Here is a 288,358-nt window from a genome sequence, read left to right as displayed (position 1 = left end):
ACACATCCCTTGACACCTGTTATGCCCAGACCACGTAAAGCAACAGCTTATTTCTGCCAATTTATTTTTTTTACTGTCAGGAATATCACATTCATATCTTTTTGTGTTCCACGTTATTTGGTGCATAATCGCTCTGCAGACGCCTGTTTTCTTTTACCCTCAGCGAAGCATACTTTTTCTCCCAAAAGCATTATGTTTTTATTTGATCAACAGTAGAGAGGTGCCAGGAAATGAGAGGAGAAAGAGGAGGGACGACCTGCAGCCATTCAATTCAACGTTAAGCAGTCGCTCCTGGAGTTTGCAGAATATTTTGAGCTTGTTGCAGCCTAAAATTGTCTGGTTTTGTAGGAGCTTTTCAAAGAGATTGCATGCATGTTGTGATGTTTTTAGGCTTCTTTTTTTGCAGTGAAATTGCAGGAGAAAGTGAAAATTGCGAATAAAATAGAGGTTTGATGATGTATGGCTCGAGGTTTTAGGCGGGGGGCCGGTATGATCTGCAAAACTAGCAGAAAACGTATACAGATACAGTGCACATTATTCACAGGGATTGGTTGAATTTGCATCAGTCTAAAAGAAACGTTATAGAATTAAATCAACCACACTACGTTTACAAACCTACATATTTCTGTTCTTTATCTTTATCTCAGGAGCTGCGTACAGGAGCTGTTTTTACACAGTTTTCCTGAAAATGAGAGTTGACAATCACGACAGAAAACGTGGTGAAGTCTCGTCCGACAACAGGCTGCTGTCTGCTGTCTCAGAAGTTCAAGAGCAAAATCCCACAATGTGGCTGTTGCTACGACCCTTGTTTACAAACCAACAATTTAAAATTCAGTGCAGAAAGACATAAAAACATTAACTTACCCAACACCATCGTCTTCAGTCTCCTCTCCTTACAACGTGCTTTTATTGAGTAAAACCAAAGAATAAAAGTGAACAAACATCAGTTAATAGAAGCTCGAAGATAACAGTGAGGTTTTAAGAAGAAGATTTTGAGTTGCCAGATGGATGATGTGAAGTTTATTTTGTATTTATGTGATTCACCAGGCATTCATCGCACCATCTGACGCGCCTCGAAGCAGATTTCATACAATGTAGTGCAGATTTTATTGGTCCCATCTCACACAGCGTGACCTGCACTGAACCTGTGAGATCGTTGTTATCACGCCGCGTGTAGGTGCCACTCGCCACTCGTTGGTGTCTCTGAGCCGACTTGTATCACCCACAGTCTTTACAAGAGACACAGGCAGTATGGTTGTGAGATGAGTGTGGATGAAAAGTCTTTTTGTTACCTCTTTTTTTGTTTGTTTGTTTTATTTTGGTATGGCTGAGTAAAGTGGAAATAACATAAGTGGAGCTCTAAAGAGAAAGGTGCCTGGACTATAACGGAAAGAGATGGAGTCGTCCTGTAATGTCCAAAAAGAGCTGAAACCTTTAGTCGATTAATTGATTAGTCTATGGACAAACTAATAAGCAGCTATTTTGATAATAAATTAATCATTTAAGTAATTTCTTAGCACAAAAATGTCAAAATGTCTCTGTATCCAGCCCCTTAAATGTTGAATATTTGCTCTTTTTTCCTCATCTTCTATGACATTAACCTGATCTATCTATCTATCTATCTTTGGGTTTTTGATCGTATGTCGGACAAAATAAGAGCTGACACTATTTGCTGACACTCTACAGACTATAACAGATTAGTAGAGAAACTAAAATGTAGATTAATTCGTTAAATTGCTCGTTAGTGTGCTGTAAAATGTGACGCACAGTTCACATGTTCTCTGCTGGCGTTGTGTGATTATGTAGCGTTCTGCCAGCTCTGTTGGGGTTTCTTAGCACCATGTTTGTCTTTTTTTTTTTATAACTTATTACCATTTTTCTCTTTCACTTCCCCTCATCGGACTTGTTTTATTTTTCCACGGAGGTCTAATAAAATAAAGTGATCTGAAAGAGGCGCACTGTAACCTTTTTATTACACCCAGACGTTGTAAAGGCAGGGAAAAAGACGCTGTGTCAGTGCGTCGCAAAAGATTCAACGTGTTGAGGCAAAAATCTTCTTTACACACACACACACACACACACGCGCACACACACACACACACACAGAAAGCCCTGAGCCTGGTGAATGGCATATGGGTGTTTTTTTTTAAACTGGAGGTTGTGCCTTGCCAAGCCCCTGCTGCCGCTCTCTGTGAGTGGGTTGACCGGCAGGGACGGCGGGATCGGATTGGGGCAAAGGGAGCATGTGTGGCAGGAGAGAGAGAGAGAGAGACGGATGGATGGATGGATGGAGTTTGGAGGATGTTCACAGCTCATGACCAGCCCTTGTGTCACATGGCTGTTGCCATGACGACGCAGCAGCTGAGTTAGTAATACGGTGGTGGTGGCGGCGGCGGCGGCGGTGGTGGAGGGGCGGGCGAGCACAGACTGCAACCAGCCGTGATCTGACACAGCAGAGTTTCTCTCTTTGTTGTTGTAGTTGTATTTTTCTTCTTAAGCAATATAAGAAGATTAATGTTTAATATTTTATAACATTGGATAATAATGCTTTAATTCTTATTGTTAAAGGAGTGTGAAGGGTACTTTTATAGGAAGGCATTGCATTGAGAGTCAAATGAAATATGTGTTAAAGCTGCAACATTTGTCCAATAATCAATTAGTTTATTGACAGAAAAGTATTTGGCAATTATTTTAATAATCCATTAATTATAAGCAGAAAGGCCAAAAAAAATGTGATAGTTCCTGGTTGTTTGGGCAGAAGAAGACCTTTGATGGTGTCTCTTTGGGCTTTAGGAATATCGAGACAGACATTTTTCACTGTTTTCTAACAAAACAAGATTAACCTATAACAAAACTAATCAGAAGATGCTCAGAGACAGAAGATATTGATTGACTGCGACTGTTTTGATAATCGATTTTAAGGAATTTCTTCAGAAGAAAATGCCAAAATTTCACTTGTTCCAGCTCACGCATAAATATTTGTTGTCTTTCTTTGTCTTTTCTTTGATATTATACTAAATATAGTTAGAATTGAATATGTTAATGTGGAGAAATTGCCTTAAAATCTTCTCAAATATGTTTTATATCTTTTATAAATTATATATATTTGTGTTTTTAACTATAATTTGGAAAGAAAAAAGAACAATAAATGGATTTAAACAATAAATTGGGATAATTTGACTAACTGTTACAAGTATTGATCTCCAGCAATCCAAGCTGCTGTGAAGGATAAATGTGGTCTTCATCATCTCGACGTCACGAGTGACTGATCTGCAACAATAGCGTTTCCTGATGAAGAACACACTGTATGTGGTTACCAGATAATCTGAACACATTGCCCTTTCAGTCAGAGACAGTGCGTGTCTTTGTATCCCAGTATGCAAACACTGCTGTCTGTCTCGCTCTCTCTCTGTCTGTCTCTCTGTCTGTCTGTCCTCCTGAATGTTTTTGCTGGTTGTAACTGGGGAACTGCTGATTTGATAACATCTGCGGTCGGATTCCTCTGTCAAAGCACTTGTCATTGAGACTTGAATAGCTCGGTACGTTTTCATTGTGAAACGGGGATTATAGGCTAACAATCGGCACACACTCACAGCGACACACACACCGCCGGGGCAGATTTTGATCTAGGCCACAGTGTCAGACTAATGACACCCTGAAATACAAAACGACCCGCTAAAAGTTGGTCATTGTACCCACTTAAAGAAGATTAATTGAGACTTTGACACTGTTGAAAAGAGTGAAAGTCAGTATGTTTCCCAACATTAAAATCAGAGGAGGGACTCAATGTAGTCAAGTTTCTATATTTGATTCATTTTCACCATTTTAAACATGTTTTATCCATGAAACAATACAAAGTATTTCTCCCTTTTTTGATTTTAACACAATTGACCCATTGCTCTAATGTTCCTCGTAATAGTATTAAATATATGCAAACACGTAGTTTGAATTAAAGCTGCATTAAGCCACCAAACTTGTCAGTCGACTAAACAATAACCAGATAAAACAGTGGCTTCTACAGAGTCAAATATTTAGTTTTTATTAGATTTCAGTCTAACAGGAGCATATATGTGCCGGTCTGCTGGACTAAACTAACTATAAAATATTGATAAAGCACCAAAATGATGCAGATATTTATCCTTTTTACACTCTCTGGAGAATCGATCTGTTTCCTGAAAGACAGTCGGATACCTTTTGAATTGATTTCCACTTAAATGCTGTTTGCACTGAGGTTACTAAAGTTTAAATGTGACAAATATGAAATAAAATGTAGTGATTTAAGGATTTTAACTCTCTGTAACCAAGGTTAAGCAGCACATTATTAACTAACTAAATTTTTTCAGAGGTACAGGTTACATTACTGACAGACACTTGTCACTGCGAGGAAGACAGACCTGGACGTGTTTAAGATCACGTAAGCAGCTCTGTTTTGCTCTTTATTGGATTTGGGGAAGTTCACATTCCAGCACCCCCGAGCCAAACCTGTTATCCAGGTTGCATTCACCAAACACGCCATCAGTCAGTCCTCGTCCGTCATCCTTAAAGCCTTTTCTCCTAAAAGTGAAACATACTGCTTGAAAATACAAACAATAAAGTATAAATCCGACCTCTGTGTTGTTGTTATTGATCCCCGGGCGTTATGTAAGATAAACAACCAAACAGGGTTATGTTAAAATGATTTAAAACAATACTACAAGGACTAACTAGCTCTACTCTGCAACACAAGAACAATGCTGTTTCTGTCTCCTACTGGAGAGGAAGCTGTTATCTATCTATCTATCTATCTATCTGTCTATCTGTCTATCTGTCTGTCTGTCTAAGCACTGCTGCTGATAGTAGGACTGCTGAGGCTCTAGCTCCCCTTACAATCTGGCATAATGAAAACCATTAATTTATAAAAACTCCTCTATTTGTAACTGGGTTTTAATGGTATGTATGGCAAGGAAGCAGGTTTTACTGGTTGTATTAATCATTTTTTAACTCCTATAAAGTTATAAAATTAGTGTAAAATGTTGTTAATCACTATATTATAAATGATCCTGGCCTTTCATGACTGCCATGTGTTTAGCATTTAGCATGAATCAGGAACTCCTTCAATAGATAGACTTTCTCTCAGCGCCCCCAACTCTCACTGACTTCCAGAGTCCCTGAGCCTTTCTTATAGAAGGGGTTTTCAACTCGTGGCGCCAACGTTAGCTTCATTAGTTAGCTACCTACAGCTGATAAAATCTTTACAGTGACAGCAGCGACCAATCAGACATGAGAATCCTCCTCTCGTCTACTTCTGTGTGCAATCCACAACCCAATTACTGTTTATTTCAATGGTAAACCTGCAACTGTTATCATATCACACCGTCAGTCACCAAGTCTTAGTGAATTTAGGAGCCAACCTCCCAAACTCTCCTGTCTTCAACCCTTCTGGTTTTGCATAATATCTCGCCCTGAACGTGTCCTGATAGACGTCACGGAAGAGCTGCTGTAAGCAAATCACATCAGAGGAAATGAAATGTTGAAATGTTGAAACCTCAACATCAAAGACAAATAGTAGGTACGTAGCACATCTGAACTCTGACGCGTTAAATCGAAGCTAAAACTGCCTGTTTGAGCTGCTGTGAATCCCCGAGTAGCACCACCTCACTGATTAACTGTGTCTATCTTTTAAATAACATCTGCCGAAGTCTCCACTCCACTTAATTAACACACTGAGACATGACGAGAGGTTCCCAGAGAGGAACAATCACAGAGCGTCCCGGAGGAGACCCGGGACGATCCGCTCCCAGCAAAGCAATTAAATCTACTTTGCCTGTTTGATAGGCATCTGAGGATCAAAATCTACATTAAATGAGTCATGTGTCAAGATAAAGAGGTGGTTTTATTGTTGGGCCTCTAATGTTGAAGAGAAATCATTCAGTGCTTCTGTGTTTGTCTTTCTTAGTGCTGCTTACTGCCCTGTTGGAGAGCCTTTTGATTTATTTTTGTCCGGTTGTTCGGAGCAACAAAGGGTGTTGAGACGATGTCAATTTAGCAAAATTAGAAGTGGTAGTGTTTTGCATTCTGGATGCCCATTTTTGCATTTCGATACCTGTTTCAGATACGGGTATCAGCACGGTAACCAAAACACTTATAGACATCGGTAATCTGCATAACTTTTGTTTTTTAAGGCACGCGAGCAGCTTGGCTCTAGGAATCCATCTCAACTGTTATCGGTTCGTATGTTTTCTTGCAAGACAAGTCAAAATATTTGCTGTGAAAAAAAGACCCAATCACACTTTGCTGTAATGATGAAATTAGACACTAGTGAGAAGTAAGAAACATTCTGTATATTGACATATAAATGTATATTTTTATTAAAGGTTAGTGCTTCCCAGGTATTGTTTGAATCAGTGTGGGATTACTTGAGTATTTGAAGGTGTACCACAGTTTTCAGCATGCAGAGCTCATGATCAGGACGCTGTTTGCAGACTCTTTTCTGTCAGTAGGCTCAGAAAACAACAGAATAATGAAATTAAAGCAATATTTGTTGCTGCATAGGCTACATATTCTTGTCTTTAATATATTTTTCTTACAATTTTCCTTCTTTTGAGAAAGAGAAAATTACTTTCAAGCAGTCCCACACTTTATTTTGGAGGAAACTAACAAATTGGGACATTTCCAGAAGTCTGTATACATCTCCAGGCAAAAAATCTGCTCTCTTTTTTTTTTGTGTGTGTGTGCGTATTTCCATGAGGATTCAGACCAGTTACAACCAGACAGTTACAGCTTGTTTTTGCTTTTAATCCAAGACCCTGCGAGCTTTTTCATCCATCCATAGCAATATTTGGAATCCGTCCAGAGCCCGCTGATCTCTGTATGTCAGCACAGGTGCTTCCAGGTCACCGTTGGCATCGTTGCTGCTGCTTCTACGTCAGCGTTCGCCCTTCTGCTCTGGCCTGCACACGCTCACACATGCCTCAAATATATAACATCCTGCTGCTTTTCTTTACAGACAAATCATTCGAGGGTGCGACTTTGAGCTGCCTCTGTGCCGGGGGGGAGGAAAGTGGTGTCAAAATGAAATGAGTGACGGTCGACAAACAAATCTGGAAGCGAGCTCTCTCCACGGAATCGACCTGAACCCACATAATCTTGTCAATCAATCGACCTGTTGTTTTGTAATTAGTCTAATCTCCGCTTTGTGATGCACGTTGTTCGGGAGCTGCACCGACATCGGAGAGAGTGGCTTTAACTTGTGTCAACCTCCACGCTTTCGCCTCCGACACACATGGGGGTTGATGGTTGTCCGTGTCTGTGTGGGCTCTGCTGCATTGTTCAGCCCTGTTATTGTAAAAGTAGAAGCATATTAGCATATCTGCCCTTTCTTTCTGCTGCTTTAAAAAAAAAAAAAAAAAAAAAAAAGCCTGATTTTTATCTTAACCGCCCACACACGAGGCAGCAGGTTTCAAGAAGGACGCTCCATCTCCTCCTGCACCCAGGTTATATTCTGGTTTTCTTATCCAACTTTTTACAGCTTTTCTTTTCTATGAGGGATAGAGCTGCACGATATGGTAGAAACATCATATATATGGTTATTATACGATTGTGGAAAAGATTTTTAGATAAGGGCATCTCTGCAGAACTACTGTACTTCATTATAATGGTGTTTTGTTGCAGTTTGGATATTACATTTATGCCATATTTCGATTAATTGTGCAGCCCTGATTAGAGGTGTAACTGATGATTTGATACAATTAACAATACTGGGTTCATGATATGATTTTATAACATTTATTTGGAGTTTGGAGACAAATTATGACTGAAAAAGATTATTTTATGTCTATGTAAAGATACACAAAATATATCTTCTCATATTTGTTACATAAAATTAAAGAATCCTTTTTTATTTCTGAGGTAGTCTAAGTATAAACTAAGGTATACCTCTTTCGACACCACAGCAGAAAGAAAAGTCACACAAAATGTTTCTTTTATTATTATTAACCTGCACACATTGCTGGTATAGAAACAGTCTCTGAACACATTCACATGTATGTAATAATAAAGGCCCCAAGAGGCAAACATTGTCAAAGCCCTGTCAAAATCACTCCAACTCTTTATAATAATAATAATAATAATAATAATAATAATGATATTTTACACAATAAATCACATATTTGGTGACCGTAACATCCTCCAAAACTCATGAAACACCACATACACATCAGCGGTGGCGTATGTATGTGTTTTGCACATGGGAGTGGCAAAATAGCTCAGTAGCGTCCCCTAAACAACTGCCCCAGGGGCACATTTCACTGATAGGTATGAAAATGGCACTTGTATTATGTCAGAATGTAACCCAAACCCAACAAGGAAGTCAGTATTTTTTAATTTAATGGTAATTTTTGGCGATTTACACACATATTTTAACAAACTTCTCCTGGGGAATTAATCTGATCGACCTCAAACGCCATCATGAAGAAAGGTTGTGCTATTTTGTCTCTCCATATCACAAATATCTCCTCGCTAACGTCCAGCCGCTGTCACTAGAGAGGTGTGATTGCCTTCTCTGTCACCACTAATAGAACTTAAACAAGATATTAGTCCTCATGTTGTATATTTTCCTGTCTCACGTTACCCAAACAAACCACAACACGTCTTCTCTAATTCAGCTCCAGACGAAACATCAACCCAACACATTCCCATTTCCAGACAGCGATGCAGCAGCAGAGTAAAAATATAACTTAGGTCGTCTAAATCGTTGCATTACGATTGTTGGTGCTTCTTTATTTTGTAAAGCTTCCTTAAGGCTTTATTTTGTAAATCATAAATCATTTTTAATGACTCTGCCTTCATCACCCGCTGACTGCAAAGGTTCATTAACTCCAAGTAATGAAGCGATCGTGACATTAAGGATTATTTGTGTTTTGGAACATTGCAGAGAGTCTACATTACGAAGCAAATTTTAATATTTGCAGATTTATTTGATTTGATTCCTCCTGCCAAGTGTTAATTGAATATTTTTTACTATCTGCCTTTGTGTGCCACATGAGGAGAGGAAGACTGTGTCCATGTGCTTGTATGTGTTCATTTCTACAGTGTTTTTCCTCGTCCTGTCACTGGTAGAGCAGCAACACAGCAGACCAGTGAATAATGGATGTGCTGGGATCTGGCAAGCTGTTTCTCACCTTCCTCTTCCTCATCACGTTCCCTCAGTGCTTCCACTTCTTTTCACTGGAAAGGACAGCGTTTGATATTTCATGTGGCGCTTTATTCACACGTTGTGTCTCTTTAACGAGTGTCAGCAGATTGTTCGGAGGATGTGAGGAATGAAGAGCACTTTATTGATCCTTAACTTAATGAACTTTGGCCTGAACACACCTGAATGTTTTTAGAATCGGTGCGACTCTAGCGATGGCAAACGCCCCAGAGGATGAACCCTAATGACTTTGTGGTTTTAGTGAAATATCTCCACAACTGTTGGACGGATTCTCACAAAATGTGACCTTCACGTTCCCCTGAGGATGAACTGTAATAACTTTGGTGATCCACTGACTTCTAATCTGGCGTCTAGTCATTGATTTCTGACCGAATATCTGCAAACTAATGACATTGGCATCAGCCTTGTGTTTAGTGCATAGACTGTACAATTAAAAATGGATGTAGAAGTTTCTGAAGAGCTGTGTCGTCGGCTCTGGACGTGGCAGTCCTGTTTGACAAAAATAGGCCATTACGTGGAGCTGAGACGGGCTGTGCCGCACCCGCCTGTCACTCAAAGCGTCCATAGCCTTAATTATGCTCAACTTTAAGCCTTAATATAATTTAAACAGGTGAGTTTTATACAAATTCACCCTCCGTACCGTCGTCATAAACAGGAAATGTAGCTATAGGGACCAAAACCATTTTTTGTACCAGGCTGTAAACTTGTTTATTTCTGCTGTAAAGTTTTAATATGAGGCCTTATGGAGATTGACTCACTCCTGGAGCCAGCCTCTAGTGGCCGTTAGAGGAACTGCAGTGTTTGTTACTTTGCTGTTGGCTTCATTTACCAGTCCACGGAGGTTGCAGTTTGGTCTAGTGTTCATTTGTACTCGTTAAACTACCGTGATGAACAAGTTAAACATTACACCTGCTGTCTTTGAGCAATTATCTTAAAGCACCAGTGCGCCTCACAGAGCCGTTAGCATGACTTGTGTTTTTTTGTCCTTTGGCATCAATCTTTGTCAACTTGAACGCAATAATTTTCTTTGTTGTTTTGTCTATTTTGGTGAAACCAAAGCTTGTTTTTCCTCCTCACAGGCTGGTATTCAGTTACACGCTGCATATTTAAGGCAACCTCAGAGTTTGAGGCCTTTTTTTAACCAAATACCGATGGCTCAATCTCCTCCAACGTTTCTTCCTTTCTCTCCACAGAGAGCAGCCCATCTTCAGCACACGGGCCCACGTCTTCCAGATCGACCCAAACACCAAGAAGAACTGGGTTCCCACCAGTAAACACGCTGTCACCGTCTCCTACTTCTACGACAGTACCAGGAATGTATATCGAATCATCAGTCTGGATGGATCCAAGGTGTGTGTGTGTGTGGCAGTCCTTCGTAACCTTTCCTGTGCCACGACTACAGCTTCAGTCTTAATATTCAGTATGTAACATTTGTTTAACGGTCTGTTAGAGCCTCATTTCAATCAATAGGAACTTAGGATTGTAATATACCACTTGCAAACAACTCGTATGTGCAGATAAATTCATAAAGAACAATATCTTTGTTTATATATTGTAAATATGTAGGATTTTGTGAGTACGTCCCACCCCGACTCTCAGCTTGCCAGGCTTTGTTTGCCTCGGCCTGGCCTCTCTGTGCTGGAGCAGTGAAGGGGCGGTCGGGTCTGTCATATCTGTGTGGCAGTGATTATTTTAGTCTTGAGAGGGGTGCAGGGGTGGAGTTAGCATAGTTATGTAAGAGCCTCTCTGGGTGGCTACCGCTGTTGTTGAACCAGCAAGTTTTCAGCTGGAAATAGCAGCGATTGGGCGGGCTGGTGCTGGAGGACGTGATTATACAGACAACAACAATAAGTCAGAGGGAAAGAAAACAGACGCAGGCCACACAGTGACAAATCTCTCTGGTGGTTCAGAAATGAGACAAACTTGTAGGTTTGGCCCCATTACACTACAGTTAATACATAAACAGCTCTGTGAATTCGTTACAGGTGCAGTTGGTAAAGCGTACCTCTGGGTTTGGGTCCTGGAGTTCACTGCTGTACAGTATTTACAAGCTGACTTCCAAATCATGAGTCACAGTTTCAGCTGCATTTTCAAGTATTTTTTTTTACTGCCAATTAAAGGCTAAAACAGGCCCTTATTATTTTCTATGTATAACCCCGCAGGCAACTAGACACGCAGCGACCTTGTGATGCTTCCTGACTGTGTTAGAGGCGGCACTTAATGTGTGTTATATGACGCACTGCGGCGCCGGTGTGTTTTGGTCGTACGACGCACCAAGTCGCCGCTCCCTTTATAACAGTAACGTTTAAGTTTGTGAGGAAATTAAATACTGTGTACACTTGTACATCACTGAAGCAAGTTCAGAAGTGAAATCATTACATGTAAACAAAGATATTTTCAATGGGTGTTGATTTACTCTTCAAAGACCAAAACATTCTCAACTCAAGGTCCACTTACTCGCGTCTCTAGAGCTTTCGACTGCTGTTTCCTCAAGAGTGAAAAGTCTTAGAGGTGATCAGAATCATGGAAAAGCTTCAACATCAACAGTTTCATGGCAAATACAACAAAAGTAAATCTGATGAGAACTGTGTCATGTGGTCGAAGACTTTTTAAAAAAAGGAAGTAAGTGGACCTTGAGTTAAGATCTCTGTTTGAAGGAGAAGAATAAACTGATTATTTGAGGCATCTTAACAGTAAATCTTCCATTTTTCCTCGCAACCACCTGCGCTCGCCTCTCTCCCAGCTCTGCCTGCGAGTCCTCCCACACCGATCAATAACATGACAGTCAGTTGGACTCACTTCAGTAACTCCTCATTGACTGCTTCCTGTTTACCAAACAATGTGAACACAAATCCACGTCCATCCAAAACACACACACACACACACACACAGTCGGTTCCCAGTAGATATCAGACTTCCAGCTGCTCACTTGCAGCTGTAACCTGTTTCCTGAATCAGTGAAGCTTTAACAGACAATGTATTTATTCTCCACAGGCCATCATCAACAGCACCATCACCCCCAACATGACGTTCACCAAGACGTCGCAGAAGTTTGGCCAGTGGGCCGACAGCCGGGCGAACACCGTGTACGGCCTCGGCTTCTCGTCGGAGAGCAACCTGGCCAAGGTGAGAGCGCGGGACTGAAGACCCACAAAGAGAGACTGAGTTTATCTCCTCTCTTTAAACCAAACTGTCTTTTTTTTTCAATCTTTTTAGTTTGCAGATAAGTTTGCGGAGTTCAAAGAGGCAGCGAGGTTAGCAAAGGAGAAGTCTCAGGAGAAGATGGAGCTCACCAGCACTCCCTCTCAGGTAACACTATCCCCGCTAATGCATCCTTGCATACGCTGCACACCTGGATCTGTCTTTGAAGACGTGAGCTTAGCTATTTGGACGGATAGCTTATATATGAACATTTTCTGGATTTAGGAATAAAGCAAGTTGGCTAGAAATATGTAAATACATTACTTATAAAACTTTGTTATTCCACAGCTCACATTGATAGACAACTGTCTATAAATTCCTGCTGTTTTTTTCTGCTACAGGAATCAAAAGTGCACATTAGTCTTTAGACCTGAACTATTCATAGCTAGCTTATATTCTTCTGCTAAATGACTGCTGTTTGTATATATGTCTATATAGTGTACATAACAACCCTAATTCTAAATCTAATTGTTTTCTTGATATCTTTTATCTTTCTTTATTTTCTTATTCAATGTGTATTTCTTTTTTGTTCTTATCTGCTATCTTCTATCTGGAGCTGCTGTAACAAGTGAATTTCCACAGTGTGGGATCAATAAAGTCTATCATATCATCAGCATAGAAAAGTAACTTTAGCATAGATTCCTGCTGTTTTTCCTGCTGCACGAGTTAAAAGCATAGCAGGCCTTTTCATTCTGGATGTTTGCCATCAAACTATACCAGACACTGGATGATCTCCATCTCCTCATAAACTCTCAGTCATTCTGGTTTAATATGTTTTACAGTGTATTCTCCATTCAGAATCAAGATTAAAATGTTAATAAGGTTGGTAACAAACCCCCAGGAATGACATTAATGTAATCCCTGTACGACGGCTCCTGTAGCTCGAGTACTTCGTTATAATAAGTTGTTTAATGTTTCACTCAGCTCACGTTCAGCCACTAAGCTAACACCTTGTGGCTTGTTCTCCTCTCCTTAATGATTCCTCCTCAGGGCGCCGCTGTAAAAAGGAATGTGTTATCAGTCAACAAACCTGTTAAAAAGAAGGTAAAAAGAAGTGGAAAGAATCATTTTCATGACTCCGGTGGCCCCGTTTTTTCCCAGTCTTACCCTCCAGTTAATGATGCAGACCTCCCCTAAAAACCTTCCCCTGCAGCCAACAGTGAGAGCACAATGATGTATAAAGCCCAGACTCATCACCTATTGTCATTGTTTTTGTTACTCCGGTCTTTCTTTTTTCGGGAGCAACCCACGTCATCAGTCTTTAACAACCTCGTCTATCATCCTAATGTCAGACTAACGACCAGAGGAACCTGTGAAGTTCCCACATAAACCTTCCACAGACGACCCTCCAGCTCTCCTCTCGTGCTCTCAAAAAGTAACAGTCAGCTATGAGATATTTTATAACGTACGAGGGACACAGTGTCTTCAGAAGAGTCCCAGTTCTAAGAAATCACTTAAATCGGCAGCTCAGACCCAAAAAGCAGAGAAACAGAGAAAACGTCCTGTGATTTGAATCTAGTTTTGTGTCTAGTGGTTAGTTTTCAGAGCGTCTTCGGCTACATCTCAGCAGAAAAGTTAATTTTTGAGAGCACGGAGTCATTAAAACTTTATTACTTTGTTCTGTTTCATAATCCAAATTTAAAGGAAAAGTTCAGCCGTTTGGGGGGAAAGTGCTTATTCGCCGTCTCGCTGGTCAGATCGATATCACTCTCATATCTGTACATTTAAACATGTGGCTACAGCTAGCAGCCCATTAGCTCAGCATAAAGCCCATAGACTGACAGGTTTAGAATTGGATGTAGGTTTTTCCACATATAAGGAATTTTCCTTGTTGGTGAATAACAATAAATATAGTATGAGAAAGCCTACGTGTCACTCAACGCAGCCACGCCCTTAATTATGCATAACTTTAAGCCTTTATATAATTTATACGGGTGAGTTATATAAAAAAAAAATATCTGTGCAGTTGTACAAATTCGCAAAATTTAGCCATAGAGACAAAAAACGTTCTCGTACGAGGTTGTAAACACGTTTATTTCTGCTGTAAAATCAGCCTCTAGTGGCTGTTAGAGGAACTACAGTTTGTGTTATTTCCGTGGAGGGTTTCAGCTTGAGAAAGACTTGAAAACGAGGGGAAAATAAAAGATGTTCAAAGAAACCGAATTCTCGCTGACTAGCTGTTTCCTCCTGTTTACATTCTTTATGCTAAGCTAAGCTAACTCTCTTCTGGTTGTAGCTTCACAGTTCGCGTACGGACACGAGAGTGGTGTCGATCTTCTCGTTTAACTCTCGGCATATAAACGAATAAACTTTATTTTTTCCCCCAAAAATGTTGAACTGTTTCATTATAATAAAATTAATTTAATTTTTAATTAAAAAATATTTCTTTGTGTTTCACTGTCCAATCAGGAGTCAGCGCCAGGTGATCTACAGTCACCTTTGACCTCGGAGAGCATCAACGGTACCGACGACGAGAGGGTCACACCAGACACGCCTCAGCACACCGAAGCCAGAGCAGAGCCTTCCCAGAATGCACTGCCCTTCTCACACAGGTAAAGCAGAGCACTTAGAGGCTCAAATATCGTCTCGTTTTCTTTCTGTTAAATAGCTTTTTAATAGTTTAACGCATCCTGATCATTAAATCATCACGTTCGGTGTTAACGAGTCCGTTAGCGACTCTCCGGAGAGCTGATTTAAAATGAAATTGGCACAGCGCAGCACAGATCGCTGCAGCTCGTGTCGATTCATTCATTCATTCATTATTGATCTGGTCCCTCAGGCCTCTGGACAGCAGTGAAGCATTACAGTAACACACTACGCATGCTTCCTATTAATTATAAACCGCTCAATGAGTGGAGGTGGGTCGTGTCAGCCGTGCTTTAGGGGACGTTAATGCAGCAGAAACACTAAAATACATAAAACTGTATAAATTAATTATAAAATTATCTTTTATTGTACAAATAACCACAACACTGTCCTCCTGTTGGGTTTTATTTCATGTTTTACATCAAATGTTGAGGAACATTTGTGTTCTAGTGTCCAAACATTCACAGTCAGTGTTAAAGGAGGTAATTTACCTGCTCCTTAGCTCCACCTACAACATTAAAGTACCATTAACGTGTTTCTACAGTAGCCCAGAACGGACAAATCAAACACCGGCTCGTAGTATCCTACTCAGTGGATTCTTTACAGCTCCGGTTTTAAACTAAGACTTCTGCCCTTTCACACGGTGAATTTCAGCTTCTTCTTCCTCCTGGACGAAGGTTTATATTCCCAATATTTAGAATAAAGAGTATAAAAAGAGCTTCGTTCCAGCAGCGATCAGTCAGATCAATAACCCGGCACAGAGATATTCTTGGTTTTATCTGCATTTTTATCTTAGTAATTTCATTATTGATCTTTTATCACGTTTATATCATGTTTATCTGAGTTGTTTATATATACTATATACAAATAAAGTCACCTTAAACCTTGATATTCAGGTGATTACACACTAATGAAAACACTGGACCTTTTTTTAATAGATCAATAACAATAATCCATTAATAATAACACTAACATGGAGCTTTTAAAGGACCAGTGTGAAGGATTTAATGACATTTAACTGTGAAGTTGCAGATAATTGAACACCACTCGCGTCTGTATTTGACGACCTGGGAGTGAGAACAGGGCTGTGAAGTTCTTCCAATAGATCCTCCTGAATGTTCCACACTGGAGTATTTTATTACATTACTACTCTGAATACCTTCCTCCAGCTCTGATCTGAAGTCAGTGAGTTCGTTTTGGTGCGCGAGCGGTATTCGTTACAGTAAACAGCCTCAGCACGCGGGAGGATTCTGGGTAGACGACGACAGATCTGACACCTGAGAGGCGACAGCACCTCATTCTCGGAAAGCCTCACGCAACACGAAGTCTGTGTTCAGCTCGAAGTTACAGGAACTGGAGTTGTTTTTCAGCCTCGACGTGACGACAGTTCACTGAAAACTGGTTTCTGCTGGTTCTCTGTGAACTGATGTTTACGGGCATTCATTCAGCTTTTTGTCCGCAGACACAATAGACGAAGGATCGAGTTATAAACCAAAAAAATACACAAGATTAAACTGACAGAAGCTTCAACTTCTGCTGACGAGATAAGAAGCTTTCTGGTCAGCAGCTGCAGATATAAACACAATAGAAAAGAAAATACACATCATAGAATAAGTTACATGTATATAAAGCTTATGTGTATATATATTAATATAAATATAACTGCACAGGTCAAAAGGTATATACAGCAGTGTTATTTAAAGCTAATAAAGGTTATAAATGTTGTTTCTCAGCCAACAAAAGGTGAAATGTTCAAAAGCTGAACCTGATAAGATTCAGTCGGATTCAATAATTGGATTTAAATCATTAATATAATTTAATCTTTACATTTTCAAGCAATTTCATGACACTTTAAAGTCCAAATGATTAATTAATTAATTAATTAATTAATTAATTGTGCAATGAAGAAAATATTTGGCAGATCAATCAATAATGAAGGTAACTTGGTTGCAGCCTGATGTAACTCTGTAACTACACTCACTCAAGCACGGTGCGACTGTACTGCCACTTTCTACTGATACTCTTAACTCAGCTTAAAGTTGCTATTTGTTACATAATAAAACAATATATGATAAATGATACGATGCAGTATTTCACTTTTAATCTAACTGTAATATATAAAGTATCTACAATCGACTCCTCGGGCTACATTTTAACTTTAGTACATTTTGAATTCTGGACTCTTACTCGTAAATTAGGTATCTTTACATAATAATGTTTCTACTTTTACAGGTTTCCCACAAATCCTGGAAAACCTTGAGACATGGAAACACCTTATAAAATTGATTTAAAATGAATAATTGATGTTTTCAGCCCCTCGCTCAGATCTCCTACCTCTCAGACACGCACAGCAACTTTAATTGTTTTAATAATTAATCTTCTAGGAAGTGAAAGTGTTTGTTCACTTTCTAGAAGATGACTTTTGTGACTTTTCTGTAAAATATAATGAATTCAACCTGATTTGAACTGTTACTTACTGTAGACGGTTAGAGGAAAACTGTAATGTAACTCATTAAAAAAGGGAGGAATAAAACTTAATGTGTGACCTGTCCTGTAAAAACTGCCACAATCAACACACAATAAAGTTCAGGATCTGAATATTTCGTCCTCTGCTGTCTCTTCCTCTCGTCTCAGTTCATCCAACATCAACAAGCACTGGGAGGCGGAGCTGGCGGCGCTCAAGGGGAACAACGCCAAGCTGACGGCGGCTCTGCTCGAGTCCACGGCCAACGTCAAACAGTGGAAGCAGCAGCTGGCGGCCTATCAGGAAGAAGCCGAGAGGCTACACAAACGGGTGTGAACTCGTATAAACGTCCTGATCCACGTTGTGAGGCGGTTTGTGTGCGTGTGCGAAGGCTTACCGGGGTTTTTTTTTTTTGTGGCGTTTGCGTTCCAGGTGACGGAGTTGGAGTGCGTGAGCGGCCAGACGACGGTGATCAAATCCCAAAAGACAGAGCTCAACCAAACGATAGAGGAGCTGGAGTCGGCGTTGAAGGCGAAGGAGGAGGTACGAGGAGTTTGAGAAGTTTCACACACAAACGTCTTATTTTAATTTTTATTATTGACTGTTTATGTTTTTACCTGCAGGAGTTGGAGAGACTGAAAGCAGAGGTGGAGAGCGCCAATGAGTTCCAGTCTCAGAAAGACACTCTGACACTGAAACTACAGGTGAGTAACGGTAAAAGTACTCTATTACACGGTAATGTTCAGTGTTTAAGATGTTAAAGTATTAAAAATAAAAATACTCAACGCAGAAAAATGTTCCCCGTTATACAAATAAATTAAAGTTCACATTTTGTGAAGCTGAAACTGTGAAAGTATAATTTAATGGTTGAATGATGGAATTCAGTTTATCTTTTTAATGTCAGTAAATTTGATTAAAAATGTATTTAACATGATGAAGTGCTGAGGATGAACTCAGAGAGACTTAAAGCTGCAGTTATTTAACTTTTATAAAGAATAACTTTCTGTCATATTTGCTGAAACCTTCATTATATTCTGACAGAAGAACACGAGACAGATAATGTGAGAATAAATCAGCTTCCTCTGGCTCCTCCTAGAGCTCCTGACGGGATTTACAACAACCCATCAAACCTGGAGGCTTCAGGAGACTCAACAACAAACTTTCTTACATGTTTATAAAAGTTACTTACTGCAGCTTTAAGTCTAGTGTGAAGACTCAAGATTGATTGATTGATTGATTGATTGATTGATTAATAGATGATCTGTCTGAATGAATTCTGCTGCACTGATTGAGAAACAATTTTACTTCATTTTAAGGATTCACAATAATTATCAGGGCAGATAACTTATCGATCGATAATGGGAATTGTGTTTTATTATCTATTATAATAATAATATAATTCAATTATAGCCGATACATGATGGCTTTATGTCCGATTAAAGCTTAAGTTCGTTTTTTTTAAAGAACTTTACTTGAAAAAATTAGTTAAATTTTGATCAATAATTGTTGTTTGTTGTTAACAATCGTGATGAGTTAGATTTGGTTAAATCAGAGCTGTTGAATATTAAATCTTTTCCTCACGAGAACCCCTTTCTAACCCTCCAGTGTGTAAAAACTTCAGGTTATGAACTTCTATTTAAAATACAAAAATGTGAAGTTATTGTTTATCTTACTGGCTGAAAGAAAACATCCTTATTGTGCATCTGTATCAACCAGAGTTCGAGAGCCACTGCACAAACATAGAAAAACAAACTTAGCAACTAGAACCAGATTGTCGCTGTGTGACTTTATGATACTCAAAAAATAAATTTTCAGAAAGAAAGTAAAAAAAACTAAAAGAATTCATATTAAACTTTTTCCATCTTTTCAGAAATATTTAGAAAGAAAATTAAAAATATGATAAATAACCATTTCTTTCTCTTTAACCTCTAACTAGATGTTTCTCCTTCCAGCTGCAGAACGGGGAACCTCGTCTCGCGCCGACACACCGAGTCTCTCGTTCTAAGCGTTTTTATTTGTGGTTTTTCTGTTTCAGGACTCGGAGTCGAGGAACGAGACGTTGGAGGCTCAGCTGAGCGACCTGGAGCGGCGTCTGGAGAGCAGCCAGCACGAGAGGGAAGACTTCCGCAAGAGCCTGCGCTCGCTGCTGGAGCTGCTGGACAGCAAGATCTTCGAGCTGACGGAGCTGAGGGACACGCTCGCCAAACTCCTCGAGGGCAGCTAGAGAGACGAAGATCACCACCATCATCATCATCATCATCATCATCACCACCACGGACGCTCAGAAGAAAGAAAGAAAGAAAAAAATCACCTGCATGTTGGTACTCGCACCGTCACAGACACGTTAAACTTGAATTCTTTCTCTTTCTAAAGAGTTTACACACGACTTTATGCATTCACACGCACACACACACACACACACACACACACGCTGCGGTACGGTAACACGTTTACAAACCAGCCGGGTGAAGACGAGGCTTCGCTTGGACCATGCCTTCCCCTCCGCTCCACTCTGGAATCTCCTCTCACGTTAAAAAAAACTCTTGAATGTCGTTTTCCGTTTGACGGGACGTTGACTATTTTTTATTTTTTGCTCCTTCAATCATTTTAAATTCGTTCGTTTCGAAGCTTCGGGTTCATTTTAATCTCTTCCTCGCGTCATCGTCAGCCAAAAAACAGACGTTTCCTGCACTCTGAGAGAGAAAATGTTCCTCCTGTGACGGAGAATCCAACGAGGTGAGGACTTTATATTCTTCTACAATATGTGAGCAATACAAAAAATGAAAAGGGAGCGTCAGAGGGTAAATGAACACTTTCCACTCTCACTTTCAGGTAACTTTACTCTCCGATATGTTTCCACCACGAGCGAGAGGCGGCGGTCTTTCTTTCTATAACACTTTTTAAAAACATAGTGCACTTGTAAAAATGGAGTTTGTGTGTATGAGTGATTTATTTCCTCCTCTTTTTTCTGTTTCTGTTGCGAGTTGAAGTGCAATGATTGAATCCTGTTTGTTTATTTATTACTTAAAAACTGTTACAGAGAAATTGTACAAAAAAAAAGAAGCTAAAAGATTCTTTTTTTATTTACTTTTGTTTTTCACTTTTTGTTTTAAATCGTTCGTGAGTGTCGAGGTTTTTTGTTTGTGGAAAAACTGGCAATATTTTTGAACTATTTATCCGAGGGAACGGAAACATAACGGCGGTCGCAGGTTGGAATCTTTTTCTCTTTTATTGTTTTTGCCAAATAACGTTTTGTTCGTGTACAGATTCTGACTCATGCTGATGTTGCCTTTGGTACAGAGATGCATCAACAGTAGCGGACTGAGCGGTACTTTTTATTTTGTGGGATTTTACTGTTGCCAAAAACAAATATTCAGCGACGTTACGAGGAACACCTGAAGAACACTATTTAAATAAATAAAAAAGGGCTTTGTTGTTTAGTTCGGGTACTTTTTTTTGGGGGGGAGAGACTTGAATGACTTTATCACGTTTGAAAATGATGAATTATTGCAGCTTGAAAAAGGGAAAAAACAAACGTTTGAATAAAGAGTTTTAAATGTTGATTATATCACAATGCTTAAAAAAAAAACACACACAAATTGTAATTTTGAGTTTATAGTAAAACAAAATCAAATGAAAAATCATGAAGTTGTGTCTCTTTTTTCCCCCAGTCTGGTGTTCAGATACAGCAGGTAAACATTAAAAACAAGGTTTATTCTGTAGTTTTAAGCATATATAAGGATATTTTTAAGTGTTAATTAATGTACATTTAAGTTAAACATCTCCTTTTTAATATATATTTATATTTTTACAACTTTTTCCTATATGATCATTAATTATCAGCTATAATCGTTGATAACTACATTAATAAACACTTAAAATGTCCTTATATCAACCTTTTATCACAAGTTTATGTCCTGATTTATAAACAAACACAGTTCAAAAACAGCATTTTGGTGCTTAATTTTATTTTGAAAGGAGAAAAAAAAATAGAGATATACCGTAATCGGAGATATAGAAAGCAGAAGAGGAATGTCAATGATAGGAAAACAATAAAAGCAACAAAAACTTCTTATAAAGTACATTTACATTTGTACGCTTTTTTTAAAAATCATTTTAAAATATGAAGTTTCAATAAATACTTCAATACATTTAGGCATGCGGATATATTTTAGTTTGTCGTGATTTACATTTTCATTACAGTAAAATCCATAAAAATGACTTTTTCATCTCAATTTATTGCACTTACGTTGTGATGGGTTCGTCCTTGAAAAATAAAACAAAACATAACCAGTCACATGCATAAGGTCAGAAAGGTTAAAAGGTCAAGCTCACCTTGTTGGAAAGGTTTAAAAAATAAAAGCACGATGGTATCGATGGTGAAAAAGGGGACTTAGAAGCTGATTTACGTCGCTCTCGTGTGGCTGCTGCAGCCGGTTCGCTTAACTTAAAGACTGGAAACGAGGAGCTCACCTGGTTCTGTCCAACAGGTAATAAAACCCACCTGCTGCCTCATTTAAAGATCAATAATTAACACTATTGTTTAAAATCAGTGCAACAACCAGACTCGCTGTGGCAACGTTCACACTGCGAGCATTAACACTTAATTATTGATTTATTTGTTTAAATGTGACCCATATCCACGATATTACAGTAATCTTGTAACCTCCTCCTGTAACTAGTAGTGTAACTAGTTACTATCACATATCCAATCACAGCCTTGGATTCATTTTTTTGTAAACGTGGAGAAAAAAACTAGTTCGTTGGATGGAAATATTCCCATTATTTTGATTTTAATCGTCGGGAAAAAAGTCTGAATTTTGGGGAGAAAGGACAAAAATTACCCAGAAAAGTAAGTAACTAATTACTGTTGGCAGATAGTAATAAGTAATATTACTTTTGAAAAGAGTTTCTGGTGTCGTCTGTTAATTTAAGTCCGATATTCACTGGTTGTTTTAGTAAATGAACGTTAGTCGAACTGTGGATTTCTTCACTTTGGACAAAGCCAGGCTAACAGTTCCCCTCCGCTTCCAGTCTTTATGCTAAGCTAAGCTAACCATCTGCTGGCTGTGGCTCCGTATTAAACCGTACAGACGTTAAAGTGGCATCGATGTTCTCCTCGAACTCTCGACAAAGAAAGCGAATAAATCTCCAAAAAAAAAAGTCAAACAATTTCTTTAAAAGTTGACTTACAAAACAGGAAGTGAGAGTTTAGTTGGTTTTCTTTTTTCAGTTTAAGAGGTTTGACACAGTTAACACATAATAAAGAGAGACTGGTATAAAAAGGCGCACACACACAAACACACATACCAAGCTCAAACAACAACAACAACTTCAGGAAGTAAATAAGTTGGAAAACAAACAAAAACCAACAAGGCAGTGGAAAAAATAAAATGACTTAAAAACAACAAAATAAAAGTCACAAATGTCGTCAGTTACCAGCAGAGGGCGATAAAACATCAGACTTCATCTGAACTGAGTTTAAAGCATTTAAATATTTCCTCTGTCCTTAAACGCCTCATTAAACATTTTATCTTCATCAATTCATCTGCAGGTTTTTCTTTAAGTGATCAATTCATCGTTTAGTCTTTAAAATAGTTCAAATCTGTTTCTTAAAACGCCCCAAAAACGGAGAGATGATCAGTTTGGAACGACAGGAAACAGAGATTATCACACTGGATAAAAAAAAAGACTTAAACTATTGATCGATTATTAAAATAAATGCAGATTCATTTCCTGCTGAATTCTTCCAGCTCTAATTATAATATTTTAAAGAGTGAAGCTCCTTAAAGTAAATATTTGTTCCTTTCTGAGTCTTTTAGAGTAAATTAACGGTAATATATCAGGACAGAAGTCATAATTTAATCAATCTTCTCCGCACATTAATCAATATATTATATTAATCTATCCATCTACGTCTAATTTTCCATCTAAGAAGAGTGACGACACAATCAGCCGATCACAGAAAACAACCAAAACTAGATTCAAGTAATTTATATTTAAATTGGTGCTGAAATATAAAATCATCGTATATATATATATATTTATTATATATATATAATTTAATTTGTCAAAATACTGACCCGGTCCAAACGAAAGCGGATGCACAGATAAAGTCCGACCTACAGATGGTTTATTTTTTATTTTATTGGTTGATTTTATAAATAAAATTTGGTTTAGACACAAAAAAAAACCATCTTGAATTGTTAAATAATCTTTTAAAAACACTTTCTATAAACAATCTGTAGGCCGAGGATCCAAAAGTAAACAAACGTTTGTTTATGAACGATCAGAAAGCCGTTTGTGTTTAATATTTCCAGTGTTTGTTTCTTTGGAAATAAGAAAGTTCTGTTTTAATAATAACTGTAAAAATAAGTAAATACAGAATATGTGAGTTTATAGGAGCTTCTTAAAGACAGTTCCCATAATGCTGTGGGTGGTGTAAACAGGGAGTTTAATGTTATGGAGCAGATTGGCACCATTAAAAGTATTCTGAATGAACTAATCAGCACTTCCTGTTTGCAGTGTATCCATAAACGTATTGATCTGGGGTTATAAGGAGACACTTGTTCTATGAAGTGTATTTATAGACGTTGAATCTCGGTGGATATTGGAGATTATTACGTCACACTGAGAGTAAGAATGTGTGTATCGTTGAGTTGTGACTTTGTTTTGGGGTGCGAAGGGTTTTTAAAGTGCTGCCGACCGCGTTGTTACGAAGGTCGAATCAGAGCTACAATAACTAACCTACCGTTAACAACAACAACAACAACAACAACAACAGAAAACCTCTGAACTATGATGGAGAGTGAAGTTTAGTTTGATGTCGTTGTATCATATTTTACTCTATTTGTATAAAACAGGCTGGTTGATTTGTTAAATACACAAATAAACACCATTAACACATTTAAAGTAACAGTAACTGAAGTCAGAACTGACCCTCCTTAAGCCCCGCCCTCCTTTTTTTTTTTGCTCTGTGCTCCAATCACAGTCGAGCAACCCTCGGTCAACCTCCTCCGTTCCTGTACTTAGATATGCTACGTGCTGAACTAGCGAGGAAGTTGACCGAGGATCGCTCACCTGTTGGCGCAAAAATAAAAAGGGGGGGGGCTTATGAAGAGGTCAACAGTCCTACTCTGCACACACGTTCTACAATATACAGTACAAATGGTTGTCACATACTCGAATGTAAAAGTGTACAGCACACGTATTCAGTGGAGAGTCTTACTGTGTCGTAAGTGAGAGAGAGAAACAAACCCATCACAGCAAAGCTACAGTACGACTCTGACATAGAGAGGTTAGAGGTTGTATTCCTCGCCAACAATGCCACAGCAACAACATTCAAAAAAAAAAAAAAAAAAGGAAGTTTTAATGGTCCGTCTTTACAAACGTACAGAAGTATGAAAAACAAAAATACTTCTGATCAGTTTTTTCTTGATGTATAAAAACAATCGAGGGTTTTTTTGTTCGGATTGCACCGAGGTGTCTCCGGGTGATTTAATCCTGGCTCGTCCTCGTAACTCGAGCCACCGCTTTCTCTTCGTTTTGGCTCCACGTATCCAGAAAAGATAAAAGTTAAAAAAAAAAAAAAAAAAGTTATTCCAATAAAAGCCAGGAGCTAGTTTTCCCAGTCAGTGCACGGAAGGCCTTCGTCCTCGGACTCGGACTCCGGCGACGCCTCTTTGATCCTCCTCAGGGCCTCGTGGATGCTGCGGGTCAGAGCGTCGGCCGCGTGGGGGAAGCTCTTGGCCTGACGCTGCTTCTCCGGTTGGGTCCGTACCTTCTTCAGCCGGATGCCTTGCCGGATCTGAGCCAGGATGTTGTCGCTCTCGTCGTCCGGGTCGGGGGCCAGAACCCGCAGCTCGGCCTTCCTCAGGTGGAAACTGCCCCGCTTGAGAGTGGCCAGGACCTCGTCCATGGGGGTGCTCGCTGCAGACGGAGATAAATATTAGCGTCAAGTGAGTTTCTGGGTCCAACAAATTAAATATTTGAGACTTTTTAAATAATTTAATACCAATTATAACGATAAAAGTATGAAAGTATGATGGAAAACAAACATTTTTAATACTTTCCAGCAAAGTTTCACCAATAATTCAAAACTAATGATGTAATTAATCAAACGGATGCAACATGGATCCAGATAATCAGTTTAAAATGGATGAATTAACCAATTAATTCATTAATTTTCATCACGTCTGTGTTAAAACTAACACTTTTCTCCACAGCTACTGTAGCTGTAGCCGTTAATGAACTGAAACAACAATCCTATTATTAGTTTATAGAAGTACAACAGCCCACAATCAGATATAACTAACATTACAACCTTTATTTAAGACCTTCACAAGTTAAATTTAAGACTTCTTAATACCTTCTAACTACTATAACTGTGATTAGTGTTTAATACAACGGTTGCATTGATGATTAAAACACAGAAAGTAGTTCAGGAGTCAATGTAGGAATCGACAAAGCAGAATCAATAATGGTATTGGAATCAATAAAATCTCATCACATCTCTAAAAACAAGAAATGGACATTTTAATATGTTAATATACAGCCGCTGCTCTTCTGTTGTATTTCTGACAAAGTAGCTGAGCTCAACGCGTGTTTGCCGCTTTGAATTCTGGGATTTGTAGTATTAAACCCAGTGATAAAAGGATTATAACTTTACTCCTCACCTTTCCTCCCCGAGTCCAGCGAGGCCGTCTTCCTCAGCTTCGTCCTCGCCGTCAGCAGCTGGCTGCTATCAAATACTCGAGGGGAGAACCGAGCCGAGGGCAGCGAGGAAGGTTTAGACTCGCAGGTAACGTGCCGCAGTGGGCTGCCCGTCTCCGTCCCCTCGCCCTGCTGCTGGTCCTCCGAGGGAGGAAGTGGAGGAGGAGGCGGGGGAGGTGGAGGGGGACCGAGTGAAAGAATAGACGGGGAGGCCGAGAGGGGAGGCAGCGAGAGGAAGGGAGGTGAAGAGTCGAGACTTTGGAGTGGAACCGTTGGCAAAGAGACGCTGTCGCAGCCGCAGGCGTCGGGCGGAGCAGAGAGTTCTGGGAGATCGGAGCAGTCGGTCTGAACGCTGACCGCCTGAGTGCTGGGCTGCTGTCCCGCTCTCCGCCGGCTGTGAGGCTGATTCAGACGCAGCCGGCTGGACTTCAGAGTCACCTGGCCCGGGTAGCGCTGCGAGGGGAGACCACAAAAAGAAGGAGGAGGTCAGACACACGGATCGGGTCAAAGGTCAAACGGGAGCTGACGGCGGGTGTCGGGAGTTCTCACCTGTTTGAGGCTGCGAAGTCGGTCCAGAGTCCTCTGCCTCTCCTGACTCACTCTGGCGTTTCTCTTGCCTTCATCTTCCTCAGCTTCTCCCTTCACAAGGAGAGAAAGTAGATAAATGTAGTAACGACTTCCAAGGTTCAACGGGGTTATTGAGTAATTAAAGTAGTGATTGATTCCAAAGTTTATTGATTTATTGGTTTATTCTAACCTGTGTTTGTCTGTTTAACATGGTTCATTTAAACTTTTAAACCTAAGATTTAATCATCCATCTTTGCTCATTATATCTCAGCCTCTCTTTCCCTCCGTTGTGCATAAACTTCAGGTTATTAACTTGTTTCTAAAATACAAACATGGAATTATTGGTTATTGTATCGGCTGAATAAAAGATCCATATCGAGCTCCCCCAGTTGCCACAGACTGATAAATATCTGAGTCTTACCTGCAGCAGTGTTTGCAGGGAACTGCCGTCACCATGGCTACCTTGTCGCTGTTGTATCTTCTGGTTGTGGTTGACGATACAGATTTCCTATTCAGGACAAAAAGCACATGAATGATACTAAACCAACGTGTGCAGCTGCTATAAAAACACTTTCCAGACGATGTCTTCAACCTCAACGTCGTCTAACTGCCTCGTTAATCGTCAGACTTTTACCTTCTTGTTTTTGAGGTAGACTTTCTTGGCAGTGATGCGGCCCCGGCGAGCCTCGAGCTGCCGCGTCCTCTGCTGTAAGACAGCGAGTTCTTCATTTCTGAGGGGGGACGGCGGGGTTGCGAGATCTTGTTCGCCCTTCATGGCGTCGGGGCTCTCGAAGGCGTCGTAGTACACCACCTCATCCTGACGCTCTGGTACAACAATCACAACAGATTCATCAAAATACAGTAAAGCACCTAAAAAAAAGGTTCCTGTGCAACCAACAGCTCATTTACCTGAAAACCAACTTATAGCTAAAAAAATGAAGGTGAAAAGCTATTGGAAATCAATAAATCCCTCATCTTCGTACGAGAATGTTTGTTGTACCAGATAAATAATGTAATAAACTAAAGTAAATAAAGATCAGACTGCATTTGAACATCTTCAGTAATTTTAGAACAACGTAGACATTTTTAAAAACATCTTTTTAATTTTATTTACAGTTTTGTGGAGCTCAACCACAGAAAATCTGATAACCATACTGATCAATATTAAACACATTTAAATAATAAAGATGTAAAAGTACAAAGTGGTACACCTTAAATTGGTGAAAATCTATGTAATGTCACCTCAAACATATCTTTGGTATTTCTGGACTGCGATTACTTATCAGCCAATATATTCCCCCGTATCAATATATCACCAATATATGATTCAGGCTCCATCATCTGTCACATATAAACACAAACAACCAGCTCACCCGTCATCTGCCTCCGTAGACTCTGCAGCTGAGCAGTGAGCAGCAGCTCTTCACAGCGCAGCACCTCTGCCTGGATATCATACAGCTGCAGCTGCAACTCGTAGTACAGCGCCTCCAGCTGGTCCAGACGCAGCATTGCATCCTCTCCACTTTGCAGACTCCGCATCTAGAACCACAGGCACAAAAAGGTTGTGTTACTCATTTACCACAGACCAGAGGGCAAACACAGCAGGCTGGGTGATTCTTCCAGAGTGCCTTACAGTCCTTCCTGAATGATTTTTATTTAAGTGCAACCAGTTAATAATCTGCTGCACAGACCAGGAACTTTGTAGTTTTCTTGTATTTACATGTAAAACAAGTATTTGACCCCAACAGTAATTCCCAATGAGTCATTTCCACTGGAGTGGAGCAGGATGTTATTCTCTCCATTACAGGATGTCTGAACCATGAGGTCATTTTTCAAACATGGCCATTATCTTGCTTTGTTCCCCGTTCTCCCTCAACTTATCTATACCCAAGTGTTTGTGTTTCTCACTCTTGTCATTGTGGCTTCTGACAAACACACCTTTGTCTGTATCAGTGTGTGTGTCTGTGTGTGTGTGTGTCTGTGTGTGTCTCAGTGTATTTTACCTCTTCCTTCAAGCCATGTTTCTTCTGTTCCAGGCAGATTTCTTTGGCCCTCATCAGCTGCAGTGTTTCTTTGGAAACGGCGTACTGCAGCCGCTCCATGCGTTCGACGGCTGCAGCCCACGCCGACTTGCCAAACTTCTTCTGGTCGGCACGCATCCGCTCATACAAAGCTGCAACACACACGTGTGATTGTCAGAAATGGACCAGAGCTGCAGCGACTAATCGATGAATCTACTAGTTTGAGTATTTACTTGTTTAGAAAACATGCTAAACTTCCCCAGTATCAGCTTCTCCGATGTGAGGATGTTCTGCTTTGTTTTATAGCGTTTGTATTTGGCTCTTGGACAGTTGGTCAGACAAAACAATAAAAACCCCTCTAGGGGTCGCCAAAGCTTCATGGGGACAAGTACTGCTTCATTTTAAGGTGTGTAAGAAAGTAAATGTAAAGTAAATAGTCTAAGAGAACAAAAAAAAAGACTGAATTTGTCAATAAAGATGATAGAAAATGCCTAATATAGACAGAGTTTTATATAAAAAGTTCCCTAAACAGGAAATAACCTACTCAAAATTCATCCCTCGTTTTACAGAAACTTCCTGCAGTTAGAGTTCACTGTTTGGGTTCATTGTACAGTTCTGAATATAATATGAAATATCCATTAAATATGTCACATAAGCGTCAGTTTACTAAATGATAGAAAAGACGTCCCTGAAGGAAAAAGGTTGGGAACTATGAGTGCTTAGATTCCTCTAAGTGGAGCCTAATTCCAGCCTGAACGGAAATTAGTTGACGTGTTTCCGAGCCGCTCATAGCCGAGATGAAGGGGGGGGGACTTTGGTATGTGAGAGGTTGGAGATGAGGATCCGAGAGGGGAAATGTTGGCTTTAAATAATCTCTATGTGGAGTGATAACTTCACTTTGTTATGGAGTAAACATACAACACAAAAGGTTCAAAGGTCACCGCAAAGACAAAGTCCCTACGCTGCTTCAGAGCGAGAGGAAGGGCCTCCTTTCGTGTGTTTACCTTTCTGTGCTCGAGTCGTGGTTTCAAAGAATTTGACAGTCAGGTCCTGTATGGTGAGCACAGCGGCGTGAGCCTTCTTCTGCCACTCCTCATCCTCTTTCCTCAGGCTCTCCACACGGCGAGGACCGAGGCGCTCCGTCTCTAGAGAGACCTGATTTGGGGGGGGGTCAGAGCAGATTGTTAAAACTTTAGTCTGTATAAAGAGGTTGTCTGACACCAAATTACCACATTTATATATTTATAGTGCAACCTGACAAAGGTTTCTATTAACAGTCATTTGTTATATATAGCCTATAATAAACAGTAATTGTAATGTTGCCATGGCAAATAATCAGACTCTTTGATTGATTGATGTCAGAAACTGTTTTCTAAAGCTCAAGTTGACGTCCTCAAATGTCTCGTTTTGTCTGCAACCCAAAGATGTTCAGTTTACGGTCACAGAGAGACTAAAGAAACCAGAAAATATTCACGTCAGAGAAGCTGAAAAAACAATTTGGACATTTTTATTTTTAAAAAATGACTGAAAACAATTAATCAACTCTCACAATAATTGTCGATAAATGTAATAGTTGACAATTAATTGATTAATCTACTAATTGTTGCAGCTTCTGCAGTAATAGATCATCTTTTTTTAAACTTCTCAGCTGATTTATGGATGTTTATTCACTAAGGACATCAAAATGATATCCTTGGGAAGTCACACTAGACCTAAAACTATGTATGTCATGTCTGTCCAGAGTTATGACTTTGCAAAGGAAAACTATCATGACGCAAATTGCAGAAGTCTGGCGGTAAGGGTGTTAAAGTAGCTTAACCGCCTTCATGTGTCCTCAGAGTGTGAAGTCCTCCAGCACAGACCACAGACTGTAATACCAGCAGGTTACAGCAGGTGGTGGTACGCGTGAGCAGAGACCAGAGACATGCCTGTGTGTGTGTTTATGTTTGGAGTGACACTAACCCAGTGTCCTACTGGGCTAGTGGAACAATAAATAAATAAAATAAACAAATCTCTGCAAACAAACAAGACAAATCTTTTTGTATGATCACATGACAAACATCACATGTCAACCTGAGTTCAGTCTCCACAGACCACCAGCTCGTGTCAGGCCATGTGAAAAAGAGTGAGAAACAGGGAAAAGGCAGTGCCACGTGTAGTCCGGTCCTGGGTGTTGACTGTGAACTGAATCCCCCCCTACCCCCCTCAACCCTCAACCCTCTAACCCTCTAAGAGAAGACCACATGGAACAAAATGTACACAGACAGATTAAGTCCCTGTGAGGGCCTCGTGCACTTTACAGTCATATATTAATATCTCAATGTTAAACAGATGTGTGTAGGTGCTCAAAAATAAACAGCAAATCGCCAACAAACCTCAAAAGGCCTTGATTTAGGTTAACGAGCATACTCAGTGTGTGTGTGTTAGTGAGAGAGAGAGAGAGAGTCTGCACGTGAGGCACAAGAACAGGGAGTGGTTTTGGGGTGAAACCGGGAGCGAGTGGGGGAGGTGGGAGATTACGTCAGAGACCAGAAAGGAAAAGAAAATCACTTTTAGGAACGAGAGGAGTCAAAAGAGAAAGAAAATATGAACTAACTCGGGTTACGTTCGAGCTCTGATCTCACTGTTTAGGTATCCTTTAACACAAAGCACTGAAAGAGCTGCAAGTAACGTGAACTAATCTGAAGACGAGAGCAAGCTCCAACATTTAACACCCAACAGGACGACAACTGGCAGAGACAATCTGCCCCTGAGCAGATCAGTCGGAGGAGGTGACATGTCATACTGACATTTAGAGGCGTCTGTTGTTTAACTTTGACGTTGTTGTCAAAATAAAAGCAAAACATCTCAGTTTCAAGTTTGGCCCCTGATTGTCAGTCTGTTAGACTGGTTTTATGCAAAGCAGAAAAGCATTCGCACTACTAGAACAAATCTTTCTGTTTAGTTCTTGTTGTGTTTTAATAAGGCTGCTGAGAACTGGAAAAACAAACATGGTTAGATGTTAGAATCACTAACACCAACTCAAAAACAAACCTGAAAAACACAACATCAACAGGCACGACAACCTAAATAAGCAACAAAGCATCAAAGATTTCACGTAAATAAACTGTAAATAATAACAATAATAATACAATAAGCTACAACTTTGGTTTTGTTTGTTGGGAGTAATGAGGCCAAACTAAAACAAAAAGTTGAACATAAACTTGTAAAGCTGCTCTACAAACAGGCCTGGTGACATTAATGAAATATGTACAGTACAGTCGGCTGGTATAAGGCCAAACTAAAACAAAAGGAATACTTGGGACAAGTAATGGATTACCAGGGATCTGTGGTAAACATCTGGATCTGTCTTTCCTCTACCTTTTATTTATAAAACTTGATATAGGCTTACAGCCCCCCATTAAATGTCTGTTTATGTGCTGTAAATGTACATTATACATTAAAATACACTGAATTCAGCATCGTCTCTCCACTGACTTCTTGATCAGCAGTCTGAACTATTAATCTGGTTCATTTAGAAGTAAAACAATTAATCAGTCAACAAAAACCGTAAACGTATCTCAACGCTATCTTACTGCTGTTGTTGTTGTTTACATTTCCCCAGACACAAATAAACACAATGCACTGTGCAACAGAATTATTACTTTCCGGGCGGATACGTGTACATTTATGTGCATAAATAACAAAAGAAGGAACAAAACAACTAGGAATTCATGTAAAAATAAAACATTTGTAGATAAATAAACTGTAAACAATAACAATAATAATGCAATAAGCTATAACTTTGGCTTTGTTTGTTGGGACTAATTGTCTTCACTTCCATATGGAGGCCAAACTAAAACAACAACAACAACAAAAAAGAGTTGAACATAAACTTGTAAAGCTGCTCTACAAACAGGCCAGGTGACATTAATGAAATATGTACAGTACAGTCGGCTGGGTGGGACTGAAAGATACAGACAGTAGGTAGAGATGATTCTCTCTCTCCACCACATCATCCCATCAGCTCGTTATCTATAAAGCACTTTCCCTCTAATCTACTGGTGTCAGTCAACTGCTGCCCCGCCTCATAAATAACACACAATGTAAGCACCCTTCAGTCATCGTACTCATACGGCGCGAGGCAGAGGACAGATGAGATCAGTCGGAGCATCTTCGGTCTGTAAATGCCAGTAAACAAAGCACCAGTCTTACACCGGTGTAGTATCGGCTACCAACTCGTGTTTTACTCCTCTTTTTGTGTTCGATTAAAAAAATAAAAATAACAAGCAGGAAGGAAGCGGGGGGAATGTGTGAGCGAGTTCCTTTAACACCTCTGGTCAACAGACGCTGGTGACAAAACACAGACGTGTCAGACTCACTGAAAATAGAAGTGACGCCAGTTCTCGTGGTAAAGTGCCGGGATTACAGCATGGATACCGTCATGGTGGCCCTTATCTCTTCTGGTTTAAATAGCAGGTAAAATGGCCTTTTTGTGAGTGACACAGAGTTAAATACTAGGCTGTCTTTATCAGGTGGAGGATGGGTGGATGGATGTAACAAAGCTACTCATTTTAAAAAAGGTTTGGGATGAAACAGTGAAAGTAGTCCCCAACAAAATACACCATTTACTCCTATTTGAGCGACCTTTGATAAAAACTAAAGTGGGACGCAGTGAGAGCTGAGATCTTCAGTAGGAGAGCCACAGACGGGGTAATGAAGGTGCAAAGTATTGACATGTTGTTGGTTTTGGTCTTTATTGACAAAAACAACAACATAGTGAAAGACCTTTAAGATAACAGACCTCTCTCACAGTTGTACCGGGATACTTGGGACAAGATCACCAGGGAATCATGGGAAACATCTGGATCTGTCTTTCCTCTACCTTTTATTTATAAAACTCGATGAAAGCTTACAGCCCCCCATTAAATGTCTGTTTATGTGCTATAAATGTACATTATACATTAAAATACACTGAATTCAGCATCGTCTCTCCACTGACTTCTTGATCAGCAGTCTGAACTATTAATCTGGTTCATAAAGAAGTAAAACAATTAATCAATCAGTCTGTCAACAAAACCGTTAACGTATCTCAACACTATCTTACTGTTGTTGTTGTTTACACTTCCCCAGATACAAATAAATACAATATACTACAGAATTATTACTTTACGGGTGTATATGTGTACAAGTATGTGCATGAATAACTGTATTGTTTCATTATTTTATCCTTAATTTAAATATTTGTATATATGTGAACATTTTTCGCCATTTTCAGACATTTTATAGACCGAATAAATCATCGATTACTCAAAAACATAATGAACTGAATAGATAATGAAAATAATTAACCCCTTATTCAATCTATATAGTCAATACCTATAAATATGTTGTATTTAATTAGTGTCCACATCCTAATAATCAACATTCAGGTAGATTCAGGTCATGGAGGAAATAAATTTGAATATTATTTTATGTGATATTTCAACATTTATGTAAAAATTTGACAGCTGGATGTAAACGCAACAGATGTTTGAGTGATCACCTTGACAACCGTCGGGCAATCGATGTGAAACAGTAACTGGAGATCAGCGTGGTACTAAAGTAACACAGACCCGTTACAGAGAACCTACATTTTTAATTCATGGCTGCCCTCTGACCTTGCAGGTAATAGGACACCCACACTGAACCAACCCCGTCTGAATGAATCAGCAACAATGGGTGTCAAAGTATTTTGGTGAGCGGTGCATTGTGGTTCGTTCACCGCTCCATCTGCTCCTTCATTCATCGATTCAGTAACGGGAGGGGAGTAGAAAGTGTTCAGAAGATAACATTTGTCGATTATTTAAAAAGGAGAGCTGCAACAATTTGTCGTTTAATCGATTAGTTGATCAACAAAGAATAAATAAATGGGCGAATATTCAAGTTTCTAAGCAAAAAGGTTAAACTTATTATCAAGTTTAAGCTCATTTGTGAGGATTTGCTTCTTTTCCTTTTTTTGTGTGACAGTAAACTCGGAGAAATCACAATTTCAGAATTAGGGATAGACATTTTATAGACCAAACAAATAATCAATTAAATAACTTGTATAAAGCGATAGAAAAATAGCTTTGTTCCAACAGCTATCAGTCAGATTTATTATTTTTTCATTGATCTTTTTCTTTTTTGAAGAACTTTTATCATTTATCATATTTGAATCATGTTTGAGTGTTTTTATACTTTTGTCAAGAGGAATGTCTTTCACTGCCAACAAAATCTACCTATGGGTACAAAGAAAGTACATTTTGAACCATAATTGTTAATTATTATAGCACTAATTCACTGTAAACCATCTGTGCAGCCCTGAAATACACCAACCTTGAAATATCACAGCTGACAAAAACACTTTTTTTTAAACTCCTCCTAAACTCCACAAACCATCGACATCATTCCTTCCACCGTTTGACGCCTCTGGTGGAGAAGATTGAATCTTAATTCCAGTTCATTCAAACACTCTTTTAGCCTGAAGCACTGTAGTGTAGCTTTACAACAACCTCACGTGTCCTGTTTATTCACACTTGCAGATGAAGTCAGGATCTTCTGTCGTTTCTAGCGAGCAGCCGTGATACTCGGCTGCTTTAGTCTTTATCACTTCACCTTTGCAACAGTAGGATGCAAACAGTATGTAAATGACAGTATCCTGTGCTTTAATTCCCGACTCCCTCCACTAAAAAAGGAGAACATCCCCTGACTCATCAGTTTGGGAGAAACCAACCGCCTCTGCCGGCATCAAGGAATTAATTTGCATACAGCTTTGTTTTCAGCCGTTGGATCGCCCCGAGGGGGAGCAGGTGGTAGAGCTGGAAACTTTGGCAACGTACAGAGTTCAGATTCTCAGGAAGAGCAGGTCAGGTCTAAATATCCTGACTTTTAGCCTCTAGTGTGATCAAACTACAATTAACATTATAGAAAGTAAAAGTGTCTTTAATGAGATCCTCTCTGCCTCCAGTTAAAAATGTTCAGTTTCAAGCCGAACCCTGAGGAAGTTCTCATGTATAAATTTAGCTGACAGAACTAAAGTTGCTCTAATCTGCAACTATTTTGATATTTTATTAATAAAACATCTTTTTAAAAGTCTTTCAGTCTGTTGGTTGCACAAAAACAAGCAATTTGAATACACCAATTTTACATTTTTCGCTTTTTTCCTGCCACTAAAGTACAAAAGAAAATAATCTTCATTAGCTGCAGTTTGGTGTTTTCTTTTTTTGTCTATATCGTCAGTAAATCACATAAAGAGTGTTAGTCCGTCTCTTAACACTTTTTTGACCAGTTCCACCTCGGCCTTAAAAGCCCTAAACTCATCAATTGCTACTGATTAAGTCCTTAAAAAACAGAACACATATCTACAGTTTCATTCTAAAGAAAAATAAGTATTAACACACACACACACACACACACACACACACACACACACACATACACAACAACATATATATATTTGGTGCTCTAGTGAGTTATTTTGGGCAACAGGATGGTGTATGGGGGAGTGAGTCAAAATAAACTACAGTGTGTGTGTGTTCATGGTAATGAAGGAACGTGTCATGCAGTGCGGCTCATTGATGTGTTTTTAATGGTTGTTGAACAACAATGGAGCTCTACGGCCCAGAGGAAGAAGCTACTGTATATACGCAATTCAATATCTATTAATACGATCAATTCCTTACTGATGTTTTGTCTTTTCTTGAGATTGACAATAACAAAAACATGAATTATCACAGACTGATCGTTTAAGAAAAATGCTTCGTAAATTTTCAGTGACATTTCTTAAATTAGATCAGCAGCCGCCCAAAAAACCCAAATACCATCATAATAAACAGTCATAAAAACACACCCACACAGTCACTTATGCTGGTTAGTGACACGATGCTGGATACGCATGCTGTGAGGAATGTAGTTTAGAGAAGGCAAAGTACTCACAACACAACAGAGGGTGAACGACTGAGAGAGTCTATGAGAGGGGAGCAAAGACAGATACACAGTGTGTGTCCAGTTAAACATCCCTCAGCACCAGAACGTAACAGAACATCAAAGCCGACACAAGTTGCACACTCTCCTGCCGAACTCCAACATCGTTGCGGACTCCCTGACCACTCTGGCTAACAACATACAGTCTCTGGCCAAGTTCTCCCTTTTGGATAAGCTTGTTATTTTTGCCTCTCCTCTCTCCTCGCCTCCTTTGTGGATTGGACTCCACCTCAAGAGTCAGACAGGGATCTGGACCAACCTGTTCACGGTGGCTGTATAGTGCTTTACATTTACTGTGTGTCATTTAATTTCCGTATCAACTCTTCTGAGTGTGTGTTGTACTTAGTCCCCCTCATAAATTCCTGTTTAAATTTAATGTACAATACTTTAATAACCTTTTATAGAACTGCAGTTCATGCAGCACTGCATCTGTCAGTGAGGATGCAAATTGATGATTCACCAACCTCACAAGGGAAGATAAACTGCACAATTTGCATCAATAAATTAACTCCTCCTTCACAAAGTCATAACTTGGTCAAATCTGAACATGATACACATAATCAACTAATTTTAAAGTTTTCTTTTAGTATCCAAAGTAATCCAGTGATAGTTGTCTGTGCATCCATGAATACACTGCAAACAGGAACTGATAATAGTTAATTCAGCCAACATTTAAATGGTCCCAATTTGCCAAAATGTAAACAAATAGGCCAACTGTAAGCCACCGAATCCATGGCAACGTTACGCTTCCTGTTTACAGCGCGAGTTGTCTTGATTTTCCCACAGTGTCATACACTTTGCTTCCCTGCTCAGCATGTAACAGACACTCAGTAGTTTACTCTAGAGCAGAGGGTTTTCAAAAGGAGTGGAAGCAAATCGTAAATTTGTACAATATTGTGAGATTTATTTTTAGAAACACCTTACATTAAATACCCGAATCCAGCAAAGACAGCGGCTGACATTCCTTCATCAGGTCTGGGTAACATGGTAGTATTGATAAATGTGGCCAACGTTAGTCTGATATTGTTGCTTGTTTAATGATGTGAAGGACTCTGACCTACTGACCCAACCAGGCGTGTGTTAAGACTGAACCCAGCTCTTCAAAGGCCGTGGGACAGTAGAGATTAGTCCGCGGATTTACTTCCCTTTTCAAGCCTCTAATGAAGAAAAACAACAAAGATGGAGCCGAGAAAGAGTGTGGAAAACAGAAGAGTGTGCTGAAGCTGCAGAATTACTGAGTGGTTTAGTGGCTGCTGTAATAATACTTATGCTGGTTGTTAAGCCGCTCTGGGCCGGGGGGGGGCCTCTCTGGCTGATCCTCTGCCCCCAGATGCAAAGCTACAGGGTAGCACAGATCGGCTACTACTACACCATCATCATCATCATCACATGTACCCTCAGCATCTAAGCTAATGTCATTACAGTGGGCTTAGGTGGCTAGACTCAATGGAGGACATTACCGTGCAGTGGTTCAGGGCTCGGTTCCCGGCACTAACCTTGGCTTTTAAAACCGCCAAACCACAAAAAAACAGCATGGTAACTGGTGGAGTACGCTGTAGTAGAGGCAGTCAAACACAAGTCAAAGTGTGTACCAGGAACAGACCAGTTACAGTACGGTCTAAACCTACTTAAATCAAGCCCTTAAACAGATGGTATTTGTATCTATGTGTGTGTGTGTGTGTGTGTCTGTGTGTGTATTACCTTAATCTGCTGTCTGCGCAACATTGCCAGTTCCCTCATGTCCCTGAAAGGCTGAAGCAGGTAGTGGTAGAGCTGAGTCGTTGCCTCCAGCAGTTCTCCGTACGCCTCGTCCTCCTCGGGGTACACCTGCAGCAGCTCCACCATGCTGTCCATGGCTTTGTGTTTGTCCAACACCTGCGACAAAAAACACGTAGAGGAAAACGATGTAGCTCAGAAATTGGAAAAGAGGAAGACCAAAACCCAACGTATTCTTTCATTCAAGGACTGTCCACACTCATTTGTATATGATTTGTGTCCATAAATCCTGAATATAGATGTGAATAACGACATATCAGTGACGCAGCTTTCCAACGTGGAAGCATGATGAGGGACTAAGATCCCTGCAGCTTTACATGTACAGAAGCACCCCCCCCCCCAAAGTGCCAATTTATGTCAGCATCTGTTTTTGTAGCAGCCACAGTTGCATAAAGAGAAGTGGATACAGAGTTGGAGGCTTTGGCCTCATTCCTTCCTATTAAAAGTTGCTCAGTGGCAGCAGCAGCGTGGATTCTGCTCAGCCGCTCTGATGCACTTCCATCACTCTGGTTTTAATGCCGCTGCTGCGTGTCGCATTGAGAGAAACTCAAAAAAAAGGCACTTTTTAACATTCGATCTGAGCAGCCAGAGTGTCCGATTTCAAACCACCTCCAAATGTGGCTTGGATCCTTTTTACAGAAATCACATTTCATGTGGTTGTTCTGCTGTCCAGACGGTCTAAAATCAATCCGAACACAATCTGGATATGCCAAAAAATTGATTTGGGTCAGCAGTCTGAACAAGGCCTTATTTTACGGCTGGGCACTGTAGACGTTTTTATATTTTAAGCACACATACCAAAAGTTAACTTGCTTCAGATGCTCAAATGTGAATATTTGCTGGTTGTTCTGATGCTTGTAGGATAGTAACTGAATATTTTGTGGGTTTCGGACTGTTGGTTAGACAAAACAAGACATTTCAAAACATCAATTCAACTGACTGTTTTACAATCAATAAACCAAACAACTAATTGAGAAAGTAACAGATTTGGTGCTCTAGTCTAGTGAGTACTAGTAGTGAGTAAGTTTACAGCACCAGAGTCACAGTAATGAAGGAAGATGTCACCCTAGAACATGTTCATTGATATGTATTTTATAGTTTCTGGACAACAATGGAGGCCAATGGCACACGGCTACACCACCAATACTAATAAATACATTGTTGGTTGTGGTGTTTTCATGGTATTTGCTGACAATAAGAGAAATAAAATAAAGAACATCAACTGACAGAATGAAACACTTGACATCAGAAAATACTGTTGTACTGAAGTGTTTGACGCTAACTTTGCTAAATTAAATAGGTGTATTTTAGTGTGTAGTGAGTCACAATGAGTCCTAAACAAAAGTTCTTTCAAAGCTCAAGGAAAAGAAGAAAATCCAAGTGTAATCTATAAAAGCAAGAGTAAAGAGTGTGAGAGAGTAAGCACAGGCACATGGGTGTGTGTGTGAGTGTGTGTGTGGTCAGGAATGATACTATAAAATATATTGTTTGAGTGTGTAGTACAATGAGAATAAATTGGCCCCGACTGTTGTTGATTCATACCATATGTCCCTGCCATCCACAGACTGTTCATTGTTCGTGAGATAAACACTATCAGAACAGCTATTGTACACACAAATACAATTCATCTCCCAGCTCTTAGAAACCAGTAGCTCCAATTCACCCAGCACAATACTTCTCCTTCACTCCTGCCTCAGATAATATTGAAATGTGCCACCACCCAATGCTCGTCCCCAGAGTGGTGAATAAAGTGCTCTTCTTTCTGCGAGGAGCTATATAGATATGAATAGAGACTCTTATATTAACTCCAGGCTGCTTTTCCCAAAGTCCTCCACGTTTTGGGGGAGACCGGGATAGACACTGAACGATTCAGCTCGAACACTGCTCCTACTGTTTACCTTTGGTCTGTGTCTCCCTGGTAACCACTGGCCAACCATACACCGACTCCCTGCCCCTTGCTTAGCCCAGGAAAACCCCTCTTGGGCTAAATGAGCCGGCTTCTGCCACCAGGCCACGAGCTGAGCAACAAAGTGTTCAAGTTTAATTACCTTACTTACATTAGATTAAACTTACTTAGAGTTAATGAGTAAATCACTGAAACTGGATCCACATTTACTACTTCCCTTGAAGACAGTCGTTTCTTTATAACATCTCTGTGACTGTATTTACATATTCAAATCTATGCGTTGATGGTGAAATGCAGCAAACCAGAGGGGCCGTGACTGCTCGGTATGTGAGCTGATGAGCCTGCACTTCAAAAAGGCAGCGGGATTACTTGTTTTAATTAGACCCAGAAACAATTAGTTGATTAATTGATTAGACGACTGATTGCTTAAAATTAATCTGCAGCTATTTTGTATTATTTAAGTCATTTTTTAAACCAAAGTCCAGAGTTCCAGCTTCCCAACTGGGAGGATTTGCTGCTTTTCTTTGTTGTACACTGATTATCTGGGTTGTGAATTGTGATTATGTAATACCAGGGGTCATTAAGGGCGTTCCAGGTCGTCACCAGAAAAATGGGGAACATTTTAATTTCACTTTTATTTAAATTGACTTAAAGGTAACCCAATGAGAAAATATAAGTATGATTATTCCACAATATCCACTGTTAATCTGGCAATCTATTTTTTTTAAATCAGGATTTACTTTAGTTAAAGGCAGCAAATGTGGTCTCATAACTGATCTTGAATTTAAATATCTTACATTTTTATTGCTTATAAATCTCCAACATCGCTTTTTTAAACACAAATACTGATTTATCACTTTTCCAACTTGTATAAAAAGATATAGAAGTAGAAGTACTACAGAAAGCACTCGATGAGTAGATAACTATAAGAGGTTCAGAGTGATATGAGCTATACTATAGCTGCTTCAGCCCTATCATCAGGACTAACTGTCGGTACTAAATCTGCTCCGTCTTGCTGGAGGACTTTTCTCTCTGCCTTTTAATTGAAATATCTCACAGAAGGAACACGCCTCGCCTGTGATCCGAGCAGACACTGTTGTTTAATAGCTCTCTGAATGAACCGAGCACCACTTAGGAGCCATAAAATCCTAAATGAATCTTAAGAAAAAGGGAATTTAATGTAGAGGATTTTAGCCAGCAGAAGCAGCATCAACAGGTAACGTGCACACAGGTAAAACAGAAAGACACAGCTGGTTGGCAACATGTGCACATTAGTTGTAGTGACAATAAATATGTGTTAGTGGCTAAAAAACCCGCCTGCATACCCCCAGTTTGAATCATGCAATGTAAACAAACTAAAGCTAAAATGTCGTCCCACAAAGGCAACAGTATGGCAGACTAATCCCACAGCAGCACCGGTGGCTAACGTGCACACTCACCATGACAAACACACACACACACACACACACACACACACCCCAAACCTACAGCAGCCAACAGGAACACATAATAAAAGGGGGGAAATCTTCCAGTAAAGACACAGAGAAAGACTCGCTGTCATCTGTGACTCATTCTTCCTGAAAAACTTTACTTACACACACACACACACACACACACACACACACACACACACACACACACACACACACACACACACAGCTGACTAAGGTTAAGACATTAAATTTAACTAATAGCTTGACAGGTTTACTGTAGGCAAGCTGTAAGCCTAATTCTGCTTAACAACAGGCCACAGACGAGGAAAAACTACAAGTATCTGGTCAACTATTGGCCCAGTTCTGGTCACAAACAGGGTTGAGACATTCAGCTGTCATCTTGTGATAAAAAAAGGCCACAACAGTGATTCTGCAGCTGCTCCAACAATATAGAACCGGGGGGGCCGAAAACACCGTCCCAGATTGAACGTCGGGGGCTGTGAGACTCAAACCTGTTGCTGGTGCTCTCATTGTTAATGGGCACAGTGCCAGCGAGCATCTACAAGTAATGCTCTCCTTATACTTTCTCCTAATCACATAATATTTTAATCCCACTCTGTAGTCTCTTCTTCATAGTAGCGCTGCATGAGGTATACACACAGTACATTATCTATTAATGGGCTGGTTATTTTCTGGGTTAATCGTTTTTGTCTATAAAATATTAGAAATATAGTGACACACACAGAATGTATAGTATTTAGACAGCTAAATCTCATATGACAAATAAAAGCATCACATCCTTACATTTGAGAAGCTGGAACCAGGAAATTTTGCTTAAGAAAACACTAAAAAGATTAACAAATTATCAAACAAAAACTTTCATTTTACTTTAACTGAAGTAAAAAACTTATCCGGTTTTTCTTCCTACTCCTAAACATGTCATTAAATCTGGACTACAGTCTTTTCAAGAGCTGGAAGCGCGTGCAATCCAGTAAAACTTGTCGTGTAATAAATAAAACCTCCGTTGTTGCCGACTCAGAGAGATGATTTTGAGGTTGTAGTCTTTGGTGTGTTTTGCTCTGGATTGGATTATATTATGATGTGTTTCTAATTCTGTGTTCCTCCATGTATGTAGATGGGTTGAACACAATATTAAAAACATTTCAGAAACAACTGCGTTGCCACAAGATACGAAGATACTTTTGTTTGTCGGTTGTCGTTGTCTACAGCTGCATTATCGATTCAAATCCGATGATTGGTTTCTTGGTCTTTTAGTAGTGAACGCTGTCCACAACCAGCAGCCCAAAGCCAAAATATATTCAACTTATAATGATGTAAAAAATAAATAAAGAAGCAAATCCTCACATTTAAGCATTTAACACTTTTTTTTCTGTGTATGTACTAGTTGTTAAATCAACTTTCAGCCCTACTGCCACTTTAAAAAAAGAGCCCTGTACCGTCTTTACATGCAAACAGACACGTTAGTTGACCTCCCTTATTCTTGTTTTCCATTAATCGAGTGGCAGAAAATCAATTGGCAACTATTCTGATCACTGAATAATCTTTATTGGTCAAATTCACTGCTTCCAGCTTCTTAAATATGAGGATGAGAGGACAAAAGATTTCTGGAGGACATCACCTTGGGTTGTGGGAGATTATAGAAGCCATTTTTAACTATCATATATATATATATATATATATAAAATTGATAAACAATTAATTGAGAAAACAGTCTGCAGATTAACCGATGAAGAAAAGAATCATTCACTGCATTTATACACCATATCAAACCACATCTCTGAATCATTTAAACAAAAACCAGGTGCAACACATGGTTAACAATCACCTTCAAAAAGAAACAAGTGAGACATTTAGTCATCTCTTCCTGGTTGGGCCGAGCCCTTCGCCAGCTGTTTGTGCTTTGTGTGTGAATCAGTTGAACAAAAACAACAGAGGATGTTAAAAGACTTTAGCTTCAGGCTTCGTCTCCTCTCAAACACACACACAGTAATTGTGATCATGACCATGTTTTACTTAGACTTCCGGCAGTATCCGCAGCGCTCTAGTTGGATTTCTCATGCTGGGTTATATTTGGCACATTTTCTTACGGAGGTGAATTTTAAAATACACTCTAGCGTTAAATACATGCCTTCAGCTGTCTGGACCTAACACTGAAACAATCTCAACAGCTGTGGTGACACATCGTTTCACTAACTCCACCTCTAATTGTTCTCCTATGTTTCTGTGTTAACTCCCTTCAAACCGCTCAGCCAACTGGAGTGTGATGTCTGGCCAGAGCAGATCATATTACAGGCCTGTGAACGTGCAGCAACAGATGGTAGATCACATGGGGGGTGGATGGGGGGGGGACAAAGGAAGAGGAGGAGAATAAGCAGACCATGAGGCTCAATTATACTCTGAAAACTACATGGTTTTTTTGGGTATGTCACCACTCTGCGGTTGTCCTTTTCCATGTAAGAGAGAGCTGACTTTAAAAAAAGAGACTTTTATAAACTACTCAAGTACAAAAACACTCACGACGACGACGATAAGTTAACTCACCTCCTGCATACATCTTTTAGCCCTCTCCAGAGCATCTTCATAGCCCTTCTGCCTCAGCTCGCTCAGGCTCTCGTAGTACTCCTCCATGTCGTCCCTCTCGGAGAAAAGCACCTGCGAGAGGATCTTCCATCCGCAGGTGTCCAGGGCGTGACCCAGGTACACCTTCAGCTGGTAGCACAGGGCGTCCGTCTCCATCTGCGACAGCCCGGGGGCACCGAAAAGCCACAGCGTCCACACCCCGGACTGATCCTCGGGGAAGGAGGGTAAACACGGCTCCAGGTCCGAGTTGATGGCGCACAGCTGGAGGTGGGCTGCCCTCAGGTCCTGGAAGGATAACAGCCCGGCCCAGCTGAAGTCCTCATGGCCGCCGCTGTCACCCTCAGCCAGGTGTGCATCATCCGGAGAGAGCGGGACGTCCACGGGGTCCAGGATCTCGATATCTATGAGGGGGTGTGAGAAGATACTGAAAACTGTCCTATCGCGATATTTTACTTAATAATATTGTTTTGTGGTTAAACCCCCCCCCCACACACACACACACACAACTGCTCTGGTTGCTTACATATAGTTGTGTGTTGTTTATACCATGTTTTTTAAATTAAAAATCACAATATATTACAGCTTATAGTATTGCAATATATCACAATATACTGAATTGTAACCATTATATCAGGATACTTATAATATAATCACCAGATTCTTGCCAATACACATCCCTAATATATATATAAATAAATAAATAAATAAAACCTTCACTGTCACTATCCCTGGACCCTAATGTGTGTGTCCTTGAACTACACACTTTTAAAGCCTTAATTACTTATTGGGGGGGTTTCCTTTGGGGGCAGAATGTGGTCTAACTTTACCGGCTTCATCTTTCCTCGTCGTGACAGGACTTTTTGTGCGTGTTTCTGCCACGGAGGCACCGGGGACAGGAAGCACATCGGCGGGGTGGCCGTCCGGAAACGTGGCCCGCTTCTGCACGGTTCTGTTGTGGCAGGTTATGGCGAACTTTCCCTCGACGTCGTTCCAGGCCACGATGAAGTCGAATTTGTGCCTCTCTTTCTCCTCAAACACTCTGGGTCGGACGGACACCCACCCGGACTCCAAGTTATCCTCCATCGTGAATGACATCTCATCCAGCCAAGTAAAAAAAAAAAAAACAACCCAAAAAAAAAAAAAAAAAAAAAAAACAAGATTAACGTTTAAAAAAAAAAAAAAAACCTAACGGCTAACGGCTACAGCTAGCTAGAGGTAGCTAACGGTCGATGCGAGCTTACGATTAAAAATAAAATAAAAATAAAAAAGTGAGCTTCTTTAAGCGCAGCTGAAGCCGAGTTAAGGAGGTGAAACAAAGGCTGTCCCCCCAGCTTTGTTTACCCGCTGCCAGCTGCGTGCGAGCTTCGGAAAACGCAGCTGCCGTCGTCGACCCTCCGAACGGTCCGAGTTCGGGGTCCAGACATGAAGAAGTTTCCGGCGGCCGGACGCGTTCGGACACTGCGCTGCGAGCGGCGGGAAGAACTCGGCTTTATATCGAGGCAGATAACGTCGGTTGTCATGACACCTGTCCCCCCCCCTCCACCACCACCACCTCCTCCTCCTGCCTGCCTTCTAAGATGCTCGCGCTCACTCGCGTTCGCTCTTTTGTCCGTCTCGCAGACAATGCAGCTCGCTCGCTCGTTCGCCTCGCGCGGCTGCTCGGCTCCCTCGGCGTCACGTGTGAGCTTCTGTTTACAAGCAGTTGGAGGTTGCGTGCGCGTTGTTAAAAATCCGGGGAGGGATTTAACTGGTGCACCCTTCCCCCCACCGAGCTGCGTTCAGGTGCCGTGAGGAGAATCGTAAATATGGAACTTCTTAAAAAATATAGAAAAATAAATGTTTAAAATGCGAAATGAAGATGTTTTTTTTTTTAAAAAAAGCTTTGTGGTGTTTTTATTTTTAATTCAATTCAAAGGGGCTTTGTTAGCACGTGTTTACATTGCCAAAGCAGGATAAGATAAGATTGAAATTCAAATTTGGTCCAGCAGTGCAGGGGAAATGTAGTGCAAGAGCAGAGAAAGAATAAAATATAATAAAATAAAAGTATAAAACATTAAATATATGTGTGTACACTTCGTGTGTTAAAGTGGAATATGGTCCAGATCAGATGAATAACTGTACATGTGCTTAACAGGTTAATAGTGATTCACATTTTACACACTTGCTAATCCCTTGATCTTCATATACTGAATGTTTATGTCTTGCTGTCTCCTTCCCCACTTGATAAAACCCCCACACCTACCTTTCCTCCCCTTGTCTCCATTGGTAATCACATTTGGTCTGATCACTACTTTTTGTCTTATTTCCCGTTGAAAGTTAAAAAAAAAAATTACATTGCGAGCAAATTTACACAAACTGTTTAATCATCCTCATTCATCAGAAGAACTACAACCACTTTGTGACAATGACCAATCACTACTTTGTACCACTACTAAAGAGTGTATACTGGATTTATGGAATGAGTATTTACCAAAAGGGATGTTGAACTTTGGATCAAATAAGAAACCTTTCTCATGCAGTTGAAGAATGATGACCTTAGAAAAACCAGGCTAGGTTTATTTACTGGCCTCTCAGGGAGGAACTTGAATTTGTTTTGCTTGGTTGTATAATCCTGACTGGTATGTCTCTCCTGTCTCAAATCCATAAACAAATGAGTTATCACTAAAACAGCCACTAAAATAATATACTGCACAACAACTCAACCATCCACACAAAAAAAAAAACACCCCACACCTACCTTTCCTCCCCTTGTCTCCATTAGTAATCCCATTTAATCTGTTTACTACCTTTTGTCTTATTTCCCTTTGACTCTGACGTTAATCACGTAACGTCCATTCCACATACGGTCTCTCTTGCTTTTTATAGATTGTATGAAGATTGTTTAAAGAAATTGAAAGTGACGCAGATCAACAACAAAGAGACATATTATTCATATGGTATCAGGATTAAAGGAGCGTGAGAAGTAAGAATTTCATTACCAATGAACTGTTGTACATATGGCAGATCAATAAAAACAGAACTACTACAGAGTAGACCAAAGGCCTCACAAAGAGACGTGAAATTCAAAATAAACAGAAAAAAGACACAACAAAAAACAACTACAGATGCATATTTGTTTATAGTATAAATTTATAATCCACATATATTTTTTTTAAGATTACATCTTATTTTTTTATGTAAAAAGTCTGTAAACTGACCATAAAAATGTCTTCATCCTGTAAGTCGTCTCAGATATTTTAAAGTTAGACAATGAGATCACAACAACCGCCTTCATAACAAAAAGCGTAGGCACACAATGTCTCCCATGCGGCCTGAAGGCACCACAACAGTCCCTTTAATAAAACAGTTTATTTACTAACAGAGTTTATTAAACCAAACAACAAACAACAAACAACAAACAACAAACAACAAACACAGAGTAAATCCGCGTCATTAAACTTCTACCGCTCTATAATTTGATGTCGTCACTCTCAATGTTCGTCAATGTCGCTCTTTCTCTCGCGGACGTGCACGAGGAGCATAAACATCTGCACGTGGGCAAATCCATGACGCAAGCGCGCAGAGAACGTGCGGACGGCTGGGGGCCGTACGGCGACCTGACTGGGACAAAAGACAATCATTTAAAAACAAACGTAGAAATGCTTCAAACTGCGCAATAATAATAATAATAATAATAATAACAATAATAATAATTATTATTATTATTATTATTATATATTTTTATATTTTATTATATTATTATTATTATTACTATTATTATTATTATTATTATATGTATATTATTATTATTATATTATTATTATTATTATATAATTATTATTATATTTATATTTTTATTATATTATTAGTTTTATTATATTTATATTTTTTATTATATTTATATTTTCATTATTATATTATTATTATTATTATATTTATATTTTTATTATATTATTAGTTTTTATTATATTTATATTTTTTTATTATTTTATTACTATTATTATTATTATTATTATTGGCTGTTAAGATGAGTAGTTTTTATAATATTAAAATATTATCTTTAAAAAAATATATATTAATTTAGGTGAAATTCACATCCACAAAAAAATGTTTGTAACATAAAAACTTTATGTAAACTTTATGTAAAATAAATAAAACCATTCAGCACTCTACAGACACCAACGCTTTAAGAACATTTAGTAGATGTAGATTGTCAAAGAGAAAATGGTTTATTTATTTAAGAAGTTGCAAAACTATGTTTTTAAAGTTTTCAAACGACCTGAGACAAAAGTCTTTGCTTCCTGGTTCAACAGCGTTTAAATAAATGTGCTAATAAATGGAACATTAATTTGTTGAGGAGGAAAAAAATCCCAATTAAAATGTAGAATTAAGTAATGTAGTTCACATTAAAGACGCTTTAAAGCCCATATTCATTGTTCAGGTTGGATTAAATTCAGTGTTTCTTAAATAGATGCTAACCCAAAACAGGTAACAGATCCATTTTTGGTCCTAACTGTATATTTAAAATTATTTGGTTTATTTCTTCTTGTAGATGGAGAAAACACACTCATCAGTCAATATGTTAGCTCAAAAACATAAAACAAAATGTGAGTAAGTTGTTTAATTTCTATAAACCGGAGGATGATACTGTGGCTGCTGGGCTTCCTGTCGGGCTATATTTCAGTTCCTGGATCCAAAGATTCAAATAAAAACATTCAGTTAGTTTTAGTTATTTGCAAAAAAAAGACAAAAAGAATAATTAAAAGCATGTTTCCTGCCTTTCTATTCAGACTTCTGGTGGACAGAAAGCGCGTTGAAAGGTGAGTTGGAAAGATTTTATATATGGTTCACTGGGTGAAGGTCGTGCATTATATCTATTAAAAGAAGTCTGCCAGTGGGGTAGCACCACATCCAAATATTTCCACATCACCGTGTAGATACAATACATCCCCTGAATAAACACAGGAAACCTCTATTCCCTTTGGGCATCCAGTATAAAACACACACACATGAATCATAGCTTTAATAACTGCTGTGTGACATAAAGGATACAGGAGCATTGTAATGTCTACATAAAAAACATATCATGGAATTTAACTCTTACTTGATTAAAACTAACAAATACATTATCTACTAAGATTGTGTGTTTTGTCCACTAGAGGGCAGCAGCAGCACTTGTAAAGTCTAAAGAGTAACACGCTTGCTATTGTTCAGTGGTGATAGACGTATATTTAAAGCGTTTACTGAAGTAAAAGTACTTATTCTACACTGTGAAAATACTCCACTACAAGTAAAAGTCCTGCATTTAAAACCTCACTTATGTAAAAATATGTATTATCAGCTAAATGTGCTTAAAGTATGAGCAATAAAATGGTTCCTGTCAGTGTTTTACTAATATACATATATGTTTTTGGATTAATGTGCTTTAGATGTTGGTTAATTTAACCATTTTATACACTCTTGGGTAGTTTAATCTACAGTAATGCATCATTATCTAAAAGATAATCATATTTATAGTGTCACATAATGTATCTAAATAGTCAGAAAAACAGCTGGTTTTCAGCTTTATGACGATGCATTTTCCAGCTAAACCAAGAGGGCGTTTAAAAGAGTTTATTTAGCTGAAGTAGAATAATTTTCTCTACCCATAAAGGAACTCAAAATTAAATAAACTCAACACATTTGGAGATACATGAGTTTTATTGGACAGGAAGGGTGTAACAAAAAAACAAGGAAAGCTGTCAGACAAATGTAGAGGAGTAAATGTATAAAGTTGCATAAAATGCTCAAGTAAAAGTACCTTGAACTGGCTCAACATACTCTACAGACCAGATTGAGTTTAAACTTCATTATGTTTTCCACTTTGCTTCCTATAACTATCTGTCTCTAAAGAAAAAAAAAAAAACAAAAAACCCTCACACACGTGCATATTTTAGTCAATTATAAAGAAGTTTATTTCTACACATCATTCAATTCTTTTGTAAGACAACAATCAGGCACTTTTGGAGTGTTAAGGCAGAAACTTGTGCTGCATTCACAGCTGCTGTTTTTGTAGTCACAGTAATTTCACATGGCTCGCAGTTGTGATGATCTTAGCTAATTTGAAGTGTCAGCATGAGACAGCAGTCGTAGTAAAAATGGTCCTACAAAAAAAAAAAAGACAGAAGACTTCAGCATTTTGAGCTTTTTGGTATGTAAACTTTAGGGACTGAGTACGCCGTCCCCCCTGGCTGCCTCGGAGGGAAGCTCAGTGGGTTTTGTTGGCTTTGTCGAAGAGAGCCTTCAGCTGCTCCTGGGAGGTCGCCTCCTTCTGCTGCATCAGGTCAGCGTGGCCTTTGGTGACACCCCAGCCGTCGGGCATCGCCATCGAGGGGCAGAAGGGACGGCCGGACGCCGGCTTCAGCTTCTCCCAGTAGTCACGACGGGCCCTACAGGAGGAGGAAAACGTTAGAGATCTCCTTTTTTGGCCCATTTCTCCCCCCCTCCCTCCAGTTTGGTTAAAAACCTACCTGGCTCTGACCCAAGGCTTTGTGTGCATCTCCAGGCCGCTGCCCCAGTTGCCATGCTTCTCTGAGCCAGCAGGCAGGAAACCCCTCTCGGGCGCCAGCTCCTCAGCCAGGGCGCGGACGTGATAGGGCTCAAACCCACAGCAGCCTCCGATGTAACGAATGCCGGCGTTGTACGCTTCCCGGGCGTACTTCTGCATGTCCCATCTGGTCAGGATCCTGGGCTCCAGACCTGTCGGAGAACACGGGCGTAAGAAATGAGTGTTTTATTGTCTCAATTGTAAAACAGTCGGAGTGAGGAATTGGACGATACGTACTGAAGGGGAACTCGGGTAGGTCGATGAAGCCCTGGCAGTTGCAGTCGGGAGTGTGGTAAGCAAGCGGCTGGCTCATGTAGTGAGCCTTCAGCCCGGCCTTCTCCACTCCCTCCTTCATCAGCTTCACAGTCTTCACGCAGGTCTCCGGGTCAAAGTGGCAGTTAATGCCGACAATCTGAGCGCCTACGAAACAGGAAACATCAGAGCTCAAATATGTGACAAAGTCTTTAAAATGCAGATACAACAGATTTTAAATTAGTGCAGTTTGTGTCACATTCAGGTCATTAATGCTGTGCTTTCCTTCCACTGGAGGGCGCCAAACTCAAACGTTTAACTACTACACATACAGACTTTAAAAAAAAACAAAAAAAAAAACATCTCCAGTGGGGATCTCAGTTCGGACTTTGAGACTACAAATTAGAGAGCCAAGATTCACATAAAATTCTCTTTGATGTATTAGATTGTGTGATTTGATGTATCAGTGATGTAGATGCACATCTCAGCTACAAACTCATTACAGAAAGTCTGAGTTACCAACCGAGTGCATGGAGTTTGAAGGTTTTGGGTTTATCAAGCAGTGAATTACATGAAAAGATGCTAGTGAAGTGCATCATGGAAAATGAAGGATGCTTTATAAACATTTGGGAATAAAAGTGAGGATTTCTTGTGAGTTTCACAACTTTATAGGGATGGTATATTAAATTGCCAGAGCATCCCTTTCATTGCAACCATTTCCCTACATTATTATAAGTGTATTAAAACTAAAAGGATCAAATAATCTCACTTTCTATAGTGACGTACGCTCAGTTGCTACTTTATTATTAGGTGTCCTGCAATAGTCTAAACACAAACTACATCCCCCGATTATTCACATCCAACATCTAATGAACAATAAAATTGATTAAGACCTTAATGATGGAGAATTCATTGCAGGACTTCTGTTTTAGCTTGGTGTTCCTAATAAACTGGCAAAGTCATTTTAATAGATGTGTTCGCGTAGTCCTGCCTCATGTTGGAAAGTCTGCCCAGACCTCGAGATCCTGGGAATCCTGAGGGGGATGCTTGATCTGTGACATCTGCCAATGACTCTGGATCTAACCTCTGTCTCCCCGAGCATCACTTTAAGTGCCTTCTACGTCTTTCTCCACACCTCCTATGATGTGATAGTTAGGAGAGTGGCTGTGCACCCACTGTGGGACAAGATGTTAAAAGAGTAGATTTGAGACATACCAGCTTTGACGAGTCTGACGGCACAGTCTCCAGGGCTGACTCCGTTCAGATCTCCCTCAGGTCCAATACACAGAGTTGCAGCCACAGGCTTCCCGGTGGTCTTCAGAACCTGGACTGCCCACTCGGCCTCTTCCACATGCTCAAAGTACTGCAAGCCCATCAAGAATATTAAATGATTAATCTTTTAAGCTGCAATGGGTCTATATTGTTCACATTAATTGAGAACTGCAGTCCCATTTCCTTATATTGCAGATTTAAAACTGCTATGGTTCTCTTTATAAGAGATCAAAATGATTATATGTAGAAGTCTGCAATTTTACTACTTTGGTTCACTCTTACAACTCAGCATCATTTCCCACCACAGCAGGAGGATCTTTAAAGATAAAAACAGCTCTAAAAACCAACTGTGCATCTGCTCAGCACCAAACATTAGCCTCAGAGTCACTGGAGAGCAACTGTTGCCACCATATCAACTTAAAGAAGGTGATTATATGTCAGTGTTGTGTTCACAGCTCGTTTCTTCTGCCCTCAAGTGGCCAAAAGAAAAAGTTACTGCAGCTTTAAAAGAGATTCCAACACAATGAGAGTTCAGCCTCCAAACACGCACTTATAGCATAGTGTATTTTAAATGCCATGAATGTTGTACAGAAACGCAACACGTTCCAACATGTTGGTCCTAGTTTTCATAAAGCCAGGGGATTATTGGACCAGGTTTGACTTCCAAACTATTTGTTACATCACAAATCATGCCTGTAGGCCCCGCCCCCTTCAAAATCACTTTCCAGATTTCCAGCAGATGAATGTGAAAATGTCCTTCTAGGTCAGTGGTTCCCAATCTTTTTCCTAAAGGAACCTCTTTTCTATCGTTCAGTAAACTGACAATCAGGATCACAATCAGAAGTTTGTTTAAAATGAGTCATTGGAGTGAATTTTGAGCAGATTGTGTTTTGGGAACTTTTTTAATACAATTCTGTCTAGATTATGTATTTTTATCATTTTTAAACAATCATAAAAACTTAATAGGCTTCTTTTTTCAACAAATTCTGTGTTTTCTTCTCCCGGAGGCTTGGCCATCGTTTCAATAGACAGTTAACTCACAGAAGTGAACCAAGTTCTGAGCTATAGGCCTACTGTGTATATTTTCAAGAACAACTTTCTAGTCAAACTAAGTATATACACACAGTGACGATCAAACATCTAACATTAGGAAGGAAGAACAGGTTTTTAAGTGGAGAGATTGACTTTAAACACTGGGAACTAATATTTAAACACTTGATCTCTGAACTTGTTCTCAGTTACCTGAAGAGTTTGAACCAGTAAAAGATTATTATTCTTTAGATGTGTCATTCTTTGGCTTTAAAAACAGACAAACCACAGAGTTTAAAACTTATTCTACTCATACTAATGTGAAAACAGCTGTATGATGTCCCTGGAGGGAGCTTTTTCTAAAGTCTGAGAATTATAAAATGTGTTTAATTCATGAATACATGTTATTGGTTGCATTACAGGACACACGTAGGGTCCAGTGTAGTCGGTGCTCTTTGTACACTCAGGATCTCTTCGCCTCTGCTGCTTCGCTTCACCCCCCCCCCATCTTTATTTCCTCCCTTTTATCGATCAGATAGTTAACAACAGCAGCTTTAATATAAGGCAGTAAAAGGATGATGACTGTTACACATACCTCTGCAATCAAGAAGTCCACGTCCTTCTTGACAAAGACATCGATCTGCTTCTTGAAGATGGCCTTCACATCATTCTCGCTCTTGCAGCTCAGGTAAGAGGGGGTCTGAGAGACTCCACCTGCCACCAGAGCATCCCCCTCATTGGCCACCTCCTTGGCCAGGTCACAAGCTGCCTCATTTATCTGCTGTCCCTAAAAGAAAAGAAAAAAAACCAACCAGAAAGATACTCAGAGAGGGCATGTAAGTTCAAGTGTTTCCATGCTTTTGGTTTGATGCCAACTCTGCTGCCAAGCTGCCATCCACCTCTCCATGAGGCTTCAGAGCAGCTGCAGGCAGGCGCACACACACACATACATATTAAACCTTCTCTACTCACAGTGAAGCGCTGAGTGTGGCCTCTGTTCTCCAGTTTATCATCGCTTGCGTAGAAAGTGAACGTCTGCATGACATTGGAGCCAGCCCTCAGGAACTCCCTGTGCAGCTGCCGCACTGCAACCACACAGATCCGGCGTTATTTTCATCACACACACACAAAACTGGACGTACAGGTTTTTGGGAAACATTACATAACGCGAATAAGGGAGAAAAGCTGTACCCGCTTCAGGGTGCTCGGCTGCAGCCTCAGGTGTCCAAGGTCCTGCTTTGACGTACCCTCTCTTCTCAAGGGCGAAGACAAAGCCTCCGTCCCCGACAACGATCTCCCCTGCATCCAGTCGCTCCAGAATACCCTGCGTGGCAAAAGAAAGCGGATCACAGCACAGAAACGTTACTTTGATGCATGCAAAAAAAAACCCCACTTCCTCTGTGCAGAACAGTGCGCACACGCCACTTTTAAAACCCTGCAAACAAAGTGGAGCTTAAATTCAGGAAGCTCGTCTCCTACCTTCTTAGCTCCAGCTGGTGCCATGATGATGATGATGATGTGATGGTGATGATGATTATTGCAGCAGTGACCGGCCCACTCCTCTCAGCTACAGCGTCCCTCTGAGTTTGGAAAGGGCTTTGTGGAGGCATCCATGCTGCTTTTATAATGCAAGGAGGGTGCGGTGCGCCTGATGTCACCCAGGAACCGCCTGCCTCTTTTTCTTTTTTGGCAACTTTGCACAAGACAACCTATTGTTCGCGATAGTGCCGCAGAAAGGCGAGACTCTTCTCCTGTTAATGTGTTTATTTTTGTGGGGGGTTTAAATATGATGATTTAGTGTTGGTGAGAGCAGGATGTTTGTCAGTGGGGAAAGTTTAGAGAGTTCGACTCATGCAGAGCAATTATGATCAGGTTTAACTGCATTTCTGCATAAATTAATGCTAATCAGTGCATTTTAAGTGTTTTCTGATAATATTTAAGCCCTTAAGGTTTGGGAATGATGGGGTGCAAACTGCAGGGGGGAGCAGCAGCAGCCATAGTGCTGCCAGTGTGACTGTGAATTGTGTTTTAAATCAGCTTTTCTGGAAACATCCCAAACCCAGAAACCAGAAACATGTGATGAATGAGAGACGTTTTATGAGCCCTGATCCACATGCAGGATTATGATTGAGTCTGGAGCCTGATTTCACACCTTCAATCCAACAGTTAAACTTTAGAAATTAAATATTTTTGCATATTCTGGATTTTTCAATAAGGGAGAAGGAGGAGATTTTAGTTTAAAGACCCCTTTCTGCTCATAAAGTCAGTGTTTCTTCGTGTTCCTACAGTTGGACATTTGAGCTTCACTGTGCAGAATGATGTATGTGCAGAGGTCCAGATATGCAACTTATATAAGTGTGATGTAGAAACTTGAAGCCAGCAGTGCACAGACACTGAGAAAGGACTTTACAGTGAAGGAGGAGACATCTTGTGTGCAAGCAGGAAAACTTTAGAAATGAACCAAAATCTGCATATTTATTGAGTTTTTAATGTGGTAGAAGGAGTAGATGTCTTTTTAGGGATTTAAATGTGGAAATTATACTTTTTTCTTGTTAAGAAAACATATTAGAAGCACATTATTGTTCTTTGTTTTAGCTCTTTTAAGATTTTTTAATGAAGCTTTTTGTATGTAAAAAACCCCATAAAGAACACATTATTCCAAGAAGAGTTTGTTTCTTATATGTCTGAAATCATTTCTGCTGCTGAAGGACCTTCAGTTGTATTTACACTTAAATGTTGCTTAAATACAAACTATATGTTTGCATGGACTGGACTGCAGCAATAATGTGGTTCTTCCACCAGAGCAGCGGTTTGGACCCCTTAAAATAAAGTTACAGTATGTCCACTTGAGAGTTTTTTCATTCCCAGATTATCATTTGGACTTTTTTTTGACTGCACCAGGAAACTCCAAATACTTTGCCACCTCCCACCATAGATAATATCATGGCAATATCTGTCCTGTGTCCCTCTCTTTACCATAACTCTCTCCGGTCTTTGAGGAACCTCTCCAAACGTCGTCATTCCTCACCTCCACCACCAGTTGTCCTCGTAGAGTTGCCAGTCACCTGAATCTGCACCTCAATAATAATTTGGATGTTATATATTGTTAGATTGTCGGTTTTGTGTCTGTTTACAATCACTTGTTTTTATTTTCTACTGCTGTCTGTCTCAACAAGAACTCAGTGTCTCACCCTGAAAATGTCCAACAGTGTAACGGCTTACTAGAGGAACTGGTTTGAAACCAGATGCACGACTCAGATACAGTAGATGATTTGAGTGCAGAAATGTGAATATACTGCAGGGCTGTTGGAGGGAGAGTGGGAACAGGTGTGCAAGAAGGCAGTGGAGGCTCAGGTGATGGGGAGGGGCAGGAACACAGGAGAGTTAGCAGTCAGTGTGTGTGGCAGATATAAACCAAAGAGGCCAGAACTGAGAAAATATATGACTTTACTTAAGAAGAAGTAACAATACCACGCTATAAAAATACCCTGTAACAAGTAAAAGTCCTGCACTGATGCAGAATTATCATTGGACCATCAGAAGTGTGATTTAATTGACTCATTTCCACTTCATGGGCTCAGATCGTTGGTTGCTTCGTGTCGTGCAAGGGACAATTCAGTGTTTTCACTCCGCTGTTTAGTATCATCTCAGCTCTCTTAGAACCTCGATGAAGGTGAAACCAAAAGATATACCGATATATACCAAATACCAGGTACTATACACAACTTGTGCCAATGGAAAAACAAAAAAGGTTCCAAGCCATTGTCGAGTTGAGTCGAGCTGAGCTGTACCGTGTAGTGAACATTTTAAATAAAAAGACTTGGACTTGAGCTTTTGACCTACTTGATACCTTTCCATCCTTTATGCCACTAATCCCTTAATTACCCGAATCAACAACTGACACACACACTAACAGTCCACACTTAACTTCTCAGATCTGCTTTTGCTTGTTTGAACCAATCCGACAGCTTCCGAATCAAGTTGCAGGAGAGAGACGTGAAGAACTAACGTTACTTTACTGAGCGCCAGTTTCCAGACTGAGGTGGCACAAGTGGGGCATCAAGTATGTGCCTCAGCTTTCCAGTCATTCCCAATTTATGCAATTCCAACACTGTTTATGGACCCCAGTATGCAGAAATATTCAAATACACAAGGCAAAGTAACTTTATATTTGTACCACATGCAAAAAACTGCATGGGATTAACATAAAGTGGGCATGTTTGAAAATGGGTACCTATTCATTCAGAGATCTTGAGGTCAGAGGGCAAGGGATCCTTTTTTCCATTGTCAAAGTTTAACCTAACTTTACTTCGCCTCCTTCCAGACCTGCTAGCTACCACATGGTTGGTACCAATGGGTGTGTTAGGTCATCTAGTTGTATATGGTACGCTGCAGAGCGGCAGAGGGAAGGATAATGGGGCTGGAAATCAGATTTTAGGGGAGGCCAGAGCCACCTCAGGCCCCTCTTCTGGACGCCAGATCGAAAAAATTACATAAAAGACAATTTTTAAAATAGTTTAAGACTCAAAACTCAAAGTTTGCGGTGCAAAGACTTACTTGTGACTTGGTCCCACCTTCTGTTGGATTATCACTCAGCTCATTGGTCAGTATCCACCATCAAACAAAGCTCTTACCACAACAATATATCCAATAAATCCAAACCTACACAGCCAAGTAGAGAAACTCCCTCACAGGGCACCCGTAGAGCTCTCAGATAGGAGCTCCTCTCTCAGTCCAGATTACCATGGCGATATCGTAATCCAGCCAAGATCAGCACAACAGAGTCCAGGCAACCAGTGGTATGTTACACCGAGGAGGGCCGGAGGGAGGTTGTCTGGAGAGAAACTGTTGAATGTAAACTGCACAGATTGATTGGTAACAGGGAGATTTTGCAGGAGGATAATCAATAACTTTATAGCTGATCATTAAAGGACCAGTGTGTAAGATTTAGAGGCATCTAACGGTGTAGTTGCAGTTTACAACATTACATAAACAGCTCATTTTAAGGTAATAAAAAATGAAATGTGCCTTAATTAATTCAGATTATCAGACAAAAATGTCAAATCTCATCAAATTCATCAAGTCAAAGCACTGAAACCTGCAAATGAAGAAAACGTCTTCACCGATTTGCTCAGCATTTATTAAAAAAAGTGAGAAAACATAAAAAAATACAGAAAAAACAAGCACATTAATTAGCTTATTAGCATAAAACACAAAATACAGCTGAAGCTGATGTGAATTTTAATATTTTTTTTACAAACAAACGTATTAAACAAACTTAAATTCAGACCTGATGGTGGATCAAAGCAATTAGAAATAATCCTCTGGAGAATATTGACACATTTTATGACAATTTCAATTAAAACAAAAAAGATTTTGAGCCATTTAGTCAATGTAGAGATATTTTACTCCATATTCTTTACATTTATCTGTTGGTATTATTAGTAGGAAAGTGAGGAGATCATGAAAGTTGTTTGGATTCATCCTCATTGGATCATGGCAAGATTCAGTGTATGTAGTGGAGAGTAACCATTAATCTGTCGACCATTTTCTTAATTAATCGATTTGTTTTTTTGGTCCATAAAAAGTCAGAAAATGGTGAAAAATATACATTATTTCCCATTAAAGCTCAGAGTTTCACAGAGGAGTAAAGAATCCAGAAAATACTCACATTTAAGAAGCTGAAATCAGTGAATTTGGATGTTTTTGTCTTCAAAAATGACTCAAAATAGTTGGCGATTAATGTAATAATTGACAGCTAATTGACTAATCACTGCAGCTCTACTGGACAGAGAAGAAATACAACAAATGTGGGAATAAAAGAGGCTTTTTTTGAGCTGGAATCTGCTTAAAACAAACAATCCAGTGTGCTGCGGTCCCTCCAGAGATACTCCACATGTGTGACTTTATATAGTTCAGTCTAATGCACCATGTTTGCTCATATACTAACTTCTCACCCAGTATTATCCAATAAACTGTTCACATACATAGACTGAGCAATAGAATCTGCCCTTTTAATCAAATAATCACCTTCATGCACACAAATCAGTTTATATAAATAAGTTTGTTTCTGCTTTTCAGAGTTTATATAAACCAGCTGTGAAGATAAACGTCCAGTTCAAACCTGTTGCAGCTGTTCCAGGTGGGTTAGAGGCTGATAAAAAAGGCTCAAGGACCACACAGAGATAAATGTTTCTGGTCAGACTGGATCCAACAGGTCACTTCTTTGTTTACATTTTACATAAGTTAACAAGATTCAGACACAAATAAATAGTACAAGGTGCAGCGTTGCGTCAGTCTTACTATTCATTTACTGTTGTTGTTGTTGTTGTTGTTGTTTTGATCTTGTATGTGTGTTTACAATATCAGTCCGCTCACAGTTCAGACTGATATATCTCTACAACTGTTGGACGTATTGACATAAAGTCTGCTACACATACTGAAGCTGCACAGAGGATGAATCCTACTGACTTTGGTGATCCTCTGACATTTCCTCTAGCGCCACCATGAGGTTGATTTATGTGGTTTTGAGTGAAATGTCTCAACAACTGCTAGATGGATTTTTTTTGGACATTTTGAAGAGACATTCATGCTCCCTTAACTTCTCAAATTAGATGAATCCAACTTTATTTCATGACAAAATACCAAATACCAAATAAATGTAATTCCCATCAACCTGAGCTGTATTTTGTGTTTAGTGCAAATGTTAGCATGCTAAAACACTAAACAAAGATGGTAAACATGTTAAACACATTATACCTGCTCAGGAAAATACTGTGCTTAAGTACCATTTTGAGGTACTGGTACTTTATTTGAGTATTTCTGTGTTATGCTACATTAAACTTTATATTCCACTACAATTCAGGAGGAAATGATGTAAGTTTGACTGTAGTTATGTTACAGAATAAGATTTTACATTACAAAAATATACAATTAAAGATTAAACCGGTGGTTTTAAAGCTTTTTTGACATGGGACCTCTTTTATAAAAGACTATACGGGTCTTGTCAAGTTTCAGATGTACATGAGTTGATATTAGTTCCATCAAAGAGACTAAACTTCTCAGATGATTTAATTTAAGATGTGAAATGATCTCATATTTTACAAAAAAAGCAGATAAAACAAGAGAAAAATCTGCAAAAAGAAATATAAATTTGCGTAGTAAAGTAACTTCCCTACCCCACTAATCATCTTAAGACCCCTCAGATTTATACTGTTACCCTTTGGAGGGGCCCTGACCCCTATGTTGGGGACTAAAACACACATATATAAAGTAAATACAACCTGCTCTACCTCGACCAACTACAAAAGTATGCATTAATGCATCAGTATTGATAAAATAATACAATATATTACATGATATATGACACAAGGGGTTTATTATCCTGCAGAATCAGTACTTTTTATACTTCAAGTGAAGTTTTTTTGATAATATATATGTACTTTTAGCCCTTTACATGGCTGTAGACCCTTTTAATTTGGGTTTTTATACTCAGAATAGATAATTATTAAAATATATATACTGAAACCATTCACCCACGTGTTCCAGGGGTTGTGTGACCTATATTTTGGCGTTATGGCACACAAAGCGTTAACTGAGTGTTGATCTGGGTAAAGTTTCGGTCCTCGACCTGTGGGCGTGCCAGCGCGCAACAGTCAGTGCAAAAGTGGGATATTTGTAACTACACACGGCAGTGCAGGGGTCCAGTGAGAGGGGGGCTGGTTGTGCTTTGAGCTGGTTGTGTGGTTAGGTTGTCGTTTTTAAATATCACCTCAGTCATGTCGCGGATATTGAACCTGATCAACACCCGGCTGCGGAGAGATTTGGCCGCGTGTCGAGGGACTGCTGGGCTCCCTTTGAGGACCATCTGCTGTACTTCAAGAAAACAAGCTCAAGAGAGGTGAGATAGTTCAGTCTGGCTCAGAAGCAACAGTAGTGTCAGCTTTAAACACACTTTCTGTCGTGCAAGCTGTTAGAGTGCGTTCAGTGCGTGTAATGCGCGTAAAGCTGCACAGCTGGTTGATTCTTGCAAGAAGAGTTTGTGCAGAATTACTTAAAGTCAGTGAAGTTTTATGGTGGTTCTGCATCATGTCACACATGGTCAAACATGGTGGCTTCAGTTTGTGTTCCCAGGTTGCATGTGTGAGAGTGTAAACACTCTCCTGAGGCTGCACTGTGAGGCTGTGACTTCCTCCTCTGACTCTTCCTCTCCTCCCTGCAGTGATGCATCCTCAGTTTTGGGAAAGAGGTGGAAGGACACAGCAGAAACCGTCATCATCGGTGGTGGATGCGTGGGGGTCAGCGTGGCCTATCACCTGGCCAAAGGTGGCATGAAGGATGTGGTGCTGCTGGAGAAGTCTGAGCTGACGGCTGGATCCACCTGGCACGCTGTACGTCTAACAAAGTCTACCTATTCTTTAATGGCAGAAGGACCCTGATGGTCTGAAGGTTCATGAATACAGTGAATGTGAAGGTGGACAAAGGTTGTAAAGACACAAGATCACATCTTTGCACCAACATATAGTCACATTCCTGCTTCTAACGACGTATTTTAACACCTTTACGCTTCAAAAGGGGAGAACCAGAGGGGCCGTTTGGGTGAAAGGGATTCAAATATATCAAATAAAAACTCTTTCTTCCTGTCAAGTTGGTTAAATATTACCTCTGGTTCTCATCCCTCACTTTCCATTTAGGTTGATTAATGAACATTTCTTTTTTTGGATTCATCATTTGAGCTTTAAAATGTCCCACCACTGTTTACTGCAACCCAAAGGTATGTCATCAAACTGTTCAAAACCCCAAATATATTCAGTTCATTATCACATACGGAATTATTTCCTTTTTATTAAACATTTTGTCCATAAAATATCAAAAAGTAACGTCTGAAATACCAGAAACCAAAATATATTCAAACATTTATGCAGCAAATCCTCACATTTTAGAAGCCGGAACTAGAATAGTTGACATATTTTGCTTTAAAAAATGACTTTAAATGAATTGTCTCAGCACATTTTTCACCTTTCCTTTAATCATCTTTGTTTGAAACATCACAAAGGCTGAATGTGGGTCAAGTTTCTTGACAAAAATAAACAGAAAATTGGACGTTTATTAATGCGAATTAAAATATTTGACCACTCAACCTCTAATGCTAACAGTTCTTCCTCGACAGCCTCATTTACTGGAGGTGTTTACGGGCATTTCTGTGCGTGTCCTTCAGTAGTAGCGTCGTATCCAGTGTGGGCAGCTGCTGGAAGGTTTCAAGGCATTTGAGGTCTTGACCCACATTCACTCTCAACCCCTTCACTGTAATGCTATTAATACATGTTTGACATGTCAGAGGGGGAACTTATTCAGTTACTGTCTTCATATGGAGGGGGTGGAGGTGGAGCCTATCCCAGCATGCATTGAGTGAGAGGCCGGGTACACACCTATAGGGAACTGAAACACCTGGAGGAAACCCACAGATAAGAGGGAGAGCACGCACACAGCCGTGCTCTCTGTACTATAGCACATACATTATTTAATTACAGCTGCTGTTATGTATTTTATTAGTTATAATCTGTTTAAAAGGGAAGAGGTTGTTATGAATTTGGTAGAAAATAACCTCATTTAGTCTCTCGTTCTCTGTGTTTTCTTATAGACTTTTGTAGAGTTTAGTTTGTTTATTGGGTTTTGTAAGAACATACAAGTGTGTTATCAGAGCATTTATAAAAAATAAAGAAGATTTATATTCCCTTCATGCAAAGACATAATAAAAAGTGACAGTTGACATATTGTTGAACACCAAAACAGCTTCCACAGACTGAGTAAACTAGAATAACACAACCATAAACAAACAAATAAAAACACCAAGAAACACTTAAGTCATATTTTCCCAAACGTATTGGACACGGTATTAAAGCTGGTAACAACGTAGCTGGCCACGCGTTGCCGGTCAGTGTACGGCCAATGGATTTTCTTTTTGAAATGAGAAAACCAAAACTACTACTCATAAATATAAGGAACAAAATTGGGTCTTTCTGTTTTTATTTTAAACACAAAAAAAGGTAAAACTGGTCGATCCCCGAGTTTAATTTTTCTTCTCTTGGACACAAAGTAAACTGATCTTAAAACTGAAACATATAAACTTAAAACTCACTTCCCAATCAACAAACCGACAAAGTTAGAGACTAGCTAGTGAACACGGTGAAGCATTTAGTAGCCAGATATTTGTCTGAGGAGTTGGAGGAGACCAAAAGGGAGCTTGAAGGAGAGTAAATATTGGATTTACGTTCATCAGCTGGACACAAACACGACTCCAAATGAACGATAATGTTGATCTGTGTCAACAACCTACAGTTTTCTGACACTTAACATAATATATGAGTGTGTGTGTGCGTGTCTGTTAACAATCTGTTAATGCATCATCCAACATGGTTAACTGTTTGTTTTGTATCTCCAGGCGGGTTTGACAACATATTACCATCCAGGCATCAACCTCAAGAAAGTCCATTATGACAGCATTAAGCTCTACGAGAGCCTGGAGGCTGAAACCGGACAGGTGAGGCGCCTCGCTCGTCTTTCGTAACTCCGATGTGCGTTTACACCGTCCCTCACGGTGTCTTTTTGCTCCGCAGGCGGTGGGATTTCATCAACCCGGCAGTGTTCGCATTGCTTCGACAGCGGCTCGCGTGGACGAGATGAGGTACCAGATGACCCGCACGCACTGGCACGTGACGCAGCAGTACTTCATCGGACCAGAGAAAGTCCACGAGCTTTTCCCTCTGCTCAATATAGACAAGGTCTGTACGGACAGATCACTGCTTGTTATGTGATATATGTGGACATCATCCTTCATCTTTGTGTGTCCAACATCTTCTGTATGAAGAACAATATGACTATCAAACTCTGCCTCAATAATTAAAGGAATAGTTTCGACAGTTTAGATGAGAGGATTGATACCACTCTGGTGTCCGTCTGTTGAATATGAAGCTTACAACGAAGGAGAAAACACTGAGGCCAAGAATTTCTATGATTTTTTCTTGTTTTATTTATTTTGCACAGTTTAAGAAATACATCAAATGACAAGAATAACAAATAATATACAGAGCAAGAAGGAGCAGAAAACCTTATTTAAAGCCTCCATCTAAAGTTAACATTACACAGTTATAGACAACAGTCCAATTTATACAACTCTGTAGCTTTCTCAGGACACTTCTCATATAGAGCAGGTCTTCATCATACTCCTTATAAAATGACATACAGAAAAAAATATGACTTAAAAAGAAATAACTACATTTACTTACTTATAGTTGTTTATGCTCATATCATGCTTGTATCACCCCGAGGCAAAAATATCAAAAATAATGGGCAGATTCTGATGACTCCTACAGTGAATATTCATGGTCCCCAGAAGATTATTCACTCTTACTGTAGTGAGCCTGTGTGCTTTAGTCTAGCACCACCACAAGGCCGAAATTATCGTTATGTGCACAATAATTGTCCAAATCTACTGGGAAGATTTCCTTGAAATTAACTAGCAACATTCAGCTATTCATGCTCCTCAGCGGAAGAACCTTTTCCATCATCCAGTTTTCCTCTTGCGTCACCCTGAAGCCAAAATGTCAACTTTTCACACATAAAACGTCTTCAAATCATCAAATAATAGGCAGGTTGTTATGAAATCTGCTGAGCACATTGATGCTCACAATTGTATAAACCCCCTAGAATAGGACATTTGTCATAAATAATGATGAATATTTGTCGTTATATGAAGGTTTCTCTGTATTTTCAGGTGTTGGCAGGTCTGTACACCCCCGGCGACGGCCACATTGACCCTTACTCTCTGACTATGGCTCTGGCTGCTGGTGCTCGTATGTACGGCGCCCAGATCTACAACCCGGCTCCGGTCAGCGCGCTCAACCCAACCGCTGATGGGAAGTGGGACGTCCAGACTCCTCATGGAACCATCCGCGCAAATCGCATTGTCAATGCAACAGGTTTGTACTTTCATATGTTCGCTCTCAAACCGGAGACAACGGGAAATGTCTCACGTCTTTCAGAAACGTGGAAAATTACGATTTTTCTGCTTGGGCTGTCAGTGAATACTCTAAAGTAGCTACACCATTATCACTAAAAGGAGGCAGAGGAATAGATAAACATCTGACACCAAGCAACAGACAGCAGGGAGAGAGGGAAGCCGAGACGAGAACAAGGGTTTTAAAGTTCAGTTTTTGCATCAATGTCTGCTTTAGTACAGTCAACAGAGGGCGCTGCACAATACACAGCAACCTGTAGAATATGACATGCCTACTTTGGTTTCCAAGAAAAACCTGCTATGTTTTTGGTTCCAACTGGAAACAAACTTTAATATATTTTTGGTCTAAATACTCCGAATGGCTCAAAACTTAGTGCTTGAACTGAAACAGTTGGCAGAAAAGGCCTAAAATGATTTAAAATATAGGATAGACCTTCCTTCCTGGTCATTTCTATAACAAAAACACACATAAGGCTTCGCTGAAATTAGATTTCTACTTGAATGTCCCTTCAGGTGTGATATTTTTAGTCATATATCCTGATAACACACATAAAAAAAGTGGAAAAATCTCGTGCTTAAAATGTAACTCAGGTCCACATAATTTCTGCTGATTAAGACACAATGCAGCAGACACATCGTAGTCACTGACCTATAAATTATGTTATCTGAGGACACTCTATAACAGGAGACCTTTGCCCACACAGACCACTGCTCAGTTCAGGGAAGTCAGCGTTAAGCTTGAACTGGGTCATACCAGTTCTGGGGGGATTTTGTTGGCTCCTCTCATCCCTGCTGCTGCTTGTTTATTTGTTAAGGTTCAGGAATTTGCTTTAGTCTGTTCTCTGTCTAGGAGATTGTGTAACATGTATCAATATATATAAGTCATGCATATTCTCCCTTAGTCACCTTTTCTCCGCAGTGACGTGGACGTGCTCTGACAGTCGCTGCAATAAGCATCGTTAAGACCTCGCAGGACAAACTTTCTCCAGCTCATTCACAATCTTTTTTCCTCTCTGAATTTGCACATTCTGTACTCTAGTTGAAACCAGTTATATTGTGGGCCTTGTTGGCCGTTTGCCTTCTCTGTGTCCGACAGCCAATCCAAACAGGCCAACAGTTCAGATCCCATCCAATCTTGAAGCAGCAGCACATGCACACCTCCTGACATACAGTTTTCTCTTCTTTTTTTATTTTTTGTAGCATTTTTTTGGTGCTGCTTTTTGCATCCAGGGAATGAAATGTTAAACTGATATATATCACACCTGCGTGACCGATTGCATGAATTATTATCCCACAGTCAGATGTACCATTATGGGTTCATGCAGGCTTTTTTTGCAGATACAACCACATACTTGCTCAGAGTCATGGTCCCCTTTCTTGTATGTTGGAGTTTGTTCTTTTGGTGATTTTAAAGATTAACAACAGATTCTGCTTCCTTGTGGGCTGCAGAAATAACTCAGCTGGTTTAAAGTCTCATCCCACAGAGAAAGGAAGAAAACAACTCCCAGGAAACAACAGCAACCTCAGTCTTTTTTTAATGCATTGTGCTCAAATTATTGTTTTAAACCCATTACCCTAAGTGGCTGTTTTGTTGAGCTTGCAAAACTTCCCAAACATTTTTAGTTAAACCTTCTCTCTGCTCGTTCTAGGTCTTTTTTTCTTTACATACTTTATCTCTCACAGGCTCTACTGCCGCCCACACAGAGCCTCGTCCACAACCTTAACCCCTTCTTTTGTCAAATTGACAATTTCTGTTCACTGTTTAAACTCAAGCTACAGCGCTGTACCCCCTCTTCTCGATTAACATGACCCACGAGAGCCTAAATGAAGGTCAGAGGTCATGTTCCCTGGAATGTCACCCTATAGGATCAGTTTCAACGTATCGGCCTTGTGACCCGAAGGAGGAAAGCAATGTTTTGACCAGTGTTTTTCAAACCTTCCGGCCTAGAAATGTTATGAATAATATGCTTTAGTGTTGTTCAACATTGTTAATTATATAAAAGTTTATAATATTTAATAATAATAGTAATATTTTCATGCAATGTAGGTCAGTTTGGTCAAGTCTGCATTCGTGCTACCACTTGGAATAGCTAACTTGTATGTTTCAACCATTTATCTATTACTTTTAGCTATTTATTTGAACTGTTCAACCATAAATTTATCCCTTTACACCTTTTTGAACAAATTTTAGCCTGATTATCAAACGTTTTATATTCATAAATAGAGAAACAAATAGAGTTTAACAGCGTGGATGGCTGATATCATAGCAGGAGTTGTTTCGAAGGTTGTTTTACTTCTGCGAGCTTGTTGACTCCATTCATCGCTATTCCTGGGTAACCCAGTGAATCGGCCCTGTGTGCAGGCATCTGGTAAACATGTTCCTCTGCAGCCCAGTTCCTGCCTAAACTGCCTGGGACCTTATCGTTTGGTATGCACCCCCCACCCCATCCCTCTGAGATAACGTTCACATAAAGAACATATGGAATATAAATGTGGGCTGCAGACTTGCATGCAATTGAACAGATTTACGCCACTCCATTAAATATAATGGATGTCAAGTTGGGGGGATTTATTTAGATTGTCTTTAACTCTTGCAACACGTAGCTGATGATAGCAGCAGAGATCAACAGGTCTCAGTGCTCCAGCTGGCGTCGCACTCCAGGTCACAGCAGCTGAGTTAGCACAAGGTCCACATTGATCTTTGTTAAGTGTCCCACTTACAGACAGAATATTTGTCGTGTGGCTTCTCACGGCTGTCATTAGCGTTCATCCACAGAAGCTCACTGTTTTTAGTAAACTGCCACTGTATTACATTACCTGCCCAGCACCAAACAGTTATTGTGCAGACGTAATTAGCGACTAGCTGAGTGGAGCATTTAGCTGCTAAAGAGTTGACGGAGACCAAAACAGAGAGTCAGTATTGACCTTACGTTCACCAGGTCACATCTTGAATGCTAATATTGCTCTGTATGTGCTCACATGTTCCATCTATATCAACTTTAAAGGTGATATCAGTGTTGTTTTTAGCTTCTGCAGCCCTCAACTGACTGAAAAATATATTAAAGTTTGATGCTTTTGTTGTAGAAGAGATCTAAATATGTATTCTTTACCAACTCAGCTGTAGTGGGGGGATGAAGGATCTCATATTGGGCCAACACTTCACGCTGTGAATGAATGCCGCCTCAGGGCTGCAGATCCATATTTCAGTCATCTGACTTACATTTCTGTCTCCTGTCGTTTGATCTTTGATGTATTTCCCTGAGCTTGCATGCTGCAGCAATATGAGAGGGGAACTCCAAGGAGCCACACAGTGAAATGTTGCTGTTGTTACATAATATTAGACTATAAAACCCCCTGAGGCCATCTGCTACTATGAAACAAAATAACATCCTCAGGTGTCTTTTGGAGAAAAAACTTTTTTATTCTATTTTATAAATTAAAACACAAGCTCTCTGGGGTCATTATAAAATGTTCTCCTCTTCAAATAGTTTTAATTTCTGTGTGGTTGACACTAAGTTGGTGCTGTGGTATTTTCTTGTTCACACTGATCCACATGTGTGTTTGTCTGTCTGGGCGCTGGGTGTCTATTTTTGTTGTTGCTTATGTTTGTGCTTATTTCTGAATGTTTGCATTTGAATCTCAACTAGTATGGTGCCCTGTCCTGTATATTTAAACCTTTATTAAAGAGTCAGTTCACCCAGTTCAGTCTCTGGAATTTCTGCTCTCACTCCAATGCAATGTAATTGTTAATTTAATCAAATGTCTGTTAGCTCTTTGTCTCAAAAGACAATGAAAGTAATTAAAAACCAGTTGGAAAACCCGATGGAAAGTCTGATAGGTAGCAGCTGTGGTGGCTCAGGTGGTACAGCAGTCCCCTCCATTAATTATTAGATTGACCACATTAACTGCATGTTGTTTAAAAGGAAACTTTCCTATCGAATGGTGAAAGAGGGGCGTCACACGGGGGCGTAACTTTTTACTTTACTTTTTACAAACAGATCCATTCATCAAACTTTGTGCGTCCACCAGGGGACATAAACCCTTTATTATAGGCCAGTAAAACACGGAGAACATACTGTACCAAAAGACTGGTACAGTAGAAGCAGGACAGCCTTATGGTATAGGAACAGTCATGATTGTATGAGCATCTAACATGACTGCGCCGGATGTGTTGTTACACAGAACCATCTGGGAAACTGTTTGGAAACAATCAAATCTTTTCCTTTGAGAAAAACCTTTTGGTGTCGTTCTTTGCTCTCCAGTTCTCATATAATTGATGGTAGCAGCACCTATGCTAACCTCTATAGCCTCCAGTACTTACTCAAAGGACGCTGATTAGTCCGGCAAGGTTATTTGGTACATTAAAATAAAAAGATGTAGTTACATTACTAGTAGCGTACACCTAGTTTTCAACCATTGGGAGCATTTCCAGTTCAAGAACCAGAGGTAATTTGTTGGGAAAACACTGTGAGATTGTCGACTTTATCTTGTTAGCTGATTTTTAAATACCATCTCTGTTGGTTTTTAAGGTTTCTGGGCTCGGGAGGTTGGCAAGATGATTGGGTTCGATCACCCCACCATCCCGGTGCATCACCAGTACGTAGTGACTGCGACGGTACCGGAGGTGAAGGCTCTGAAGAAGGAGCTGGCTGTCATCAGGGACCTGGAGGGCTCTTACTACCTGCGTCAGGAAAGAGACGGCCTTCTGTTTGGTCCGTATGAACAGATGGAGAAGATGAAGCTACAGGACTCCTGGGTCAGAGAGGGCGTGCCACCAGGTCTGTCTGCCATAGGATTAATTTCATTTTAACTATTATATCTTTGTCGGGTTTCACTCTCCTTGTAGGATACACATTATGTTTCTGTCCGTCTTTGTGTGGCTGCTGCAGGTTTCGGTAAAGAGCTGTTTGAGTCGGATCTCGACAGGATCATGGAGCATGTTGAGATGGCCATGGACATGGTCCCTGTGCTAAAGAAAGCTGACATCATCAACATTGTGTCTGGACCAATCACATACACCCCTGACCTCCTGCCCATGGTCGGACCACACCAAGGAGCTCGCAACTACTGGGCTGCCATCGGCTTTGGGTACGTGTGTATTTTCTACATTTGATCGGAGGGCAAGAGGGCTGATTTGTGACGTTTAAAGACTGGATTGTTTCCAGGTATGGAGTCATCCATGCTGGTGGTATCGGTAAGTTCCTGAGTGACTGGATCAGGAATGGAGAACCTCCATACGACCTGATTGAATGCGACCCCAACCGCTACGGGAAATGGGCAGACGTGCCCTTCATGTGTGCCAAAGCTCGGGAATCCTACGGCTTCAACAATGTGGGTAAGAAGAACACAAGACGATTGCAATCATTGGGCAAAACCATTTATTTTTTACCATCTCTAACCTCTTTGGTGTCTCTTCCGCACTCTGTCGGCTTCTCCAGTTGGTTATCCCAAGGAGGAGCGATTCGCCGGTCGACCGACCTCCCGGAGAGGTGGCCTTTACGAGCTGCTGAAGGACAAAGCGTCCATGGGCTTTCACGCTGGCTGGGAACAGCCTCACTGGTTCTACAAACCTGGAGATGACGTTGGATACAAGTAAGACATCTAGTTAGCAGAGCTAGTCTGAAATATTACATTTAGGGCCGAATTTAAGATATTCCTAGCCGACTAGTCGTTGCATGGTTTATGATATTAATTTTAATTATTTAAATGTATATATTTTAACAGCTGCCTCTTAAATGGTAATGGAAAAGCGGTGATGATTCTGATTCCAGCAAGGAGACTGAACCATTTAGTTAATTTATTAACACATCTGTAACATTACGGAATAAATAAGACAAATACTCGCAGACTTATCGATATGATGGATGATGTATAAAGTTTATTACAAATTAGTGGTTACAAACTGGCTGCTCTTCCTCTATTACATGCCTCTGCTTGAGGCCTCTGCCTCGCTGCTTGAACCCGTCGTGTCTTCATCCCCAGAGTCAGAGTCCTGGTCCTGAGTTGTTTTTGTTTTTCTGCGACTAAAACTCTTTACATCGACTGTCGGTTAAGTCGACTATTAGGGGACGGCCCTGAATACATTAACATACATTCTTTATAAATCTCTTGTAATGTTGTTTAAATGGCGAGAAGCTTACCATAACCGTCTCAGACCTAAACAATAGCAGTCCTTTTCGAGACGTAAACATATGTTTCCTCACTGTTGTTGAAGCTTTTGTTTCGTAACTGCTTTTTAATTTAATTGCTTACTGTTGTCGCGGTCCTCTAATTAGCCTCACCACATCCACTTTCCTGTTTTAAAGTATTCATGTACTGCATACCATTGCATAAAGAAAGACGCTCTGATAGTGTCTGGTGGAGATGCATGATTTGTCAGAATAAATATTTGCGGACACAATGTTCTTCAGTGAATATGGGAGGTATGCAGCAGAGCACAAACACATGTGATCCCTGACAGAAAAGTCCCTGCCAATCCTTTCATTTAGCGCAGAGACGAGCTCGCCACACATCACTTAACAGTTCGTCTAACTGTAAGCAGCAGCACAAGAGAGAGCGTTTAGAGACACTGAAAGAAACAGGACAGCTGCTAACGCTCAACAACACATGCAGATAACTTTCAATAACTGCACTGGACACAGTTTCACCATGTGCAGGATCTGGCTCAACTAAAATATGCACCATGACATTATTTAAAAACCACACTGTCATAGATTTCTTGAGATAATCCGGCGAGTGTTTGGAGGCTCGCCAAACGCCGCGAGTGTTGAGTCCAGTTGGCCTTCTCAGTAGCTGCATACTTGGCTTGTAGCTTGTGACACGGAGATTTCTCCTACTACAAATATAAAAGCCGCAGTCATAATCTTGCTGTGCAACTTTCTCTTGTTGTATTGTACTTATAGCCACATTAGATGATGCGAAGATGATGTATTTTTGTAGTCCGTCCCAGAATTTCTCCACTGGATTGTGGATGACTGCAGAAAAATAACAACAAAGGTTTATGATACTCATATGTTTTGTCCACAAATTAACACCACTTTTATGATTTTTAAAGTTTTAAATGTGATCACCAGAAGTAAAAAGATAACGTCAGGCTGTAAATGAACTACACCGTGGTCTTATAACGTCACCACTACTAAACTTCAAACTTGTAATTAAAATCTACAAGTTGTAATGTTAAAGTAAACACAACAAGGCTTTAAAGGCGGACTGGTGAGTAGTGAAGTCTCCTTGTTCTGCGTGATGACGTTTCACCGACAACCTCTGTAGTCTCATTTAACTACTTGTTAGCGACCGCCTGTTTTAAGACACGTAGAAGCTTCACAATTCACAGGTGGGCTATTTACTGATGTATTTTATATCGTAGAACAAATCTCTTAAGCTTGTTTCAAACACAGACCTTATTTTAGGCGTCTAATCAAAAAATACATTGACTTTGAGGCGAGGAAAGTGGAAGTTTGCACAGACGTTCAAGGGGACCAGAGGATGACATTTGTGGTTTTGAGTGAATTGTCAACAACTAGCTTATTAGATGGATTGCTGTGAAATTTGGTACAGACGTTCATATTCCTCTTCGAATTGCAAAAACTTTGGTTTTTATTCTTTAGTCTAACAAGAATTTGGTTATAATTCTGTCCTTCTGTTAGAACAATGTTCTGCAATGTTTTGTATTATGTAACAAAGCCAATAAAAAAAGGGGGCCAGTAAACAGTTGTGGAAGAAAAGTTGGTGTTCATTAAACCAGCAGAGGTAGGTATAAAGTGATCATTGATTCTGTGCTGTGCTCAGGCCCAGTTTCCGACGCACCAACTGGTTCGGACCAGTTGGCCGAGAGTGCAAGCTGGTGATGGAGAAGGTGGGAGTGATCGACCTGACGCCTTTTGGCAAGTTCATAGTGAAGGGGAAGGACTCCCAAAGGCTGCTGGACCGCCTGTTTGCGAACACCATGCCCAAGGTAGAACATATGTACACTTCATTAACATCACCGGGAGTTGTTCTGTCTGCTGTAGCTGCAAATGTGGTGTGAAAAGTTAATAGTCCATCATAGAAATCCAGTGTAGACTCATGCATTACAGTACTGTTAGTTTGAGTTTTAAAATAGTTCAGTACCTTCAATGTTTGTCTTAAACTCGTGGTTTTGACCTGTGTGTTTTCAGGTGGGTCTGACTAATATCAGCCACATGTTGACGCCCTCTGGGAGAGTCTTTGCTGAGGTCACCATCACCCAGCTGGCACCAGGAGAGTTCTTGCTCATCACAGGCTCGGGGTCAGAGGGTCACGACCTCAGGTGAAGAACTGTTTGCACACATGCTCGATCTCACTCAAGTTAATCAGACAGGCAGTAGCTAACTTAAACTAAAACTCACTAAAGTTAAAGTGCAACATCAAGGTAATTGATTGTAATATGCTGCTGCACTCGTAGTAATGAACCTACTGAGAATTATCACCTGAATCTGCAGATACCCTCCTCTTTACGCAGCTTTACGAGCCATTTTGGTTCACTGTCACCACTCTCATAGTGTCGCTTTCAGGTGTAACAGGCTGCTGTTTTCAGTGGAAAAAGCTCTTGAAAACCTGCTACCTGCTCATCCAAACAGCAAACAGACACAGTTAGAGACTAGCTGGTGAACACAGTGGAGCATTTAGCAGCAAAAAGAGACAGATGTTCACCTCAGGAGTTGATGGAGACCAGAAACAGAGCTAAACTCCCTAATTTCTGGATGTGTAAATAGGCATCTTAAAGGTGACAACTTGTTTCCATCAAGGAATCAGATATTTACTAACACAGTTGTTCATCTTTAGTACTGATGGTACAACTGGAAGTATTTCATGTCCATCCAAGCTGCAGAAGTGATCCAGCTGTCTTAAATATTCACTTCTGGTAGCAGGGGCGGCCAAAAATACGACTCAAGAATTGATGGAATTTACTTTCAGTGCATTAAAATGTCATTTTCAGACAGAATTTGTGAACAAAATTATGGGTCTTTTGTCGGTTGTGATGCTGAATGGCACAATTAACCAGGACCACATGCTGCACTACAGCTGCACAGTATGGTAAAAAAAAAAACACTAAAAAAAGAAATTTTCTAAATTTTCTTACATCTGGAGAGCAAGATTTGTGTCCCACAGCATCAGACCTTCTTTATTATTCTGTTTTCTCACACATTTTTTTGCCATTTTCGATTAATTGCGCAGCCCTAAACCGCACACACACATACAGAAGTAGACAACCATTTCAATATTAATTTTGCAGAGTACACGATGTGCACATAGAAGCTCTCCGTCACTCACACCCCGTCCAGAGTCGAGTCTCAAGCTGTGCAGAATAAAAATCTCTCACAGTCTGTTTTATACGGCAGAAACCTAAAACCTTTCAGCAGCTGTTAACATGCCGCCCCTCCATCTGCTCCAATCGGGACGCAGTACGTTAAAACATCCATCTCCGTTCCCCTCACTATAATAAAACTCTCCACCTGAGGGAGGCGAGGATGATGTCATGCAGCGCCCTCTAGTGGCGAGGGATCCTAACTGCACGTGAAGAGTTCACGGAGGTCACAGCAGGCCTGTTAAACCCAGAACACGTGGCTGAGATGTGGCAATGTGTGATAAAGAAATTAAAAGTCTGCTTCTTCCCTGCCCTCTCTGTGGTTGTGATCTCAGGTGGATCGAGTCAGAAGCTGCAGACGGCGGATACGACGTCGACATCAGCAACGTAACAGATGATATAGGCGTGCTGGGCATCGCGGGACCAAACTCTCGCAAGGTTCTTCAGAAACTGACGGATGAGGATTTGAGTGATGCTGGATTCAAATTCCTCCACTGCAAGTCCATCCAGCTGGCGGGAGTTCCCGTCCGGGCCATCAGGATCTCCTACACAGGTACTGCACGCTCTGTGAACTCACAGAGGTTCTTATTAAACAATATTCTACCAGTTGAAGAAAGCAAGTAAACTTTGTCTGCTGGGATATTCAGTAGCTAACACTTAATAAAAGATGTTACACTTGACTAAGAATAGGATAAAATGCACAGATATTCGCATTAATTTTGCACTGTTGGTTATTTCCTACTTAGATATTGGAGAAATAATCAGCACGGGAGCAAATTGCACCAACAAAAACCATATTTTTGTAGCTTTCTTTGTTCCCCTGACACAAATAGGAGAATAAATAACAACAAAAAACATCTATCCACTCATCTATCGGACAAATTGTTGTTTTAAAAATTGGTGCTTCCCTCAAGCACGCGTAGTATAGCAACATGATACAGTTTCCTTGGTCTTGTTTCGTTCAGCTGAAGGCAAATTTACTGAAATCTAGAAAGAAATGTGTATCTGAACAAACTTTGTGGTGATACTCTACGTGCACGTGTGTTTAGGTGAGCTCGGCTGGGAGTTGTACATCGACCAGAAGAACATGGCGGCTGTGTACAAGGCCATGATGGAAGCAGGAAAAGACGAAGGCATCGACAATTTCGGCACCTACGCGATGTCCTCGCTCAGACTGGAGAAGGGCTTCAGAGGCTGGGGAGCTGAGGTACACACACAGATGGAAATACCCTTATTTACTTTCTTGTAGAGAGTTAGATGAGATACCACCCTCATTTCTGTCAGATATAAGGCTGGCAGCCCGTCAGCTTAGCTTAACATAAAGGCTGGAAGCAGGTGGAAACAGAGAGCCTTGCCATCTCTCGACCCAATCTGTGCATTTTATTCATTAATATTTCTTTTGTTTCATCCATAAACCACTGTAGAACCACTTTATGTTCTTCTCACATGTCATGGCATGAAGTATGTGTCTCAGCTTTCCAGTTATTCACAATTTATGCGATTCCAACACGGTTTATCAACTCAGTATGCTGAAATATTTAGATACACTAGGAGTAAATAACACATTTATACCACATGCAAAAAAAGTGTCTGTTAAGGGGGGGACTTGTTGGTACACATAAAACCCATTTTCACAGGTTGTTCATTTGATTTAGTCCAATTTTGGAGCGTTATTTAGTTAGTTAGGCCATCTAGTTTTATACAATACCATTATCTTCACTCTAGCTTTAAAACGGAGCCTACTACAGCCTCTGAAATACAGTGTGGAGCAGTAGAAGTAAAGATAATGGGGTGGCAAGCTGTTTCCTCCTTTTCTTCCTCAGTCTTTGAGCTGAGCGGCTGCTGGCTGTAACTTCATACTTGCTGAGAAATGAGAGTGGTATCGACCTTCAGGTCTAACTTGGCAACAAAGGAAATAATGTTGAAGTGTTCCTGTAACTTTTTACTGACGAGATCAACTTGTCGATCTTCACAGATGAACTGTGACACCAATCCTCTGGAGGCTGGACTGGATTATTTCATCAAACTCAACAAAGTAACAAATATTTTTTAACATAAATTAACTATTTATATCCAGGTTTTTATTATTTATTCCCTCTTGAACGAGGAATAAGTTCTGTTCTCTTCTGTTTGTTCGACCAGCCGGCGGACTTTATCGGTAAAGCCGCCCTTCAGGAGATCAAAGCCAAAGGCCTGAAGAGGAAGCTTTCCTACATCACCCTGGACACGGACGATATCGACCCCGAAGGCAACGAGACCGTCTGGCACAACGGAAAGGTTAGCAGCAGCCTCGCTGAAGTTAAACCCAGTGATCCACTTTTAATGGGTTACTTTTGTGGTTGGTTTCACTCAACCGGTGTTTCTCTTCAGGTGGTCGGCAACACGACATCCGGAGCGTACAGCTACAGCAGCCAGCAGAGCCTCGCGTTCGCCTACCTGCCTCTGGAGCTGTGCTCTGTGGGCCAGAAGGTGGAGGTCGAACTGCTCGGGAGGAAATACCCCGCCGAGGTCATCCAGGAGCCTTTAGTCCTCACCGAGCCCACACGGACCCGGCTGCAGAAGAAAGCAAAGGGCAAAGCATAAGCACAGACTGTCTGCGATCAGCTTCTCACCAGCTAATGAAGAACGATTTTACTGTGATACATGAGTCTTATATTGGGAGGGAACTGTCCAAAAAGAAGTGGCCAGTTTAAGGAAAAAGACTCACATCACTTGACAACTTCCTCTTCCTGTATTGTGTCTTTTTAAGAGGAAGAAACAGATTCAGCATGTGAGAGTGTTTAGTGCTTCTTATGAATGGGGTTTTTTTTTTTTTTTTGAGCAACAGGGGAAAGTTACCTGTCGCTGTTCTTACACCACAACGTCTTACAGTGTCGGAAGAGTAATCGACTTTTTTGTAATTCCATGAATGGATGTTAATGTTTACGGGTCAACAGTTTGGGGGCGAAGATTTCAGCAGAAAGGGTCAAATGTAAAATGTCATAAGAGCACTTTGTGACGAATGTGACAAAGTGTATAAACACTAATAACCAAAACAAACTTGTACAAAGATAGTTTTATAAATCTGTTTTTACTAATATGTAATTAAACTGGTGTACATTAATACCGTGATAATTAAAGCAATGCGCTCACTGTCTTGTATTAGGTGTCTGTGTGTCTTTCTCTCTCGCTTTCACTCTCACAGATGATGATAAAATCCATGGAGCCCCAAAGTGTTCAAAACATAATAAAGAAAGAAGTTCTCACATTTAAATTGAATAAAATAAACAAGCCAGATATTAGATTTACAATACCTTTTTTTTTAAGTTCATATTATGGAAATCAAAGAATATGATGATATACTATATATAATATAAACATAAAAGGACAATAACAATATAGTAAAACTAATATATTGGCATAATTAATATAATTTAATGTAAAATAAAATAGTAAATATTCAAATTATGGATGCAACTGATTAATATTTTACTTATCGATTAATCTGTTTCTTGTTTTCTTGATTTAAATTGGTTAAACATATTGTTGTGTATGAAATAGTGCCCATTGCAACTTCCCAGAGGCTGAACGATCAATTTAAAGTGACATAAAAGCAGCAGCGGCTGTAAAAGCAAAGTTTATTTATTATATTATATTCATCATTGTGGGATTTAGAAAAGGTTTAACTTTGAATTGGTTGGTTGGTTAGATAAAGAAATACAGATGAAACCGATTTTTTAAAATTGTATATCACTTAAGTTGAATGACACTCAAACTTTTGGCATTTCTCATATTTATTTATATTTATATTTATATTTATACAACTAATTTCTTGTTCTTATTATATATTTATTTTAAGTTATTATCCATTTTTTGCTTCTTACTTAAAAAAAAAAAGCATATTTCTGTATAGATTTCCTTTTTAAATATTATTCTAAATTTTCTTATTATTTTAATATATTAAATTATATTAAATTTGCGTGAGTTCTTGTTATGTAAAAAATAAATAATAATAATAAAAAAAATCTACTTCCCCACATTCACGTGATTGGCTGTTTTTCCAGTGATCTGATTGGCTACTACAGCTACGGCAGCGTTTTCAACTTTCAGACCCCGGAACTAACAGCTAGAGGCGGTTCCAACTTCTAATAACAACTTAGTGATTGTTTGTTTTGGTATTATTACAATAAAGACACGTCGCTAGAGAGTACCGAGTAACCAAGCCTACATACCCGCCATGTTAGCTCCTCTTCTTCCACCGTTAAACTCCACCTGACGGACCTTCCGTGTTCACTCTCCTCCACAACACGATGTCGGTGTGTCCGCTGCTCCTCGCCGCGCTCCTCGTCAGTTTCCCGGCGGCTTTATTAGCTCGGCAGCCTCACATAGTCTTCATCCTGGCAGACGACTTCGGCTGGTATGACATCGGCTACCACCGCTCCGAGATCCGGACCCCTCACCTGGACGAGCTGTCCGCCGGAGGAGTCCGCCTGGAGAACTACTATGTGCAGCCTCTGTGCACCCCGTCCAGGAACCAGCTCATGACGGGCAGGTACCAGGTGAGACCCGCATCCTGGTAAACGTTTAATGCTTTATTTACTTGTGCTTCAACTCCACTGGAGGTAAATGTTGTCCACTACAAATTATGATGCGTTAATCTCTATAAAAAGCTGTTTATTTACTGTTTTTATACTTTTTTTAATTCTATCTTGTGTTTTTTTTTATTTATTTAATGTGTATTTTTTATTATCTGCTGTGTTGTATCTGAAGCTCAATCAGTAAAGTCTATCTTAAAGTATAAAAAGTAAAATAGCAGTAATTATTGTGTTTTAATTGTGTAGTCAGGGGTTTATTTAAGTAAAACAAGTTACAAAGTCCTGCAATCAAACCAATAAGTAAATGTACATAAGTACTGGCAGCAAAATATACTTGAACAGTAGATATCACTAAATATAATGTATATTATATTATGTAAGCATCACTGTTAAAGGTGGAGCTGCTTTATTTACTTCTGGGTATCTTAATCCATAATAATACGTCATCATTTATTATATTATTTTATATATTATTTGTATATATTGTTGGGAGAAAATGAGCTGTTTTATTCATTTACTTTAAATGTGAAGCTAATTTGGCTGCAACTAATGATTATTTTCACATTAATTCATCTGTCAGTCATTTTTTTGATTAGTTGTTGTTGATAAAATGTCAGAAAACGGTGAAAAATGCTCCAAGGTGACGTCCTTAAATGTCTTATTTTGTTCACAACCTGAAGATATTCAGTTCACTGTCAGAGAAGACAAAATAAACCAAAAAATATTCATATTTGAGAAGCTAAAAATGACTCAAAATGATAATTGATTATCCAATCAGTTGACTATGTGAGCATAAAGAGCTTCATGCTTAAAGAGCGTCCACTGTATCATGATGACACGTAAACTCCGGAGCATGACTTTTGGGGTTTGTACACTTTTCCGAGTTTAGAAAAACTTTCCAGGGAAAGAAAATCTAATTTGGACGCTGGCGGAAAGTAGACGTTTATTTTGAAACTTCTGGTTGAAACATCACTGTCCCCACAGAGGTTTCTGTTTCCCCTTTTTTTGTGTGTAATTTTCAACACAATGTGTGTTTATTTCCTCATGATATGTGTTTGTTTTGTCCTCCTCAGATCCACACAGGCATGCAGCACCAGATCATCTGGCCCTGTCAGCCCTACTGTGTGCCTCTGGATGAGAAAATGCTGCCTCAGCTGATGAAGGAGGCCGGCTACGCCACGCACATGGTGGGCAAGTGGCACCTGGGGATGTACAAGAAGGACTGCCTGCCCACACGCCGAGGCTTTGACACGTACTTTGGTATGTTTCATTAAGAATAAATGTAACTTTGCTGCTGTATTCGAGGATTTCCTGTCTTCTGACTCTGCGTACGGTTTGCTCCAGGCTACCTGACAGGCAGCGAGGACTATTTCACTCATGTCCGCTGCGCTCCCATCGCTGCTCTGAACCTGACTCGCTGTGCGTTGGACCTGCGGGACGGAGAGGAGGTTGCCACCGCGTACAAAGGAGTCTATTCCACTGAGCTGCTCAGCCAGAGGGCCACCAGCATCATTAGAAAACACAACTCTAACGAGGTGAGGAGAAAGACCTGGTTCTCTTTTTGTATTTTTTATATTATTTGGGGCTAAAGAGATATAATACAGCAATGCACCATCAGTTACACAGGATACAAAACATATAGAGCAGTGCAATTTAAAGGAAATATAGAGGTGTGAATACTTTTCAATGGAAAAACACTTAAATGCTACATTTCAAATGTTCAGAATCCATCACTAAATTAATCAATTATCATCATTTAGTGAGAAACTTGTGCTGACACCAACAGTGGTTGATAAAGAGGAGTTATTTCTCCTTCCTGTGAGACTTTCTTTATCTGTGTCTCATTTAAATACCACACACTAATATACAGTATGTACTAACTACTCTTAAAGTGAGACTATGCAACTTCTTAAAGCAGCTATGATCAATAAATGAGTCTGTCCTGCCGTAGTGCGACATCTAGTGGTTGCTGTAGTTGTCCTATGTGAGTCTTTATCTTTCAGCCTCTCTTCCTCTACGCGGCGTTGCAAGCAGTTCACGCACCGCTGCAGGTGCCCGAGCGCTACGTGGCCCCCTACAGTTTCATCAAAGACCCCGAGCGCAGGCTGTACGCGGGCATGGTGTCGGCCATGGACGAGGCAGTGGGCAACATCACTCTGGCTTTGCAGCAGGAAGGACTCTGGGACAACACGATCCTGGTGTTCTCCACTGGTATGTTTTTGTACTGAGAGGCTGGATGAACTTGATGTTGGCGCTAGAGGAACAGACAGAGGATGACTAAAATCATTAAGATTCACCCTCTAGGGAAGATGAATGTCATGGCAACAACAGACAGTCACGAGTTAAAGGTTTGAACTTAATTAAGGATGAAGATATTATGTCTGACTGAGCGTACAGTGATGTAGTTACAGCTCATTAGATTAGCATTAAAGCACTTAGATGATGCAGTAATAGTGACGAATAATGAACACTTTATCTCCTGTAGAGTCTTGTGGAAAAGTTTTAAAGATGTAAGCAAATGCTGCTCATTGTTTAAGCACTTTACTTTATTAAAGTTAACTTCTACAATTTCATTGGAAACCTACAATGAAAGAGTGAAGTTTTTAATACATAGATAGGATAATAAGGTGAACCGCTCTGGGAATGTTGATATATTTTCCACGGCTTCTATTTATTTTTTTTCCCCATCTGAGTCTTTCATTGTGTGCCAGAGTGGAAACCAAATCAGAGAGCGCTAAGTAAAGAGCAATTACATTTTATGTGCACAGACTCAAAACCACGTTTTCTGTCAGCATCAAAGCCGGTTTTCCCGGAGTCGAGAGGAGTTCAGGTGACAGCCTGGTGACGGGTTTATTGAGTTAAAGCATCAGAGAGTTGGATAACATATTTTATTACATGACATGGTCAAGAGGGAAGGCACGTGAAACAGATAACCGTTGGCCTGTTTCTCAGTAAGGATCCTCAGTCATTCTTAATGGGGTCAAAACGGTGATATAAGTTTGGCATTGAAAATAAATGAAAGTTGGCATTGAAAACAAATCCTGAACATTGGCATTGAAACCCATTGATTTTTCCCTCAGTGAACTGCCAATACAACTGTTTTCTGTGTTTGTCTTTTTCAGTTGAGCATTTGTTTTCGATGCCAAAATTATAATGTCACTGTTTCAGGCCCATGAAAGAGAGAGTGACTGAAGATCCTAACTGAGAAACATCAAACATGCAAAAGATATCTGTATTGGAAAAAGCATAAACAATTACAATTGATTTTATAAGCGTTTCAATGCAAAATTTTATTTTCAATGCTAAAATTATAATGTTGCTGTTTCAGGCCCATAGAGAATAATTTTGAAACACCAAACGTGTATGAAAAAGGTTGCATTGGCCCTGTACTGAAAAAACCTGACAACAATTACAGGTGTTTCAATGCCAATGTTTTGCTTCTTAATTTCAGGATTTGTTTTCAATGCCAAAATGATAATGTTGCTGTTTTAGGCCCATAGAGAATAGCTGGAGATCCTCTGGGATCACCAAACATGCAACATATCTGTATTGAAAAAAATCGTAAAAAATTACAAGTGTTTCAATGTTTAACTTTTTCAGTCCAGGATTTGTTTTCAATGGCAAATTTTATTTTCAATGGAAAAATTAGAATGTCACTGTTTTAGGCCCATAGAGAATGATTGAGAAACACCAAACATGTAAGGATATCAGTGTTGAAAGAAGTTGTATTGGCACTGTGCAGAAAGAAAAACCTCTGAAATGTTTCAATGCCAACTTTTATTTTCAATGCCAAAATCATAATTCTAGCACCATAATTCTCCACCAATCCTGGTCTGGTTACACTGAAAATAGCTTTTGTACTATACTCTATACTCTGGATGCCCACTAGAGAGCAGTGTTATATTGTATTTGTTCTAATGGGGATTTTGTATGTAGTTAGGCTCATTGGGAAGCAGGATGTGGAGATTTACAGAGAGAAATCACTCTCTCACTCTTTTAGTTGGCTCATCTCCTCATATATACGCCCCTGAACCTCTTAAATAACCCGTCATATAGACTTTCTGATGAAGAGCCAGGTATGCAAGCGTCATCTAAACATGTGCTTGCTTCTTGGGTTTCCACATGTGGAACTTGTAATGAATTGCATCTGAAGTAGGTAACTCCTTTTGAGGGTTATTTTTAGTGGAGAAGGGGGGGGGGGGTGTTTTTAAAAGGTAATTAGAAGACAGGAACAATGCTGTGAAAGTAAAGTGCGAGGTTTTTCTTATGCCCGTGGTGGAGGCTGCGGTAGGTGGCCTGTTTCATTGTTCTTCCACACATTTGGCTCTAACTAACTCGAAAGGACTCAGCCAGCCATATGCCGGGCAGACTCTGCTGATGAAGCTGAAGGGGGAAAAATACTCCTGAATACTTCCTGCTTCTGTGTCAACGTGATGAGCACCGGTTATGTAATATCGGACTTTGCCTCCCTGTGATGTAGCTTATAAATGCACACATCCCTTACCGGATATCAATAAGGCCTGTCGGTGGCTTTATTAGTCCAGCTTACAGTTTAACATTTACTCGGGTTAAAGCTGTTACTGTTGACCCACATGTGTCAGACTCAACAGGAAATAAACGAGGGCCTAACCTTGAAATTCCTTTATGATGAAATTTTCTGCGAAACCGACTTTACAGTAAGCAAATGAGCGAGAGAGAGAGAGAGCTTTTAGGTGAAAGCTGGGAAAGGGAGAGCTGGCCCGGTGGAGAGCCAGAGCAGCTTGAAAAGGCATTAAGGGAGCAGACGGTCTTTTCCAGAACTGTTCGGGAATCGGGGCAGACTACTTCCTGGACTTGCATGACACTCTGCTGCTGAAAGGGGAGCCCTGCCTGGATGTGATTGGACAAGTGTGTTTATACTGGACTGGACTTATTGGGATGATGACAGCCGGTCTAACTGCCTGTGTGTGTGTGTGTGTGTGTGTGTGTGTGTGTGTGTGTGTGTGTGTGTGTGTGTGTGCAGTGCACTTGTGTAATGGTTGGATATTGTGCAGGAGTTTTTGTCTAACAAGGGAAACAAATGGACCGACAGTGCCGTGTTGTTTTAATGTCTTAGATCACTTGTTTTTAGCCACACTCGTGTTATGACTCAATGGGAGGCAGTGTTTGTCGTTCCACCACATTGTTCCAGACTGAAATACCTCCACATTTACTGGATGGATCGCAATGACGTTTGGTAGAGACGTTCATTTTCCCAAGAGGATGAATCCTAATGAGCTTGGTGATCGCCTGACCTTTCCCTGTAGCGCCACCAGCTGGTCACTTATCTAGATCTATCAGATGGTTAAGCATAAATTCTGTACAGGATTTTGTACATGGTTCCCAGCAGATGAAACTTAATGACTTTCTTTTGCCTCTAGCGTCACCATGAGGTCCACACTTGTAGTTTTGTGTTAAATGTCTCAACAACTATTAGATGGATTGATATTAAAAGTAATGCACATTTATATCCTCCTCAGGATGAATTGTAATAACAAAAAACTGGTCAAAATCATTCTATATATATATAGTATAACTTTGGTTTACTTTTGGTTTATATTCCTTCAAAACTGACATATGACATATTTCCCATCCCATCTCCATTTAGTGAGCCACACACACACACACACACACACACACACACACACACACACAAGTAAACTGCTTTGATGCATGCGCCAGGCGAGCATTCTCCTTAAATTGAATTGGATCTTATTATTTATCTATGGCACAACCTCACAGATCATGTTTGTAGACCCCTATATGAGCTCAGCACTCGGTTGGATATCGTTCTCTTCCCGAACCTTAAAGGAAAATTTATTTTTTTACCACGGGTTGCATCTTTGAAGGTGTTTTCATGATCATACAGATGTCTACTTTCTGTCTTGAAAGATAAAATGTTTGTCCAGGGCCATAAACTTAATGTTTAAAACAATATTTCCAAACTCTACACCCTTCAGTCTGTGGAAATTGCATTTGCATTTAATTCAGTACACTGACTCTTTATGCCTTTTATGTATTCACTGATTTAAATTCCCTTTGTCTTTCTTCTCCTCGTGTGATTACATTTTGTCCCTGCGGTTGTTTGACAGATAACGGAGGTCAAACACTGTGCGGTGGCAGCAACTGGCCACTGCGAGGGAGGAAGTGGTCACTGTGGGAAGGAGGGATCCGGGGAGTCGGATTTGTCGCCAGCCCGCTTCTAAAGCAACCCGGAACCATCAGCCACGAGCTCATCCACATCTCCGATTGGCTGCCAACACTCGTTGGCCTGGCGGGAGGGAGCACCAACGGCACAAAGCCACTGGACGGATTCAACGTGTGGAACACAATCAGGTGAGCCGGGCCGTTGTACAGGTCTCACACATCTGGGACTTGAACTCCCAGCTGAGAATGTCTCCTGGGTGGCAGGTCAGCAGCCTGCGGCCTGAGTTTACAGCGTGAGCAATACCAGCTCTTGAGTTTTGACAGGCTGCCCTCTCTTTGTGCCTCTTTCCGATCCTTCCTCCCCCCCACCCCCCCATGTGCTCTCGCTCCAACTCCCTCTGCCTGTCTCCCTGACCCAGCGTCTTTTTCTTGTCGGAGCCCCTGCTCCTTCAATAAGCTCTTTGTTACTGTGGCAATGGGAGCTCAAAGAGAAGGAAATTCCATCAGTCATTCTCACACAAATCTTTAGTCCTTCCATCCCTTTCTTTCTTTTCTCTTATCCTCTCTCCATCCCCACCTTTGCCTGTTAAGACCTCCGAAGGCCTGCTATTGGATAAGCTAATTAGTTTAGCTACAAATCCTTTTTATGTGGCAACATACCTGAGACGTTTTAATTCTTTTATATGTAACATATTGAATCAGTTTAACTTTTATGTTCTAGAGAACTTTTGCAAAGAGTGATTTAATAAGTCGCAGGCAACTGCTGTCAGACCACAGATGAACTTTCCATGTTGGTTTGTGTGCAGGTCATCACACAAGCTGTCACTGAGTCCTGTTTGACTGACACATTGTATTTGTAAACTAAATGTGGACACAGTGAAGAAGGTGAAATTGAGGGCTGCAGCAGAGCCCCAGCAGAAAATCAAGGCTTAGCCTGGACCACAAACTACTACTCACAGCCTCCACTTGACTCGATTGGCTGACGCACATCAGCTGACCGCCAGGCTGCTGGCGTTGCCGTGTGAGCTGCACAACAACGCAGAGCGCAAACTGCTGTTTTGTTTTCGCTGCTTTACAGTTTCATTTAGGTTTTTAATTGGCGCTTCTGTTACAGACAAACAGCAGTCTCACAGCTCGGGAAATTATAAACCAAATGAAGGCCCCGGAACAGTAGGCAGGCAGAAGAGAGCGAGAGTTATTTTAGTTGTGTTATCAGACACTGTGGTCAGTGAGAGCAGTGTGTTTTCTCTGTGGTGGAGTGCGGTCAGAGCGTATGACTGCCTGGTGAACAACGGCCAGCTGGTTTAGATTTACAGATCCCAGAGGATTTTACAGTGCATGAGTCAGACATCGTGCTGTGTGTGTGTGTGTTGGTTGTGTATCCATATGTTAAAGAGTTACACTGCCTTTTTTATCTTACAGCAAAGGGTTTGCCTCACCCAGACTGGAGCTGCTGCACAACATTGACCCTCGGTATATCGACATCGCTCCGTGTAAGTTCACATGCATACATCCAATGAACACAGACGAGGCTTTTTCCAGTCTTGTCTCTACTGTCATCAGAGCACATAAGATTAAGGCCTAATACCTCCAGCAGGGTTTCATCTGTGGATTTGTTGAAGTCAAGTTCCCACACTGTGTTAAGCTGTGTATGTGCAGTGTGTGTACGTATGTATCCAAACCAGACCTGGTAAAAAGTGATTGGCAGGGAGGGGGGGGAGAGAGGGGATGATGTGCAGTGAAGGGCTCAAGCTGCTGAGGTAAGGACTCAGCTTTGATGGTGATACGCACTCTACCAGGTGAGCTAACTGAATTTATACATGACAAACACTGACTGACATACGCTGCAGAGATTCACTGCGAAAAATATTCATAGCACAATTTGATTATTTAACTTCCTCATGTATATCTGGAAACTTAGATTGCATTCGGTTTATTTTATACCAGTGGAGCCGCATGTTTTTGTGCTTGAGTGTTTTTTTGAGAAACTTCCTGAAGCAAATGGAATTGCACCTGAAATGAGGAAAGTATTCCCAGAAAACTCAGATTTTAAAGTTAATATTAGATTATGAAACATTTTTCAATATACAGTAAATGTGGAATGCTGAATGAAATACACAGACTATCTGTCATCCGTAAACTCAAAGGACTTTATGTTTCCCCCCCATCCTGTATGAAAGCATCATCCAGCCCATCCTCATATACTGCTCCTCCTGTTTCTACAACATGCTAACTGTCACCAACCGGACAGAATTCACACACATCACCAACACAGTGGCCAAGATAATCGGACTCCCCCCACACCCAATCTCACAGAACTAAACAACAGGGCCATAGAACTGGACATTACACACCCACTCAATCAATATCTCACCCCACTGCCTTCTGGGCGGAGGTACCGAACTCTGATGTGCAAGAAAGCTCGCTATGGAAAAAGCCTGATCCCTGCAGCTATTGCTGCTCTAAACAAAGGAGCACGCTGAGTGTGTAACCTGTCATGTATTATTTATTTATTTGATTGTTTGTTTTTCTTTGTGGATTTGTTAATTGCGGATACCGTGTTTCTTTGTTGAGTGTATGGTGTTGCTTGCAGGTGCAGTGATGTGGACATGAATTTCCCCCTTGGAGGACAATAGATTGAATTGATTGATTGATTGGGATGTTCCCATGGTTCCCAGAGGAGTCCCGCTGACTTTGCCTCTCATGCCACCATGAGGTTGAGACACTATGTGGTTTAAAGTGAAATATCTCAACAACTATTGGATAGATTGTCATGAAAATGTGTACCGACGATCGTGTTTCCCTCAGAATTTTCCATATAGTGATTGGTCAACTATACCGAGGTGAGAAAGAAGCCGTGGTTTGAACTTGTTGACGTGTTGTCAGATCATGTGTTGAGAGTGAAAAGAGAGAGGGCAGACACAGTATTGTTTAAATACAGGGATAACGGCGCACATTTTATTTTCATTGTCGTTCCAAGTTGAAAGGGACAAAAATAGTTGTGTCAGGAATGAACAAAGAGCTGTAGAGAGAGAAGTTTGGAGTCGTACCAATCACAGCATGAAGGGTGAGTGAATGTTAGATTACAGGAAGGGAGTTTTTAAGCTAGTATTCGACCGTCTTACAAGCCCTTCTGGATACCATCACGAGTTAACCTAACCTGCATGTCTTCGAACTGTGGGAGCCAACCAGTACATGCACACTGTTAGCCACTTTAAACCATTTCAGCCATTATTCACGTGCCAACAACTTGATAAAGCACGTCGAGGTGATGGAAACCTGATGTAGCCTCTCCTCCTCTCTGTGTGTGTGATGTCTATCGTGTGTGTGTGTGTGTGTGTGTGTGTGTGTGTGTGTGTGTGTGTGTGTGTGTGTGTGTGTGTGTGTGTGTGTGTGTGTGTGTGTGTGTGTGTGTGTGTGTGTGTGTGTGTGTGTGTGTGTGTGTGTGTGTGTGTGTGTGTGTGTTTCTTTTTGTTTCTAATGTTGTAATTCTACTACTTTCTTCCCAACATGGCCACAAGTATCAAGGGCTCATTGTTTGAGTCGGTATTCATCACAAATACCAGACATCGTGAATCAAATTAACTCAAGTCAAAGCAGACTGGGGCCTAAGAATAGCGCGTTACGTAACATCTCACTAAACTCACATTAGCGTCTTAGAAAAGCCACGTTGTGTGTTTATTATGAGAGTTTGAACATTTGTTTGAGTGGATTACAGTTATGAGGAATCTGGCTGGAGGTGAGTTGATTTTAAATGTGTGTTACTTTTAATGTCATGATTTATTATTTTAATTACAATTATAACTTCTTCCACTTAAAGGTTATCTGAATCATTTAAGAACATATTCCTTTAATTTGCTTTATTTTTTCTCACATTTTAGCCACATTTCCTGATTGCCGTCCCTCATAAAGTGTTTGTTATTCTGTTTACATGTGAGGAAATGCTGATAGCACAAGGTTGAAATTCTAATCAGTCCTCTTTTGAATCTGTAATCAGTCAACAGTGTTGTAATCTGAGATAGTTGACGTTGGAGGGCAGGGTGTGTGTGTGTGTGTGCTTACAGTTTAAACTCTGTGATTGTAGGGAGGTTTCCAGGAAATAGGTCTTGTGACTGTCTGTTATTTTATACTGCTGTCAGACACAGTTGAGTGGGCTCATTCTTGTTTAAACCACTTTAATATTAGGTGGTCCTGGTCCCGGTCTGAGGCCACTGTTTCTGACATTGTGGAGGGTGCTGCACCTAAGTTACACGTTTAAAAATAGTAGAGGTATAGGAGGAGTGCATTTTTGGGCTGAAATGTTTCACAGATGTAGCATAATGGGCACATAATGGGTCGTCAGAATAGATGAGTTCCCTTTGATCCGCCGTAGAGGTATAACGTTCATCTCCTGGAGGTACAGTGGTTTTCCTCTCTGTGGTAAGTATCCTGGAACAGCGGTTTTCAAACTGGGGACCTTGAGTAGGGCTGTAGGGACAAAAGGAGGATGGGGAAAGATTGAGCACATTTTCTCCACATATACTTTAACTTTTAAAAGCACAGATGGTAGGTAGTGTAGCGTCCTCACAGTGGCATGCTTATCCTACATCAGAAGGGTCAATTCTGCAGTTTCAAGCTTCATTAATTGATTTATTTTGGCCACACAGGTGCAGCAGAACAAACACTACATGCACAACACTTGCATATTATCTCCTTATGAAGTTCATACGGCGGTCATGTTAGCCAAACAGTTGCCTATTTACACATCTAGTATTCATTTGGACTCCTTCTCATCGCCCAGAGAATATAAGTCCAATATTTACCGTCGTTTTAGCTCTGTTTTGGTCTCCACCACATTTTGAGAAACATGGTTTATGAGAGCAGTGAGACCAGAAAATGTAATTGTGGGCCATAAAAACAAGACAATTAGCTCAAAGACGCTAAAACACTGAGGCATCACAAGATTACGCGGGAATGCCTCTTGCATACGGGCATGGTTTAACACTAAGTGTGTGTGACGCGGCTGCTAAATAGGTTGGCGTAGCAGCTGTTCATCAGTTATATCAGAATCAAAGAGTGTTTCTTTGTTGAAAGAAGATCAAAGAACAGCGCTGAAGGCTTTTCACTCTTCTTCTGACTTCTGTACGAGTTTGACTGCGTTATATATAGTAAAGTTTGCCCATGATAGACGGATGGTTCATCCAATCCTCTGCCATAACTTCCCAAATGATTCTGTGTAACAAACCACTCTGGGGCAGTCGGGTTGAAGAGGAACTGCAGATTTTGGTATTAATTCTCTTCAGGGTTTGTTACTACGAGTAAATCCTTTAACATTACACATGATCGAGAATAATGACAATAAAATGAAATAAATATAAACAAAGCAAACAAGAACAACTGGGAAAACAGATAACCTCAGTTTAAATATCTACGTATCGTCCCATCACTGATTTATAGCACTTTTGAGTCGTGGCTGTTTATACAAGCTCTGAGCCCAGTGGAGCTGAAATTATCGCCATCGTAAGTTCACTGCTGGTCATTACCATCTAAATCACTGGGATGATAACAGAACCCAGTTAAGAACAACACTGCTGCTTTACAAGCTTTTCATGTTTTATGTTTGAATCTTTATCGCCCGCCACCACAGTTGACAACCAGCTCCTCCTGATGCATTCCAGCCTGAGCTTCCTCCTTTCTTTCCTCCCTCTTTCCCATTAACGCAGCCTCTCTTCTTTAAGACCCCCGGCTCTCTGCGTTCCTTCTCCATTTCTTTCAGCCTCTCTTTATGCTTCTTTTTCGGTTTCTCTATTTAACTCATGAAAAGGCTTTTTTTTTTTTTTTTTTTTACATACTTTATCCTTTCAAGTTGCTTTTCAAAAATCCCTCGCTCTGTGTGAGAAGAGGGATCCCGACTAAATGGGTCACAGAGGGGTCCCTGAACTTCTCGCTTCTCGGGAAGAAACCCTGGACTTGGCCCAAGCCTTAAATCACCCCCCCAAATTTCCCTCTCAGGGTCTCTTCCCGCTGTCCCTCCCCTTCCTTCTTCTTGAGCCCATTTGTGGATTCTCCCCGCTGTGGATCCAGATGAGCAAAGCCTGTGCTCGTGCAAAGAATGAATGTAAGAAATGGACAGTGTGTTGGCATTTGAGGCCTCTTTCCTAAAAAAAAAAAAGCAAGCATAGAAGAGCAAGAGCCCCCCAAAATGAATCCAATCCTGAGTCCAAATCATTTATCATCCCACCTGCTTACATTATGGTATGACCACCTGAATCTGGCACTACTGCGGTTCTGTTGTTTACTGTTTGTTCCAGGGATCGCTCCGCGTTGAGCAACCCGGCTTTAATGCATGTGAGAACAATTAGGATACCCACATGTCATTTGCGCAATGATCAGTGAAGAACTCGCTGTCAGAGCTTTTATCATGTGGTCGCAAAAACGCTGAGATCAGAAATGTTTTAATTCTCCAGTCATGTCGCTGTGGTCGAATCGACTCAATAAAACGAGCTCCGATGGGAACGTGGGATTTCTGTGGGTGGGGATCTGTCCGTGCGCTGAGAATGTGAGGAAATACTTTGTTTTTGACAGCGTCAGGACAACGAAATTACTTGCAAATCTGTCTAATCAGGACCACATTGTCGGGGTCAGCCACGGCATGAACCTGAGAATGCTCTCAAGGCCGGAGTGTGCTCACTTCTGGGAGAGATATTTTCCGTAAGAGCAGAAATAGCTCGTGGCAGGAGGCTGCAGAAATGTCTGGACACCCTCAGAACGAGGATAAATTATTTACTTTTGCCTTATGAAAGTGGTGAAATGATGCCAGTTGGTAACCGTGACCCTTGTTCCTCATTTGCTTACCGTTTTTTTTTACATCTGCCCGCTTGCAGTAACGGCAGATTATTCATTGTGCTTGGCAGAAATGAAAGACTGGTGCTGAGTTGACCACATTACCACCATATTTGTCAAATTCCCTCCCCCCCCAAAAAGTTCCATGGGTTTGAGGAGAATTCACACAATTTCTGTCCTTAAAGGGAGGATTGTTTTGAACCCACTCAATTCCTGCTGTTTCACTGTTGCTTTTTACTGCACCAAAAGTTTGTTCTTATTAAGTTTATTTTATTTTCACACCTTCACTTGATCCTGATTCCCAGGTATGCGCTGACATTTGGTGCCAGTCTACCTACGAGTGTGGTTTACACAGACATCCACAGAGGGCTTTTTGTGTCCAGTGGTAGTCTTAATATCATCTTAATCAGCAGTTTCTAGTTGTTTTAACAATGGATGACCTCCATGATCAGCTCTGTCCTCTGCTCTCTGCAGGTCCTGGCACGAAGCGTCGGTTAACTTTGGCTCAGGTGGGCAGCGGAGACTCCCGGGCCAACTCTGGCTTCAATGTGTCCATTCACGCTGCCATTCGATCCTCAAACTGGAAGCTGCTGACGGGCTACCCAGGTCAGTATCTTCTGTCACCCATAATGACATGTTTAGTCTAAGTGGGGAGCGGAAAATCAAGCACACTTACGAACAGACATTCACTTCTTATCTCTGCTAATCACTGCTGGATGAAGTGTCCTTTTAGTTTAAGTAGAAGTACCAATAAATGCCACTTAAACAATGAGTTTTTAACTGGTGTCGGTTTAATACTGATGCCTCTATATGACCTGATCAGAGAGAAGATTGGTTATTTCTATATAGTTATTCTTAATATCTGCCACCGGGTTGGATTTGGTCTGATTCCTCTTGAAATCAATGAAAAAGGCAGTAGAAACAGTACCGCTTTTGTCCACAGGGGCCACCAAAATCAACACAAAATGAGAGTCTCTTGTTGCTGCTTTAAGTAAAAGTACAGAAGAGTAAAGTATCGAAAGTAAAAGTACTTGTTACATAGAACAAAGGCAGCTGTGACTCATATATTATTATATATGACAGTGTTTCTTAAATGTATTGTACCTCTTTTATAAAGATATTTTTATTCTACCAAACTGGTTTGAAGCTGGTCGGGGCTACTTGGCTGCAAACATATTTAAAAAGAGGGTATACACATAACATCAGATTGTTAATAATTGTGTATGAATGTATAAGCAGCATTTTATTTTTGTGGCTGCTTTGTTTAAAGGGGTTTTCCCCTCCAAAGGATTGTGAGATGACTAACGGAGCAGGAAAAATATGATTTATTTTGGACCAACAGAGAGGTTTAGAGGGGAAATATCTCTTTGGTGGAACTGCTAACAACTCAAAGAAATGTGACAAGGGGCCCCAACGAGACACTGCTTTTATTTGTCAGAGGTCAAAAGCCAAAAATGTTGGGATCCACTAGTTTGAATCTTTTAACAAATGTGTATTTTATTTTAGAAGCGTATTGTATATCTTTTTATTATTGTAGCGGAGTAAAAACTATTATACTTTTATTATTAGCATTTAAAGGAAATACTCAAGAAAAGCTCCTCAAAATGTACCTATGTCCTCCAGGTTGTGACGTTTGGTTCCCCCGGCCCGGCGACAACAGCTCGAGCCCCTCGGATGTGCCTCCGCTGAAGCAAGTGATGCTGTTTGACATAGAGAAAGATCCAGAGGAGAGGAATGAAGTATCCGCTCAGTACCCCACAGTGGTGGATTATCTCCTCAACAGGCTCTACCGCTACCAGAAGAGTGCCGTGCCAATAAATTTCCCTGCTGATGACCCCAGATGTGACCCAGGCCCCACTGGCGCCTGGGGACCCTGGGCTTAGATGACAATGACAACGCTTTGTTTACTGTGAAATGTGAAGTCTTGGAAACATTTTCTTACTCTAACTAAAAGATAATCATAATGTCAGATCGTCCGTACAACCAGGAGAGGAGTTCAGTCCCTAACTTGACTGCCAGATGCCGCCGTAATTATTGATCTGTGTCCAACGTCCGAGACGCTTTCAGAGCTTTATTTAAAGTGATTATGTAAAGATACACATGTTACTGATTTGTAAAGCGCATCTCCCCTGCTGTTTCAGGTATTTGTAATTTATTTATCTACTGTTGAGAAGCTGCAGGTTACTTGTAGCTGTCAAAACACTTGAGCTTTTTATGGATTATACAAGAAGAAAGGAAAGCATTTGAAGGTGTTGAGAGATATAAGATGCACGTTATGTTGATTTTTACCAAGATTTGGAGCTTTAAAACTGCACCAATCAATATTTTTATCTTGACGATGGATAAAATTACTACAAACCCACCTTTTTTTTCAGCCTCTTTCAGCTGAAGGTTTCACTGCTCTCGTCTGCGTCGTTTCCACCAGCAGCGGGAACTTGTTTTCAGTGAAAAAACTCACTAGTTTGTGAACATAGTGGAGCATTTAGCAACTTAAGAGCCAGATATTTCCCTGAGGGGTTAGTGGAGACCTGTAGTTACCTGATTTTAATCACCATTCAGCACCATGTTGTATCTTTTAAAGATATTTTCTGCTTTATTTTTTGTCAAACATGTTTTATTGAGGAAGGATTACAAGTTGTAGGACATGAGAATGAAGTACACATCAACATAACTTAAAATATAATAATCCCTTCTGATCAGTAGTAATATTAATGGTAGTGTTAGTAGTGTTTTCCAGAGGTTCAAACCAATGTTTAAAGGCCCAGTGTGTAACATTTAGGAGAATCTATTGGCAGAAATGGAATATAATATTCATAGGTATCTTTTTATTAGTGTAAAATCACCTGAATATAAGAATCGGCTCGGGAAAAGGGCTCAGAGAGCGAGCAATATTCAGTTGGTTGCACCGCTAGATGCCACTAAATCCTACAGACTGGTCCTTTAAATACAGGATTTCTACAGACTGCCACTCGGCTCTACTTAAATACAACTTAAATCTGCTGCACAGTCTGTGGACATTCATTAGATGTTTGAATATGTAACCAAGGGCTGGATAACAGGTGAAGATGTTTTCCCCCTAAGATTTCTGTTGGGAACTGTTTGTGACTGAATCGCAGAGTAACAGATGGAGTTGGTGGAGCAAATATTTGACTTCCATTCATTTGTTTGCCAGAAACGCGACTCCAAATGAATGCTAATGAGTGCTAATGTTGCTCTGTATCTTTTTCAGGTGATAATGTGCCAGTGTTGTGTTTACAGCTTGTTGCACTGACCCTAAATCACAAAAGAATTCATTGAACTGCACTCTTTTGTGTTTGTTTGTTTGTTTGAAATTAATTTTGCACACCACTATTTGTAAGTGCCTTCTGGAGTCTGTTGCCAGGTTTATTTGTTCTGGAAACAAATAAATAATAAATGAGAATTTAGCTAATTACAAGTGCTTTTTTGTATTTTTTTAGGTCACTTGTTTTCCGTCCAGTCGCTTTAAAGTTAATGAGTAGGTGCTAAATGGGTTAGATTTCTGTTTAGAGGTTGAAAATGTGAAGAATTTCTTGTGCTCTTCAGGTATCCTTTATATTATGACTTCAGCAACAACCTCCCACATGCCAGTCGTTCATGAGTGTGCTCTCTGAGGTCATTTAGAGATACAGTGATATATCTTCAGTGTTTACTAAAGCGTAAAAATCAGACGGGATATTTTGCATATTTGGAATCTAAGCGGCAGAAACTAATTTCCTTAATACATACACCCTGTTTGACCTTTGGCCCCTTGGTGATTGACCTCCCATTGGCAGCAGCGTGCAGACTACCACAGGAAATGCTCCCTGCAGAGAGTGGGCGGCCCTGTCCTAATGTGGGCTGTGACCCTTAACCTGCCATGTGAACTGATTGGCAGCTGAGCAAAGCAAACAACAATGCTGGTTACTGTGGAGAACAGTAGCGGGTTATAGTTGTTGTCACTGACTCTAGTTCAATCGGCTAATTTATAGTCAAAGCTGTGGAGTCTACCAGTATAGAAAGAGGTGGACATTTAGGAAAATATGCTTATTTGGTGTCTTGCCGAGCGATAGATGAGAAAATCGATACCGCTCTCATCTTGAGGTCTCAGTTATTATTCTTATTCCTGAAGCAAAAACCAAACACTAGCTCTGTATAGGACCTTTTTAAGAGAGTTCTGCAGCTTCTGTAGTTTCTCTTTTGTGGTTGGAGGGGGAGGGTGAGGCAAGGGGGTTGCAATCTGCAACTTCACCGCTAGATGCCACTAAATCTTACACATTTCAATCAGTTAAAACACTTAATTACCATGTTAATTAGTTGGCTTTTGATACAGAACCAAGCGAGCTGTTTCCAGTCTTTATGCTAAGCTAACTTCATATTCTCCGGACCGGTCTAAATCTCCTCAAAAACCAAATTAATGTCGAACTATTTCTTTTATGGTTGTTTGGAAACTACGTAAACTCTTCCCAGCGTAGTGGTCCACTTCCTACCCTTTTCCAGAGCTTTCAACCGTATCACTTGGTCTTCTTCAACAGATTGAGTCGACTCAGAGTTGGATATGATGACACGTGAGCTCAGTAGCTGTTAATTATTTAATCCGTAACACTTCTTACGACTTCTGATCCTAAAAGTCTCGACAGCCACCGAACAAACTCAAAAAAAAAGCTCAGTAAGTGGACCTTGAGTCGTCGATTGTTTTGTCCCAGAATGAACTTTGATGCTTAATTAATGAGTGTCTGTTGAGATTTTAGGCCGCGTTTAACTGAATTATTTAGCGACAGTCCACCCCCCCATATGGCCTGCCCAAGGCGACTGTGTAATGCCACTGACATACTCAAATTTTAAAACCCTAATCTACTTTTTTTTGTAAATTATTTGTGTATTTTCTTGAAGGTTTCTAATTTTGAGAAAGTGACTGTATGAACTCAAGTTTACTTTTAAAAATAGACCACTATTTACCAAAGTGGCTGTTAAATGGAATTTAAACTGGGATTTTGTGTAATGGGCGACTACCACATGATTATTTGATGTGTCTGAGAAAGCACTTGCTGACATTGCCGAGGCTATAAATTTGTCACTCTGTCGTTCTGTTAGTTTACTCTACAATCAAAACTCTGCATTTCAGCTTGATGGGATAGTTCATTTAATTAGATGTTGCCAATGCTCGCCATCCATCTAAAACCCCCAATGCCTTGCGAGTTTTCTCAGACCGCTTTTGCACTTCTCATACCCGTTTGTGGTTGAACTGACAAGTTATTCCATCTTCTCCCCTCCCCTCTTGTCATTAAGAGCAGCCAACCTCGACGGTGTCACAAGCTCATCTCCTCCTGCTCATGCTTCTCAAAGTGGTTTTGGTGTGTCTTTCACACTTAATCCTGCACTTTGACTCGGGGCCCCTGTGAAGTGACAAACACACTCTCCTCTCCTGAATCAAACACCCATGATTCGCCGGCCTCTGACGTCGCCTGAACTCCCCCTTTTTTTTTTTTTTTTTTACGTTTTGTTTTTTCAGCTGTGACAAAAGCTATGTGTGAGCCTCCAGGGCGATGCCTCCTGGATAGATATGACAGTGTGGAGATATGATATCCAGCGATGGTGAGCACATGTGGGACACGAGAAAAGAAACGTCTGCCACCCTTGATGCCCCACTCTGGTATGTCGACGAGGAGACACTGAAGGTCTCGCAGTGAAGTGGGGACTGGAATTCCAAACAAGATTGTGTCTGTCTGTGCTGCCTGCCTGTGAAAACAGATTAAAATCATACTGACCAGTGCAGCCAGGAATGTGTTGAACCTTGAGCCTCGAAGGGGGGAAATCCGACAGCTCATCACACCTCACAAAAAAACAAAAAAAAAGAAAGAAAGAAAGAAACCCCCCCCTCCTCCCAACAGTCCCTCACAGTGTAGGCAGACCACCACGGAGCAGGGGCTGATAAAAGGAGGCGTTATTAGACTGGACCCTTAAATTGTTATGCTAATAACAAAATAATGCTTTTTTAAAATGTCTTTCATATAACAGAACTTATCTAAATCGTATAATCACATTTAAGAGTAATTACAGGGCAGAAAAGCTTTAGAAGATAAGAGTTAATTCCTCCTTGGTTTTAAGTTACGGTTAAAGGTCTTTGGCAGGGCGTGCTCTCACTATACAGCCCTTATCTCAGTGGGTTTTTAAAACTTTTTCATGTCAAGCGCCACTAAACTGACTCAAATTAGACCACAAACCCCCATTTTTTAATAAGATTTTGTCCCAGGGTCCCTCATCTGATAGGAATTTTACTGCAGAAAGTGTATAAAACCCAGGACTTGCTTCCTCTACAGATAAAAACAGCTCATTCTAAGGTAACAAAAACACAACAAGTCTTATTTCCAGGTGATTATACACTAATGAAAACATACGTATGAATATTATATTAAATTACTGCCAATAGTTCCTCCTAAATGTTACACACTGGACCTTTAATATGTGCAAAAACCAAAGTGTATAAAATTACATGATACAGTTTTATGTGTGTCAGACTACTTGTTCTTTTTAAAGCCACAAGTGGATATTTTTTTACACTTTATTGTACAGATTAAAGCACCTACAAGGAACTTTAATTTTGTGTTGATTCTGGCGACCCCTTTGGACATAAATGGAAGTGTTTCCACCCCAAAACCGAATTTTAAACACTGGTTTCAAACCCCTGGACAAACATATGATCATTTAATTCAGAAAGCATGAATCTATAAAATAAAAGCAATGTATTCAAAAGTACAACATGCTGCTAGATCACAATTAAAATAAATATAAATACCTGTAAAGTATTCAGATGTCAGACAGTGAAGCTAACACTGCAGCTCAAATTGCATTTATTGGAGGAATCGGTGTATTATTGGAGTATTTCTACTGCAGATTATTGCTTTCATTCTGACTGAAAGTCAAAGTGAAAGTCAGTGAGAGTCCCAGCGATCCCAGAGAGTTGATGGATAACATCAGGGCTGTTATTATTGACAATAAACTGCAGGGCTGTTTAGCCAGAAACTCCCGGACCGAGTCATGAGACTTCCCTTGTGTTTTCACTCCATTCAAGTCTCATTTGACTGACCGAGGAGCACAAATAAGAGGGCACTGAGGTCCTGGCACCAGTTGTTCTACTCCTAGTCACAACAGTCTCAAAATAGTCCATTCATGCTCGTTCGCTGTCGTGCAAAGCGCGCTTGAATGTACAAAAGTTGTTGTCTTGCACCGTTCCTGTTCTTCAGACGGGCCAATCCTCAACACCGCCTTCCTATGAGCAGGCGCCGTATTATTTCTACTGAATTTGGCACCGATAAGAAAAAAAAGAATGGAGACTGGGGAATGGGAGATGGTGCACGCATGGACACATGTCTGGAAATAATGCTAAGTGTGGCTGTGCAGCATATAGACTGACATGCCTTCAGTATGTGAGCCATCTGCATTGGCTGTTGACTGTCAGCTGTTAGCCTCTCGGGAAAGGTTAAGGACACGGATTTAGAGAGAATGTAACATGTAGACTATTCAAATGTTCATGTAATACTGCGCCAATAGCTTGTCTTTACAGAGTGAGCGCAATCAGAGACAACAACTGCGTTACATATCGAATGACTTCTTGATTTTCACTGCATTTGGACCGGTTTCCAGACAGCTGTTGGTTGGTTTATAAAAAGTGTAAAATGCTCATTGTAATCTCCTAAAGGCGATGTCTTCAGCTAATTGTCAAAAACCCAAACTGAATATTATAGAAGACAAAGAAAACATACGTATACTTGTCAGCTAGCTTCAACCCTAACCCTCTTTATTAGAGAACAAAACACAGGCTACTGTGGGTTCATAGCCAGTGTCAACTGTCAACGGTGTGCAACAGGCACTAGCATCTCAGTCCATCAACTCCCGCTCGTAGCACAACACGCACCACAAAACTAGCAGGAACAACAACAACAACAACAACAACTCACAGGTACGAAAGTGAAATGACTGACAGGCCTCTAAGCATACGATAAACAGACCTTTATGCCTTAGCTGAACAATAACCAGTGACATTATAACATAATAGTTAACACCAACGTGTCACCCACTACAGTTCTCGTGTTTGTCACTTTTGGTTGATACCCAGAATGACGGACTGCAGTTCACTTAACGGCCACTGGTGTCGCTGTTAACAACGGTTTAATGAAAGTTACAAATAAAACCTTTAATTTGAGGAATATTGTTTTTTGATTTTGATTTCCTTGTTTCAGCTGCAAATGGACAACATATCGTCCAACAACACAGTCAGTCACAGAGTATACAATCACTTATCTATCAGAGATTTTACGTAAGTAAAAGTAATAACGTTAATTTAAGTAAAATGCTGTAATTTAAATTAACTTTGCGGCCAAAATGGGCTCTTTTGTTGTTAAATGAATACGTGTTAATGGTATTCGATTATTATTATTATCAATGCAATAACATTTAGGATGCATTTAAATGTTGTAGCTGGCTACAATAGAGGTAATATTATTCATGTTTTATACTGTTGGATGATTGAATTTACTGTATAACTATTTATTGTATTTTACATATTGTGATATTGGACTATATACACAAAATTTACTTTATTTTCTGTATTATTATTATAATATATTTTTATATATAAATGTAGTGGAGTAAAAAGTACAATATTTCCCTCTGAAATGTTGTATAAAGTAGCATGAAAATTTACTTAACTTAACTGCCATGATGTTTTCATGGGAACCAATCACAGATCCCACACTTTAATTGGATAAATATTGGTTTTAATGCAGCTTTTTCACTCACTCACACAGCAATTTTAATCACTTATTGTGACAGTAAATGAATAATTTAATGCTCATGAGTGCAGCAGTGAGCAGCAGTGATTGGTGGAAAGGGGGAGGGAGCTATAACGGGTCAGTCACTCCCCATCCCTCTCTCCCAACGGTAGTCTGTCTGGGGCAGAAGGAGGAGGAGGAGGACGGAGCCATTCATTCCTTCTGTGGAGAGAAAAACGTGGAGAGGATGACGAAGAGACACTGAGGAAGCCAAATAAATCAATAAAATAGAACAAAGTCAGGATCAAATCAGAGAAAACTTAACCTGCACAAGAAGAGAAGACACAAGGAGAGCCTCAAACTCTGTGGATTTCAGAGGCGTCGCTTTCACAAATCGCACAGCCAGCAGTTACACGTAAGTAGCTCGAAGAGAAAAAAAAGCCTCTTTTCTTTAACAGAAAACTACTTTTCTGCAAGTAACAGCAGTGAAACGAGCCTCAGTTGAAGAATCTCAGCTGCATATATTGTGACTTTAGACTTTAAGAGTGTTTTCCATGTTGTAGCTTTGGAGGTTTTTCTGTCAGAGCTGTGAGGGGCAAACTCGTGGCAGGAAAGCCGACCAACACTGATGCTTCACCAGGCGATGCAGCTCAATATGAGCCTAATATGTATCCAGTGGGACAGTTTTTAGATTTAATTTGTCATTTGTTTGCACTTTTAATTCGTAAATGTGTCTATAGTTGGATAATGCACATGGTATAACTTATTGGGTATATGAGGGGTTTTTAAAGTTGGACTCAAGAATCAAGTCAAGTCTAAAATCACCAAAATATACAGTTTACTACCATGTTGAGACAAGGGGAAAGCAGCAGATTTTTCACATTTGTTCACTCAAAAATGACTTTTGTCTATCAGAATTGTTGCTGATTATTGTTTATCGATCTAAAGTTTGCAGCCCTGATGAAAATAATCATTTGTTGCATCCCTAAATCCAACTTAAAAACTTGATTTTCTTTGTTTTTATTAGTCTGTTTAGTCGTACCATGTGCATTGTTGCCCCGTTAAAGTTTTATTCAAGATGGAAAAGACGCATTTTAAAGATTAAAACCCTCATTTTATCTATAAAATTTCAGAAAATGGTGAAATATGTCCATCGTAATCTCTCCAAAGCTCAAGATAAAGTTTGCAAAAGTCTTGTTTTGTTTGATCAATGGTCAAAACTTTAAGTTGGACTCATATCATCAAGTCACGTCAAAAATCAATCAGTTTACTACAATGTTGAGACACGACAAAGCAGCAAATTGCACATTTGTTTACTCAAGAATGCCTTAAATCTCTAAAAACAGTTACTGATTAATGTTTATCGATAGATTAATCGACCAAAGTTTACAGCCCTGATGGAAATAATCAATATCTGCATCCCTAAATCCAACTTAAAAACACAATTTCCTTTGTTTTTTATCAGTCTGTTTAGTTGTACCATGTGCATTGTTGCCCTGTAAAGGTTTTATTCAAGATGGAAAAGACACACATGTGAAAGATTAAAACCCTCATTTGATCTATAAAACGTCGATCTATAAAATGGTGAAATGTGTCCACATAATCTCTCTAAAGCTCATCAAAATAAGTATTTACCATCAAAATAAGACAAATAAAGGCAACAGATCCTCACAACTGAGAAACTGGAGCTACGTATGATTCAAACTAACTTTCTGTCAATTATCTCACCTCTACAACAAAGTTTAATTTCCCATGAAAGCTCTTTTTTAAAAAGCATCATTAACCCCAAACACCTGACACCTGAAGGTCTAAGGTTGCTCTGCTTATTGTGACTTCAAGAGAAAGTCTGTCGCTGGCCGTGAGACAAAGTGCGACACAGATTCTCGCCTTGTTTTTCGTGTTGTGTTTCAACAGTAAACCTGAGAACTGGTCCCACCTGTAAACCAGTGTTTATGTGTGTGTGTGTGTGTGTCTCTCGGGGGAGGCTTCTTATATTTGACGTCTTTCGGAACACAATGTAACCAAATGTGCGGAACACTATCATGTATTTTGCTACTTTGTATCTTTTTTATGTTCTTTTCTGTAAAGTTTTAACAGTTCATAAGAGATGTCGTGTTTTCGTTCCAAAACCTCAGGCTCTGATTCATTGTGGTAGGAAACTTGTCTTTTCTTTCCCCCCACTACACGTGTCAAGTATTAGCGTCTTGTCATTTTGTTACCGTGAATTGAACGTGCTAAAATTGTTGTATTGTTGTCACTTTTAATAACCAGCTGCTGTAGAAGTTGCAGCCGTTGCAACCTCCCCGGCTGTGTGGTCTCGGTCTATATATTCTGTAATTAGCTTGAGACCATTTCTTAGTAATTTCTCTCTTTTTTTTATTTTTTCTTCAGATGTTTTTAATGACGCTTAGGTCATCGCTGCCTTAAAAGATGGCGGTCGGTTGGAATCGGTCAAGGGATTGCCAGTGGTTTCAGCGTGTGTGCCAGTGCACGTGGTCCCTCAGGGCTCTGTGTTTGGCCCATTAAATTCATTCATTACGACCCTGCAGGAACGCTCCTTTCCTCCGTTTTAGGCCACAAGAAAAGCAAAAAATACATGAGTTTCTCTCTCTATTTGGCAGCCAGGCAGTGCAGATGCTTTGGAAAACCTCTTTTATGTTTTTTTCTTCTTCCTCTAAACAGAATGGTAAACTTTCAAAGCATGGAAAAAAAAAATAGTACCAGCCTCCTTTTGGTGCAGATGATTCTTTTAATGCAAAACAAAACTGCCAACCGGTCCGCGCAGAACTACATCATCTGCCTTTTCGTGCCTTTTTCCTCGGCTTTGATGCTCCTTTTGTCATTAATCCAGGATGCTGGCTTGCAAGTTTATGGGATTGGTCTGGTACATTTCTCCTGGAATGAGCACTACAGCTTCATCTTCTCTTACGCATTCGGTTCCTAAATAAGCATGGGTCCCGCTGATAGAAATCAGACCCGGGCACTATCTGTGTGTGCTTGAAACCAAACCCGGCATCGTAGTGTCACCGTGTCCAGACTGTGAAATTTGCTAAATGAACGGCTGCTCCTGTGTCGAGAGGTTAAAGCCAGCACGACTCCGGCCGGCTGGGACTTACATCTGGAAATACAGTTTGTTTTCAGCGAAGCCCTGCTGTTGATGCTCCAGTGTAAGATGGTCCTGATAACAAGGTTTATTTGCATTGTATTTCCTCAGACTACTGTAGCTGTTTGCGCTTGTAACTCTTGAGTTACAACATTCATTTTCCCACCAACATCATTAATTTAACCCCCACGCTATTCTTCTGGTTCTCAACGAGTGCGGTCAATAAAACAGGAAGTGGTCTAACGAAAACCAAGACATCACTGAGGTTTTTTTTAAAAACACAACTTGTTTATTTGGCTGTAAAATTGACGTAATGCGAGGAAGACAAGTCTTAAAAATTCAGACAAATCTCAAACTGGGTCACATTACGTTATAAGGTTTTCTGTTCCAAGCTTCTAAAATGAATTAAAAGCAGCCGTTTGTCCCAGTTTTGTTTCTTTGTTTAATTTTCATTTTACAGAAAGGCTGGAAAGATCCAGAAAGATGGATTGTTAAACTGGTCCTGGAAAAGTCTGTGTCACTGTCTGGACGTACAGACAAAAGAGAAAGACATCTGAGAAGCTTTGTTCTCTGACATTTTTCCCATTGCTGTCTGTTTTAGGGTCACTTTTTAAAAATAAAATTCAAGTTTGAACTAATTAAACTAATGTAATTCACTTGGATTCATTTGACTGTAGCCAGCCGTGTCCCAAACTGCATTGTAAGAACTGATTTCGTGTCAGTTGTAAACGTTAATGTGATGCTAAACCAGTATTTAAAATCTTTCTTACAAAGTCAGACAAACATCCTCACGTTTCTCCACATTGTTATGATCCAAAATGCTTACACACATTATTAATACTACTTCGGAGAGGTTTTAGTGTTGTGATTAACCGTAAACATTAGTATAGTTAGCCGATAGAGAAACTGCACCTGGACAGTGTATTTTGGGCTTATTCATTGTTCATTTTTTTGAATTTGAAGATCAAATGTCTAAATGTTCCTACTACCTACTACTAACAGCTTTTTGAATTCAATTATATGTCACATTTATGCCACTAAAGATTGATTTAAACATTATGTTCAATCTGTTCTCACAGTGGGCGGTTTATTACATTTTTGCATTTGACAAGAAACATAAAAATCATGAGTTACGGCTCTGATTAAAATGATGAAAAAAAGAAACTCTAACTAAATTTGGTCCATAGTTAGATTGTACTCAGGGGTGGGCGACTATTAAGGAGTGAATTTATACCCACACGACTGAAATTAAGGAGTCATAATGTTGGTTTTTTAGTAGCTTTTTGCATTAATTGCCCAGCCCTTGTCAACCTCTTTATTTATGTGCATCTACTAGTTTGTTTTTGTTTTTTTGAGGGCTTTTCGTGGCACCTGCAGTGAATTATTGTTTTACAACCTGTCAGAGAAGCAAACCAAGACATCAAACAGCGTCCAGCAGCCTTTACACAATGACCTTTTCCCATGCGTCCTCCTGTCTGTCACTTTTAGCTCCCCCCAACCTCTCTGAATGATACTTCACGAAACTTTTTTACTCTCTTCGTATCTCCCCCACCTCCTCACCTCCATGCTACACTATGGGCCAGTCATGCACACTGATTAGATTAGGCAACGTGAAGCTAATCACCCAACTCTCTCGTTTCCCCCCCGGTGCTATTCTTGGTCGCTCTTTTTTTGTTGTTTTCTAACCGTCCTCAGGTCCCCTCCCTCCTCCTGTGACTACCCAGGGATGAGCCCCTCTCCTGGGGGTACATTTGCCTCCAGCGAGCCGTTTTCTGGGAAAAAAAACCAGGGTGGGGTCCTCAAAATAACAAAAGCCCTCGCCCCGAACACTTGTCCCCTCTGTCAGTTGGAGGCCGACTGTAAAGCTTGTATGGAAACGTAGAGAGAAAGAGACATCCAAAGAAGTGAATGACTTGTGGAGGGCAGAGAGGGGGAGATAGAGAGGGGAGGAGGCCTGAACCCTCCTGTCGGGTGAAATGAGGAGAAAGAATCTGCAGCGGGTTTTGTTCCTTTGTTGGTGAGTTGGGGGTCAGTCTCAGGGGAATTCGCGGCAGACGGACGGAGGGTTTTGCAGCTGCATGGCCTCCAGCACTTTATCTAGTCCCTGAGCAACTGCAGGCTTGTTAAACTCTAACGTTCACTTCAGTTTATGTCTGTTAGACAGCGTTACGTCTGCTGTTTTTCTCCCTTTTTTTTTTTTTTCAATTTAACTTATCAGACATGTTTGATTATTGATTGAAGCCGGAGTCACTCGCAGCTGTATGCTAATGATGAAAAAGGTTACGACCTGGCCACAATAGGCGGTCTGTGTGTGTAAATGGGCGATAAGACCAGTATCATATGTTCAGTTTTGGCTTAGGTCGTGGAAAAGAGTCTTTTAAAGCCGCGAACGAGATCACAGCGGATTGTGCATTGTTGTTTGTGTCCCCGCTGAAAGTTATAATGTGCTTTCATGTTTCAGAGAAAGGACACAATGACTACAAAGAGATGGAGTCTATGGATTTATGATTCAAAAAAGGGTTGTAACTGTTCTTTTTATTATCAAATTGTTCATTTTTTAAGGTTAAATTAATAGTTTGAAATTGAGGGGATATACTATAAGATATTACTCTTATATCTGTATGCTGATTAGGAAGCTACAGCAAGCAGGCGATTAGCTTAGCTTCGGTTTTACACAAAATCTGTACCAAAACGTTTTATCAGCAGAGCCAGGGTAGCCGTTTTATCCCACTTCCATCTCTATGCTAAGCTAAGCTATCCGCCTGCTTCATATTTAGAGTGTATTTCACAAAATATCGAACTGTTCCTTTAATAAAAAGTCAGAATTTAGTGAAAAATGTTACGTTTTCGAAGCCAAGCCAAGTGCTGTTCAAGTTACATTATAAGACTGAGAAAAAGCAGCAAATTGTCACATTTAAAACGCTAAAAGTAGCATATCAAGAGTTTGATAAATGACTTAAAAGTTTAATTGATTGCCTAAAATCATCATCTCTCAGTCCAGGTTTTAGTTACGTGTCTGTATTTCTTCACTCTAAAATTAATCAACAGACCAACGTCATTTAGCGGGAAATGTCTGTGAATTTCAGGTTAGTTTCATTAATAAAGAAATCCCCTGATCAGCCTTGTCATAATAGTAAAGTCCTTTCACTTTCACTGAGAAATCCCCCAGCTGATCTGAGTCCTTGTTCACAACCAGAGGTCTGATTCCCTGTGTTTGGATCCTGGTTTCACTTGCACCATGGAAACCCTATTTCGGTTTTGGGGCTGGCAGACTGTCACCGGTCATTATCACCACCGTACCCTGGTAGCCAGAGCACAGCGAGCAACGGCTGTAACGCTCTTCTCTGTGTCTCACAGCTTCCCGCCTCTGCAGATGTAGTTTTTAATAGAGGTGACTCATGCTGAATATATAAGGCAGGTTACTGGTTTTGACCTAATCCTGCTCCCGGTAGTTGAGTTTCCCTTCACCCAGTGATTTACTACATGAATTATTTAAAGTAAGTTTTAAGAAAATAGGTCTATGAAGTTGACAAAAGCAGGTTTCTCATTTCTAACTGGTTAGTTAATGAAATGCTCATTGGCACTGGAGGTAAAACTCAGTTACTTCTGGACATGCTAACGTTTCCACCTTACAAACACACAGTTTATTCCTTTCCTTACACATTTTCTGTTATGTTTTTGCTTTTTGGTTTTAGGGTAAAGTTTATGGGGGTTATGGGTTGGTTACTGGGCAGAGGTCGGCGTAATGATCTGTGCAGCTGTGAATTGATTTGTAGGGTGATGACTCTCCAAGTGAGGGTGAATACTTCACTAGATAGGGATGGGATAATGTTACAGCACCTGTGGGACCACACAGACACAAGCTTTAGTAAAGAAATGTGCCTGTTTTTAAGGTATTTTTTCCCATTATTTTAAAGGTAAACTTTAGAGATTTTGTACCACAAAAACGACCTCGTCAGGCTGTGACTTTTAAACGAGATCAAACAACACACCCCGAAGCTTCCCAAGCTCCATTTATACCAAGCTGATATGAACGGGCTTAATTGAATTTCACTGGAATTTGCCCAGGCTAGTTTTCCCAGCCACAGGCTCGTCAACAGATGCATCCTGTTTGATTCAATCTCAGGTATGATCAGCACTGACATGGCTCCGGTTAAATAAACACCGGCACAGTTTCACTTGGGGGGGGTTCATCTCGGAGTCAACTCACCTCTGTCTAAATTAAATCTATTTCATGCCAGAAAAGCATCAAAAAATCATAGTTTAAGCAAGTAAAAGTGAGTGCTAGTGTTTCCAACTGTCTCTGTTTGATTTGACCTTTGCTTTCACTCGTTCAAAGCCTTTTAGAAAACATGCATGCTTGGCTCTTCTTTTTTTTTTTTTTTGCGGTAATGAGGCATTTCTTTGTTTGCTGTTGTCATTTGGGGCCGGCTCTCAACAGCCAAGTGGTATTTGCCATCTGAGAGAGTAAACAAAAGGCACAAGAGAAGTGAATCATAGAGGGAAGTAATAATAGAGTGTGTGTGGAGAGACAGAGAGCATAAAGGAAAACAAGTTTGAGAGTGAAGGTACGTTTTTTTTGTTGTTTGTTTCACAATTAACTGGAGCGGCCCCGGGGGTCAGACATCTGTGATCCATCTTACCAGGGGCAGGCGTCTGGATTCGCCTCTTCCCCCCCCTTCATCCTCATCCTCCTTCTTCTGTCCTTCCACCAATGTCGTGACTTCCCTCTGACAACCCCTATTGCCCCAGAGATCATCCAGAGCAGGGTACCACTTTTAAATAGCGACCTCTGACCTCCATCCATCATTCTTGTGTAAAATTCACACTGGAGAGGTTGTGTGGACGTAAAGGCAGGTGTGGATCGATCCTATGGGGATCAGTACTGGTGATAACAGTATACAGGAGAGTTTTTTTTAGAGAGGTGAAGCATATTCAGGTTGTTATTAATTATTACCACCGCCAAGGAGATAGAAAAACTGCATTATAACGAAGTACTGTAGTGCTTGTTTGGTACAAACCCCCAACAAATGTCACATTATTAGGATTTTAATAGTTTTTTTTGTCAATTTATGATGAAAAAATTATCATTCACACACTAATCGTGACTCATATCTATCAAAATAATGACTATATGATGTTTTTTTTTACCATATTGTGCAGCCCTAGCTGCTACAATTGATTATTGATCCACCTGATTAGGTCAGGATCACGGTTGAAACCAATCCTGTGGATTAGATTGGTGTATTAACCAATTTCAGTTGTTGGGCAGTAAGAATTTAACATTTATTATTTATTTTGAGGACAGAAGACGTTAAATGAAACCCGAATTACTTCCCTCCAATGGAATATAACCACAGTATTGATCAATGGTCTTTACTGGAACTACTTTCTACACTTTTTAATGCTGTGAGCAACACAAAAGATACCTTGCTCGCTAGATTCCACAAAAAGTGTACCTTCTTTAGTGTTCACGTGGCTCAATTCAGACAGATTTAATGGAGGTTGTGCACTTTCACTGATCATGTAAACACTTAAGTGATCTTATCCTCTTCTCGGGACGGTTGGGCGCATTAAAAAGGGCTGTTACGGCCTCGTTATGGCCTTGTTACGGCGCGGCCATTAGATTCCTGGGAGCCAATAGCCTGTGACACCGGGCGGGAATCTTTATCACCGCAGGTTCTGGAGGCTAGACAGGAAAGATGATGCCTCTCTTTTAGACATGATAACACAATTTGGAGAACATCAGCAAAGGCTGCAGCACATATACAGGGCAGTGTGTGTGTGTGTGTGTGTGTGTTTGTGAGAAACCCCTGTGCTCATTATGTCTGTCAACATGTCTGGAAGAGGCTTGGCTTGCATCCAATCCACAGAAATTACCCTCCTGTCCGCATTAAAGAGCACTTAATACACCTGTCTTTTATCACGAAGGAAGACGTCAATAATGACTTCACCACATCTGAACGAGGAAGACTTTAAAGAGTCCGTTTTTTTTAAATCTCTTCGTCCTCTTTTGATTCTATATCTGGTGTTTTATTCTTCTTAAAAGCGCCGTTAATAAGAATGAACAAACCCAACCTCGCTGAGTGATGCAGCTGCAGCCATCTGTTGTGTTTAACGTTGAGCTAACAGGCTAATCACTGCAAGGTGATGTCATCTCTGTGCGCTGTGTGTGCGGTCTGTGGTTTACACACACACACATACACACACACACACATATGCATGCACGTAAACACACACACACACACTTATACACAAGAGGAAATTGGATAGAGTGTGGCTAATCATTGTATTAGTGCAGAGTGTGCAATCAGCGTGCGCCTGAGGGAGTAAAACACACCTTGTGTTTTTCCTTTTCCTTTTTGTAAATGGCTTGTGTGCTGCGAGTGTTAAGTGTGTGTTTGTGTGGAAGTGGAAAGGGTTTGTGTGTGTGTGTGTGTGTGTGTGTGTGCAGAGGGAATTATTGGGGCTGACTGACGAGATAGAGTTGGACGTTAAGTGGTGTGATATCATCGAAAAGGGGGCGTAATGTTGCTGAATTATTTTAAAGAGCACATCGGAAGTTGTTTCTCTTGAGTTCACTGCTGGAATATAAATTGACAACATTAATGGACCGCTCCCCTCGAACACCGCTGCCATGAGCATGTCAGGCTAACTAGTGTACTACCCGCAGTAGGAGCCCAGCGTTGCTTACAAGGGCTGTCTTTTATCATACAAAAAGACCTCAATTACGACATCACGTAAAAACTACAAAGTAAACGTAAACTACAATTCCCATGGTGCATTTTTGGCAATGATGAGAGGTTAAAATGATTTAGTTATATGTGCTTCTGATGGCAGGTGGAAGCTAAAGAAGCTGAAAACGCTGGAACAACAAAGTGTTAGTGTGATTCAAGCCTCTCCTCCATGGCAACAGCAACCGAGGCTCATGGGTATTGTAGTATTTAGTCATCCTGCCATTATTACGGACAAAACATGATTTCCGTTATCCGGAGGAGTCCTGTGTTTCCTTTTTTAAAATACTTTTTTATTGAGTTTAAACCAAGAACAACACAACACACATAACATAAAAAGGGAAAAGTAAATGTAATATGATAATAACTGAAGAAAAAACAATAACAAAAAGGTAAATATACATTTAAAAAGGTATGTTAATCATATTAGGTAAAGTATTGTTTCCAGTCCAGTATATATATATGTGAGTTTTAGGGTCCTCTCTTCAAGTCCTGTGTCTCTAAGTTCAGTAACATTGAATACTATAGAACATAAACCATCTTAATGAGACTCACTGTGGAGGTGAAACAGCATTGTGTCTGGCCGAACTCACACCCAAACCCAAAAGCGGAAGCTGCACAGGCACCAGAAGAGTTTTTTTAATTTTTTTAGCCTCTTCTCTTTGAAGAGCTCCTGGCAAGGCTTTCAAAGCCCCTCTGTCTCAGCGCTGGCTCCTAAAATAATGTGCGGTAAATGTAATACAGCTGCCCAGCTGAGCGGGAACAGACAATGCTCATTATTCTCAAAAAACAATAATTGCTTTTATTTTATGTCTCAACAATTTTTTTTTTTTTACACATTCCAAACATTTTACACGACATTGAGTATCATCAACCCGACTGCTCGCTTTGTTTTTGATTCAATAGTGATGAAAAATATTGTCCCACACGTGTGATACTGAATCCACTGCGACTGCCACTGAGCGGTTTCTGTGGTGCTGAGGCAGCAACAGTTTTCTAGTCCTGTAAAAATGTTCCAGTGACACAGACGAAACACACACACACACACACACACCACACACACTGGCTGCCGTGCACAACGATGAGGTCATTGTTGGTCATGTCTGTTTTGTATTGTATGAATAGACAGCAGCTATAATGCCCATTCAGCTCCAGTCTTAAGATAGAGGGCGCTTATATAACTCAGTTTACACTTACAATATGTATTGTGTTTCTGTAAACTCCAGAAACAGATGTTCCCTCATGGTTAGGTTTTTTACTGTTTCACACACACACACACACACACACACACACACACACTTAAGATAAACATTAGTTGACCTTTCAGATCGGCCACTCACAGCTCTCAGTTGCAGGGTTTTTATTTGGTATCTGCTGGGTATTTACTCACACAAATCGCTCCCAAATTGCTCGTCGAACGCTGTTGCAGAAGCAGTGCGTTACACAGTGATTAGCCTTTCACAGAGCGAATGGAGCTGGGCACCGGCTGCTTCCTAACACCTGTGTTGTGTATGTTAGCCGGAGGGATGTGGCTCCTGAGCTGGTTATTTTAATGACAATGCTCCTCTGCTCGGCCTCACATGCCTCACATTACTGCCCAGAGAGCGAGGAGAAGACGAGTCGGAGGAATTGATGTTAAACAGATGCAGACAGTAATAGAGGACGCGTCAGACAGTATATTAGCGCTTTGATAGAGTCGACCTTTTCTTGCTTAGTCACCCTCTTATCTGTCTGTTACATACGAAGCTACAGGAGGTTAGCTTAGCTTAGCATAAAGACTGGAGTTAAAGGGAAACAGCTAGCCTCTAGCAGAAGTAGGACTGCAATTGATGGATCTGTCGTGCATTTATTTTCTATATTATTGGTGGATGCTCATTAAATGTCCGACCAACAGTCCAAAAACCTCAAAATACTCAATTTACTACATTACAGAGATCCTAAAACTTTAAAATGTTTGTTGTTTTTGGTAGAAAAATTACTTTATTGATTGATTCATCTTCAAAATAGCTGATTATTAATATTTTCGCTCTTCTCCAGACTGAGCGGTTTGTTGATCTGATTGGTTGAAGTTCTGCCGTCTTCCCTTTTCCAATCAGTTTCCCAAATGACGACTTCCCAGATGGATCTGTGAAACAAACTCTAGCTCTAAAAATCTGCCTCTAAGCATCTCTAAAGCTCACTAATTTAACAATTTATATCTTGCTTGTGTACAAAAAATCAAAGAGGGAAAACAAGGAGGAACCAGGACACCAGGAAATTCCTGCTCCGGGCAAAGAAATATTAATCAATCAATATATCAAGCAAACAAACCCCTCAGTAAAACCACAAGGACCAGCACCTCTAAAGCATAAAGGTCTATTAGTGTGCTTTAGAGCAGTAAAACCAAACACAGTAGGCCTATATCTCAGCATTTGGTTCACTTCTGTGAAGAAATGTACACGTAAAGTAAATGATCTAATAGAACAAGAAAACATCAAATTTGTCAAAATGATTGTTAGAAATGATTAAAAATACATAATACAGACAAAGAATTGTCTAAAAAGTTCCCTAAACAGGAAATAATCTGCTTGAAATTCATCCAGATCACTCGTTTTACACAAACTTCCTGCAGTTACTGAGTTCACTAGTTGGGTTCATTGTACAGTTTTGGATATAACGATATAAATATCCATAAAATATGTCACTTAGTTGACTAAATGATAGAAAATGGTTGGGAACCACTGATTTAGAGGTGCTGATCCCTTGGACAGAACCAGACCAGCTGTTTTACCGCCTGTTGGCTCTAACTTCACATTTTAAGACAGAAGAGAGTAAGAGTGGCATTAATCTTCTCATCGACCTCTCGGCAAGAAATAAGCACAGTTCTCACGGATAAGCTCCCAAATGTTAAATATATTATGTTTTAAATGTTGACAACCTCCATACTTCCCTTCCGCGGATCTCTCCCCCCCTTGTTCCCAAAGCCCTTAAATACTATAAGAAAGACCCTTTTGTGGTGGGCCTGGCTGCAGTGAACATACCTACAGACATCTCCCCCCCCAGTCCCCACATAATAGCCTGCCCCCAGCTGTGGAAGGGTTCAACAGCTCAGCTCCAAACACCAGCATCTAACGCCGCCTTAAGTAAGAGTTATTCCCAAGTTTAGTGCATGTAGGGGCCTGGATTGTAACACTTAAGATCCCATTTGTGCATCCACTTCTGTATTTGGAAAAAATGCCTAATAAGAGCAGGAGAACTTACAGTTACTGCTGCCATGTTCCCGCTCTTATCTCCCGTTTGTTACGAATTTCATACAACTTATCCGTGAAATTGAGCTTCCTGTTTTCCACCAGATTCCAGAGTGAGAAAAAAAAAGGGGAGGGGGGGGTGAGTCAGGTGTGTGAAGCTGGTTGTGATCACCTGTAACCTGTTTTCACCCTCTTACAAACAAACCAACCAGATCACAGTGAGAGTGCCGTAAAACATCAGGTCTCATAGGTTCCTTTATCTTACCAAAGTAGGAAAAGTTTGAATGTTTAATTCAATGAAAGATCTTTTTGATTTAGTGGCCTGCTGTATGGTTGGTATGCTGTTTATTAGTGTAGCAATCCCAGTGAAACGTCTGTGGGAGCAGTGTGTTATTTCAAGCTTATTCCAGAGTTTTTGTGGCAAAACGCTGCTTGTTTTTCCTCTGTTCATAAACCTGATGCCAATGTTGATTATACCCTTTTCATTTGATTGTTTTATTATTTCTTATCAGAGTATCACTTTTACATAAAAACAAAGTATAGAGTTGGAGTTTCGACAGATCTCGAAGGCTTTTTCTGCCCCTAACACCTGCTGCTGTTGGGCAGAGTGACGTCAGGGTTTGGACTGTCGCTGTGTATGAGGCCGGAGTTCGATAGCATTTCATCAAATTTGAATCCTTTCTACCTCATTTCTCCTTTTGCTGCGAGTTAAAATGGCGTTTGCTCTTAATGAGGGAGCAGCCACAGTGGAAATATCTTCTGCATACGTGATGTCGTGTAACTCTACGTTACCTGAATGCGTTGCAGAATACAGTGTAACACCGGCGGTAGACTGAGTTGGTGCACTCGTCTTTCACAAGTTAACACTTAAACAGGATGGATAGTCAGTAAATGTTTAAGCAAGGGACTTGTTGTTAGCCTCCCTCAAGCATTTCCCAGTGGTTTCCTGACTTTGGTGAAGTTTACGGAGTCATAGATTCTTACCGTGATGTGACCGAGCTCGCCGTCTTTCCTGACCACAGGGAAGGAGGCGCTAGGGACCGACATCCGGGAACCAGAATTTAAACACAGAATGTCATCTGTGATAGCGTTGGTTGTCGTTAACTGTGATCCACTATACGGGATAAAACGATCAATTGATGACCATTTCCGTTCCTGAATCCCGACATCTGTCAGGTCAGGCTATTATCGTCTAGTGGCGCCGCTCTTGTTAGCAACTGTGTTGCAGAGTTAAATTGTGTTTGTAGAAAGAGTCAAACATCTTATCCATTGGAACAGTTTGGATCCGTGTTTTCATGGAACTAATGTTAGCTTGATACTCGTCGTCTATTACCCACACATCAACCTCATGAAGCCCCGGTTGTACGGCTACTACTTTATCTTACACGATCAAAACGGAGGTCACACGTAATCCAAACGTCACAGTTGAGTCGAGCATCCGTTCACAGCAGATGTACCGCTCAACTAACCGAAGATATTTTAGGTAGTTAGGCGCCGTCTGATGACGTTTCTCTCGTATCTGGGCAACACAGTCTCTTAAAGTCACAGTTCACGATTTCGGCTTGTTAAACTATAATGAAAGAAAGTTTTAGATGAGGGATTTTTTTTGGCTGCAGAGCTTAAAAAAATACATACAGTTTATATATTGTGTGTGAGAAGCACTAAATTTGCCCCTGAGGCCGCTCTTGTGATCGCTCACAGGAGTCCACTGATAAATTAACTGCATTGTCAGTCAAAGGTTATCACAGAAACAGTCACTGTCACATGTCCTTCATCTATCTCAACCTTTTGGCTTCCTTCAGAGATACAGCTATCTGTGTTTGATGAATGGATCTTATCAGCTCCATTTGTTCCTTTTGAGCATTTAGCGTGGAATCTCACACAGCCAGCGACTTTAGTGCACCGTTAGTGGATTCTTCTGCAATCCTGTTAATGTTGTAACTATTGACCTGACTGTTAACCGAGCTGAGTGCTGCTCTTTCTGGATGAAAATCCATTTAAAAAGCCTCAACGCTGCCGGGCAAAAAGGGAAGAGAGTTAGGCCATTAGTTAATTATCTACAGCCTGACGTATGTGAGCCATTACTATGAAGTAACCTTAACCTGCTGCTGACACAAGGACGATGTTTGATGAGTTTTATTGAGTCTCTCATAGTTCTAAAAGAAGGATTGCTTTCTTGCCTCATGGATTTTATTGATACTGTGATGATTAGTACTTGTAGTAGTGCTCCTGCTTACTGTAACTCTTGAAAGGAGATCGCCTTTCATGAAATACAAGATTAAAGCAGCAGTGATTGATTGTTTGACCACTTGCGGGCAAGTTGTAAACAAAACATTGACATATTATCATTGTATGAAGTTGTTTTGGTGAACAGCAACAGCATTATTCATCTGGACTAGTTTTTCTGGCCATTCGACAAACATAAGTCCAATATTGGTCTCCACCAACTCCTCCAACAGCTTTCAGGACCTGATGAGAGCGGTGAGAGTCAACCAAAAACAGTAAAAATGCGCAACGTGAAACCAAAACAATGAGCTGAAAGACGCTAAAACAAAACTGAAAAGGAACTGCAGAGTCGGGTTCATCGCTATGAGCAACTCCTTTTATATTTGACATTGTGATTTTATCTGGTGCTATTATGAAAAGGGGGACATACCACACAAGTGAGACAATTAAAACCACCATCTAGTAAACAGATATGATCACAGGATGAGATGTGTCTGCATCTGTCAGACTTAATGCTTCATGTTTAATGTTAGTGGATGAGAGCAGGCCGGTAAACTTAAGTGAGGCCGGCAGAGACGTTGAGATATTTATAAACCTTTTGCCGTTGTCCAGTTGTTACGTAGCTCCCTCACACAAGAAGAAAACGTGGACAATCAGGACAACAAGACAATAATAATTAAGAATCCTTCTGTCAGATGGTTTGTTTGTTTTTCCTGTGCTTTGAGGAAGGTGCTGCCCGTCTGTCTGAATCCTTGTGAATGCACCATACAAGTATATTCAGACGCCTGGCTGAGGTTAGTTTGCAGCTTTATATGTAAAGAAGCAAGTTAGTGTAAAGTTATCTAACTACAACAATGAGCCACAATGGAAACGTGACCTTTTTAAAAAAATGTCAAATAAACAAAACAAACGAGCTGGACTCATTTTAACATCAGTGTGTCTGTGTTGATTTCAGAGTTAAAATTAGGATGTGGGAAAATTGGATGTGGTATTTGTAGGATTTAAAAAAAATTCCAACACCTTTCACACAAAGCTTAAGACTTATCTCACTTAGTGACTTGGTTTGGATTATATAATACAGATACAATGTGTTGTGTTGTGCTAAACATTATGCAACGTTACCGCAGAGACCCACGTAATGTCAGACGAGGGATGCAGACATCAGCGTCTCTCCTTTTCTTTTTTTTTTCCCTGTTTTTTATGAACATGTGAAACAGTTTAAACGTTTTCTCCAGGTGCAGTCGCTCCTCTGTCTCAGGTTTAAATGGAAAATACCAACGAGCAAAGAGAAAAAGATGCTCATTTAGTTGCGGGGCCAACTATGACTGAACTGCTGCTCTCTGGAGAAGGTATGGTTTTGTGATTTGGACTCATCGCTGCATTGTTCCTGCTGTCTCTACAGGGTTACAGAGGACTCTCTTACATCATTTGGATTTGACTGAAGATTGTGTCCGCCGCGAGATTCCACACAAGAGGTTGGTGTTTTTGGTTGGTTATGTATGTGTGTTTGTCTTTTTAAATTTCATCTTTACTCACGTGGTTCCAGTAGCTCTTCCTCAGGAGATGTTTTGGAGTTGGGAAGACTAACCAAACAAACAGAAACACGGTTTCCTGCTTTTCTTGTTATGATATTATTGGGGTTCCTGCACCTGCCTGTTACCAGTGGAAATACAAGCTGTTCCCATGGGCCCCTATTGTTCCGGGCAGGTGTTATCGAACGTGACTCCTTTTTAAAGGCCCTGAAAACTTGAGTCTCACTGTGAGCAATTGCTTCCTAAATGAACACTTTTCCATTGTGATTCTGCTCTTCTAACTTGTTTCAAGTGGGCGAGTTGTTTGCTTTTGTTGCCAGATTCACTATCAACCAAATCTGCTTGGTCCACACACACACACACACACACACACACACACACACACACACACACACACACACACACACACACACAGTCCTGATGATTGGCTTCGTTTTTGCTGAGTTTTTGAGCTCTTAAAGGACCAGTTTGTACAATTTAGTTGTAGTTGCATCCTTCCACACTTCAGCCTCCCTTTCTAAGCGCATAGGAGAAACTATAGAGGCCGTAAAACGCACCAAAAAATGCATAACACATCATACCAATGAGTTTTCCTCAAGATTTTCCTTGTTGAGTGTTGAATATTTAACATTAAAGTGAAGTAGTGAAGCCTTTAAATAATTGGTTCACAACCATTTTCAGCTTCTGACACTTTAAAACAAAGTAATGTCAGTTTGCAGCCTCTGGCTAAAGTTCTGAACAGTTGGCCAAAGAGTAATTTTTCCTTTTCAGATTTATTTATTTTCTGATAAATTCAAAGGTCTGTGGAGGTAAAATTATCCAGTATTTCGCCTAAAAGTAAAGTTTAGAGCAAAGACAGACTATTTCAAACAAATTTTCTATTGCAAAATGCCAGTTTATTAGGTACACCAAGCTAAAACTAATGCAGTCTAACACAACACTCAGCAATATCTTCACAAGCATTACAACGTTAATTTAAGGTCATTGTTAGGCTTTCATATATAGTGTTGAATTATATTGCGTTACAAAGTCCTTCCAGGAAGTTGTGATCACAATGATCAACGCAAATTCAACCAATAACAACAACCTTTCAGCAAAACATTGACCACTTATTGTAGATTACCACCAGTTGCCTTCCATTTCTGATATGCTATACAACATTTAAATGATCAGCTTCCACTGTAACCTTTAGTCAAACGGAGGTTAAACAGCAGCTTTAGTTCCGGCTGTATTTTCATTGTCTTGCCCACGCTGACTCTTGAAATCTGTCCGGTATATTTATCTGGATGAAGTAGGAAGCTGGGGGTGTTGGGGGGGTGTTTGCAGGGGTGAGCATGTTTTTCCAATATGGAGGAAAACAACGGCCTGAGAGATAATGAGCAGGGACCACCTGTGAAGGTCATTTCAAAGTGGAAATCCCCCCCCCCCCCTCCGTAAGATAATAAACAGAATAATCATTTGTCATTTTGCTCCTAAAATAGTGAGACTTCATGTCAGCGCTCCGCTTCCTGTTATCTCGTACTTTGTTTTTGACTCAACCTCCTTTTGTCTCCATACTGGACACATCAGTGGGAACACGCCGCTACTGAGGTCTAATCTTAAAATTAAATCTATGAGGATCAAACACTCTTACTTATTACCAGGAAGTTTGATAAAAAAACCTCATATATTTCTGCTTTTGTCTAAACACCGTCAGCTTTTATCTGAGGATGTCTCTGACTCGTTTATTCCAGAAATATGAGATATTAGTTTTTATGTATCCTGCCTGTGTCAGCTCCTATTGTGTCTGCAGGATACTTGGTGCTGTGCTGTGTTTTGGGACAGGTTTTTTGTGAGGTTTTTATAAGAAAAGCGTGACTCTTCCAACACTCATCTCTTTGTCCTCAAGTGAAAGCCCTTACACATCTCACTTTACTCCCCCGAAGCCAGTCTGACAATAGCAACACGCTTCTTCATTTCTCAGCTTCCCACCTCTTCTCCATGTCCTCAGCGTCTCCTTTTCACTCAGCTTCTCCCCTCATTTGTCTCCATCCCTCGTCTCCTCACCTCCTACACATGCCGTTTGGCGTGATTTGCCAAGAGCCCGAGAGCCGGGGATGATATCACCTGATACTTTTTATTATGTGAAACTCGAGAGGATCTGGTGCCAACGTTCCTCAGCAGTGCTTACTTTTGATTTTGAGGAAAGGTATCGGGTTTTAGCTTGGAGTGCCCACAACAGCTACGGCTCTGCCCCCAGGGGCGTAGGGGATAAAGAAGCCAGCGAGGTCTCGGGTTTGCAGGAGAATTTGTGTCAGAGCCACAGGGAAGTTAGGATTAAACTGCACTCATCCCATGCACAAAACACAGTGAGAACAATGCTTTTAACCCCCCAGAGAAGAGGGCCAAATACCATCCACCCAGCTCAGCAGAGAGACCGACTTCCTGAGTCTGGCTTGGAAAACAGAAGCATGGGGATTGAAGTGGAAGGACTTTTTCTCCTGTGACCCCCCCTGTGTTTATGGTCCCCGGGGCTGTTTGCAGGGCTAAGGTGGGGCTGGAAATGGTTAAGCATAATGGAGACAGTGTTAGGCCTGAGGGCCCCCAAACTCTGCAGCTCTCTAACAGTGGGAAACTAAGGAGAAGTGTTGGGGCTCCTCAGGGCTCCTCCAGTCCATCAGCAGTCGGGCCTCAGCAGCCAGAGCAAATAGGTGTGAAGAATGTAGCCCTGAATGTCTTAAAGTGATATTTCACCTTGTTGAATATTTTCATTTTCTTAGCACTTAGGTATGTTTCTCAAAATTAAACTAAATCAAGTGCTGTGTGGAAGGATGTTTAAACACCAATAGCATAAGATTTGTAGTTAGTCGGCTGCTTGAACAGGTAAATATGTTTGCTAATTGGCACTACTTGCAAAGTACAGCTGAGGCTGATGGGAATGTCAGTAGTTTTGGAGGTATTTATTATGATCAAAAATCTTAATTATAATAATAATTAAGATTTTGACCTGATAATGATGTAACTACAGTAATGGCGTCCAGTGTGTAACATTTAGGAGGCTCTATTGGCAGAAATTGAATTAATATTCATAGCTATGTTTTTATTAGTGTATAATCACTTGAAAATAAGAACTTTTGTGTTTTTTTTTTTATTTACGTTACGAGCTGTTTTCTACAGAGAGCGGGTCCCCTTCCATCGAGGCCGCCATGTTGAACCATGTTTCTTGCTATAAATGGTAGTTTCTACTACATGCTTGGAATGGGAGGGTGCTGCTAAATGCCACTAAATCTCACACATGGGTCCTTTAACTAACTATACATTTAAGAAAGGACAAATGTTCCACTAAAGCTTAAACAACCCCTGAAGTGTTTGTAGGGTCACCCAGCAACCTGTTCTTGGTTCTTTCTCCAAACAAACAGTGGTGATTGTTGCTCTGTTGTTATCGCTCTCTGAGAGCACTGTGGCATTGTGATGGATGTTATCTCGGTTTTGTTGCTGTTCCTCAATCTCTTTGATCCTCAGCTCAAACAGTAAGAGCTGATATTTGTCTGCTCAGAGATGCCATACAGACGGAGTCAGACCAACAGCACAGAAACTTTCCACAAGATGGCTATCCAGTGAACCCCTCCCTGTCTTGCGGTGGCCCGGTTTGGCCACCCACTTTGAGGCCAGGCTGCAATATGTCAGATGGTCTTTGTTTTCCATCACCCTCTTAACCCTCGTGGCGTGAGCTCTCCATGCGAAGGCTGTTATGGTCGATATGAGAAGATGAGTGATTGTTGACCTCCGCCTTCCTCCTTGGACACACAGATGAAGAATTACCCCCCCATGTTCCTCCTACCGCAGTGACTCCTGCTACACCTCACCGCTCAAACCAGACTGACACCCAGTCAGTCAGATTGTATAAACAGATGTTTCCAGCGGGAAGCAGTTGACCACTCGCACCGAGATGAAATGAAGGTGTTGCATGTTTTGTGTGCCCAGGCCCACATGTGTTCATGTGTGAGCGGCTATGCTGTGTTTTTATTATGTTCTATGTTTGTATTTGGGCTAAAAAGACTCTTGGGATAGGTGAAATTGTTTTCTTTTCCCCCTCAGACTGCTTGTTTCTCCACAGTTCCTCCTCTCACTCGGAGGTGTTATAAGTCCTCGGTGCCTCTGTGACCGACATGTTAGCTCCACACCTCTCGCAGGTGTACTCCCTACTGACCACAAGCTGTGGGATCTGTTCAACACTCTCAGGCCTCTGCGCCATTATTCCTTTTCCCTCCTTCTCTCTTTCCCACGCTCCCGTCCCACTTCCCCCCGAAGCTCAGTGTTGGGATTTCCTCACCTTCAACACATCCGTGTGTTTACGCTCCAGCGGTACTCCCCAGAAAGTTCATAAATTAGCGAATGCGCCGCAGAGATAACTCTCCCACACTAAGATATGCTGTAGTACAACCACCGTTGACAAGAGCATAATGGATAAAAATGATGTGGCGTGACCTCGCTGGGGGAATGTATCTGTGTCTCCTGCCCTCAGCTGTCGTATTAAATAAATAGATCGGTGTCAGATATGTGAATAAGATGTTGAGGTTGTCGGTGAACATATGCTGTTGCAGAAAACATTTGATGCAGATTTACATTAAAATGTTTTCCTTTGTACCCTTACTTCTACTTCCTGACAAAAGCTTGATGCCGAAACGCGTTGTAGTTTGTTTTTAGGTCTAAATATGTCAATATAGCCATTTCAATTGTGCCCTGGATGTTTTTAGCCATTTTTGTCCAAATTAATGGAATAATTAAAAGAAAAATGGCAAAAAAATTAGGGTTATGTTGAATTAGGGTACTGGGTAGAACTAGTGCTGGGTATCCAATTTTTGACACTAAAAACTGTCTTCTTGATCAGATTTGTGATCTCGATGTTCAGAAAGTAGCTGATTTAAACGTTTTTGCTGCTTTTGGACTGTTTTATTCTTATTTTTTCATTTTTTGCTCTATAAAAATATGTTATCTATAGAAAAAGATGTTAATATTTCTAAAAGTAAAGTATTTTGGTACAGAAACAAGTCTCAAAGCATTTCAAACAACACCCAGCCCAATCCAAGGCTATAAGCTAGAAAATATATGGTGCTCAGTACGCAGGCCTTTCCGCTGTGTGTGCATGTTAAACATCTGCCTCCATGTGCCTGTTGATGGGCCTTAACGCTGCGTAAGGCCTTGAAGTGGCCAGATGGTCGTAGCTGTGGGATTCAAACTGAGCTCGGGCTTCTCTGATTGCACGCAGAAGCGAACGTATAGCAGTGAAGACTCCCCAAACCTCCATTTGTTGCTCCAGATCTGATTTCAGATCGCCCTTTTTTGTTGGGTCATGAGACATATTTTTATGGTTAAAACAGGAAAGGGTATATTGTTTACACCCATCTGCCACCATCAGGTATGCTATCAGATCCTCTCCTTGTCAAGAGATTTGTTAAGCACTCCAGAGAGTCTGATTTCACCTCACAGTGAGCTGTCATTATTATTTCCCTCGACTGGAAAACTCCATAATATTCAATCTTCCATCTTCTTTCTGCAGCAGCTTTTTAAACGTGAACCCTGCGTAGCCTCTTCGGGGTGGCTGGGTGGTGGAGTGACGTAACGCGTGCAGGCGTTCAGCTCAGATTGAAAACACGTGGAGATAAAAACCTCATTGAGATATCCGAGGCATGTCCGGGAATCACAGCTCGAGCCAAAATCAAGCATTTGGTTTCTGTAGTATGAAATCAGTTCCTTCCTGACTCGTATCAGTCCTGACCGCTTTATCAAAGTAGGGCTTTGGCACTCCTGAATATCCAGGTCACAGGTGCACAGACACAAAACCTTTTACTGTTTCTGTTGTTTTTATGTTCATAGCTTTGTTTTACATTATTAAGAAATGTGCATAAACTCCAAACCGGTGTTTGGTGTGTGCTGCTTGGCTCTGTACATGTGTGTTATAGATAATATGAAATAACAATAGAGACACAATGGAAAATATCTTAAACCTCCTGGAAACTTTGTGTAAATCTGAATCTAATTGATTTTTGATTTGGCGAACAAGCTGTAAACAAATCACTGACACAGTATTACCTCATACAGTGGTTGTAGTTGTTAGCAAACACCGGTCTCCACCGACCATTATCTGGTGCTTTGGCTGCTAAATGCTCCAAATCAAATATAGAGTTAAAAAGCACCAAAATCTAAACAGTGGACGGTAAAAAGGTGGTTCAAAACTGCATAAAAACTACATTTATGACAGCTTCTTGATGCCATTGACAGGCGACCAGTGAAACAAAGTGTTTTCTTAATAAAAGGACAGATTTCTCTGAGTTTGAACACATAGCTCTAGTGTTTTTTAATATAGCTTTAATTGAGAATATCTATCATTATATATTGAAACAAGGTGTTTGAAACCAAAGTAAGAAAACAAAGAGATTACCATGTTCAGGCCACTCCATAAAATACTTTCATCCACAGCTTAACTAAAACTGTCAAGTGGATTTCTTTCTTTCGTTATCTGACTGCTTCACCCTGCTTTTCTTCACACTCATCCACTTTCTTTAGATCTACAAGATACTATTGATCAGAGTCTGACAAGCAAAGATGAATCACCAGCGAGCACACCGGCCAGATTTTGCCGATTGCTCTGTCGAACCGCCGTGTGAACGATGATTCAGCCTGGCATGTGTCTGCTGCGTACATGTGTGCGGATGTGCTGAGGATCTTTTCTCTGCTGTCTCTTCTGATCCTTCGGTCTTTGATGTGAGGGTCCTGTGCTGCGTCTGAGCCCCCGAGAGGGGCTGCCAAGAGAAACCTCTCCCGGACCAATCTTTAGGCAGCACCGCCGGCTAGTCTGTTAAATGATGTGCCTGTGTCTGTATCTGTTGCCTATCTCTGAATCAAAAACATAATATGTGAGAACCAGGTCCTCTCACAGTCACGGTTGGCTCCTGAGAATATAAACAGAAAGTGTAGCTGACTATTTATTGATGAAGTATTTCCCTAAACCCCTTCCTCAAACAGGGATTGTCCAATCGTAGCTCAGCAACCGTAACTACGCACAGAGGGTGCGTCCAGCTTTCTCCACATGTTGAAGCATGTGTACGCAGATCTGTAATGATAAATATAAATGTCTGCTTTTTTATCACCTTTCCAAACCCAAAAAACAAGAGTGATAAAATGGATTAAATTGTGTGTTTACCTGCTCTAACGTTAGCATGCTCATCTAACTACCTTAGTATTTATGGCAGTAACTGAACGAGAAGCACATCATTAATTAACTAGGTTACATTATAAATAAACGTTATAAATTACGTTAAAAAAAGGCCTCGTTGATCAGAGTTTAGGCTAACAGATTAAGTTTAGTCCTGAAAGAAGTTTCTCTTGTAACAATAAAAGTGAAAACAAGAATCTAAGCTAATAGCGACCTGGCTTATTATTGGATGGAAATTACAGTGTAAAACCCGGACTAACTAGCTCCACAGTACAAGAATAACCGGTCTTTAATTATATCTTCTACGTGGATCACTAACTAGTGAGGATGCTAATCTTTTAGCATTAACCTTTTAGCATGATGTCATGTATGTAGGGTAAAAAAAAACACTTTTAAAAGATTCTTCTTCTTAAAACGATTCAGCTGTAAATATTATAACGTCAGCAACAGGCTCGGCTTACGTTAGTTTAATTAGCTAGTCAGCTCCAGCAGTGACAAATGGGAAGTGTAACGTACATTTGTCTGCCTCTGCCTGATCGTTTAAATAGTTTTGAGTTATAAAGTGTGTAAATATATATATTATATATATTCGGGCTTAGTGAACCGGTAGTTGTTGTTTTGCTGATATTCTTTGTGGAGACTTTGTGTGGCTTTAAAATGACCTATTAACCTCTTCCCATCCAATTCACAACCACAGATGAGTCACCAGGATTTATTGGAAACGGGTCAAAGGAATGGTTTTATGAGTTTCAGGATATATGCATCTGGGTTAAAAGGAACTATTTTTGAACTGTTATGGCCATTCAAACTGATAAGAAAGGCCTCTTCCTCAGGTTTTCCACGCTGCCTTCAAGCAGCCCGGCCTATCGGCACCTCTTCCTGTTTAAGTCGGCCCCTTTTTTTTTTTCTTTCTTTTCCATCTTCATATGGAACTAATTTGTCCACCCCTGTGCGAGTGAACACAAAAAGTCAGACGTAACGCTGTAGCTGACTGCAGTGTTGGCTGACTGCACCCGGTGCTGCTGTAAGCAATCCTGGGACGCTTGGCTCCCATCAGCCAGAGAGGTAATCCATTAGTCAGACAGCGAACCATCTGCTCCATCAGGCAGTTAACTGGGCATCCAGGCAGCTATCTAATCTAGCAGTCAGATATTTGTTGGAAGGATGTAACAGGATCTGTTAGGTGTGATGTATCGGTTATTAGTTAAGTTTTATGTTTGTGTGTGAGAGTAAACTTTACCCACAAACTGAATAATAACAGTAACTTGTAAGCTCACTCAATATAATATACTGTCATTTGGGTGGTAAACAAATAGTGCAGTAGATCCATTAGATGCTACCCATGTATTTAAGTTTCTAAGCACAATTTTATGTACTTCAAAGTTTCCTTAAACTGTTGTTTATGTTCAAAATAACACAGAAACAGTGTTCCCACCACTAGGGGTCGCCAAAGCTTCACAGGGAGGTTGTGAGGCCTTCTTGATTTTAAGGGGTATAAGAAAACTTAAAATATATGTAGCTGAAAAAACTACTTATTTAAGTTTAGATCATTATTTTTACATTTAAAAGACCTGAACACAAGCTTTTTTTATATAATGACTAGTAGTAGTGGTGGAAGAAGTACTCAGGTCTTTTACCTTTAACTTAAGTAAAGTACAACAGTATTAACATTAAAATGTACTTAAAGTACGAAAAAGTATTCAAGTATGGCCCATTTTAGAATAAAGTATATTATGTTATTAGATTATAATTGTTGCATTAATGTGTCCATTTACATTTACATCTTTTTAAGAGAGAGTAAAAGTATGAAGTAGCAGAAATAAGTAACTCAAAAGTTTACTTAAGTAGTACTTCCAATACTGCTTTAAACACAAGTTGTATACTTGTAAATTCATTTTAAGTTTACGCACAAAATGACACTAACAATAGTACACTTTAAATGTTGCTTTAAGTGTAATTTAAGAACAAAATGACACCGATAGTCGCTCTGTAGCATAAAATACACTTAATGTCCAGCATACTTACACATACAAGTATTAAACTAATCCCCTTACTGTACGAGTATTTCCAACAACATATTAACACACTTATTCACAGAAGTACTCTTAATAGTGTGCACTTGAGGTTTAGTTGTTTTTCTGTTCGGGAAGTGAAAATGCATTTAGGCTGATAATAAGATGTTGGCCTTGGCTGATTAAAACGGTGCAGAGAGCAATGAAAACAAGAGTGAGGAGGTGAGAGAAACTGAGACCGAGAGAGTGAGAAAGAGGAGAGACCCTCTGCAGCTCCAGCTCTTGTTATTTTAACCCAGATTCAGCACTGAAATATGGCCACCATGTGGACCCTTCTCAAAGGAGTGTGGCTCCAGTGTCGGCCTGGGCCAATCAGAGGAGACGTGGCGGTCCGGGAGGAGGAGGGACGTTGGGGAGGGTCCTGGGAGTGGAGAGTCTGAGAGAGAGAGAGGCATTAAAGTGTGTGAGCAGAGGAGGAGAGTCAGAGGCAGAGGAGCCACATCTCCAGGAGAGCTGGACTATCAGACTAATGGAGACAGGTTGGACTCTTTTCTTATTTTGTATTAAGTTCTCATTTAACTCCGCCGAGGTGACTCCTGGAGGTCAGCTGGCCTCCAGGTTTGATGTAATAGGATGTAAATATTATGTTTTAGGTTTTGAATCGTAACCTCGCTGCGGAGCTCCGGGATGCTCAGCAGATGTGCAGAAGTGTTAGGAAAGACGGCTGTGGAAAACCTGACTTTGAACTTCTTTGTTATTACTGTTAGAGCCTGCAATTTTCCTTAAATAATGACAAGGCTGAGGCTTATTCTGTCATGTAACGCCTACACAAGAGCTATGAAATCATCCAAAATCACATGGATGCCCGTAGTAAGTGTGCTTTTACTGGATTTGATTGATTTACGTGGTTTGTCACAGACCTGGTGATTGCAACCGTAAGGCTGCTCTGATTTCCACCATGTGGTTTTTATCTTTAAACGGAGCCCGTTATTAGACAAGAAAGTGTGACTGGACTAGCATTTGAGGGGTCCTCCGTGACCAATCATCTCCTGCATTCCCCTCTCAGTAGCTGCAGGGGCTTTTCATTCAAACAGATCCTCAGATTATAAGCACTCCCTTTGTTTTAAAATTGCCTTGCCGTTGGGTCACGTAAGGCGAGGGAGGTGTGTGGGCTGGAAATGTCAAGGAAAAAGCTGCATGTTTTCTGGGTAATATTTAACAGAATGATGAGGTTGAGTTGTTCCTGACAGCTTCCTAACAGGTTGTAGATTATCTGTAGCGCTCTCTCTCTCTCTCTCTCGCTCCTCTCCAGCATGTAGACCTTCCATAAACGCTCCCTAAACCCCTCATCCAACTCTAAACAAACACTCTCCATGGCGACGCGTCACTCTAGTCATGGCATGCCCATAGATATGTAGATTGTTTCCTGTCAGTGGCGGCGTAGAAAGCCGTTTCCTGCTGTTTTTGTTGCTGTGATAAGAGAAAGGCTGAGTGGGCACTTTGACTTGTGTACTCCATAGAAGTAGCATGGCTGTAAGGATGGCAGTGTGTGGTCGATCCAGCGCTCCGGTCGATGGATTGCCGTGAAGTCTGTAGTGCCACCGTGAGGTTTTTTTGGCTTTTAATGACACGTCTAGGCAATTATTGACTGAATTAGCATGAAATTTGGTGCAGATATTCATGAATCCCAGAGGCTGAAGCCTAATGAGTTTGGTGATCCTCTAACTTTCCCTCCAGTGCTACTATGAGGTTTTGTGCGAATGGTTTCCAGAACTGTTGAAAACTGAAAATCTAGTGCAAACATTCGTCTCATCATCAGACTAAACTTCAGGTTTGTGACCTGCAAGAAAGAACAGTTCAACTAAAACAGTAGACCTTTTTCACAGCAGTCAGTTTGACATGAAATAGTCGGGTAAAACACAGGTGTTGCCAATGATACTAATAATTAATATAATTGGTAACACCTGTGTTTATCCGACTATTTTATGTAGAAAAAACTGCTGTGAAAAAGATCCAAGAGGGCCTAGCGTGACTGTAGACCGGGGATCTTGAACTGTCGGCTCAGGGGCCTTTTGTGGCCCTCCATTCGCTTTCCTCTGGCGACATAATCTCAATAATATAATATAATCGGGCCCTTGAAGATTAATTTTTTTGGCTGCAAACTATAAAGATGGTATACAAATGTATAGAAACGTCTGTACTTAAACGTTGAAGTGACCCTCCTATGAGATTATATCAGCAGTGGCCCCGAGCCAACTTGAGTTTGAGACCCCTGCTATTAGACTATTAGTTATGTTTACTTTAGCGTGAATGTTTGTAAATAAATCTGCAAACCGATCGTCCGTCTTTAACCGACCATTCATCATTAGTTAATCCTGAATTTCCTTTTCAGCCTTTCCATTGGAAAAGGCCAACTGTTGAGAGAAGTTCCCTTCTAGCTCACACTTTGTTTTGGGGGGGGGGGAGCATGTGTTGGACAGCGGGGGAGTCTTGTAAGTGTGTGCGAGTATAGGGATTAGTGTTGGGGGGTCAGTGGGGTGGTGGGTGAGGTCTGAGGGCTGTAAACTCTTCTGTGTATGTAAACTGAGCCTCAAATAATCCTAGGCCCCCACCCCCCGGTTACTCAGAGAGTATAAAAGACATCATAAATCCACCTCAAGCCCCACATATATAGACTACCATACTTCGCTTTATCTTGGGAAACTTCTGTTCCTGCTCGAATCTGTCCGTCTGGGAACGGCGAGCAGACGTCTGAGCGCATGTTGATGTGACAAATACCAGGTACATTAATAGAACCGGACTTGCCCAGACTTGTTTCGGATCTACTAACCCACATTCGAGGCAGGGTTTTAAACAAATGTGGGAGCCGCCGGTAAGGTGCTGTGTAACCAACAGGCACGTGATGCAAACATACTGCAGCCAAGGAAATGTCAAAGGTTAAGTGTGCAGCTCTTCAAAGCTCTGTATCTCTCCAGCTGGTTCAAATAGTTTGAGCTCCAAAGTGTTTTTAACAATATTGCTGTCAGTGGAGGAATTAGTCTTCGCAACTGGCCAGCAAATGTTTGACCCTAAAGCTTCGGACCGCCCGTTTGTCTTAACGTCAAACATCAGTCTCGCCAACGGTCCTCTGGGACTCAGCGCCAACCCCCTCCCTCCTCGTCCGTCAGCGGCCGTTTTTGTGAAGGGGGTGGGAAGTGTTTTTTCAAAAAGTTCCCTTAGCCTGCATCTGTTCTTGCATCTGTTCGTGGTGAGGCAATGAGAACGCTTGTGATTCATAAAATTAATTTTGGTCCAAATCCACTGAGGCGGCTGTCTGTGCCTGTTCTTATGATCTCATCTGTTTTACACAGTCCAAACATACGCTACGTTAGCACACACACACACACACACACACACACACACACACACACACACACACACACACACACACCAGCCCTGTACGAGACCACAGATCTGGGTCATTTTCTCCGCTGGAAAAGAAGAAGAAGGGGCTGGAAAAAGGGGAAAAACGAAAAGAGAACTGTTGTTGATATCTCTACAGGATGACAAAGATCAAAGTTTGTGTAATGCTCTGACTCAATCACACAGACGCCCTCGCAGGGGATGTGACCACGAGGGACGGCCGACCCTCACTGTAAGGGCACGTCGGGGGGCCCGAGCGATGGAAACCTTGCAGTGCGGGCGGCACACGTGTCAACAGCGGCCCCCGGTTCCCTCTGCTGCCCTGCCAAACACTGGTTGGGGAATGACTAACAGACTCCCAAGAGGCAGCAGGGAAACCGGAGCAAAAAAAAAAAAAGACTAAAAGAAAAGAAACAACTGTCAGCTTTGGCCCTGAGCTGTATTTATAACATGAGCACAAAGGCCTGCACAGAATAAGCATCTTTTAATCTTCTCTGGCACGTATGTTCTGCTCAAATGTGTTTATGTCTCTCGTAGATCAAATCCCAAACTTTTCATAACTTAAATAGAGTTAGCGTTTGACCGTTTGATCTCCGGAGATCTCCCGGGGGAACCCGGGGGCTCCAGATATGGACGTCATTACTTGTGTTGTCCGTTTACTGGACCCTGTGGGGTTTTTTTGTCATCAGACGAAGGCGTCACTTCAAACGATTTACTTAATTTAAGAAAAACTTACATACAAGGTGTGAAAATGAGGCCTATAATTCTACTGTAATTATTGTATTAGTCAAATAGGCCACTTTATAACTCAGCGAGAGACACTTACGTCAAGCACTGCAAGCTTTTATTGCAAATGGTTATAGAGTCTGATTCAGCGGGAAATGGCTCAGCTCACTGAGACGGCATTCAGGAAGATTCTGCTAAGAGACCTAACCCCCATGTTAAAGCGGTGGTTCTCAATGTGGGGTACGGGGTCCTTGAGGGGGTTTTGAGGGGATCCATGAGACTACATCTTTTTAAAATACTACCTGCGGCCTGGATGCGTATCAACTTGGAGGTCCCTGACACCAAAAAGGTTGAACCATTGCTTTAAAGGAATAATTTGACATTTTGGAAAGTGAAATTTATTTGCTGAGAGTTAGCCTTACTTAGTAAAAAGGCAGGAAGCAGGGAGAAGAAGTTAGCCTAGCTCTCTCCAAAGTGAAAAGATTAAAAAAAAAAAGTGACAGTATACAACTCCCCAGATCACAATGTGTTAAATTAGTGAGCTTTTATGCTAAGCTACGCTAATTGCTTCCTGACCCGATGTAAAATAGTCAAATAAAACACTAACTAGTGACATTCCCATCAGCTCCAGCTGTAATGTGTGTTTAGTGCTAATCAACAAATTATTCTAACACACCATATTAAGGTGGTGAACACTGTAAACTTCATACCTGATACAAGTAGCTACAGCCTTACAGCCAGCAGGGCGTAGACTCTTAATGTTGTTGCACTGCATTTTCTAGGTATCACTTCCCTTTTAAACTATTTTAAGCCGGTATTTTTAATTTTCCTTTCATTTCTTGCTTAAGACGTTTGAGTTTCTTTCAGTGGAATTTTTCTTTAAGACTGTTTGGCCATGAAGGCTTTTGTTACTTCTGCCTGAGATACAGAACTCATCATCATTGTCACTTGTGCGCTGCAGAATTTACTTTTTCTTTTTCTGAAGTTTAAATGAGCAAGTGTAAAAGCTTTTGTGAGCTGGTTAAAGCTTTAATCACTGCTGTGGGTTGTGGTCGGCACTAAACAGGAGCAAAGTACACATTTATTGTTGTAAGTGTAGTAAGTTACTGTCCAGTGCCTGGACCAGAATCGAACCATAAAAAGGTGCCAGTACCCTAATTCAGCACAATCCTAAACACAACATAACCCTAATTCTTTTGCTGTTTCTTAGAAATAGGTTTTAGAAATACTCGAGGTCTTTCCAGAGGGGTTTTGGGGGCATAAAAGCATCAAAATTGTTATTTTTAGGCAATTATCTACCAACTGGAAAAGTCTGTGTGTCAGTTATTTAGTGTCTGGTGGAAGTTGTGACTTTTTTATGAACTGACACCATTTGCAGCTTCCTTGTTGTAGTGTCACTGACTCAGCAGTGCAGCAGGGTTGATGTCACTGAGGTTATCAGTGGTCATATGACAGCCGGACGGCCGTTGCGCTATCAACCGTTTGCTGACCCCAGGTCAGCCGTGTGGGCTGCTTGATGAGAGGCCTCCAGCTTGTTTTTCTCTCTGTCTGCATCCGCTCCTCATTCCGCTGTTTCAACGTCTTTTTTAACCCTCCCATCTCCATCTCCACACACACACACACACACACACACACACACACACACACACACACACACACACACACACACACACACACACACACTAAAGCAGACATGCATAATGTTTTTCTAGTTTTCATCTTTATAGCCTCGGTCATGCAGATCCACTGGGAGTAGCCCTGATCACAAATCCTCAAACGTAAACACACTGAAAACAGACGAGGCTCACTTCAAATGAACACATCCCTACACAAATCATTAGACCCTCTCCTGAAGATCTAGACCAGAAGCCTCCCTTCCTCCTCTCTCTGCTCCTCCTCCTCACTTTCCTCACTCTCCACACTTCTTTGCTTTTCCAGATATGACAGGAGGAGAAACAGGAGAGCTCCACTTCCTCAAATAAAGCAAAAATTACTGATCATCTTAGAGCCTCTTTTATACAAGCAATTATATTTTATGCATGCAATTAAAGCACTCACCCTGTTGCTCTGTCTCTCTGTTTTATGTCTTAGGTGTGACTGATGTGACGCCAGCGGGCTGGCTCAGGGAACACAACTTCAAAACAATGTAGACACCAAAAACCAGACAGAATAAGAGTCTGAAGACCGAGCCGACAGAAAGGAGGGTGAGTTCGAGGAGGAGGAACAGCTGTGCAGAAGATAAGAAGTGAAAGAAGCGGAGAGAAAAAGAGGGAAGCAGCAGACTGTGAATCATTGACTTGAACCTTTTGTGTACAGCAGTGTCACCGACTCCTTCCAGTGAAGTGTTCACTCACTCCAAGTCTCCGCCAGAGAAGGATCAGCTCTCGGTCTTTTGAGGGCCTCCGACCCACAATCCACCTTGTGTGTTGAAATCTGAACAGAGGGAGACTCCAGCCGCCGTCAGCATGTGCCATGTCATTGTCACCTGCCGCTCCATGCTATGGACTCTGCTGAGCATTGTGGCTGCGTTCGGAGAGCTCATCGCCTTCATGAGCACTGACTGGCTGGTGGGATTCCCCCGCACACCGGATGCCGTCTTCGGCCCCCATGGGGCCACCACAGCCGGAGAGGCCTACAGGCCCACTTTAGGCATCTACGGCCGCTGTATAAAACTGCCCCACATGCAGCGTGGAATACTGTGCGGACCGTACGCCATACACTTTGGGGAGATTGCCAGCGGGTTCTGGCAGGCAACTTCTATCTTCCTGGCGGCAGGGATCCTGCTGCTGTGTGCCGTGGCGTTCATCTCAGTCTTCACCATGTGTTTCCAAAGCATCATGAAGAAGAGCATCTTCAACGTGTGTGGACTGCTGCAAGGGATCGCAGGTAAAAGCTGCACACAACACATATATTTAAACTTTTTGGTACATATTGAAACCTCTGAAATGCTTCCTTTAGAGGAAGATTGTTATGAACCTAAAGTGGCTTTTCTTCAGGAATAGATGTATCAAACAGACTCAGGTTTGTGTCACTGAAGAAACGGTGTTAGTGGCAGTATACTTCATCAGAACTGCTTGTTAGATAGTCAAACAGCTTCAGAAACCCCCACCACTCTTCCCTTTTTGTCTGAATTGGGGACGTGTGTCTGGCAACTTTCTGAAAACCTCAATCTGACATCTCTATCTAATGTCCTCCAGTTGTGGTTCTTTTGTAGCACGACCCGGCCATTAGTCCCACGTATAGGTGTGGCTACGACACCTCCACATTGCAAACTGTATTCCTTGATACTGTCAGTGTTGGTAAAGTCCCCGTGCACACCTAGACGATAAAGAGAGAGATAACCAAGGAGTCTTGAAGCTAACTCGGTTCATCCAACCTTTTATTGTTTCTGCTCATTCCTGTGGCGTCCACCGTTCATCAAGGTAAATGAAAAGTTTCAGCTGAACACATTCATTACCGCCGCACCGCAACTCCCACTTGGAAAATGATGTGTTTGATTCTCGTGGAGCCTTTCTGTGAACTTTTACCCAAGCAGTCAGAAGTTTTGGTGGCTTGTTTCCACCCTCAGAGCTGTCACTCGGAGCAACTGCCACCCAAATATTTACTTTCTGCTCAGTCAGCTGGAGGTTTTTCTGACGCTGAAGTTGAACACGCATGCGTATCTCCGTTTGTATGTGAAGGGTGTTTTATCCTGCGTTCATGGTTGTGCGTCTGAGGCCAGATTTCAGGCCGCTTTGACTCACTGTGGTGAATTATGGAAGGGAGGAGGCCATGAGATCATGCTCACTGAACCTCCTCTTTTTTTCACAGACTGTAGCTCTCGGCTCTCTGGTGATTATGGCTGTCCTCCCCCACAGTTGTTTATTTGGTGCAGGCCCAAACAGAAAAAGGTGGGCGTGCGGTGAAGGACATGCCAAGCTGTAAACCCAGCTCTGTGCAGGTCTGCTGACCTTAGAGACTGCTTAAATCCATAGTGAATCATGAATGGCTACTGGAAGGCCCGCTCGACGCAATAAAGCCTTAAAAAGCTTTATTTATTTAAGACGTTATTGCCTATATTCTGTTTGCTATTTGCTTTATATATCTGACTATAGCTGCGTGAGTTAGATGAAGGGTTAAGGATATGACTATATACTAGCTGCTGACCATCGATTCTTTAAATGACGACGTCACTTGCAGCTTTCATCAGCTGAAATCTTTCTTTTCTGCTGACTTTAATGGCTTCAATGACTTTATTGAAAAACTGCATAAAAGGGTCTGAAATTACACTTTGTCACATACAGTACTGGTATAATAAGATGCTAAAGGATTGGGGCTAAAGCTACATGCAGCTACAGTTCCAGACCTGAACAGGGCTTTTTGTAACGTAACCTGTTTTAATATACTTAATGATATGCTCGTTAGGGTTAGTAACTAACGTTTGCAGCTTGTTTGCTCACACCAGAGCATCGTCCTTGTGTTTTAGGTTTAGGAAATGTGGTTAAAAAAGTGACACAACCCTCTTAAAAGTTTCCAGATACAAAGTATAGTTCTTAGTTGAGTCCACTGCAGACTGGTTTGACATGTGGAGACACCCCCAAGCTTAACAGGCCTGCTGTGTCTGAAGAAAGCTTGACTTTCTGGAGCGTTAACTTCCCAAAACCAGAAGTAATGCTCATTTACTACTATAGGTTGTAAAGCCAGTTAGCCGTGCAAGCATTTGCAGCTTGTTTGCTCACACCAGAGCATTGTTCTTGTGTTTTAGGTTTAGGAAATGGGATTTATAAAAAAATAACACAACCCTCGCAGTCCTTAGCAAACTGGTTCAGCATGTGGAGAAAGTCGGAGCTTGAGCCGTGGTGGCTAAGCTATGATTGGACAAACACAGCTGGGAGAAGGGTTTAGTAAAGTTTCAAGTGTAGAAATGGAGCCACATCAATACGGCAACCACAAATAGCGTTACATAACCTGACAGCACTCTATTTACGATCTATATAAAGGATGTGGAGTCTGGGACACATGACTAAGGTAACGAAAGTGGGGAAATGAGTCTCACTGTGGAGAGGATGAGGATGCGGAAGAGGAAAGAGGGCGAGAGGAGCTTCAAACAGCTGAGGAGGCGGGAGGGTTTCCTTCGTGCCTGTGAAGCTAAAGGCCGATAACCCTTTACTCAATTCAACCGCAGGAAGAGATAAGACCCGGCATACCTTCTCGTCTGACATCTAACAGTGTCACTGTGGCGGTTTTCTTTGTCTCTCTTCCAACATCAGTTCAGTCAGCGCGCGGTCTTCAACGCGACCGCTGTCCTCTCATGAGGCCTGTGAATGATATCACCCTCACTGATATCCACCACCAGCACTACCACACCGACTTTCTCCCAATCACTATTTCCATTATTCGTACCGACCCTCCGGTAATAAGAAAACTGGAGCCAGACAGCAGATGTTTGGGGAAGTGATTGACCTCAGATGGGAAGATTGCGATGCCGTTGCCAGAGATGGTCACGTCATTGCGCTGGAGTAGCTCCCATTAACCTAATCTTCACAAACACTGATGTCACTCTTTTAGACTCTTTTGTTCCCTGTGACACACTTTCTGCCGCTCGCAGTTTCTCGTTAAAGTGACAGTGGTCAGTTTGAGCTCAGGCTGAAGGTAAATCCATTCCCTTTGCTTTACGTAATCGAATGGCTAAAACAGACGCTCCTCTGTTGAGGGTCAGTCGGGTAAACTTTCCTGCAGGCGCGCAGGTTGGAGGGCCCCTAAAGACTTCTTGTACAGCAGTTAGACTACCTGTAAGTGAAATTCTCTGTACATTTATTATCATGAACGCCTTCCTCGCTCATCGTCACTCATGTTGAACTTCAGCCCGGAAAAAAAGGGGGTTAGAGACAAGACCTGCAAACAAACTCGGCCATAAAACTGTCTCCAATTCTTGTGCGTTCGGTTTTCGAACGCTTTTATTGCCTGCTATAAACTTTCCCTCCAGCCGTGAGTCACAGACCTCATCACAGGTTTTAACCGTTGACCGTGACTCAGGCGCCCAGCTGGAAGCGAGGGAAAAATGACAGTGTCTTACAGGAATTAAAGCAGCATTACTGTATGTTTGTGTCTTACATAAACCGATACGACAGAGGATTCCTGTGCATTTAGTGTAGCCTTTACTGGATATCTGTGTTTACAGGGGAGCTGTGGCTGTTATACATTATTAGGAAAGCCTTTTTGTGTTTTTTATACTGCATATATCTGTAATTTTATACAATACATTATTACTACTTTAATTGGAAAGCAGTAGTATACCTGCTATAAACAGCAGAGGCCATATCATAAAGGTATGCAACCTGTTTATAATCAAATACTCTTGGAGAACTAATAGGTAGATATCATGACATATTGAGTTCATTTGTGCTGCATTAAAGCTGCTATAATCAATCAAGTTTTACATTAATGGATCAAATGACTACAAGTAATGTAAAAAGGTTGTCGCTGGGCCACAAAGAAACACCTGACTTTCCTTCAGCTCGGAGCATTTTAACTGTTTCCACCATACTCAACCTTCCCGACATAGCAGGCAGACAACGTTAGCAACTAGCTGGTGAACATATTGGAGCTTTTATTTATATATTGGACTTAATGTGGACACAGAAACGACCAAAATAATGCCAATGTTGCTTTTGTATCTGTTGGATGTGTAAAGACTTTGCTAACATGTTTGCTATATCAGGTCATGAAGGAAGGATTTATTGCTGTTAGATTGGACTGCTCTGGTTGTATCTAGGTGGACCGGGTAGTAAACTTAAAGGGTTGACAAGTGCCAGTGTAGATATCCACTGTATTATATAGTATTCAGACCATGCATGTTTACATCCAAATCAGAACACAGTATGTCATCAAGTGAAGTTATTATAAAGACAGATGTACTCACAAAGGTGCAACAGTCAAATCAAGAGGAAAAGTAAAAGCCAAAAAGTCATTTTTAATGCAAAAATGACAAGTCCATCTTCTTAAATATGAATATTTGCTGCTTTTTGTTGTCTTTAAGGTCCAGTGTGTAACCTTTAAGAGGATCTATTGGCAGAAATGGAATATAATATTCATTGTTTTCATTAATGTATAATCACCTTATCTTAGAATGAGAGTAATGAGAAGTTTCACCTACATGTTTGGAACTGGAGGGTGAGGCGAGGGTACTGAATTTAAATATCTTCTTATTCTCACTTCATGTGTATCCTGGGGCGGGGGGGCGACGTAGGTCCTCTTTTTTCCTGGAAAGAAGAAGAGTGGCCAGATTTCGTGGAGCTGAGCGGAGGCCTGCTGTGCTGTATTACAGGGTGGAGGCTGTGGGAGCAGAGGTTAAAGAGGAGGTGGTGGTGGTGGGGGGAGGAGGACCGGAGGGGGGGGGTGGTGGCAGGGAGGCAGCTATCAGAAATGGATGGATGGTGGAGAATTGACAGTTTGGAAGTTAACAGAGACAAGAGCCAGCGCGGAGGGAATAGTGAGGCTGGAAGGGTGGAGTGCAGTGGGATATTAGGTTAGAAGGTCCAGCTTGTGGGGTGGGGGGGATGGGGATGGGGGAGTGTGTGTGTGTGTGTGTGTGTGTGTGTGTGTGGAGAGGGGGGTCTTAGGAGGGGTGGGGTTGGGAATTAAAACCATACCTTCAATCCATCACTGGAGCCGGTCTGGACGTCAGGGCAATGCAGCAACATGTGGAAAGAATTTATGACCTAGTTTTCATTTCCTTGTTTAATACGATATTGGGCGCTTTAAGAGCGAGAGAATGGGAGGAGAAAGACAGGAGAGGAAGCTGAGAGAGAGAGACAGTTTCACCTCCACACTTTGTTTTTATGAAGCGAAGCAGCGAGACGCGCTGGCTGAAAGGAGCGGTTCATTTAATATCTGTAATTGTATTATTGTAAATGTTTCCTCCTGAGCTTTGATCGATGGCCGCCTCCTCGTCTGGAGGACGAGCAGAGCTGAGGAAAGGATGGAAAACCTCGTGGCATTAAATTAATAGAAGGAATGACGTATGATCAGCTGCTGTATGTGTGTGTGTGTATCAGGATTAGTGATTAAAAGTGTTGAAGGCCAAGTCAGCGCGGCAGTAGAAGTGGGTCACGGTATGACAGGAAGTGACCCCGTCCTTCCCCCCCGAGATGCCGGACGCTGGACGCCGGACACCGGAGGGTCAGCCAGCGACTGGGGCAGGCGGGAAAAACCCTTTCGGCTACCTTTTCCTGTTGTTCTCTGCTCTCAGATTTTAGGTTTAGGTCTCTCTTTTCCCGGAAGTCTCGCCACGATTATCTTCAGTCACGTTTCAGCGAGTCGGCGTAACGTTTTTGGATGCAGGAAATGTTTAGTAGTGGAGATTTTTGGATAAACAACCATCAGTTAACGCTCCCTCTCTCTGTCTCCCCTCCTCGCAGGTCTGTTTCTCATCCTGGGTCTGATGCTGTACCCTGCTGGCTGGGGTTCAGACAAGGTCCAGCTGTACTGCGGTCCTGACGCTGCTCCGTACCGGGCCGGGGCCTGCTCCATGGGCTGGGCCTTCTACACTGCCATGGGCGGCACCGTGCTCACCTTCGTCTGCGCCGTCTTCTCCGCGCAGGCCGAGATCGCCACCTCCAGCGATAAGGTCCAGGAGGAGATCGAGGAGGGGAAAAGCCTCATCTGCCTCCTCTGAGGCCCAGATACTTTTATAGAAGGAGGAGGAGGAGGAGGAAGAGGGAGAAACAGGCCAATAACAATCAACACCTGCCTCTTTCTGCCTTTGCTCATGAGGCCGGCCTGTGAAAATGGAGGCCCCTGCATTGTTTACCACTAAAACTGACTCTCTTTTTTTTGTCTCTGTTTGTGTTTATGTGGGAGAAATCTACAAGTGCCAAGTTTTTTTCTCAGTGTCTTTGTCTCTCTGCCACTAGAGGTGCTGTGTCTGTCTATCGTATTCATGTCAACCATGTGGAACGCCACCGGAGAGGCTCTGTCTGTCGCCACATGCCCTTGTAAATAAGTGTGATTATATATATTTTGTACATATCGCAGAATGATTGGTCAGCTTGATCCAGGCTGGGCTGATGATGTCACTCTTGCCTTAAACTACACTGGTGTTTTTTTTTTTTGTCACCGGAAAAAAAAACCACGACCAGCGAACCTGGATCTGTTAACTGTTTGCCACGTGTGAGTATTAACTCAACAAGGGAACCACTACTCAGTCAGAATAAACTACTCACAGGATCAGAGTGGATGTCCTTTTTTTTTTTGAAGCTTACAGAATGTACTGTTATTTGAGTGATTAATTGTGTTTGCAGACCCTTGAAATGTATCGATGGGAGTTTATTATCCAACACAGACTGTGCGAGGACAAGCAAAGGAAGCTCTGTGGCGCATTTTCTTTGTCGTGTGTGTGTTTTTATTTTGTTTTTTATTTTTTGTAGCGAAAAGCCGTGAAATGAAGTGAGCTTTAAATCCTAGCCTAAGCTGAAAGATGACCTGTGAAGGGGGTCTGCGTCTGGTCCTCGTTCCTCCTGTAATCTGTGCACGAAGACATGGACTGAATGATGAGGACACACACACACACACACACACACACACACACACACACACACACACACACACACACACACACACACACACACACACACACACAATGAAGTATTGCTGTCATTAGTAATGTCTGGTTTCAGGGAGTCTGTCGAGTCATGGATAGTGTCCTATCTGTTCCCATTTGTTTCTGCCAAACGAATAAAGAGAAGGGAAAAAAGAAGATTTTTTTTGTTTTGTTTTTTGTTATCCAGCGAAAGCCTCACTGTTGGGGGAGGAGGGGGGAGGAGGGAGGAGGAGGGAGGAGGAGGAGATGCAGCAAGTGGAGCAGCCAGCTTGGTGCTGAGACCTCAGTTTGGCCCTTGAGGTGGGGGTGGGTATGTTTTCCAGCCAGCGGGTGATCAGTTTTTCCACTGATGCAGAACTGAACTCTGCATGTCTCTCTCTCTCTCTCTCTCTCTCTCTCTCTCTCTCTGTGTGTGTGTGTGTGTGTGTGTGTGTGTGTGTGTGTGTGATTTAGTCAACTAATTAACTAAAGTTCTCTACTTAAAGCTGCAGTAACTTTTATAAAACAGAACTTTTCAAACTGTCTGTATATCCTGACAGATAATCTGTGAGATAATGACGTTTGCGTGAATCGAAACCAACCAATCAGAGCCGAGAAAAATCATCAAATACAAATTCTTTCAGACCCAAAGCGATAACAATCGACTATCTTCAAACCACCAACTCAAAACTTTTGTTTTTTGACGACCTGGGAATGAGATTTTTTATAAGTTACAGCAGCTTTAAGTGGAGGTTGTTGTATTTTACTTAAATATTTCCATTTTATGCCACTTTATACTTTTTACTCCACTCCACTCCATTTATTTGACAACTGTAGTTACTTTACAAATTTAGATAAAAGAGGTCATAGAAAGCTTAAAAAAACACTAAACCAGTGGTTCCTAACCTGTTTGACTCCTAACTGTGTCCCCACATAAAAACGAAGTGTCGAGTTGGGACCCTTGTTACCTGTTATGATGTCTATGAGCTAAAATTGTTCAGTATTTGACAAAAAAAAAGCAAAGTTAAGGGAGAATTCTTCAAAAATGCTAGAAATGTGTGCATCAGAACAAGTGGACTGAACAACCAAACTGTATATAAAGTAATTAAAAGAAACTCCACCTCGAGTTACTGCAACAGTTAAAAGCTACACGTGTATTCATGTATCAGTGCTACCAATGTAATAATCTGATATATAATAAGATCTCAGTCACAGTGATGATACATCCGTGCTTTTACTTAATAAAGATTTGAAATACAGCCCTGACATATCATCACCTTTTTAAGCTTGAATGTTGAACTTATTAACAAACTGTTTATTTACACATCCAGAAGTTACAGAGAGACATTATTATTCACTTGGAGTGAAGTTAATGACTAACTGATGAATTTAAGTCCAATATTTACTCTCTTTAAGCTCTGTTTTTGGTGTCTACCAACTCCTGAGGGAAATATCTGTCTCTTTAGCAGCTTGATATCTGCTGTTTGGTGCTGAGCAGGTAGTTAACAGTGAAAAAACAACACTATGAGAGTCCATGAGAGTGAACCAGAACTGTAAAGTTGTGGCCGGACAGCTAAACAATGAGCAGAAACTCACTGTACAGCTCTGTAAAGCCGAGCAGAGCTGCAGGTTCAGGTGATAACTCTCTCTAGGTTTCGTTATTCGATAAATACACCCACACATTTCCCACCTTTGCCCTCTTTTCTTCCCAAACGCTATCACTCGTGCACTACCTGTGTGTGCTTGTGCGATCACAAACCAACCCAGTCCCTGCCCAGATGTTCCTCCCTCCACGCGGACTATATACAGAGCAGTCTCTGGCACAACCCTGTGGCTCCCTTCCTCCACCAGCGCACTCAAACTAAACACAGCGCTTGATGACTTCCAGATTAGGCACATGACAAATCATGCAATCTGAAGAGTGCAGCAGAAATTCAGGCCTGGTTTTCGGTGCCAGAGGCTTTTAGTTTTGCCTTTCATTTTCCTTTTTAGTGGAGAGAGTCAGAGAGGACGAGGAGAGACACTCTTGAGTTTCCTTTTACACCTGGTAGAGAACGAAGGCAATGCGTGAACAGTGGTGGGATGTAATTAAGTACATTTACTGAAGTAGAAATTTGAGGCAGTTGTATATGAGTGTTTCCATTTTATGCTACTGACAGCTGTAGTTACTTTACTGTTCAAGATTTTAGACATCGAACGTGAATGAAATATCCATTACAATGAATTACACACTATATCCTGAGAGTAGAACATGAGACAGATAATTAGGTTCCTTTGGCTCCTTCTAGAGCTCCTAATGGCGTTTACCGGACCCGAACGAAAACAACCAATCAGAAAGCCGAGAGAAATTTGAAATACACTTTGGTTTGGAGGGTTGAAGACAGTTGATTGTCTAGTCTCATTCTTAAAGTCCTGGGAAGGACGACCTGGGAATGAGACTCAGCATTCGACTGTCTCTCTCGGCTCTGATTGGTTGTTTTCGTTCGGGCCGGTGGCCGTTTGGAGTTCTAGGGGGAGCCAGAGGAACCTGATTTTCACCAGATTATCTGTCTTATGTTCTACTGTAAGGATATAGTGAAAGTTACAGCAAATATCACAAAAAATATTTTTATAAAAAGGACCTACTGCAGCTTCAAGTCTGTATCGTTGATAAGAAAACTCAAAAACATATACAATATAAACAGAATCTTATAATAAGTCCCCTAAAATATCAGGAAAACTCATCTCTGGTGCAGAATACACAGGAAATAATCATCCAAATCGCTTGTTTTACACAAACTGTACAGATTATCAGTTGTTCTCTACTGTTATTGAATATTATAGGAAATATCCATAAAACATGTCACTTAGTCTGAGGTCTAAATCACTGAATCAACTGTCAGTTGTCCTGTTGAAGTTGAGGTAAAGAGTATAATCAAAGTCATATAGTCATCACTGGTTTCATCATGTATATATATATATATATATATATATATATATATATATATGTGTGAGCCGCTTGACATCCACAATTACACACCTCCAGCCTTGTTTCCTCTAATAGCCGAGCTCAGTCTCAATCACAGACATCAAACGCAGTCAGTCAGAGCGGCTGACAACCCGAGGAAGACTCTGTCACAGCCTGGACAGACAGCTCACAGCAGGCCGGCGCTGTTTTCACACACTCCTGAAAGGTATGAAAGGCTTTAATGAAAAGAAGCACTTGGGTCTGTTGTTCCTCCACTGTACCCCTTCCTGCTGGCAGTGGAGTTGGTCTGCTACCAGTTTCCTCTTTTTCCTGCTTTATTTCACACTTTGTTTGAGACCAAAGGACTCGGCACTTGGCACTGCAGTTGTCTTAAAGTGTGTGTGAGTGTATATATTTTATATTCCTTCTTTAACAGCTCCGTTACTGCCACTGCTAATACGAACGGGAGAAAAATATAAACCTTGACAAGTCATTTGGTCAATTATTGGGTCATAAAAGTCTTAAAATGAGAAGTGAAAAGCGCTGCCAGTGCAGTAAGGTGATGGTTTTTTTTATTTCTACACTTTATTTTAAATGTGATTCTTTAAACAGAAGTGGAGAAAACACAAGTGTGCATTGTCAAATGAGTCGTAGAAGAAAATATAACACAAAAAATAACATTTTATTAGGTTAAAAGGAAGATTAAACATTTGCTAAGATGATTTCAACCAGCTCCCAAGACAGAATCCTGTACTACATTAGTGTTTTTAACCTTTTTTTATAATGTACTATCATTAATATTACTACAACCTTTGCTCTCAAACAGTGCAAGTTTTCACATTAAAGTGGTATTAATTCCTTTTTCTACCCTTAGCTCATAAAATATGAAGTTTTCTTTTAAATAAAACTACCCAACGCTTACAAGTACAGCTGGAAAAAATAGTCAATTAATCAATTAGTTAATTGACAGTATAACAGCCAGAGGGGACATACTCTTACATTGAATACTTCAAGTACATTTTCCTGATTATACTTTTACTCAGGTAACATTTTAATCACTTACGTGACTCAATCAAATAACTTCATCCATCACTGAACATATTTATTCTTTGAAGTTATCCTGATTCTAAATATAAGAACTGATCTAAAGTAAGCAGTTTAACTCTGCAACACATTTGCAGAGAATTTAATCTCATGTTCTTTGATCACTACTGACCTCATGTGGCTATCGGCTGCTGGTGCAAGCCCACTTAAAGAGTTTTAGAAGATCATAGTCTTGTTTTCACCACTTAACAGTACAAATATGAGCATAAATGTACACAAAAAGCCATGAAAATTGTACAGAAGAAGGATTTTATTCAGTGTTAATACAATAAATATACAAAACTCAAACTACTCAACATGCGACTGAAGGAGAAACCAGAGTGCATCTTTTAATTACAGCGAAATTTAGAGCGAACAGCTGACCGTCTGTAAATCGTACAAAATATACAAACACCCCCATCGCCACTTCTTTCAATAATTTCATTAAATCGTTAAATTTGATTCTCAGTGTTTTCTACCACAAACCGTTTTGATTATGAAGCACAGCTCAAAGCCACAGTCCATCTACAGTACAGCACACAGTTCACGTTGCATTGCAGTCTAATGCCTCTCACATTAATTTATTTATTTATGCTTTATAAGTCAGAAAGGAACAGCAAAAATTCTGTAGGCGCCACTCAGATTCTTTTTAAGGAATAATCTCATGTTGCTTTGTGCATAAATGTACACATGCACTGGTTCAAATTAAGCCAGTGAGAAATAAGCAAAACAAGGCTTGTTGCAGGAAGATTGGACAGATTAAATCTCCAGGAAGTCAAGAAGGATCCCAGACCCACAGCCAGACTCTGCCCTGCACACAGATTAAGACTTAAAGGCCAAATCATAGTCTATTTACACTCCTACACAACACATACATACATACATACATACAAAGGCTTAACTGGCTTAAACATGAGACACAACAGACACATTCAAACCTCTGCAGCTCGCACTGAAGCAACACAAGGTCACACGGAGAAAGACACATTGTTAGCAGGTCCAGACTCGATGCATCGGATTGTGGTCTCGCTGGAGTTCAGTGATAGTCAATCCACAATTCTCAAATTAGGAATATGCAAGCAATTATCAGGAACATTACATCATCATTACTGGCCCTTTCTGCCATCTTTTTTATTTTTATTGCAATATATTGATTTACAGCACGTATTATATATATATATATTTAAAAACAAGGGCCAGTCGGTGTCTAATTTCATACAATCTCATATAATTTTCAACCTCGTCATGCAAGAGAAGAGTACATCCTGAGTAAAACTGAGGTAAGTCTCGGGCTCGCGAGAAGAGCCGGAGACGAGTTACACTTTCCTCTTCAAATCAAATCAACTGTATAAACATGCAGCTGTATATACAGAGTGGTGGAGCTCTCACTGTCCGTTAACAGCGTCACCGATTCTTTTCTTTCTGAGGAAAGGACACGAAAGGTTAGGCTTCATGTGAAACTATGCTGAACTCAGCTGGTGTACGTGAGATGTGTGAGTTAAGTATCTACACTAATGAGCAGGAAGGCGGTATTATAAATATCTTTTCCACTCGCAACCGATTACAGAGTGCAGACGGAGCATCTGATGATGAGATTTAAAGTGCAACTTGGCATAATTTCACAATGGATATGTAGACCGTTATAGGCAAAAGATTTCAAGCAAAATACTTTAAAGTGATAGTTCACCCAAAATCAAAAAAATAAGAGTCTTTTGAGTATCAAACACTGCTCGAAGGCGGGAGAAATGTTTGTTAAAAGTCTGTAGTTCACAGAGAACGACGACTCTGATCAGCTTGAATTTAGTTTGTTAAAACAGATTCAAATGATACGTTTTTATATTATATGTCTATTCATATGGTCACTAATGTTACCAAAATACAGCAGTTACAGTTTGCATTGCAGATTTTAAACCGAATTTTGAGTGAATCAACTAAAGAAAATGTGAATTAATCCTTTGTTTCCTTCCACAACCGTTAAAGAAGGTGGCGCCAAATCTCCAGTTGGACAACCTCAAATGGTGAAAAACTATGAATAGTTGCTGAGATATTTCCGACTGACAGACATTTCCATCCTTGGATCCATGCTGCTAACATGGCTAAAAATCTCAAACACCAATATCTTTGTTCCTTTTTTCCAACCAATGTGAATATATTTCCTTGGCAGATTATTGGGTAATAAAAACCCTCACTCGCTCTACAGTCTACAGGAGTTTGATACTCAACAAGTAAGACTTTGGGTGATGCATCACTTTAAGGTGGAAAGACTACACACTTTCTAAAACCAAATTCAGAGGACAGCAGAAAGTAGAAGGCAAGGCAGTGAACTGGAATGCACAGCATTCATCTTCAACAATACAAAGTCACTCCACCGGGGGGCAGCAGTGTCAGGTTGTGTACTCATGGAAACCAGCAAAACAAACCAGAGAAGGCTGCTGCATGTGCATTAACTGATGATGATGATGATGATGATGATGATGATGATAATGATTTCCATTCATCCGATAATAAATTAATTTAAAAAAAGAAGAGAAGTAGCGATTACACGCAGAAATCAAAGAAAGCGCGGGACACACAGGAAGCCGATGATGGCGATGTCGATGGCGGGAAACGCCCAGGTAAGTTTAGAAAGTTGGACTTGGTTCAGCTACATTAGAATCCGTCTGCAGAGGACAGACGGGCCTTTTAAAAGAGGCACGCTAACATTCGTTTAGTTGGCCACACACACACACACACACACACACACACACACACACACACACACACACACAAACATAAACTCAAACACACAAAAAAACAAAAAAAAAACACACACACACACACACACACGCTAGTTGACTGGTAGTAGGAGTGCAGCGTGAGGTGAGGGGGCTTCAGAGTCTGTGATGAGTGCACAATGTTGCTGGGGGGGAGAGAGAAGGGAGAGTAGGACAGAAGCGAGCCGTGGCCCTGTTTGAATCCCAGATCGTGGTCGACTGGACGGCCGACCGTAGCGCCTTCACATGAACTGCTTTGATATTTATTGTCAGAAGGCGGTCCGTGTGTTCAAACAGGGCGGCTGGCTCGAGGGGGAGTGAGCTGGATGAGCAGAGGAAGAGGGGGGAGGAGGGTTGGACGGAGAGAGAGAGAGAGAGAGAGAGAGAGAGAGAGAGAGAGAGAGAGAGAGAGAGAGAGAGAGGAGCTCTCGAGGGCCAATCAGATCTGCTCCTTGAAGGTTCCTTGTGCAGCCCTGGTGGCGGCGGTAGCGGCGGCCGTCTGCACCGTCTTGTTGGACATGACGCCCGTGGCAAACTCCTGCTGGGCCCTCTCGAAGCTGGCGTCGGTGGTACGGTACATCGCGTGGACCTGAGGAGGGTGAGGAGGGGGGGAAGAGATGAAATACGACTGATGAGACTTCAATAGAAGCTACTTGAACTCCTCGTGGGTTTGTTGTGCGTCTACCTTTTTGAACATGATGAGGGACATGACAGCCAGAGCGGTGAAGAGAGCAGCGATGAGGATCATTATAATGCCCACCGGGATGCTTTTGTTCAGGCCGGTCAGAGCCGAGATCCACCCGCTGGGGACGAGAAGAGTCATTCAAAGGATAAAGCTGGTTTTTAAAACATACACATTGTAGTTTATTTTGACTCAATACACCATCATGCTTTCATCATGATGTGATGATGTGACATTATTGGGCGTCTGTACCTAACAAACATGTTTTCTTACATCTAGAGAATACGATTTGTAGACCAGCTCTTCATCATAACGCTGTTTTGTCACTTTACGTTGCAGCTTCTGTGATTTGGATATTGCACTCGACTATATTGAGAGTTCAGTAATATTTAAATTAACTGTACAGCCCTACACACGGCTGTGTCTCACCTGGCGCCCCAGCCACTGATGCCGATGCACTGCATGACGTAGACGCCAAACTGACAGATGTACACGAAGAAGAACACAAAGAACCTGAATGAGCTGTCACTCCTGCAGAGAGAGAGAGAGAGAGGAACATGATATGAACATAAACAACACAATAGTGGAGGGTTTTACTTGCACAGTCAAGGTAAATACAGTTGTGTTGTTTACCTGAATGCTCCGTAAAGCGGTCTGTACCAGCAGACGAATGAACACGGTGTGAAGAGCAAGAACCAGAGGATGGACAAGCCAAAGTCCACCCCACGTGCAGAGTCCACACAGAACCAGGCCATGCAGCCCACCATGTTAGCAAGCAGCGTCCCAGTATGAACTGGAGTAGAAAGAGGGGGAGAACATGTACAGTGAGTGTCTGGATGGAGCTTTAAGTGAAAGTGGGACAGCGTGGCAGCCTCGTGTGTCACTGTATGCGTCGGCTGGTGGAGGCTGGTGCAGCAGTGTCCAGTGTCCTGACACTGCTGCACACTGACGCTTAATATTTCAACATGTAACGACACTGTGCAGCACATTTAATAATTCATTATTACCATTAGGTCTCGGAGTCCTAACAGCGACTGCATGGTTAACGCAGGCATTGTACACTAACACGAGTCTGTAAAATGGAGGGCAGTTTACGGCGCAGTGTGAAATATGACATTAGCTGGCTGACTGAGCGGGGGGGGGGGGGGGTTGTGCTGATGTGTGCTCAAGATCTTTTCTACTTCAGCCTGGAAAAGAAATCCAGTTTCTTCCAACATAAAATCCAAAAAGTCTTTGCTTTTATCAAACACTAATCTGTGCAAAAAAAGAGGAGGAGGAGGAGGAGGAGGAGGAGGAGGGAGGGAGGGGCATATCTGTATCTGAGCTAACCTTTAAGCAATCATCTGACCGAGTCACTTCATCGAGCCACATGACTGCACCACAAGCCCTCGTCATGTGGCCACTGCATGCCACTCGGAGCCATTCATTCCCTGAATCACAGAGGGGAAAGGGTAATTGTTCTACCGCCATCAGTCCTGAGCTGTGGGGGTTGTAGAGGGAGGAAGGGGCAGTAGGTCTTATTCAGGGGGTCAAGGTGGGGGGTTATTTGTAAATGTATCTCTCTGGTACCAAACTGTGTTATTCCCCCCTCCAGACATGTATTAAAACATACACAAACAGTCTGTTTGCAACAATAATGTGTGTCTGACAATTTGATAATTTCAACATTTAAATTCTTAAATAGACATCTTTCTACCTCATTAGAAATGTTTTCCTGCTTCTTCTTCCTTCACTGTGAAGTCCATTCTCAGTGTAAGTTTTATTTACTGCATTAAATCCAATTAAAAACTCTTACAAAAGACTTTTCTATGAGTTGAAAGTGTTTTATTTTGGAAGCCTACAATGCAGAACATATGAGCATGTTGACTCCTTAGTGAGAGAAAAAAAAAATACCCCTAATTATTAATTATATAAACCACCAGTCATTAAAAACAAGCTTGCCTTGGAGTTGCAACACAGACTGCAGAGTTTGCCATCTGTTCCCAACAAGCTCTAAAGATTAAAAACATCAGAGGGAGACAGAAAGAGGCAGGCCGGGTAAAAAAAACTGAAACTTTCAGGTGGTTTCTCTCACTCTGGGTTGTTTAAAGGGGACAAGCAAATCAACATCTATATATTACTACTGCTTTAGGAAAGTAAGAAAGCCTCTAGTTTATTTAACCAATATGCAAGATTTGATATCAGTCCTTTTAGTAATAGTTCCAGTATGGACATCAACACCTGCTGTTAGACATAGTGAGTATAGAGCAGTGGTTATATTCAGTGCATAACAATAAGAGTACAGGACAAGTGATAAACTGTACAATGAACCCAGATAGGGAACGAAATAACTGCAGGAAGTTTGTGTAAAGTCAGCAATTTTGATGAATTCTGAGTAGATTCTTCCTGCTGAATTTTGCACCAGAGGTGTGTTTTGTGCTTTTTATACATTTATCTGTGTGTATATTTAATTTAATTAACAACCCTACACGGTTAATAGGCTTTTTTCTTTGACAAATTCAGTCTTTTCTAGGCCATTATTCTATCAGCTCTTTTCTAATGCAGGACAAGGTTGTTGGCAGAGTGAACGCTCTGTAAATACAGTCTGTGTTCATGTCTTCATTTTACTCTTATCCTGTGAGAATTGTTCTGAGTTTATGTCTTTAACAATAACAGTTTCATTTAGTTTTCCTCATATGAATGAAATGCTAAGATTAAGAGTGTCTAGCTTTAAATGTCCATCTCATCCTCGATATGTGGATCAATCAGGACTGCAAAGCTTCTAAGAGGCTCAATAGTGATTATGTTGATCGTGTAAGGCTGCAAGTAACTGATAATTGATTTTATAGACTTAAAAATGAAATCGATTGGTCTATAAAATGTACAGAAATTGCTAAAAATGTCCATTTTCATTTCCTAAAGTCAGAATCTTTGTTGTGTCTGACCAACAGTCTACTCTCACACAGCTGGAACTAGAGAAAGTCTGACATTTTGCTTGAAAATGACTTAAACCATTAATAGATTATCATTTATTATTTTATAAATAGTTGTCGATTACTTTGAGTAAGTCTTTATTCTGTTTGACTCTTCAGTCACCTCATCCGTGGGTGAATTCACTGCCCTCGGACGAACACGCACTAACATTACAACGCAGCACACATCATAAGCATTAATGGAGTAAAATAAAAGGAATAAAAAAAAAAACTCACACATCCAGAGGTAATACATGATCTTCACCGTCTTCTGAAACTCTACAGGGATGTCCACTGTGATGTCGTGGTAGAAACAAGGACCCACTGGGAGCTTCTCTGGGAGGGGGGGCCAGTTGTTTTTCCTGCCTGAAACAACACAAGAGACAAGTTGACTGTAAATAATATTATATTATCAGAGATCAGGGAGGAATCTGATTACTGACCAGCTGCATGTAAACACATGTTTTACAGAGTTAATGCAGTTCATGTATATCTAAATGCATTCTTTGATGTCCTAATAATAGCTTAATAATGTGGTTTAAAGTAGAAGTCTGCAGCTATGTGCACAGGCTCTGTGGAGACGCGAGGGGGATTCAAATGACTAGTTTGGCCTTTTGGGGAAATATGCCTACAGTATTTTGCTTTCTCGCAGATTGACTCTCGTGTCTGTATGTAAAATGTGATGGTAGAGGCAATTAGCTTAGCAGAACATAACGACAGGAAGGAGGGGGTAAACAGCCAGGCTGGCTTTCTAAATTTGACTAATTACCTCCCCCAAACACATAAAAACAAAGATTGTGTAATACAATATCCAAGCAGGTGAAATACAATATTGATGTATATTCAGGTAATAGTGTTTACCAGAGGAAATACATTTTATTGAGATCTATGAAGGGCTATGAATCTTTGCTAATTACAGACATTTTCAGATGTTTTTTCGTATAAAGAAAAGCTAAGAGCTTGGCTGTAGTGTGATGGAAGTAGATTGTTCCAAAAAGATCCTCTGTCTTTCAGTGAATATTGATTAAGGGAAAGTCCGACAATACGGAAGATGACAGTCCTGTGAGAGTGTTTTGTAGAATTTGAGTGAATGTCTGAGGAGAATTTGACTTGTTGTGGTCCCAACAGGGAAGAGAAGATCAGCCAGCTCATCACAATAATGGTGACAGGAGATGTGCTGCTGTTAAGCTTTGTGGAAGGGAGAAGGTTTCCGCAAGCTGATTGTGTTTGTTCAGCCGGTTTGCTGCTGGTGTCTGATGCTGACCTCCTGCAGCACTGAGGGACTGCATCTCTCTCTCCCGGCGGTCCAGCTCTGCAGCCTTCCTTTCCAGCTCCTCCTGTCGCCTCAACAGCTCAGAGGCTCCTTGCGACTGGTCCTACACACACACACAAGTATAGATACACAAAACAGATGTCAACACACTGATAAAAGGACAGGATTGTGTGTGTGTGTGTGTGTTTCAGACTGTTTTGGCTGACTACTTTTTCAGCTCAATAGGAATTCTCTGTTTCTACTTTTGGAATAAATCAAGTTCTCTACAGGGGCAGCACCAGCGGGAGGAGAGACATCACAACAACCTGTTCCCAAGAGCACAGCCTACAAACGAGATGCACCATCAGAAGTTATTTCCTGTGGCTGTCTGGATTTCTCCCCGAGTCTGTGTCTCCCTCCGTTAGAAAGCTCAGCCACAGATAGGAACTGCCTCCCGCTGAGCGACTTTTCTGTCCACAAACTCAGCGTGAAACCAGCTGTCATGTTAATGTATTTTCTGCCTTCAGTGCGCTCTCAGAGTCTCTGCTGTCGATGCTGGACTAAAACATTACACATCACAGTCTGCTTGCTTATATATAAACACACCTACAGCAGAGTAAAGATATGTTAAAACCTGACATTTCTCAGAGAGCGTGAAGAAGTAAAGAAGACCGTGTTGTGGTCAGTAATACCTGTGCCACAGTCTGCGAGTAGGCCGGAGGCTCCTCTGTGGGTTTCATGATGGCGGGTTGTGTGTTGATGGTGGGTGCCGTAGCCTTGGGCGCCATACCTGCAGGCGTCTACGTGAAGAAACATATATGCACTTAAAGTTTGTTATCTGTACAGTTCACAAAACAGAGTGGTATGATGTCAGGGATGCTGCAAAATGAGGAAGTGGAGTTTCTCAGAATGGCGAGTGTGTCACGCCTCTTTAACGGCAACAATAAAAATACACTGACAGTTCATCTGTCAACTGTATGAGCTCAGTTTGCCTCCAGTTCTTCTGCAGCGATTCACTTCTGAACTTAACATGGAAACTTAATAATATGTGACTTCTTCTTTTTTATTCGAGTACAAGAATGAAAGCAGTTGACAAAAGTGATTGTGTGAACAATTATAACTTTAATTAAAGCGTATGGAGCATAGACAAATTAAGAAAAGCCTACTATTGGTAACTAAATACCACGCAAAAGATTCATTAATGTGGAGGGAGAATAGTCAATGTAACCTCTTGAGACTGTTGAGATTAGATCATTTTGTTACTGTTTACTCCAATAAACCTGTCAGATCAATCAATCTGAATGAGTTTTACAGGCCTGAAGAGGTGAAACAATCCATTATTTTACAGGGAAAAACACAAAAACTGAAGAATTTGAGTATCAGAACAATAGATTTATTCATTCCTGTCCAGTTAATTATCTTACAGATTTATCGTGCGCTCCCCTTTCTCTTGGATCATATAGTTGCAGTAATTACCAGCATTTGTCTGGTGGTTTGTGCCAATTTTCCTACACTTCTATTGTGATCAGTGAGTCTGAATCGACACAAAATACAACTTTTATTTAAAGAATATATCATTATAAAGTAGTAAGAACTAAATAATGAACAAGGACTGAGTGTTTTAATTAAAAAGGTGATGAGAAACATGCTATTTCCCCATTTAACACAATTTTTAATTGAAAACGACGATTATATTCTCACAGCTATCGCGTTGTGAAATAACATAGATCCCTTTTAGAACTAAATCCATCCTCTGAAAGCTGTTAATGTTATTCAAACCTTGGTGTATGAACTCACTGCCACTGGATTATGTGTAAAAGTACTCACTTTGGCATCTGTGAAGGGATTGTACTCCTCCAACCCCGGAGGAGCAGCCTGTCTTACTTGTGTCACTGATGGATCCTGAGAAAAACAGTTGTAAGAACACTTTCAATAACAAACACATGAACTGTAGTAGAAACGCTTAATAAAGTGTCAGGAATAGTTGTAGCATGAGAATACCACAGTCTCGATGTGTCTATCCTGGTATTTTTACCAAAGACAGCAGAACAAATCTCCACAGTACGAGCGAAAACGGGCTCATGTGAGTGTAAAAACCCTCCATTATTCTGCCAGATCAAGGCCAAACAGCCCTCTTTATTCAAAACGCAACAGGCCTATAATTCAATTCTGGCAAAAGACAGGATGATTCCAATAATTTTCACGGGAAGACGTCTATAAATAGCCACGTCCGTGAGTTTCAGAAAGGGGGGGGTGCAGATGCTTCTGGCTGCTATAAGACAGAAATAAAACTGGAGAGTTTTTTCTAGTCTGCTGCGCTGGGCACAAAAACCACTAAAGCACTTTCTGATCCTTTTAGGCACATTCCTAAATTTGCAAGACAGGCAAATTGAAATAACTGTGTGTATAAAATGTTGGTAAATGACAGTTTTACTACGCACTATGTAAACACACACACTGTTAAGGATGAGGCTATAAAAAAAGCCCTACATTCTCTGTAGTATAAATATTCAACTATATCTACCACAAACTTTAAATAGCCTCTTTCCAGGTGAAACTCTATCCGTTAAAGCCGCATTATCACACCTTTATGTTTACAATAAACTTACCATCAGCTGCTGTCAGTCACGCACTACTTTCATTCAAATCGCTGCCTCAAGATTAACATCCAATCTGCGTATTCCTGCGGTCCTTATCCTTATCCAGTCTCACTGCAGCCCTCTCGCTGTCTTTCCGACTCTTAAATTTCTTGGAGCATCTCTTCCACTGCCGCACACACACACACACACACTGGGTGCAACTTGTCACCAGACCAGGGTCATAAATATTTCAGGGTATGTTGTGTTTAAAGTTTAATGTCGCCCTATTGCATAGCCAAACAATCCCATGCACATTCACCAAGTCTTCGTCTTGAAATCTACAGTCACTTAAGTAAAAAAAAAAAAAAGGTCCACCTGTTGCACATCCGTCTGCGGGAGAACTAATTTAACGGTTATGGATTTACCGTCACCTATCAAGGCATGAACTGGCATGGTTGTACCTGCCACAGTAGATAAAACAGACATAGTGCAGCATGCAGTCTCACTACCTGACGACACTTTATCCAACACTGTACTGTTGAAGGTGAAGCTGCAATATGCAACACAACGCTGCGTCCAAGCTCTTAACTTTTATTAAGCTAGAAAAAAAGGAAAATACAAATTGATATCTGTATTAACGGACTAATTTTTGTAATTAGCCTACATCCACAGAAAATAGGCCAAAACATGAATGAACAATCTGATGCAGGAAGAAGGCGCCAGCAGGGAGGGGGGGCGGATCTCAGCGCCACATGTCGCCAGGACGGCACCATATGATTTCATGAAGTATTGAAGATAGCTCAGAGAGGGGAACAAAGCCCGGTACCTCCTCAGGCGAACGAGTGCGGGCCAACAAATGACAGAAAAATGTCAGGACAGCAGGGGTTCACTACTCATGTCACTACGTTAATGCGGCTCCATGAATAATTCACTTTCTGTGCGTCGGTAGAGTCAAACTGTGCCGTCAGCATCTTCCACCGCCGCACACTGAGCGAGCAAAGATGGTGGGATCACTTTTCTAAAGGTTTCTGCAGCATCTAAAAGACCCATTTTAGACTCATTTATTCATTTACACTTATTTCTTTCTAAATTAAACATGACAGACGTGTTTATAACAGATCAATAAATGTGATTCCTGGTTTGCTTTACGTACAAACAATCTTTATAACTTAGTTCTGGTACCTTATGATGGGCATTACAATTATTCTTGACATGTTTAAAAAGTGGTTAATCTAAAACAACTACTTATATTACCTTAATATTTTAATTTATTATCATGTAAGAGCAAGAAAAGTAGAGAATTCTCACATTTAACGACTTGTAACCATCAAATATTTTGTATTTTTAGTTTTAAAAATTCAAGAAAAACATAGTTGTCAGTTAATTTTCTTTTGATTGATCGATTAAATAATCGTTACAGCTCCACTATTATTTCTGATCTTGTGATTTATTCAAAATATAATCAATAAGTCCTTCTACTCACAATCAGTTGAACATTATCGATGAATCTGTTGGTTATTTTCTCGATTGATCTTTGGCCCAAACATGTCATAAATACCATCTTATCAGACTGATAAGAGCTTTATGAGGCCAATACTGATATTGATATTCAGAGTTAAAAACAATCTGATAACGACTAAATATTTGTTAGATTTCCCTTAAATTAGTCTTCTTTGGACAACTACAACCAAGTACTATACTGGGCCAGACATTAAACAGTAGAAACTTTACACTGTTTCAAAAATATAACTGTGGTATTGATTCTGTATTTCCATTTCTTGCCATTTATCAACCAAAACTGGAGCAGATTTATCCACAATGAGCTTATATTGACCTCAAACATCATAAAAGACGAAGAAAAACAGCAAATATTCACATTTGAGTAGCTTGAAACAAGGTTTTTTAGGCATATTTACTTTTAATTAAACAAATTCTATTCTAAAACTAGTTGCTCGACTAATCAATCCTAATATTTTCAGCTCTACTGGAAATGCTAATCAGCTGCTGCCACAGCGCCCGTGTTTAGTACACCTGATGTGATGAGATACAGACGGGAACACCACTGCAGGCCTGTTGGGGCAGGGCGCCACTGCAGGGCGGCAGAAGAGCACCTGACCAAATGCATGCTTTCACCATGACAAGACACTGTTAACACAAGGCCAACAGCACAATGAAGGCATGACAGTGAACAAACCACAATCACACAGTATGTTCTGCTCTCGTTTACTTCTGTTTTTGAAGAGCGAGTCACGCAAAGGACTGTTTCAAAAAATAAATATATATCCAAGAAGCATCCCCTCAAATCCTGGACGTCAGGTTGAGTTATTATCATCTGTGGTTTGGTATAGAAAGTCCATTACGGGGAGCTAATCTGATTATAAAACAAAATCATTTTAATGCATCTATAACGGCACTTAAGCCAGGATGGGAAATCAAACATGAAAACAGGAACATTTAAAAAGCAGTTTACACAATATATGTGCATGTTCCCTATAAAGGCCTGTACGGGAAAGGAAGTCACACAGGTGTAAAGTTAAATCCAAAAAGGGGCAAGTTACTTATTTATTACTTTACTTATTACACTACTAGTTATATTACTTTTCTGCAACATAATTGGTTATTGTGTCTCCCCAATATTCAGACTTTAAGATAATTAAAACCAGTTTTTTTTTGGTTAAAAACGTAAAGTAATGGGAATATTTCCATCTTCCAATCTAGTTTTCCTCCATGATAACAAAAATGAATCAAAGAATGTGATTGGAAATTGTTTTTCCAGGAGTTTTCTTGATAATACAGGACAACACTTGCTCACAAACAAGTCATATAATTAGCATCTGCTTCATATTTACATTTTTTTTAAATGGTTTTAAGGGTTATTACAGGTAAGGAGCTTTGATTGGACTAAACTTTACCTCTAAACACAGATTATCTGAGTGAGGGGGGTAAAACACAAACAAATATCATACCCAGCTGATTTTACCCAATTAACCAATCAATAATTACTCAAATCTATTAATGATTAGTTACACAACCAGCTACTGGGGTAAAGTTATATTACGCAGTGTATTAAATAAAACTACATACACCCAACCAGCTGCAGTCCAGCACTATCACCAGGAAGCCAAGCTACAGCTACCTGGTACATGTTATACCACACCAGGCAAAGCACCAAATACTAAGAGACGGACTCCAACTAAAACCGCCCAACAAGTGAATTACCGTCTTGTGCCAGCTGCTGTTCCCGTTAATAAAGTCGGGCAGCTTTTATTCGCAGCTGTTTAACCCAGAAAGCAGTTAGTTAACGTGAAGAAGGAGCTAACGCGGCTAGCTGACGTTACCTGAAACGGGTTGCTGAACTCCGGGTCCGCGAACGGGTTGCTGTCGAAGTCCGACATTCTCCCCCACCGCAAAGGAAACACGAAAACACACAAAGAGGACGGCTTAATCCGTTCCCGTTGGATGTGTCTAAACACAAAAACAAACAACAACAACTAACAATTAGTTCGTGAAAAAGTTTTGAGGTGATAGCTACTTTCCCACCCCCCCCACGTCGGAAAGAAAACAAAAACAACGAAGCCTCCGCGGTAGCCGCAGGAGACGACACACGACCAGAGACACTATCGACGTGGAGGATTGGTTACCGGCAGCGAGATCAGATGGGATAACGAAGGGCTGCAGGGGCGGAAGTACGGGAACGTCACTTCCTGGATACGAGGTTACAAATGGTACAACGGTTATTTGCTGCTTGTTTGTTTTAAAATCTCTGATTTTGTTTAATAAGAAAATAAGTAATACCTTACTGAGTCTTTATGAAAGGGTTTTTCCCTGAAGCCCCTGTTTGAACTATCTATTTTTTTTTTTTATTTATTTATTTATTTTATTTATTTATTTTTAATTTGTTCTCTATCTTTGATTTATTTATTATTTATGTCACCAATGTGCTGATTGTTATTGTATACCTTGTAGCTTTGTACATTTAAATTGTTCAATAAAAATATATATATATATTTTGCTGCTCATAAAATAAAATAAAATAAAATAAAATACAATACAATTAAATAAAATTAAATCAAATAATAATATATTTTATTCATAGTGTTTTTCAAGGAGGTCAAAGACACTTAACATACGTTGAAATATATGGGTTAAAAATGTAATAGAAACAACACACAGAAGTGGGTTTTGATTAGTGATTTGAAAGTGGGTGGATTAGTACAGTACTTTATTTAAATTAATGTAATTTAATTTAATTTTTTATTTGTTTATCATCCAAGTTGGGACATTTAGTATTTTAATTTAAATTAAAAAAATTTGGTATTTTAATTTTGCTTTAATTTTATTTTTTTATTTTATTACTTTATTTACTTTTTAAAATTTTATTTATTTTCAAAGTTGAATTTAGTATTTTAATTTAAATATATTTTGAATTTGTTTGTCATCCAAGTTGGGACATTTAGTATTTTAATTTAATTTAATTTATTTTAATTTTATTTTTTTTTTTTTTTTTTTTTTTTTTTTTTAGTTTTTTTTATTTTTATTTAATTTAATTTTTTTAAATTTTACTTTACTTTATTTACTTTTTTTAAATTTTTATTTTGAATTTGTTTGTCATCCAAGTAGGGACATTTGGTCTTTTAATTTTATTTAATTTAATTTTTTTAAATTTTACTTTACTTTATTTACTTTTTTTAAAATTTTATTTTGAATTTGTTTGTCATCGTTGGGCATGATTTAATTAATAATTTTTAAATTACTTTATATATTTTATTTTGAATTTGTTTATCATCCAAGTTGGGACATTTGGTATTTTAATTTTATTTAATTTTATTTTATTTAAATTTTTACTTTACTTTATTTACTTTTTTTTAAATTTTATTTTGAATTTGTTTGTCATCCAAGTTGGGACATTTGGTATTTTAATTTAATTTTATTTAATTTAATTTAACTTAATTTTATTTCTTACCCTAATTTGACCTTAAATCGTTAAAAACCGGTCACACTAAATGTTTTCACACTCTTACCGGCAGATTATCGGTTAAATTTGCGTAAAAAACGTTGACGACTACGCAAATACTGTCTGCCAGTAAGAAACGTTGTTACCCGGGCAACACAAAGTCTCGGGGCGTTTCCACCCCAGATCCACGCATTCTAAACGACACGTCAAGTTGCTACGGTTACGGGCAGCGACTCTACTCAACCTAGATCTGTGTGCCGTGCGCAGCCGAAGCCCTGTCATGTGACACCAACTTGTCCAGCTCACACTTCCGCTACTGCGTGTGTGTGTGTGTGGAGGAAAAATAATAAAAAAAAAAAAAAAGTTGGGTGAAATCTCGGAGAACTTTTTGGCTTTTGCGGGAACTTTCTACGCTACGTTACGCTGATATACCCTCGGGTTTACGAGCAGCTTATGAGTAGAAACTGGAGCTGAATATACGTTAAATTACCGGACACTTGTTTAACCGCCGAGCATGTCGACGAGCGCCCTGTACAATGACCAAGGCGGAGCGGAGGCGGCCGTGGAAGCGGGTCAGGAGAGCACCCCGACCTCCTCCGGCACCGGGGCTGCCTTTGGACTGTTCAGCACCGACTTCAAGAAGTAAGCTTATGTGGCAAAGCGAGGCGGTTTGTTTGTGTGTGTGTGTGTGTGTGTGTGTGTGTGTGTGTGTGTGTGTGTGTGTGTGTGTTGTGAAGAAAGAGGGCCAGCAAAGACCCTGCAGCATCAATAAGCTTGGTAGTGATGGCGACTGGTGGTTAGTTGTCTCTTTTTTCTTCGACACCTATCTGATGAGATGAAGCCGAGAGAGCAGGTTGAGACAGTGTGAAGTTACAGGCAGAAATATGTTTATATATATATATATACGTTTTTATCTTGTTTATCTGGAAAGCCAAAGAGCAGTAGCTTGCACAGTTGAGAGCTGATGTTCTTCCTCCATTGAGGTTGGCAGGTTCAACGGTATTCAGGTGGAGGAGAAGTGGAAAGTGAAAATATTCCTTTGTTTTGTAACGTTATACTCATTGTGGTGTTGCAAGAGTCAATACTCTGAGTAAGTGTGTTTCGTTTTGATGTGCTGACTTTGTCTCAAAAGCCTGGAAAACAAGGCTAGTAAGTGATTTAGGTAGTGATTTATTTAATGTTTGTTGGAGACAAAGAAGGTGTACTGTACACAATTATAAAAACTTCATGCATTCATACACAATTTGCATGAATGAGTAGACTTTACATATTAAGATATGGCGTTCGGAAAGGTCTAACTAGGCCTCTAATCATTGCTCATGAGTGCTTCATAAAGTGTGCACAGTATGATTGTCAGTATATTATATGAAACATTATTTTAATTGAATAAGTTCTTCCACAAATGGCAGAAAATACCGTTTTTATATCATATTAAACAGAATGTCTTCATTACAAGTCATTTAAAGACATAACTTTGGAATGATTAGGTGATTAATCTAGAACATAATCAGCAGATTTAATCAATAGTAGGGGGAAAAATCATTAGTTGCAGCCTTTATAGGAGTGATTTCCTTCAGCAGAAATGACACCTAGTGTACCATATCATTGTACAGTATTAATAAACAGAAGGAAAAGAGATTGAAGGTGATGAGCAGATTTAGGCCAACACGGTAAAATGTCTGTTAATCTACATATTAACACTGAATTTAATCTGTAACCGCCAAAAATACAGATAACTACTGATCAACCAAAGCCTTTCTGCGCCTTATTTCGTGCATCATTATGACATTTATAAGTTAAACCTGCATAAAATGAGCACACATGCAAACGATAATACACATCTCAGCCTGCAGGTGGATGACACACTGACCACTGCACGCCTTATCGTACTGGAGTCAAATCCTAAACAGAAAGAGAGCTACAAAGACCTGAGGACAAAGGTCTTCACCTTCAATCTATGTTAATTTAATAAAAATAAACCTTTTCTTATGATCTTGTAACTGTGAAGTGCTGTTTAGCCGTGATATGCACAGACTGTATGGAGCTACAACCAGGTTTCGACTTCTGACCAGTGGTTTATTTATGCTCAGTATCGTGTGTGATACACAGGGTTTGTGTATGGAAGGTGTGTTCGCATTAGTTTGTGGCTTAATTTTGATTCCTTTGTGCTTAAAACTGCTGATTTTTAAAGCAAATATGTGTTTGTTTGGACCTAGAGATTTGTCTGAGAGGCCTTTTTTTTTATATAGAAGAGCAACAAGGCCTTCCAACCCATCTGCACTTTATATGTGAGGCCTGTTTGATTTTATCTGCAAACCACCTGTTTTATATGCTTGGCCAAGTTACTCAGTTATGTAAGTTATGTGTTTTATTGTCAGGCTCAGGTGAGGATGGAAAAGAATGATCTGTTCTTTTCATATTCAGAGTTGGAGCTACTAGACTGTGTTAAGACATGAAACCCCCTTTGGACCCTAGCACACCAGTTATTTCTCTCTCAGTTAAAGTCTCTCTCCCTGTGAAACCATATAACATCACATCGCAGTTAGTTTCTATATTACCTTCTCAAAACCATGTTTAACTAACCTTTCACTTATAAAACTGTCAGCATGTTTTGAGTTTTAAATCAGAAACCTGCCACTAGAGGGCAGCCAATCATCAGTGTGACCATCCTTAGCAGTTTTGTAATTTCTTGTAAAGAAATCAGTGTTTATGTTGCTTAGCTCCTCTGGTGTAATGCTCTCTGACTGGGTTAACAAAGTACACACCGCAGTAGCTCCACAGATGGAGATTTAAGATGTTTTTAGAGCTCAATTTAGGGTTTTTTTCTGTCTTCAATCCAACAAGAAATGTTACTAAATGTCCTGAAATCGGTCAGATATTTGTAGTAGTAGTAGTATTCTCCCTCAGCAGTATTCTGCAGTATCATGCATGTTCATTCTGTCGACTTTTATTTTCCCAGAGTGTTAAATATTGCTTAGTGTGCTAACATGAACCTCCCTAAGTGGTCTCACATGACCACCTCACCCTGTTAGGCAAAGCTAGGTCATATGTTTGCCTACCTCTAAGCCAAGACCCGAACGAGAACACCAGGGCATGAATGATGCTTCTGTTTGCACACGTCTGCCTCACACAATTCACAATGCGTGGGCCTGTGCATCCTAAGCTGTGCCAGTGCAAGTATCTGTGTCCCCAGCTTCCTTCAATATGTTTTTGTTATTTAAAACTGCTGAATATCTGTCACATGTGAAGGACACAGTTACATTCCTGCAATGTTCTTTAGTCTTATAGGCGTCTTCCCCTGCTGACTGAAAGCTCTATGCCAGGGCATGGAAACATGTGACACGTTATTATCTGTGACTAAAGAGGTATTTCACTGTGGCTGAGTGCTTTTGGTTGTATGGATTTGTTGTGTGAACACTTTTATTTGAGCTCCATTAAAGTTAGGATTTTAGATATTTTTACTGTTCAAATGAGGGTTATTAGTGGGTTAATGTTGGCCCGTGTTTATGATATCCTGTCCAGAGACTCCTTCATTGTCCATTGAGAGTGAGCAGTCATATTTCAACCAGGAAGCACTGTTTAAAGACTGATGCTTATAGATTTAACTGGAATTATACTCAAACACCTAAAGTGGTATCAGTTTGTCCATTTGTTAGTTTGTTGTATTGCAATCCATGAAAATCCCACTTCTGTATGTAATTTAAAATTATTTACAGTTCTTTTTTCTGACTGTTCACCCTTACTCTCACTGTGGGCTTCTTGTGCTCATCTCAAACCTTTCTATTTGGCAAACTTCTAGAGAGGTGGCTCCAAATATTTTAACAGGCACTCGCATATTTTCCCAGGCTTCCTGGCATGCTCGATCAAACCACAGCTACATGCATTCCCCCCCCGTTCTTTAAGATCATTTATGACTTATTCCTTATGCAGTATTTTTCTTTCCATGTCTACCCTTTATGCCTGATTTCTGTGCAAATATATGTGTGAATATATTCTACTTTGACCCCTTTTTGTCTGCTCTCGGACGCCGTAGCTGCTAGTGTTCATTTATCAGCAGTCGCAGAGAATCTGTTTGTTTTGTCGGCTACTGTTTCCAAGGTCAGGAATGAAGAGCGCTCAATTACAACTTCTAAATCCTACATGGACGAGTAGTCCCTTAAAGTCATTTTTTATTTAATTGAATTAAGGATTTGTGAACAATGGAAAGCTCCAGAACAGCTGCTAAATGGACCATGTGTTGACGTTTTCTTTGTCAGTTACAGAGAGTGACTTTGGAAAGGCAACCAAATTGGAAAGAGGAGCATTTAGTTTTATTCCAGCATGATACACTGATTTAAAATGCATCATACAGTGCAACCCCATCCATTAATTTCTTAATGAATGGAGGAATATATATAAGTGTTACATAAGAAAGTCAGTTAACCATATTAACCAGTTATTCTAGTCCACTGGTAACTCTCAAAGTTATGTAATGTCAGAACACAAGATTTTGAACAGAGGTCCTTAAATTAGTTGAATAAATCCTCAGCAATACAAACTAAAAACAGTGAATATGAGTTGATCCAATGTGTTATTTTCACTCTGGCACATGTTTGTTGAGCTCTCTCTTCCCTCTAGCACTTCTCTATAAAAATGTAAAGAATGGATTACAGCGTTTTACTCAAGAGAAAAAAACATTAAAGATGGAATTTTTGTTTCACTAAAGTCAGAGAGGAATACAGTTGTGGAGAGAGACTTTGTTATAAGGTGGCGCCCTGAGAGCCGCCTCCTGCCTCTGCTGCTGTATTGTGAGTCTGTTACAACTACATGATGAGATCCAGAGTAACTGACAGCTACACGGAGGCAATAATCACTGCAGTCCGTCTGTCCTTCATACTTCTCTTGATAATAAAGAGTTGTGTAGAATTCTAATTGACACTAACGCTGCATGTTAATGAACACATTTGGGTCTATAGGCAAAATACAGTTCTTGCAAGAGCCTTATAAGATTTGTTTCATAATAGTGAGGCAGGAGTGATGCAGACATTTGACTTTCTGATGTGTCGGGACCGGAGAGATTGAGAGCGATGCTGTATGAGAGACGGCTAACTTGGAGCCTCTGTTCAAAGTATTAGTTATCAGAGTCTGATTTAGCAGAAAGTATTATTATAGCTGTCACTGCTGGCATATATTTGCTGAACATACGGTGGTTATAATCGATATTTTGATGTTAACTATGGCAACAGCACTATGGGGCTTCTCTCTGTTCACTAATTATTTTGTTTTTCCTGCATGGAACTTTCCTGTTTAGGTTTTCTGTCATCACTCGTACATATAGCGTTGTTTTCAGCCTCTGTAGACAGCTGTTTTTCCACGTACACCCATTGTACGTTACCAACCAGCAGAGAGACACCGTTAGCAACGAGCTGCTGGTCATAGTGGAGCATTCAGCAGCTAAAGAACCACATATTTCCCTCTTTAAATGAATGCTAATGTTATTTTTTTATCTGCTTTACGTGTAAATAAGCAACTGTTTGCTAACAAGTTCGCCTAACTGCTAATGTGTCACTGCTGTGTTTCCTGTTTCTGCTGCCTCCAAGTGGCTGAATAATCAGTTTGTGCAGGTTTAAACAATAATATTGAATTGTCTACCTGTCATCCAACTCTGCTTTATTAAGGGTTTATTCATATTCTTCTTTTACAGAAGTGAACTTTGGACCTCAGATATTGTGTGATATATTTATTAGCTTGTGAAAGTGACTGAGTTGTTACTTATATCAGTCATTTTCTCTCAAAGAAAGGGCAGGAAGCTCACTTTTCACCCTCTAAAATCCTTCTGTACATTCACATCTTTTAAAGGGTGTTTCCTGACATTCAGCTCGGGCACTGTTATCTTTGCTGTGGGCCTGTCCTGTTGGTCCCCGTCGGCCAAACTTGGCAGGGTATGTGCTCTCATTGGTGTCAAGCTAAAGTGGATTATTGTGCGGTTGAGGTGATGAAAAGTAGCGCAGTGTTTACCCACCAGTGTAGATAAGGCCCTCCTTTTTCCCCTAGAGGGAAGTGACCACAGTCACACAGAGACAGTCACACACACACACACAGCCGGACTGCAGGTGAGAGAGCCCAGTTTCCAAGAGGAAAAACCTACATGTATAGAAAGAGAGGAGTAACAACTTAACAAGAGTCGACCACAGCTGACCGCCAGGTAGTTTGAGAAGGAATGTGGACTACGGAAGAAGGAGAGAGGTCTTACCCGAGTGAGCAGGCACTACCACCCTCAAGCATAAGTATGACTTGCCATTAGCGAGCTGACGGGGCATCTTGTGACTTTTTTTTTTTTTTTTTTTTTTGCCCTAAAGAGAAGAGGAAGGGAGTAGTGAATGACAGCCACAAAGCCAGTGGAGCCTGTGCTGTTTTTCCACTCTTCCCAGCTTTGACAGTTATGAACAAGAACGAGACGAGAAGACAAGCGTAAATAAAGCCAGGGAACACAGCCTGAAGGGAAAGTAATTACCACAGCTGTTTCACTCTTGAGTTACTTGAAATACAGTCAGTTGTGGACTCTTTCATTCTTTAGACAGCTAACACACACACACACACACACACACACACACACACACACACACACACACACACACACACACAGAACAAGTGGACTCAAGTGCTTTTTGGACTGCTGTTGGGGGGAGGAAAGGCGGTATGGATGTTGGTTTATCTTCTTTGCGCTCGGAGGCAGTGGGAGCCATGAGGACAGCGATGGTGTCTGCTGAGAACTTACAGCTCACTCTGAAGCCTGAGCTCAGTCAGGAAGAACAGGCCCTCACACACACCAGTAGTAGCCCCAAGGATGCACACAAAGCCGGGTACTGTAGTAAGATCACCCACAGCACTCTGATGGAGACTTACCGTAAAGTTTTTTTTATACGTTTTTTACTTCTTTTTAACGTAAGTTTTAGCTCAGGTTGTTGTTTGCTCATAATGTTGGTCAGCTGGAAGTTTGCATTTCAACTTTTAAAAAGTGTCTCTTGGATGTAACAAACTTTAAAATCATGTTTTGAAATAAGTTTTCTCTCAAGGTTTGTTATACTGCAGTTTAATTTTTACATGAAGTAAGATAATTATACCTCCAAAAAGTTTAATACAATCCAGGAAAAATGCAGTACATGTATTACTTAAAATGATGGCTTATGGTGTGTAGCTTTTAAACTTTTAAACCTGCAAGATTAATAGATTTTGACTGATATTAACCCAATTTAGTCACTTAGACCAGTGATTAAACTCATGCTAAAACACTAATGTAGCATGCTCACATGCTCACAGTGGTAATGTTAAAGTGCTGATGTTTAGCAGGTATAATGTTTACCGTTGTCACCATCTTAGTGTAGCGTTTTAGCATTACTAACATTTGCTAATTAGCACTAAATGGCTAATGGCAATATCATTTCAGTTGTTTTTTTTAGAGTTATTTTACACCACAAATGCCCATACCAACTTTAACAGCAATTCATCCAGCAGTTGTGGATCCTCACAGCCAGCATGGCTAAAATACATTTATCCATTAAATTCTCAGAAATGTACAACTCTTGTTCTCCATCTTAACATGACTTCTCCTACTGTGTATCCTCTCTGTGTGGAACAAACAACCGGTGTAGTTGTACAACCTCAGTGTGTGTGTTAGCATTCGCAAAGGAATGAGCATTGTCGTATCATGTGAGTGCCGGGCAATTTTAGCCGAAATTGGTGTGATGCTGCTGTTGCGTTGGTGCAGATAACGCTCTTGTTACTCGGTCGGGTGCATCGTCGGTATCAGTTCACTTCGGCTCCTGTAGACCAAACAGTGTGCAGCACAGAACTGTTTGCTCTTTAGAAGCGTATAGAAGAAGTGTGTGACCCTTGCATGTGTACCCTGTAATCTGTGAAGCTGACACAGATGTTGTACACACAGAGCTTTCACAGTACCTTTTGGTCAAGCTCTTAACACTTGAAACTGATTTGTGAAAGTCTCAGGCAGCGCTCACTATGTCTTCTCTAATGTTGGCCATGATAAGTATTAGTAACAGCATCAGAAATTCCTCTGATACTGCCTAAAATACGGTATCTTTTCCGCACGTATATCGGGTCGGTGCTCGGTATTGGTCGATACGCAACGCTCAGCTATTAGCATCGGTATCGAGAATGGATATCGGGTATCGGACATCTCTATTAACAGTATTTTCTGTCCCCAGGAATGAAGACCTTAAAGAGATGTTGGAGAGCAACAAGGAGTCGCTCAAACTGGAGGCCATGAAAAGGATCGTTGGGGTGAGTGCATCGTCAGATCTCATATTGTTGTGTTGTGTGTGTCTGTCTCTCTCTCAGCTGTTGAGTTTAATACAAGCGATACAATTAGTGGATAAAAGTGTTTTTATTGTTTTTGTTTTCAGCTGATTGCCAAAGGGAAAAATTCCTCAGAGCTGTTTCCTGCCGTGGTGAAGAACGTCGCGAGCAAGAACATCGAGGTATGACATTATTAAGAAATGCATCGCAGAAAAAAAACATCATCAGCTTTACAACAGTCGGTCGTCGTGATTCATTTAATTCTCGTGTGACACAGCACGTGGGCACACGAGACGTTACAGAGGGAACTTCCTCATACAGAACAAAAGGCTCATGTGGATTGGCTTCATTTGAAAGCTTTTATTTAATTTAGTTTGTGTTCATTTGTCTGATTTATTGTTTTTTCTCTGAATGTTTTTTTTGGGGGGGACAAAGTAAAACAGACAAACTAGAAAGAAATCACATAAGAGTGACAATATTAGATAAATAGATAAAAAAAAATATATAGATATATATGAGGTAAGAACAAAGTCTTAACAGACACAAATGAGGAACTAGTCATACACTCAAATCTCTGCACCAGTAACATAAGAGGTACCCAAATACTAGCATGAAAAGAAAAGTACAAGTAAGTAAATGTACCACTGCTCAGTTTGGCTTCTGTTACAGTGTGAGTGCCGACTGGAATCAGACCAGAGACGTGACAATCACAGGGCTCCGTCCCATTTTTCTTTAACCTTTTATTTCTCGTAAGAAGATTATAAGTTATTAAAATATGCTTTGCAACTATCCTTCTCAGGAGCTGTAACTCTAGCTGTGATAATGTCAGCTCTACAGATCTACCTGTCAGCTGTCACTATCAATTTAAGGCAATAAAAGCCTCCAAAAATATTAAAAAGTATATCCCTCTTCTCAATAAATAGTAGGAAAATTACTACATAAATTTGTGCATCACCACTAAATCATGTAAAGAGTGAGCCATGTGCACGGACTATTCCAGTGAATGAGCGAACAGTAGGCAACAGCTCAAGAGGGGTTCCCATGCTCAGAGCCTGTGAATATTGATTAGCAGCAGCAGAATAATCAGGTAGCGTGAGGGGCGGCATGTGAGCGGGGGGCCTGAAGCCGGGCGCTGTGTGCAAGGCATGCAGCCGAAGCAGCTCGTGGCAGGGTAGGGGAGCAGGTGGGTGGATGTAATTGGCAGTAGAGAGCCCACAGTCACGTCTTCTGTCTCCCACCTCATATACACCAGCTGCTAAGGTAGTGCAAGCGCCTCTCTCTCTCTCTCTCTCTCTCTCTCTCTCTCTCTCTCTCTCTCTCTCTCTCTCTCTCTCTCTCTCTCTCTCTCTCTCATTTCCTTTCCCTAGCTCTTCCACACTTTACTCCCCTACAGTATGTCTCGCTGAATAAAAAAAATGGCGTCCTCTCTCGTCCCCGCCCTCATCCGTTCTCTCCTCGTCACTGCGAGCTGCCATTGATCCCCACCAGTTAGAAAAGGGCACAAGAGCATGCAGGTTATTGACGGCGTTGCGTGATTTCATATCATTGCACTTTATTTTCTTTAATCATTGCCGCACTTCATTTTAACACCACATATCGTACGTGTACGAGTGTGTTTGCATGTTTTTGGTGTAGTTGTGTTTGCTTTTGAGTGCAAGTGACAGGAAGAGGAAATATATAAAAAAAACTTTAACCGCCTATTTAGCTGTTCAAAATGAAACCAGTTGTGTGCTCTGTGGTCATAGAAACCAGATCCTTGAGGGCAGATGGGTTGTGTCTCCTTTTATAGTGAGTAATGCCATTAATTCCAGCAGTAATGACCAGAACGATGATTGAGAACTGTGGTGCACTGCTGCAGGTCGATACTCGCTGCATTAGAAAGCGTGGTTCTGATTACTAATTAAGCTCCTGGCGATTGTACCTAAAATGTAACCTTACCCCTGACCTCAACCTTAAATCAGTTCTTAAATGAAATTATGAATAGTTCCTGAAGTAAATCATCATTTTTCATGACCACTTTTTATTCCAGTCCCATTATTTATGAATGTGCAGCCTCATAGGCACAAATCAGCTCTGACAATTCCTCTTTTTTTTTCTGAATAGCTGATGTGAATCAGTAGAGCAGAGAGCAACCTTTGGCCTCCACTTAAACTTGTCAGACAGCAGGACAAATATTATCTCAGGCTTTCCTGCGAGAAAAGAAGAAGCGAGGAAGCCAAAACACAAGACAGGGGGGGGCAGCGGCGGCGGCAAATAATTCAATGGCAATTTCTGAAAGGAAACAAAAATGCATAACCTCGTTCTCTGCCTGAAACAACACTGAATCGAGTCTGCAGCTCGTGATATCAAGACAGGAAAACTTTTTATACCAACTTTTATTTTTACCCCTTGAAATAATAAACTCCCACAGAAAAAAGCTAAGCTAAGAGTCTGACTCTCCCAGTTGTTTCATTCATTATTGTTCATGTTATGGCTTTTATAGCTGCAGTCTTTTAGGTTTTATTAGATGTAAAAACATGCAGCACGTCCTTTCACATAAGTTTTACAACACAGCTGGTTTCCTAGATTGTTTCCCCCTTGTGCTGCGTTAATTTCCCTTTACAGCTGTTTCAATTTATTGCTGTTTGATTTTAATTGTCCTCTGCAGCTTAAGAAGCTTGTATATGTCTACCTGGTGAGGTATGCAGAGGAGCAGCAGGACCTGGCTTTGCTATCTATAAGCACCTTCCAGCGGGCCCTCAAGGTAACATTTCTACTTCTTGTCTCTGTCTTTCTCTCTTTATTAGCACTACCATGGTGAAAAGTTATAATATTTTAGTGTATATACATTCTTATAGGCAAGTATTGTCTTCTTATACATATTTCTGGAGGCTGCTGTCATTTCTTGCCTTTTTTTTCTTTATTGCTCAGTCATTAATTGTGTATTTTTGTGTTATATATGACATTAATGTTGTTATAGTATATAATCTATACTGGGAAAGTTGCATATTGTCTGTTGAATGCTTTGGAAGCAGTAGCATCACTAGAAAACATTCATTTACACACTGAAATGAGGGTTGTTTTCTGTATCTCTGTGACAGGACCCAAACCAGTTCATCCGGGCCAGCGCATTGAGGGTTTTGTCCAGTATCCGGGTGCCCATAATTGTCCCCATCATGATGCTGGCCATCAAGGAGGCGGCAGCTGACCTCTCCCCATATGTCAGGAAGACATCGGCCCATGCTATCCAGAAGCTCTACAGGTACAGTTCTGTGGGGCTGATGTTGTTTCTGGTGTTGTTTTAAATACGAGGACTGCTACACGAGCTGCACACGACCGGGTAAAGCCAGTAGCTACCAGCTGCACTCGTTAACTTGACTGGCTCTCCTCACCGCCTCGTTTCTGAGCAATGAACTGAGCAGTTGATACAATAAATGTTGGGTAATGTTGATTTGAGGGGTTTTGCCCTGCAGCTTTCTTGCTCTTATCAGCTGAGTCTTTCTAAAACTGGCATGGATCAGAGAATGAATCAGTGCCTCAAATCTGAGCAGAGTAGTAAAGCTCAACCAGAATCAGTTGCATATTTGATTTAAGGGTTAATATCAGGTGATTAGTTCTTTACAAGACTACAACTGAGTCTGAAGTCTCACCCATTTACTATATAGTGCACTATAGTTATTTTACACATTTATATTTACGTGTCTGACTTCTGAGTGTGAAATATATGCTTTATATAATGGCCTAAAAATCCCCATAATGGAGCAAAAAAAGTAGGATCCATGGTAGGGCTTGCTACTAATGATAATTATGATCATTTTCTCGATTAATCGATTAGTTGTTTAGTTCATAAAATGTCAGAAAATGGTGAATACTGTTGATCCCGAAGCCCAATGTGACGTCCTCAAATGTCTTGTTTGGTTCATAACCCAAAGATATTCAGTTTAATGTCATAGAGGATGCAAGAAACCAGAAAATATTCACATTTGAGGAGCTGAAATCAGAGAATTTGGTTGTTCTTTTCTTTAAAAAATGACTCCGGAGGATTAACTGATGAACTAAATGGTTGGAGAATAATTGAACTGTTGACAACTGATTGATTTATCGACCAATCATTGCAGCTCTACAGCACATTATTTTCTCGATTAACCGCCTTGTCTATAAAAGGTCAGGACGTAGTGAAAGATGCTCGCTGTAATTTCCTCTTAGCTCAAAATGATGAAGTTGTTTGTTTTATTCAGCAAACAGTAGCAACCTTAAATTCAGTTTACAGTTAGATATGACAGAAAAAAAGCAAAAGGAATCAATTAAGATGAATTTTCTGCCGACTGACTAATCAATTAGTCGACTTGCAGGTGTAGTCTTTACTCTGCTAACACTCCCACAATACTGTGCATTCAATGTCTGAAATCTCCATTACTTGCTCACTATAGAGTGTTTTTATATAAGGAGCAGTGAATGGGACTGATTTGGTTGCAGTCTAGATCAGAAAATAAAACCTGATCATTAGACCGTTGTCCCGAACCACTGTAAACACACAGGCGCTCCGTATTCTGAGCACAGCGAGGAGACATAATTTAATTTGTAAGTCCATCAAGTTTTCATGTTATGTGAATAATTACCATTCCAGTTGACAGTTTCTCTCTCTCTCTCTCTCTTTCTCTCTCTCTCTCTATACTGTCTTCAGCCTGGATCCAGACCAGAAAGAGCAGCTGATCGAAGTGATTGAGAAACTATTGAAAGACAAAAGCACAGTAAGTACAGACCGAGTGGCGAGTGCCATACAGTACGCCTCCCATGTCGAAGACCACTGGAGGGCGCCCCAGTCAAGCGATTCTTCTCTTAGCTCTCCATCCCACAGCTCATTCGGCAATGCCATGGTTTGTTAACACCCACTTAAACCCACACATCTTCAGATGCTCCTTGTTAAGTGTCCATTTGGAAGGAATTTTCGCACTGATGCTAGTGTCAGCTTAATTTTCTCAAAGGCCAACTTCTTTTTCTTTTTTTCCAAAATGGACCATAAATGAGTTGGATTCTCAAATCCTGTGTTTAGGCCACTCACAGACACAATGCAGGCAGCCCATTAGAAGTCAGTAGGCAGCACATTAATTTGAGGAGGTCACAGTGAATACTAAGGGTGTTTAAATGCCAATTTCAAATATGTAGACGTTGGCTACAGAATGCAGAGTATGTTGTGTTTGTACGTGCGAGTCATGCACAGTTTGTTGTAATTATGTATTCATAGCATATACCTATCGTTATACAAACAAAACAAAGCAGCTCAGGCCAAGGGGGGGATGGAAAGCCCAGTACCAGATGCATAGCATATTTAGCCCCAGACGCTAACGAAGACAGATGACTTCTCCCCGTTGGAGCCCACATTGTGAGGCAGGGGGACAGAGAGAGAGGGCACTATCATCACACAGACGCACAAGCACCATCAGTCGGTGATGAATGGTGAAAAACATAGAGGATACTTAATAGCTATCAAGCGATGCATTTTTATGACGGCAAGAGGATACCATGTACCGTTTTAGTCGCACATTAAGTCCCACAGCGATGGCCAGTCATCTTGACATTTTATTTATTTCTCTATATACTGGAGTAACGCTATGTAAGGATGTCCTGGAGTTGAGTCAGCTGGGGAGAGGGTGAACATGTAGCTTAGCATAAAGAGGAACTTCACAGATTTCAAACATCTACAGTCATGAGCGGTGCTGCACTGCCTGTGAAGGCAGTTTTATTTATTTAGTCTTCAGTAGCTCTGCAAGTGTTTTGTCAAGACCCTTGACGGTTTCACGAGTGCTATTTCAGCTCGGGCTTACACGGAAAGAAAGCCGCGTGGAGGGTCAAGTTTGAAAGATGTGGGAATTTGCCAGGCAGGGATGCAAAGATGTAAAATATTCACATTAGAAAAGCTGAAACCAGTGAGGTTTTTTTCCATCTTTGTGTAAAGAAAATGACAAATTAATCAAGTATCAAAAGTGTTTACGATTAATTTTCTTTCACTCAACTAATAAATGAGTTGAATAGTCCTTACAGCTCATCTTTGAAACAACTGCACATTACTGAAGTTCTTTTCCAAAGTTAAGTTAAAATAAGCTCGTGCTAATTGACATTGCAAGTAGATAGTGTCTTCTATTCCATTATCTACACAGCTCATTCTCTTAGGGGGTTCACAGGGGGCTGGATCCCAGCAGGCACTGGGGCGGGAGGTCATTTATTCACACTCACATTCACGTCTACGGGCAAATTAGCGGTTTCAGTCTACCTCAGCAGACATTTTGACATGTCATAGAAGGAAAAGCACAGGTGAAACTAATTGCATTAATGATGGCTCAGTTCCATCAAGTCTCGTCGTCGTTGTCGTCGTCGTGTAGTAGAGCATCAGTAGCTCTGGATCTGAATCACCTGAATGTTACTCAGCTGTTATGAATGTTATTAATTACACCTGCACTCATGTCAAAATATATGCCCATAAAAAGCCTCTACTGCCCTCTTACTTTCAGGGCGAAGGCAGCCATCTTTAGGTTTGTAAGAGCATTGTTTTACTATATCTGATGTTAATTAATCAATTTAACCACAGATAAGTGAATTCATTTACGTGAGTGCTATTTAGCTGATGTCACCTCGCTGCCTGTTGAAGAAGGAAACATTTGGTTATTGTTCCAGGCTGTGGCAGTGTCCAGGCCTCCTGACATTTACCTTTACAGATGTGCCTGTTTGGTTAAATGACTGTGACACACGGGAGGGGGGGGGGCTGCTTATAGGCAAGATGGTTTAAAGAGAAAATGGGAAGGCCTGATGACAGAGACAACATAGGAGTTTGTGCAGCTGTTTTACCGTGATGGATCTATTATCCAGCCATTACAAGATAAATGATCGATCCCTCCCATCCTCCCTCCCCCGTGCACCTTCTGCAAAATTGAAATGAGAACAGAAACGAGGGGCGGATGGAGGGAAGGAGTGTGGGGGGGGTACTATGATTAGGGGCTAGGTGAGATGCCCATTAATTTAAGAGAAAAAGGAGGGAGGAGGAAGAGAGCAGGAGAGGAGCGAGCGAAGGGAGGATAGGCCGACCCCACACCGGGCCATCAATCAAAAAGGCGCACGTTGTCTCTGGCGTGATGACCCAGCACTCTCTGCCTCTCTGGCACCCTAATTAGAATTCATAGCAAAATAGATGCAAGGAAACGGTTTGGGCCCTTCATAATTTTATAGGAAATTTATTGTTATTAGAAGAACCATTTGCTTAGTGTGATTTTTCCATTACCGGCTTGTCACGCAGGGTAGATAATATGGTCGAGGTGGTGGAGGAGGGGGAGGAGGTGTATGAACTCCATAGATTGGGGTGTCAGTTTTGTTGATGGTGCATGTAGTTTACCTTGGAGCTGTGTCTAATGGGGGAAGTTGGTAGAGAATGCACAAAGCCATGCAGCGGGATCCACATGCTCAGAAACAGCGTTGTCTGTAATAGCCTCAGAGACGGGAGAGGCCGAGGGAGAGCGCCCGGGGAGAGGGACGCAAAAATACACACCGGTACATGCTGAAAGTATATATTCTAATTGACTGCTTTTGAGTAGGTTTATCTAAAATACGTTGGCTGAGATATTCACAGAAAAAGCTACGGTGAAGCTTCTTGAACATGGATACATATAAGCCTGTATTACACAGATTCAATGATCAGTATAAAACCAAAACCTCCTGAATCACTGTACCAATAGACCTTTTTTTTTTTTACAGTGTTTTTTGACTTGATAGCGGTTGAAGCTTAGGTGCAACTAATAATTTTTTATTAATGGTTGCTCCGTTCCATTTGGATGTTCTAGTAAGTTAGTATGCACAACACCATGGCCCTGAAGCTGTCACACTTAACTGGAACGTAGCCAATGTTATTCACGTCAAAATGTCTGCTGTTTTGTGTAATTTGGCTGATTTTCTTATATATAGTATGTGTTTTTATCAAAGCAATTGAAAACAATATTGAATACAGCGTCACTAACTCAAATAAAGTAAACTTGCTTTGTAAATTGATCATATACAAATATGAATGGAAGAAACTTTAAGTCCACATAATGCTTTTAATTACCTGTGGGGTTGCTTATAGCACACTTACCCACAAAACAAGTTTTTGTGCTTGAGTTGGTTTCTCTCATTAATCCACATATTTACAGAAACTGTATAGAGTTTATTTTCCAAAGATAGATAACACTATTTTCTCCCTAAAAAACATTATTTATCCTGCTGGAGCTAAGTCAAGTAGATAAGGAAGACTCATTAGATGCAACTTTACTATAATGATGTATGCAGAGACACGCAAGTGTACATAATTCCCAATCTCCATTTAGTTTATATAAATTGTGAAAAGCAAATATAGTTACTTTATATTCCTAATAGCCATCAAGATATCTTGGCTGTCAATAGATACACATTCAGTTACCAGTTCATTAGGTACAGCTAGCCCTGTCCTCCCTTCTTTTAATGTCTTACTTAACCTTTATTTAACCAGGTAAGACATTAAGAACAAATTCTTATTTACCGTCGCAGAAGTCAAAGCCTCTTGAGGGAAGGGAGTAGGGACTAAATGAGAAAGGGGGAACAACAAGAAGAATTGCAATTAAAAGGATGTATTTTGTGGTGCTTGTGAACTGTGTTGCGTTTATATAAAGAGGTATTTCTGTTTATTTAACCTCATTGGAATAAATTGAGTGAGCAACATGATAAAAATGCAATAACAATTCAACAGCACCACAAACTGCAGCTTCCAGAATGTTGAATTAGCACCTCTCTGAAACAGTTTCACCAAAAATTTAACATTATAACCCTCATGAAGGAAGGATTAATGCAGCACTGTTGCATTAGACTGCATTAGTTTTTAGCTAGGAGCATCTAATAAGTTGGCATTTGAGTGTCTAATGTATGATTACATGTATTTTCCTAGACCGTTGTCAGTGTGCTGGCTTTATTACTAGCTGGATCTATCTGCAAGTGTCATTGCTTGAATATATATATATATATATATATATAGAATTTTTTATGCGGGTCACTCAATGAATATTACTTCGTACATCAGTGTGATACCATAAAACGTAGTTGTTTGATCCCTCTAGTAATCTATTCATCAGCATTAGTGTGCGAATGTCAGAAAAGCGAATCATCACTCGGATTTAAGGTCCAGATTTCTCAGACAATCTGCAGACAGAAGTCGTGCACATACACATTTCACTCATACACACACACACACACACACACACACACACACACACACACACACACGCACACACACACATGCACACACAATCAATGCAGGCTCATGACAATGCTGATGGGTAAATGCACTGGTTTCCCACAGGGCCACCAGGGGCCAGAAGGCTTTAATTGGGAAGACCAGATTCTGCTCCCTTTCTCTTCTTCTTCACCCTCGCCTGCCCATGATAATGCTGTTTGCATATTAATACACCGCCATGTCACTCACTCAGTCTCACAGTCAGTCAGCGAGCCAGCAGGCAGTTGGGAGGCGGGGGGGCATGCAACAGCCAAATGGGTTTTTTCCTTCTACCAATAAAACACGGTTGATTATTGGCTCCCTCAGCTGCTGCTTCCTCCTTGTCCTCCTCTCCTCGTGAATTGAACATAAAATGAGTTTTGTATCTGAGAAAAAAATATAATTTATGGGGGGGAAATATGAGAAACGCTCTCATTGATGTATTTCTTTCACAGGGTTGTATAAAATTAGTCAGTCAAAACTTAAAGCACAAACATTTTCCTTCTAATTATCGACTAACTACTTAGAGGCTGAACTGTGTGTATTGTAATCAAAGTGGTAAATTGGTATTGTTTTTTTTAAGTGCAATAATAGCACTTTTTCTTTTAAACCTGGGTCATATCTGTTAATCAGTCTTTTATTTCTCTGGAGTCTGTATATTACGGCTTTTTTAAGAGATGAAGTGTTTGTTCATTTCGTCAAACTAAGCTGCTGCATATCCTTGAAACTTCCATTAACTCAAGTGTTAGCACTGCAGAGAAAGAAATAAAACGCATCAGCATTTCCCTCATGAGCTTCGTTCTGTTTTTCTGCAGCTGGTGGCCGGCAGTGTGGTGATGGCTTTTGAGGAAGTGTGTCCAGATCGCATTGACCTGATCCATAAGAACTACAGAAAGCTGTGTAACCTGTTGGTGGATGTGGAGGAGTGGGGGCAGGTGGTCATCATCTCCATGCTGACACGCTATGCCAGGACGCAGTTCACCAGCCCCTGGACGGAGGTGAGGCACTCATTGCCTGAAAGACTAAAACCAACGATCCAGATCCACAAAGCAGCAATTCCTAGTCATGCCATCTTCCAACACAGCAAACATAACATCAGTCTACAGTAAAACTCTTATCTCCTCTGTCAGTGCAACTATCTGATTAAGTATCACTAGACTTCTCCCTTAAGGTCATTTTGTTTTTGTCAACAAATCCCATTAAAAGACCAAAACCTGATCTAAAAACCTGAAACCTGAAAAACTGATCCTACTAGAAAGTATTTTGTGTGTATCCAAAGCCTGATATAACTTCTTCCTCTCTGTCATAAAACTCCATTGTTGTCCAAAAACTATTAAAAACACACATCTAACACCATCAACACACAGTGTAGTTTATTTTAACCCAATCACACATACACCGTCCAAAGCACCAAATGTGGATTAATCTGCTGAATATAGTCTCTCAACAAGTGCTCTATTTACTCCTACTAAAAGCTACAGTGACTAGATTTTTTAGGAAGTGTTTTTTTAAATGAAACTACATGTCCGTGACCCATTTTTCAAGTTTACATTGTCAGCAGGAACCAGTGGGCTGCAGGTTGAAAGTCACAAACAGACGGAAGTCGAAAAGTATTTGCATTGTTGGCTCTGGTCTTTTCATGGGAACATTGACAAATCTAATTTAAAACATCAATCTGATCCTTAAAAATGTATGTCTAACAATGTCTAAATTAAAATCCAGAATGAGACTCTTTATATTGATAATTTAGGGATTTAAATTGTAACACTCCTGCGTTTAGAATTACAGTCTTTGTGGTCTTAAATTACTTTTATATGTTGGAGCTATGTCACAATATTGGATTTCTGTACAAAATTAGTTTCTGGGGAAATGTGTCATGGCTCTTCTATACAAGAGAAGTTAAGTTAGAGTAATTGATTCTTGAGACAGTGAAAAACATTGTTTCTTTAATTAAAATCCTGCCAATATAAAATGTGAGTACCACTCAATTTGCTCAATCCACTCGTCCAACAATCCTGTAACTCAAGTAAAAAAGTAAATGCCACAATAATTGCATTTTTAGTCCAATATTTATTAATGTGTTTGAGGGAGAAGTAATGCATTAGTGTGGTGTATTGTGTTTTCAGGGTGCCACGTTTGATGAGAACAATGAGAAGACATTCTATGACTCTGACTCTGAGGAGAAAAAAGAGCAGACGGAGGCCAAACCCTACATCATGGATCCAGACCACAGACTGCTGCTCAGGAACACCAAACCTCTACTGCAGAGCAGGAACACCGCTGTGAGTTAGCTGGACACTCAAACGCAGACATATACAGCTATATTCAATTCTTAAAATAAACTTTTTTACCTGTTGAAAGGTATAAATATTGATCAGGGGTTCTGACTCCAGCCTCTGCTACTATCTCACCACTGTTTTAGAAATAAAAAGCTACACATGAACTAGTGCTGCTGTCTTAGTAAAGACGTACACACACTTTCAAATTCACTCCCCAGCTGTAATACATCTCAAAATTCCCTTTCTTACACAAATACAACACACACAGCACAAAGATGTGAGCATAAACACACATACCTGTCATAGTGCACCCCTGATGAAAAAAAAAAAAGATAAAAAACATAGTGAGTGCAGATCTCCATCACCCAGGAGCCTCAAGGTCTCTGTCGCTGTGTAGCAGCGGGAGGAAAAATGCTCCCAAATGAAAGTGTTGATTAAAATGTGACATGCTGTGTCTTTTACTCGTGACAACACAGTGACATCCTCCATCTTCATTGACGCCTGAAACCCTTTCATTCTGCCTGCAACGATGGACACACGTCCGCCTGCTATTTAAAGCTCTGCTGAAAAATTACCTTTATAGAGTCATGTCATGAGGGCCTTTGTGGAGCCCTAAGAGATGCATGTGAAGGAATTTAATTTTCAGCTCGGGTAGACAGATGGTACAGTAATTTAGTGTAGGCGGTGTAGTATTAATAATAATAATAATAATAATAAAACACAAGTGCTATTTGGAGTGATAAAAAACATAAAATCAAGTAAAAGTAACACACTGAGTTAGAGATAAGTGGATGACACGTTATGGAAAGTGAACAAACATAAAGCAAAAGAATAAAAAGCAAGAAGAATCAAAGGGTTTTCCCAGAAGCCAGTCTGTAAAATGTTTTAAGAAAGATTGAATGGCAGAGATATTTAATACCATGTAATTTCTGACTGCGTTTTAGGTGGTGATGTCTGTCGCTCAGCTCTATTGGCATTTAGCCCCTAAACATGAAGTCAACATTGTCACCAAGTCTCTGGTTCGACTACTAAGAAGCCACAGGTAATGCAAAAAAATCATGCTAGATCTCCCTGTTTGCCTGCCCCTGAGTCAGCTGTTGTTGATGTCTGAATATGTTATTTCCTGTCTCTTTTGCACAGAGAGGTGCAGTTCATTGTGCTTCAGAATATAGCCACAATGTCCATTCAGAGGAAGGTGAGTCTGCGTTTGGACAGCACTACAATAATGGTGTCTTGCATTGACAGAGGCTGTTTTGATAACGTGAATTATCTCCAAACAAACAGGGGATGTTTGAGCCCTTCATGAAGAGTTTCTACGTGAGATCTACAGATGCCACACACATCAAAACACTGAAGGTAACTGCCAGTTTATGTTGTGCATTATGTCCATACTGTACCACAATATGGGCTCAAATAAGATTCTGAGCTTGTGGTTGTGTACGATCCCTTTTTAAACCTATGGACATTTGCAGGAGAAGCCCAAGTTTGTGAATATGTAAGATTGGTTGTGGTAGAATAAAATACACAAATTATATATATGGTCAGGTTACACAAAGAACCACCTTTTATTCACATATTCTCATGTTATTTTCCACAAACTACAAATATTTTCTTCGCATTTACAAATATAGCTTATATATACACAAAATGTACTTACCACTAGAAGTGGCACTAGAGCATCTCAGACCAAAACAATCAGACAGAGTAAATAAAACTAACCAAAACCATATTTGTTAGCCTTTCCACAGTCTTTTCCAATAATCACCAACACTGGTTAGGGTGAAATAAATCCTTAATTCACTGAGTTAGATGCAAAAATATTCATGAAAAGGGCTGCAATGGCCTCAACGCAAGTGTAAATGTTAATCCTTGGGGACAAATGAGCCCATTCGTCAAAGCACGTCCACTAAAAGTGCTTGTTTTTGTCGCTGACAGGCTCAGATTGTTTATTCTATTTAGAGTGAAGTCATTCTCAGCTCAGGACTCCACTAAAATTTCTCAGTTTTGGTCACAGGTGTATAAAAGGTGATTTAATGCATAACCAGAGGCTTTAAAATTGTGTCTGAACACCATTTCACAAGCTTAAGATCTTATTGACCATTAATTGAGCCCACACTTCAACCAACCAACTTCTCCCTTTTCTTTTTGTAGTTGGAGATCCTGACCAACCTGGCCAATGAAGCCAACATCTCCACTATTCTGAGGGAATTTCAGGTTTGTGTTTTATTTCTCTACATCAACAGTCAAGGATTAGTATCTACTTTGAGATTACACTCCCTGGTGTCAGTTTCTTCTCTTCACTGTCCTTGTCTTGTACTTTTTTTCAGACCTATGTGAAGAGTCAGGACAAGGCATTTGCGGCAGCCACCATTCAGGCCATCGGCAGGTGTGCCACCAACATCTCTGAGGTGACAGACACATGTCTCAACGGTCTGGTGCTGCTGCTTTCCAACAGAGACGGTAAAATCATTGACTCCAGATACTTGCAGTGACCTCTTGTCGTACGCTGTTAACCTTCCTCAGTACATTAATGCGCTGCTGTGACCGTCCGGTTTAATATCACTTGCTGTATTGTCTTTGCAGAGACTGTGGTGGCTGAGAGCGTGGTGGTGATCAAGAAGTTGCTTCAGACTCAGCCCACCCAGCACAGTGAGATCATCAAACACATGGCCAAACTCTTCGACAACATCACTGTAAGATTCGTCATTGTATTATTTGCACTGTTGATCCTTTGTCTAAAGTTAAACGATTAACCAGGAACAAAGTGTCTGCACTGACTAACTATCGCTCTTTCTCTCTGATTTGTCAAACTTGCAGGTCCCCATGGCTCGAGCCAGCATCCTGTGGCTGATGGGAGAGTACTGTGAGAGGGTGCCAAAAATTGCACCTGATGTTCTCCGTAAGATGGCAAAGACTTTCACGGCAGAGGAGGACATTGTGAAGCTCCAGATTGTCAACCTAGCAGCCAAACTCTACCTGACCAACTCCAAGCAGGTACAAAACAGAATAAATCCGAACCAAGAGACATTTATTTAGTTTACTAAAAATATGGAGCAAATATGGTGCTGGATTAACGCTACTGATTTCTGAAATTGGCATGTACGTAAGTAAGTATTAAAAAAGAGATATATCAGATTCCTGTTATCTAAATGTGCACCCATAAATTATTCTTTTAAGTGTTTTATTTCACAAGACACAGCTTTGTCTTGCAGTAATTGAACTCTGGGCTCAGTTTAAATATAGAGCTTTAAATACAGAGACGGCTTTAACGTAATGGAGCATCTCCTAGCACAGCTTGGTGTCTACAGGCCCATTCAGTTAGATGGGGTGATTTTGGACTCAGAGCTGGGTTTATGAGCCCAGACGCTGCCTCCTCAAACGAGCACATCATTACACCTCTTGCTCCTCATAATGTCTCAGGGAGGGTGGAGAAGGAGAGAGGGAGAGACAAAGGCAATGTAGAAAAGGATTTGGGTTATAATGCTTGCTTCATGGCAGCAGTAATTTAGTTTTTGCCTAAATAAAATGTGAGTGCAAGTGTTCTTTCTCCCTGTTTTGCGTCAGAGGACGCTGGAGGACAATGTTGAAGGAGATACCTGCTGATTAGTCGTTAAGGAGCAGTCGTAAATGGCAATTCTTACTCTGTTTAGTGGCTTGTACGTGAAGACTGTGGCTATAGTTCCAGTTCTCTTTCTTGCCAAATATTTAGCTGAGAAGATTGATGCCACTTTTATGTATCTGAGTTGAAGCCAGATGGCAGTTGGCTTAGCTTAGCATAAAGACTGAAAACAGGCAGGCTAAAGCTCTATAATTAAGATCTTGTTCGTTTAATCAGAACAAGCAGTAATGTAAAAATGTGGTTTCACAAGAGAATTATGTGCTTTAGCTTCTGTATTTGTTGGCAAACAGCGACCGGAGACATTGACTTCCAGGAATTACAAGATTCCAGCTCTATACTTGGCATACAGACATGAGAGTTGTAAAGATCGTCTCTGCCAGAAAACAAATCATTGTTTGTAGTGTATTTCCTAAAATGTTGATCTTTTCCTTTTGCTTGTAAATCAGTTTGTTCTTTTAAACATCCTTCACACCACCAGCCATTACTCCAAAATTGCTTCATCCTAATTGCCTGTTGTCCTACATGTCATCTTACTTCCGTCTTCCAATCTCCTCACGCCCCAGACCAAGCTGCTGACCCAGTACATCCTGAACCTCGGCAAATACGACCAGAACTACGATATCCGAGACCGAACGCGCTTCATAAGACAGCTGATAGTGCCCAACGAGAAGAGCGGCGCCCTCAACAAGTATGCTCGACGCATCTTGCTGGCCCCCAAACCAGCCCCTGTGCTCGAGTCTGCCTTCAAAGGTACTTCATACATTTGTAATATCAACCCATTATCCTTATTTTGAAACATATTAAATCCTCTAACAAGGTTGAAAGTTTTAAATACCATTCCTCGCTGGTAATTCGTCTATTTCTCGTCCAGTGGTTTCTATTTCAAGAAGTATGCAAAGTTGATTCAGGCAGTGGTTTTATTATTCTGGTGTGTCTGTCTCTCTGAAGGGCAGTTAGGTCAGACCCCTTTACCTTGGACTAATGAGATGGGTAAATAATTGAGCTAATGCTAACCTTTTTCAGACACTCGGAGGGAGAAAAAAAATCTCTCTCATTTAGCTGTCTCTTCTCTCTCTTTCTCTCTCTCTCTCTTCTCTCTCTCTCTCTCTCTCTCTCTCTCTCTCTCTCCCCTCCTTGACAAAAGGGACAGAAACTGCCTCTTACAACATTAAAATTCAGAGGCAGTTTGCACCTACTGGATGTTTATGGAAAGCGTTAACCAGCCCTGTCATTCTTAATATTCACAAGTGAAGTCTTTTTTTCTCTCTCTTTTTTTTTTTTTTGTTAGTAAAGCACAGTTTTTAGAGCATACCTCCCAAGGCACAGACTCTGATTATCTTCTAGTGTGAGAGAGAAGAGTGAACGTGTGCACACAAAAACAGAGAGCTGGTATTAAAAGGCATGTGTGGGGTGTGGATGCCTTGGTCTTATGTTAAAGGTTTCTATATGTATACAGCGGGATTTAGCCACCAGCTCCCTCCATTAAGGACAGACTGAGATGACTTTGAACCATCCTTTATCTGCCAGACCCACCCAACTCATTAAACTTCCTTTTATTTTTGCTATCTTTTATTTTATTTACCATTACTTTAAAATGACCTCCCCCTTTCCAGTGGTGGAGAAAGTATTTACATCATTTACCTTAGTAAAAGTATTACTACTACACTGTAAAAATACTCTGTTACAAGTCCTTCATTGAGTATAATCAGGAAAATGTACCTATAGCATTAAAAGTACTGGGTGTAATGTTTGCTGTCTACTATTATATATTGTATTATTAGATTATTGTTACTCATTTATTAATATTAAAGCAGGATTTTACTGCTGTAGTTGGTTGAGTAGGAGCTCGGACTGCCACTAATGATTGTTTTCATTATGGATTCATCTGCTGATTATATGACATTATATTATTTTGTATGCACAAAATCTTAATTTGTAACGTAACTAAAGTTAAAATGCAGTGGAGAAGTAGAAATAGAAAGAACTTCTTGTGTTTCATTCATATTTGTGTTCTTTTTCCTCCCCACGTTTTTTTAAAATTGATCTTTTTCTCTACTTTCAGATCGAGACCGTTTCCAACTGGGCACGCTCTCCCACAGCATCAACTCTAAAGCTACTGGATACCAGGAGCTCTCAGACTGGCCAGCTGTTGCTCCTGACCAGTCTGTGAGGAACGTGGAGGTCATTGAGCCAGTAAGGAATCCATCTTCCTCGCACACGCCTTATCATAGTTTTACCTCATACCTGTCTAACTGTCAGTTTTATCATCAGAATGAGACATCTGTCTTTCTGTAAACATTAATGAGGCGACGCTGTGGTTTCCTACTGTTTGGTGTGGTATTTTCTAAATACTTTGTTAGACTGTAGTGGTGTGAAATACATCATCATTCACTATCATGGTTTATAGAGCTGCAACGATTAGATGATTTGTTGATTAATCGATCGCTAGAAAGATAATCGGCAACGTTTTTGATAAGCTTTTAATCCTTTAAGCCTTTTTTTAAGCAAAAATGTCAAAAAAATGATCTGCATTTTCACTTTCAAACTGCAATTTGGTGACATTTTATTGACCAAACCTAATCAATCAGTAGAGAAAATGATTGGGAGTATATAATAATCGTTCATCAATCAATTATAAAGTGCAGTTGATGTCAGGAACCTCTCATTAGGCTGCTATTTCTTTTAGATGTTTTATATTACAGAGAATAACTTTTACTGAGCGTATTTTTAACGATTTAAAGAGCAAAGTAAGTTGAAAATAAAACATTAGCATCCCACACTAACCAAACAAAGTGCCAGGTTGACAATGATGAGCAGTATTTATCTGTCTTTTATTGAGGGCATTGACAATTATCCAGGATGTCTCTTCTCTAAATATAAAGTCCAACAGACCAGCGATTGAAAAGCTCAGAGAAGAGACACACGACTGTTAGCTTACTGAACCCAATTTCTGCAGAAAAATGCAGAATGGCCAAAATAAATTGACTCTGAATCAACTCAATTACACCATAGTTTAACACTTCTGATGTACTAGAGTTGAAAAGCAAGGCAGGTCTAATTGTATAGCACCTTTCAAGAAGAAGTGATTTACATAAGACATTAAAAACTGGCAATTCTCTTTATTTTACTTATTGAAAACCAAATTGATCCTTCTAACAAATATTTCTGTGTCTGCCTTATAATATATCTTATTCCGTTGTGCCATACAGTTTTTGGGTAACGTTTGCTAAAGACATGAGAGTCCAGCTGTTTTAGGAAATTGATCTGTATATATGAGACCTATTTTTAAAGATTTCCTCCTTCAGTAGGCACCAGTGGACTCTCAGTCTTAAAGTAATGAGAGACAGACAAACACGTTGTTGGTTTCAGTCTTTTTATAGAATTTGTTGACAGTAAGAAAAATAAAGAATAACAGCAGCCTGATACCTTATGACAAGTGTAAAAGTAAAAATAAAAATAATGATTACAGTAGAGTGCAAAATAAGAATGAATAACCCCTGTATTTAATTTGATAAGCGGCAGTGTTGATCATAAATGTTTTAAGCCTTGATTTAAAAGAAAAGAGAGTTGGAGCTGTTTGAAAAAGACATTTATTGTCCTCCAACATTAACATTGGTGGGATACTTCAGTTTGTGCTGGAGACATTAACATTCAGCTCAAAGATGGGAACTTTTTGTGCCTCGTTATAAGTTAAAGAACAAACATTTAAGGTCCTTGTTTTCTGGTGAGGGATGTTATTGATCCTGTTTTTAGTCTGAGCACCAGCTCAAGCTTTATTATTGTTATTTTGTGGCAGCTAATGGAGATCCTAATCAAACAATAAACAACAATAAAGCTAAACACAAGCGGCCATTTCAACAAACTTTATTCCTCATTTTGAAAATAATGCAGATTTAACAGAAAAGATAGTAACAACTAAATGCCAGCAAATGATTGAATTGATTATGGTTTTGGTTAATTGGCTAATTTCATTGTATATTAAAGTGATTGAGAGGTATACAGTATTCCCTTTCACAGACTGTTAATAGCTACATGCTAACTCTTTACTTTGTGTGAATAGTCGGCTCTGTACGTATATTTTTATGAAAATGTTGTCCACCTCCACCGTGTCCCTATAGGTGAAAGAGTGGGCACCGTTAGTTGGGAAGACCAAGAAATCCAAATCTGATGACAAGTTCTACTCGGACGATGAAGAGGAGAAAGAAGAAGAAGGCTCTGCGAGCAGTGGCAATGAAGACAGCAGCAGCAGCAGTGAAGGTTTGTTTCTGTCTGTGTTTGAAGATGTGATTTTAATGTGTTAGCAGTAGGAAATATTGGTTTGGCGTTAGGAGTGACTTCCAGTAAAGTCCAGTGTGTCAGATTTATGTGGCTCTGCTTACAGAACATGGCAATAATTTGTTTTCATTAGTGTATAATCACCTGAAAATAAGAATTATTGTCATTTGTTACCTTAGAATGAGCCGTTTTTACATAGAGAGAGTCCGTTTGGAAGGCTAGCTTTATTCAATTGTCTGCAATTATCTGCAATTTCATCTTTAGATGCCACTAAATCCTACACACTAGAGCAGGATTACACGCACGCCTGTGAATCTGTGGTGTGTTTGAGGGCAATTTTAATCATTGGCGGGAATGGCAGACTAGAGGTAATTACAGAACATGAATACATTGATTGGCTTTTGCTGAAAAAATACTGATCATAGAAGTAATCAAAAATAAGGTAGGATTTCATGGAAATGTACGGGTTATAACTTTAATTGACCGGGCGTGTTTTTGTTAATCCTACTGTATGTGTGTCTGTACAGAGTCAGACAGTGAGAGTGAGGAGGAAAGCAGTGAGGAGTCAGAAAAGACCTCCACCGATTCTGGAAAGAGTTCCAGTGGATCTGAAAACAGCTCCAGTGAATCTGAATCGGAACAAAAAAAGAAGAAAAAGACCAAGAAGGCACCGCAGAAGAAAAGCAAACCAACTGCTGCTGACAGGTACAGTGAAACCCCCCCGTCTGCGAGACTCTGAAAGCATCATCTTTCTTCCCTGTGAATTAGGTGTGTCCAGATGTTACCTGTTTCCTTCTCTTTTTCTCTTACTCGCTCGGCTAATTAGACAGGTGTGTGTTTGTGAGAGGCTCCAGAGTCGTAGTCGACAACAAATGTGATCAGTGCCTTGCTGCATCAATAAGCCCAAACTCCCATCTGTTCACAACTTCAGCCATTTCTATCATCTATATGACAACCCACCTGCTGGATGATACTTCCTTCTGTTCAGTGTGAACTTTTCTTCACTAAAGCCACAAACGTTTTGCGCTTCATCCAGCCAGGAAACATCTGAAATTGTATGCCAATTTTTATTGTTTTTTGATATTTGCTGGATCTTTGCATGGACAAAGAAGTTTTGGAGTCACAGTGAGATATTTTAAAAAGACGAAACACACCTCAAAACAAGATGTGAGCTATCAGAAATAGTTATAAAAACTAGAGTGAAAAATAATTAGATGCGCACTCTTCTAAATGTAGAAAAGATTAGGTTTATTCCAACATATTTTGACTCATGCCTTCATTATTTCTGAGTACAATTCTCTTGAACAATTCTCCGCCTCCAAGCTGGAGCCTCTGCTGCTATTTATGTTTGTCTTTCATTTGTTTCCTGGGTTTGATTTTCTGACAAATGTGGCAAGTGGCAGTAAATGCAGCACCGTTTAGCAACACAAATGATGGAATTTCACACCGCTGCATGGACACAGTGTCCAATTCATGAATATTAAGTGAATAATAATGATAATAATAACGGTGGAAACCTCAGATCCATAATAAATCTAATCTAAGTGCTGATTTCAAAAAGCCAAAACAAAAATGTTCTCTTCAGGCATGAAGGCAATACACAGATTTGGTTGTGTAGATATTGCCCAAATATGTTTTTTAGTTAGTTATATAGCGTATATAGCTATTTTCTAGTCACCATAGATCGGCCTTGTGTGCGCCCACAGTATGACCACTGCCTGTTGATCTTAATCTATTGATACTGACAGACAAGACCTCTATTTCTAGTTATTGAAGAAATAATATTAGTCTAAACAATAGGTGTGGAAGCAGCCACAGTGCACACATCTTAGTCTGTCTTAAATTAGTATTATAGAAGAAATCATCCAAAACTATTCTAATTCTAAATATTGAATCTAAGGCAACACAGAATAAGATACATTTTGAAAATAGATGTGGTCTACACAGTCCTAATAAAGGGTTTTAATTCATTTAGTCTCTGATTATTTTTTTATAAACACTGAAACAAACAAAAGAGTTTTAGGGCTAGATAAATACTAGATACTAGTATCGCACTAGTGTCCTTGTTTTGAGTCTCATCCTTTTTGGATCATATTTGGCATATTGTGTTTACATTGACAATAACAGACCTAATTATTCATATCCCTGTATTTCTTTATCATAACAGTATTCAGGTTTCTGTTCGTCCGCATGCATGTGTGTCTTGATTTCCAGAAGCCTGCATCAGACGTTTACATGCCAAAGTATCCTGGTTTCTATCGGAGTAGCATATCCAGCTTTCTGAAACCAGGATATGACATTTACATACACAAAACATACCCAGAATACTCAAAAAAAATGTAAACATACTCAACGTGAGTCCTTTGGGAGATGGAAAACAGAAAACCAAATATAAGTCAACAGATTCTCAGGCCAAATTCATGTTTTCAGAGAGGAGAGAGAAAAAAAATTACCTCATACCAATTTAGGATGGAGATAACAGTATAATCTGTGAGCCATACACACCTACTGTACTGTGTATACACCTTCTCTCTCTATCTCTCTCCATCTCACAGACACACACACACCCACACACACACACACACACACACACACACACACACACACACACACACACACACACACACATCAGGCTGGCAGAGCTGCTAGAATACCGTTAGTGTGAGTTCCATTAACAAGCTAATCAAGGAGAATTTTCCTCCAGTAGCGTAACCCACATTTACATGGCTAATGGATAATGACTTTTGATTGGTCATTTAGCAGCCTGGTGTTACCAATGAATGAGATTTGAGTCATTACTACTGAATATGCTCACGTACACTCTCTTACACACTGGCAAATTTAGTTTCTTATGCACTCTACTTCATTTCCTCACGGACACACAAACTCACACAGAATGTACCTGATTTTGTGTGTGACAGGCCGGCGGCTGACCCTGTTCTCTCCATTAGAGAGTATAATTAGAGCAACTCACCCCAGTGCTCAAACACACACAAACACGCACACACACACGTACACACAGTAATTAGAGCAGCTCACCCCAGTGCTTCCACAACAAACACAGCATAATGCCCTCATTATGGCCCAGTCATTTCAGGCAGGGCCTAATCAGGCCCACAGTGATTTATATCACTTTTTCCTGTTCGCAGCAAATGAAATCTGTAGGCCAAATTAATACTGGCTTTTCATCATCGCCCAAGTTAAAAAGCCAGTTACCGTCACAATTCCCCTCATTAATTTAACGGCTGAAAATCCCAGGCAGGCGGAGTAAACACTCATTATCGGGACAAATTGAAGAGGGACAGAGCAAGTGAAAGAGAGAGGAGAAAGATGGAAAAAATCTTTTTGAGTGAATTAACTTCGCAAACAAAAACAGATTGATCGTTGCTGTTCTGACGGGGCAAAGCTCAAGATTTCAGTTTGGATGGAAAAAGATGGAGACTATTTGTTGGAATAATATAGATGGAAGCTGTGTGTGCTTTTTATGTAAATGTTGTGGTAATGTTTCACAAACAAAGTAAACAGCCAGTGCTCTTCTATTTCTCTTTTATTCTATTACTTGTATTCATACCATGTCTGAGGCACATTTTGCTGTTCTTGTGTGTTTCAGTGACTCAGATGAAAACGGTAATGGACCTGTAGCCCAGGCCAGCAGCTCGTCACCTGAGAGCTCCTCCGGCTCAGAGACAGACTCTGAGGACGACTCCGATTCAGACTCCCTCGCAGCACAGAAGAAGAAGAAGAGTGACGCGAAGTCCAAACCCAAGGTGACATTATGATTTATTTGGGTCCAGGAAGTTAATTTTGAATCTAGGATGAACAAATGGTTAAACTGAGTAGCAGAACAATTTCTTAGTTTGAGAATGCACACACAGTAAAAACAAAGCACAGCTCCTCCAACATTTTTGGTTTATTCACAAAGTTTTTCCTTCCTTCTTGCCTTCTTCAGCATAGTTTCTGAGATTGTTTCCAGTCTATTTATGAAACATAAGACCTAACCTTTCTTACTTCAATGAAAAAAATCTAGCACGTCTCATTTTCTGTTATAAAAATAACATGTTTATAGGATAGTGTAGGCTTGGTATACACCCCAGGAGAGTAAAGCATACTAATGCAAAACACTTTATAATCATAAATGTTAGACAGATGTTATATTCCTATGAAAAGAATAGGAAGCAGGATTGTAGAGTAAGTGATATATAGCACAGAGTTTAGATGGCATTCCCTCTTTGTGATTGTTTCTCCTGATTTAAATTGTTATTATTTGCTTCTGGGTCATCTAGATGTCCCTATACGTATGTATGTATGCAAAATATACAGTTAGCTCAAAACTTGAATTACATAAGTCTACCTTATGCCATATAGATTTGATGGTCAATGGCTTGATTTTCTGTATTTTAAGACACCAAAAGTACAGTTGCTGTGGTCAAACATTTCATTTCATAACAAAATTACAGGTTAAAGTATTCTCTTCCAAGCTTGGCAAATAAAATCTGCTACAAAAAAGGTTCTTTATAATCATCGAGCCAAAAAAGAAATCAGCACAAATGGACATTTTACTGAAAAACACATCCCTTACAAGACTGCAAAACAACAGAGTGAACCTCAATCTCTATTTTACCTCGCTCACACAACAGACAAAGTCTGCCATATAGATGTTGAAAGACTGGTCTCCTTTGATGAGATATCTTTGAAGAAAATGTTGGAGTGAATTTGAACTAATATATAAAAAGCTAAAGACATTAAAAATAGACAGCTGACAATTTATATAGATCTTCGTAGCCGTGGCAACACACTGCATGCAATTCTAGTTCATTATCTGGTACTAAACACAACTGATTTTGATTTGGAACTGTTATCAAACATTTAGTAGTGTAGTACTCACCTAGAGCTTCTACATTTGTCATAATATAATGTCTGGTTTCAGCTCAGTTTCAATCTGAATCAAATACTCATCCCTTATCTAAGATATTCTACAATATATCAGGTTTAAATTGGTGTAGAATATATGATATTATTGTAAACAAGATAATGCAGAAACACTGTGTTCTCCCAGAGAGTCGTCGTTCCCCAGGTACACATGTGACGAGAGCGTCCAATTGCTATTGTGGGATTATAATTTTGCTCCTCTGTTATCAGCTTTATTTTTTTCTTTCATTCGTCCCCTTTGCAGCCCTCACCGTCTTTTTCTTACCTGTTATGCTCATCACATTATTTCACCCTCCCTTTCCTTTTCTGCACTATGAAATTCTCATTTCATACAGTTTGTCATTTGGACATGGCCTATGAATTATGCATCTGTCTCTCTCCCTCTTTTTCCACACACCTCTCTCTCTCTCTCTCTCTCTCTCTCTCTCTCTCTCTCTCTGTCTCTCTCTCTCTCACTCTCTTGCTCTTCCAGACCGCCATTTACTAACAAGGTTTCCTCCGTCTCTATTACTGCCACCAAGCGTCAGTCAGAGAAGATCTGATAAGATACGGCCTCTAACTTTATTGTTTGTTTTCACTCTCATCCTCACTCCCTCCTCTGTCCCGTTGTTCTGTTTTTTGTTTTTTTATTTCATTCCCGTCTGCTCAGCCTGGAGTATGCAGAGTGGAATTTTATGGTTCTTTATGTGACGTGAATGGAGCCGTGGTTGGTTAGGAGGGTGTGGAGAAAGGGTGATAAAAGCGCTCGTATGTTTAAATGCGTTTTTATTGGGTCTGTTGTGGTGCGAGCTGGAGGCGTGTGTTGTAATTCCCACAAGTCAACACCTGACAAGCCGGCCTCAGTCGCACGAGGTGGCGTGTATCGGTTGTGACACGACACTGTGCATGACTGGTCATTGAAAATTCCAGACATGTTACATATAAATGCAGAGTATCTGTTTTTGGGATGAATGTGTGGCGTCTTGAGAGACACTGTCAGCAGAATTGAAACATTTTATCCTCTGAATAACACAACGCACAATATCAGTACTTTTGCTTTGAGTTGTCGTTTTTCTGTGTTGCTCATCGTCATGTTGCTGTGTTTGTTTTTCAGGTGGAAGTGAAGTCCAAGAAGGAAGTCTCCTTACTGGATCTAGATGACTGTGAGTTCATCTGCACTTCCTCTCAGCTGTTTTAGTCTATTTTATTTCGTTTTTGTTTGTTTTACGGCCCCGCAAATTCTTTGGGCTTACATTTGTCAGGTGGCCTTATCCAGTGTTGTTCTCTGTCTGCTGGATGTCTAAATAGTCCATTTACAACTCAAATAAATAACAGGTAGATAATATAATAAGCTTAATTTCAATGAAAGAAAAACCAAGAGGTTGTAAGGCAGAAATAATAGCAGCAGTACTTTAATTCAGCCAGACCATCAATTAAATCTCACGTCTCGTAGTGCAACGTAGAAACATCCATTTCCGTATAAGAATTATGTTTTACTAAATAAGTTTTACAGTAACATAAGTTGCTGTAACTCTGTTAGCACTTGGTAAAAATGGGGAAGAATTACATCTTCTCGTCTCCGAGAAAATCCTGAAACAGTTTAATGAGTCACTTTTATTCTTAAATGAATTCAAATAACACTTAAACAAACTAAATGTATTGACATCATACCGTCCTGCATCTTCCATGCCTGTTCAACTACGATAGACAAACATGGCCCCCAGGAAGAGCGCTGTGCTTTGAATCCAATTTGATATAGTGGCCAAACCGTGTAATGACAGCAATGGCAATGTCATGCTGATGCACGCCGGCCTAAAATAACTTTTTTCCATAAGCTGACATTGTGAAAGAAGTGGCTGTAAAATGAGGGATGCATTTTTTTATTTCACTATCAGAATTAGATCCATTCAGTCCAATATCATTTGGAAAGTCTAGAAGAGCGTCACGATTGAATCATTTAATCTCCATTCAAGTTAGCGGAGGGCTACACCGGATGTTAGCGGCTCGACCGCCCCATCAGTCTCCAGTGCGCAACTTCCATAGGAATGAACGGAGCCCCGCCTCCAACGCTGTATCCCGTTCTCTTTATACATCCTTTGTTGTAACGTGATTATATGTCAGTTGATGTGTATTTTTTCCAAAGCCCCCAAGTGGCCAGGAAAGCAATTACCGGTATTACAGCTTTAAAGCTACTGTGTGTACAATTTGAACCTTCTCGTCTTCTGCGCCCCCCAGTGGTAGTATCAAAAAAGACACTGTGATAGACCGCATTGGCTGCCGCTACTCCACAGTGGCGTTAACAACAGACGTTAAAGTGCGTGTTTTCTTTGCTTCTTTCAGTTTCTCCTGCACCCACAAACGCTCCAAAGTCTTCGTTCCTCTCTTCGAGCCTGCTGTCCGACCTAGAGGGCCTTTCTCTCTCCAACATCTCCTCCACCATGCAGGTTAGTGTACTTGTGTGTGTGTGTGTGTCTGCATTAGAAACACACAGGGATGACATTTCCTCTATCAACGTGTGTTGAGAGTCAATCGTTCCTCTCTGTCTGACACTGACAGAACAGCAGAGTAGCATATGAGATGGTGAAATGAGCCTCTCTCCCTGGTGGAACATTTCTGCCTCAGACGCCAACTATTGACCTTTTCTGCCTTCTTATATTTATAGCCAGTCAGGACAGTACAACTGCTCTCCCTGTTTCCTGTATCTCTTATAGTCTGTCTTTCTCACCCTCGCTGTCTTTTGCTCTTCCACACCCTTGAACTCTATTTCTGTGTCTCATCTATAAGTCCGCCCACTCTGTTTCTCTCCCCCTCTCTCCCTCTTATCTCTCTCCTCCTCTCTGTCACCTTCCATCTCTCTCTGTCAGATGTTGTGTCCCTCGTGTCTCGGTGTTGTGTATATCTGATGGTTGACCTTTCCTAGTGTGACGGCTCCTTTCTCTCCCCAGTATGTGAGCGGCTCTGCACGTCTGTGTATTTTCTATCCTGTCTTCCCCCCGGGAGGAAAATGTCCAGACCATTCTTTCTGCTGTTGCTGTGTCTATTTTGTGTCTCACGGCCAGGTCTGTGGTGGTCTGCAGTTTGAAGATTTTAAATCAGAATATTGATGGCGTCAATCTTTGTTTTTAATGTTCAGGATTCACTCAGGTGTTTGTCGTTTACTTTCATTATGGAATTGACATGAATTAGATTTTATTTGAGGGTTTTGTTGTAAATAAGTTACTCATAATTATAAATGATCAATCAGTGGATAATTATTTAGTTTTAGTTAATAATTAAGATGTCCGAATTATGCCCATCACAAGCTCCCAAAGGTTTTGTCTTCAAATTGTTTGCTGCAGAACTAAATCTAAATTCACTTGTACAATATTCAGCAAGAGGAGATTACCGATACCAGTATAGGATGCTAGTTTTGACTGTGCTCATCTACTCCTAATAGTAATCATGAAACTACTCCGATGCCACTTTACGGCAGCGTGACGTTAACGTCTTGTTAGTGGAGCAGGAAGGCGAAGGAGAAGCAATGTCAGCAAATCGGAGATATTTTAAGATAAACGATGATGACAAAAGTAGAGCAAACTATGTTCAGCTAAACTTTCGAGAGGAGTGGTGACAAATAGCTGTAATAGTTCGGACTGTAATAGTATTACTCATGTCTGTACTCGGTATCTGCAAATACACAAATATAAATACTTGTACTTAACCTGACAAGTGTGTGTAGGGATAGGGTACATATAAGGCTACAGTCAATTCAGTCCCTCCACCATTTTGCAGTCTTTTTGGGGGATTGTCGCTCCTAAAAAATTACGATGCATGTTATTTTTAGGCATTTTTATGTGTTAAAGTTGTGGTATTGGACAAAATTGAAGGTTGTGCAGAATTAGCTAAGCTTAACATTAAGAAACAGGTAGCCTTACTTTGTACACCAAAATCTGTCTAAATGAACCTCTAAATTATAAGAGTTTCAGGCAAAGCATGAAAGTATGAAGGTGTAAAGACTTGTTAAAAAGTCTAAATGAAAGTATAGCCTGGTGGGTAAAGTCATGTGCTGCTTCAAAAGTAATTTCTCTAAGTCTGTATTAACCTTTTTATGGTAAACAGTTTGTTTGCCTACATGTAAACAAATGTGTGCACGCTGCAGCTGAATGTCTTTTCAGCAGCTGTCTGAACGGCCTCCACGCTGTCCCAGCGCTGCTGTTGTGCTAAGCTCTTTGTGGTGAGTTGCTCTATATTCTGAGTCTGCCCGCCTGTCAGTCAGTATGATTGACAGCTGCTCTCAGGACAGCGTTTATGCAGCGCGAGGCTTGTTAGTCACTCTCTCCTCCTCAGGTGAAGGCCATGGAGTAATAGAGAATCGAAATGCAGATTAGAACAGGGAACTTTTTGCACATCAACATCTGATTTAGAGTCAATTCTATGCATAAATACATGATGGGCATCGGGATTCATAGACAAGGGTAAATAACCTCACCTTTATTCACACACGCCCCTCCCCGTGCATGCACACACTTACATATCAGCTCACACACACACTCTCACACACACACACACACTGGCCCCAGTGTCATTTCTATTTCTCAGCAATCTGCCCACAGAGGCAGCGAGTCTGTCTCAGCTGAGCGCTCGGGCCCTTTTAGAGAATTACTGCATGGTTATCAAAGGCATTTAGATTAACCCTGGTCACTGTCTTTGACCCACCTCCTCTTCTGTCTCCTCCTCCTCTCCCCAGTTTCTGCATGCTACCGCTCTCTCTAATAACATTTTGACATTAGGATCTCTCACAAATGCCTCTTAAATCCCCCCCACCACCCCACCCCACCCCAAACCTCTTCCGACCGCTGTCCGTGTGTGCGGCGGGGTGGCTGAGGCTGATAACTTTTCATTCATAATTAGCAGTCAGCGAATGGGGCTGCGTTGGGGGGAAATTGAACTGTCAGCGGCGGGGCGCAGGGCGTTTGACCCCATCACGCCCAGAGGGGGCCATCATAATTTGTTCATTTGGTGTCCATCAGGCGGGCGCCAGCTCGCCCCCTCCTCCTCCCCCGTCTCCTTCCTCACCCCTCTGACCTCCCCGTAGTGGGCGCTCTGGGTTCACGTCTAATTATGAATCAGCAGAAGGACCCCGAGCGCCACGAATATAGCAGCCCCTGCCCTCCAAACCTCCTGCTGCCACTCAAACTGCGGAGATTGCCTCTTAAATAGGAATAAATGCCCACACAGAAATAGCCAGTCAGTGCAGTGGCCTACGCAGCAAGTGGATCGTTTGGGAAATGTTTGTGTTTTAATGCAGCTGTTGTAGCATTTCTATTCCTATTAGTTTGTTTTAGTCACCGTGTGAGGTGAACTGAATGAAAGTGCTATGGTATTATGCAGCGTGTTTCTTCTTTCTTACTTTACTCAAGTAATTAGCAACTAGTTATTGAGTCCTTAAAATATTCTTTCTTAAAATAATACAAGAAAAAAGTCTACCAGTCAAGTTAGAGTATTTCAGCTGTTTTTTTCCATGTTCTGTCACCAGTGATATTGTTTATGCAAAATAAATGCTCTCCATTGGTAGTGATCTATGAGAGTAACGAGGATAACTAATCCCTTGTGATTTATAAGCTAATGTCTTTGATGTATTTGGTAACGTGTTGATTATTTCTGTAATTTCTTGTTTTCATTCCTGTCTGCATTTGATTCTGTTCAGAGCTAAAACGATTGATCGATCAGAGAATTATTAGAAACTGTATCTGCAACATTTAGATTTTTAAGTCATTTTTTAAGCAAATAGGCTAAAAACGATTAGTTGATTAACTGAAGGTAATCAGCAGATTGATCCCTGATGAAATCGTTAGTTGCAGCCCTAGTAACTCAAAGAAACTGTTGGCAGTTTGTTAACAATACTTGCAAAGCGAGATGAAGGACAATACTTTCTGAATAACAGTCCTCTATTATTGCTAATGTTCTTTAATGGAAAATTTCAAAATTAATCAATTCAGAATACCCAATTTACTGACAAATTGGCATAAATGAACTAACCCCTGTCTATAAGCGCTGGAGAGACTTCTTGTTACATTAAAGTAGTTTTAGATGGCTGTAGTAACATTTATTTAATTCAATTTGCAGTCAAGGTCTTTGTGACGCCCCTCAATTAATTGTCATCTCCTGACTGAGGGGAACAATTAGGCCCTAAAGTCAAACACATGTCCCTTACCTTAATCCTCACAACTCTTGTAGAGCATAATGAAATCCTGTCCCTGCTGTTGGAGGCAGGCGGTGTCTGAAAAACAGAAATGGATTTTCAATATACACCCATACATCTCTGTACCCCCCACGCCACTTTCTTTTAAATTGGCCTTCTTATGCACACGGCACAAGGCTACCCAGCTTATGGTTAGCCCTTTTGAATATGTCAGCGGGATTTTCAGGTCATTTGCCAGAAAGGATGCTGGGAGCGTGGCGTCCGGGCTCTGAAGGTGACTGGTGTCTGTGTCATCCATCACAGGAGCTTCCTTTAAGTTGATGCATAATAGAGCCTCTCAATCAACTTCCTCCTTCATTGTCACCTCCCTCCTTCCTGTCCAGGGTGGAGAATGGGAGCCAAAGCCAAAACAGAAAGGGAGACTGACAGAGAAGTCAAGGTTACATCCCTCTTCTTCTCTTATTTACACTTGAGGTGTTATGGGCTTGTGCTGCGTAACAGGACAACAATGGATGGAAGAGTGAAGGGGGCTCGTGTGGGCACTTGTGTCAAGCTTTAACTGTCCACTGTGTCAAATTGGTGATAATAAGCAGTTTGAAGCCGTGTCCTGTCTCCGTCCCTCCCTCCTGTCGCTGCCGCCGACGCGGGGCGAGGCAGACAGACAGGACCTTGAAGCAGGATGTGTCTGTCAGGGAGGTAAATCTCTGTTGTGATGGGGTGGCAAACATTATGGCCAGCTTTATCGACACCGACTGCTCTGACACATCCAAAAGTGGCCCAATAAATTTGCAGGCTGGCGGTGGCGTGACGGGCGCTTGTGAGGGCGCAGCGGCGTTACAGCACAGCGACAAATGTTTGTTTGACCTCCTTTAAAGGCGCTTCGGCGGTCTGGGCGCAAGAGACGCTGCTTCTGTCTGGGGTCGGGGGGCTGAAAGATAGCGGTGTGATCGGACAGTTTATTCTGTATTTAATGTGATTTGTGCTGGCTGTTGTTTTAAACTGTTTTATGCTGGTGCCAGTATGATACCTAAACTCAGCTCCTGTACACAACTACGCAAGACTCTTTGAAAACAGATCGCAAATACATTCAGTTGTTTTTTTCCCTTCTTGATTGACACACAGGGACTTTCTTGTGTCACAAAATGACCATAAATAGAGTATACATTATGCTGTTTGCAAAGACCCAGAGGGGATTGAATGAAACATGTATTGGATAGCAGATGGAGACAATGTTCTGTTTGACCTCCTTTCTGAAAAGAGGAGAAGTTTGGCTTTTGAAAGGTTATTAACTTTCTTATGTTGACAGTTTGTTTGTATAATTGGAATTGCTTTTCAAAATGCATTAAAAACTTAAGAAATACAGCACAAAACCGTAAAGGTCTATTTCAGAATGAGCTACTTCAAGCTTACGGCTAACAGGCAATACTCGTTAAGTGTTTTCATGGGATTTGTTGGCAATAAGAAAATAAGAATTGCGCAACACAAACAGCCTCATTTGTCTAAGAATTGTCTAAAATAAGCAACCTCTTTTGAATTGATGAATAGGCCAGTAAATATCTAATCAAAGAATAGGTAAACAGGACTCTGAGCCAACTTTCTATACTTTGCAGTTTCTGATAGCCTCAAGCTCGGTGAAGTAGGGTCATGTTTTATGATAACGACATAAATAAGTAAGTAAAAAAAATATATAAATATATCTAATCTTTTGCATAATTTAACTATCAAACCTGCTCATGTCTTGCTGCTACAGTTCAGTGATGGTGAAGTGTTCTCGCCCCTGTAAAGTGAGCACATTGAAGCTCATCTCCGCAGCTCCTCCTGTATGTCAAACCGATTCTTCATCCTCACACACCACATGACAAGTTGGAGGATGTCTCGAACATTTCTCACCCGAGTCTGAACACACTGCACGTTCGTCCGGCTTCAATAAAACAATGTACACTGACACCACTTAACACTGTGAGCTGCACCATCATGCCTGCATGTTTCCACTGTGTTTCTTCATATCATATTATTAGTCATATTCAATTAGCTTAATTAGTTTGCTTAATCATTTAAGTCTGTTATTTACGGCATCTGTTTTTCTTTTTCTTTTTTTAATTCAGTATAAAGCAACATATTTCTCACTGTTTTTGCCCTCTTGTCACTTTTGTGACTTCTTCGAGAGCAAGTTAGACTTTTTTTATCGCTTTGAGGTGGTAAATAGCATTTTTTTTTTTGTCTCTGAACTCCAGGTTGAGATACTAGTTGCCTCTGTGTCAGGTGCTAAGTGTTTTGGATGGTGTGAACAGGCTGTATCCTTCCTAAACCAATTAGTGCTGTCACTCCAGACAGACAAAGAGACAGACCTCTGACTCTGCGGTAAGATTGAAGAAACTTGTCAGAGTTGTCATGCTTTTGTGATGTTTTTTATTACTTTGTAGTGGTATAGATGCAGCAGAGGTGTGTCTAGATGTGAATGTTCTTGTGTTTGACAGTGAAATATGTTAAGTGCGCTGTGTTGCATTGTGTGGGCAGACGCACCTTATCGTTCTAATGAGAGCTGACAGTTGTCATCATCGAGTGAAAAAGTGAAAGCCACCACGTGTGAACAATGTTCATCCAAGTAACAAGAAGTTAATTTTTGTAGGAGAACACATACGCCACCACCACATCCGCCTCCTTTCTTTACCATATCTCTCAAAAGGTAATGCAATTTCCTGCCTCTGAAAAGGTAAAAGCCCCTTTTAAAAAGCCCTGCGAATGGCAGGCTTGGCCCATGCAGGCACTTGTGTTTCTATTCATTAGAGGTTGTTTTTATTCAGCCTGGTTTGACTGAGCATCCAGCCCATTTCCTTCTAACTAGGCTGATTGAAGACATTTCTTAAATGGGCTCCTCTTTACCCTACAGAGTTAATGAACGGAGGGTTGGTGGGGCGTTATCAGCCGACTCGTGGTCCCTCTCCACTCAGAAGTGCTGCATTCTGCCTGCTGATTGGACACGGTGAATTGCATGAATGTAGGCGATGGAAAGATCGGAGATTCTTGTATTAAACTGTGCTCTTGTGTGGATGCATTTGCGCTGTAATGTACAAGGCGTCCCTGGATATCATGTTGATGTGGAGAGCTTTATGCTTCTAGGCAATGTTCTGCTGTTTTCTCATCTTCCTTCTCTGCTTCTACTCTCAGGCTTTTGTTTCCAGCAGTGCTTTAGTTGTTCATCAATCCCATCATCAAGACCATACTGCAGTTTATTTCTCTGATAATCAAGAAGTTTGATTTGTTTTTCAGCTTTGTTTGTTTGCACATAACTTCTGTACACTTCAGAATCAGTGAGGTTTATCCCTCTCTTTCATATCTCCTTCTAGGTCACCACTCCATCTTTCGGCCCTGTGAAAACCTATGAGCTGCTTCACCATATGACAGGAAAAGGTCTGTCAGCCAAGTATCATTTCCCCCGGCAGCCCTGTTTGTACGAGCCCAGTATGGTGGCTGTACAGGTCATACTGACCAACAGCTCAGACCACAGCCTGGAGGAGATCCATATAGGAGAACGAAGCCCAGCGGGCCTTAACATCCACTGCTTTAACACCATCGGTGAGTATTAGTGCCACACGTGTAAAACACTCCACTGTGTACTCATCCAAAAGCCATTAAGAATATAATGATCTTGCTGGTCATCCAACAAGTAAACATAGACTATGGTCTGTTTAATTGTTGACACACTGCAGGTGGACAATTTTGTTTTATTTTTCCATATCAGTATATATGGTGTTCCAGCTCATGTTGTATACTAGTGTATACTACATATTTTTGTAGTAAAAACTCCTTTAGATATAAAATGTATTATTTAAAACACTGACAGCAAATGTGATATTAAACGATAAGACTGGCAATATTCTATAATTGTCTTATTGTCAACAAATTCCATGAAGAAACTAAAACACACAATGAATTTAACCTTCTTGCAAGTATTAAGTGTATCCAAAGACTGATATATCGCCTTCCTCTGTGCAATAGAGCTCAAAATGATTAAAAACACATCAGTGAGCCACACTGTTGCACTGGGTGACATGTTCCTTCATTACCATGAACACACACACACACTATAGTTTATTTTGACTCTGCCCCAAATAACTCACTCCAGAACCAAATGTGGATTAATCCACTGCTGAAAATAGTCCCCCAACAAATGCACTATTTCCTCCTTTTCGATAATGTTAGCTAAAAACAAGTCGCCTGCTATATTAGGAAATTATTTAACCTTTTAAATTAATGAAAGTATATGTTTATGAGGTGTTTTTAAAGATCTACCTCTTTACATGAGCCACAGACAGGATTTAGAAGTTAAAAAATATTGAGAGACTGGCTAAAAAAGCCTTGTTGGTTTTGGTCTTTTAATGTCATTTGTTGACATTAACAAACAAGCTAAACAGAGCATTACGTATTCAATCTCTGTGTCATTATAATCCCGTGTAATTACAAAAAAGTTATAGTTTAATTGCTAGCGGTCTTCTGATTTTCCAGTTTCCCAAGAAACCGTGTCAGATTTAGACTCTTATTATTAAAAATGTGCAGTGTGTGACCTTGGAGCTTCTGCGTAATCTCGTTTTCTCTTTCTATTATAAACGCTACTGGCCTGCCATTATTAAACTTGCTGCCAGTCCTCACACATGTTGGGTGACGAGTGGGTCAAACTCCAGCCTGAACTCAGTGTCAATGTAAACTACCAGATTTATTACAATTTGTGGAATATTTGTTGTCTCTCCTCCGTCTCCTTTCTGCAGCTCTGCCTGTGCTATGATTGTTTTTCTCAGACTGATATTAAATGATCATTATGTTATCAGAAACCTTTAAGCCTGTTTGCTATCAACTCAGCAAATAGCCCATTCCCCCAGCCTGAAAGCAGCCAATATTACTTCAGCTAATCCCTGTTCAATAGTATCGATCTAGACAACCAAACAAGCACTATCTCCATATTTCTTGTCACACTGTTGCATGATCGCTACAACCCAGCGTAATGTAAGATTGAGAGCGGTGCTCCCTTAAGATTTTCTTTTTCATGCACACACACAAACATACATACACACACAGACCTGGTGTTCAGTGGAGCACGTTAAAACTGTCAATTGCAGGGGATAGATTGGGCATTGAAGGAACTCAAGCAGCCAAACAGTGGGTAATTTGGATCGATTGAGCCTGGCCACTGTGAGCGGGTGGCTGGAGTTGGTTTGGATAAGTTGCAGAGGATGAATACAGACAAAGCTTTATGTGTACATGACAGAGTTTGTATTTAATAAGAAATATTGCACGTTACTTTCCATTGCTGCTCACCTCCACATGAACAGTTGTTAAAGCGGTAATTTAACAGTTTGAAATGAAACAGGATTTGTGATTTGCTCACTATCTATCATCCTAATTTCTGGTCAACTAACTAGTTACTGACATGTCTTCTGCCTTTAGTGCTTCATACACCAAAATAATAAAATAAAACACTAAACTTGGTTAGTTTTATGTGGTTTAAAGGACAGTTCTGGTTTATTACAGCATTGGTTTAAATAACATTACACTTACCAAACCCCCGGATTAGCCGAACGTATTTGGCCGAGAAATAAAAACTAAAACTAAAAATAGTAAAAACTGTTAAATTATCTGTTGTAAATATCCGTCAGTTTAAACACGCAAAACAACAACTTGTTGTTTTTACACTTTGCTTTATAATTTTGCTGCATCAAAAACTACATCTAGCTAGTCTTTTAGCTAAGCTGAGCTAAGCGAACTGTCTGCTGGCTGAAGCTTCATATTCAGCGCAAGAATGTAAATAGGCATATTACCCAAAATGCTAAATAATTGCTTTTAAAATAGCAGTTTTACAACATTATAAAAGAAGTACAGTAATGCAGACCATGTTAATCTTGTGTTGCCAACATGTGTCACAAAGTGGATGGTTATTTATGTTAGATTACACATTTTCTTAACTACACATATTACCAAAGAGTTGTTACTTGCAATTTGCAAAAACAGATATTAAATACCAAAGAAGAATATATGCTATTTTGCAGTTTGAATAGAAGCCCTTAGGCCCTCACGTCAGGATGGATATTGCTATAATCTATTGATAAAATAAGCAGTTTGAGATGGTGGTCTAAATAGTTTATCCTATGGTTAACACAGAAGACTGGAGCCTGTAAGAAAAAAACCTAAAGATAAAAGCAGAAAATGCCCGTTAGACAAGCTGTGAAGGCTGGATTGGAAGTGAGTCCATGATGGCTCTGTTTTCAGAGGGTTTCCTCTGGAGTCTCTTCTCTTTCTGTGGAAAGAGTTATACAGTAAAATAGCCCTGCTCCACAGAGAGAGAAACACAGGCCAACTGGGGAAGCGTGGAGGATGTTTCTGTCTGTCTGTGTTCTTCTCATCCTTAACCTCCCCCCTCCTCCTCCTCCTCCTCCTCCTCCTCTCCTCCCATTCAGCTGTCCAAACTCTCTCTTCAGCATTTTTTGGCTTTACTTAACTCTCCGTCTAGCTCGCATTTTGCCCGCTCTGTCTGTCTCCCTCACCCCGTCTCTCTTGATGCTGATGCTCTCTTTGACAAGCCTGTTGTTTTGGAAATATGCTAGTCCTTCATGTGTTTTTTTGTTAGTGTTTTTTCCCCGAGGCTAGAGGTGTGGGGAATGAGATTGAAGGATAGATTTCTCACACACGGTGGCCTTGCTTTGTGAAGTAGAAAACACAAGTGGTGTGGAAGCCTGTCTGTTCCACTCTGCTGCCACCCCCCCCCCCACCTCCTCCTCTTCTTCCTCCTCTCTCCCTTTGCTCCATCCTTCCCCACGCTGCACACTGTGCCCTTGTCACTCACTCTTCCTTTTCTCCTCTCGTCTCTCCTCCCCTCTTTCCCGTTCTTAGAGCGGCTGGAGCCAGAGGCCTCTGTGACGGTTTCCATGGGTATTGACTTCAGCGACTCGACACAAGCAGCCAACTTCCAGTTGTGGTAAGACAACCTGACATCCACTCATATCAAGTCAGCCTTATTTTTTTCCCCTCTAGGACCTTCAGTTGTACATCTCTTTTTCTCCTACTGCTCTCATTCCATGTCTCCAGATTCATCATCACGTCTCACTCAAGTGTCTCTTTCTCTTAAGTTCATTTGCATCTTCTCTTGCCTTTTCCCTCTCTCATTTGTACTTTGTTAATTCTCCTTTTCCTACCCGCTCTGTGCCAGCACTCCCAGGTGAGACATCAGCCGCAATTGATCCGGGTTCACTGGGATAACAATTATTCCTCCAGTAATCAGCCCCGGCCCAAATCAACCTGCTGAATGCCATTGGCACCGCTGCTCAGCCGATCAATAACGTTATCAGAAAATCTGTTCAGGATGGGGGAATCAATCTGGCCCCAAATGCCATTCACACAGCGTGGTTTGCAAGGCAATCAGAAGAGAAACATTTAATACACAAAACACACACACACACATTACCACAATGTCATCGTCATTTGAATTACTGAACAGAAGGGACCGAGGTTTATTTTCAGTCCTAATTTACAAGATTCCTGCTTAACTTTTTATGTTGGATATCTTGTAAACTCTTCTTTTATTGTTGTTTTCCTCCCCCAGCACCAAGGAGAACCAGTTCAGTGTGTCCATCCAGCCTGCTGTGGGAGAGCTGTTAATGCCCAGTACCATGACAGAGCAGGACTTCACCAAGGAGCAAGGTGAGTTACTGGCTGATTGCACCGGGCACGGCTTCGATCGCAGCCACACAAGGCAAATGCTTGTGATTCCAGCATGTTTCGGAAGCGTCCCAGAGGCGGCCCTGCGGTGAATGCTCGGCTGGTCTATTTTTGACGGAAGCTACACAGAGCGGATCAAACCGAGCAGGAAATCAAACACACAAACACCACAGAGAATCTGATCAAATTTCAAAATAAAATGCCCTGTTTAGAATCTGGATTGTAAAAACAAACAAACTATTTAAGTATGTAACCCACTTAACAAAGGTAAAAGTACATAAATTAAGCTAAAAAGGTCCAGCAGACCAACGACGGAACAAAATGGCGTTGCAGATGCAATAGAGCAATAGATCAATAGATAGAGCCACGGCCAGTGGAATCATTTTTGCATTATATTTGCATCAGTGTAAAAATTAAGCAAATATAAGCTTAAAGCACATTGAATATCATTGTCATTATCACTTAATGCAAACTTAAATGGTTCTTCTTCTAATTCAAAGTCTCTGTTGAAGAGGACCTGCTTCCTCTGTAGATAAAAACAGCTCATTCTGAGGTTAAACATTCTTACATTAAGGGGGGTTATACACTAATGAAAACATACCTATGAGTATTATATTTCATTTCTGCCAATAGATCCTCCTGAATGTTACACACTGGACTTTAAGTATAGTATGTTGCCATCTAAAATATATCTTACAGACCTGATAACAATCGTAGGCCTTAGTGAAAAAGGGTTTTCTCCTCTATTGTGTGCAGTTATTTAAAGATTATAGTTATAAAATGCAATAAAATCCTAGTAGCTTGCCTCTAATAAACATTTCCTCACCCTTTCCATTAAGCCACAATGCTTGCCTCTTATGAAGCACTTAATGGTGTTCCCCACATAAACATACAAAGCATAAACACACACACACACACACACACCTGCAGAGCTACATGCTGTGGCAGCTATTGAGAGCTGAGAGCATACTCATATCTAAGCCATCAGTGTGCTCTTAAGTGCCTGCTAAATGCTGCTTCTGCCTTAATTAATCTTCATTTGCTGTGTTCTGAGCTCTGCTGAATACACCTTGCACTCAGAACAAAAAAAAAAAAATGAGGGGGATTGAACAGAGTAGAACAACTTGCTTTGCTGGACCTTTTTCTCTCTAGCAAATTGCTGCTTTAAACCAATTGAGTGAAGTTAATTAATTCTTCAGTCAACAGGTTTTCATTATATTTGCCTCTAAGACCTCCTTTTATTTCTACCCAACTTGTGCATATTTATCTCCATTCTTTCTTTCAAATCCTTCCTTATTACTGAGTGCACATGAACTGGCCATTTGCCTTCAACCGGGAGCCTTTTTTTGTTTTTTTTCCCCCAGTTGTATTTGCATTATTGAAGAAGGCACCCTTTTATTGTTTAGCTTCCCCCACTTGAGTTGAGTTCAAAATCTGTTTTATCTTGTTGTTTAATCACTGTTGCTCCTGAAACCAGGTCCCAAAATACTCTGTATAGAGAAAGAGGATGAAGATTTTAGACTTATATATATATATATATATATATATATTATATCACACTATATATTTGATCATTGAATTAACACTAGTGCCAGAACTTATACTATTGTGGGTCCTTGCATCCTCTCAGGTAAGCTCCTGGGCATGAATGAGACCTCGGCAACCATCACCATGGCAACAGCAAACACCTCCAGCCAGGCCATCAGCAAACAGGTCCTGTCCGTGGCCAACGTAGGGGTGGTTTCATCCAGCCAGAACAACTTCCACAGGTGAAATGTCCAGAATTCAGATAGATCTGTTCTACTAAATGTTTTATATAAGCTTCATCTCATTTAAGTAATTGTCTGTTTGCAGTGTCTTTTATGGTTACATATACAGCTAATGGATCCACATTATTCATGTAATTTGCCTATACTTAGCTGAAATCCAGTCTAGATAATGTAATGTTTTTTTGTCATCTTCTTTAGAGACCACTGTACTATATCTTAACTGTAATCTTTCACATTTTAATCCTAAACCAGCTTTTGACAGAGAATTTCACACTAACTGACAAATGTTTGCAGTTTCTTGTCAGCTGTTGGAAAGATACAACCACAAGTTACTCGAGAAAGGAGAGATGATTTCACAACAAATGACAAAATTCACAAGGATTTATAATGCAGATTCAAACACATTTCTTAGAAACGGGAAACAGACAAGGACCTGCAGAGTCACTGAGTCGTTTTAAATTAATACCAAATTTGACCTTTGTCGTAATTCCCTGAACAGTCTAATGTTTGATTCGTAATTTAACTGTTATTGTCCCTCAGCCTGATATGGTGGAAATAGATCAGTTTATGCATCTAAAGGTTATTGTTGTTAACTGGAATACAGCTTTGTTAGCATTCTTGCAGCTTTATTCATATGTTTGTAAGAATCACAAGGATAAATATGTTTAACTAGTTGATCTGTAATGAGAAAAAACCTCCAGATATTAGCTTCTTGGAGAGTTATCAGCGTACATATTGCCTAACATATGACAAGAAATTGTAGTAAAACGTTGTGATATGTTTGAGGAAAGACAGTTTGTCCACCAGAGAGAACTGACAGGTTCATTTGTCAGCTATAAAATACATTTTTTTGTGTTTATTTTATGTTTAAATTAAGCTTTAAAATCATTTTTTAATTTAATTTTTGAAACACTCAGATATTGATATTTGTATTTGACTTAAATATTCAGAATTGGTTTTTACAGTTTCACTATTAGTATCATTGTCCGTAACATGGATTCAACCCATATAACTATACTAACTACTCGGTTATGTATTTGTATTTTTGGGCCCCACAGACTTTACTTACCAGCCGTTATTCAAATCAAACATCTTTAAAGGACTCGTTGGACATTTTGGGAAATATGCTCATTTGCTTTCTGGTGGAGAGTTAAATGAGAGGACTGATACCACTTTAAGTCTGTGTGTTAAATTGGTTTGTCGGTTAGCTTAGATTAACACTAAGACTGGAAACAGCTAGTCTTGGTCTGTCCAGTGGTAACAAAATCCATCTACCAGCACTGCTAAAGCTCACTAATGAACAAAATCCGAATTGTAATGGAGGGTTTATGTGTCAGACTATTTCTTGGCTATTAGTTGCTAAGCTCTCAGTCTCAACTGACTCTAAAATTTGGGACTATTTCTTTAAAGTGGGAACTGTTCTCCTCAGAAAACAAAAGACTGAGTGCTTCATAACTGCCCCAAATCTACCAAAACAGCACAGACTCGGTCATATTCCAGTGCACTTCAGGCTGGTTTTTGGTAATATGATGCACTGTGACATTGGCATTATCCATTAGGCAACTGTAAAGCAGCACGTTAAGACATTGCTGGGAAGTTATCCATCCAGTATAACATTTATTAAATCAGCTCAAGTCCCGTTGAGATCTCATTTTCAAAGGGATATGTGAGTATGTGTAAAATAATCCAAGATACTGAGGAACAATTATACACATTAGGATATAAAAAGCAAGGAGAAACAAATGTTTCACTCCCAGACTGACAAATTCAGATCTGCAGTCTGTTTGTTCTGTCTGAGAGTGAAAGAGTGAATGTGCCTGCGTACATGTGCCCGTTATAATTGTGTTTTACGTGGAGATTAGTTAACCAGTGTGTATGCGGACGTCGTGGAGTGAAAGTGTCTGCGTGTCCCCAGCAGCCTCTCACAGACATGCCAGGGGAATGCCCTGAGAAGCCTGGCTGTGTAATTGGTGTACACAGAGTGTGCTAATGAGCTTCCTCCTCTGTCACGCACACCCGAACACCTGATAGATAATTACACCTCCCTCTCTCCCTCTGTTTCCTGCTCTGTCCCTCTTTCACTTCATCTCTGCACCCCCATCTGTCTCTCCTTCCACGCCGCTGTCTCTCTTTCACTTCCTCTTTGTCTTTCACTCCATCCCTCTGCGCCATGCTCTGTCCTCCTCCCGCTCGTCTCTCTCTCTCTCTCTCTCTCTCTCTCTCTCTCTGTCTGTCTTTTGTTACCTCGCTCTGCGCAGACAATCTCTCCACGTCTCCTCGTCTTTGAGCGATCCCGCGTTGGTGATGATTTCTTTTGTGGGTTTAGGTCTGGAATAGAGGAAAAAATGTAAGAGAGGGTGGATAAGTAAGGGACAGTGAGGAACACAAGGGCACAGGGAGCTGAAGGTGTGAGTGGAAATCAATGTTGGCCAGTGGGAGAGGCCTGCATCCAATAAGCTCATACTTCATTCAGAATAACCAATAGCTCAACTGGCGCCATGCTATCAATCTCTCTCCTGTTTCTGTGACGGCTAAAGAGGAAGACTCCCAGTGTCGCTCCGCAGTCTTATAATAATAATGAAGACACTCTCTTCCATATTGTCCGCTGGCGTCCTTATGATGACTGGCTCTTCCAGGCTGTCCTCAGGAGGTCCATTTATTGGAGATGATGGCGTTCCTCGCTGACAAAATCCTCAGTCCTTGTCTCCTCAAATGTAGCGAGAAGGTTTGACGGCCTTTTTATTTGAGAGGAAAGAAAGCAGGACTGGATGCTTTTGTGTTTTAATTTATCCAGATGGTTCCTCTAAATCTGCACAGGTTCTGGATATTCAATATGATTGAGTTTTTGTTTTGTCACGACTAGAGCTGCAGAAATGATTCCATTCATTGATTAGTCGATCAACATTAACGTAATCTGCGGCAGTATTTCTAATTGATGAATCATTTAAGTCATTTTAAAGGCAAAAATGCTCCCAAACATTACTGGTTTCAGCTTCTTACATTTCCCAGTTTTCTGTCTTACGACTGTGGAATTATATTTTTTGTGTCACGATTTTCATTTTCACTGAAAAAGCTATTAAAGTTATGAAGATGTGACATTTGCTGCTCTGTACCAAACAAACATTCTTACATCTGGAGAACAAGATTTGTGGTGCAGTACTTTATTCTAATGCTGTTCTGTCGCACATTTTACTGTTGGCACAAAAATTGCCGCTTCTGAGATTTTGGTTATTGCACTCGGCCAATATTTTGATTACTTGTGCAGCCCTGTTTTTCTATATTTTTTTGGTTTTGGACTGTTGGTCAGACAAAACAAGAATGTCACCACAGGCTCTGGGAAAATTATGATGGGCATTTTCATCACGATTTACAACCAAGAGCAATCAATAATGAATATGATCATTAGTTGCAGCCGTAGTTGTGATTGTTCTTTTAAGTTGAGATTGGAGCGGTTGGCTTATTCTGTCATCCGCTTTGTTTTGTTTGGCTTCCTTTTTCCATTTATTTTATAATGTCTGCAGACCAATTAAAGACAATTTCACATTAATCAACAGTACTTACTTTACTTTAAGTCTTTATTTACACTCTATCTTCCTCTGCCCACATCCCAAAGTTGGATCTTAACAGAGTCTTGGAGAACAAGAGTGGGGTAATAGCAGGGCTTCAAGTAACATTATTTTCATTATTGACTAATCTGTTGATTATTTTTACGGTTAATGTAAGAAAACAGTGAGAAATGTCTCAATCGCAAGTTCCCAGAGTCAAAGAGGATATCCAACAACCGTCCAATATATCCCAGATATTCAAATTACAATTAAACAAAACATTAGAGCAACAAATCCTCATATTTTAGGAGCTTAAAATAGAGAATATTTTGCATTTTCTTCTTGATAAATACTGAAATCAATAATTGATTTCAAATTTATTGATTCAATTTCTCCCTATCGACTACCTGTTTTAGCTCTGGTAATTCTAGTCATGGTGTTTCTGTGTGTTGCTGCTGTACATACTTTGAATAACGCACACACAGAGCAGAGTGATCGATCTGATCGGATGCACCCACTGAGAGCTTATTGTGGAGGTCACTTGGCATTAAATGTGATGTGTGAGGTGACCTCCATCCAGGACCCCTCTTTCTCTCCCCTGATGTCCCCAGAGAAGAGCTCCTCTAATCCAGGTCGGCTCACACAAAAGTATCTGCCCTCAGCGGAGGGAGAGTTTGGGTTTAATGTAGAAATAATGGATGAGATTTCAATATAAAGCCTCAGAATGATACAGCTCACAACACATATCGCCTGAGCTTTAAACTGACCTCAGACAGTTTGAGTTATAGATTGCAGTTAACACAGGTTCGGCTTAACAAGGCAACAGCCCGCCTTCCCTCTCTGCTCCTCTGCCTCCCTGCACTCCCTTTGTTTATCAGCAGGGTGCAGCACTGCTTTTCCCAAACAGGCGCCCGAGGCCGAGCGGAGGGGGGATGCCACTGAAACACAGAAATTGATTGCTGGAAAGGAGGATGGCAATAAATCAAGCAGGAAAGCAAATGTAGAAAACGCTGTTCTTGTTTATGTCTAAACAGGCGGAATAGAATAAATGTGCTCTATTTTTCAGTCCGTTTGAAAGCAAATTTGATCGAATTTTGCATGCATTGCCAATCCCTCTGGTTAGAGCCTAATTTTCAAAAACAAAAAAAAACAACAACTGAACCCCCTTGATTTATAAGCTATGCCTTCTCTTTACTTTACACTTTGATATAATTAAATTATGTTTCTTTAAACACAGAATTTTCCCTTTCTTCGGTGAAGTTGAATTCCCATTTAAAATCTAATTGACTATCGTTATAAACCGACTAATTAAACGTCTGGTCTCTACATTATAGATTGCTTTAGCCGACACTGTAGCTTATGATCTATTGTCAGATGTAATGTTGGTTGTTAATAGACCGCAATGGAGATGCAATATGCGGTCACATTTATGTTTAACCCAGTTGTAGGGAACATTTTCTTTGAATCCCGAATCCTCGTTGAGTTAAATTCTTGTCCCTTTTCTTCTTCTGCAGCCTCTGTAGTCTGTTTGTCCTCTCCTTCCCCTCACGTCCGTCTGCCCTTCGAGTGCAGCACTGCAGTCTGTCCGTATGGGCGAGCTCTGGAGATGCGTGGAGGGTTCCTGGTTCTAATTGGGGCTAATAGCTCCGGCCATCTGCCTGGTCTGAGTCTGCTCGCATGTGTTCGGCTCTGCTCTGGCCTCACTGACCACTCAGTTGAAGGACACTCCTCCACTTGTCCACCTGGCCGAGAACCAGGAGAAAAAAATAATACCCAGCAGCAGCCGTCACACATTTGGCCTCAGCTTTTTTGAGTTTGTGATTTTGGGTGAAAACATCATGCACTGTAGTCATTTTTTTTGTACCTGACCGGCTCCATTTCCAGAGAGTCAAAGCTGGTTGAATGTTAACTTAAGATGCTGGGTGCTCGTGCGCTCGCTGTGGGTTAAGTCCTGCGTTCTCGGGTTGCAGAATCCTCGGTGGCCTGTGTCTTCGCCGCGTGAGGGCGAATGTAAAGGTGAAGCCTACTTTGTGTTTGCAGTGGCAGGGTGGAGGGGAGGCAGATGGCACACACAGGCTCTCTGCACTGAGGAGAATCACAGATAATTGGAGAGTGATGCTTAGCCGCAGCCCTGCCGATCGATGCCAATCCGCCTGCTCTAAGTCCAGGGGTTATGCTTTGCTTTTCTTTCCATACACTGCAATTAATCCAGTGTTTAGCCCAGTATGTGAAGAGTGCAGGAGAATACCAATGACCCGTTTAAGGCCTGCTTGTCCTTAATCTTTCCCTTCTAGTACCTAAAAATGCACTGATGTTGTGTTAGCTCTAGATGTGATGTACATCAGGTCTTTGCACCTGAACGCTCACACAACCACAAGCAACAAAGTGAGAATATTCGAACGCTTGGAAATCAAACACAAATAAAACAAGCTCTTGTTTCTTTCACTGGTTCTTATTACCACACATGAACAAAGGCCCACAGCAGCGTCTCCTGAGACAAAATGAAAGCAGCCTCAGGGTAGTGTTAACTGGCTGAGTAAATGATAGATTTATATCCTAAATCCATTAGCAAAGCCACAGGGACCACATAGACACCTTAAGCTGCTGAGAAAGGGGGGGCAAGAGTAGGGCTGAGGGAACCGGACATTGGACAGTATGAATGTTTATATGGAAACAGAGAAAATTAGTCAAGAAAATGACGACATACTTTTTTTTTTGGCATAAAATATATTGTTTTGTCTGTATTTTCTTAAAGGTTGGAACAAATTATGACAGAGGGAACATCCTGAATTCCCACAATTAGTAATTTGGATTGATATACAACGCTTGAATTATTTAAAGAAGTGAGCACAGAGCAAAGAGGTTGGTGTTTTTGAGAGAAATGACTCCTCTTCTTGAATGGCTTCTGTTTCCTGCTGAAGTGGCTAATATTTTAATTAAGCCTGAGGAGGACTCTCTCTCCTCTCCCTGAGAGCTCCCTGATAAACTCCCTCTCCTCTGTTGATGGTAATTTAGCAGCTCCCCAGAGACGCACCCAGACACACTGGGTTTGTGAGCCAGCGCTGTTTCATTGTGTATGCATGTCCCCTCAGTGCCCCCCCCCCCATGTTTCTTTAACGTGTGCGTGCTAATTGGTGGACGTGCTAGTCGCTCCTGCCGCGCAGCACGGCATCGCGGGGGCTTCTGTGACAGCGCCTGTCCAGAGGCCGTCCTGCGGGGGCCCTTCACAGGCTTTAGTCAGGCCTAAGTGGGGCTCTTTGTGGGCTGTTTGTCAGGCCTAAGCGGGCTGCCACGGGGGGTCTTTGTTGCGGGGATGTAGTGCTAAATGGAGGCAGATGGCTGGGAGTTAGCCACGTGAGGCTCAGAGATGCAGAGGTCCAGAGGGGAGCGAGAGAGGGGGCTCAGCTCGGCTCTGTCGCCCCTCAAAGAGGGTCACACTGGGTCATAGCCCCTGTCTGCCTCTTGTTAGCACTCTCAATGGGGACCATGTGTGCCCAGATTTGGCCCCAGTCTGCAGGGACGGTATCCAAGGAAACGGTGGACTGAGAATTCTCCCGATGGCCCAGAGGGAGCGGGTGGGACAGGGCATCCCCCATACCGGCCCAGAGGCTCCCACAGACTCATAGACACCCACAGTCCATAAAAACAGGCTAAATTCTGTTTGACGGGCACGAAGGGCGTGTCTCACCCCTAATGGCTCTTTAGTCAGCTGGGATAATAGACTGTCTGTTGCTCTGCTCTCTATATTTCCTGTCACATCGTTTTGCTTCTTTGTCTCGCTCACTAATTTAGAGTAATTACAAGGTGTGAGGTGTTGGAGAATTTTTTAACGGGAGGATTTATGGGTTTGGGTGAGAAATGTGAGTTAAGTGTGTAGACCTGCGCTTGGGCGACACATTCATCTCTTTCTTTTTATTTGTTCTTTGATATTTGTTTTATGTGAGTTGTTCATTGATGTAGCCATTAACTATTGGCTTCACATCCTGGTGTTTTTATGTGAATTATGTTTTACTGGAAAGGAAAAAGGGGAAATTTCAGTAAAATGACAAAATCATTTACACTTTCTTTAAATGGAAAAGTCTTTCATTGATGAAGAGATTAGGCACCACATTGAATTTCAGTTTAAAACACATTTAATATACTTTATAACAAGAATATAAATATAACAGATTATAACAGATATATATACTATAACAGAAATAATGACCTAGGCTTGGTTCAGTGTACAAATATGTCTCATTCTACTACAGTTACACCTGTTTTATTCATGCTAGAAAAACACAAAGTACACATATTTGTTTAAAAAGTATGAAATACCCGACACCAACAGGCTCCATCATCCTGTTCAGTAATGATCAACTGTTGAATGTTTTTTTATAAAACTGGATTTTTCACTTCAACCACTGTGGATATGGAGCTTTTACACTTTTTTATATTTGCAGATATTACATTTTTTGTAACTTTTTTGACATTTGGACGTGATCAGTGCAACTTTTGTCACCTTTGCTTCCCCCAAATTACAAAAAAACATATATTGGCCAATTTGGTGGAAAAGGGGAACTCCTGATCCACACTTCTCTTCCCAATAGTTCCCGTTTGGAGCAACGATTGCAGTGTTTTTGAGCCATTAATTTTACTTCCGCTAACTATCTTACCAACACATTTGAGCTCGTAACTGTCTCTGGATATATGTGTGTTCTACGTGCATGAAATAATATTAAAACAGCTTTTATAGGGACTATTTATTTTTCTAGAAAGTTGCTCCATGGGAAAACTTCATGGAGTATCAGTCTGCAGCCCAGTATCAGTGTGTCTTTGTGGTTTTGTGAAGCTGACCCACATTCTCTGACCCCACCTGCAGGTTCGCCGGGCGGACGGTCAGCAGCGGAGCTCTGGTCCTGGTGTCGCTGGAGCTGAAGGAGTCCTCCTCTGCTCTGCTTACTATCAACACAGAGAAGAGCGTCATGGCGTCCATGTTGCTCCGAGACCTCAAACAAGCCCTCACCCAGGCGTAGAGTCCCCTCCCCTCCACTCCTCCCTACTTCCTTTAGTAAAGGTAAAGGGGAAGAGCACTTTATTAAAGAGTTCATACATTTTATTTCTGTGGTTAAGGACAATTCAGGCAGTACTTGCAAACATGTGGCACTTTAATCCAAAATACAGAAACTACAGCTCGAACCTGAGCACTCACAAAGAATAAACTGGAATCAATGGAAGCGCACTCGAGCAGCGTTTCTTATTTTTATGGTCTGTGCTTTTGGAAAAGATTGTCCTGAATCACAGGAATAAATGAAAATCTTGAATAAGGTGATGAACTCCTTTTTAAAACCACACAGAAGGCATCATAGCAGTGGTAATAAAATGTAAAACGTGACACTAGTCCATCACAAAAATGTCAAACAAACTGGCCATTTACCTCACTGGTGACCATTTAAATGTCAATGCCAAGCATCGTTATTTACAAACAGCTGTACATGCATTGTGGGAGAGAGAGTACATCGCTGCCACACTCACAGTGGGCCAATTTGTCTTTAGTGTTTATACAAACTGAGATACTCCACTAAAACATTGATGTCCGACTGTATTTCAGTGGCATTTGTGCCCGAGCCAAGCGACCCCGTGTTTCCATTAATGGATTTTATCTCCTTAGTGCCAAGAAAAGAAGAAAAAGGAGGATTTCTCTGCGCTATTTCTGTCATTAATACATTATAAACATTTGGGAGCTGTTGCGCCACCAAACTGGCCTCTGATGTAGGTTTACATTCCAACCTTTACCCTGCCCCCCCAAATCACATTTATTAATATTATAAGTGCCTTCTACGTGAAAATAATGTTATTTAGAAAAACCAAACATATATGTTAGACTTAAATCAACGTGGTCTTTTTATCTGTATTGCTTTTGCTGAACAATAAAAAGTGAATTTATTAAAATAACCCTTTTTTTTTGGTCTTTGCTAATAATAACTCCTCAGTCTGACTTAACCTGACTGTGTCTCTCTCCAATGTCCCCGTGCTGTGATTGATGGTCATTTATCTGAACGTGGCTGAAACACAAAATCGTTAATGATGAGCGCTGCTAATTGGCAGGCTGAGGCACATACCATGTACTCATGACATTATGATTTTGATGAATTTGTCACTCCACCTGCTGACATATGTTCTTCTCCATCTTCGCCCATGTATCCATACACCCTTGACTGTGTTGTATACTATAAACCAGGAGTAGTAGTACGAGTTTATATTAACACTTTTCTGAATATCCAAACTACACAACAGTGGAAATACAAGGCTAATGTCAATGCACATAAATATGAGTGTTCAACATATAAAATAGCCAATTCCACTTCACTTAATGAAACAACTTCCCTGTAAATTAGAGTTTTAATTCCATGTTTTTTCCCTGTTTGACCTGAACAAATAGGAGGCAGTCAGGACAGAAATAGTCAACAGAAGCTGCTGTAGCTCCAGTTTCTGCCGCTCATGTTTTTACCTTTTACGTCTTTTTCTCTGAATAATAAATATCTTTGAAAAACACTCACCGCTATTCTGAAGGGATTTCCAGAACCCTTCAAAGACTCTTCTAACCATCTGGATGAAGAAAATATTCCGTCTGCTGCACAAAAGAAAAGATTTTTAATCTGTTTCCTAATTCAAATGAAAACGGTGGATGGGAATGACAGACGTCTTTTACTAGATTGGAAAAAAACGTGAACCAAACTTTTAAAATTAGTTATAGTTGTCTATATTGACCTTAAGTCTTTTCCTACAAAATATTCACTCTTGTGTTGTACAAAAAGAGCAAGGACATACATGATTGCTGTAAACCTGCAGAAGCAACTACCATCGCAACTTGATGCTACAGATGGAATATTTTTTCATTCCGATGTTAGAGGAAATACCTTCAGAACCGGTGAAAGATTTGTTAAATGACCTTCTGGGTTTTTTCAAACATCGCGGGATATATATTTTTAAAAAGGAAACGGATGCTTAGCTCTGTGATTTTGAATGTGGGGTAATACATGAGGCACAAACGGGTGCTAAAGCTACACTTACTGAATGGGGAAATCATATCCGCCCGCAGATTCAGTCCTAAAACAAACACTTTTATACTGTGTTTTATTCTATTCTTGTGAAACCAGAAGCTGCAGGGCCGATTTTAAAGAGCAGTAGCAGCCAAGTAAAGATCCAGGATGAAGTGTATTGTAGCTGTAAACATTTATTTCATGTTATATTCTTTGTAGTAGAAGATGTACGAGGACTTTGTGCAGTGAGAATGATGAGTGAAGATGCCTTTAGCAAACTAAAGCCCATCCACTGCCTAAAGACAGTTCTGCTGTGTTGAGTAAAGTTGTGCAGATGTACGTGATGTGTTTTAGCATTGAGCAGGCCGGTGGCGTACTGTGCTTTGCGTCTGGCTGTCTTTTCCGGCTCATAAATAGCGTCTCTCTGAGGGCTGTGGTGAACACCTGTTAGCTCATCTGTCACAGGAGCTCCACTCGCATCCATCACCTCTCCCTCTGTACTCATTCCCTCAGCCAGCTGTTCCCATTACACACACACACACACACACACAACCACACACGCACAAGCTGTGTCAGGCCTGCCAGTTAAACACACACACACACACACACACACACACACACACATCATACAGATCCACAGCCACATAGAAGATTTTCAAACACATTTTACTAGTTACTTCACAAGAAAAACACACATTCTTTCACTATTTTAAGGCTTTAATACTTTCTGTCAAAGTGATGTGCACAGATAGCATCTGGACTCTTCAGAAACAAACATATGTCACATTTTCTAGATTAGGAAAAAGGGTGTATAAGAATTAATATATACATTTAAGTTAATTCCTTCCTTTGTTGTTTGATTTAAAACAAAGGTAAAAGTCTACATCCACTCTAGCATGTTTACCACATACACCACAAAGTACAGCTGAGGCTGAAGGTTTTTCAGGTATTTGATCATAAAGCCGTAAAGACGTAATGATGACTCTAGAGGAGAAGTTAAAACTGCTATAAGCGATATTTTTTACAATAGCAATGTATTAAATGAAGAGAATTATGTTTAGCTCCTCCGCCCTCGCTTTACGAAGCTTTATAGTGAGTTTCAGATTGTTGTGTAGCTGCTCGGCCCACAAATGAACAGTTTGCTCTCGGTTCTGAGCCGCAACAGGCAGCTGTTTTCAGAGAAAAAGCTCTAAAAACTCACTGTAGACCACCTGCTCAGCATCAAACAGACACAGATAGCAACTCGCCGGTGAACATAGTGCAGCACTTGGCAGCTAAAGAGCCAGATATTTCCTTCAGGAGTTGGTAGAAATAAAAAAACGGAGCCAAAAATAAGTGAATATTAGACTTATGTTCATCAGGTGGCCAGAAACAGGACTCTAAATGAATGAATGATGTGTAAATAAGCATCTTAAAGGTGATGATATGTCTTTCAGCTGCCCACAAGTGAGCAAAATATTCTCTTAAGGCAGGTAAAACCATAGGAATTAGAAATATATTGACATCCTGCATTAAACTAAAACAGATTCTGTGTTCATGTGTAACCAAACACATCACTGTTAGTCCATCAGGAGCCTCGCAGGCCATCGTACCGGCTGGTTTTGGCGGGTCAACAATTATGAACCATTGAATAAGACAAACCAGAGGACGACAGTAAAGCTGCTGACAACCCACCATCCACATTACTCCCACGCAACACTGTACGATGCCCCACATCCTCGTGATTTTAATTAAGTATTAGCATAAACAAAGAAAAAGAGCAGCGAGCGGTGGACATGTTTGAATAAACAACAAGAACTTTACATCTGAGTTTGCTGATATAATCTCTCACAAAACCAGTAATTCACCTTTTCTTTTATGAATCAGTTTTCTTTATCATTTTACAGTTGCAGAAACAACTCATTTAGCAACTTAGAGACAAATAGATGTATAATAACTTACATTTTAACAGATAATAGCTGTCTGGGTTCCATCACCATAATATAAATTAACAGACGCTTAGCTGGCTCCTTTTTTTTTTTTTTTACAACTGCAGTCTCAATCACCGTGGCAACCTAAGCATACCACAACAATATCAAAAAGACTGAAAGACTTGTGGAAGTGAATTATTGTGTGGTAGGGGTACCGTGTGTTCCCTCGAGGCAGGTACAGGTACTGGTGTGCGCATCCCGTCCTAACTTTAGGCCAGGTTCAAGATAACAGATTCAAGGATGGAAAAATGGATCCATCGAGCTTCATCAGCTTCCAAAACTTTATGGGACTAAGAGAAATCAAAGAAAGCAAAGAGTTCATTTTGGACCATTAAATTTGGTCCAGATATTTACGTTCCACTCAGGATGAACTTTAGGGATCTCCTCACTTCTCCTCTTGCACCATTTTCAGTTAGGATATTTAATAGACCTTTTTCACGGCAGACATCAACATTTCTGCCGTCCAATACTTCGGTTTAAGATCAAATATCTGCCAAACTAACGACCTTTCCCATCAGCCTCAGCTTTACTTTGTGTTCAGTGCTAATTAGCAACGGTCAGCATGCTAACACACCTGACTAAGATGGAGAGCATGGTATACCTGCTAACCATCAGCATGTTAAGCAAGTGAGGCTGTAACTTGCTGACGTTGGCGTTCAGCTCGAAGCACAGACAGTGTCTGAGTGAGGGCCTCACCGAGCTGCCAGCATGACTCGTCTTATGTTCACAATAATCTTTTACAGACTGCACAAGCTAGCTTTAAGTTTTATCTTTAATGCCTAGAGCTCTGTAAAGTATATTTTAGGGGAAAAGTTTGAATGGGGAAGAGTTTTTCAGGGTGTCCTCATACTGATGGATACACAAGGGTGTGTGTGTGTGTGTGTGTGTGTGTGATCCATCTCCCCGTGTTGGCACCTGCTATAATGGGCTCTGGGGAGGGAATGAGAGAACAGGGGGCTGCCTCTCTTCCCCTTCACCTCTCCCTCAACATTGCTGTGCAGTGACAGCTTGATTTCTTTCCCTCTCTGGGCTGCAGCACAGTGACATGATGGGCCTGTTCAGTTGGTCTTATCACAGTGTGTGTGTGTGTGTTTGAAGAGAGTGGAGAGCGGACAGAGGGAGACATTGGGAGAGGGGGGGTAAAGCAGAGTATCCCAGCTGAGGAAACGCCTGTCTGACCTTACTGCTGAGAGCAGCTTCTCATTAGCCAGCGTGTCTCTGATCAGCCCCTCGTTCTGTCGTCTGACAGCGAGCCACGGACTCGCAGGCAAACACACAACACACACAATCAGAGGCAGTAATGTCAGTCCGCATTGTTAAGTTATGGATCTCCTCCTTTATTAGTGAGAATTTTAGTTTCAGTCATAACAATGATATTAGATTTACCTTTGATGACACGTGTCTAATCATGTCAGCTTTTTCTTAACTGCTTATATTGACTGTTTACATCAAGAAAATGCTGTTAGTGACTCTGCATGCTCTCTCACTAACCAATCACATCAATATGAGGATAAAGATAAGATCAGAGCAACCTTGCAGCAGCAGCACACACTCCAATAAGTACAGATAAATAGATTAAAAGATTAAATTAGATTAAGATTAGAAGCGTATATAAAATTAAAATATAAACTAAACAACAGCAGCTCAACTCAATAATACAGTAAGCAGCATACAGTGCCTGCAAACAGTATATTAATGTAATAATATAATATGGGAAATAAAATATAAGGTTAAATGTAGAAATGTAATATGTATAGCACAATAAAGCAATATAACATACAATATAAAACATAATAAAGTATAGTATGACCCAAATTACACACACACACACACACACACACACACAGTTTCTCTCATTTAGGTTTTCTTTGAAAAAGTTAAACATTCGTTGGGTTTAAAAACTTGCTATTAGAATTTGAATTGTAGATTATTTTAACAAAGAAAAATTGGTTTATTACAACTTGGATTTTATTTTCGTTCTTTGCCCTCTTTTTCCGAAGTTAAAATCTGTGTACCTGTCCGTGTGGAGCTCATGTGGATCCTTTTATGTCAGGTAACAGCAGCCCACTGTGACTGACTGAAACTACATTTTATAATGACACTGAATGGATCGGTAACGTCACGATTCCCCATAATCTTAGTGAGGTCAGTGCTGATAACAATTGGACTGATTCCTAAAAACACTGTGGTTCCAACTCGAGCTGCACAATTATTCCCAATATTATCGAAATCGAGATCTTTTGATTAAAGCAAAATAAGTGTCCAACAGCCTTATAATGGAGTACTGTAGTGCTGCAGAGATTCACTGGTCTACAAATCTTGTTCTCCACATTTGAGAAAACGTGTGTTTGGTACAGACGCCAACAAATGTCACATCATCACGATTTTCAATAGTTTTTTTTGAGGGAAAATGTAAAAATAATAATTCCCACTAATTGTGAGTCATATCACAGAATCTGTAAAAAATATTATTTTTTGATTATGTTTTACAGATTCTGTGATATGACTCAGTTTTTTACTATAATTTTGACCATATTGTGCAACATTAGTTCCAACAAGCACAGATGTTCATACAGGGCAGAAATGATGGTCAGAGCTTCAAAAATAAAACTCAAATTGTAAAAAACTTGTTGTCATACTTAAAACTTTAACTAGCAGCATGTGTCATTGTACCAGTTTGTCCATATCTACAATATCCACCAACGCTCTCCTCTAATGTTACATCTCCTCTCCGACTTTTACCTCTAACCTCGCTAAAAAAAAGTTGCATTCAATAACGTATCCAGAAATGCGTAATGTTTTTGAGTTAACACCAGCTAGCTACATGCAGCTTTTTTCACCAACAGAACCAGGAAGTTCTGGTTTTAATTCCAGCTCTCCGTTGTGTTGAGATGGCAGAAGAAATCTCCAAAACAGATTTCTTTAAAACCTGTGAAATAAAACCAAAATGTCTGTGCACAGCCCGACGCCACCAGGGGATGAGTGAAAAACAAACACATTCTTGTACTTTTGTGTGAACTGGCCCTTTAAATGAGTAGCACCTGTATAATCTGTCATTACGCTTGCATGCAGGCTGATTTCTCTCTAAGACTTGTTGTCGTTAAAGGCTAAATAAATAGATTACAGATTCTGTAACTGATCATTTCACAAGTCGCTAACACAGTTAATCCTCTGCCAACACAAAATTACGTTCCCTTGACGAGCTTAACGCACTTTACTTAAAACCGAGTCCTGCGCGATGATGTGAAGACGCGTGACATCTGAGGAAAAAGGTGTCACATCCACACAAATACAATTTCTCCCCCAAAACAATCACTGTGTAACTCCAGCAGACCCGTGGGAACCGTAATTGTGGTGATTATGCTTAAATTGATGCTTCATAGCTATTCCTGTGTCTCCTGTATTGTAATTAGGTTTTTTCTTTCCTCAACTGAAGTTTCTTTTAAATGCTTCTTTGGAGCATGGAGACTAATGACTACATGTTTCCCCACTGAAATGTTCAATCAGCGGCTCATTAGGGGGACAGACACATTCAGCTCTGCTGATTTGATTTTTCACTTTCCTTTTTGGTGTCCCACATTTATCAATCTACAGTCCAGAGGAGATGAGGAGGGAGACGATTCTGTCAGAGTGCACAACACGTCTGTATTTTATTCTCTGACTTATATGGGTTACTTAAAGTAACAAAGCACTCAATAAATACTTCCTCAGTGGTACAAGAATATTATGATTACTGTGATCAGAACAGACGTATTTTTTTCATATCATATCTCAATATGATATGTGATGTTTTGCAGTAATGAACTTTAAAACAATAATTAGCTTTAAATGTAACATTACAGCCCTCGTATTGCTTAATATGAGTTTCTTAAAAAAGGAAATGTTGACAGTCCACTGTTGCTTCATGGCTTTATGCACCGATCTACTTTACGCTGTCCCTCAAAGAGCAAGGAACAACTAATCATTGCAAATTCTTTGAAAGGCTGTGCTTTCATTACATTGTTTACCTTCCATTTTTGTGTCCTTTTAAAAGAGACACAGCTCGCTGAGGGCCGTCTTGCAGGTGCATTTAACAATTGACTCATGCTTATGTTTCTCCTGTAGTGAAAGCGCGCACAAAAGAAAACACGGAGAAAGAGCATTTACGGTCAGCCTCTAAGAAAACCTCCCACCAGCCTTTAATTAACATTTGATTGCACTTTAAAAACACTCAAGTGCATTAAAAAGTGATCACACAGTCAAAATGGAGATTGGCTTCATTAATAGTGACTAGGAGGTAAAAAGCCTGTGCATTCACACAGAGGTAAGCACATTTCGCACCCAGCTACACACTCCCTTACAACCACTGTTGTGATTTATTTGTGATACAGATGCAGAGCTGTTGACAGGTTAAAATGAGTTAATATAAGTTAATAAGTTAAAAGGGGTGAGGGGAAGGTGAGTGCTGTTAAAGTGCTCCGCCGTCCTATTCGGCACCAATTTGCCCCCATAAAGGCTTGCACTAAAACAGACTCCATCTGACATAGTGGCATATTAGTGGTGCAAAAAGACACATAAACCGCAGTGATTCACGCACACAAAAGCCGCTCACCAAGTCTCTAGACGGTCCTAATGAAGACCTGTATGTGACAGCGAGCGCACAATAAAGCACAGCGAGCAGAGTGCCAGGCCTCTCCGCCTGCAGACACTTTGCATCCGCATCAGCCTCCGTCCTCTCAATGATTATAAAAGCCAGAGTGGAGTCTGGAAATCAGAGGAGTGCCTCTGTGTGTTTGTGTCTTTCTGTTCTCAATGAATGTATTGTTCATTCAAGGAATTTACTCGCATTTAGAAAATTGAATTTGCTTCTTTTTTATTTTTTTTTATGATTCGCTGCAGTCTTATCTGCTAGTTTGCTTCTTGTTACATAGTACATTATGTTTGTTTATTTACCTTCAGGACACATTGCTCATTGGGTTCCTGGGATGATTCATAAGAATTAGAGCTGCGATGATTAGTTGATTTTCTGACGAGTCGATCGATTAACTGTTTCGGTCATTTATCAAGCAAGAATTTGTTGATTCCAGCTTGTTAAATGTGACTATTGGCAGCTTTTCTTCGTCTTACATGATACTGAATCTGACTTTTGGACTGTTGGTTGAACAAAATGAAACACATTGGGGTCTGGGAAGTTTTGATCGTGAGATTTTCTGACATTTCATAGACTAGACGATCAATCATTGCGTAAAATGATCTGCAGGTTCATCTATTATGAAAAGAACCATTATTTGCAGCCTTAATAGTAATAATAATAATAATAATAATAATAATAATAATAATAATAATAATAGATACTTATGGTTCCATCTCTCTCTTATATCTGGTTGAGGCTGTATTTATTTGTCAACATATGTAAAACACCACGGATCAAATGTAAAATATTGTGTTTATGTGATATGTTTTGGATCAGATTTTCTGTCCCAACACCAACTTTTTGGGATAAAATAACAGATACAACAGCCGCACTGCAACCTCATGTCAACACCTCACTAACCAAGTAAACCAGGCAAAGTGAATAAATGAATCAGCGTTTGTTTTATTAATCATCATTTGTCAAACATTGTCTCGTTGCAGCTTCTCAGAGGTGAGTATTTGTTGCTTTTCTCTCTTTTATGTGATTGTAAATCAAATATTTTCATCAGTGGAAGAAATACTCAGTAAAAGTATCAATACAACAATGTAGAAACAAGTCCTTCATTCAGAATCCTAATTAAGTACAAAATTATTATAATTAAGTTTTAAAGTTCTAGTTCTGCTGAAAACTGCCCCCTGTGACTGTTATTATTCTATCTGACATTATTAGGTTGTTAATACTGATGCATCAGCGTGTACTATTATTGGTGGAACTAGTTTTATACTTTACAGTTTAATCTAGAGGTTCACAACTTAAAAGAGAGGGTGGAGAGATGATTCATGGGAGAGAAAAGATCATCATCAAATCATTTTACCTCTTTGTGTCTTGAACAGCTGTTTAATTTATATTTAAAGGAAACCATCTGAGATGTTTCAGAGAAATCTGAAACATGACATAAACACACAACTGGTTGGTTTGGAAGCAGTGGTTTAATCTAATGCTGAGTTTGTATTTAATAAAATTAAAATATGCTTTTATGTAAAATCTAAAAAGTAACAAGTAACCATAGCTGTCAAATAAATGGAGTAAAAAGTGCAATATTTCCCTCTGAAATGAAGTAAACTTGTACTTCAGTGCAACAGTAGATATACTTAGTTACATTCCAACACCGAATGTCTGGCTGAGTATCGGACTGATGGGGGTTGTTTCTGTAAGACTAATCTTATATCAGATAAACTGTGGTATATTACTTAATTGTTCCACATACATTAATATTTCTTCATCCTGATTTGACATTTGTTTTTTGGGGAAAGAAGAAGTTGGTTTGACTTTATATCCAAACACATGAGTCAGTCAATGAAGCTGCTTTGGGACAGAGACTCAAGTTTTAGTCTCACTAAGACCACAGACTGTGTCAGTCATCAGTATCCTTCTCTAAAATGTCACAACTGTATAATCTGTAACTCGCTCTGCTCTATAACGCACTGCTCTCTCATCTGAATGCTAATTTGCTAGTTAAAAATCCTCCCTTGCACACGTAGGGGGTGCTGGCTGAGGAGCGGGGGACTGGATGAATTTGCTAGAAATCACAGATGTAGAGTTGCATCAAACCTGGCCTCTCTTTCTCCCGCAGCTCTGAAGGCTGCTTAATTAACCCCAGGCCGGCCGGCGGGGCGGGCGGGCAGGTTTTCCTGGCAGCGCATGGCCACAGGCGGTGGACCCCGCTCTCAGATTTAAATGCGCATCTCATTTCCACGGTGCTGAACACGCACATGCAGCCCCCTCTTTAGCAGAGACGGAGAGAAAGGAAACAGGGGTGGTGGTGGGAGGGTGTTGGGGGGGGGAGAAAGGCAATGTTGCAACCTCAATTCTCCTCCCAAATCCAGCATCTAATCCCCTGAGATGGCCTTTGAAGGGGGGGCGGGTCCCGGGTCGTCCCAAGTCACTTTTGGGGAGTTAAATGCTTTGGGAAGATCCTTTTGTTTGCACCACGCACACAGCGGCGATCTTTTGAGGCCCCTTAAATAGAAAGTGACTGGCCTTTAATTGGAGTGGCCTACGAGCAGTTGTCATATGGAAATATTTGAATAGAGATCGCGTGCAGCACTTCACCCAAATCCACTGGCGCTCTGGAGGGTTTGAGGGCAGCGGTGAAACGGAGGGATTACATAAATGGACTCAATCAGCCAATTAACACTTTAACCGGCTTCAGGAACATGCTGGTTAACATTTGAAAGGATTTTAAAGCTTGGCCCACTTGTGCAGCCACCTTTGTCACCTTTGTTAATAGCAGATGTGTCATAATACTGAGGGATTACACCGAGAGGGGGCTGTAATCTTGTTAGGTTAAGATTACAACCGTGGCGGTGGGCGTGGCTGTGTGGATTGTGCAGCTTTAAGTTCTCAGAGGGTTGATTTTTTATTTTTTGGATGAGTGTCAATTGTTCCATTTTGTTTCATTTCTCATTGAAGATGATTTGATATCAGCTTGCGCAGGCTGACAAGGTTACACGCTGCATTTGTTTGAGTTTGGCATCTCTAATCATGGCGTTTCCAATTGTGTGATTTATGTTCACCGTCCAAATGCGGGCTATGATTACGGGCCCGGTGGCGAGTGCAGTTTGGATGTCTGTGGTAGGCGAACGGAGGGAGTAAATGGGCGTTTTATTTATCACCGGTGCCACAGCCCCCCGGAGCGGAAGAGCGCCCTCCCAAATTGAAATATAGCGGAGTTTACTCTCCTGATTAGGGCTCTCTCCGCCGTGCTCAGCCCAAGGCTACCATCAAAGTGAGAACAGCAGCTCTGACACCTAATTGCGTCTGGATTAATGTGGCCTGGACTGACAGCCAAAGCTTCCCTCCAAACCAGCCACTTCACCTCCTTTTGTGAGGAAAATTCTGCCACTGAATTGATGGTCCTTTAAAGAATACAAAGCACACATTGTTTATTTAATTTATATGAATATATAATTGATTCATGTTTGCCCACCTTTTACGGGCAAATATAGATTAATAACATTACTGGAAATAATTGATTTTTTTTCCTTTTCGTGGCTGCCACTGGAAGTCATATGTCAGCCATGAACTTCACGATCATACATGAGACATAAATACACAGCATCAGCCTGATGGGGTTATGTCAGTTTTTTTCTGATATACAATATATAGTTTATTATAAACTCATATAATCACTGGAGAAGGAATAAAAAGCGCTGCTAATCATAAAAACTTATATCAATCAATGGCTAAGATTCAAATATTATATAATATATATATAAAACAAAGTAAATGTGCTGTACAAAAGCACAGAAACTTTACGTCCTTAAATAATCATTGTAATTCAAACATTTAAACATGAACCAATGTACCTAGTAATCATTATATCCTCAAGGCGGCAGTGAGACTGCAGATGTTAAGTTCAATATCACTGATTGAGGATTCAGTTTGACTCCACAAGTCTCTAAACTGAGATAAAGAGGTCAAAAGACTAAATAAAAGATCAATTAAAAGTAAGAATAACTTAAGTTTTCAAAGACGGTAAACTTTGCTGGCCGCACCTGACAATCCTTTCTGAGTTCCGGTTCCTGTGGGGAAACTTCGATCAGACCAGTGAAGGAGAATCCATTATTTCTCCTGTAAACTGTAAAGCAGCTGAGTCAGCTTCAGTCATTTGAGTCAAAAGCATCAAAATCTGAAGGGTTCAAACACAGTATGCAGCAGTTGAAATGGGAATATCAGGACTTCAGCCCTACTAGGAGTATATAAATGTTTCAGTGGTGGAAGATGTACTCTACTTACTTCTACTTTTACCACTTAAACCCTTTCATACCCTTTTTAACTGGTTATGAAACAGTCTCCATTTAATAAAGATTACTCTATATGACCGACATACACAGACAAGACCATCAGGGTGAAGATTGGATATTTTTATATTCTTAATGCCTGCCACCGGTCGGATGTGGTGGGATTCCCCTTGAAACCAATAAAGCAAGGCGGGGGAAACACTACCGCTTCTGTCCACAGGGGCCGCCACAATCAACACAAAATGGAAGTTCCTTGTAGCTGCTTTAAGTAAAAGTATCTACGCCATTTTATGCCATAATATATACATACTGTGTTATAAGTTAATGTTCTGCATTCAAAATGTTGCTTCAGCAAAAGTAATTAGAATCAAAATATACTTGAAGTACCAAAAGTAAAAGTACTAATTATGAAGAATGGCCCATTTCAGAATCATATATATTATATTGTTGGATTTTAATGAATAAAACCAAACATTTAATCCATTTAAATATTGATTTATACTATTAAGACATAAGATTATCATGTGTTGTTGATAATAAATGTGATGCAAAAGTACTCTAATGAAAGAGTTTCACATTAAGTTGTGAAGAAACACCCTTTACTGAATAACTGTAGTATTGAGTAAGTCTTATGTAAGTAAGTCTGTTGTATCACTTAATAATTTGTCGTTACCTGTATATGAAATGTTTAATTTAATATTCTCCGCATGTCCTGTAGGAATCTGGACTGTGGCTGTAAAGATGGAACGTACAATCTCTATGAAATTAACTTGTTTTATGACAAAGTTTCGGTGTGAGAAGGAACAAGGGTGCTAGAAAAAGACCTTGATGGCAGTATGTTTACACAATAATCATTCATTCTGTTGATTTTTATTTAATTGTTTGATTGACGAACTTGTGAAATAGAAAGAAAAAAGGGAAAATTCCCATTACAATTTTCCAGTATTCCAGGTGACATCTTAAATGAGCTATTTCCCCCAAAGACATTCAGTTTCCAATGATATAAACCAGAGAAAACCACACTTTGAGAAGCTTGACTGAGCAACAGAAAATATCATTTTTGCTCAGTAAATGACTTAAACTCTGTAATCAGACTTGTTGGAGATTAATTTCCGACTTTTGTTCGGGCATTAATCCTGTGAAAACCACTGAGTTATGCAACGCAGCCTGTACAATATTGGTTGGGGTACAGATTTGAATAAAGCTCTAACACCATACACAGCCTTTCCTCATATAAATGAAGTACAAATTTCCAGCGGGAAGCAGCTATCAGGATATATAGCAAAGTAAACAGACTGCAGATGCAAACGAGCTCATAGTACAAACACAGAGACAAATGCAGTATAGAACTTAATTAAAATGTAAAGGGTGTATAAATAACAGCAGCGTGGGGGTGTGTGGAGAAGATAAGACTTATTTTTTTGCACTTAATGGATAAAGCTGGTTTGATTCTGTGTCGGTAAAATCCCATGAAAAGACCAAATCCAACATGGTGTGTGAGTCTAAATAGTGTGTGTGTGTGTGTGTGTGTGTGTGTGTGTGTGTGTGTGTGTGTGTGTGTGTTCATAGTAATGAAGGAACGTGTCACCCAGTGCAACAGTGTGGCTCCTTGATGTGTTTTTAATAGTTTTTGGACAACAGTGGAGCTCTATGGCACAGAGGAAGAACATATATTAGACACAATATGTGTTAGTAGATACATCCACTGTTGGTTTTGCTCTTTTCGTGAGATTATTGATTATTAGGAAGTAAAATATCACCAGACTTGGAGTTCCTCTTCTCTCTCACTTTAACTTCTTTCTCTCAGTGCCAAAGGCTCCTGGGAACTTAAGCTCCCATAACCTGTAAATGCAAAAGGTAAAGTTGTGTTATGGGGGGAAAAAAATTGGGACCCTCCTCCCAAGACGTGCCCCTTAACCTGAACGAATAACGAGTGTGCGTGTGCGTGTGTGTGCGCGGCGCGGCACCGCCCCGCAAAGGCCCTGGAGGCGCTCACCTGAGCGTTACCGTACAAAGCCTCCATAAAGCACCGGCAGGCTGTGACCTTTACTATAATTCATCACACGGCGCGGTGACAGAGGGGCCCTTCACAGGCCGATAATTTGATTACTATAACATCTGTAACATCAATAATGTCCGATGAGATTGTTTTGCGCAACCAAACATGCAGAGGCCATAAAGGATTGTTGTGGCGGGGGGGGAGGGAGGGAGGGGGTGTCATGACATTTAACCGCGTGCAGTCAGCGTGGCTTCCCATATCACCCCCCCCCCCAACACCACCACCACCCTTCAGGAGAGGAAGATGATGCTCGTGGTGGTGATGATGATGGTGGTGATATATAGCCTGAAGTGTTTTTGGAATCACCTTTACGCACGGGTTTAAATGACGCAGAGGTTAAAAGGAAACAGTTTGGGAGCGCGCGAGAGTGACACCTTTACTGCCAGACATCATCGAGAAATGAGCGCGAGCTGAAGGGAGACGGCACGTGAACTCATGAGTGGATTAGGGTGGTTTCAGAATCAGGAGGACGAGATGATTGCGCGTGGCGCGGCGGGGAGGGGAGGAGAGGAGAGGAGAGGAGAGGGGAGGGGAGGTGGGGGCTCCTTTACGCACGCGTTCCTGTTCCTGCAGAAATGTGTGTGATGTAACAGAGAGAGAGAGAGAAAATTAGAGTGTGTGTGTGTGAGAGAGAGAGAGAGGGAGAGAGGAGGGATTGTGGGATATAAATGTTTTGCTTAACCAGAGGAAACACTGTGCCCGCTAACCGATCGTCGAATCCATTAAGCTAATTTATTAAATGCAATTTGCCGTGTGTCATTGAGCTGAGTAATGCTGGGGAGAGTTGAAAACGGGGCGACAAAGGGCCACTGGGCGGGACAGCGGGGATACACGGCCCTGACACGCGGAATTAGAGAGGAATTAAGAGACTCATTGAAGAGGTGGTTCCAGGATAAACAGAGCGGCCGTCAGACAGACAGACAGACAGACAGACAGACTCTGAAATAAAGAAATAAATCCAGCGGCCTCTGCGGCCCTCAGTGGATTCCTGCTCTCTCTCTCTTTCAAGGTACTTTGATTATCGAATTTCCATGTTCAATAAAGCCTATATTCAGCGGGCCGTGGGCTGTGAGTCGCAGGGCGGTATTCCCACTGGCGAGCATGCATGATTAGCACTTTTCTCTGGAAGCTAATATGCTTGAGGTTGTTTCCCCCCACGCACTCAGCATTAAATCATCTTCCAGTGTGTTTTGCAATCCTCTTTGTTCTGCTCTGCAGGTTCCTTCATTCTGCAGGTACCCCCCCCCTCTACGGTCCTACCATGAGGCATTTAAGGCTCTCTGTAACACACACAACTCCGCTTTGAACTGCAAGCTTGACGTTTTTCTTTTTGCTCTTTCTTTCTACTTCTTTTAATCCCTCTCTCAAGTCCACACCGGCTATTTGTCTCTCAGCGGTCACACGCTGTTAATGTTCCACTACAAGATTGATGTCTCATCATTTTGACCATTATTGTTCATAGTAACGAATGGAAAATGGAAACAGCACAAAAGGCAAAAGAAAGAAACTCGCTCCAGTTCCCACACTGGGTAACAGATACAGAAGAGGAGGAGGAGAAAAGAAAGGCTCATGCGCCGTGGTTATTAGCTCGGGTCAATTTATTTTGTGTATGTCAGAAAACAAGAAGACCAGAAAAAAAGAATATATAGGCTTTCTTTTCCATTACCAAACATTACAACCTTATTTCCATCACTGCACCGTTAAGTAATTTGCGGGGAAAAAAGCCAACAGAGTCTGGCGGCATTCTCGGTGCGTGTGTTTAAACCCATTACTTTGCCTTTTAATCAAACGGCGCGCTGGTGTCAAAACGCACTATTTTCTCCATGCATCTCCCCTCCCTGGTTCCAGTTCACCGGGTGACCTTGAAAATGTTTGCTCTCCTAAACGTCTCCCTCTCCCTCTCCCTCCCCGCAGCCCTCTGGGCTCCCGCCTCTCATCCATTCCGGCTGAACAGAGCCTCTCAGCCGGGCCACGCACCGGCCGCCGCACCGCACGCAAAGATGGTGCTGATGGGTCCAAAAGGTGGAGGGGGGGGAGATGTTCACATGACCTCCTGTACGTGATCATCAAAGGCAAAATACCAACAAAAAAAATCGATTAGGCCTCCAGAAAGGCGTGAATTAGTGTCTTTATCTCGAAGGTCTGGCATGATGGATTGCATTCATTTCTGCCATTTAGATTTATATGAGCTTAAAAAGGCCTGTAGTAGGGTTTGTCCACAACTGCTCATCCGTGCTAATATGAGGAAATGACAGCAGACCTCACCTCTGCTGCTGCTGCGTTCACTGACATAAGGAGAAAAGGGGGGGAATATAAAAGCATTTAGAGCAACTGACCTAAAGCAGAGTGTTGTCCTGATTAGACCAAAGAATTAAATGAATATTAGAGAGTAATTGTCTCACTGTCATCGCATCAGGGCTCAGATAATGGGACTATTGCTTCAATTACACTGCTGATCAATCGGTTTAACCCCGGCAGGTGTAAAGGTGTGAGAGGCGCGCGGCCGGCACGTGATGCGGTATAGTTTGCGTGCGTGTGAGAGAGAGAGGGGAGGAGGAAGGGAGAGAGAGGGGAGGAGGAAGGGGAGGGCATCTGAGTGTGAATGTAACAACATTGGGCCGTATGATTTATCGCAATGGGAACGCAGCTCCAGTTTTTTGGTGCCTGGCCTGTCCTAACGCATTTCGCTCCAGCCATCAGCTATGATTAAACACCTGCTGTTGCGGGGGAACAAAGCGCACTAATCCAATATGTATTTCTGACATCTTAAATATCACCCAATCCCCTGACATCACGGGCCTGCTTTTTCCGCGGGATGGAATTCTAAAACATATTTTTCTAATTTATGGACGGACTATAAATCAAAATTAAGCCCGCGGACAACGAAATATACATCAGTGCAAAGAGAGAAAGAGAAAGAAAAAAAAAAAAAACCCTGACGATGAAGGAGCCACATGCTCACACACAACAGTGAAGCACATGCCCTTGTATGCTCTCTCTACCTCTCTCTCTCTCTACCTCTCTCTCTCTATGGTTCCTGACACTTTGCTTCATGTTTCAAAGTAAAATCCTGATTCTGGTTCCTGATCATTCCCACTATTTCTTCTGGTTTTGGTTGTAAAAAAAAAAAAAAAAAAGGGACACACAGCTGCAGGTGCTTTGTGCTGAGAGCCTCCTCCGGCCACTTTAAAACCCCTCAAATGTTCATTTTGGCTCCACAAATCGAATCAGCAGTAGTGATAAGTCATTCATCCGCGCCTTTTAAACGTGCTCTCAGTCGATTAGACACAATTTAAAGAGCTAAACTGGACAGGGACCTGTGGGCTCTTCCTCTGATTGGTGTGTGATTTACATCCTTTATGGCCTGGACACAATATGCACCACAGGGACCCGCCATCAATACTTTCACTGTCCTGTCGATGGTATATCTGTTATATTTTTAAGCTTTAGTTCAAGTAAAATGCACTTTTTTTTATCAGTTGTGCAAAGTTACTAACCCCAAATACTCAAATAGTTTAGGTACTTCTACTTTATCTGGCAGATACGGGTTAAATTATTTTGCCAAACTTATGAGGGACCTATTAAATACATTGTATTGTTAGGTTCAGTTACATTTTACCACCTACACCAGATGCAACATAATTTACTTTAATTAATCTACTTACACATACATGTGTCATTAATAATAACTCATTAATATAATAGATAATAGGAGCCATTCTGCTGCCTAATAAAGATACTTAACTTAATGCTTTCACTTGTAATGGAGTACTTTTACATTACGATATTGGTAATCATTTTACTTAAACCTTGAAGATTTTTTGAAGTAATTCAGAGGACCTATTGTACGTAATTTTCTTTTGGGAAATTGCAATAACAAGAATACAGTCGTAATATTACGAGAATAAAGTTGTAATATTATGAGAACTGTCAGCCTGTTGGCTCAGCCAGCAAAACTGTTTAACGACGAAAAGATCAATACGTTATCTTACATGTTGACTGTACGGTACGACTGAGACAAACAGCGGCTGCTGGCCTCAGGCTGAGGCTAATGTTTGGTTGAGCTAAAGCTTTTTTCTCATTAAAACGATTACATTATTCTCGTAACATTACGACTTTATTCTCGTAATTTCCTAAAAAATAAATGTTTTCTTAGTCTTGCCCTAATACTCCGTCGTACTATTACGTACTATCATAAATAAATGTGTGGTCGCCAGATACAACCTCTTATTTATTGAGTTAGATAAACCTTTAAAGTTCCAAACATTATATTTTGACGAGTTGTGTTAACATAAATAACGTGGGAAAAACTATTTGGAACAAGTATATTTTTACGAGTAGTCTAATCAACTTAAAAATACTTGTGTTTATGCTACTAATTATTAAATTAGTGGTAATCAAAAAGTACCTTTGATTGTAGAGGAAAAGCTAATTCCCCAAACTTAATGTTGTTAATTTATTGAAGATACATTTATTAGAAGTTGCCATAACTCAAGCCGTTTTCGTTAGGTCACTATCTATCCCCGAATGAGGTAACATAATGCTAATTAAGCCCAATGATGAAAGTATTGCAGGATTTATACATTTACAGTAGTATGAACATGTCCGTGGTGACATTCCCGGAACAAATGTCTTTAGACTTTTGCAAAAATTGTGATTTAGAAGTGAAAACAATAAGATTGTGCTCAGAGTTCAGCAGTTTTTGTGTGTATACAATACAGAAAATACTGTAATACTGCTTTCTTTCCAGGAATGACACCCAGTTTGTAAAACCGCAAATATTAAATATTATATATATTATTATAAATATGGCAATACTTTCATCTGTCGGCTCAACCAACATTGTGTTACCTAAATTTGGCGATATATAGACACTTAACAACTTTATTGTTTCAACGAAAATCTCCAAGATTGTTACTTTAAATGAAATATCCGAGTACTTTTATTGGCTTTATTGGGGTATAGAATATATAAGATGCTGCCGTGCAGGATATGTCACAGTATAACAATAAATATTTCAATATCAAGCAAAGAGGTCTAGCTAATATTGTTTTAATTACTGATTAAGCTGCAGGTTATTTCCTCGATAAATCATAAATACATCTTGTTTTCCAAAGTGCTAGTAACGTCTTCAAATGGCTTTTTTTCCCAAACCCTCAAAAATATTCAGTTTACCTTCATAACAAGAAAAAGAAAAGCAGCAAATCCTCACATCTGAGAAGCTGGAACCAGAGAACTTTTGGTATTTTTGCTTAAAAACTGATTAATTTACTTCAACTAATCTTCAATTAATCACTTTAGCTCTAATATCAAGTCAACTAACAAGTTAATCAGGGGGTAAATTGTGTTTTTGCTGCCCCCCGTGTGCATTTTGACCCAAATCATGCTTTTTTCATAACTTTATTTTAGGAATTTTCCAAATTACTGCAGTATTTTACATTTCAGGAAACACAAGTTTCTCTTATTTCTTCAAAGTTTCTGCAGTGTTATGGGAAGTGTTGCTGAGTCTGTCCCCCTGACTCTCCCCCAACCCCCACCCCGAGGCCACTGTTCCCCCCCCATGAGGTGACGCTCATTGTATGTGACTCCTCAATTTCGCTGCTTCCCTGCATTTACAGCACATTTCTGCCGCTGTATTACCGCGCTATGAACTATCTGGACAACCGGTGTTTGCACCGGGTAATGGATTGTTTTTTTTTTTTCATCCTCTGGACCCCCCCACTGCTGATGTGCTGAGAAACCATTTCTCCCACAGAAAACCTCCCATAAAAGACCAAACATTATTCTATTTGTTCATTTTCTTGCTGCAGGACTTGCCGCCCTTTTCACTGTCCTAAATGGCATTGTGTAGAAATTAGTCTCACTGTGGTGTTGATTCTATCACAATGACCCATTACAGGATAACTGAAAAACTAACCCAGATAATTGTTTATAGTGGCCTTAATTAATGCACTAATGGCTGCATTTCATGCCTCCTAATGAAAATAAAGTATATTTTCAAGCATATAAAGTTTGTGGCCAATAGGGCGGGTAATTGTCATAATGTCGTCTTATTGATATTTATGTAAATAAGCAAGTCCCTTTAATCAAACCATTGGAATCAGGTGAAATTGTTGGGATTCATTACAACGCGCATGCGGAGAATCAATGCGGCATTAATTTTTAGCACCATGGACAGCGCACTTAAAGCCGAGGACGTATTGGCCAATTTGCATCTAAAACGACTCTGTCAAACATGTTTTGGTAATGCGTTTATGAATGTTATTCAAGCATTAGTGCCGTGGATAAAGAGCGGTATTAAGGTGGATTATTTTCCCCTCATAACACACACTGCCGTTAAGTAGTCTGGACTGGAAGAGTGTTGCTAAGTAGCTGCCTCACGCTACAGACCTTAACACAGACCAACAGGATAATATCGCCACATGGCACCCAAATAATACGATTAAATGAAGACTTTTTTTTTTTAACATAGTAGTTCTGTTGGATCTGTGCTGAGCATTCGGGCTCCAGCCAGTAGCATCAGAAACATGGCAGGCGATCTGTTTTCTTCCTCTCAAGTGAGTCTAAAAGGTTTTCAGGGGAAACAGGTGGCATTAATTAAGAGAAGAGTGAAAAATGCAGACATTCCCATCCATTCAGCGACTTTTATGTCAGACAGCACATTTTAATGGCGACGTCAATGTCCAGAAAATGAATGCTTGCTTTAACTATCATTTTCATCTCCCTGACAAATTGGTTTCTTCTGCCTAACATGCCTCCCATGGCTGCCACTTAGCGCCTCCCGGGAAGCAGACTCGGTTTTTCATTTTTCACCAGCCGCTGCTTCCATCAGCCGGCCTTTCTTCTTCATGAAGCTCCTAATTCTGAATTACAGGAAGTGTTCTTTACTCTCTCGTCTCATGTTTACAGAGCAGGGCCTCGAGTTTGTGGTGTGAAAGGACACATCTGACAAATCTGGTGATAGATGGGCAGAAAGGTACTGCTGGAATGTAACTAAATACTTAGGTATAAGGAGTATTTTAACTGTGTTATTTTATGTTTCTAATTCAGAAGGAAACTTTGTTACCTGTGACAGCTCTAGTTTAAAGGTCCAGATTTAATACACACACAACGTATGATGAGGTTATAAAGATGGTGTATTAAATTGTTAAAGTTCACCTCAACCAACTACAGCAGTAAAACACTACTCACACATTAATGCATCAGTAATAATAATCCGAGAGTACGAACACCTGTAGGGGCTGTTTTACTTTTCATACTGGAAGTACGCTTCGCTACACTTTTAATGCAGGATTTCTACTTGTTATAGATTACTTTATTATTGCAGTATTGACACTTAAATCAAGTAGAATAATCTATACATTTTTACTTCAGTGCTGTTCTTACAATTTTGAGGCATTTTAGTATTTCCATTTTATTCTGCTTTATACTTCTAGATGCTTGTATAGGTTAAGATATGATACACTAAACCTACAATGAGCTCATAAGATATACTACATTGCTACAGATTGAACAGTCCAGTTAAGATTAGCTCTACAACTACAACAGTTAAATACTACTTACACTTTAATGCACCACTAATAATAACCAACGATATAACATACAATAGTTTAGCTGCATTATGAGTACTTTTACTAACTAACAATACGTATTTTCGTGTAATGGAGTATTATTATATTGCAGTATTGCAGCTTGTAAAGGATCCTTCTTCCACCACTGGGTTTATGTACATATCTACACATCTTATTACATTTATATGATGAAATTATCTGTATATTTTGAAAGGTAACTCAAGTTAAAATCTATATTTAAGTGCAATTTTGAAGCACTTGTACTGTACTTGAGTATTTGCATTTAAGGCTACTCTTCTGCTGTTGGACATTTCAGTGTGAAATATTGTACTCTGGTACATTTACTTGACAGCAATAGTTACTAGATACTTTGTAGATTAAGATTGTACATATTAAATCCTTTGATGAGCTCATAGAATATGTAATATTTTAAATTAAAATACCTAACTGTCTTATGAGCTTCACCTCAACCACCTACAACAGTAGGAATATTATCAGAAATATTACTCCAATAATAAAGGATATAATAATGTAACACTGACAGGACCTGTTCTACTACATAATAAGTACTTTTTGCTAATAATACATCTGCATGTGTCAAGTTTTTGATGCAGGAGCTTTACATGTAATGGAGTATTTTCATAGCATGGTAATACTACTTTTACTTAAGTACCAGATCAGAATACTTCTCCCACTGCTGTATCTTTACCAGTGCGCCAGTATTACGTAAACGCAGTCTAGATTTTATATCAATCTATTATTATTTTTAATATTTTATGGATTTTTTTCCAAAGACACACACATAAAAACCCAGTTTTTGAGTTCACGGCTACAATATTATATAAAACACTGCTCACATCTCTCAACACTCACATACATACATGAATCTGTGTGTGAGAGAAATGAGAAGTGCGGAGGGAGATGATTTTTCATTTTGTGTTTCGCTTCAGCTCTGCCCCCCCCTCCCCCTCACTTCTACAGAGGATCCAATCAATCTGCCAGCTATTAAGTTTGTTAATTGATAATGCATACTAATTAGGCTGTGCGCAGTTACTTTGGAGACTCTGAGGAGGTAATTGTAGGCACAAGTCCAAATGGAGTTTAAAACAGTCTGTGCCAGGTAAAAATTCATTAGGCGGATAGATTGGAGAGGACGAGGAGAGGGAGGAGGTGTGGAGCAGAACAGGTGGAGGGGTGGGGTGAGGGGGGGAGGGAGGATGGGGGTCAATGCTAATGCCAGTCTATGGAGAAATTTCCCACTGTGATCCAATCATTGTTTCTTTACCGTGCGGCTCTCCACTTATGGAAAGACTTTTGTTGTTGTTCTGTAAACTTCTCCAGTCAGCTGCGAGGTTGAGTTGACTTTTTCTATTCTGCTTGAGTGAAACTTATTTGATCTTTTCAAACACTGCAAATATGTAATTCATCAGGCACTAGTTCTCTACAACCACTACCATCTCTCCCTCCATCACTGCCTCCTCCTCCTCCTCCTCCTCCACGTTGTTGCCCTGAGGCGAGTGTGATTGACATGCGTTTAACATAATGAGACCTATCTCCGGGATCTCTGCGTGACGGCTGTGAATCAAAAGGCCCGGCTGCTAATTGAGACGGTTGTGGTGTGTTTACTGTCCCCTTTCGGTGTCAGCCTGACGACCCTTTGAACTGTCTGTCAGTCTCCCCGACAAATGAATGTGTCCCTCACCGTGAGAGGCATGCCTGGGGATCATGTCAAAAGCATGTTTTACAGCTCGCCTCAGTGTCTTTGTCACTGAGACTGAGACAGAGTGGCAGAGATACAGTGTGCAGGAATGGAAATAGATTTGGGCTCAGAAGTGTCTACGAATCCCTCCAGGAGCCTGCGGATGGGAATTGTGTTACAGTGGACACGAGAGTGCACAGATTGTTGCATCCAAAGCATTTAGTAGGAGCGGGCGTGTGCAGTGTTTGATGGGACTTTTTCTGTCAGACACTCGTCTTTGTCTTCTCCATTTCACCGTTTTTTTGCAGCTGACAAAGTGAATTAGCCATTCTGTTGCTGTAATATGAAAAAGCAGGACAATTTTTGCCATCTCAAACGCGATGAAGAGAGACTGTAAACTCTACAAATTGCTTTGATGTTCCGCCGTTGTCACATTATTTATCCAGCAATATCCTCCATTTTAAAATATCTCCAGCCCTCCCCCTTTTGTTGAATTAATAATAATTTATAGCGAGAGATTTCACTTGCAGCGTGAACCTATCCTTCACTCTTCTTTTTCTTCCCGCGGTCACTTGTTAAATAATCTCTCTCTTTCTCTCTCCGTCTTATTCTCTGTCTCTCAGTTTTGTTTGTTTCCCGCTCGCCTCATGGGACACCCAGAGACAGACAGCCTTGCCAGATTCATTTTCTGATCAAAGCTGTTTGATTTGGTCAATTTTGCCACATTGGAGACGTTCTCTATTACTGAGATAAATAGCCTCGGGCTAACTGTCAACGAAAACTTGTAAGCTAATAAATTATTCCAATTTCTTCCAGCTGGATTTCTCTTGGGAGTCGGCCTCTAGGAAATACACTTTTTGATTAGTAAATTTCTGCCCGTGTGTGTGTCTGTTTGGGTGTGCGAGCGTGCGCATGTGTGTATGTCTGGACATTCGGATGTGTCGTTTTTGATTAGCGGGCAGGCTGCTGGAGTGGAAGGCGGCAGAGGGGGCTGTCAGTAGAAGGAGGCCTCTAATGCATTATGCATTGACAAGGCTTTGGATCCTGCCACCTCCGCTGGCACGCCTGGGAGAGGAGGAGGCTGAGTCGGGCTCACCTGAGGGGCCTCTGCTCTGCTTCCCCCTCCTCGCTCCTCAGTCCTCTGCTCACACTCCTGGGGGAGAGGAAACTTTGACAGAAGCCAGCCCCCGCCGTCTTCGACACTGCTCCCCTCGGAAAACCCTCAGGTGTGTGCTCCTTCTCTCTCTCTCTCTTTCTCTCTCACCGTCTCTGACTGACACACACACACACACAAACATGCACATTCGAGACATATACACACTCCTAGACTTTCTTTTTTTGCTCTCCTGGCCTGGAAATGGGCCGATGGGCAGAGAAAGTGTGTCATCAGCAGAAACGGACAGAGTGAGAGGACATGACTGATAGGCTGGAGGGGAAAATTGATCGGCTCCACGTCTCCCAGCCAGGCAGTCTGTCCTCTTTCCATCGCTCCATCCCTCCTCCCTCCCTCCTCCTCCTCCTCCTCCTCCTCCTCCTCCTCCTCATTCTCCCCTGGCCTGTCTCTCCGCTCAACTAGCCCTGGTGACTCAATAAGGCTCAGCATGCTCCGCATCTCTAGCCCTGCTCGGCTGGGTTTAGGCCGGAGCAGATAAATAGGTGTGCGTGTGTATACGAGCACCAAAGCCACACACACCATTCATCAACCTACCAAAACTGTCCCTAGATGATTACCTCTTCCAAGCTCCCCAAAACCAGGGGGAGGGAGATAGAAGGGGGGAGATGGTAAATGAAACTTTTGAGGGGTCAGTGGTTTTGTACTTTGGCTATTCATCTTCTCTCTCACCTCGCAGGGCTGCAGAACGGCAGGAGTGCTGCTGGGTAATTACCTCTCAGCGTGCCGCACTGCTTCATTATGTCCTGCAACTCCAATCCACTGAAACATTTGTAATTTAGTCTGGGAAGCTTCGCACAGGCCATGCTGAGAGGAAGATGGTTGTGTGTACATGCTAGTGTGTGTGTGTGTGTGTGTGTGTGTGTGTGTGTGTGTGTGTGTGTGGGAGCAGCCGTGTGTGTTGGTGTCTGTGTGCCTCAGAGGGTAATATGTGTATGCATATTATTGGTTGGGATCATTTCTATCTCTACCTAGCCCATTCAGGAAATGAATCGAAATTTAATTCATCAGTTGCCGAGATTGCCCATTATTTTCAATGAGTATTGTTTTTCGAATCAGGGATTGGATTTGGATTTACTGAAAAATAGTTGAACACAGTGTACATGATGCATACAGGAATACGCTTTCTGCTGAATGCTGCGGTAATATGACACGCTCTGCAGCAGTGTTAATAATAGTCAATAGTTTGACAAAAAAGATAATTAGCTTAAAATTTGTTATTTTAATTTAGTTAGTTTCAGTAACTAAAGGTATTAGTTTTCATCATTTTACACTCATTTTGTTTGCATTTTTAATTTTTGTGTCTTTTCTTAGCATTTTGAGGGTACAGCTGTCGGCATCATTCTTGTGTACAGTTGCCATGGTTACAGGTGTCTTTTCGTCTATAGTGAGGTCAGTGGAAGTTAGTACTTTTCCATGTTTCCATGTGACTCTGCAGCAGTACAACAGATGGACTCTCCTCCATCTGTTGTCATTATAAACTCTGTACCGGTCGCTGACTGTAGTTCCTGTTCACCTCACATTAGTGGTTTGGTTGTGGCTCAACGTTTTGCATGGGGGACTGCTGTGATTGGTGAAAACAGTGGAAAAGTTGTGGTAATGGGACAAAAATGCAAGGTTGTGCAGAATTCACAGGGATTGGTAGAATTTGCGTTGACCAAAACATAGTTCACTGTCTGTGCTTAGCTTGAGAGCAGAAGCTAACACATCAGATAAGATACTGGTATCTCTTCAGCGAACATCTAGAGGACAATTTAGAGGGTTGACTGTTGACATTAATCCTCAAACTTATTCAAGTAGCCAACTGGAAGTAACGTTAGCTTACCTGTTCATGAATGTTGGAATGTGGCCTGCATGTTTTCATAGTTTGTTTCAGCTGTTTTCATGTTGCTTCTTGTCTAATTTTCATTGGATTGTGGATGAAATTAGTCCATAAATGTGGAACCACTAACGTCAGATAACATTCACAACAGAGACCTGTCACTGAATGCATGATGCTTCTTATTAACGGCAGTGCAACAGTTCAAACAGCTGAATTAACCTCGAAATAAGAGATATTTTGGGGCGACAGAGGAAACACGTTGTACTAATAAGTAGCTAAAATGTGAGATTCTGCAGATACATCCAACGGTCATTAGTTCATTTGTCAATCTTTCATAGTATTGTGTAGTTCCTATCTATAACATTTGTCATAATTACTGAAATCAACGCTGTTCTGCAGCCAGCGTTCAAGGAAATTGACCCAAACCTTACTCTCTTTCTTCATACTGGACTTCAGCGGGAAACTAAAGAGTCTTGAAATGGAACATTGGAACAACTATGTCTCCCAGTCCCCCCTGTCTCTTCTGTCATGACCTTTATCTAATCCCTCTCCCTGTCATCCCGTTGGCCAATGACGTCACGGTAAGCTGGAGCCGGAGCAGGAAGGAGCCCTTGTCATACAGACGGACCAGTGACAACACACTCCAAACCCCACAGGAGCTGCTCTCCGGGCCGAGGCCTCTCAGATGTGGACTCAGATGAGAGGACGGATGGATGAACAGGCCTTTGTTATGACAGAGCCTGTGGGACTGAGGTTACAGTCCCTGGCAAGATGTGTTTTCAGATCTTCTAAAGGCTCCACGCCGAGAGGAAACGCAGCGCTGTCACTCACACGGCTTTGTGTGCGACACGTGTTTTACCTCAAAGTCTACTCTAACCTACCATGTACAGGCGGAGTGGGTCTGAAACTCCAGCACCGTAGTTTTTATCAAGCGTTACTCAAACAGGAGTAAAAAGTACATTTGTTTGGGACTATTTTTAGCCGCAGATTAATCCACATTTTGTGGCTCTACTGAGTATTTTGGCTACGTTCACACTGCGAGCCTTAGCACTCAATTCCGATTTATTCCTCAGATCAGATGTTTTTGCGTTTGTCTGTTCACATTATTTTTTAAATGCAGATTCAAGTGTGAAGAGGGCATGTTCCTGAAGTGACCCACATGACAGATGTCAATCTAGAGTTACACAAAAGTCACATACATTCTGATATGACTGTTCACACTGAGGTCACATTGCAAAGAACCAGAGCTGAAGTTGATTTGGACCACAAATGAAAGTACATGGTTGTTGACAGTAAGTAAGTTTTACCATCCTTTAATGCAGCTCAAGAGAGACAGCTCTAAATATCAATCATATTCATTCAAACATTGTTCCACAGGTGGTGGTTTTGTATCATCTTTATCTGTTTAATAAGGACTGTGGATAGTTTACTACTTAAATGTTATTATTTTAAATGTTGTCCTCTTCTATGGAGTCCAAACCAAACACTGGCTCTACAGATCACAGGGCCTTTCTCGTTTTTGCCGTGTTACACGGCCAACCATAGTTTCTCCTTTACGCTTGGAAGGACGGTGAAGTTCGGGAGCTGCGACTACACTCCTAGATCACTACACACTGGACCTTTAAGTATCACTGTAACGTCAACCACTACTCACAATTTGAGTACAAATACACGTATTTTTCTTTTCCCTCCCCAACTTCTACCATCTTAATGTTTACGTGTGGACTGTAGATGCTTGAAAATGACGTCTCGTAATCTCATCTCATCCCTGGGACAAGTTATGCAAAGTCTTTGTCCGTGTCCCCTCTTCATCCCTTCCGTTCACACTTTTAAAGCCCACCCTGATTTCTTCCTTGTGTTGCTTTCACTTCGTCCCCCCCCCTCCCATCATTGTCATCTGAGAGCTCCTTCTAACTAAGCAGCTCCCTATTAGAGACTGTTGGCCTCTAATCCGCTAATCAGAAAACTCATTTTTTCCCGCCTCCTATCCATGAACTCCCAGCAGCCCACGAGCACACATACACATTATGCTTGTTCACTTGCATGTTTACACACACACACACACACACACACACACACACACACACACACACACACACACACACACACATGTCTTCCTGTAAGAGGTGGGGCCTTACAGTAGGAAAAAGAACCCCCCCCTCCCTCTCATTCCCTCCTCCTCCTCCTCCTCCTTCCCCCTCAGTGGAGAGAGAGTGTAGGGAGGGCAGGAGCAGCCAGCTGGGTTGTAGGAGTAATAAAGAAGGAGAATCAATAGGGCATGCAATGGAGCCAAGGTGCTGCCATTCATCACGCCGCCTCCCTGACTCCCATCATTCATCATGCTCAATGAGGCAGCAAATAGGAAAATGACTATTTGTATCAAACACATCTGCACTCATCCACCAAGGTATTTTATTCCCATTAACTCTCAGAGTAAAATACGCACAGGCTTGTTGTTTTTTTTCCCCCCCTCCTTCCAGTGATTGTGTGTGTTTGAGTGTGTGTCGTCTTTGTGTTGCACGTGTCTCTCTGTTTGTAAAGAGTAGTGGTGAAAAATTTCTCGGGCAAAGAACATATTTATGGTGGAGTTTTTCCTCCCTTTTTTTTCTTTTTTTTTGGGCAGAGAAATATGTTTTATGATTCAACCACACCCACATTCCCACCCTCCCCTCCCAGGTCTCACACCCACCTCCCCATCATCCTTTATGTGCTGTCATTGGCGGGTTGTCATGGATGTCTTCATTCTTGAACACCGACCACAAACACACACACAAACACACGCGCGAGCGGGCCGATTCTATTTGCCTTTTGGGTTTACACTCCTATAATAAATCTCTGCGGTTGACTCTAAGTGTGGCTTGTATTATTCCAGAGCGGCTTATTCACGCCTTTGCTCTATAAATTACCCGTGCCAGGTAAGATGGAGGTGCAGCTCGGCAGCTAAAGGCTGGATGGGATGCAAATGTCGAGGACTATCATCATTATAGTGTAATACCCCATGAAATGGCGGGATCATTACAGTCTATGGCAGGATCATTATTGTCTATGAGCTTTATGAGGTTCTGGGGAATGGCAGAGAAGAGCCGACTATACGGGAAAATAGGCCCGCGTGCACGTGCGCTCGCACACACACTCCTGCCTCCTCTTCAAGGCTCTGTGATCCGGCCCCCTCAACCTTTACATTAAACTAGTGCTGTTTGTTTTGAGGCTGCTCCCCTGGTGGCAACCCCATAGCGTCATTATGGGCCTACAGTTTTAATTGGATCTGTCAAATTCTAATTAATGTGGATGATCCTCAAAACACAAAACATAAACAACCAGATTCTCATTAAGGTGAAAATAACGCAATCTGAGTTTTGAGGGGCTCTTTTTTTTCCTTCGTACCAACAGGGAGGCCAAACAGCGGAGGGATGCACCTGAACACATTATCCATGTTTGTTGGTAACACTTTACCTTAACACCCCCCACCTAATTTTTAGCAGTATATAAAATAAAATAAATGTTTTATAATACATTCTCATATGGTTGTAAACAGATATAAGTTAATTAACATATTTGTCAACAATTAAAAGAGATAATTAACGTATGATAGTAAAACACAGTTTTAAATTACTTTTTTAAATCTAAATTGTGTGATATTTTACTTGTTTCAAACCACAAACTCACAACATTTGAACTAGGGATGTTGAGATATATACTGATATTGATGATAATCGTGATTTTAAAAAAAAGAAATATTGATAAGAATATATGATAACATTGTATAAATAATCCTGCGCCTCTTAAATCGGTTCTTTACATTCCCTCTTTGTGGTTCACACACAAACATAGTAGAACTCTCCCTCCACTCAAAGGGTTGTTCTTGTTCCCACAGTGTGATGTTTGAATGCTGTCTGTGCAGACTCTGACACTAGAAGGATGTTTTCCCATTCATTTGCTGAAAGTGGAAAGTTTCTCTGAGCTCATTGAAAATCAGATTTTAAGGGTAAGGGACTAGGAGCATGATTTGTGACATCACAAATAGTTTGGAGGTCAATCCTGGTCCGGTATGTAACTTATACAAGTGTGATGTAGAAACTTGAAGCCAGTGCACAGAATGGACTTTACAGTGAAGCAGGAGACATCTTGTGTCCAGCAGGAAAACTTTAGAAATCAACACAATTTGCTTATTTATAGCTTTTGGAGTTATTTATGAATTTATACTTCATAAGAAACACATCAGACACACATTATTGTTTCAAGCAGACCATTTGTGTATGTCGTAATACAGGTCTGGAGGGGATCTTTAAAGATGAATTTGACTGATAGCATTTTTTGTTAATTCAAATTATTCTATAGATATCATGGCCAATAATGCCAATAATTTACATACATTATATAATAGTAGTAGCAGTTTAAATATGTTTGGAAGCAAAGTAGCTCTAAGGAGATATCACCCGCATCTCCTATTATAGGGACTCATTGTCTGATGATCTGTTAATGCCTCTGAGACTGAGAATTTTCAGTATTTTTGAGTTTTGAATTGTGAGAATTGTAGCCTATACGGATTTAACAAAGTGCTGCACTAACACACTCTTTGGAAAAACTTCAGCTTTAGATTAGTAGGTGTTATTTGTGTAGGAGTTTTGATTAAAGCAACAAGATGTTAAGACTCAATAATGGCTGCTAGTAACACCTGACCTTTGACATACTGTAGGTGACACTAAACAGTCGCAGAGTGCTAAATCCTAAAGTTTATTTATAAAGTAGATTTGCTTTGAAGCTGACCTGATGCTTATCTCAGTGCTTCCCAGGTCTCATTTTGCTTAATAGGGCTGGTTGTCACGGTGATAATAAACCCTGGAATACAGTGATAATAGCACAGTATACAGAACTTTGGTAAACTTCATATTGATGAAACACTTTACATTAAAACTTAATGTTATTTCTCTGAGTCAGAAGCTGTACTTACAAAGAGTTACGTTAACATTGTAAGTGGTCACGTTATTTATTTCGTGGCATGAATTTCAACTTGTGATATAACAGAAAAAACCCATGCAGTGTGGGTAAAAAAGATGAATGTAGTCGTCAACGAATCCAAACTAATGGTATGTTAGTCCCTCTTTCAATACTTTCTGACCCTGTCTGTGGCTCGCACATCCGAGAGCATTGCTTCCCACTGAAGACGTGACTCTTTAAAAACAAATATCACAAATACATGGTTGAGTTTTGATTTCCTAAAACAGCTGGACACTCTAGTTTTAAGCAAATCTCACTCAAACAGGAGGAAATAGTGCATTTGTTGGGGACTATTTTCAGCGGCGGATTAATCCACATTTGTTCTAGTGAATATTTAGGAATGAGTCAAAATAAACAACAGTGTGTGTGTGTGTGTGTTTGTGGTAATGAAGGAACATGTCTCCCAGTGTAAAAGTGTGTTACTCACTGATGTGTTTTTATAGTTTTTGGACAACAGTGGAGCTCTACGGCACAGCTTCGGATACACACACAATACCTGTTAGAAGAAGCAATTCGATGTTGGTTTTCGGGAGATTTGTTGACGATGAGAAAAATGTTGAAAGTCACCAGCTTTAACGTGAAGACTGAGGAAGAGAAAGAACAATTGGAAACAGCTCTAATGTCCAGGAAAAGTAAGCTAAAACGCACAAAAAAACCCAACAAATATCGGTACTCAGCATTTATATATAACCTGGAAAGATGCCTTGAGTTACCTGATCTTTACCAGCATTTATTAAGCAGTTTAAAGACGTGACATTAAATGTTTGTTTTTGTTAGTTGAGGAAAAATCTAAAGTTGATGTTGTATCAGTTCTGGAAATGCTATGACACACACATCAATCAACCAACCTGTCAGTCGTAGCAACCTGAGCATCTTTCAATAACGCCTAACAGCACTTTTTGTTACTATATAAAAAAAGAATTCTCACTGGCACCAGACTGCAAACATTAAGTTCTATAAAAACCTTTGCACCTTTCCCTTTCTTCCCGCTTTCTCTTCCAAATCTCCTCCATTTGGCCCTCTGCCTGTGCCCCACTTTCCACCGGCCTCCTCGGGGAGCAGCCAGCAAAGTCACAGACTGCAGGAACAGACCTTTCAAATTCATAAAATTCATAGGATTTTTCACAAATGAATGAACACAATTTTCTACCAATTTCCTCATTATGCAAATATGCAAAATATCGCATTTAGGCCAATTAGGCTTCCACACAGATCCAAATTTAACCGTTTAAGCCGTAATTGCAGAAACTATCAAATAATTACCGCCGCTAATTGTGAATATTTGTGACAGATACAACAAATTCTCACACAAATTACATTTTATTCAAGGATCCACTGAATGTCACTGCAACTATTTTTTTTCTCTGCAAAGTCTAAATTAACTTACATAATAAAGTGAATTGAGTGCTTGTTATCAAATTTGAACAATTCATAAGGCTGTAATGTGGAATGATGAAGTAAATTGGTCCGAGATCCACACAATATTTTACTGATCTCCTTCACTGGCCCTTCTATTTGTGGGAAAAATGTCTCCCACTATTACTGAAGGTGTCACAAAGTCTTTGAGAGAGTGATGGAGGCTGATAAAAGGTGATGGGCTCTCATCACCAAGCCTCCTTCTTCAGTGAAGCTGATTTTAGAAATAAACTTTTTTTTTTTGTTAGAGTGAGCCATTTAATAACAATATCATAAAAAAAAAAAATTGTGACAAAGCCTTTCTTTCTTTCTTTCTTTTCTCTCCCTCTCCTATAATAAACTGCAGGGAGCAGTGGATGCTGCATTCAGGGAAGGTCATCTTTGGACACGGACATCTATTCTACCCCCAATACAAGACACAGGCATTTATAACTGTCTTGCTGGTGACCCGTTAGCGGATTATGGATGTCCCCCTCGGGCAGTGATTTGTTTAATCCGTGGAAATGGTCCTGGTGCTATGTAAACAAGCCAAGTGCGGAATGAAGGTGGCCACCCAGGCGTAGCGGGGAGGCCCTATTTATCAGGGACCCTTCATAAAATACGGGGACGGCGTTGGAGAAGTGATGTCTTCATTTTTCGCAGAGGGCAAAAAGGCTAAAACATATTCCAGCGAGTTTAACTGCAAGAGAGGATTTTTTTTAGCTCATTGTAAGTGCTGCTGCAGAAGTTTTACTCAATCAGTGAATGACATGAAAGTATTTTCACGTTAATTTCCTGGTTAGAATATTTCTAGATTACATTCAGCAAAGTTGAGTAGTAAACAATCACAGAGCAAATTGAATGATTTTCTATTTGTGTGACTAAATAGGGACTAAAATGAGTTTATTTACAATACTAACTTTAGTCTTTTAGCCTCATTTATTGTTTCCTGTGACAGTCTGCTTTACTTGTTAGATTTGTTTGTGCCAAATTTCCTGTCGCCATGTTTTGGGCTCTTAAAAAGCATAGTACTCTTCGGGAATTACACTTGTGCTGAGATGTCTGTCGGTTAGCAACCCTGTATCCTAGAAATTATGTTTGTATACAACTTATTTTCAGCAACAAATACATTTTTAGGGAAATATAATGCAAACTGAATTATGTTTTCTATTAACACACTGAGAACACATTTAATTTGTTTTCCACAAAATGCAGTAAAGTATCGACTTGCAGTGTCTACAGTGTTAATAAACAGTTTAATGGTTAAGCTCAATAGTCTAATTTAATAAAGAAATAGTCTAGAAAATAGTTTAACATTTACCTGAAACCGCAAAGTGCTTTTGTTCCCACAGACAGCAGCCTGAATGTTTCACACAAATAGCGCTATCATCCAGGCAGAGATGAAGTTCATCACAACTATAATTGGTAAAACAATTTAGAAATAAACACAATCTCTAGGAGACACGGTTGCTGCTAAATATGAAGCTGCAGACTTGGACACCGTTAGCCTAGCTTAGCATCAAGACTGGAAGCAGGTGGAAACAGCTAGCCTGTCTGAAGGTTACAAAATCCGCCTAGCAGCATGTCTAAAGTTCACTAATTCAGTGAGTACCGTCAGACAGAGCCCGGCTAGCTGTTCCCCCTTGTTTCCAGGCCTTATGCTAAGCTAAGCTAACTGTGTCCTGACTGTGGCTTCATATTTCTCATACAGACACGAGAGTGGTATCGATCTTCTCATCTAATTCTCAGCAAAAAAAAGCATATTCTATTCCTTTTAATCCACCTTAACAAATAGAGGATGTTTATATTATTTTCTCAGCTTTGATACGATCTCCCAATAAATAAAAAAAAGCCCAGAATAGATCAAATTTAAATGTGAGAGTCATTAGATTACATGTAAACTAGTGAACACCATATGTAGACGGTCTCTGTGTTACATCCTGTGCCCCCCCCTTCTTCATCACCCTTCTCCAGAACCACGCACACGGCTGCAGCGTTGGACCCTCGTGGAGAACGGTTTTGGGAGTGAATAGAGATGAAGGAGGGGATATTAAGTCACTCTATATAACATCCAGGACACAATGCCGCAGTGATTGATGGGGGACAAAGTGGGAACAGCAGGACAGGGAGGGGGATCCTTGGAGACAGCAGGGGGTGGGGTGGGGTTAGGGGGGAGTAAATATTGGAGAGGAAAAGGAGAGGAGAGGAGGTGAACAGAGGGAAAACACATTTCTGGAGGGACCAGGCGGAGTTTGGAGTCTATTTGTATGAGTAATCAGCCGCCTATCTACCACCTAACACACACACACACACACACACACACACACACACACACACACACACACACACACACACTGCTCTCTCTCTCTCTCTGTCAGCCGTGTTTACTCACTGATTTTCTCAACAAGACAGCCATTGACACTGGATGGATGGGGCTAATCCGACACAGAGAGGAACAGCTCTGCCGGGGTTACAGGTCTGAGATAGAGCGCCCTCGACACACTCCCCTCACCTAATCTTCCGGCAAATATTTATCACTATCAATTTGGCCTGACTCCGTGACATTAAAATACCACGTATAGATAACCTCTCGCTGGAGAATCGATCGTGGGCTCCTGCCGGCCCGTCCAGCTCTGTCTCCCTGTGTATCCGACCAGAGGATCAGATGGAGAAGGTCACTTTAGTGGCACATCACACCTGATACCAAACAGGTCATCCGTGCTGCTGCTGCCGCTGCTGCTGCTGCAGTGCCCAGGGAGGTCTTATGCATTTTAATGGGGGTTTTGTTAGAGGGTGGTTCAGGAGCCAACAGGGTCCCCGAGAAGCAGGGGGGGGGGCACCAAGGGGCCTCCTGGCAACAAATGAGGAACTGATTCATTTAACTAAAAATAGAGAAAGACTTTTATTATCACAGGTCTCATTGTCAGCACAGTGTTCACAGTTATAGGCCAAAGATTCAGGATGGAATAAAAAGTGGACTTCTGTCTTTGTTTAGCACCTTTTGAGTTGTTCTTACACAACCTCAGCTATAAGACTCAAGTATAAAGCAGCCAGGAACCAGGTCCAGATCTAGAGAACTATTGATGGGGTGGTAAGAGGGTGACATGGAGTCTTTAAGAACTGTATGCTAATTTAATCACAATCATAACTATCAATATTTGCTTGGAAAAGCCTCCAAATTAAAATATTTGAACTCAAAAACATTACCTTATTGTGGCTCATCAGTAAAGCATTGAATATAAATATCTAAGGCCAGTAAATTGTTACAATAAATGTCATTTTTAATTGAAATATCACCATAACAGATTGTATATGTTAATATCTACTTTTTAAGACTCCCCTCTAGATCCACCCCTGCCAGGAACCCAAAATACAAGAATAATGACACAGGATAGAAATCTTTAGTGATAATCACTCAAAATATTAATATAGAAGAGTTCAAGTTTGTACAAAATATTGTTGGATATTTATATGCACAAATACTGTCGACAAATGTAAGAAATCCAACTTTAATGCAGCCTATTTACATGTTAAGGTTAATCAATATGCCTGTACGTCACTGACAATATTAGCAATTTTGTTTTAAAAATGTTTTTCAAATTTAAATAAAATACATAGATAGATATTTAGAAAACCCCACATTTCCTCAGCTTGATAATAAAGTTATATTAATATAAATCCAGTAAGATGATTTCCTTCATAGAAGCTTTGAGATTATTTCTCACAGATTTTGTATCAACTCGTTCCAGCTTCAATGTTTTTATGGTTCCAATGTTGGAAATATTTGGTATCTTTGGAAACTTCATCTGATCTCCACTAGAATTTTAAATAACGTTTTTGTGGGTTTGAAAAATGTTTGGCAGCACAGCAGGAGTTAGGAGCTGCTGGCATTTTATTTGGACTTCATTTCTGCTCTAAAGCAATTAATTAGCAGTAAACTGACCCTGTTTTATAGTCTTACTGTTTTCTTTTAAACTTGTTTTTATTTCATGTATTTGAATTTGTTTTTCTGGACATTTTTAGCCTTCGACAGTCAGTGCGGAGAGCAACAGGAAACATGGAGAGAGGGACCACAAAGGCCCCCCTCTTCATCTATTTGACCAGTTTTTTTTAACTTTTTCTTTTAAAACTTATTGTACTTAATGTTATTGTATGTTACTTTAACAAATTGCTTATTTTATATTATGTTCTGTTTTACTGAGGGATGAGTCTGGTTGGAGGTGTTGTCTTGTTGTGCTCATCATCCACAGAACAAACAGTTTATTAAAGCTAATGAGCACACTGAGTCAATATGGCACCAGTGCAAAAAAATGGGTTAACTGTACCCAGTACCCAAAAGCAGAAAGCCCCCCCCCCAAGGCCCAGTGTTAATGTTATTTGTTACTGAGTGTATGTCGCAGTTTTTAATTGCATATGAACATCAGTTTGTACAACTAACAATAAATCTGTGTCAGCTTTAAAGTAAAACTTGAGCTTGATAATCCTGTTTGTTACATAGTAAATTTGAGTGAACTGACCCCTTAAAGGTGTGAGTTTAACCCCTCCTGTGTGATACAATCAGATTCAGCAGCCAATCATACAGCACTCCTCTTCTGTCGTCATCACGGTCAGAGATGTTATTTCCCAACTTTATTATAATTCAGAGGAAAATCACATAAAGCTTCTGAGAGAGACTGAAGACAGAAGGCTGGGGGGGGAAGGGGGTGTCGGTGTGTGTGTGTGTGTGTGTGTGTGTGTGTGTGTGAGAGGACCAGCTGATTTTCCCGCCCCCTCCCTCCTCTTCCTCTCGCCTCTCGCTAATTGACCGACGGCGTTCATACACACATATCTCACTAATTTCTCATTTGCTATTCCAGCAGTGGCCGAGGCACGTCTCGAGGAATACATCTCGCGCCCTCACTGCTGCAGAGTCCATCAATGACCCCCCCCACCACCCCCACCCGCCCTCCCCAGTTATAAATTAGCTGTTTTGTTTGATAATCAAATCTCTCTGATTCTGCCTTGTTCTCTCTCTCTCTCCCTCTCTCTCTCATACACACACACACACACACACACACACACACACACACACACTATTACGCACGCGCGCGCGCAGATGCGTTGCGCTATTTCTGATGGAGAACATTGCCAAAGTGAATTGATATCTGATATTTTTAGGAGCTTGCAAACACACACACACACACACACACACACACGCACGCATGCTCACATACAACGCATATAAAGACTGCGAGTGCATGCATGAACACACACACACACACACACACACACACACACAGGCGAGGCATTAGAAAACTCCAAAGTCATCCAGTTTGCTCTAATCATTACAATTAGTCGTGAATTATCACCGGACTCTGACAGACGTTCCTTGTAACTCTCTTTTATTTCCACCCCGCGCTAATCAGCGGCTCTCATTACAAACGCTGATTAAACTGCAAATTACCCAGCAGCGGCCCCGTCCGCGCCTACCAGCGCCTCGCTCAATATCAATTAAGTCTAGCAGCCCGTCTGTAGTCTCACGGCGCTTCCAAATGCTTGATAGTGCCACTTATTAGTTTGGAAAACTCGGAAAATACCAATAATCAACGGCCATGAGGCTGCAGGGGAAGGAGCCCGGGGTTTTCCCACCTCTCAGATGCAATCACATGAGCTTTGCACGATATAGGATTTCTGCTGCTGCCATGCATGCAAGGCCTGGAGGAGGCATCAGTGCATACACACACACACACACACACACACACACACACACACACACACACACACACACACACACACACACACACGGAAACCTGCGCCATATTTTATTCATGTCTACTGTGGGAGACAAAAATATATATTAGATAATCTCATATCTCTCTTGTTGGAGTAATATTTTGAGATAATGTCTTGCATTAATGCATGGCCAATCTCAAACATCATTAGATCGTTCCGGTTTGCAGAGAGAATGAACTGATTTCTACCCTCTTCTGTTAACCTGTTTAGTCTTGGTTTAATATAAATTAATGGCAACTCATTATAATTATTTTGCATTAGAAGGGAATCCTGGTCCTGCATGTTTCTGTAACCCTGACTGTGATAGTAGATCTGCACGGTGTCGAGCAAAGGGAGGAAGTAGTAATTAAAGGAAGTTCAGATCCTTTACCCAAATAAAATAAGCAAATATCAAATTGGAATACTCAATTAGTACAAATACTGCACTGAAAATGACCAAAGTAAATGTATTATTAACAAAATGTATTTAAAGTATTCTCATTATGCAGAGAAATGTCTGTGTTACATTATATTACTGTAGTATTTGTCTTGATTTATTTACTCTGGGTGAAGCAATCTACTTCTTCATATACTTTTTTACGTTTAATACGTTTTTTAATCCATAAGAATGCTTCATATTTAATGAGCTCATCGCTGGTTTTGTGCAAAAAAAATGTGAATCTGCAAAGTAACTAAAGCTCTCAGATAAATGTAGTGGAGTAGAAGTCTGAAGTAGCATCAAATGAAAGCATTCAAGTCCCTGAAATTGCACTTAAGCACATTTGATCACATCTACTGTATCAATCATGAAGTTGTATGTCTATTTACCTTGATAAAAATTCAAGATATATTACTTTTTCATGACTGTTTACCTGCAAGCTTCGTCTTTGCCGGTTATTCAAAGTGTTGAGAACACTGTGTTTAATAAAGATGAGTTTATTTTTATCTGTAATTTATTGCGGAATTGAACTTAGATTTGTGCTCTCACAACAGATGCAGCATTTAATTTCCTTCCATTTGCAGGCTTTAATAATGTCACGTGTAAATGAAGTTCTGGTGGTGGAATAATGAATGTCTTCACAGGAAATAAATGTTGTTTTTTCAAGCCTGCAGCAAATTTTTTTATATTTGCTGGAAATTATTACAATATGTACAGTATTGAATATACTGAATTTTGAAGCTGGATATGTGAAAAAATGAATTTAAAAAATAGCAAAATAATCAGACTGTGATACTGTTTTAATTGTATTACAAGAAACAGAATCACCACCTTAACACTGATATGACAATGTTATGATCATGCACTGTTAATCATTATTTCACCTTTATACTCAGATTTTCACTCTGACGGTGACAAGATACAATATTTTTTGAAACTAATGTCAATAATATTGCAAATCTTATGACAAAATGATGGTGAGGACGTATTTAACATAATTATTTTAATGAAGAGAATGTGGTTCTATTTTGTGTATTTCTTTGCATTAAGGAAAGTTTCCTCCCTCTTATAACAGAGGCTGCTTTCCTTTCCTCCACCCTTGACTTGACAATTGCTCCGCTCATCAGCTGTACGTTCTGTTGTTATATTCAGCTGTGATGAGAAATTAAAGACGTTAAAGTTGTTGTTAACATGCTGTATATAATTAGTACTCTACTATATGGAAAAGCTGTGTTACCATAAGGTGCAGAAAAGCAGTTGAGTAACATAAACTTTTAATAGTATTGGCAGACTGAAGACTGGATTGTAATAAAAAAAAAAAATGTATATATATTTTTTAACACAAGCACCCTTGAAGAATTCTATGAAATTGATTCTTTTTTCATAGATCACACAAATCAATATCAGATGCACAAAGATTCAAATTATATTGAATGTGCTGTCTTTGTAACACAGCTTTATCAGCCATGTCAATTGTTTAGCTTAAGTGATATACTGTGTAAATAAAGAAAATGGCTTATTCTGAGGCTTATAAAACCTACACGGAGCGTCAAATATTTGCCTGTATATAGAGTTGAATGCTTATTGATATTAAATGTTAAAAGTTGAGTTAATGCAAGAAATACACTGCTCTGCGAATGCAGTACATCTATATTATATATGGATATATTACAGTGAACAAGATGCACACGTAACTGGCAGGTTGTGATAATAATTGTCCATCAAGTATAAGTGCACTCCCAAAAATAACATCTTTAGATTAATTAGATAGACACAGGTTCATATACTTTAGTAATTTATTGCATTATAATGATAAAAATAAACAAACATTTACTGTAATGCTTATAATTTAAATGTGATAGAGCCGTGGTTCCCAACCTGGGGTTTTGGACCCCCAGTAGGGGTCGCCAAAGCTTAACATGGCGTCGCAAGGCCTTCTTGATTTTAAGGGGTGTAAGAAAACTTTTTAAAATATACACAGTAGGCCGATAGCTCAGCGTTTCATTCATTTCTGTGATGAAATTTTATTTTTTAAAGTTCAGATTATATTTTAAGAGCTTAACATTGAAGACGTGAACACAAGCTGTATTCACAGAGCCGTCACACTCTACTGAACAGCCTTGTTTGGTCAACAATGGCCGAGTGTCAGAGAGAAGAAAACACTGAATTTATCAAAAAAGAAGCCTATTAAGTATGTATGATTGTTAGAACACACACACACACACACACACACACACACACACACACACAACCTCTGTATTGTCTGTATTGTGATAATATTGTGACAATACAGAGAATTGTATAAAAAGTTCCTAAAAATATCAGAAAAACTGATCTGTGATATTCACAGGGAATAATCTGCTAAAAATTCATCCAAATCACTGAGTTCCTGTAGTTATTGTGTTCGCTATTTGGGTTCATTGTACAGTTCATCAGTTGTTCGATGTTGATGCTGTTATGCATTAAATATTACTTAATACGAAACACCTATAAAATATGTCACTTAGTCAGGGGTCATCAGTTTACTCAATGAAAAAACTGAAAAGGAGCTAAATCTGACAATAGTTGAAACAAAGACTCTCTGACACATTAACTGACCTCAGCACAACTCTTTAAGAAATTATTCTTATTTGATATTTAAATGATAATTCAACATTACCACATTATATTGCACCTGCACTTATCACCTCTTATGAATCAAATACATTGAATTAAAAGAAGTAGAAGTTATTTTACTGTCAACTAAAATCTGTTTTATACAATTATTCTACAATAATACATTTAATTTACTTAATAACATTATAACAATTACCACTGAATAGACTTCCAAGTTTATATGATTGATGGTCAGAGACCAGTGAAACATTGGAGATCTGTTACAGGTTAAAAACCTCCTCAGATATCACAGATATCTTTTTAAAAGAATATGAGACAATTATTTTGGCTTTAAATTCATTTTGTGTTCATTCTGATGAGGCTATTCTTGTCTTGTGTTGTAACAGTAAGCCTACGTTTCTAATTCCTATTATCTTTCTTATAGTGGCTATCTACGTATTGATGACACATTTTAAGATTTAGTTTGAAGGTAAAAGATTAATAGTCAATTGGCTAAGGGCCTTGATTCCTAAACTTAATCTAAATACACCTATAATACTGCAGACACACGATTTTCCACACTGTATATTAATACCCATGTTTGTATATATCCCCTCCCATGAAAAAACTACAACAGGGCAACATCCCAGATTATCTTTTCCTTGACAACTTTCAGCTCTTCTGAGGGAATTCATGGTCTCCTCTCACAACTCCTTCAGAGAGAGATGTTATCCTACTCTCCGTGTGGAAGAACAACAGCTGGGCACCCAAATCAGAATCAGAATTTAGTGCCCTGCAGCAAACTTCTTGTTATTCTGAAGATGAGTGAGGCCCTCCACCTTGCCCTACCCAAAACTTGTGAAGCTGACACAAACCCTGTGACTCTCCATTTACCGCCGCTGCTGCTCGGTAACAACAGCAGCGTTACTAGTGAGACATCGTCAAGAAAACAACAAAGACGAAAACAAATGTCACAGAACAGTCTCATGACTATGCACTCAAATGCCCAAAGTGGAGTAGAGAGTGAAGAGAGGCTCTGAACCCAAATATGTGACAGCATAAACACAAAACCTGGTGTACGTAAAAACCACAACATCACCCACAAATAGGACAAATATGCATTATTTATTATTTATCCTATATTATATTATATCAGTAGCAATTGCACTGCGTAAAAATATGTATATACCAAATAAATAAAATATAAAAAACAAGAAGTATAGCTCCAATAAGTACCAAAATACTCTTTACACTGAACCTCCCATTTCATAATAATATAATATCACTTTATTATAATTATTGGTGTATTAATGTGTGTCGCAGCTGGTAATAATAATTACCATAATAATAATAATAACTACTTTAGATTAAACATGGTCTAAAGGAGCTCCCTCCACACCGGAACCTGTCACTGTGATCCAAACGCTCGATAATCATCCTCTTCCAGAGATCGATTTATCTGCGCTCAGCTCGTCACTCCTCACATCCACCTGCTCAGCGTTCACACACAGTTAGCCTACAGTTAGCCTACAGTTAGCCTACAACAGAGTAATAATAACGTTACTCACAACCTCCAGCCATGGCAGATCCAAGAATACGGCAAATCAAGATTAAAACGGGTATCGTTAAGAGGTAAGGCTGCCTTTCTGTGTCCACTAAACATGAGTCAGCATGTCAAACGAGCTGCGTTGAAGCTAAGGCTAGCGGCTAACTCGCTTAGCTGGTTGGACAGGCCGACTCGGCATTTAAGCACCCCGCGCACGGAGCAATGTTTGTCGGATAGGTTTTAACTCTACTCCGGTGTTTCGGCGCGGCCTGTGGTGAGTTAGTAGCCGGCTACGCGGTTTTCTTCTCTTCTGTTTGTGGTGGCCACGCTTCATTCATTGTTTGACCCAGCTGGTGTTTCTACCGTGATAATACAAGCACAAAATACTCGAAATAAAATATAATTATAACGTTTTTAAGTAAACTAACGTCCATCGTGCTAGCCGTTAGCTTCCACACCGCTGTGAACATGTTGCCTTTCTGCATTGTTTCCCCAAACAGGTCATATATGCTGATGGAGCAGGGCCCTCGCAACCAAGGCCCCTAAACTATTTTTATTTTGAATTATATTAAGTAAAACCAGCTGTTTTAGCTTTGTTTTGTTATTAGCACATAGCACAACATCCCTCTCGCTCCAGTCTTTGTGGATGTGAGAGTCACTTCAGGATAAAAGCTGCACAGTCATGTTGCCACAATAAGGGAAAGCCTCCCTCCTGTACTGCTGCTGAACACCTGGATGTCAGGCCTAGTGTAGGGGGTACTGTAAGTGCTTCTAATGTTTGATGCTGTCTTTAAATTAAACATATTTTATATCATTTTGGGCAGAAGTTATGACTTCTGCACGGTATGGTTAAAAACATGATATTGCAATAATTTGGACTTGCATTGTGATGTGATTCCAGATTCGTGTGGGAATGATTATTTTTGCAGCACAAATGTAATTTTTATTGACCTTCTTTTAGGTCCATCCCACGTAAACAACAAAACAAACAGGATTTGTAGGTCACAGCCGCTCTGCTGAAGCACAGTACTTCAATGTAATACTGTTTTGTGACACATTTTTACCTTTTTTTTAATCAAAGCTTTATCAGTTTTTGTGGTTTGGATGTTGCACTTATTGCTGTATTGTAATTTCGATAATATCTAGATTAACTGTGCAGCCTTAACAGAAATCAAAATCTCTCATATCCCATCCCACATTTGCATTATTACTGCTTATAAGACTTTATCTGTGTGGCATACAGTAAATCTGGAAACACTTAATACACCGCCGAGGTCTATGTTTTTGGTATTTTTGGCAACATTATTGCCCCATTTGTGCCCCTTGGAGTCATTTAATCTGTTTTAACGTGCAAATTAAGTAGGCAGTTCTCTCGTTTAGAAATCTGGTAGAGCGATATAAAAAAAGACTACACTGATGTGAGGGAATTTGGGTCATTGTTGGATGAGGTGATGTAATACAGTAAATAGTATCCAACTTAAGTTTTTTTCACCGTCCACCTCTTTTACATACGGAGGAGCACAAATTGAGAATCAAAGAAATTAGAAGTAATTTATAGTATGATTCAGTTTAACACTCAGCCTCCAATGGCCTTTCTCACAAAATGTCAACAACAACTCAAAGTGAAAGTATGAATAATAAAATACTACAAAAATCCCTGTAGAGGACTAACAAACCAGCAAATAAACACATTTGACAAGTTGGAATCAGTATATTTATGTCACTTTTTGGATAGAAATAACTTAAACGATTTGTACAAAAATGTTGCAGCTCAATCTTCTGTCAATGAACTAATCAATCAGTTGACTGTTTGCTTGTAGATGTGATAAAACATCTGATTCACCTTCATGAATCAAGTGATTAAATAACTAAGTAATAACTAAAACCTTTCTCAAATACGAAATATGTTATCAATGTCCAAATCCAAGCCTAAGTATGTTCCCTGAGCCGCATGTTCACTAGTTTAATCAGTTTTGTCTTCCTCTCTGTTCACTTCACCAGTGTTTGCATTGTTTTTTAGCAGCTGATAGATGTATCTGAGGAGTTCACTGTCTTTATTTTGGACTTAAAAAGGGACAAAAAAAAGGGAAAATTGACTCTTACAGTAGAAAATAATAACAAATACTTATACAGAAACTCTAATACATTAGTTTTCCTAGACAGATTTGTTATGGGAAAAAAAAAACATGTGCTTTTTGAGTCTCCTCTCAAGCTCATCATCCAGTCTCAGACAGCCTATTAATAGACTTGGCACACGTCCCTAAATTTGTGCAATAACCAGATTTACCACGCTGGAATAGAAAATACTGTAGATATTACGAGGTGTGGTGGGATAATGGGGCTTAGTGTAGTAGTTTGTGTGATGGACTGAGAGTATCTCTCGTCGCTCAGGCAGACGTCTAATTCCCTCCTGTCAATGGCGATAGTGTAATGTGCTATCGATTGTGTTTTGATGAGGGTCAGATTACTAACAGGCTCCCCGAGGTGGTAATGATGGTGGTTGGATTTCCCATGGAGGATGATGTCCCAGAGTACACATAGTACAATAGGTGTACTGTCCCTCACTGTGCTGATGTTTTTGAGCTTGAGAACGTTCTATATGAACATAGGAGATATTACATCTCACCCACACTACACCAAAACTCTACACTACTACCTTGACATGGACCCTTAATCAAGCTGTTAGGTTTAAATGTACAAACTGTCATTGCTTTCTGTCTCTTCATAATCTCACGTCCCTCCCGTACAGACTCTTTGTCCTCTGTCTCTCCCCTTTTTTCTCCCTTCTTTCCTCGCTCGCCGCCCTCCTCCCTTTTTATATATTGGAGTTTAGAGGAAACCTGCCTGCTCTTTTAGCCGGGCCTATTTCCAGTGGCTTTTTGCACATTCCAGTCAGTGCCTTTTCTGCCCTAGCGAGGCGGATGCCCTTAATAAAATGACAACAGTAATTTGCCTTTGTCATTCCGGTCCCAGCACAGACTACATCGTGGCTCAAAAATACAGTGCTAGAGGAGGCGGCCGAATGTGTGTGTCGGCTGGCTCTAATTCCCTTTTTTTTCTATTTTCCAGCGAGCTGCCTTTTCCATTAAGCCTGAGGTGGCAGGTCTATTTAAAACCAGCCACGACCCCACCCCTCATTCACACAGCGCTCCAAGTCTGGGAGAAATAAGAAATTAACATCAGGACTGGAAGGGGGGAGGAATGGACATTTTGTTATTAGACTGTCCTTCAGTTTTATTCAAATTGTTCCAGCCTTCCTTCCTCCATCTTTCCTCCTCTCTTTGCCACCTTTCTTTGACTCCAAACAGGTGACATCTCTCACTCTGCATCAAGCACAAGAGTGGAAGGCGGGAGCTGCTATTGCATATGGTTCCTGTTTAAAAAGCTTCTTGATGGAATCGTATTGGAATGAGTGGTAATTGATGTAAAATATGACAGAGTGCTGTCTGCTTCCTTGGCTAAGCACGGAGCACTGCAACACGGAGGGAAGGGGTCTCCAGTAATGTGACTGATTAATGAAGGATCACTCACTTATGCACACACAGCTGATTTTTATGAAAAATTAAATTTGTGTTGTCATTCCGACAAGCAGGCACTGCCGGAAAAAGACTATTAGTTGGGAATTATTATCAATAGCGATATTTTCAAACTCCATTATGCCAATCAGGGTCGGAATCTGTTTAATAGATTTAGTTCCATTTGGCCCGTAATTGATAAATAATCAAAATTTATCAATGTACTCAAGCCCATTTTCACTAACAATCAAGGAAAAGAGGCCCATTTACCACCTGACTTGGTCCAAATTAGGGACTAAATTGATGATCAATTAATCTCTAAAAAGGACTGGTAGTATGTGGGTGTGTGTGTGCGCGTCGGAGGCGATTCAGGTGGATAAAGGAGTCAGTGATAAGTTGTGAGCTCGAAGGTGTCATACAGTTAACAAGGACAGAAAAAGGTTTTGTGTTTATCTATGTTTACTGAACATATAGTTTAAGTTAAAGTTGGAATATGATGAAAATTGAGAATTTTAACGCCCATTTATTTGAAATTTAATCCGAATTCAGTTTGCTTTACAAACTACGGAAACAAAAATTATGATCAAACTCATTGTCAGTGTCATTAGAGATCAGATCAGATTAGTGCTGAAGTGAGTCCTCGAATAACCAATTAGTCGATCCTTAGAAAATTAATTGCCAACACTTTTGATCAATTAACCATTTAATTCAAATTCAAAAGTCAAAAAGTGGTCATATTTTCTGGCTTGGTTAAAGGACTGAAAAAGACAACTGGCATGTATTATGCGCCGATGTATCTTTCTTTGTTCTCCGCAAATTTGTCCCAATAATCTGGATGAGGGCTCTTAAGAGAGGTAATCATTGCAAACAGCAACTTGGCTATTCTTTTTGGTTTAGCAACACGGCTTCGCCTCACGTTCCCTCATGTTTGGTTGCACCGTTGTCAAACATTTAGCCTAGTTAACAGTTTAATTCATGCGCCACCTTATCAGCTTCTTATCTGTGCCAATGTTTCATTTGTAAAGCCTTGATTGGCTGATACCGATGGTGTACCGATATCATTGTGCATCCCCAGTTACAGTCACTACAGACTCATCCGCATGCAGTATGAAATCTGTTAAATATATTCAGTCTCATTTCAGTATCATTACCTCCTATTGCTCAATAGTTTTGTCTGTTTACCTTTAAGTAAATGGCACGAAAGCTATTATTTTGTCAGTTTAGCAACTGCATTTTAATACATTTTCAGTGTTTATTTCTAGTTTTTTCCAGAAATAAAACATTTTTCATGTCAGATAAGCATCATATTAATAATTTATGGGAAGCATTTCTCTCAGATATTCAGGGACATTCTTAAAATATGCATGTGTATCCCACCTGAAGTTGCTTTAGAGCAAAACCTACTTCATATCAAAGCGTAATTTAAGGCTGATCTCCACGTGGATGCTAGTGTTGTTGTGTGGCAACGGTGAGGAGGAATGATGTGTTCGCTGGTTGTTATTGAGGTGTGTATCTTGCCATCCTGCGGGAGATGATCTCACCGTGTCCCCTCAGTCAGAGGAACGTTGGCGAGAATGAGGATGGATGGCCTTGTCTGTGAAAGGTGACCATCACAGCCCGCCTTTTCATGGTTCGGCCTATATTAACTGTCTGGGAGGCTGTGTGCATTTATGTTTCATCGTTTGATGGAACAACACCGTGTCACTGCCTTTAACTATGAACTGTCTTTTCCTCTCTTCCTGTCCTCATTGTCTGCAGGCTGGCGAAAGAGGAGATTTCGTACAAAACCGAGGCGAAGCAGCAGGAGGAGAAGGTCGAGCGCATGAAAGCCGAGGCAGGAGATCATTATGTCATCAAGAAACAGGTACGTGGGTCTTATGTTTCGCCTCTTTTTGATCTTTTACAACAATTATGTGTCTTCATTTGGAAAACTCTTTTGCTTTATCCATTTTATACATTCACCCGACAGTTTTCCCGTTGATCTCGGCCACTAAGTGAAGGGGTTGTGCGCTCCCATAGTTGGGAAGTGAATTCTATCTCGATGATTTGAGATGCCCCTCGTTCATGTAATGAGGTCAGTCCACAGTGATAATGAAGAATTAGGTTTTGAGAGGAGAATCATTAGTGATTTTGTAATTTGCTTGATGCAGATGTAATTATATCATGTTACTTTAGAGGAGTTTGATAATTACTGACACATGCTGGTAATTTAGTGTCCCTAACCTCCTCTCCATTCTCTGTCACTATGTCTACAGTTTTCCATCATTTTCACGTGCATTGGAGAAAGCAGTACAGGCTTTCACAGACTAACACGTTGCTGGCTCGTGTTGTGTCTTGATGGCATCTTAAACGTTGACTTCTATCTGTTTGCGGAGAGAAACTGAAATGCAGAAGGATAAAGGGGCTAGGATGGCGTCGTCAGTTAACACAGACAGATACACGGGTACAGTTCATTACACGGGAATTTAGATAGAAAAAGTGAAATTAAGCAGAATGTTAAATAATAGCATTCATCAGTGGTCCAGACTGAAATATCTCTACTGGATAGATAGCTATAAAATATTATACAGACATTAATGTACCAATAATGGTTACTGAATAGGCTAAATACCTCAGTTTTGTACTAATTAGTGTTTCTGTGTTAACACGGTGCACTAAGATGGTGAACATGGAAAACATGATACCTGCTAAACATCAGCATTTTACTGTTTTTGTTGTTGGCATGTTTGAAAGCTTAATGCAGCATTTAGCGCAGCTGTGCCCAACTACAGCCCCACAGAGCTACTAGCAAGGCTGTAGATTCACCTTTGTCTTTTCTGTAGTCGAAGGGTGTAAATTATTTTTATCTATGGAGCGTAGAAAGTCAACTGTAGCTAACGTATGTTGTGCATTTTGAACAATCACGTTGGAAAAGTTTGGTGGAGTCACAAAAAAATATGTTTATGCTTGCTTAAGGTGGCTTTTGCCAAAATTTAATGCACTTATGACTATTTCTGAGTAAGTTCTGACGTAGCGAACATTTAACTTACATGACTGACTCAGGTAGTCTTCGCATTGCTCCTCTGATCTAACCTTCCTCGCATTAATACCTTAAACAAACAGAAAATGGCATATTTCCATCGTGGTCTCTGCATTGTTTTTCACTGTTTGAGGTTTGACTGGAGCTCTTTTAATTTGCTTATATTAGCAGGTAGATATAACTGTTACACAAACCTATTTAATCTCCAAACAAAAAAATCTAAAATGCTTCACTTTAACCCCAAAAGGTTCGACATATGGACAATACCAAAATCTGTTGGCATGGTCCACCAGTACGGCTCCATGCTTCTACCAGCACCGGCTCCCAGTTCATTTGAATTTCACTTCTACGTGTTTCAGGCAGCGAGGAACTGCCGAGCGGGCGCCGCTTCTGATTATGTTTACTGGTAACATTAAAATTCTGTGTGTGTTTTGTTTTGTTTGTTCATTCATAGAGCGGCGGCTCAGGCTGAGCAGCAGGCTTGGCTGGTGTTAAATGGGGAGATTGGGAGGCCAGATGGATTATGGTTGGAGATGAGAGGTCTGAGGCAGGATGGATTAGAGGTTTTTATTTTAATGGAATCAATACGCTGTAAGTGTCATCTTTATCCAGCACTGATGGGATCATTCCACTGCACTGGGAGGGCACCATGACTTTTCTCTGTTCCAGCACTCCTTTGCTTAGTCCGCCTCACCTTGTCACATCTAGATGGCAACCAACTCGACTAGTTGTCTACCGTCTCTCAGTGTGTCAGTTAGTCTGCCAGGCTGCCCGTGTATGAGTTCATCTGAGCGCCTGTTAGTGTGCACAGCCGTGAAATGTACATGTGTGTAACTGCGTCCGTGTTTTGACTCTCCAGCTCGACAGAGGGCTAGGTGAGGAAGCATCTGTCATGAGCGAGTGTGTCTGACAGCGTTAGCCAACTCTTCTCTGCTCTTTAGGGTGCCAGCTGGGGGAATTCCACATTAGCCGCGGCTGTGAAAGTTCCCCAGGCTTTAACACAGTTTCACTCCAGGCGTAGTAATACCTCTTTACGCCTGATCACAGTGCCCTCGGCTCAGGGTTTCTTCATTTATCCAGGTGTGCAGTCAGATCGAGGTGGTCCCCTGCTGCCCAACTCCCTGCTCGATCGATAACTCAATAACATTTTTCATAACCGCCGGCTTGTTTGGGAGATGTTAACCACAGCAGAGACTACGTGGGACACCCTGCATGTTTCTGTCGGGAACAAGGCCACAGTGAAATACAGAGAATGAATATTCCTGTATCTAGCTGTTTAAATTAATGTTACTTGGAAAATACATGTTTGATAATGTGTTGATTTTTTGTTTTTTTTGTTTGTGAAGGCAGGTAATGAAAAACGATAACGGGAGCAGTGGTGGGGGTAAGTCCAATTAATGAAGATGGTGGTGGCTGATGTGGTCTCTCTGTGTGTGGTTTCAGTTGGAGGTGTTGCAGGAGTCCAGAATGATGATCCCAGACTGCCACCGCCGTCTGACCATAGCACACGCAGATCTGCTTCAGCTATTAGTGAGTAACACTGTCACTGTTCAGTGGACGTGTAAAGAAAAAAAAAAAAAAACCTTTTTCAACTCACAACAGTCCCTTCTGGGCTACTGTAGAAACATGGAGGACTCCATAGAAGGTGACCTGTGGTGTGTGTAAATATAAAAGGCTCATTCTATGGAAACTGTCCTGTCCTAACATATTGTTGTTGTTTTTTTTTGTCGTTACAGCAACCATGTTAGCCAACAGTTGCCTTTCTAGACATCAGAAAAAGAGCAACACTGATAAATATCTGTACAGTAAATGTGTGAAACCGGTCTCCATAAGCAACCTCTTTCACATTATGCATAGTTATTTGATTCAATGTAAACGAAAACAATGTTCTGTTCAGCTTTGAGGTTTATTTTGTTTGTCCTGTACACAAGCAAACAATTCAGATAGTCCAAATCACTGTGGTAGCTAACTGTAGTAGATGGTGTTACATGTTGTTGTGATTTGTTTTTAGTTAAATCTTCTTGAGCTTGTTCTTGGATTGCAACAAATCTTTCTGGAAACAATGCTGTGCTTACGTGGGACAATCCACAGACTTCACTGTGGACAGTTTTCAGGCTCAGTGAAAGCTGTTATCAACAACAACGGCACTCAAAAAGCACCAAAACTCTCAATACGTTGGCCTCAGTTAATGGGAGATATCACAAAGCTAGATCAGATAAAACAGAAGTTGTCTTCTTGGCTACATAACACAACCTGGAAAATGTGTTTTGGTGAGCTGAACATTTGAACCGCCTCCAGTATACGCTACACAAATTACCATATGTTGGTCTCTCCGTCCAACCGCTGTGTGATGATCCCTCCAGGATTTAAGTTGATATGGTGAGAAGCAAACATAAGCATGCATGTCTCAGGGTCATCTCAATTAATGCGGAGCAACAGTCAGGCAGCTGGTGGTGTGAGTCACTCACATGAGAGCCGAATGGTAGGCAGAGGGAGCTAACCCGGAATTAGCAACATGTCCCCTTCCCCATCACTCACCCGCCCTTCTTTCTTCCTTTAGACCGACATGTGCATATGCACACGCTCATCACCGTTCATTAGCAGCGCTGTCACTGCGGTGACCACCACAGGAACTCTCACACACACTTGATTAAAGGACATGGACACCATAAAGTCACGTTATCCCACCACTATCCCAGTAACATGACGCTGACTGAAACTTGACCTCAAGCGTTACGTTTTATGGCAACGAAGTGACATCCAAACAGTTTAAATGACACAAAGAGTTGAGGAGAGTTGTGGATTTATTCTTAAATAGCAGTAATTTGTAGTTTTTGGGTGTATATCTTCTAAAAGGGCAATAAAACCAAACTGTGTGTGTTTGTGTTTTTTCAGGAAACCGAAGAGGATTTGGCCGAATCAGAGGAGTACAAAGAGGCTAGAAACATGTTGGACTCAGTGAAGCTTGAAGGATGATTTCTGATCTGTTTCTGTTCTCACTGCAAGATTCACTTGCTTTAAATGTCCATTCCTTTCGTCAGGCTCTGTTTGCAACCGTGGAGGCATACTGAATCCGTTCAAAGTCTCTTGTTCTTGATGTAATTATTTCTACTGTTTACTCTTTAACGTGCCACCACATCAGACGCTGCCTCTCCTGAGTGTAAAAATCCCACAAGAACACGATAAAACATTCATTTTCTTACAGTAGAGCACTGGAGGGGGTTTTATTTTTTTCCTTTTTAAGATTTTATTCATCACACTAACACACAATCAGGACTTCATAGACATGATTAAACACGCACACACATTTGGCTGTTGTCTTTTCTGCCGTTATAACCATCACAGTTAATGGTGTGGGCCCGTTGCTGGATTTATTTGAAGGCTTTTCACTGGTCACTAATGTAAACGGTGAGAAACTGCAGATCTCTGTAGCTCCAGTGTTTTTATGAAGTGTTTTTGGATTCCTTTTTCATTCCTTTTTATATGTATCTGAGTTGGTTAAGCCTGCAGGACCTTTATTGCCTCTAACCCCTTGATCGAGATACATCCCAGAATACTAACCAGAGCTGCAATTAACTATTATTTTCACTGTCGATTAATCGTTTGGTTTGTAAAATGTCAGAAATAATACCCATCACAAGTTTCCAGGAGCTTGTTTTGTGTCCAAAACCCAAAAGATATTCAACCTGTAATGAGCTGAAAAGCAGCAAATGATCTCATTTTGGCATTTTTAGGCTTTAAAGAAATGACAAATGATTTATCGAGTATTTAAAAAAAAAAAAAAAAATTGTTGGGGATTGTAATTTTCTTTCAGTCGACAAATCGATTAATAAACTGATGGTTTGATCACTAATACTAACTGATGGGCTTGATTGCACTGTGTATTCTCCTGCTGGTGTCCCTGCTCAGAGCAGTGAAGTGGATTGTGTGTTGGTACCTACAATAAAGAGGAGAGCACTCTGGGAAACCCTGTCAGTCAAATGACAAATGTTGGTTGTGGCCTTGAATGATAAAACCGGGCCTGTCATCTATTATCCAAATGGCCCTAAAATAACGACACCTTGTATTAAAGGCTGAGAGAGTCCTTCCTAAATAGCCATACTAATAAATGAACTCAATTGCCAGACAAATTAAGGTTACATTTGACTTGATCCTTATTTTACACATTTCGATAATTATCGGGATCACCCCAAAGTCTCATTACCGCCCTAATGAGGCGCTGCTACTCCGTGGCATCTACCCCGCTCCATCTCGTTAAGGAAATCGCTCTTCAATGCTGATTATTTTATTTGGAGGTATAATTATATTTCTTTCGGATAAATCACGGCCTAATCGAGTCCGTACAGAGGGCAGCGGCGCTAATTGAGGCATGAGATGCGCCGGCGGGGCGCTACATCTGGGTTTATGTGACCGGAGGACCCGCGCAGGGGCTGGAGGGAGAATCACATCTTACACTGGAGTAGTGATATCTGTGAGATACTCCGTTACAAGTAAAAGTATGGAAGTATTATCAGATAAATGTGCTTAAAAGCATCAAAATAAAAGCACCTCTTAGAGGAGTTATTATATATATTATATATATTATTTTTATTACTAATGCATTAACTTAAAAGCAGTATTTTAATGTTGCTAGAGGAGATGGAGCACATTTTATGTAGTTCTATTGAAATACATCTTATTTTATAAACTGATTATATGGATATTTTTGCTTGTAGCCTCTTTTAATCTGAAAAAAGAAAAGTGTATTAACTATATAGGTGTCAGATAAATGTGGTGGAGGTAATTTAATGAACTATAAAACAGAATACTAGCTCAAAATGTACATTTAAATGCAGTACTTGAGAAATTAACTTTGCACCATCACTTGTGTAATATAGTGGGGTTACTTTGCCATATAGCTATATATATATATATATATATATATATATACCTCAGAGAAAAGCTATAGCTGCCATTTCCAATCTAGTAATGTGGGAGAATAATGAGAGCCTATAGCACATTTGCTCATAAGGTAACTAATACATTTGTACTTAAAGCTCAATACCTCACAATTATACTTCAGGATTTTAGTTTTACTTTAATATTCCACAACAATTCAGAGGGAAATATTGTACTTTTTACTCTGCAAAGATTATTTGGAAGCTATTAGTTAGACTCCTTTACAGATCTAGATTTTATAATGAGCTCAACAAAATACAATCTATTTATGTACAGTGAATTAATCCACCAAACTGTGTATAATATGGGTAAAATGAGCTCTACTGCAGCCAGCAACTTTAAGAAGCAGTTTACATGTTAATGCAATATTAATAATAATCCAGTATAGGATTATATATCTAATGTAATATATCTAATGTAATACTAACAGAGGGTATCTTCACTTTTACTTTTATAGTCTAATTTAGTGCATTTTATTAAAAAGACGATTTAATTTTACTTTATTTAGGAAACTGAATATTTATTCCACTGCTGAATTTGTTGAAATTTTTATAATTTGCAGCTTTATTGATATTAAAGACCCCCCGGTCTGCCGCTAAAGTTTGTCCGCGTCAAACTTCCTCCGCTGGCCGCAGTGGACGCAGAGCAGCCCGCTGCTTGCTGTGGCTGCAACCGAGTCGCCCTCCTCTTCTTCAACCCCGGTAACTTATTACTCCTAATCCCCCCCAGACTGTCACCAAATCAGCTGCATGAAACAAGAATCTCATTTGTTAAACTGGAGGCTTGTGCAGATGGAAGATCGATTGTTTTTCCTCCTCAGAAATCTCTAATTGAGTGAATACAGACTGCGGATCAGAGAGAGGAAGGAGGGGGGTAAAAAAAAGAAATAAAAAAAATCACCAGGGCCTATAGTGGTTTGGAGAGGCTGTACTGTAACCCACGAGGTCACGGGTTCGAGCCCCGCCACAGCCAGAGACGACCACACACAGGGATGTGAGGGGCAGAACCCCAACACGCCATTTTTACAGTATTATATTTGATGTTGTTTTTATTAAAAGTCACTCCTCGTCTCCACAACGCGTGAAAATGTCTACTTTCCACTCAGATGCACCGCATTAAACTTGCAGGGGGGCGAATTTGTTTCTCTATTTTTATTTATATCATGGAGAAGATTGATGTGAGCATGTTAGTGGGAAATCTGCCGGGGAGGGAATGCAGCTCACTGTGGCTCTGGTCCTTGTTTACCCTAATTACAGCCTTATCAAGTCAGCAAAAGCAAGACCTTCAACACACACACACACACACACACACACACACACACACACACACACACACAGAGAGAGAGAGAGAGAGAGAGAGAAAGAGAGAGAGAGAGAGAATCTATTGGCAACATTAAGTGAAAAGATGCCTTTGAATTAGTTAAAGTAAATACAATAGGAATACTAATAGGAATAACAACTTCCAGGTAGAATAATTTATCCAACAGCAAATTGGCTCATATAAATAACAATAATGAATAAATAAACCAGTAATAATAATAATAACGTAGGCTTTAAGACTCAAATGCAGTGAGTGAAATGTTCTTTTACTGCCCACGTTTCCCAAATAAAGCGTGAAATCTTGCTAGATTCAATCTATACAAACTAAAAGCAGCTGAATGAATTGTATTACAGGCAGCCAGTGTTTGTCTGGAGCAATCATACATGGATTTATTCAGAAAAAAACAACACTTATGCACCATTAAAAAAATTAAATCCCCCCCTTTTTTTTGGCTTGTAAATATTAAATAAAATGTTTTTTTAAAAATCAGTTCCATTTTTATTTGTTGTTGTTGTTGTTGTCTCTGACCACAGCACAAATATCTCACGCTCCCTGACACCTCATCATCCCCTCTCTGTGTGCTTTGGGGTTAACTATGAGCTGCTGCTACCGGAGGAGTCATTCACTTTTGTTTGTACAGCTATAAAAGCACTGAGCTATTGAAAAGTCGTAAAATGAAGCGCGCCATCCATCATCCCGCAATGTGATGATTCTGAATTATCCTTACAGGCTTTCAGCGCGCCAACAGACGCAGTAAACAGGCGACCACAAGGAAAATACTCCCAATTTTATACCATAATTATTCACACGAATAGCGGAGACTGTGCACAAATACACAAATATGTCTTAATAATTTAGTAAAATAAACGGAGCTATATCATACAGAATATAATTTAAATTTAACAACCGCTCGGTTCCAGCTTTAAACCCTCTTAAAGTCTACCTCAAAGTCCAGCTTCTAAAGCAACAGAGCCCCGATAAAGGAGAGGACAAGCAATATCTCCAAGTGCGCGTCTTCTGCTTTTTTTCCTCCCCCGAAGAAAGACGCAGACATCAGCGCAAATCTGCTCCACATGCCCCCGATGCGTCCGAGAGAGACTCCCCGCTCTCCACTCCATGCATCCATCCATCCCTCCCGGTCTGTCTGTCTGTCTGTCTGTCTGTCTGTCTGTCTCTCTCTCTGTCTGTCTGCCTGCCGGTCGGTCATGCCACCAGATTGCAGACAAATAAAAGATGAGCAGAGACGACTGAAGCCTGGATGGATGGAAGAAAAGAACCCAAACGAGCCCCGGGTTCACGCTCGGACGCCTCCTTTGTGCCACTTTTTTTTCCCTTCTTCCAGCACATAATAAATAAAAACCTGCTCCCTCTGAACGTCCCGACATCTGTCTGAAAGCATGTCTGATTCTTTGTTTGCCCCTTAAATATTTGGCAGACTGGTGGCCAGAGAAGCTGCTGTGCTAATTGACTCTAATGGCGTTCCGTTCGGCGACAATGGGAGCTCGTTTTTTATTTTATGTTTTAAAGTTGATTTTAAATAACTTTTTCTTGTCTCATTCAGAACACATAACCCTAATTTAGACCGATTATGAAATATGAGGAATAAAAAGGCCTCCTGCAGGTGTTCCTCTATCTGTTCAGGTGTCACGTTATTCAGGTGTATTAACTGTGGCCCCTTTATCACAGGGAAGCATTCACAGCTCGTGTTGAACTCCCTCCACTTTCCGCCGAATTAATTTGCTCACACATCATTTAAACCAAGTCCCTCCCTTCTTGACAGTTGGGCCTAAACACTAGTAAATTACCCCTAATTTATACTGATCTTACTCTGATATTTGCAATAGAGGCGTATAGATTTGGCACTAATTACATAAAAGCCTAATGGCCTTGAAAATGAGCCTGGTTAGAATTATATAAAGTTTGTTGTTTGGCTGACTGGGAAATCAAAGGGTATTAGAAGAGGTTCACTTGGTCTCCAAGAGGCATGAAGTGTCGTAAAGAGGTCGAAATATGCAATAATAATAATAATAGTTAAGTTATAATAAATGTAGTTTTTGCTGTTATAGACTCAGGTTCACAGTGAAGGTGTTACATTAGCTGTACAATGTGCTGTCTGTTAATGCAGCCATGTGCTTCCCACTCATAGGAATAACTCCCATTCCCGTCCGAGGGGCTCTCTCGGTGAGAGCGCGCGCAGAACAGCATGCACAATTAAACAAATATTGTGGTGATCCAACATTTCTTGAACGGGTCGAAGCTTTCACACAGATATTAAATCAGGTTATTTTATTGGATGTAATTTGGAGGAGAAATCAAAGCCAATTACAGGAATGAGGAGGAATGAACTTGTGGATGTGAGAGGATGGAGGATGGAGGTGGGGGGTGGGGGGAGGAGTGGTGGTGGTGGTGGTGGTTGGGAGGCTGGAGGGGTGCTCTCGGGCTAAAGCTGACATACCTCAGGCTTCAACTCTGATTGGTCCTCGTTTGGAGAAGCTCATGGGTTCATTCCGTTGTTAAGCGCCTCCCCATTTCTCTAAACTACATTATAATGCAACGAACCTCCCTTTTAACCACAAACCGAATTTGCTTTCATTTAGGCTATATATATTTCTTAAATAGGTTAAAGTCATAGAGATTTTTTTTTTGGAATAGCACTTCGCCCTGGAGCGGTGCGCAATGCTATCTCATGCCGACCTCCTGGATGCTCGCCTCGGTGAGTTATCATCACCAAACTCCGGTCTTCAACTCTACTGTAAGCTGGAGGCACTTCTAATCTTAAAATCAAGCTCAGAAAATTGTCAATTTGCTTCTTATATTATCTTAATGCGACTCAAGTGAACTAAACTGGCTTAATTCATTGGAAAAGTAATTATTATTATTATATTACTGCATAATTTGATTTAACAATTTCCTAAGATATCGCTGTGGTCGAATTGAATTAAGAGTATTTAAGGAGCAGATTGTAATGTGCATGCTGTACTTGTCTCTCTCAGAGCTGCAGTCACTTGTTTAATTTCTGCAATTGTGTTTTAAATCTGCCACTGGATGGTTTAATGCATGTGCAGCTTTTCTCTCATTTTCTACTGCAGCAGTAAAAATGTTTCAGCTACTCCTAATTCCTCTCTTTTGCCTGTAAAGTATATTGCATGTGTGCACTTTAAAGTCTCGCAGTATTTGCCTAACATGTCCCTTTTTCCCTCCTGTAGCGAAACTGTTTTCTGTCCAAATCTCACCAGCTGTGGTTGTCTGTGCAGGGATGAAGGATGCCGCGGCGGAGCTTCTGGGCCACAGGGAGGCTTTGAAGTGCAGGCTCGGCGGAGGGGGACCTGACCCGGGGCACTCCGGGGAGCTCGGCCCGGGCCCGGACGGCGTGGAAGGGGCCACGATGCTCCCGGGCGATGATATCAGCAGCGGCGGAGGATCCAACCCGGTGCAGGTCAACAGCAAAGAGCAGGAGAAACAGCAGCAACAGCAGCAGAACAACAACAACAACCCGAACCAGTCCGCAGCGCAGCAGTCCCAGAAACAGAAGCGGCACCGGACCCGCTTCACTCCGGCGCAGCTCAACGAGCTGGAGAGGAGCTTCGCCAAAACGCATTACCCAGACATCTTCATGCGGGAGGAGCTGGCGCTGAGGATCGGCCTGACGGAGTCCAGAGTGCAGGTAGGGCGGCTGGAACCGTTTTAATCAACATGGAGGAAATTCAACGACACAATTAGGATGCACAGACACTGACCCGAGTGTCGTTTGATAAACAGATCATATAAAAGAATTTAAAAAGCAGCATCAAACATGTGCTACAATGAGGACAGAATACGTTTGTACTTTTAAAAATCCATTCAAAATAAATTCTCACCAAATCAGAAAAAATAAGACGAAAGTAAAAACCTGCTAATAGCAAGATGCTGTAATAAATATTAATGAATGTGGAATTAAATCCTTCCGAACAGCCTTTTGCGTACTTACTTTGTGAATTGGCTGATTTGTTCTGATTACTTTGTGTATTTGAGACAAAAAATGCTCGTTTTATTTCTTATTAATAATCTATGAGTTAAATCGCTTTAATAAAATTGCTATATATTTTTTCATGCAGGAATAATTTCAGCCGTCGGCGTTTAAAGAAACCAAAAGTAAAATTATTTTTTTGGAGGAAATCTGATATTGTTTTAATAAAAAACAAAAAGTTATTTATGTTGGGCTCAAATAAACAACAAGAAATGTTTATTATTTATCGTTTTCATTTGGCTTCCGGTTACACTAAAATAATTTTCTACAATAGGAAAAAACACAACTACTAAAATATATATTTTTATTACATCTCGGAATAAATACATTTATAAAAAAAGAGAAAACAAAACAGCTGAAATTAAATGTAGTATTTCTTACAGGAGCTTTAATAAATGAACCAATAAATTAAAACATACAGCACACAGGTTGCGGGAGTTCCGTGTGTGTGTGTGTGTGTGTGTGTGTGCGGGTTGAGTGCCTTGCCCAAGTGTTTGGACTTAAAGAGCCTCACCCGGATTCGAAACGGCGACCTTGTGTATTACACACACACACACACACACACACACACACACACACACACACACACACACACACACACACACACACACACACACACACACACACACACACACACACGTGCTTCTGTCATACACCGTAAATACACAACGAGCCTTCAACGCCACAGGAGCCATTACAGCCTGAGATCAGGTCGTTACTGTAGCAGCAACAAATCCTGTTAACATCCTTTTATTTCTCCAGATATTTTCTGATCCAAAAACTGTTTGACTTCATATTTTATTTATTTATTTAACGCAGGAACTTGCTGTTATTCCTGAAGACCACACTATAACCTCTAAATTCTGTCTGATCCAAAATTGGCCCACATTTTGTGTCCATCTCATGTAATGAGTCCACAGGGAGCCAAATGATGATTGCAGCTTTATTACACTCGTTAATCGCTTCAGATAAAAGCGACAGTGCACTGAAATCCACCTTTTAAACAGAACCTGAATCCACTGTTACAGCTGGAGTCTGTGTCCTGCTCTCCTGCTGCCCTGCCCCTCGGTCACTTCCAGGCTGCACAAATACAAAAATACATTAGGAGTTATGGCGCCACCGCCTTATTAACCAGCAATGGCAAAGTCACTTGGGTCGCTCACATGTGAAATAACACCCTAATAATCATTATTACCACCGCGCCAGTCAGTTCAGCTTCTATATACTATTTCCATAAAATAAGAATTAGTGAAATGAAGCTCATCTGCTGTTAGGGGCGGGCTGGAATAAGAAGCAGGTCCAGGTTGAGTTTAGCGATGGGGGCTGTCACCGCTCTGCACGTCTTAATGCCGGACGCGCTGAGAGTGCACTCTGTCTTTTTAAACGGAATGAGAAATTGCATTTTCTTTCCTTTGAAGTGTAATGCATTTCAGGCCGGATTTCACGGCTGGCTACGCGGGAGGGGTGGGTGGGGGGGGAGAGTGAGATTGTCCCGTTCTTATTACTGCGCCCCACTTTCTCAAGCAAATCTTCACATTAATCATCAGAAGGCCCGCTTACAACCAGACCTACAGGAGCTCAAGGGCTCCCGGAGTAAAAGTGTGTTTGCCAGCAGACTGTTTGTCACAGCAATAACATTATCTTTATTATGTGGGTGCGTTTTTTTTTTTTATTTTATCTGTGGCTCCTCCCAAAGCAGTGGAAATCACGTGAGGCTAAATTATGTTATTCAAAATGTTGTGGGTTTTTTTGCACAAGAAAATAAATAAAATAAGTTAAAAACATAATTTCTGCATCTCTTAAAAGTTAATAATGACATATAAAAATATGAATGAAGATTGTAATATTTTTTTATGGAAATGCTGCTGTTGTATTGAAGCAAAACTGACTTAAATTATTCTAAAATTCACTCTAGATTTTAAACATTTTGCAGCTATTTAGTGTAAAAAATAAAAGCTGATCATATATTGAGATATGACCTCTGTTATAGCAGATGTATTCTCGGTGTTAAGGATCAAAACAGAGAAAATAAACTAAATTTACGCACGTGTTGTTTATTTCCCCCAATAATTGGGACGTTTTACGCACAAATGGCACATTGCTATAAGCGGATAAGATCCCGAAACAAACATAAATCATTGTTTTTCTGCAACAGATTTATTGTGGGCTGCTCGCATTATCCTGATGATCACAGCCTGATGTCGTAACCTTTTTATGTCTGATAACATGACCTGTCATTGCACCGGCGGCCATTACACCTGCTCCTCCTAACTCATCACATCTCTGTCTGCAGGTCTGGTTCCAGAACCGACGCGCCAAGTGGAAGAAGCGCAAGAAGACCACCAATGTGTTCCGCGCTCCGGGGACTCTCCTGCCGACGCACCACGGCCTGCCTCAGTTCCCCTCCGCCGCGGCAGCAGCAGCGGCCATGGGCGACAGCCTCTGCTCCTTTCACGCCAACGACACCCGCTGGGCCACGGCAGGGATGCCCGGCGTGTCTCAGCTGCAGCTACCGCCGGCCCTGGGCCGCCAGCAGGCCATGGCGCAGTCCCTGTCACAGTGTAGCCTCGGCGCCGGGCCGCCGCCCAACTCCATGGGTCTATCCAACATGTCGTCGAACGGCTCCGGGCTTCAGTCACACCTCTACCAACCCACTTTCCCCGGGATGGTACCCGCGTCCCTGTCGGGCCCGACCAACGTGACCGGCTCGCCTCAGCTGTGTAGTTCCCCGGACAGTGATGTCTGGAGAGGGACAAGCATCGCCTCGCTGCGCCGCAAAGCGCTGGAGCACACAGTATCCATGAGTTTCACCTAGGGCCACCGTAAAGAGCTTTTGTTTCTCTCACACAGAGAGCTTCTGCATTTAGTTCTTATTCATCCAATCCATCCAAACTGTGCGCCGGGAAAAATACAACCAGGATTCTTGTTCAAATAACAAATGGCCGAGCTGTCCACCTGGCACGTTTTCCTCCCAAATCACAAACAAGAGGGAAAACTGAAGCTATTTATCAGGCCTGTTGGCCTTTATCACGCATAGGACTGGTTCTGTTTTAAGCTATAATTTATTATTTCGCATGTAGCCTATGACAACTATTTATTTGTCTATTTGAAATTAACTTATTGGTTTGTTCTGTATTTATTTATTTGGCACATGCAGCCCTCGCCTTTACTGTTGCAGGGCTTTCAGTGACATTTGCTTGGTGACTGACGGTTTTTGAAGACAAATTCTGTGGATACTTTGAAACACAAAACTAGATTCATTTTCCAACTGCTGCACAGCATGCAGCACCTGAAGGGCCAAAGGGATGCGCAGTGGACGTGCAGAAACAAGACACCTGGAGGTTTAAAAGAACGCCAGAGATTCACCAGAAGAGAGAAGGAGACTGATATGACAGGAATCAGGACAACATGGAAGAGGACTTGACTGCATGAGCTGTCCAAGGCAAAAAAAATAAGGGAAATACTATAAATTAAGACATGGAAACTGACTTAACTATAATCTGTTATATAGGATGTTTTGTGTAGCGGAAGCACTCTTGTTCCCATTTGGTCAGTTTGTGATAACTTATGTTTCCAAAATTATGTCTGTGCTTATTATCAAATATGACTTTCTTAAATGTTTGAATCATTTTGTTTCATGGACATGTTTATATCAATTAAATGTAAATGATCAAATAAAAATCATTTTCAATTATGTCACATCATGAATCAACCCTCCTTTCTTGAAGTAGTTTAAGGGCTCAAGATAAAGACATAAAGGCATCAGTGAACAGTGAATGTATCTCCAAAATGTTAAAGTCATAATACAATTAAAGTGGTTTCTTACAGGAATTATGTCAAACTATAAAGGAAAACTTAATCCTTCCATTTTTCCCTCAAATATTCAAACTGACCAGATTTAGAGATGCATTGTTTCCGAGATGTAGAAAAAAATTATATGCAGCTTTAATTTAGTCTAAAACACACCAATTCACGCCTCAACTCTCAATTTAAACCTCCAATTTAAACAATAATTTATAATTCAACCTTCAAATGTTATGACATCATATCATGACATCAGCTGATGAGTACTTTGAGTGACCTCATCTACAGACAGTGAAGACATCAGGATGACTTCCACAGCAAAGATGAGGCCAGTTTTAAAGCTAAACCAGCATTAAACAAATAAAGTCAAATTTGATAAAGTTTCTTCTATTATCTTCTTTCACAACAGGACTGTGAAATAGCTACAAATGTGTTGTATTTATAGTTTATTTTCATATTTTATGATACGTAATACTTCTACTTCACTGCATTTCAGAAGGAAATATTACTTTTACATTTATGTGACAACTAGTACTTTGCAGATTTCAGTTTCACATTAAAAACACATGAGCAGTTTATAAAATATGCATAAAAGATGTAGTGTTTACATGTAAACAAACCAATATTATATAAAGAAGTCAAAATGATCTCCACCTTTACCAGCTACAACATGGTTGTATACAACATGCAGCTTACATCTTAATATAATAATAATCATACACATAATTATATAAATAACATAATAATAATAATCAATGATATACACAGTACATAATAATATCTAAGTACAGTTTGTTGATAATATTTCCGTACTTTCAACTATCATTTTGAATATGTCTTTACTTGTAGTTTTAAAGCTGTTTAAACTGGTTTTGCTACTTTTAATGGAGTAAAGAGTCGTCGTCTATCTCTGCCCGTGGCTCCAGGGTGCTGGCCCGGTTCGGATTAAAAACAGTGACGAGATCATTCTTGTGTTGCATTTATGAAAAGGTCTCTTTTAGGTGGACAAAAGTATCTTCCAAAATCTGGAGTGAATAAAGAGGTAATCAAGGAGCTTCTCCACACAAAATGCTCAAATAATTCAGGCAAGAATCAGAGATGTCAAACTCAATCTCAGTGAGGACCAAACTGACAAATTAGCAGGTGGCCAAAGGTGTTCTCATTTTATCTGTTAGCTAAAAACACAAACTGGGTTAATATAAAGCCTGAAATAAAATGAAATTCATAAACTTTTAAATTCTTACAGTGTATAATAAGCTGCTCTACAGGCTTTATGTGACACCTGCAAGAATTAAATACTTAATCCCACGTATAAAAGACCTTAATCTCATTCCCCCTGTTTATAGATTAATAATAAAACAATGACAAACAGGTTCATTTAATAACCGAAAGTTGATTCAGACATGAAGGACAAACTGAAAGCTTCCTTGTAGCAAATGCAGATATTTTGACACACGTTCCTCATCATTTAGTCAATTCTGTTGCTGAGTTCTTTGTTTCAGGCTACACATTATACACACCATAACTATTTCACCTTAATTTCAAAGGAAGTAGATAAAGTCTTAGTTTAGGTCACAGATGTTTGCACTGCTATTATTTTCATCATCCATAAATGTACGTAGCCAGTCAAACCATATGATCCAAATTCTTTATTTTCTTCATTAGCCTTATTTGTTTTTCCGTCTCAGTTTTAATAGTCATCTTGACAGGTGTCTGTCACTGAGGTGAGGGACCGACTTTGTGCTTTGGTCTTCTGGGTGCGATCTACAAGGTAAGTGCATAATTTCACTTTGGGCTATCAGAGGCCACCCACTCCAAATAATGTGGAAATAATTATGTGATAATAATTATGAGAAAAGGTGGACATATTCTCTTCTGGTTTTATGAGGAAATGTATGTTTTATGGAGGAAATGCTCCATTGGTTCTGGCCAGCAGGCAGACAGTAACACTATCAGGTTTTAATAGTATCATTATTATTATTTGTTAATCTTCTTGTGCTAGATCTTATCCCAACTTCTCACTGGTTTAACAATTAGACAGGGTTAGTTTCAGTCTAGTTTCCACAATATTGTCTGCAGCTGTTTAAGTTTAGTGTCTTTAAGAGGCATTTGTACCTCAGAGAGGTCTGGTTAGTTTAACGTAATCACAATTTATACTAAATAGTGTTAAACCAACATGTGAACTAATGAAACTCCACATGTATGGACTCATCAACCAGAAGATTGAAGTGGACATTGTTATTGTTCTGTGGTGGTGTTGTTAAGCTTTTAGTTTGTCATTGGAGAAACTTCTTTCTGGAGTATCATGAGTAACTTTGATAGCTGTGGGCAGTTTACAGTAATGTGACATAACATAATATAAGAACTAGACTAAGAGACTGATACTGGATTTATGCTGACAGGTGAGCGTCCAAAGACCATCAAAGGACTCTTTCTTATAAGTTATTAAACACTATGATAATATAAAAATGGATTTGTTATAATATTATCCTGGAATTATTGAGGTTTAGGCTGTCATTTCAGTCCTGTTTGCATACTGTTATAACCACTGGGAGAGGCAGAAGCTGGATAATTTAACCTTTTATTTAGTCATTTGAATAGTAAAAGTAAGGGGTTAAGGTTTTTACAACTGACTCAGGTTGGTGCGAGGCACTATGTCTGTAATAGGCTTTAATTAGTTGGTTATGATGACAATAAATAAAGATCCGCATAACAATTCATAATGGCATTTGTACATCTATTTCCCCCTGAACACAAACATGTGCACATATATGTGTTTTTCATTTAGCATTAGAGTTACTCCACAATCTTTATACATACTCCCTAACAACTGCAGAAATACCACCTGGGGTACAAGTTAAGTACAATCAAAACTTACTCTTTGCATAAGACTTTTAATAATAATAAGGTTTTTATCATAGGGTCTAATTGTAAATGTAATTGATGAAATCTTTAAATACTCTTTCATATTATAGAACTCAAAGACAAGACCAAGTTGGTTCAATTTCTAAAGTCAGACCCAAGTTTAAAGTTTACATTAATTCATTTATATCGACCTTTATAAAGAAAAAAAATTAAACAGCATGATGGAAAGAAAACCCTACTAATCAGTTTATACCGCCCACCTTGGGTTCATCTTGTTCCTCCACAGAGAACTCCATCGTCATCTAGAAATAGCAGATCCAGCCATCAATCTTTCAGCGAGTTGTCGGTAACACATGCAGAACGTTTGTGCTACCAGGTGGCAAAAGCTGAGCGAGGAAACAAAAAGTGTCTTTGTTTGGGTTTGTTTGTCCTGTTCAACCTACTCTGATTTTACATTGAAGTATGTTTACAGGTCTTGTTGAGTGCTGCTGCATATGTGAAACAAGTTGTATATATAAAGTCTTTTGATGCTCCAGAGAAAGCTGTGTGAAGTCTGATAAAGGGCCTCAAGTGACGTCACTTGAGTCAGCGTCAGTTAGGTCTGAAGTCTTAAAATCTGGCGGTTAGACAGAGTTAGAAAGAAATGAGCTTACCAGGCCTCAGTAGCTCACTCCTCATCTCTGCTTGAGGCGTCATTAGCCGCTCACCATCTCCAACTGTTGGGGGCCGAGTTGCATTGTGGGTAATGTCGGGTTTTGACTCGAAAGATGAATTTGTGGAATTTTGTCTGGTTTTCTTTTACTTTTGAACCATGAATAATGTTTTAAAGGACCAGTGTGTAGGACTTAGTGGCTTCTTGTGGTGAAGTCGCAGATTGCAACCAGTTGAATACGGTTCACATTCTGAGCGCGTAGGAGAAACTTCAGAGACCTCGAAACTTAAGGCCGTATCTAGAGCCAGCGTTTAGTTTGTGAAACATGGCGGTTAAACATGGTGGACTCCGTAGAAGAGGACCTGCTCCCTCTGAAGATAAAAACAGCTCATTTTAAGGTCATGAAAACACAAGATTCTTATTTTCAGGTGATTATACACTAATGGAAACATAACTATGAATATTATATTCCATTTCTAGCAATAACTCCTCTTAAATGTTACATACTAAGAAGAAGAAGTCAGATTTGTGCTTTAAGTTGTTCCCAACCTTTCCGCCCCCTTGGCACATACAGTATATGAGTTTTGTTGTTTATTTGAAGAGATTTTAGAGGTAAAAAAAACCAACAAAGATTTGTAAAAAAAACCAAGAAAATATAAACATAATTTATGCAGCAGAAACATATTTCCTATCTTGTCAATCATCTTGTGATCCCTCAGATTTGTTCTTATCTTGATCCCCATGCAACCACTGCTCTAAGTACATGTTAACCTATGTGACTGACCAAAAATAAACACCAACTTTTAAATATTATAGATTTCTATTTAAAGTGCTATTTTAAATCCAGTAAATAATACAATCTTCATGTATGCATACAGTATGTACAGGCCTGTCGTGGCGTCTGGATGTGTTCATAATCACAAAGAAGAAGCCATCAGGGGGCGGGGAAGCATAGGGATAAAGATTTTTGTAGTCTGGCGACAGATGTGAAATAATATTACATAAATGTAATAATTTGTTTCACTATCACCCAGGTTAATTAGTTTGTGGAAATGGGTAACCTATTTCTCATTGGGTAATTTGTCACACACTGACGAGGTAGCCAATCAGTGACCCTGCTGTTGGTGGGATCATTTCTCCCAGAATGCTGTGCAGCGAGTGTGTCGCGGAAAATGTGAGCGCGAGCCAATGTTTACCTCCTATTTATTCCACACAAATAAATGAAATCAGTCAATAAACCATCCAAGGGTGAATATGGCTCTCTCTATCCTGGATTATGAATGAGAGCTCATTAATTTTCCTGTGTGTGTGTGTGTGTGTGTGTGTGTGTGTGTGTGTGTGGGGAAAATGCACATGTGTAGTGTGTGGTGTTTAAATGCATGTATAGGTGCTCATGCATGTGTTTGTGTGAGCGTATATGGTTTTTGTGTTTATGTCCATTTGTGTATGATAAGGCAATGTCTGAATGAAATTATGTGAATTTATTTTAGGATACTGTATTAGAAGCAAAACAGTTAAGGTCCATGTGTTTGTGATTGTGTTGACAAAATAACAATAACAGTGTGAGATTTGGGGAAATAAGAGAGATAGATGAGAAGATCAATACCTCTCTTGTGTCTGCCTGCTATCAGTGAAGCTATAGCAAGCTTGCGGTTAGCTTAGCTTAGCCTAAAGACTGGAAGCAGATGGAAATAGCTAGCCTGGCTGTGCAAGTAAAAACCTGCCTATTAGCTCCACTAAACATATGTTATGTCTTGTTTATTTAATCCGTACAAAAACTGTAGTGATGATAAGAGTCCAAGAAGACAGTCCACCCTGTCCTGTTTGTGAATTAAGAATTTATTTTGACCAAACCAGTGTTGGTGGTTGTTGGAAATACTGTGAAAAGACTTACAAAGACGGTTTTATACATTTTTTTTATCCCATTGTACTTCATCTGAGACGCTGGTGTGACATCCAGTTCATTTCATATACATAACCTTTAGCTTTGGCTGAATTTAGGAAAGAATTTCGGAACCGAACAAGGACTGTTGGTCACCGGTTTCTTGTTTTAAGACTAAAAATGGGATCCTATACTTTGAACTGAGGGCTGAGAAGATCCATAGCACTTTTATGTTTGTGATGTGAGCATACAGTCATCTCTTCAGGGCCAGTATGGAGAGAAGAGCCAAATAAAGAAGAGGTGTAAACATTGTTTTGAGGCAGACTTTATAAAATGTGAATGCGTGTTACCAATACTTACAACACCTGGGTGTCTCTGGAATCACATTGGGCCGCACATCCCATCATTATTGATCTAAGAAATCAAATTCTTAGCGTTTTTACCTTAGAGGTATTTTGGTGGCTTCACATCCACATTATGAATCCAAATTCATGAGAAGTTTAATTTTATTTGACAGGCAGAATCTAGGAGTGTCTTGGTGATTGTTATGCCAGATGGCGGCGAGAAAATTCCATTTGAAGGTTTTATTAATTTTCGTTAAAATGGAAGGGTTCTCCGATGCTGTCTTTGCTCTCTCGCTGACGAGCCTGACTGACATCTCGCTGCTCCCTCCATTTGTCATTGTTTGAAAAGGTCTTAATTGTATTACATGCAAATGAAGAGATTTGATTTTTGCCCATTATCTATTCATAAGAGAAAATGAACAGAACATTAGTGGGTCACCAAATGAGGGAGGGAGGGAGGATGGGAGGGAGGAAGGATGGGAGGGAGGGAAAGGGAAGGAGGGGTGTGAGACAGACAGTGATGATCAGTTAGACAGAGAGGAAGATGATGCAGAGTAAAAGAGAATTGGCAGCTTTACATTACGGTGCTGTATGTCTTCTAACTTTTTTGGATTTGTACAAAAGCAATCCTTCCATCCCCATGTCTGAAGTGTGTGCGCGTCTCTATGTGTGTATGCAATAGGTCAAGGCTGATAATTAACCTATGATGACTGAAACACAGCAATTACAGTCATACTCATGTGACAAATCAAAGTGACAAGCTTGAATACACTCAGGCATCTTCCGTGGTCAGCTTTAGACCATGATCCTCAGGATTATGTGCCATATATATTCTAATCAGATCCACATCCACTTTCTTTTAATTAGGTCTCTAGTGTCATCACACAGTTTTAAAGGATCAGTTAAAAACAACAACACAAAGCCATATTTTCATCAGAACTACCAAAGAAATAGGAAAACTGTTGACAGTGCGATTATCTAGAAAAACTAGGTCATGTTGCTATTGAATTTTTCGAGTTTTTTTGTGCACAAGAAAGAAAGAAAGAAAGAAAGAAAGAAAGAAAAATCTATTAATCTCCATTGTTCCATGGG

At 40.4% G+C, this 288,358-nt stretch overlaps 10 protein-coding genes across 18 annotated transcripts in view; 7 read left to right on the top strand and 3 right to left on the bottom strand.

Annotated features, from left to right (window-relative positions):
* Positions 1-21,082, top strand: part of LOC127370636 (homer protein homolog 1) — a 23,876-nt gene extending 2,794 nt beyond the window's left edge. The window contains exons 2-10 of one of the 2 annotated variants that reach the window (XR_007886257.1): positions 10,384-10,540; positions 12,185-12,316; positions 12,407-12,499; positions 14,801-14,943; positions 17,612-17,771; positions 17,874-17,984; positions 18,065-18,145; positions 19,477-20,177; positions 20,274-21,082. Coding sequence is in view for 1 of the 2 variants with exons in the window: in XM_051412871.1 (XP_051268831.1) it covers positions 10,384-10,540; positions 12,185-12,316; positions 12,407-12,499; positions 14,801-14,943; positions 17,612-17,771; positions 17,874-17,984; positions 18,065-18,145; positions 19,477-19,665 (1,066 nt within the window). In the remaining variant the exon portion in view is untranslated. Of the gene's footprint in view, positions 1-10,383; positions 10,541-12,184; positions 12,317-12,406; positions 12,500-14,800; positions 14,944-17,611; positions 17,772-17,873; positions 17,985-18,064; positions 18,146-19,476 lie in introns of both variants that reach the window. The other variant, XM_051412871.1, reaches the window with a different exon arrangement.
* Positions 21,083-21,392: 310 nt separating this feature from the next.
* jmy (junction mediating and regulatory protein, p53 cofactor) lies at positions 21,393-46,142 on the bottom strand. Its single transcript, XM_051412866.1, has 11 exons — positions 45,268-46,142; positions 44,402-44,841; positions 38,426-38,599; positions 29,746-29,896; positions 28,724-28,893; positions 28,094-28,259; positions 27,355-27,545; positions 27,142-27,228; positions 26,703-26,792; positions 26,117-26,606; positions 21,393-25,370 (listed from the first exon to the last, which is right to left on the bottom strand). The coding sequence occupies exons 1-11, from the start codon at positions 45,533-45,535 to the stop codon at positions 25,060-25,062; spliced, it is 2,538 nt and encodes an 845-aa protein (XP_051268826.1). The 5' UTR covers positions 45,536-46,142; the 3' UTR covers positions 21,393-25,059.
* Positions 46,143-50,100: 3,958 nt separating this feature from the next.
* On the bottom strand, positions 50,101-55,198 carry bhmt (betaine-homocysteine methyltransferase). Its single transcript, XM_051412870.1, has 8 exons — positions 55,038-55,198; positions 54,750-54,882; positions 54,531-54,643; positions 54,154-54,345; positions 52,473-52,620; positions 51,243-51,425; positions 50,929-51,157; positions 50,101-50,847 (listed from the first exon to the last, which is right to left on the bottom strand). The coding sequence occupies exons 1-8, from the start codon at positions 55,059-55,061 to the stop codon at positions 50,667-50,669; spliced, it is 1,203 nt and encodes a 400-aa protein (XP_051268830.1). The 5' UTR covers positions 55,062-55,198; the 3' UTR covers positions 50,101-50,666.
* A 6,028-nt stretch (positions 55,199-61,226) lies between these two features.
* On the top strand, positions 61,227-78,040 carry dmgdh (dimethylglycine dehydrogenase). Its single transcript, XM_051412865.1, has 16 exons — positions 61,227-61,458; positions 61,780-61,948; positions 64,000-64,098; positions 64,175-64,339; positions 65,332-65,536; positions 70,104-70,352; positions 70,464-70,662; positions 70,740-70,909; positions 71,013-71,166; positions 73,363-73,528; positions 73,731-73,861; positions 75,235-75,452; positions 75,949-76,106; positions 76,875-76,934; positions 77,042-77,176; positions 77,270-78,040. Exons 1-16 carry the CDS (start codon positions 61,337-61,339, stop codon positions 77,480-77,482), a joined length of 2,613 nt encoding a protein of 870 aa, XP_051268825.1. The 5' UTR covers positions 61,227-61,336; the 3' UTR covers positions 77,483-78,040.
* A 935-nt stretch (positions 78,041-78,975) lies between these two features.
* On the top strand, positions 78,976-95,896 carry arsb (arylsulfatase B). The gene is made up of 8 exons (XM_051412868.1): positions 78,976-79,437; positions 80,547-80,733; positions 80,818-81,008; positions 81,477-81,684; positions 85,584-85,827; positions 87,061-87,131; positions 92,935-93,066; positions 94,084-95,896. Exons 1-8 carry the CDS (start codon positions 79,189-79,191, stop codon positions 94,341-94,343), a joined length of 1,542 nt encoding a protein of 513 aa, XP_051268828.1. The 5' UTR covers positions 78,976-79,188; the 3' UTR covers positions 94,344-95,896.
* A 5,500-nt stretch (positions 95,897-101,396) lies between these two features.
* lhfpl2a (LHFPL tetraspan subfamily member 2a) lies at positions 101,397-141,121 on the top strand. 2 transcript variants are annotated; one of them, XM_051412878.1, is made up of 5 exons: positions 101,397-101,643; positions 117,921-117,993; positions 133,477-133,589; positions 133,702-134,271; positions 139,785-141,121. In XM_051412878.1, exons 4-5 carry the CDS (start codon positions 133,851-133,853, stop codon positions 140,039-140,041), a joined length of 678 nt encoding a protein of 225 aa, XP_051268838.1. In that variant the 5' UTR covers positions 101,397-101,643; positions 117,921-117,993; positions 133,477-133,589; positions 133,702-133,850; the 3' UTR covers positions 140,042-141,121. The 2 variants fall into 2 exon arrangements, with proteins under 2 accessions (XP_051268838.1, XP_051268836.1); XM_051412876.1 differs by having other exon boundaries at positions 133,477-134,271.
* Positions 141,122-147,784: 6,663 nt separating this feature from the next.
* LOC127370637 (secretory carrier-associated membrane protein 1) lies at positions 147,785-158,849 on the bottom strand. Of its 3 annotated transcripts, none has more exons than XM_051412872.1 (9): positions 158,530-158,847; positions 154,440-154,514; positions 153,305-153,412; positions 152,625-152,736; positions 151,598-151,726; positions 149,043-149,202; positions 148,839-148,940; positions 148,413-148,530; positions 147,785-148,316 (listed from the first exon to the last, which is right to left on the bottom strand). In XM_051412872.1, the coding sequence occupies exons 1-9, from the start codon at positions 158,584-158,586 to the stop codon at positions 148,167-148,169; spliced, it is 1,011 nt and encodes a 336-aa protein (XP_051268832.1). In that variant the 5' UTR covers positions 158,587-158,847; the 3' UTR covers positions 147,785-148,166. The 3 variants fall into 3 exon arrangements, with proteins under 3 accessions (XP_051268832.1, XP_051268833.1, XP_051268834.1); XM_051412873.1 differs by lacking the exon at positions 158,530-158,847 and adding an exon at positions 155,222-155,786; XM_051412874.1 differs by lacking the exon at positions 154,440-154,514 and having other exon boundaries at positions 158,530-158,849.
* Positions 158,850-160,439: 1,590 nt separating this feature from the next.
* Positions 160,440-217,901, top strand: ap3b1a (adaptor related protein complex 3 subunit beta 1a). Of its 2 annotated transcripts, none has more exons than XM_051412864.1 (27): positions 160,440-160,787; positions 168,350-168,425; positions 168,548-168,622; positions 171,088-171,183; positions 171,521-171,681; positions 173,104-173,170; positions 178,500-178,682; positions 179,811-179,966; positions 180,908-181,005; positions 181,104-181,158; positions 181,248-181,319; positions 182,115-182,177; positions 182,291-182,423; positions 182,547-182,656; positions 182,781-182,957; positions 184,146-184,332; positions 185,645-185,775; positions 187,701-187,839; positions 188,385-188,562; positions 191,468-191,624; positions 193,880-193,928; positions 195,106-195,209; positions 202,294-202,522; positions 205,829-205,913; positions 206,538-206,635; positions 208,284-208,422; positions 216,829-217,901. In XM_051412864.1, the coding sequence occupies exons 1-27, from the start codon at positions 160,660-160,662 to the stop codon at positions 216,980-216,982; spliced, it is 3,300 nt and encodes a 1,099-aa protein (XP_051268824.1). In that variant the 5' UTR covers positions 160,440-160,659; the 3' UTR covers positions 216,983-217,901. The 2 variants fall into 2 exon arrangements, with proteins under 2 accessions (XP_051268824.1, XP_051268823.1); XM_051412863.1 differs by lacking the exon at positions 160,440-160,787 and adding an exon at positions 166,216-166,987.
* A 42,932-nt stretch (positions 217,902-260,833) lies between these two features.
* Positions 260,834-271,422, top strand: tbca (tubulin cofactor a). Its single transcript, XM_051412815.1, has 4 exons — positions 260,834-261,007; positions 266,195-266,300; positions 268,899-268,985; positions 270,351-271,422. The coding sequence occupies exons 1-4, from the start codon at positions 260,955-260,957 to the stop codon at positions 270,429-270,431; spliced, it is 327 nt and encodes a 108-aa protein (XP_051268775.1). The 5' UTR covers positions 260,834-260,954; the 3' UTR covers positions 270,432-271,422.
* Positions 271,423-276,200: 4,778 nt separating this feature from the next.
* otpa (orthopedia homeobox a) lies at positions 276,201-281,418 on the top strand. Of its 4 annotated transcripts, none has more exons than XM_051413247.1 (3): positions 276,201-276,465; positions 276,920-277,377; positions 280,013-281,418. In XM_051413247.1, the coding sequence occupies exons 1-3, from the start codon at positions 276,390-276,392 to the stop codon at positions 280,532-280,534; spliced, it is 1,056 nt and encodes a 351-aa protein (XP_051269207.1). In that variant the 5' UTR covers positions 276,201-276,389; the 3' UTR covers positions 280,535-281,418. The 4 variants fall into 4 exon arrangements, with proteins under 4 accessions (XP_051269207.1, XP_051269208.1, XP_051269209.1 ...); XM_051413248.1 differs by having other exon boundaries at positions 276,203-276,426; XM_051413249.1 differs by having other exon boundaries at positions 276,206-276,465; positions 276,968-277,377.
* Positions 281,419-288,358: the final 6,940 nt, after the last annotated feature.

This window comes from Dicentrarchus labrax, unplaced genomic scaffold (assembly GCF_905237075.1).
Source record: "Dicentrarchus labrax unplaced genomic scaffold, dlabrax2021, whole genome shotgun sequence".
In the NCBI taxonomy this organism is placed as follows: Eukaryota; Metazoa; Chordata; class Actinopteri; family Moronidae; genus Dicentrarchus; species Dicentrarchus labrax.
The sequence above is the reverse complement of the archived record's forward strand: the minus strand, read 5'-3'. Positions and strand labels throughout refer to the sequence as shown.

What these genes read in the sequence shown, in the direction of transcription:
- jmy (XM_051412866.1), bottom strand. Translation starts at nt 45,535, where the DNA reads ATGTCATTCACGATGGAGGATAACTTGGAGTCCGGGTGGGTGTCCGTC. An exon ending in CTAAAAGATGTATGCAGGAG is followed by an intron (nt 38,600 to 44,401) that starts GTGAGTTAACTT and finishes TTTTTGTCGCAG; the next exon opens with GTGTTGGACAAACACAAAGC. An exon ending in TCTACGGAGGCAGATGACGG is followed by an intron (nt 27,546 to 28,093) that starts GTGAGCTGGTTG and finishes TTGTTGTACCAG; the next exon opens with AGCGTCAGGATGAGGTGGTG.
- bhmt (XM_051412870.1), bottom strand. Translation starts at nt 55,061, where the DNA reads ATGGCACCAGCTGGAGCTAAGAAG. An exon ending in AGCCGAGCACCCTGAAGCGG is followed by an intron (nt 54,644 to 54,749) that starts GTACAGCTTTTC and finishes GTGTGGTTGCAG; the next exon opens with TGCGGCAGCTGCACAGGGAG. An exon ending in TGGACTTCTTGATTGCAGAG is followed by an intron (nt 52,621 to 54,153) that starts GTATGTGTAACA and finishes ATGGGCTTGCAG; the next exon opens with TACTTTGAGCATGTGGAAGA.
- dmgdh (XM_051412865.1), top strand. Translation starts at nt 61,337, where the DNA reads ATGTCGCGGATATTGAACCTGATCAACACCCGGCTGCGGAGAGATTTG. An exon ending in AGAAAACAAGCTCAAGAGAG is followed by an intron (nt 61,459 to 61,779) that starts GTGAGATAGTTC and finishes TCCTCCCTGCAG; the next exon opens with TGATGCATCCTCAGTTTTGG. An exon ending in CTACGGCTTCAACAATGTGG is followed by an intron (nt 70,910 to 71,012) that starts GTAAGAAGAACA and finishes CGGCTTCTCCAG; the next exon opens with TTGGTTATCCCAAGGAGGAG.
- arsb (XM_051412868.1), top strand. Translation starts at nt 79,189, where the DNA reads ATGTCGGTGTGTCCGCTGCTCCTCGCCGCGCTCCTCGTCAGTTTCCCG. An exon ending in TCATGACGGGCAGGTACCAG is followed by an intron (nt 79,438 to 80,546) that starts GTGAGACCCGCA and finishes TGTCCTCCTCAG; the next exon opens with ATCCACACAGGCATGCAGCA. An exon ending in GCTGCTGACGGGCTACCCAG is followed by an intron (nt 93,067 to 94,083) that starts GTCAGTATCTTC and finishes TATGTCCTCCAG; the next exon opens with GTTGTGACGTTTGGTTCCCC.
- lhfpl2a (XM_051412878.1), top strand. Translation starts at nt 133,851, where the DNA reads ATGTGCCATGTCATTGTCACCTGCCGCTCCATGCTATGGACTCTGCTG. An exon ending in ACTGCTGCAAGGGATCGCAG is followed by an intron (nt 134,272 to 139,784) that starts GTAAAAGCTGCA and finishes CCCTCCTCGCAG; the next exon opens with GTCTGTTTCTCATCCTGGGT.
- LOC127370637 (XM_051412872.1), bottom strand. Translation starts at nt 158,586, where the DNA reads ATGTCGGACTTCGACAGCAACCCGTTCGCGGACCCGGAGTTCAGCAAC. An exon ending in AGTTCAGCAACCCGTTTCAG is followed by an intron (nt 154,515 to 158,529) that starts GTAACGTCAGCT and finishes TGTTTTTCTCAG; the next exon opens with GATCCATCAGTGACACAAGT. An exon ending in ATCAGTGGCTGGGGCGCCAG is followed by an intron (nt 148,531 to 148,838) that starts GTGAGACACAGC and finishes TCTCGTCCCCAG; the next exon opens with CGGGTGGATCTCGGCTCTGA.
- ap3b1a (XM_051412863.1), top strand. Translation starts at nt 166,824, where the DNA reads ATGGATGTTGGTTTATCTTCTTTGCGCTCGGAGGCAGTGGGAGCCATG. An exon ending in TCGCGAGCAAGAACATCGAG is followed by an intron (nt 168,623 to 171,087) that starts GTATGACATTAT and finishes TGTCCTCTGCAG; the next exon opens with CTTAAGAAGCTTGTATATGT. An exon ending in GCTATCCAGAAGCTCTACAG is followed by an intron (nt 171,682 to 173,103) that starts GTACAGTTCTGT and finishes TACTGTCTTCAG; the next exon opens with CCTGGATCCAGACCAGAAAG.
- tbca (XM_051412815.1), top strand. Translation starts at nt 260,955, where the DNA reads ATGGCAGATCCAAGAATACGGCAAATCAAGATTAAAACGGGTATCGTT. An exon ending in AAAACGGGTATCGTTAAGAG is followed by an intron (nt 261,008 to 266,194) that starts GTAAGGCTGCCT and finishes CATTGTCTGCAG; the next exon opens with GCTGGCGAAAGAGGAGATTT. An exon ending in CAGATCTGCTTCAGCTATTA is followed by an intron (nt 268,986 to 270,350) that starts GTGAGTAACACT and finishes GTGTTTTTTCAG; the next exon opens with GAAACCGAAGAGGATTTGGC.
- otpa (XM_051413247.1), top strand. Translation starts at nt 276,390, where the DNA reads ATGCTATCTCATGCCGACCTCCTGGATGCTCGCCTCGGTGAGTTATCA. An exon ending in CTCCGGTCTTCAACTCTACT is followed by an intron (nt 276,466 to 276,919) that starts GTAAGCTGGAGG and finishes TCCCTCCTGTAG; the next exon opens with CGAAACTGTTTTCTGTCCAA. An exon ending in TGACGGAGTCCAGAGTGCAG is followed by an intron (nt 277,378 to 280,012) that starts GTAGGGCGGCTG and finishes CTCTGTCTGCAG; the next exon opens with GTCTGGTTCCAGAACCGACG.